The sequence below is a fragment of the Echeneis naucrates genome, chromosome 22, assembly GCF_900963305.1.
Source record: "Echeneis naucrates chromosome 22, fEcheNa1.1, whole genome shotgun sequence".
Lineage (NCBI taxonomy): Eukaryota > Metazoa > Chordata > Actinopteri > Carangiformes > Echeneidae > Echeneis > Echeneis naucrates.
Genome location: NC_042532.1, coordinates 8255776 through 8496038, shown reverse-complemented (window position 1 = coordinate 8496038; position 240263 = coordinate 8255776). Strand labels below are relative to the sequence as shown.

Below are 240263 nucleotides of genomic sequence, written 5' to 3'. Positions count from 1 at the left end.
GAGTTTCTCCGCAATTATCCAGATCTGATTTTCCTTCTTCCCTCCATGTCTGTCCCTCGGCTCAAGCCAGTTCTCTGCAGCTTTGACAGGAGTTGGACACGCAACCACAAGCTGTGTGCCATAATGTTGCCATCGCAGTAAGAATGTAATCACACTTTATAGCAGCTATAATGTTTTAATATCTGTAAGCACAGAATTCATCCACTACTAACTCCTCAAACTGAGAGGGGTTTATCGTCCCCGTTCGACAAAGGAGCATTGTAATTCTGAAATAACTGAGATGCCAAGGAAAAATTTCAAATTATAAACCCTATAATATTCCTCACAACTATTGGGTATAAGAGCAGATTTAAAAAATGCCGTTCAGTACAATTAGGTCAGTATGAACACACTGTAAATCTTCATGGGAATGCAATATAAATATTAAAACAAGTCTTCAAAAGGGTCTTAAAAGGCTTCATTCTTTAATTTCCTCCCTTCAATTTATTTGTCAGAGAAAAACTTCTCTGAAGTGAAAATGACAATGAAATGAGAAAAGAAAGAAAAAAGATCAACCCCAGGCTGCAGTGTAGGACCACACAAAACCAAAGTCTACAAGATATGCTCTCCCATCAGTGGTATTCAAACATGAATGTAAAATAGTGCTTAGTATAGAAGCTGGGGTGTCTGTTGGGACTTGAATGAGCAGAGGGTCCGCTTTGATGAGATCAGATGCATTTGATGAACAGAGGGAGCTGTGGATGAAAGAGGGGTGGAGGGGAGAGGGATATTGGAGGGGAAGAGAAGGATTTGGGGATGAGAGTTATGCAGGGGATGGCCATGATAATGATGATGACGACTGGTGATGGGAATACATGTGAAGAAGAAGACGTCTGTGACAGAAGAAATTATGCCCATTTTGTTGATGAGGGGCACAACAGTTGACCACACTTTTTTCATACTTAACTGATGTTTTATATTACACATGTTCAAAGCAAAGAGACACGATTCATTCTACCTCGTGTCCAGTGTATGGTGGAAGATAATTCACTACTGAGCCCTGTCCATGACAATGGGAAGACCCCTGCTGGAGATATAGTGTTAGCACAAGTTAGGGAAAAAAAATTAGAAAAATATAGGCAGAAACACACTTGTGTTAAAGTTGGACAGTAGTGAAGATGAAGAAAATTACACTGTATAATTTTGTGATTCTCCACCCATATTACAAATTTATAGTCTCACCAGACAGCAAGCGGATTAATCTATTGTTTCCAAATGAAGCTTCTCTCTTTGGAGACAAATAAAAGCAAGTAAAATCACCAGAAACCTTTCCCTGCCGTTTGTCTTTATGAGCCCATATGGCAGAGAATAGAAGCTATAACATTGTTATGTTCCAACTACAAATTCTCCATGGTGTTCACCACTCAGTATGCTCAGGCCCTTGCTACAGCATCACCACAACCAGATGGCTATTTATCTATAGGACGACCTGAGAAGACATTATATCTGCATCCACAGTGAGTGTGTGAGGGAGAAAATGTATAGGTGACTGCTGCAGAATTATATTTCCTTAAATGAGCAAGATTTTTCACATTAAGCGTCTTCGTCACTGGTTGTGTGCACCTTCTCTGATCAAAACATGCATCATCCACACCCTTCCTGCTCGCTGTACTTTGCACATGACGATTCTGGCTCCCATCAGCACCCTAGATCAAAGCCTCAGCTCTGATCTCATCTAGAGCAACACTAAAGCTGACAGTGAGGGGACCTCGAGCATTTGCATATTCTATGATGGCGCCCGGCTTTTCAAGCCGTTGCCTCGGCTGCAGCTCTGGGTGTGCCGCGCTGTGGCTTTGCAACTCTAATTTCCCTCTCTCGCTCATTAAAAAAAGCCCACTGTTCTCCTATTAATTCGCAGACACACTGATCTGTTTGAATGGCAAGGATGGGTGTGTGTGCGGGGAAAAGGGAGGTGGAGGAGGGCAATGGCTCAGCGCATTTGCATTTATGTTTAATTTATAACCTTCAGGGGCCCCCTGATGCAGCAAGATTGAAACAATAACTCCAGACAAACACGGGGAAGAGAGAAGGAGGAGCCGGAGGAGGGTGGATGGAATTAAAAATATACAGATCTGGGATGGTATGTGCTTTGAATATGTGTGTATGTGTATGTGTGTGTATATATATATGTCTGTACGTTAGCAATGATGCTGTTACAGCCCATGTACCCCCTTGCATGTGTATTTGTAAGTATTCATTTATGCATCTGCAATAAGGTGTATCTGAAACACACACATGCATGCATGCATTGACGGAAAGACAGAGGTCTTCAATTCGCAGGGGGATAACATGCCATGGTGAATGTCTGTCAGGAGTAGAGTTGGAGTCTGTTCTGGGGTGTCTGCAGGGATCTCCCCCTAGCCGAATAGCAAAGAACAGCACAGCAGAGTACAGCACAGCAGACAGCAGCAGCAGAAGCCTGGCCAAGCACAGAAAGTGGGTCAGCCCAAAACACATACATGCACGCCCAGATACACACAGCTCAGGCGGATGCAGCCCCGGTGTCAGACTGTGGGTGCACTTGAAAGAACAAGAGCATGCAGAGAAAGAACACATAGATTATGTTTTTGTGTATGTGAGATACAACATGGTGGTATATTCTGCATTAGTAATTTTGATGGTTGGAGGGGTCTTGTTTTAGATGAGAGGTGGATGGCTAAGGAGTAGGAGTGTGTGTGTGTGTTGGAAGTGGGCGGGTGGTGTGTGTGTGTGTCTGTGTGTATGGGGGGGGGGCACAGCCAGAGAACACCCTATGGAAGTGCATCAAATTGATCCATAGTCTTTTCATTTCAGGCTTGGGTAAATAACAGCATTTGCATTGATCAGTCTGCAAAACTAGGCAAGATGGGCTTCGGAGCATACAGCAGATATGTGTGTGTGTGTGTGTGTGTGTACACGTGCGTGGCTGGTAATAAAACATCTCTTATTCTTATCTGCTTCTTGCGGACTCAAGGCCTCACCAGAGCCCTACAAACAGCTATGATGGATAAAATGTTTTCAACAACACTTGAGAAGAGTGGATACTATTGTGTCCGCCTGTATACTGAAACACAGAATCACAAAATTCCCTGGACACCGTATGCTCTATTTATGTGTAATGAAAAACATGACTCAAAAGAAAACAGAAAACAGCTATGCTCTACTTTCACTGTAAGCTATCATGGGGAGGAAGACGATGAGAGCAAGATGCAGACAGGGAGAGCAGAGGAGAGTGATTTTCTTCATCCACACAGATCCCATCCTGATGGTGACAGGAGAGTGGGCTCTCAGAACCCCCACCTCCACCCCTACACCTTCTACCACCCTGTCCACCCCCAGTCACTGCTCCTCTCCTTCCCTCCCTCCCTTCTACTGACTGGAGGAGTGTGTGAAGTGTCCCCCGAGAGGCAAAGACTCAAAGACGGTATTTACAAGATCCACACTGAGCCCACTTTTAACTGCCTGTGAAGAACTTCTCCCGCCGCCTTTGATGTGCCAACCTAATAGGGAAGAGCTCGCCGACAGTCATTGCATATGTTAGCGAGGCAACGTGAGCTAATCTGCTAGCATTGCAAGGTAGACTTCATGCTGCTTGGAGTAAGTGAACACTTCAAATGCCATATAGCTTTGGTGCATTGCTTCCCTTGGAAAAATTCCTACTGGCAAACACACACTGATGCGATGCTTTAACTTACGACAAATTAGAGGCACCAACAGCAAAAAAGAGCACTTTGCTTATTTCATGTTGGATTTAAAATAGTCGTGGGCTGATGTAAAAAGACTGCTGAAGTGGTCATTAAGACTACAGTAAAACTTCAATAAAATGTCAAAAATATAAACCCAATCGTATAATGAGGGATCCAGTTTATAGAAAGCATATTAGAAGTTCTAACAAACTTTTTTTTTTTTTTTACACCAGGTGAAAACATTGTGGTGCAATAATTTTTTCACTCCCCCCGCCACTTGATATTTCTACCCATATGGAATGAGTAACCTCAGCAATCCAGCTAAGTGAGCTCTCCTACATCGAAAAATGCACTATAGCTAAAGTGTCTGTTTGAAGCAGGTTATCTTTGCTCCTTTTTGGTATTTGAGAAGCAGGAGACCGATTCATCATCAGTATCAGTGCCCTCAGCCTGATGTCAATTATGAGGTCAAAGATCACAATGCATTTAGGGACAATCCATGTCAAGCTAATGAACACACACAAACAGATATGCACAGAGGTAAAAGATTGATGCTCATCCAACTTAGTTTTATCTTTAACAACGGCACTCAGAAGGAAGGCTTTCATAACAAACAGAGGCATTTGGAACGATTTTGAATTAGGCTAATTAGGTTTGTGTTTTGTTTGTTGTTCAGGAGGCATGATCAAAGTGATATTTCACCAATTTGTGTCAGTTCCGGAGGAGAGGAGGAAGAGTTTGGAAAATGCTGCCTATTAATTTCCTCAGGTTCGGCACGCTGTGCGTTAGGGACGGTAATCAAAACAAGAGAATTATGAATAATGAAAATTGTTGATCAGAAATAAAACAAAACAGAAAATTTGTGCTTTATTAGTGGATTATTAGTAACAGAATTGGACTGTGTTTTTTCTCCGTTTTCCAGCTCTTTAAAGGGAGGGGGGTGGCTTCAATATTAATGCAAACTCAATCCGCCATGCTCAGCCTGAGTGGAAGAACAAAAATCAAAGGGATGTGGATGGCTTGACCCAGGAGCTCAGAGTCTGAGAGCAACCAGCTGTTTTGATATTATCTTATATTTATGAATAACTTCCTTGATATTTCCTTCGCTCCATGAAGCCGTCCGCTTTTACAGCATTACACAATGATGTCTTAGAGGGGTGATGACCGAGATCAAACGGGGCCTGGGCTTAGTATACAGAAAGCGCTCTGTCTCCATAGCCTGGGAGAAATCTCAGAAGTAAGCTATCTAACGCTGTGTGATTGAAATACAAGCTCCACTAGGCTGCTGCATGAAGTGTGATGATATTTGTATTTGTGTCTTTGTCAAAGGAATATGGGCACAGGGAGGAAAAACATTGCCACCATTTGTGCATGACGATGTGTGTGTCTGCATATCTGTTCATGATTGCCTCCTATGCATCTCTGCTGTGTATATTTGTGTTTTCTGCAATGGAGATGATTCCACAGTCTATCTATTCACCACTTTTACAGAGCCAGGCACCACAACAACTGTTTGAGGCTGTTTGGATCAGTTATGTCCTTAGATGCTTTTCACTATCTCTTCACAAAAGTCAAGTGTTCTCAACATGTTATTTGCTCAAAGTGGCCTTGTTCCATGGCTCTATTGTTAGCCTAATGGAGGCTAGACGACACTAAGACTCTAATTATGGACATCAACGATCAGCCCAGATAATATTGCGAGCAAAGTGGGTAATTTGTGGCTGTTGTGTTGATGGGTTGAGGAGAGGTGAATAGAGGGGAGGGAATCGGTAGGGGGAGGGGTGGGGGTTGGGGAGTTGGTGATGAGACGAGAGGTAAGGTAGTTGTTTTCTTGTGTCATCGCCCCATCGTCCGTCACCTTTATCATTCCCCCACAGCAGAAAGCCAGGACGTGGGCTCAGCAGGAGAGTATTAATGGACTGTGTGACTTTATGGTTCCCACACATTCAAAAGGAATGTTCTACTACATTATGGCCCATCAACAGGTGATTTCTCACCCCTCACTAAGCTTCATTGAAGTATACCCCTATTTCATAAAGTGCCTACACAGTGCAGCTCAAGTGCCCGTTTGTCTTATTTAATACAGATATTACACATACAGTAGAGTCATGTTTAGAGATCAGTTGCTTGTTTGTCACTAAGCTTCCTGCATAGTTTTTTTCATGTCCACCTCAAACCCTATCCAATGAAAATCGATGCACCATCAAAACTTGATTGAATGGATTTCTGAATGCAAATCCAAAAGAGCAGGGCAATAGTTTTTTGTTTTGTTTTTTTTTTTTAAATCATAGCAGTTTCTCATAACCTAATTCCCCCAACAATAGCTGCTGCAGGAGGTTGGACAAAGCTTGGCCTTTAGCTTAAGTGCAGACTGAGGTAAACAGCCTATCACGATCAATATAGTGTAGTGCCAGAATTGGCAAGACAGACACCAAAGCAACTCAGCAAGCCTGTGCCTATTCTGTCAACACCCAGAATCAAAGCTGCTCTCCCTTGAGTGATCTGTCCAAACAATTAAAATGGAACCTCTTTGTACCATCATACTTAACATGTCAGACAGAAAAATGAAAGGAGCCTCGCGTATTGGAGCTGCACGCCGTGACGCCTCCTGTGACAAGCCCCATGGAGAGAGCAGCACACCACAGGAATGACGGCACTGTTCAAATTTTAAATATGTTTTGACACAAAATCAAAAGTTGCTCACCATTATAGGGGAGAGATTCCCCGTTTTCTGTGTGATCACTTATTAGACCCCACGGTGAACGAGGCAGAAATACTGACACCTGAATATTCTCTGCACTTTCACTGACATTTTTTTTTTTTTTTTCAGCAGATCTGGGAATCATTTCGCATTGCGAGATATCATTTCATAGTAAGATTGACGCTCTGATCTCTCCACATCCGAGGCTTACGGAAAGCAACCAGTGATCAATGAGGATTCCTGAGTGAGTTGCTGGGTTTTATCTGCCTCACATTCTCCCTTTTGGTGTCCAAAGCTGTGTTTGCTGCTGTTCCATTTCTGATTGTAGTGGTATAGAAGATTTGACAGCTCTTCTGTTGCAGCTCCAACAGTGAATATTGGACTATATCTAACAATCCTGAAAATATACTGTATTAGAATTGCTAGGATTTTTCTGTCTTTTTGAAAGCTGATTGGTTTGATTAATTTGATCCCTGAAGTACTGACTAATCAGCCAAACAATCCCATCAATCAAAATGCCTGCCATCTGACATCTTTTTGTCATTTAACAATAGCGTTATGTGGATAATAATACATTTTCCTTTCATATTAATAAGCTTGAGTGGCTTTAACCATAATGGAAAGCAAGAACATTTCATAAGCTTTCACTGTTCTCTATACATAATTCTGAAGATGAAATTCCTAATCTTCTACAAAACAGGGGAAAGGTTTTTAAAGCAAGACCCCAATTATATCCAGCCACAAAATGGCATGTTTAATGCAGCAAAATGTTTTAATAAAGAATAAAAGGAAGGCAGTAGAAAACAAAAGCCAACTGGGTAATAAGATTATCTCTGCCAGGCGCCCAGTGAACATCATTGTAGTTCACACAAATGGAAGAGATTATAAATCACATTCAAAACAGCCTAATCCGTGAAAGACTCCCGATATGATTACTTTCTATTACATTTGGTGACTGAGAGCGATGGATTTATCTGAAATCCTGAGGAGTCTTTAAAGTACAGTTGGACATAAAGGCAAAGAGCCAGTTGAAGATTAGTTGAATCCATCTGTGATAAGCTTCAGCAGTTTGGCCACAAACAGAGATAAACACAAATCTAAAGACCAGATGATGTAATACACATTCGACAGCTATAGATTATCCCTGCAGATCACAAAATTTACATAATGTATCAGAGACGTTATCACTTTCCAAAATACACAAATGGATTATTTACTCACTTCTGTCAAGAAACTGTAAAGTTTTTCATGACTACATATCTGACTCAATGCCACCTTTACTGCTATGTGGTGTTTAGTGTTCTTAGTCAATGCTGTAGGTGTTCCTCTGCTGTATCCTGTCTCTCTTGGGCCAATTACAGCCTCCTCCATATCTGACCTCCTCTTAGTTCTTGACAAGGTCAAACATCTCCCATTAGGGAAAACTAGGCCTCGCCTTTTGCCAGAAAAGTAACCAAGTCGTACATGAAGGTCAGGGGCTGCATAATGAACTAGAAAATGTCACTTATATTACTCCCCATTTAAATAGCTGATTTTCCGGCACCAGGAACAAGGGTGATATTTACCCTTTTTCCTGTGCAGGCCTGGAGCGAAGAGTCCTCTTAATCCAGCTTGGGGTGTGAAATTGAGTCGTATGTGTGAGGGAATGTGATTTCCTGGTTCCAGAGACAAGTGAGTCTGGTATAGTATACTACAACCAAGTCTTCTTCACCAGCAGAAAGACATGGGAAGAAAAACTGTAATGCCTTTGTCAGCGAACATAGCTGCACCAATAAACTCAACAGTCCTAAACATCACATTTTGGATCCTAAAATACTAAAATGATGAAAGTGAATATAAGACAGAAAACAACTGCTAAATAAGATAATAAATGCATGATTGATATTCTTCAAATGCCAAAATATATGCCCATTGAAGTGACGGAGCAATTACTAATTATTAGTCTGATTATTCACATTTCCCAGCACATTCACACACCGACAGGAATGTCAATGGCTGCATAAATTAGTGTGAGAATAAAAAAGGAGAGGCGACAGAGCTGAGATGACAAAAGGGCATCCAAAGGAGAATGTTAATAATGATTCCTCTAAAACAATTTCCATTAATTTTCAGCCATCTCGCCAGGGAGTAATATCTACATGCCCGAGGCAGGTTTAAATTGCATAGTCTGCCTGAAAAAGGAGACGAAGACTCCCTAGCGTCCAGCTGCTCTCATCAGAAAAGGAAGACTTGAGGAACACCCAGGAGACAGCAACCACAATAGTGGCAGCTAAGCTATTAGCAAGCACCAGACCAGGGGAGAGGCTTAGTAGGTAGTTATTGTTTTGAATGATGCTGTATAACAACACATATTAGAGACGTGCAGGCCAAAAATGGATTTCCTGGAATTTTCTGCACTCAGTTTTGAGACAAACCACCTGAGGTGGACAATACTGCCAGATTGTAGCTCTAGCTGTGCTGCCCTCTGCAGAGCTAACAGGCAATGTCAAAGGTAGGACGTGAATAATACGATCATTTCATATTCTGACTCCCTGCCAGGGAATGTGTCACTTGGACACCGGGTCACATACCCAGTCAGCATGTGAAGGCAAAGTTGGGGCCGCCAGCTTTGCCGAGAGGAGAGGGAAGGCAGCCAGCTAATGTCACACATACCACCGTCAGGGATCCTCTCCATCGCCCCTAAAGTTATTCTGTGGCCGAGCTGGCACCCCATCTCTCTTCACGGCCAATACGAGCCCGCTTAGTTCAGTGACACCGGGCATGTCTCCTGGGTATGGGCACACCTGGCAGACTGTCAGCGGGCACAGGTTTTAAGAGAGGGCAAAGAGGGTAAGACAGGAAGGGGCCAGAGCTCTGGGATATCTTTAGATAAGAGACAACAGTCTCATAAACACCCTACAGTGCTATGCACAAAAATTCAGCTGACTTCACTAGCCTTCTGAAGTTTTAAGACCAATACAGACCAATTAGTTTCAGCCTCAGAAACATTAAACCATTTAATTATTGTTGGTTGATATTATCCTGATGCGGATATATCAGTATTGTCACTTATAATACCTTGCATGATTACTAATAAGACAATGTGGCAATTTACAAAGGAGTATTGCCACTTTTTATACCCAAGTACATAATTCCTTAAAATCTAAATTTCAGCAATCGTTATCAATAAAAATATGTTATCCATTTATGCCACAAAATTTTCTTTGTGAAATTAGTTAAAGCATATATACTTCGGCTATCAAACTTCTATTTCAGCCTGGAAAAATCAGCACCGTTTGCTCACAACTAAAATTAAACAATTCATTGACAACCAAAGAGAACTACAATTTTGTTCTGCCATCATTTATATAGTCAAATAAACTATATATAGAAATAATGTTCAGTCTGTCCTTACACCTACCCTATATCCTCAGTTAGAAGCAAACATTTAAAGTTCTGTCCAAATCAATGTAAAACATGCTCATTTAATTGAAAAGTTTTATTTTAGTCCTTAGTTGGACCTGGATAAAAATATAGGTCTACTAAAAACAATCAAAAAAGAAGTTAACTTGGAATTAGCTTTGTATATTCCTACTCTGTGTATGAATAGACCTGTCAGTTCATTTGACAGTAGAAAACTCCTCTTTTTTTTTTGTGTTTGTGACGGTGGCTAGTATTTTGTGTTTACAATTGGACTACAGATTGTCCCAAAAAGGCTAGTATTAACCAACATTTATCAGATTTAAATTTTTATTTTATTGTTTCTTGTTTGTTGTCTTAACATGCTTGTATTCTCTTCCAGGTGACCTTGGGTGTCCTGAAAGGCACCATATAAATAAAATGCATTATCATTATTATTATTATTATTATAAGCATGGGAAATAGAAACGAATCCAATAGAACTAATCACATAGTCACATTAGAATGTATAATACAAACAAAGTTTCCTCACAATGAAACTTTTGTAATATCCTGTCCCTTGTCTGCTTCTTTAATAGGTTGGATGTCTCATTTGCAAGTGAGGGCTGGGAGAAGAGACGGCTGCCCACCAGCCTGTCCGTCAGAGGAGCTCACTGGGGAGAGCGTGTGCACGAGCTTGACAGAGTGTGTGTTGATTAATATCAGGAGGGCAGGGCAGAGCTCAGGCTGCGACTGTCGGGGAGTGAGAGAGGACAGTTCTTCTTGCTGCCGCCCAGGGAGAAGTCTGCTGGCAGAGGGGGTAATGAGCCAGAAACAGGGTAAGAGAAGAAGGCTGAGAGAAGAGGAGTGGAGGAGGCACAAGGACAGGCCAAACTCAACCTGCCACCTCTCACTCGCTCTCTCTCTCCCACCCACCCACACCCACCCTTCACTCAATTTCTGTGCTTATCTTCCCCTGCCACCTCTCACTTACCCACAGTGAGCCAAGCACCATCATGGTCCCCCTGAATTTTTTCTTTAAACATTAGACACTCATTCCCTACTTCCTTTTATCTGTTCTTCTTTTCATCACTCTCAAACTTAAAGGAAACATATATGGTCATGTTCAGAGTCACAGGTTAGCTACACAGGTGTCCTTGTTTTATAGTTCATGTGGTGGCCTTTCCATTGTGCAAGGTTACATGGACACTATGGGTGAGAATCTTTTACTATCCCATGATACAATTCCAATTTTGGGGCTATGATTCAATTCAAAATCGATTTTCGATTCAAAACGATTTCATTCATAATGATTTCTGCTTCAATCTATAGGTGTGCAAGGGATCCTCATGATCTTCTCCAGTCCGCTTTGCAAGACTGAATGACAAATGGAGACATTAAAGTGTCTTTTTCACATTTATTAAGTTTATTCATTTACCCATGCTTAAATGGAATTGTTGCAACTGTTGCATAAAAGCAATATCACATAATGCTTAAGTAACAAAAATAAAAGTGTCTCTTTATTACAAAAAATTGGGCAGTTAAACAGTTAAAGTGCTTAATCCTCATTTTGCAAACCTTGCACACCGAAACTCATGTCAAGCTCTATTTTCCCGGGCATTCGGTAAATAGGGCCCTATAAAATCTCCGATCACGAAAAAAATGGAATTCATTATAAAAATCGAATAACACGGAACTGGCCAACATTGTACGTCAACGTTTTTGTTTGCTTGTTTGTTTTTTCCCCCGGAATAAAAAGGAACGTATCCATTGGAAAAATCCGAGGGTGGTAACTAATAATGCACGCACCCTTACCTAGGAATGAATGAATGATTGAATGATGACTTGAGCGTAGTGGGTGCGGTTTGATTCCCAGTGGGGGCACCTGAACATGTGCCCTAGGTTAATTGGTGACTTGATGTAAATGTTTGTGGTGACCTAAGTAGCATGGTGGTGTAGTGGTTAGTGATGTCGCCCCACAATAAGAAGGGTGAAGTTAGGTGTGAGCACCTGAACATGTGTAAGTTAACGGGTTAATTGGTGACGAGTAATGGAAAAACTGGGGGAAAAAAAAAAACAAATGTGGGAAAAAAAATTATGGATTTTATAGGGCTCCAGGCAAAAACCAAATTAGTCCAAATCTTTGCCTTCAACAAGGATGGGGATGGTTGAATCTATCTTTCCTCCATTATTGTAGTTTCCTCCTTGTGTATGTTCCAGAACCGGCTCCATAGTGATGTCAGGATGTCTGGCATACAAAATGGAGGCAGACAGCCTGCGGATGTTGTTTTTTATTTTTTTTATAGACTGAGACATTTTAAATCAATTCTGAACTGTAGTAAATGAGAATCGCGACTTTTATGAACCAATTTTTTGGCACAACCCAAATGGACACCACTCAGACTCCTTTACATCCAATTACTGTAAATAAAGGTAAAAGTTCAAAAAGGAAACAAAAAATGTCCAGAATTTTTTGAAAATTAAATCATTGATATGAAAGGAATGTCTTGTAAAGACAAATCCTTGTAGCATTTTTCAGGCACCTATTTATCCAAACAGTCACTATAAAGTGATAATATTACAGCTATAATCTTCCCAAATCGTGATCAGCCTCTTCAAATTACAGCAGTTCATTCCTTAGATAAAAACTTACCACTCACCTCCAAAGCCCTGAAACAGGTGCAGTACTTCACTGTAAGGTTTAAAAAAAAAAAAGAGAAGGGCGAAAAACATTTTTTTCGAGGCCCTATAAATCTCTAAACCAGCACTCAGACAACACTCAAAACAGCAATGGCCTTAAAGCAGTAACCCATTTCAAAAAAAAAAAAAAAACAACACACTACCACAGGAAATATAGGGCAACATGTGCCTTTTCACGGTGGCCAGAGGGCAATGAGGTAAACAAGAGGCCATGGGTGGGGACGAAGAATGGACCTCAGTGTTATGATGGGTTTGTGGTGTCAGGAGCCAGTTGTGTTGTCTGAGAATATTACCCTCTGGATAAATTTGTGTTTTTAAGAGCATTGGCCACTGAGCTGTGTGCTTCCAGGATGGAAGATTGGACCATGCGGGGACTATCTGCTGAGAGGATGCACCCACTGAGACTCATGAAAGAGAGCTGGGCAATAGGGGGTAGGGGGTGGGCAGGAAATAACATGAGCAATTTCATAAATGGAAGGGAAAGGCTGTGACTTCCTAAATCGTCTGTGAAAGACAGAGGAAGGGAGCGGTGAGGCGGGAGAGATGGTGAGTGAAGGAGACGACAGGGAGAGAGATAGAGGGAGGCAAGAGGGAGTGTGATGCAAAGTGTGAAAGAGACAGAGGAGAGAGGAGTGGAAAGCTGGGGCTTGGTGGTAAATGGTTATAACTAGGTGAGAGAGGAAGGGCCAAAGTGAGAAAGAGAGGCTGGAGAGATGAAAAGATGAAGAGGGCAGATTTCCCACCAGCTGCAGGAGCACCTCTATTACCCTTTTTCTCTCCCTCTGCCTTCGTCCCCTCTATCTCCGTGTCCCATCAGCCTCAGTGTGGCATCCTCTCACATCAGATTAGCTCCAGCCCAGAGAGATGGTTCAAACTCCTCTGTCAAAGTTATTTAAAACACATCTGATGTTGAGGCCAGGCGCTCCAATCTCCTCCCTCCCCCTTCTTTCTCACTGTTCGTCCTTGTCATGGCCCAAACTTGGGCTGAGGATCTAGAAATCCAGCCTTAGCTGCTCAGCTGGGATGTACGTCTCCCCATGGCGCCGAAAGTCACTATCAATCAAACATGAGGGTGTGGGGGAGGACCTAGGTGTGGCAGGAGGCAGAAAGGAAGGGAGACTGCAGGAGACTCGCATAAATCATCAGCCAGCGGAAAGATGTCAGAGATAAACATGACCTGGATATTAAGATTCATATTTCTTCTTTGAGCAGTTGAAAATACTGGCCCTACAGAGTACCCCCCATTTAAAACCTGATTGTTTTCTTGTCATCAAGACAAGTTACTTTTACCAAGAGCAGAAAAGCATGACTGGTATCCTATTTTATGATTTTTTTTGTTTGTTTTTTAATTCCTGCAAATCAATATAAATAAGTTAGGTTAGGGTGAAACACTGCAATCCAATACTGCAGAGCAGTTAGGGGAGGCCTGGCTTTATAGAGGCATGGCTGTGCATTGACCAGCACACTATGGATGAGTCTTGTGAGTAAGAGGAACAGATCACGCCATGAGACACTGTGTCATGGCTTCATCCCTTCTGATGAGAGAGGCCAGTTCGGAGTGGCACTGCACCGCTGGGTGCAGCCCATTTTCTGACAGAGACGGCTGTTTGAGCTCTCCACTCATGGTCTCTCTGATGAATGGCCTCCACTGCCAGGGAAAGAAAGGAAAAGGGGGCCTGGGAGCCCTCAGAGGATCGATACGTGCGCACAGGAGGACCTGCTTCGCATGTTAAAAACCCTGATCCAGCCCCAGCCCTCCTGCCTGCTTGCTCTGCTGTCTCCTGCATCACTGACGGACAAGCCTCTGGGAGCAAGTGGGCGGGGAAGTGGCTCTGAGAAGGGAAGGAGGACTTCAGTGTGTGTGCGCGTGTGTAGGGGGGGGTGCATGTGTATCTACATGAAGTGTGTCAGCAGGTTTCTATATGGGCTGGTATGTCAGCAAACTCAAGGTCGACATGGCACAGAGAAGTGCAAGACACATGCAGTCACACATGCTCACACAACTCTGTGTAAACCTCCCACTGTTGATGCTCTGAAAAGGGCCACACTGTGACATGGTAATTCAGAGGTGTCTAAGGCGATGGATATCCTATTAATGAGCCCAAAACAATGACTAGACTAATGAGCTTATAATGGGAATATTGAATGCATGGGAATGGGATTGGGCCTTGTGTGAGCCAAGAAGGGGGACCATTGAACGAGAGCCAATGCAAGGGCTGGAGGGGTAAAAGCTTGAGATGAATACAAACTGCAAAGGGTGTAGCAGGGGCTGTAGAAATAGGGCTGTGTAGAGGGGTGCACAGCCAACCCAAATCAATACACCCCTACCTGCCTCGCGTCGTTGGGTTTGTGATATACGAGAACAGGCAGCTTCTCTGTGCATAAATAAAACATGAAAATGCAACAAATTATCAGGCCGAAGAGACAGAGATCTATTTACTCAGTAATGCTGTATTTTTTATTTGTCAGATCAGACTGGAGTAGGAGGGACTGATTGGAACCCTGCATTCAATTCGAGTCCACCAAGTACTAAGATGTGATTCAGCTTCTGTTTGTGAATTAATGAATTAATCAAAGACTGTTTGGTTGGCGAGAGGGACAAGAAGCGAACCAGGCAAATGAGTGTACGGCAATCTGTGGCGGGCTAATAGCTGGAAAAGGAATTACAGTCCAATTGCACTGTCTTATTCCAGCCCTAATGCTGCTGAGGCCTTTTGCTGCAGCCCCTCCGTGTGATTTGATTCCATTTGGAGAGCCTTATTTTCCTCTTGATCTCACACATTAAGGACCTTGCTATTCACCGGAGCAGAAAAAAGGGGGAGGACAGTCAGAGCAATGAAATGGATTAGCACACAGCTGTTGAGACCAGGCAGGTCAATGTTTTAAATCTCTGGCCCTGTCTGCTTAAATCTGCTAGCCTGTACTTCACAGATACTCATGGATCTAAAAGGGATGAACAGCTCACGAGTAACATGGTTGAAAATAATATTATTATTAATAATAACAACAATAATAATAATAATAATAATAATAATAAAACAACCTCAGGTCTTGGAAAGGGTGAGGTGGGTGGCCTTGTAAAACAGACCTTTAGATGTCAGGAAAGACAATCCCTCCCCTGATGATGTTTGGACTACAATAGAACAAGCAATACATTTACAAAATATCCTCAATTTAAAAATCCATTTGATCATTAACATTCTATAGTACTAATAGTTGTCTTTGTAAATTTCTAAATATTATACCACATAACATTGACCTTCAATGTGCTGTGTGTGCATGTGTTGCTGAGGTAAGGGATGGAACTTTACCAGCAGTGGTTGTCTGCCCAGAGCGCAGCCAGCCAATTATCCCTCTTAATTATCTATTGACGAGATAGAATTGATGTTTTTGGAGCACTGATTGGATAATCTGGAATGTTGGCCACAGTTATTCTCCTTGGCTGATCTCACTCATCTGTCCAATCTGGTCTCCTTGTTTGAGTAATCTGCTCAGTTGCACAACATATTCCTGCTCAACAATAATTTATGATCACAGTGAAAGGCATGGGAGATGTTTCATCATGCTATTGAGGTTAGTATGTATATTCACCAAGCATTTTATTAGCATCACCTGAGAACTGCTTATTTGTGCAATTAGCCACTCATGTGGCAGAATAAAATTGTGCAATCACATATTCGTTGGTTCAGGCCTTTTTCCCCATAGCAGAATACAGAAAAACTGATCCTAACGACTTTGACCATGGGATGACTGTTTGTACCAGACAGGCATATTTCTGAAACTTCTGCTTGGATTTTTATCCACTACAAGTCTGTTTTTCGACAGTTAGGAATGGTCCAAAAAACAAAAGGTATCCAAAGAGCAGCTTTTGCCAAAGAATTAACTTGGGGATGAGTAGACAGCAAGGAATATAATGGTTGGAGCTGACCGATAGAATAGTGTCATAACCACTCCTTATAAATATGGTGAGTAGAAAAGTGTCTCAAAATGCACCAGACATCCAATCTTTGAGTGGATGGGTTGCAACTTTGGGTCCTGCTCCCAATAGCCAAGCACAGAAATGTGGGGCTGCAATGGGCACAGGCTCAGTAAAACTTGATTTCTGATGAGGAATGCCTGTGGTATAGTCAAAATGTGGGAGTAACAGCATGAACCAATGTGCCAAAGCTACTTCATGCCAACAGCCCCGGCTGGTGGTTGTAGCGTAATAGTGCGGAGACCTTTCTTGGCATATTTTGCGGCCTTGCAGCATTGACTAATAATCAATTATTCAATGCTTTAGAGCAACAGCCTGTCTGATTAATGCTGTTGTCCATATTTGCCACCTTCTAAAAACAACTTCCAGCATGGTAATGCACCAAGTCTCAAAGAAAAAGTCAATTGGTTTCATAAACATGACATTGAGTTCAGTCCAGTAGAACAATTGGGATAAGGTAGAACAGAAATGGGCAATGAAAAATCTGTAGAATTATAAAACTTCAAAGGAAGGCTCTTATCCATCCCATGAAGAACTGAGGCTGACGGGAGTTCTCACCCGTTATTATGGAGTTCCTGATGCTTTAGCCAGGCAGCATATGTTTTACTGTTCATGGGATTCACTGAACACATAACAGGCTTACAATGTACCAATGTTTTCAGGAGCACGAATGGCAACCTTTTCCATTCTGTTCCATTCATTAACCTCCACCTTTTATCTGCAGACAGGACAATGCTTCTTATGGAGCTCCATTTCCAAAAGAGGCCGTTCCTGAACAAAAGAACTTAGCTGCATTAATTTCTGTTCCCTCTCTCTTTTCAAATCAGCAGCCTATTTTCTTTAAACTCTCTTGGAGATCGAGCTGGCACAGGACCAGGCAGGCAACAGGAACAGCAGAGCGCAAAAGTAGAGTGACACTGATTGTTCCTCCTCTAATTAAACCCTACCTGACCCTGGTGTTGGGACATCATTAGTTCTCCCTCATAATCATCACACAGCAGCAATTACATTCTGTTTGGCCCCATTTGCATTTCACAAGATTTCCCTGAACAATCAAAGACAGACTGGGAAAAGACGAAGGCACCAAATAAAGCATGGAAGTCCTAAAAAAGAAAGCCATTCAATTCAATTTCACAACAACAGACTGCAAAGGGTTGTTGTAAAGAAATTATGTCTTTTTTTTAAATATCAAAAGGAGTATCAAGATTAAAGGTTAAATATGCTGAGTCCCAACATTACAGTTTGAAACCACTAACCCCTACAACATTTATGCTATTCTGGTATCCTCTGTAAGAACACAAAGGCACATGGCTACTTGACAAATATTTAAATAAATAAGCAAACCACAATAATTTCTATCAGCACAAAACCACATCCCTGACCCTTTTACTCTTGAGAGCCTTGCATTTTTCCAGAACCCAGAAACAGGTTTATTCCAGAGATGACTCCCTCATTTTGGTAACACAGAGAGACGGAACAGGGAGAAACTCAGTCACTAAATATAATCACACTGCAACACCGGTACATCTCCCCACTTGCAAAAAGTAAACTACACAGAAACACACACACCAGTGCAGAACAGAGCCATCTATGTAAGTACGCACTTCAGGGAAAGTGCACAAGGGCAGTTCCTCCATCTGTATTCTGGGTGACAGCAGCGTTGTGCTGGTGTAGCGTTTCTCTCCACAAGATGCCATCTACACAGAAACAGTCATACGTCACGGACATAAAAGATGGCCCTTTGAAAGCTCATACACACAGTTGGCATTTGAACAAGCTGAAGGAGACTTTTTCCTACCAGCTCCTCTCATGCATCTGCTGTTACTAAATCTGACAACAGCAGCCGAGTAAGGTCGTTGTGTTAAGAAGAGAATTATGCTAGCAAATACCCCTGGGGCATTCTGCTTTCTAGGCAGGAGCCGATCGGACATGTATTCTCATTTTCATACTGCAGTAACAGAAATGTTGTTATTAGAGTTGAGTCAACTGCACAGATGCTGAATAGCACGTAAGAAACACACACAATATCTGCCGTGAGCTGAACACCAGACACTGTGCACTAGAACTTCAGATTTTTTTTCTGACACACACTGCATATTGTTAAATTCATATTCAGATAATAAGACCTGATGAAAATTGTTTCTGTTCACATTTGAGTTATCACATATCAGATTATTATCAGTTCATTGATACTCCCGACTTTTTATCCTTTCCCATGTGACATCCCCAAATGGCTTTTCTTTCCCAAACCAATCTCCACTCAAGTGTTTCTAATCTCTGCAAAGTCTGTTGAGAGACACTGTTGTGAGATGCACACTTAACTGTGACTTGAAACAAGATTATCTGGCTGATGTACTGTGAGGTGCACTCATTTGTTGAGAGATGGGGTTTGATCTTTTGGATTTATGACAAGGTTATGATATCATCTCAACATGGACAGCATACAACTCTGTTACAAAGAAAACCCAATATTAGAAAATGCATGCAGAATCTCTTAAAAAGAACCGCTCTTAAAAATGTGTCATTGGTGACTACCATGAATCTAGGGAAACTAAATATGAATCCAAATTATGGCAACTAGTTATTCCTTATTTACACACGATTGTGATATTATTTTTAATTACAATGTCAATCTGACAGTGTCATAAAATTATGTCTTTGCTTATGAGGTTAGGAAGGTGAACTGTTATTTAATCCTTTAACACCTAAGATTCCCAATGTCCCCTTAGACTTCTTGCTTCTTTTAATCACTAAACACCAGAAAGTTGTATTAATGGTTAACAGCGAAGTAACGGATACACCAACTTCCAGCAACAGTTCAGGTGGAATTACTGTAATGACCCTTTATTTGTGTGAAGCGCAACATCTCGGCTTTCAGAAACCACTAGCATTTTTTCAATAGAGCAAACATTTGCAAACTTAGAGTAATTTGTTGTGTGACTGTTTCCCCTGGTGGCAGGCTCAGTTTAATAGGGTTAATCAGTAGAACAAAACTCCAAAACATCTATTGCAATGTAATGAAGAAAAAAAAAAGTTTTACGTTAGTAATGACTGAAAATTCAACGATTTTTCTCCACTTCAACTCCGTTTATTTAACTTACATACTTGGTATATTAAAATAAGAACAAAACTGTCGTCAATTAATGGTTGATGAATTAATCAACTCATTGTTTTAGCATTACAACCTTTTATTTTCACTTGAGATGTGGACAGCATGGAACTGTACGTTCTGTAGAGCCAGAACCTGACAGTCATCAGATACTAGAATCCACAGTAGAGCAAGTAAATTTAAGGTTTCTTATGTCAGTTTAATCACACAAACAATACGTTTATACATCTCCTGTATGCCATCCCCTAACCCTAAGCCTAATTCACAAGGAAGAAGATAGGATAGCTGACCATCCAGTGGCCAACCAGGAGGTTATCTAGAAGCTACTGGGACTGATAAGGGCAAGAGCACCATAGAAATGCCAGGCCTTATTAATGTTATTAGGGAGCAGAAGATTGAGCAGTGATAATTCTTGATGGCCTTCAGAATACATTAAGTCAAAAAAATTAACTAAACAAAAAATTAGACAACTCAGCCCTCATAAGAAAGATCCATGGTTGAAAAACAGACTATGTTCAAATTCTGTTTGATGAACATTATTATAAATCGTGTCTTTATATTTTCACTTCACCGTCTCATAATAAGATATAGAATAAAATGAACCTCTTATTGAAATTGCAATTACTTTTTGAGGAAATTAATCATATAAAGGAACAACGTGATAAGAACTGCTAACAGGTTATTACAGCATGCCGTGTTCATCATAACTAAAAACTTACCTCATACCATCAGGAGAGAACAAAGTGCATTCTGGAGCCAGATTTCACATTAAGGCAATTTAAAATATTCCAGACTGCCTAATTTAAGGGTCGGACTTCTGTGTAACTTAATTCGACAAGATTAATTATACAATTAAATCCAAACTTCTCTCAATTATGTGGAGAAATGCTGCCTGCCTGCTCGAGCTGACCCTTCACCTTTGCTGAGGCGAGGTACCTGATAAGCATAATTTCAACAGGAGCAGACGAAATTGCTGCCTATTTTGTTGCCATGCTCAACTCAGCACATTATGGTTCTTAATTGCTGGCAGACTTTGTAACTGTACCCTTGACATGGAAAGGCAAAATGCTATGCCATTCATTCGCATATTACTGAACATGCAGGAGCTCTTTTGTGATTGACAGGACAATCCATTGAAACAAAAGACTTAATTGTGTGTCAACTAATTGTGTAATTACAATTGGCAGATTTGCCACTTCAGCTTCACTGATCTATCATCTGTGGTGAATGAGACCATAATGATATAATATGGCGTTAGCACAGCACACAGTCTATGTTACCTCAAAAGTGCGAGGACAGCATGGTTTAGGGAGCTGACCTGTTTATTAGTGAGCTTACCATTTGGTTTCAAGTCAAGTAATGTTCATGTCTTTTCTCAGTAAAATGTATTCCTTGAGTGTCCTTTCACATAATATTCTACCCTTTACAGATACATTAAGAGCCCAGTGACAACCACTATGCTGGATCACTACTGACCCCAATTGCGTTTCTTTCATATGTACGTTGAAGCTATGAGCTGAACCAGCAGGACTGTGTTACAAAGAGCAGGTAGGCTCATCCGCCTTGACAAGCAGCCATTATCAACACAGTTCTTGGAGTGAGAGAGGAAAAACCACCAGGGATGGTAGTAAAACCTCTTTCAAAGACCTTCAAAATCTGAGTTTCTACCCTAGCACTCTCTCTCAATCCCTCCCTGTCATCATTTTATTCGCCCTCTCTCTGCTCCCTTCAGAGGAGCAGGGGAGAAAAAAAAAGAAGTGAGGGGGAATGGTCTACTTGACCTTAATCTGCCCAGTAGTGAATTTCAGAGAGATGACATGCAACCTCAGAGGTAAAGGGCAATTGTTTCTTTTTCCCCTCTTCTGAGAGCCAATTTACAGCCTCCAGGGACTTTTTTTTCTCCCCCTAAAGCTGCGTACTATTTAAGGTTCTGCCGCATTGTTTTTGATTCACCCAGGTGGATGCAACTAAAAGAGCAAGCGCCTTCACTTGCCTTCTTTTCAATCATCTTATAGCCCATTAAACGTTCATACCATCCAACCCATACATCCAACAGACAGGGGTCTACATAGTCATAGTTGGACTGTACTGTGTGTGACCTATAATGGAAAATGTTGCTTGCTATATTGGCAATTAGAACAAGTAAGCAGTAACATTAATTTCATGGAAGTCCACCAACTTGAGCTGCGCATTAAGTGCCAACAAGGAAATAAACCCCATTGGTAATAGTCTGCATGCATACCCTGAGGAACTCAATGACAAGTTCCATCAGTAGCATTTGGCTTAAGAAGTGGGCCATAGATTTTTCAATTCTGTCTCAAAATAGAGAAATTAGAACAATATAAATACCTTATTGATTTTATGAGCAAGCAAACAAGAAAAGCAATTCAAAAATCTTGCTATGGAGTCTAATGTCCAAGGTTATTCTGGAAAAGTTTTTTACCCTTGTTTTATGACAATCCCATTATGTTTCAAGTACAAGTGGCATGACTGATTAGTCACTTGATAATTTCACCTTCAAACAGTTAGCTCCCAACAGGGGACTGGTACAGAAAAAAAAACTCTAAACATGATCCATGATTGCTAAATTGTTAAGTGCCCTAATCAGAACCACCTAATTAGCTCAAAACGTGAGCAAAACGAGGCTGACTCAAGGATATTTTGAGTAAATGCTAGCCATTCCTCAAAGTAAAAGTGATCTGCTGTATCAATCCATGCCAGCTAGAGCATATCGCAGTTATGTGCAGAAGAGATCGAATCTGTTATCCCAAGTTATAAACAAAACATTAGCTAAGTGTGAAATATTTCTATCAGTATGTCAACAGACAAAGCGGCAGCTCAGATTTTCTAATAAAGTCACAAAAATTCAGGCAGACAGATTTGCCAAGTACTCATATAAGCAAGAACAGTCAAGAAGTGATGCATATTTAACTATGTATAAAGGCAGAGAAATTAACCATGAGCAAGTCTTGCTGGGCCAATGTGAGCCATGAATTAATAATTTGGAGTGAAGTTATTAAGTTATTTGTTAACAGTAAATATTCTGTATGTGTCCCTAAGAGCATGACTTTTTAATAATTCTGGATTTTTAAACTTTAATGTTTAGCTCCATTCTGGAAACAATGGTGCTTAGTTGTAATTGATTCTTCCGGCGTGGAGTAATTATGATGGCTGTGTTGAAGTGGAGCTGAATCCACTTGGCCCAGGGTGATAGAGGAGAGAGCGAGGGGAGAACAGACAGATTTAGAGACGTGTAGGAAAGACAGCATGGAGAGCGTGGAGACACAGATTTGGATATATCTCTTGACAGACAGCCTGACTGAACTGAAGGCAAAATACTACACACTTGTGGGAAAAGCCTACAACCCAGAGATATCCATCTTCTAATCCTCGTGTTTTGTTTTGTTTTTTTGACAAATTCACCAAACACTTGCGTGCACTAGTTTTGTTTATTTAAATGGCTTGAGACTGATAACCACTCTCCACATTTCTTTCCATCCCTGTTGCTCATATCACTCTTGCCATCCTTACCCTTGAAAGTGTCTTGTTGCTAACAGGTCACTATGCCAATGGCAGCAGACAGAGTTGATCTCAGCAGGGTAGTATTTAATCCATCAGGGCTCAGTGTTACTTACTTAATTACTCACACATCCGCTGGGCTCTGAAGTGAGGCTGGGTGTTATATCCTGGCACAACTCCTTAACAGGAATGATAGGACCCATTACTTTGGTTCAAATTCATAAAATTCATAAAAAGTCAGACAATTTAAATACAAGCCACAAACACATCCGGTCAAGCACTGGGCAGAGGAGAGCAAAGAAAAGAAACACATATAGCTAAATCCCCCATAGGTAGTTGTACAGACATCAGTGAATGTTGGGGTTTCCTATATGTCAGCGATACATATATTGCTGCATGGGAACCACCAGGAGAGAAAAGCCAATTGTCTTGTGGACTAAGTCTCTATAGCTAATACACAAACGCACGCATGCACATGCGCATGTACACACACAGACGTGCGTACACACAGGGTCCTGTCTAGAGTGGCATAGCAAGCTCTGGTCACAGCTGCTCTCCCCCGCCTCGGGAGGAATTGCTTCCATTTGGCCTGTCACTTTGGCCAGGGCCACTGTGGCTTTTCTCATTTGTCAGTGAGCGGGGGCGATCCTCTGGCTCTCATGGCTAATCTGCAGCCGCAGGCTAGAGGAGAGACACACATACACACACCCATCTCTCTCATCTGACTGATATGGGTTTTAGTTCACAAGGGTCTTTTTACACTTTACACTCAGTAGGGGGAAAACAAGAACTAGGAAAAGAAAAAAAAAAAAGAGAAACGTCAAAAGTATCAAGGTCAAGGTTATAACCTCTGGAGCTCAATATAATTTTTTTTTTTTTTTTTTTACACTGGTTCAATGGTGAGTAAATTATAATCAAACAACAACAAAATGTTTTTTGTCCTCTAGACTTGAAAAACTTCAAACAACACACAAGGTAATTGAACATGGTTTTTGTAATTATCATCTAATGGAAGTTAAAAAAAAAAAAAAAAAAAACATTGCTCTAACTGTAAGAACCAAAGTATCTCCGTTCCTCCTCTTACATGCATGAGCGCTCTGTTAGTACTTGATTAAAGGAAGAAATGATTCAATGAGTCTCAGAGAGGAATATCAGGGTCCAAATGAACATGAAATTGCCTGTATTCATAAATAGATGTACAGAATTCCTGAAGATCAACTTTGTCTTGCTTGATTTTATTACAGTATATTGTGGAATAATTACACAACAGCCAAGCAATGCTGGCTAGTAACGTTTTACCGCACTGGGGGAACAGAGCAGTCCAATTAAAGAGCTGTCACACAAGGCTTTGAGGGAAACATGGGCAACGTGCTGTGCCAAAACCTATCCTATCATTAGAGACTGCCATCGCTTTGAGGTACAAATGCTTTCAAGTCCTTCTTTCAGTCAGCTTCTGCTGCAGTCAACAGGTGATGGCTCTACTTTATTATTAGCCTCCCATAAACTGACTACCATCAATACGCAGCTACCTGTGAGATCTATATTAGAATGAAAATGTATTCCTGTGATCAAAGAGAGCTTGAAATGTATTTGTCTCTCAGCATAAAAACAAGGAAGTCAACACTCCCTTGATGCTTTTAATATATCGGGAGATAAACACAATGACTCAGCAGGAACTGAATGGAACACAGTGTCAGTACAACATGTCTAAGTAATTAAAGTTTGCGATCAAGCAGTAGCATCTAGGTGAAGCAATTGAAGCAATGAATCCATGTCACATTTTCATCTTCTAATAATATTTGAATATAGACCTAGATTTTTAGCTGTCCTGAGACAATACTGCCCATTGTGCATAGCTTGAAGATTTTGAGATAATAGTATGAAATAAATACCAATGAACTCAAGTTAAATATGCTCGATGCCATTATTGACATATATTATTTCAAATTATCTAAGGGAAGTCAGGGGACAGACTAACAGACAGGCCATCAAAGAGCTGCCCAACACTGCCAAGAGGATGAGTCATTGGCTCTGGCTGAAGAGGAGTAACACCATCTGGGCTACTAAGACAAACAACTAACCATGGGACACACACCCAGGCTTGATCAACCTGTGGTGGGCCTGCCTCAGTGGAGGGTGTCTTGTGATAAATGGCCGAAACACCCTGTAATGCTGAGGTACACAACAGATGATGTGTCCCGGTGGTAAAGTCTTATACCGTAGCAGCCATCATTCAAGAAGTCCCCAATTAAAAGTGGTGCAAATACTAGGGATTGCAAAAAAAACAAAAACTGAGACGCTCATGTAACTATGCTGCCACACACATGGATCAAGCACAAATTGATCTAATCTGTGATTTATAAATCACTGCAAGAGATATTAGAAAAAACATAATATGAGTGATGGTCACAACTTTTTAAGTATTTCTGACAACCTTAATACATTCCCAAGTTTAATTATTTCTTAATATTGACATTTCTAATTAAGCAGCATAATTGGAAAGCCTGTGTACATTGGCAATCATCTTTGGACACAGAAAAAAAATATATAAAAATTATTAATGAATACTGCAGCTTTTAATAGCTGTGTACCCATATTCATAATTGCTGCAGCATCCTCCTTGAAATGACATGATGACAAATACAAGCGTCATGTCAGCGCTTTCCTTCTTCATCTCACACCTCAATCAAAGCTAATCCATTTCACCTCAGCTATGAACACTGAAACAAATTAAAGCCCCATTTCATTTCCCACCTTCATTAATGTATCTTGTTTCCAAGGTTACAATCACTTAGTAAGTGTAGAACAAACAAATTCAAAGCAGTGTATGCTTTCATATTTTGAGAGGAAGAAGTGGATGGAGCTTACTGGGAAAGCAGAAAAGCGCAGAGTTTTAATCCTCCAGCTCCAAAGTGATCTCAACATGTTTATCATGAAACAAAGCCTTTTTCATCTAAACAAACATTTAAAATTTTGACTTTACAAGCTTACGTCCAGACAACAGTGTTCATAACTTTGCCTTGCCAATGTTATACCAGTGTTATAACAGCCCTCTCCAAATGCCCACAGGAGACAGCATGAACAGTCACTGTACAATGTCATTGTGCTCATGGTGTTTCCTCCTGTGGTGTGATGCGACAATGCCAGACACAATGACCCAATTTGCCTGAGTGACTATAGGGGAGGTGCCAATGGTAGGTTGCACCATAAACACGGTACAAGGATCTTCTCAGAGGATATAGCACAATGTCTTGTACACAATGACATGCAGCCATAAAAAAAGTCACATTTTGAGAGTGTTTACAGACTACATTTTCTTTTTTGCTCACATACAAAGAAAAAAAAAAAACAGAGCCTGAAGAAATGCAGGACTGGAGGTGGTGGGGCCAATGATGAGTTCTCAGACTAGCCTCTTTGGCATGCAAATCATATCTGAATTTCTCATTAGCATAAATGCATGAGCAACTTTAAATGCTTTTAATTTTCAATCTCGCCAAGCAGAGGAGTAATTTGTCACTGTCAGGATGGGAGACTAAAAGGGGGGACCAGAGGGAGCCAAGGACTCCACGCTAAACTGGAATCACAGAAAATTTCTGATTTACTAATTGACTTATGTGCAGTTCAGTCGAGTTGCCTTGAAGGTGTAAATAATTCTGTGTATATTCAAATAGAAAAATGAGCGAGTGCGGGGTGGATACGGAAAAGCACATTACACGATGCTTCTCCTCAGGCCATACTTTTCTCTGATGATTCTAATTTCCAGCCTTTTACATTTTCGCTCGTCTCTCTAAAGCGGTGCAAGTTTGCTGTTTTAGTACATAATCACAGATAATCAACTGGAAATTAAAACAAAATCTCATATTTTTTATATCTCTTTGCCATTACGTGAAAAGAAGCTGCTCAAAGCTGTTCAGCAGTCGGGCACAAAAAAAAAAAAAAAAAAAAAAAAAAAAAATTCAAGCAGCTTATCACGTAAGTAGTTGTAAGTCATTTTAAATTTTATCTCCATTCTTTCAAGATGTAAGATCAATTGACACTGTACTCTGAAGTCTAAACCACTAATGCCTTATTTTTTTTGAACAAAGTAGTTCAGATTCAAGACAAACCCTGTTAGCTAAATTTAGCTGTAGGTGAAAACAGGGGGAAAAGATTGAACAAGGTTCCCATTTTAATGACTAAAACCAATTAAGCAAACATAATTAGTATTCCGTGAGAGAACCAAAGACAACTGCAGCGTGGGGTTGGGTGCTTACCTTTAAAAGGAGAGCGCCATCAGACGGATCTTGATGGGGGTTTCTGTCTCTGCAGCAACAGCTTCTGCTGATGGAAATGCACTGGCCCACCGCAAGCTTCAACATCTCCAACTGATTAGGTCACCATTGCAGTTGCATTTTTTCCTCACACCTCCTATAGCCATTGGAAATCAAAAAACACAAAAGTGTAAAAAGAGAAAATGTGAAAGACTAAAAGGAAAAGTCATAATGAGAAAGACTAAGTGTGATGTAATGGTAAACACAAAATAAAGTGTATGGCCATTCTCTCCCTTCAGTTTCTAGGTCACCAAAACTGACAGCAGTTTTTAAGATAGCAGCCAAATCTACACTTGTTTGACCTAGCTGTGAAATGATAACCAAGTTTAGTCAACTTCTGACTATGAATTAGCGCCATCACATATATATACAGTTTCTTTGGGATACCATCGTTCAGGAAGATATAGCGAGTTTGTCACGTGTTCTTTTTTAACACCATGCTAATGTGAGGTAGCTAATTATTAGCGGCGCACTTAGCATGACGTTTGCTAACAACACAAAACAAAGACGGAGCTCGGAGGGTGTTTTGTCCTGACTGGGCACACACTGAGGTTTTAGCTCCATTTTCCGTGACCGGTGGAGACGCTGGCGTCCTGACTAAGCGCTAACCAAGCTAATGCTAACTTCGCTACCTGCCGAGCACAGTCGGTCAGTCAGCCGTAGATATCAACAGCCATTAAAAGAGCTCACTTACCTTTAAAGTTGTAGTTTCTGACGCTGTGTGGCTTGAAAGAAAGAGGGAGCTGCCGTAGTTTAAACAGCAGGAACTCGGTTCACCACAGGCGGACCGCCGTACGGTAGCTCCACCGACCTCACGTGCTGTCATGGCAACGGGCCGACGGAGACCTGCTCCGGTGTTCCACCGAAATATTATTAAATATACCAGGAAACTCACATCAGCCTTTCATTTAAATTCCAATTTCATTTAGATCTAAGGGGAAAAAACACAATGCTAAACGTATTTTTTAGGGAATACGTTTATACTTTTGATTTGAATAATGAAGTCATTCAAACATGGTTAAAAACATGTTACAACGAATCAGAATCAGGTATGGATCAGGTATGGTCCAGGTATGGATCAGGTATGGATCAGGTATGGATCAGGTATGGATCAGGTATGGATCAGGTATGGTCCAGGTATGGATCAGGTATGGATCAGGTATGGTCCAGGTATGGATCAGGTATGGATCAGGTATGAATCAGGTATGGATCAGGTATGGTCCAGGTATGGATCAGGTATGGATCAGGTATGGATCAGGTATGGTCCAGGTATGGATCAGGTATGGATCAGGTATGGATCAGGTATGAATCAGGTATGGATCAGGTATGGTCCAGGTATGGATCAGGTATGGATCAGGTATGGATCAGGTATGGATCAGGTATGGTCCAGGTATGGATCAGGTATGGTCCAGGTATGGATCAGGTATGGATCAGGTATGGATCAGGTATGGATCATGCACTCCAACCTTAGCCTACTTCAGCAGAACACATTCTGCTCTGAGCTTAAGTGTACATAAACGATAGTAGAAGCCTAAATTGGAGAGGGTGCAACAGACTTACATCATGCTCATACTGCCCTCCAGTGTTAAAACTGTGAATGAACGGAATCAGCACTGCAATGCACAATTTGAGATCACTGGAATAAACAGCTCTTTTTTCAGTGTAAGATGTGGTCTTTCTGTGTTGGATGAGCAAATAATAATTGTCATTTGTTTATTCAACATAGTATCTGACCTTTATTGAGTAGAGGAAGTCCACACAACAACAACAACAACGACAAGCAGCAGCATGCCCAAAAATGAAAATATGGGATTGCAAAAATAACTTTCTGCTGTGACCTGGGTTGGGTTTGGTTAGGGTTCGGGTTAGGCAAGCTATTAAATAATAATAATAATTATGTATATATATTCTGCTGTATTGGATCCGTGACTGTGTAAAAATATGCAAGGATACAGTGGAATGAAGAAAGAATTCAAGAAATTTCAAGGAAACAAGGCAGTTAACAGTGGGAAGTATTTGGACCCCTTTCCTTTCTACATACTTTATCGTGCTGTCATTAGGAATTGATAAAAGTGCAGCTTGGGCCATTGATCTACACTGAATGGGCTAATGGGCTGTGTTCTGCCTGCCTCTCAGCAGCAGGGACAGCGTGTCTATTCAGAATGAGGCACAGACGAATTCAGTCAAATACAGGGAGAAACCTGTTCTATAGAAAAAACAAATGGAGCAACACTTGAGACTCCAATGGCTCAAAGCTTTGGGGGAAAGTCTCTGACTCTGAGCGGCCTCACCAAAGTCCAGACAAACCCCACTGAACATCTGTGGAGAGACCAGCAGATGGCAGTTCACAGTCCAACAGTTTGAGATGATCTGCTCCGAAGAATTCGATAAACTCAACAAATACATTTTCCAAAGGTTTCAAAGACATGCTTTCACTTCTGGATTACTATGGGTTAGAGAGTTGGACTGGTGACAAGGAGGGACCTGAAAAGATTTCTATAACCCAGGGAGAATATTCATCTGGTGAGATGTAGATGAAAGTCTGTCATTTAATGCAAAAATGTCAATCATATGTCATACATTTATATTTTATACTGTACAGTTTTGAAAATGTAAACATGGCCTAGAAGCTTTAGACACACCAGGAGTATGTGGCCAACTACTCTCTAATTAATCTCTAATAATTATTAATCCTCCTTTACATCTGCACTTCTCAGTAAAGTTGCTCAGTATTGGATGGAATCAAGAAAAAAGAATAACCAAATGAAAGCAAAGCAGAGAACAGGAGAGGAGATTTATTCGCTCAAGCAAAACAGAAAGCTGCTAGTGGCTTTGAGTACGAGAACATTGCAGGATCATGGAGTATGTGTACGCAGTTTATGAGAGATTTGTGTAGTTACTATCTTTAAGCCATTGGCAGGAGATGAAATTCATCTCGTATCAGGCGTTTGTGTATTTGATGAGAGCAGAGCTGGTGCTGCCTTCCTTTTCCTCCCACTGTGAAGATCCTACAAAGTTTGCTCTCAACTAGTTGTTGCTCTCTCAAAAACCCTGTTGACTTCTTTGAGAATCAATCAATACACTGTGATCCTTAACACAACATGGCTCTGTCTGGGTCTGGATTCAAATGTGTATCTGGTGTAGTTTTAATTAAAGTTTAATTGACACAACATGTCAGTAATCTTCACCTTGTAGTTGGGATTTGGGCTGGTGAATGAAACTTTTTTTTTTTTTTTTTTTATCTAGAACGTGTAATTGTTGTGCATGTGTAAAATCACTGGGCCTTGACATGTGCTTTACAGAGCTTTTGTAGTTTTTCAGATGTGTAAAAAAAAAAAAAAAAGATTTGTGCAGTGTTACATTTAATATTTTGATCCTGATGTCAGTGTTTGTTGGTTCCTGCTTGTGATTCCAAGGCACTTGCTCAGTCAGGATGAATTTAAAAGATGAATATAAAAGCTAAAGATAAAACAAAATGGCATGAAGGGAGCTGCAACCTGTGGCTGCTCTAATACCAAAGTTACACATTAGTTTGATAATAATATCAAAACCTTGAAAACAGCGTTTTCAAATCTGTTCAGCACGCTTGTCAACATGTCAGCTTATGTTATTTTACATGAATGAAAACAGAAAGTAAATACAGCTTGTAATAATAATAATAATAACAATAAAAAGTCCTACTGCTAAAGGTAGTGGAGCCATGTGTGTTATGATGTTCTATTCTGTTGTGCTTCACCTTAATCAGAGACTAACAAACAAGCCACGCAACTTGTTACAGCTAATGCTGTGAATTGAAATGTCAGATTTCTACCTTGTTTGTCTTTCTGTGGACGAATAAAACAATGATGATGTAGTAATGAGCTTAAAGCAGCGTTTCATTTTCTCACATATTAAACACTTGACTGTTGATCTGCCAAAGATGGATTTGATAGGCTTGTAATGAAGAGCTCCTGAATCACTCATAACTGTACTGGCTGAAAAAACACCATGATTGAGAGCTAGATTTGGCTCCATGGTGTTCACAGCAGCTTATTAACACAGATTCCTACTTAAGCTAATACTTGCAAGAACTCATTTCTTTTATTTGCAAGAAAATAGAATAAATCAAGCTCTGCTCTGTGATGAGGTTGTTGTGTGAATATACTCAGAGTTGAGTTAGAAAAAAAAAAAAAGATTTAAACAAGCAGCCACGGTCGGGATACATGTTGACAGGCTTTCCCTTGAGGTCTTTTACTTGATTGCTCAAAGGTATTTGAGGAAGCGGCAACAGGCATATGGAAAATGAAGAAAGACAGTAATCACAAGCTAATTCGTTGGGCCATAGGCTCATGAAGCTCTACACTATGCTTTACACTCTCTGGTAAGTTCATTAACTTGCACTGTCCCTCCTAATACACAAGAAAGTAGAAGAAAGAAGCCTCACAAACATGATTTGCTTTGAAGGCTCAAATTCTTGAAGTAATGCTGTGACTATCACAACATTCCCTGTGTATGTGTTTGCATTAAAATGACTTTCAGCTTTGGCCATGTTTACACAGCAGTACTCCTCTCTGCTGTTACAGCCAGTGGCCACTAGATGGCGGGCCAGTTCCATGTGCGACAGACCTGCCAAAGCAGAAGAGCACCAAATGATCACACTGTAAACATATTCACACAACCAGCTCAGTTCAGACACAAAATTTTTTATTTGAAGCAGTTAATTCTGACTGATATCTGATTTGTTAGCGCACTCCATATGCCAGGAAGCTTTAGCGTTACCTTACTGTCTATCACAGCAGCAGACCCAGAACTACCAAATCCTTAAAAAAACTTCACAAAAATACAGATGCCAGCCAGCCAGCCAAAATATCAAACTCATTCAGAGACACCTCTACAAATATTATCAAAAGCAATTTGTTCCAAGAATATATCAGCGTTAGCTTCCATACAAAACTTCCATTGTTATTGCAGCTGCAAAAAAGTGCTATGAAATGACTTGAGGAAAGAGATTTAGAGCAATATTAGTATCGATGTGTGCTGATGCAAGGACGTGGTTAATTAATGTCATTAAATCAATGTGGGAGAAGTGAGGTTCGTCACCAGGCCGTGCTAAAATGAAGCACAGTGGTCTGAACTGACCTGTGACTTAAAGGGGTAGAGATCTGAGTAACTTCTCTTTTTCCAAAACTCACAAAGAAAGCTGACATTGAAGAGAAATCTTTGTATTTTCAGTGGTTGGGTTTCCCAAATCTTCTGGTAGCAGCAAACAGGACAACCCTCCACCACCAGAAACAACTTCTCCTTCTCTATTTGACTGGACTATGGTGACATCTGTTGGTTTTACTGAGAACTCAGTCCATTAAAGATGACAAAATGTGTGGGTTATTGGTAGGTTTGATATATGTATCATGGCCAAACTATTATTTTGTATCTTTGGCAAATGTGCTAAATTAGGAACGGTTGGAGCAGTGAATAGGCACTATAAGCATGTTCTGAATCTAAAAATATACTGTATGTAGTTCATGTATAGAGTTGAACTGTGGCATTGCTTTGACTGAAAAGGTCCCCTGATTTATTCTAAGTACAATGTGCTCTATCAGTGATTTTCCAGGACTAGAACGAGTGTGGTTTAGAAGATAGGTGCATTATTTACATTTTTTTACTGATCATAACGGCCTGATCGGTTTCACAGGTCACACTTTGAGTCCCCCTACATGAAATTCCACTCAGTAGCCACTAAATAACACAGCACTCAGCAGACCCACCTGTGTATTCGGCTTCCTTTGCATAGAACCTGTCTTACATTGTTCATTAAGAGCAATACAACTACTTCCATACATTTCTTAAAAATACAGTTTTCAAAAAAACAAAAGAACAAACAACAACAACAACAACAAAAAAAAAAACTCCAGTCACCAGTAAACTAGTTATATATTTGTTGGTAGTAGCTATTTGAACTACGAAATTGCACCAGACGATAACTGAACACAGGAAATCCACTAAATAATCTACAGTCACTTTCATGATGTCATATCTACAGTCAAGTGCGGACATGGTTGCTTTGACTCAACACTAAAAAAAAGTTTTGTGTTTAAGGCTTAACCCTGGAGACGCACTAAATTGCCATGCAAAAACACATTCCACTGAAAGCAGGCGATGAGAGACTGAGATAGAGAGCTGACATCAAAGAGTGTATGTAAGGTTGTCTGCTTATTCTGGTTTTACCATGACACACATACCGTGTTGTTCTGCATCTCACACACATAAACACACACACACACACACTGGCACACTATGTAACCTTTTCAGGCTTTTCAGGCAAAGTGAGAACAAAAGGAAAAAGAACGCCTTTGGCCTCCAGAGGTGCTTTCAGGGTTTCTTCAACAAAGTAAGCGTTCTCCTCCTCAACCACAAACTGGAGCGTCTGAGTTTTGTTCACACAGTAGATGCAGTTCCCGATGACGGCACACCGGAAGGGTAAATGGCTTCCAAGCCTCTGCGATGCACAATCATGCCACATTTTCACTATGGTGTTGTATTTGAACACGTTGATGCCCTGCTCGCGGTTGACGTCGAAGCGGTAGATGAAGCTTTTGTAAGCCACCATGTCGGTGGACTTCTTCCTGCTGTTGTTGTAGGGGCACTCCTGCCACTCATCCCTCTTGGGGTCGTACTTCAGAAGGCGGTAGAAGAGAGAGCCTCCGGAAACATAAAGCTCCCCACTGCAGGTGGTGGCTTCGTGGGCCACTGCAAACGCTCCCTTGGGCAAGGGGGCTATTGTGGTCCAGCGGTCCATGCGAGGGTCATATTTTTCCACTGTAAACAAACACTCCCCTCCAATGGCATACAAGTAGCTGTCCATAGACACGAGCTTTAGCTGAGCACGAGCCTGATTCAGAGGTCTGACCTCAGCCCAGCGGTTGGTGACGGGGTTGTAACAGAAGACTTTGTCTGAAACTTTGCCCTTGTCCCCGTAGCCCTTTATTCCCCCTGCCACAAACAGATAATTATACATGGTGCATATCCCACACCCTTTAGTGTTCATGTCCTCAGGCATTGCTGTCAAAGGTCTCCAGTCATTTGCAGCTTCGTTAAAGTAGTAAATCATGTGGTTCTCTTCCAAAGACCCCATCGACAGGGGGCTCTGAGGGCGGCTGCCGCAGCGGCTTGGTGGTCGACTCCCAACTCGATCGAAGACATCGTTTATCTCCGCAACCATTAGAGTCTTCCTCCCCTCCATTCTCTTCTTCAGGATGAGATCCCGCTCGGATCCCGTCAGACGGCCGTACACAGACGGGTCTTTGAGGATCTGCAGGAAATTGTCGCTCATGAAGCCGTAGGCCGTCTCCTTCAGTTCGCTCAGTCGCTGCTTTTTGGCGATGGTCAAAATTTCATAGCAGTTCTCTGTGTTGATTTGTTCGGACATACAGTCCATGGCAGCCTGGACGGCACAGGGGATCTGAAGGATCTTTGCACCTGTGATGACATCCACAACATTGTCCTTGCTGACATTCATCTGGGTAGTGTAAACATAGTCTATCAATGTAGACAAAGTCTTGTAGCTCACTCCCTTCACTTTCAAGATGTCTCGTGACAGCCGTGCTTTGAAGTAGTCACTCTTCTCTGCCAGGACAGACTTGTGAGCACTGATGGTCTGGCCACAGACTTCGATGACTAAATCAGGCTCTTTTTTTGCCTGCATATTTTCACCTTCCTGGCTGAGGTTCGATTTTAAGACTGACTGATCGATGTCCTGTTTGGCTTGGCCAAGCAAGCATCCAGAAGAGTCTGCGCCGTAAGACCCTTTGGCTCTGGCGCCATTGTGGATTTCACTTCTTGCACAGTTTTGCTGCATGCCAGCAATGTGATTGGACAAAGTAGAGTCAGTATGAAGAGGGAGAGCTAGTGCTCTCTTCTCATTGGAGAGGTGAAACTGCTCAGCTCTTGAGATATACGAGCTGTTACCTTTGTGATCGACATGATGATTCTCCATCAGTCTTCCGTCCAACAGATATTCCTTCTCAAACGCTAGAGGAGAGCTGAAATGGTTGTCATCCTGCAGGAGTCCCGGCACATAACCTGAACGTACGCTCCCATCTTGGCTGGCAGGTGAGACGAGGTCAGGGTGGACAGAGTGGAGGAGGACATCAGCCTCCACTGTGATGGTCCTGCCGCCCTGCCTGTGAGCCTCATTCATGTTGCTGTGCTCTCTGCGTCTTCATGCTGAGTGTATTCTAACACTTGGTGACCGCTCTCCTCTGCCTCTACCTACAGGTGGGAAAAAGGTGGGACAGATGAATGTTCAGGCTGCAGGGACTTCTCCAATATCTGAGGGGCGCCATTTCATTAAAAACTGCCTGTGACATTTAAAGGAAAATATTACTTTATGCTGCCATTAGCTGCCAACTATGATGTCTAATACATTCCATTATTTCAGTCAGCACATGCGCCATCTTTATCTGGAGATGAAATCAACATGCAGCTTCTTGGCTGCACGACCTGCTGCATCCATCAGCCTGCCTGTCCGTCATCTGTCACAGCCATTCACCTCCAATATGACGAGATCAGGGCTTTTGTGGTTACTTCAGAAAGTCATGTGTGAGTCGATCCCCCATCTTGCGGATCATTCGGTGAGGACATAGCTGACTGGGCCGAGTAAACAGCGATCAGGAGGAATCTCCCTTTACACAGAGGAGGATTTGTGACCTACCTTCCCAGTCAGTCGCTCCACAAAGCTCCGTTACGTAAGGCGCTCTGAATCCTGACGGCTCGGGATGACTTTACTTCGTCGAAGATGTCCGTCTGGTTGGTCCCATGCGATCGGCCTTCCTCACATCAGCCCCCGCCAAGTCATCTCCTCCGGTGGAAGCGCGTCCAGCGGCGCCTTCTGCAGAGACGGCAGCCCTCCGCTCCGGACTGCGATCTTTTTTTATTCTGAACAGATGACTACAGGAAGGCGGTTATTGATCTAAGCCACGCCCCCTTCACTCGGTATTAACCCTCCTCTCCATAGCACGAGACTCCCATCTGTTGTGCGCGCGCCGGACACGTCCCAGAGATGCGACGTGCCTTTACGCACCGTGTTCTGAGCAGCGGCGACTGAAGTCTATGGGAAATCCCTCCTGTGTTGCCCGTGCCCATAATGACAGCCTTTATGTTTATATTCTTCTGGATATCACATGCTCCGTCCATAAACACCACCTGACCCCTCCGGCTTATGTCTCAGTACAGGATGGGGACCTGTATGGAAAAGTGGCCTTGGAAATGGAAATGCATGCGTGTGAAGGAGCTCAGCGGCTGCAGTAGCAGGGGCAGATTTTTTTTAATCCAGGGTCTGTAATCTCCCCTCTGTGTCGACAACTGCCCTTCAAATACATACAGAGAGGAGCCACTGCCAGCACATTAAACAACTAGCAGCCCTGGGAGATTAGATTCAGCTGGGAGGTTTTAATGCCAGATATTCTGAGAACAAAGACTCCTGAGGACTGACACACTGATATCTCCATGGAAACCTCAGGGTCAGGGGAAAACAAAAGACTTCCAGCCACAGAGTTGTCTTGATATGTGAGTAATGGCAACACCCAGACAGGGAAACTGATAAGTGGGTTACTTCGACTGAGGTTCGACTGGCTTGTTCTATTTAGGTTGAACATCATCTTAAGTCTACAAGGTACAAGAACATCAGCTCATATGATATTCAGGATCAACCTAGGGTGCTGTGGACTGTAGCAGGGATCCAGTCTATTTTTGTTAGAACTCACAATAGAGTGAAACGTGGTTGTGCAACAGCGGACGTGGGCGTTCAACGAGAAAAAAAGTCCTGACCCTCTCTGTTCAACAGTGGGAGAAATGAGCAGTGAAATCCAGGAGGAGCTGTGTCAAGCTCAGTTCCTGTGGCCCCTCAGGCACATTGCTAGTCCTGGCATGTACTGATGGCTACACACAGTTGCAGTGGAGGAAAAGTACAAGGTTATTTTAGAGTCAAGAAAAATAGGCACACTGACACCATTACCTCCTTCTTTTATCTCCTAATACTATAGCAGCATCGCTATTCTGGACAGACATGCTCAGTTGAGCTCACAGAACACCACACATGAAATAAACAAGTTTCCTCAATAAAACAATGTTTATGGAATTGTTAATGTACAGAAGAGACGTACAAACAAATTGTGACAAATGTATAAAGCTTTTTGTCTTTTTTCTTTTAAATATTGTAATGTGAAAACAAAGATGCATTCGGGAGAACAGAACAGGACCCTCATGTGGCAATAAGAACTCTTTCTTCTCTTTGTGAATAGAAACCTGGCCAGCCAGCGATTCTTCTCAAACCCTCTTAAACTAATTCAGTCACTGCTACTTCACCTTTTCATCCCTTTGCTCTGTTAACATAGAAGCTGGAGCAAAAGTTGATTTCAAACACTTTCTCTAACCCCAATACTCTGATACATGCAATCCTGAGTTGTCATACTTCATATTTACAACTCTGGCCTTAACAGATGATCTGAGACTGGCAAAAACTGAATCCTACTCTATTGAAAAGTTTATGTAGCAGTTTCAAAGCGCAATCGTTACCTTCCACACATGTCAAGCATGAAAAAAAAAGGTTTAAATACTGCAGTCCCATACAGTCCACTGGTATGGCACAAACACTGACATGTCATCAAGTGTCTTAACCAAGTTACAGAAAAACAATCTTCATAGGATGGTGAAATTCAAGACCTCTCAGTGTTTACAAATCAATACATCCTCCACAGGTACAGCATAATGTCTGACAGGTCTGTGGGTTGATGTTGATTCATGAAGCATCATGGTTAAGTGGTTGTATTGCTCCTTTTATGGGTGGAGACGCCATTGGAAACATAATGCAGTCTAATGCAGTTCTGGTTTAAATAACACATTTAGTTCTTCTGATCCTTTTTAAATATTTTGCGAAGTGTAACACCAGATATCCATGTGTGATTTGTGCAACGCACTATTTTAACCTGTGAAGAAAAGACAGAAAATACAGGTGAAATCCCACAAATACGCAACTAAGATTTCTACTTGTACCTGCTAAAATGATGTTTAACTGACCTATACAGATATTTTGGTGTCACATGTTAAGTAAGGGAATTTGCCAGATCATGATAGTGGAGGTGGTTTCCTCATGGCGAGACTGTTTGGTCTTTTTATTCACCCTGCGGTGACCCAAACCTCCGGACACCACCAGCAGAGAGCTGACATCCACCTTGTTGGAGCGGCGGCCCCTCTGGAGGTGGGCTGGGTCATGGAGCATGTCATAAAGGGCTCCGTCCTCAGGCCCGTGCTCCAATGAACCTTGGGAAGGAGCTAAGGAGCCACAGGATGAGGAGGATACAGAGTCCTGGAGGGCCATTGTGGTGCAGCCTGCTTCTCCCAGCCACACGCCTTGTCCCTGAGGGGAGCTAAGGGCTGAATCTGGCGGCGGCTGGGTGTTCTCCACATCCTCTGTCTCCGATCGCTGGCCTGATGTGGAAGGGGTGGAGATGGACAGGCCAGAAGGCCAGTTGCACACTGCAGCAGCCACGGTGAGGAACTTGACTGGTCCATTGTGAGCGTGTAAGGACACCATGCCCCGACCTGAAGACGAGTACAGCCACATAAATACACGCTGTAATTTTCACTCGCTCTGATGTTTGCTTGGGGATTTGCAGTATATGAAATGTCTGAAAAATTTGACTCGGAACTTACAACTTTCATTAAATTTTGGGTTATTGGCAGGAAGAATAGGCAAATCAAACAATAATGAATCCTCAGAAAGATATGAGAACATCTTCAAGGCAAGGAAACCTTAATTGTCAGGTCATGGCATGGAAATGCTTTATATGAGCAGTGCTGAGAAAATGACGATTGATATAACATGAGATCAGCAGAAAAGCAAGAATGAATTGTGTCTTATGTTAACTTAAAATGCTTTTTCCTGCCTTTCAATACCTACGGTTTGGACTGACTGGAAGGTGAGGGAAACAATCTGTTAAAGTGACATTCTGTTATTCTGTGGGAAAATGCAATGGGCCAATCAGTTTTGTGTTCCTTCTGTACATACATCTGAAAAAGTGATATGGAGATGTTTCAGTGTTACCTGTGACCTTGGGGATCCCCTGCAGTCTGGGGACAGACAGAGCTACGGTCACCCCCAGGTTGGTCCCGACCAACAGCAGGCCGTGACAGACCAGCAGACTGCTCACGGACACTCTCTGGTTCCCTGTGAATAAAGACAAAAACATATAACATACACTGATCAAAACGCTTGAAAATTAACATGTTGAACTACAGAGAGAAACATTTAGATTGTTGGCATCCTTCGACCTTTTCAACCTCAGCAGAGTAGTGTGCACATGCACACTTTTGTGTCTTGTAAAAGCAGAAAAGTGCACATTTAATGGGCCACTTCGCTGTGCTTGAATACAGTGTGGTATGTGGAAAAAGGAGGGGGGGAGGTGTGGTTGTCTGTTTTAGTGGGTAGGGGCATTTCTGCAGCGATGATGTTCAACAGTAATTTGTCTCCAGGGCAACATAAAGAGGAGCCTGAATAAAATCTGCTCTTTTCAAGTGTCTGAACACAGAAAAAAGCACCATTATTTAAGTCAAACCAACAAGCACTAAAGTGTTATGTAACAGAACCCTCTAATGCTGTAATCAGGCAAGGGGCTCTGCCTCTATTCAGAAAGCTTGTTGCAGCTACACAAAAGGACAATCTGATCTGACCTTTTATTTTCCTTCCTAGTCAGAGAAATTGCTGTGATGCCACTTTGGACTGTAAAAGCCACTATTGTTAAGTTAACAGCACCTTAAAGCAAGGATGGCAATATAGTCAGGCTTACTGACAGCCTGTGTTCTGTGACTTATGTGAAATTTGGCACTTGTGTCAGACCATTTCCTCACAGGAGCGTTTGTCAAGAATAAGATATGTAAGAAATGGTATCACCTTAAACATTTTTAAGCTAATTTTTTTTCTGATTGTAATTAGAATCTGGGGTTTGGAAAAAAGAGACGTTTTAGTCCCGCTATGTGGGAGGCAACTGTCATGAGTCATTACTGCTGTAACAGCTTGACTTGAATTTCCTCCCTCAAAGTAATCCTCTTGGGCTTTAGGAAAAATCACTGCCAGTCTCTCTGCCGCCCCCCCCCACCCGCTGGAGTTGACCCTTTGCATGGGGTGCACACACACGCCTTACTGCCATACTTGCAGGAATCCAGCCAGATAGGCAGGCAGGTACAGTGGAAGAGGCTGCTCTGCATCTTGCCCACATGTGCTTCCAATGAGGCCCCAGAGTTAGCAGAAACACACAGACTGTTGGTCAGGGACCTTGCTCAACGTCTTCCTTTAATAATATTTGGAGTTCCCCACCCAGAGGGTGAACTAAAATAAACCCAGAGTGAGCGTCAACATGCCCCAGCTCTCGCCCAGATCCTATACCAAAGCACCACTTTGATCTGCACTTAGTCCTGACAGCCACCAGTAGGGGGGAGGCGCAAAACCCAAACATTACAATAATACACTGTACTGGCCATTCGATCAGTGTAGAAAAAAGCAAGATCAGCACAATGCGAATGATGCTTTCAGTCTGCAGCTGAAAGGTATACCCTCATTCTATATTACTCCTGCTGTAAAGTTATCAGGGTTGTTTTTGTTTAGAAATTCACATTTTATTTCAACAGATTAAAATTTGATTCATCAGTTGCATGTTGACTTGAGGCATCTGTATTTCAGTGAGCCTCACTAGCTGCTCTGTGAGACCCTGTTCGAGTGTAGCAGAACTGTGAGCTAAATAACAACAAGAACTTGATCTCACTTTTTGACAATGTCAGCATACTGATGTTGATCAGGCATTACGTTTACTCAACAATTTCAGTTTTTATCATGTTATTATCTGAAAATACAGTCTACTAATTTTCATGGGAATCCATCTAATAGTTGCCAAGACATGACCAAAAATGTGGGCATCTGAAATGTTCAAACAAGTAGTAATAACCCTTGGGCAACAATTCATGTCTACAGAATTTCATTGAAATATCTCAGGTAGTTTTTACACATTATTCTCTGGGCCAAAGTGGCGAACCCTCTGACCAACACAGCTGTCCAACAGACCATGTTGTTAGAAAAAAGACCAACTGCAGATACATTTCAGACGTGTATTAACTGGATCTACTTTGCAGTGCAGCTACAGTATGTTTCCAAGTCCTGCCCTTGTTGAGTCAATGCTTGGATCTCGGAGGGAGTGGATGTTAATTCAGGAATAAGTGTGTTATCCACGTTTTGAGGTGTGCAGCAACAGTGGCCAACAAACAAAGAAAAGCTGGAGGTGTTATTTACTTACCCCCCTGATGTTTGTCTCTCATTAGATCATGCATGGCTGCTTATTTAGGTCACAGAGCAGTACACAAAGGCAGACCCACAACCCTGCAGTGCCACCATCCTCTGAAACATCACAGTGCAGTCTGCTTTCCTAGTAGTTCACCACCTTTGAAGTGCTTATTAGGAACTTCTGAGGATATTTCCTCTCTCATAAAAATGTTTAATTATTTACACTTTACACATTGTATTGCCTCCTTTTCCCTTTATTGTGAGAACTGTATGACTATTTTTGAGCCACTGTTCTTGGCCAAATGTAAACTGTTTATCCTACTTTATGATAGAAAAAAGATACAGTGGGAATACAGAATAATAAATAAATAAATAAATAAATAAAGTCCAATGAGTACCTACATTTTTTAACATAAACAGAAGGTAGTCTGTTTTCACGTACAAGTATGATCTAATGAGCTACTGATACCACTAAATTGCTCCAGAACATGAAATGCATAGGATTCTTTAATAAACAGCAGCTATGTGTTACAGTGATAATGATGCCTATTACAGCATATTAACCTGCTATGTGCGTGTTCAGTTCCAGGAAAAGCAGCCCCAGTCCCCAGAGTGGGGAGTTAGCAGAATTGCTCCAACATGCTTGAACATGAGAGGGATAACTCCACCTAGAGCACCACCTGCATTTCACACTGCACCATTCATAGGAGCATTCAGGACAACGCCCCATGTCTGCATTCACTCGGTCAATCCTGAGTCTGATTGTATTCTATGGATGAGAATTGCATGATGATCCATAATGCAGTATTCCTTCATAATAATGCAGCCCTTTTAGTCCCCCCTCAAATTCCTGCTATCATTTATAATTTTTGTCAGTAAATAAACATTAATGGAGCTCAGAACTGCAGAAGAAAGACCCCTCTGTCTTTGCCTCTAACTCATCAATTGCAGGCAGTCCCTGCAGTACAAACAGGGGCTGGCAATCTCAATCACATCAGCATTTGCAGAAACAGCACAATTTTTGGTCTTATTCTGTACCACACCAGTGGCAAGCAGTGATGAAGGCCAATGTGGACCACTCTGGAAAAGTATAGATCAAAATGAGATGACAAGCAGAAAGGCAGACAGGTGGATTTAATGAACACAGTCCAGGGACCGAGTACATGTATCAGAGGAAGTGAGTTGTTAATGGTGAGGCCCACAGAATGAAAGGTCTGCTCTACAAACAGAAGCATGACAGTGCAGAAATACTGTTAACCCCTGTGGCACAGTGAAAAACCTGTAGCCATGGAGACAAAAAGCTTTGAGTGAAGGGCTCTTTGTTATAGTTTGTTTTTAACCTTTCACAGCAGTAGTTTTTTCTTCAAAGCAGCTAAATCTAAATCATCTTGGAAAACCTAATTACACAGAAACTGACATTGTGCTGATAAACGCTCATAAAGGGTCCTTTAAGTTGGAGAGGATCCTTATGCAAAGATTGACCACCTTTCAGGAGATTTTACACAACTTCCACAAACCACGTTATGGCATTTGGTGGCTCCCTACAGACTAAATGCACAGACACATGATGTCAATGACAGTTACGCTAATAATGCTGCAGATGACACAGCACAAAGCAACTACAGGTTGACAATACAGGTTAATCATTACCACAAACTGAATAGACTAAATAACAACTTTAATATAATAAATATCGTATAATTCAATGTGAAAAGGAAGAAAATGGAAAAATGGAATTAAAAAAATGCAGATGAAACTGAAGAGACTGAAAGCACCAGTGATTGGACTGCACAAATCTAGACTTCATACAACAGATTACAAGATAAGAATTTGCAATCTGTACTGGTTTCACCCCAGGGCGACTGACATAGCAACAGTCATTTGATTTGTCTCCATGTTTGGCTTTAACACACATGGCAGGAAGCTGTCTTTGTTTCACATCTCACTAAACACAGGATCACCCACTGTCACAGGAACCAGTCTCAAAGCTAAATGACACATGCAAGACCTGAAAGTAGTATTGCTGGATGAAGGGTGTATGCACTTTTTGGTTTTGGGCATGTACTGTGAGAATTCCTCCTCTAAAACAAATATTTGCTCTCCACTATGAAACTCATCTGGATCCAAATGGTCTGTTAGCCATGGCTCATTTGGCTTGTTTCTGCCTCACACTGCGGTGCAGATGTTACAACCTGTTAATGACAGGTTTACATCTGCTGTGCCTTACACAATCAGACATCACGGGTAAACTGCCTTTCAAAATAGCTACACACACTAGTAATGCTATCCTGGATCTGTAGAGAGGAAAACCACCTTGAGATACTCCTGCCTTGTTGTTAATGTTTAATCTGCCTCTCCCTTCCAACATAGTTGAGCTTAAGCATGCCAATTTGATCAATTACAGTTATTTCTTAAAAAAAAAAAAAAAAGGTGTTGATAATACATTTTGAATGATAACTTCCTTCCTTAATAGTGAGTGTCCAAACAAGATCTTGATCTTGATCTCTGCTTGTAGCTCAGCTAATGTGATGTCATGGCCTGGATCCTTACAAATCTCAGAAAGCTAGCTTAAAATTACCCAAGAAGGTTTATTATTTTTTTTTCTATGAATAGAGGCAAAATTAGAGGCTCCAGATCAGATGTTTGGAATAAAGAAACCTTTGAAAGAGGATGACAGTGTGACAGACCTGCCATAACAAGAGCTGTCTGGGTGAGCACCTACACTCATGTCAGATAATTACTGACAGACAGCGTGCAACACCAACTGTGCATGCAAGTCAGTATTTGAATAAGTATAGTAAATGATCACAAAAAAAGATATTTAAAGGAAAGGAAGTATGCTTTGCTGTTCTTTGTCAAAGAGACACTCATTAAGAGGTTTCAGTCTCTGTGAGGATCAGATCATATTACTAAGTGACATTCATGGGAAAGCTAAGTAAACAGACAGTGGTGGATGAAGCGGTAAACATGCTCAAGACCACACAATTGCTTTGACTGAATCTTAAACCTTGGGACTGTATGCTGCCCAAGGACAAGGTAAGAAAACAGTACACTGTGCCTGTAGAATCAACAATAACGTCAGCATCAGTTCATCGGAAAATGTCTCCATCTCAAAACTGCCTCCGACAGGCAAGAAAAGTAACATCTAATGCAAATCTTGACATCAGCACCACCTACAGGCAATGAAACTTAAATCCATATTCTTAATTCATGTTATTTTCAACCACTTAATTGTTAAAGTCATGGACTGGTTTGATCACAGGGCCAACATATAGAAGAGTATTCTTACATTCACATATTTTCATTTAATAGGCGTACGTGTGAATGTGTTTCATGCAGCCTTTTAAGCCTTTCCAGTGAAATGATGAGATGCTACTCAGATTAAAATTTTGTGATTTAGCAGCATAGGTTGACTTTATTTTGTCTGTGACAGTGAATATTTGAACTGCCAAATTGTGATTTACTAATAATTGCCTACAAATCAAACTTACAAATTTATTCATTGGCAAAATAGAAAACCTTGGCCAGATTACATTTTCATCAAATAAATCATAATTAAATTCATTGTCTGCTGAATGAGTGCCAAAGGGAGCCTAATGTTTGCTGAATTCAAATATAACTAGAAGTGCAAAAAAAATAATCTTTTCTCTTATTTATTCTTATATTTATTAACTCAGATTGGCCTTTACACTCTAAAAGAAGGTGATTCCTTACCAGGAAGTGTGTTATGGACAGGTGTAGCAATGTTGATGTCCTGCAGGTGCTCCAGGGTCTCTGTATGGAAAAGTCGGAGTGTGGACCCAGAGCTGAATGCGATCCAGGTACCAACACCAGCCACCACCATGTGGGACACAACCATGCCCTCTTCCTGATGGGCTTCCAACTGCCTCTGGGTGAGAAAGGAAAGAGAAAGTGAGAGGGACTTAAGCAAGATATAGAGTCTATATAATCGCTGCTCTAAAGTACAAGCTTATCATTAGCATTAACATCGACACATTTTCAAGATAGGTTGGTTTAACAATGTGAAAAATCTGACAGTAAATGGCAATTAGCATGGAGCCTTTTGGCCATCACATGTTGTCTGCATGTGATTACAAACTACAGATTTGGGGGTGAGTCAATTTCTGGATATAATGAGACTGAAGAGTAATATAAACAGGAAACAACAGTAGGTTGTATTGGGTAATATTTAGTAAATCTCAAATTAAATTTAATTCATAAACTTTTTCCTAATTATATCAAAAGTTTATGATGGTTTTCTGTTCATTCATTATTTTGAATTAGAATTAATCTAACAAACGCATCATACAATATTTAATTCTGCGCTTGGGAAACCAATAAACTAGGCTTTTCCATCTCCACGAGTTACATAATCTCAGCACACAATGCCTGATGTGTAGGCAGTGATATATTTGGCAAAGGAGAGTTCATTCACAAGTGTGTCAGTGCAATGTGCTGATAAAATCTGACAATGAAGTAGCAGGAAAAATAAAGGCAATATCTTATCTTTTTGATGGTTTCTCCCCCTTGTAACTTACATTTGATCTACCTTTCATTAAAATTATTAAGGACTTGTACCCTGTACTATTCAGGGGCAGCATGGCAGCATAGGGGTTAGTGTTGTTGCCCCACAAACAAGAAGGTCAAGGGTTTGGTTCCCGGCCTGGGGCCTTTCTGTGTGGAGTTTCCATGTTCTCCCTGTGCAGGTTTCCCCTTGGTACTCTGGTTTCCTCCCACTGTCCAAATACAAGCATGTTGAGATTAATTGGTGACCCCAAAATTGCCCGTAGGTCTGAGTGTGAGTGGTTGTTGGTCTCTGTCTGTCTCTGTGTGTTGGCCCTGCAATGGACTGGTGACCTATCCATGGTGTACCCCGCCGTGTACCCAAATGTCAGATGGGATTGGCTTCAGCATCTCCCACAACGTGGAAACGGATAAGTGGTAGAAGTTGAATGAATGGAATATTCTGTTTTATATCTGTCTAACCACGATTTCCTCTGTCTCAGATTGTCTCATTTGCTTGACTTCCAGTCCACATTGTGGATTTAATGCAAGTCTTCAATGAAGAAAAGAGAGCGAGACAAGCAGGTGGTCCAACATAATGAGCTTAATGAGGCTAAACAGATTATGAGTGAGTGGGTGTCAGAGGATCGCTGCTATTCCTGGAACCATGGCAGGTGCTTCCATTTCTTAAACCAGGCGGGAACACACACAAAGGGAATACTACCCATATTCCAGAATATGGAGAGAGGAACAGTGGGAAGGGAAATTAGATATCCTCATCTACTACATGCCCTTTATACTTGTGTGACCTCATTTGATAAGTACACCTACTAGTGAATAAATCACATCTTCATCTTTTACCCACTGAATCACATGTACTCTGGATGCACTCATTATAATAAACAAAACTGTGCCTTTCTTTTCCTGGTCTGACTTGTTATCTAAAGAGCCACAGATAATACCACTGATATGAGCAGACGATTTGCAATGATTAACATGTTAATCATCGTTTTCACAAGAGCTTCTTTCCTGCATGATGCACACAAGCAGACTGAGACAGACACATAAAAAAAAAAAAAGGGGTTAAGTATAGTACACACACACACACACACACACACTTACACACTTACAGACATGGCATGCATCAACAGTAATAACAATATCAGAGTTGTGTTGTATACCTCCACAGAATGTGTGTTGGTGCTGATGATGAAGATCTGTCCACCCGATGAAGCCCAAAGGTGATCCTTCACTGCCAGCATGGCCTTAACTGGGAGGACACCCAGCTTCAGCACTCTGGGCTTGTCGCAGCTCCACAAACCATCTATAAAAACAAACACAATATCAGCACATGAAACATTCCAGTACTCAAACAATAAGAAATTGTATTTCACCACATTATTAATGTGTGTGTTTGCACATTTAAGAACCAAATGTTCATATAATTAATCAGTAGAGGGGAAAAAAAAAAAAAAAAAAAAGCAAAACAACCGTAACAGAACTGTTCATTTATTCTGTTAGTGCCATAACACTCTGTTAACCCCTAACAAACTTTTCATATAATGATTAAAGCGGTGTGAGTCATAGAAGACTCTTTGTTTTTATAAAAGCCTTCTGTAATGATTATCTGCATTTATAACTCTGCTAATGATGGTGAAGTGGCCATTGATGCTTTCCACAGCCTTCACTATGAATATAGATGGGCTGTGAAGCTTTAGTCAGAGCTGAGCTCGATCCCACACACACCTCCTACACACTCTGTTCTCCATGTGCTTGGGCACATACAGTGCCAGCTCTGCTGCAATGAAGAACCTAATGCCCTCTCTTTATAAATACCAACACGTTACATTTCTGCAACTTTAGCAATTAAATTTGCTTCATTTAGAATTTGCTTTCTCAGAAGCAGATATATCGGTTGGTTCCAAAGAAAATATATTTGCAAAATGGAAACATACTATGGTAAAGTGCAAGTGTAATTTTTTTTATGATACTTTTAGGTCGCTGCACCCTGCGCTGAATACGAAGCTAATTTCCTTGCGATACCACATTCCTTTAGCTAATCTAAGCCTTGACAATTTTGCTTGTTTAAGAGAAGGCACAAAGGTGGCCAAGAGAGAAGTGCCATGCAGTGAGATACTCTTTTCGAGGTACAGCAATGACTTGACAGTCTGGGGAACTGGGTGGGATTAAAATTCTAGCAGTTCCCTGTGAGTGTTTGTGTAATAATCATAACGTGTAGGTGAATGCACATGAGGAAAATGATAAATAAATAAAAAAGGGAAAGCCAACTTTAAGGCTTATGTAAGTGGTCTCTACTGTGGTGAGTCTGCCCACATCTCTCACTTCTTAGTGTAAGATTCCTTCATGTCAGTATCAGCTACAACAAACTTCTCATCCCGTGTGTGTGTATATTCATGGACAGTAGCACATGAACAAGGCAATCAAAGCTGATTAAACAAGCTCATAATTTAGTTTTTACATTGACAGCTCTGTAACAAACAACAATGAAAAGTAGAGGTCTCTTTACAATAGAATAGAGTTCATGTTCTGACTCCTAGTCTGTGACGTGACCTTTGCCGAATCATTGCCTCCTTCTTCCTCCATCTCTCACACAGTCAGTCAAGGAGGAAATAAGCAGGCTCTGGAGAATGAGTCTGACTGTCCAGCTTCAGAAATACTGCCTCATCAACAGAGCAGCATTTCTACGCAGGATTACTCAGCACTGAAAGCTTACAGTCATAGACTCATTGTGTCTCTGTTTTTGATGTCCCATCACTGTTTACTGTGGGGGTTATTCCTCCTAGTTCTGCTGCCTTTCCCCTCAGCTATATAAACCACAGGTCTATTTAAATAACAAATAGACTACAGACAGAGCAATGTGATAAACTACTTGAGCAGTATTTCAACAAGCACGGAGTGCACCAAACTATCTAGGATGAGTTTAGCATCAACCATCATGTCACAGTGACAGAGGGTTAGGTTGAAGGGTGTATATCATATACATCCAACTTTAGGGGGCAGGAGTTACTTTTGGGTATCAATTTGACACACTAGTGGTGATGACTGATGAAAAGCAGCTTTTGCTGGAACATTCAATCACACCAACAATGGAGGCACTGGTCTAATAACTGATGTGGGGCAAAAAAGACATTGAGCAAAACAAGATGTAACAAGTGGCCCAGAAAACATTCCTAAATGGTTGCATATATGGTGCGTGTTCCTTCCAAACAAACTGTAACTTCAAAGTGGGAGGGGTGAAAATAGATTTCCTCTCGTTTTTCTGTCCTCAGGCCGTTATCCATAATCTTTCTGTTTCCATTTCACTCTCTTGCTCTGGGACATAAAAGCCTTGCAGACCAACATTAGAAAAACAACAAAACTAGAACTCCACAGAGGAAACTTCAAAGTTATTTCTCAGAGAGGTGGGAAATTTAATTTGAATCATATGAAAGGATGGAGAGAAACTATGGGTGAAAATGCATTTAGCAAAGGTGGATAATGAAACCGATACTTATGTTTGACAGCCAAGAATTACAAAGATTCTATTTCCTCATGTTACAAAACATTAACCTATCCTTACCTGCACAGTGTTATACTGACAAAAACACCAGGCAGAGAGACACAGATAGACAGAATGAGGAAGAGGCTTGGAGAACCTCTGTAAACAATATGGAAGCCAACATGTGATGGAACAAAAATAATGTGAGGGAGAGGGTGCTGGAAGAGGGCAGCTCATATCCTTTCCTCTGCTACATCTGTGCACTTCTGAGAGGGAAAACACTAAATATGTCATCACTAACAGATTGGCTTCTCCCAGACAACAGAGCAAATGGAAATAGAACCTCAACACACAGCAGAGGAGACCCCTGACATTCAACTTCACTGTGAACAAATGAGTTTTAGTAAATAGCAGTTAAAACACATGTTTATGCCAAATGTTTATTTGTGTCAATATACGCACCTATGAATTTTGGTTTGCAAAGCATTTAGCAGTAAAAAGTCATGTTTCTTTCAGCGAGTTCTGTCAGCAGAAGTGTGTTAAAGTTGGATAAGGTCATTCAATCAGCCAGAGCACACTAATTCATATGCATGGCCAATTATGGTTCAAGTTACAAAATTGAGGGCTACTGTAGACCACTGTCAGCCTGCACACTGAAAAAATTTACTCCATGAATACACTTCTCTTTTACACAATAACAGTAATTAAACCTCATAATTGTCCAAATTATAGCTATTAAAAAGAATTTTGACAACACAAAAATACACAATTTGACACACACACACACACACACACACACACACCCACACACACACACACACACACACACACACACACACACACACACACACACACACACACCTTGTGATCTGGAGTAGATTGCCACAGAGCCACTGACCAGGCCGGCGTACAGAGAGCGTTTCATATAGACCAGACTGGTGACAGTGGACTTGTCTGGTGTGAAGAAATGCTGCAGACGCACTTTTTTGGTTCGTTGGCTGCTCTTATACACAATGATGCTGAACAGGGAAGGAGATAAGAAAGTACAAAATTGTTGACAGTTACTTGTTTGGCTTAACCTGCTTTATTAGCTGAAAAAGGGAAGTAAATAATACCCCTAAAACATTTTAATAGTGTAGTTTGGAAGCTTTTTAGCCTAAATTGAGTTGATTTATATTATTATTATTATTACGACGTGATTTCAAGGACTGACCTCGTGTATACCGTAGATACAGAAACACAGCAATGATGCTACTACTACTACTAAGGTTAGTGCAATAGTCAAGACAACTGATACTATTACTGATATACTAAAGAGAATGAAAAGTCTGGGAAGAGCTCCCTGTTCTTTAATAAGAAGCCATTGACATTTACCTGCCCTCCTCCATGCCCAGACAAACACTGGGAGTATCATTGGCTTTCACCGGTGGGACATGGTTGTTCTCAGAGACAAGCTCTCCATTTTCCGAGTGTTGCTCAGCTGGGATGTAGGCCATGCAGAGGATACGTGACTCCACATTGAAACACTCAGTCACCTTTGGGCTGGAGTTCTGCATGGCCACGATGGCGATCTGGCCCATCTGATTAGTGCAACTTGCAACCTGGAGATAAATTAACAAAGGGTGGAATATCATATTTTGCTGTTTTAAGGATGATTAAATCCAATGATGTGGATTGAATTATACAAAAGCACAAAAGCTCCTTCACGGTTCACATCAAAGCTAAGGCTGGAGAAGCCAATTCAAAAGAAAAACTATTTAACTCCTCAGCCATTCAGTTATGTTAAAACTAAGCTGCATTTAACAATTCAAACATCTCTTTCAGAATCTTTTACCTCACCATGAAAATAACCAACTAGAGAGATGTTTTATACCATTAACACATCTAAGGTTTTCTGTGTTGGACAAAGGGCAGCACTGCCAGTGATTATGATGGTTAGAGTCATTCTGAGAAAAATTTAACTGATGAAACAATGTGTGTTTCAATGTGTTTCTCAGGGGACATTAGACGTATTCATAAACAGCCAAAATATACCATCTGCTCAACCTTGACATTATAGGCAAAACCAGCTGCCTGCCAAAAATAAGAGTTCTCAAAATACTTAAATACCATAGTCCAAGACTCAGATTTCAAAGCCATTAATGTGTCCCAGGAGCATAACAAATTTAGTTCACACTGAAGAGAGGCACATTATTGTAGAGACTCACTTTAAATAAAGTTTGTACAGTTTTTTGTAATTGTTCAGATGCAAGTAAATTCGCTCCTTTTCAGGAGATGAAGGGGGGAAGAAAAAAAAAAAAAAAAGGCTTACCCAGACACATCCATGGCCCACAACAGGAGTGTCTGCTGTGCTCTCCGTGTTGATATGGGGCTCTGGGTTATGAACTGCACACTCGATCTGCCAAATAACAGGAGGGTGAAAAAAGATAGTCATGTCATGGTGTACGGACAAGATAAATTGAAGATAAAACTGAACATCCAACATCAACACATCTACATGTATACAAATGTCATAAACAATTTTTTCAGACTAGATGAGTTAGAAACAATTCAATAAGACCTCAAACTGGTTTTAGTGTGAATTAAAGACCTACGTCAAAATCGTCATAAGCAAACGCTTTTCCTTTTAAATGCAGTGTCTGATACGCCGAATGAAACCCACGACCTTGGTGATATTACCACCACACTCCAACTGTACCCTTATCTACAGAAAAGATTAATGCAAAACCTATAATATTGTCATTTTACATTCTGCTGACCAATGGTGACATTTGCAATTATAGTGATAGGGCCACTGTCAATACTAGAGTTACAACTCCATTAAATGGGAAGGAAAAATGTGCTCAGAATTTCTGTAACTTAGAAAGACCTCTAATTTATTTGGCGTTTGATTCTCTTCATAGGTTGAGCTTCCAGAATTGGTGTGTTGCAAAAATGCAATGAAAACTGATGCTTTTGCAACACAGTCTAACCAACTGACATAACTGGCCACAAAGGGAAAGGGAAGAGCATTCTCTGTGTACTGCTACCCTATATTCAGGACAGAGTCTGACATCTGACAGATTATTCCAAAAGATGCATACAAAAATGTGATCTTTAAAAGTTTACCATAAAATATTGAGTGTTAGCACAGTGCTGCCCACACAGAGTTGACTATACTAAATCAATTACATTTCCATTCGGAAGGGGGCTCCCATTGTGTTAATATCTTGATAAATGAACAAATCATATGCTATCACAATTTTACAACTGCATATCTGTGTCAGTTCATTTACAGGAACCTCATGTCTCACTTCAGTCATTACATTACCTTAGGAGAACAGGCCAGGTATCTCTCTCTCGATTGGAAGACACTTACTGAATTCATGACTCTGGCATGGTTAACAACACTCTTAATAACTCCACATAAATATAGCCTTTTGTTTCCCAAAGTTCACTCAGTGCTGATGGGCATAAAACTCCAATTACATTTTTGAAAAATCAATTGCACAGAAACTAAAATACTGGCACTCATTTCAAGTCAGACAACATTAAAATACCTTACCTTGAACTCCTGCAATTTTGACATGACCACAGGCATTTGTCGAAGAAGCAGAGGGTGTTTCTGCTTTTTGATCTGATTTGCATCATCCTCTGCAAAGAACCAGCCTTGCAGATTGTCCTCTTCTAGTAAGTAAAACACACACAAATAAATGCAGTGAGTGATTCCAAGTTAAGTTATCTGTTTTCAAAGGGGAAGAATCCCAGAGTCACACTGCTAAACTAAAATGATTGACTTTAAAATTGTTAACATATTTGCTTTCATTTTCTCATCAGATTTGGTCATAATTGATAGGCAACACAACAGCTGACTGAAGAGATGAATATATACAATAAAAATGGACACACACATACAATCAAAAATGGACCCAGACAGTGAATGCATATGGCCATGCGGTGTACAGTACCTAGAGCCAGTTTAGCCATCTGCAAGTTACTGATCCATGACTGTTTGATAGCTGGGCTGAGAGTATTGAACACTGCACTGAAGTAAGTGGGTTTACCAGACCTGCTGAAAAGATGACAAAACAAAGCCATAAATGATGGTTAAAAACATTTTAGTTTTAGATAGCGTTAAATCATTTCAGTTTCAGTTTATTTTCACATCCAAAAACTGTGCCACAAAGGTCAGTCTCAAAATAAGATAAAAGCAGTCATAAAATTAGATAAAGCTCATATAAAATCAAGATAGTCATCAATAAAATCATGAAATAAGATTAAGTATGATTCAGAGACAAGGAACAAAGAACAAAAAGCTAAAGGAACACTGCTACTTTTTTAGCAGAAACTCCTGTAGAGGCCTAAAGTGTAATTGTTTTGGGCTTAAAGTGTTTCAAGAAATAATAAAGGTTTGAGAAGGACTGGTATTGTTGATATCTATGTATGTTTAATGTTTTTTCTTCCTCTACTTTAAATTAACATTTCCTAAAATTGACATTATAGTCAACAAAGTACCATGTGGTGGTGGTCTTCTGTTTTAAAGTCTTTATGGTATTTTGAAGTCAGAAAAATTTGAAGGTTGAATTGCACTTTATAGGCATCAGGACACAGCGCCCTAAAAAAGTTTCACATTGCAGAGTGAGTTAAATGAAGTTGACATTGTTCTTGTGATGCAAACATCAGAGATTTAAGCCGTACCGTACTGAATGATTCATGTTGTGTGAGCTGTGTGAAGACTTTGGAGACCAGAGGCCCGGAATTATCACGTACCTTTCTCTAAGCATTCATATTAATGTTTGAATATTTCTGGTGACAACATTAGCATCTCTTACAGTAAAAAAATGAAAAATTGTTCAGTTGAGTTGAATTACAGGGGAGGGATCGAATGAGCCTGGCCAGTCGACTGATCTAAGGTGACAAAAATATGATGGCCAACATCTACACACGCCACTCTTGTTTTGTTTTTCCTATGTATGTGTGTAAGATAGGGTTCCGTTTTAAATATATCTGTCCTAACCCTGTCACTGACTGATGAAGAGAAGTGCTGTGTTTTGCAATTGAGGTATCAGGGGAGGAATAAAGGAGAGACAACTGCAATTCCAAACAAACCCATGGATAATCTCACCTGCTAAATACAGCAGGGATGAGGGATAAAGTAAAGAAGGGAAAGCGCAAAAGAACATGACAAGGCTGAAACGAGTGATTTTGAGACTGATTACAGTGTTCTATGTATGAAATAGCAATAAAATATGAATACGTGTATTTATGAGTGTGAGGAACAGACTTGTCTTGTTTGCCAGGCAACTGGAGTTGGATCCTACACCGGTCAGCTGCCCTGATCTCCTCCTCCTTCTTCAGTATCAGCCTCTGGAGACCTGACACCCAGTCCTGGGCCACTGTGGGGTTTACATTCTGTACACATGAATTTTGGTGAGATATAAAAAGAAAAGCGATAAGTACAATATGTAACTGAGTAATTACTTGGACTTGGAAGATTTTAGCATCAATACAATGTTTAGACAAAGTAACATTAGATGGCAACTTTGACAGAAAATTATATATTCTTCTGAGCTTTAATTGATTTCTGAAGCTATCGTTTGTGTTGTCTTGTTACACTGCATTATACAGGACTATATGTACAGAGGTGCAAAGATACAACTTACAAATGGGGTGGGAAGGTTTTTACACACTCCTCCCATGTTCTCCCATTAACACACAGCCCCAAATATACCCAGTTGGCACAGTTGAAGACTGACAAACACGGAAAGTATGAAGAGTCTCTTTGCAGGAGGAAGGAATGGGGACCATGGCCTTCATGAAAATTTTTCAGCATACACACATTTACATAAAAACAGTGTTAGTATCATTTCAATGTTGCAAAAATGCTTGGTATAATTGTACAGCTCAAATATCTCAGTTTTTCTCAGACCTGCCCTCCCAACCCCTCTTTGGTCTCTCCTGCAATCTCTTGGACACATGTCTCTGAGAACTTCATTGTTATTGTGCCTCCCACTCTACTTCTGACTGATCTACCAACACAGCACAAACAGAGCTCCACACACTTGCTGCGCTCTGCAAACTAAACCTCCAACCCAGCACCAGAGGCAGTTTTGTGTGTGTGGCCACATGATACTATAGGACAGGAGAGAATGGTGCAAATCAGGACTTAAGAGAATCCACAAGACAAATTGGTTTCCCTTGTATCTTTAACATTATGTGCCTACATAAAAGCCCAGCCTTTTTGGACATCTGGGGGGAAAAAGTGAATGTGATTTTTAAAAATCAGAGGTACACTGGAGAAATATTTGTCTCAGACAATTTTTGTAATGCTTCTTAAACTATAAACAGACCCTGTAACTACTCCCAAGACCTCCTACTTAGTTAAAATATCATAAATGCCAAGCACTCAATTAGTCATAATAAATTATGATAAATTATGATTCATGCTTTGTCTTTGTGATACTCATTCTCTTTCCCAGTTATCTGGATTAAATATTAGGGAAATTGTATTTTTATGTGCATTTTTAGTCAAACTTTCTGTTCTTCATGGCTAATAAAAAACAAAATGTATTGATTTCAACTGATGTGACTATACTTCTTAAGAGTGGTTGTACAGTACCTTATAGTTTCCTTTGAGGCTGCTGATCATCATGGAGATCTGGTTGACCAGGCTTAGGTCATATATCAAGTTCTGCAGATCTTGGTAGAGCTGACCCGGGCCCATGTACAGCTTGTCTGCACAACACATAAAGCCAACATATCTAGACAAAACAGTCTCTTTGCCAAGCTGTGCAAGTTGTTCACGAAATAAAGGTTCAATTTGAATATTAAAGCTAATTTTATCAGGTATTTATTTACTGGTGTTAAAGTGGTTTGTTATAGCCACCTTTGCAGCCAATAGGTTGCATTGACTATGAGACTGCATAAAAAGAAACATCCTTATGTGAGAGACAAAGAAAAACACACAAAACCAACAGATAGCAAGGATATTGAACTAAAACCTAAAAAGCTGCTGTCACCAACACTTTAAACTGGAGTAATGAAGACAAAGATCAATAAAGGGGAATCAGTCAGTTTCTCACAGGAATTGTAACAGCTCTGCAAACTTGGCAGGGCTTTTCACCAGTCAGCCACTTGTTCATACTGTAAGAACACCATTTTTCGATGTGTAGCTTTCAGAGGCCACGCACTAAAGAATGTGTTTGTTTTTATATATCAGTGCATATTGTCATTTGGCTCTTCATTTGTGCACCCACTGTCCACCCTTTCATTTTTGCCCAAATGTTCAAAATATTAAAGCTACTCATCATTGTGTTGTTAGAAAACTCCAATGATTTTGAGCATTCCCTTTATCAAAAGGAAAAAAACGCTTTGTTCAGAAAGGACTATTGCATTTGATGACTTCATCAAAAATCTCTTGTATTAATATTAATCTTATTGAGTGTGCAGGAGGAACAAAAACTTGCATTTCAGTCTTTGGGACCTTCAGTTTGGTTTGCTTCTGCTTCTCTATTTTCCTTCCTTCACTTCCTCCTCCTCATCTTTTTCTACAATAGTCCCTATGTCTGTCTGGTGCTTCAATGCCATGGCAACCCAGTCCAGTCTTCTCCTGAAGGTCTCACTGACTGGGCATTCAGGGGGAACTTTACCCCAGTAACACATTGATAGGTGGTCTCCAGGAGAACGGCTGAGAGGTTTCCCTGCGAGTTTGTACACAAGAGGCTACTGACAGACTGAAAATTTCTCTGCTGGCCTTGCACATGTGCAGGTACTCCTACACACCAACGCAGACACACTACACAGCAGGCTTGTTGTAGTGGCTATGGATTTGAGTTTCTCTGATGTTTTCGTGGTCAATAAACTCTTACTTAATTTTATTAATGTACTGAACGAACTCATAGTCAGCCTTCAACACATGTGCAGGTTGTTATATGTGTTTATTCGCTTAAGCTGCTAAAAGATCAAATAATCCAACAAACTTGGGCTTCCATTCATCTGAAATCATTACCTTGTCTCAAGAACTGGCCATTTTCATGACTCAGCAATATTACCCAATAATACCTCTGTGTTTGATTGTAGTTTAATCCAAAATGAATATAATTTCTGCATTACACTGTATATTAATATCAGTCTCTCTGTCTCCCTTTATGCAAGGAAGGCGTCTGGCAGTATATTTCCTCCTTCGTTCTTTATAAATGTACATCAAAAGAAAGTGGAACTGTCATCATACAAATTGCAGAAAAAATAGATGTCAAGAAGAATAAAAATGTGCCTTCACTGGATTGACCATTCCCACAGACTAGACTGGCACTATGCAACACGTTTTAAAATGGATCCAACTTCCTGAATAGCTCTTTGTGAGCATGCCAATTGCCAAGAGTTTTTTTTTTTTTTTTTATAAAACAGGACTGAGAGCATCTTCCGAAGCAGACCAGTCATCACAGCAATTATGCACTACCACAAAACAAACAATATTTTTTACAAATTACACACTTGCTGTGAGAACAACAGGAAAACATAACTGAGTGATCAGTCCATGTGCTGGTCTGATTGCTAGGCCTCATAGAGGGGAGACTGACTGAGCAAAGAGACACACACAGATGACATCATATTTAATACTCTTTTCGTTGACATTCAGCAGACTGGCTGAACAGTAGACTGAGAAACAAAAGTTACCACTTGTGAAAAATTCCAGGACAATTTACTCACGTATGCTTGTGCTATCTTTCACTAACTCACATACAAGGACACACAGACGCACAAGCACACGCAGACTCACTTCTCCAAAGACACACATATAGGGGTACAGAGAGAACCAAGTGAAGGTTAATGTTATTGCCAAGGGAATCAACAGCTCTTTTTGAAGGCCTATAGTCAATCCATGTCTCAAAACATCTACAAGCTTGAGTTGAAAATTCAAATGATATTTGAAAGAAAAAAAACAATACAGTATGGCCAACATCTGGCCTTTAAGGGTAGACTGCACATACATACCATCATACTGCATTGAGATTAAGTTGTGAACTTGTATGTCAGTTACAACTTTAGGAAAACCTTAGAGCCAGACTATTTACTCAGGCCTGTCTGGGCCATCTGTTACATACACTCAATGTCTGGACAGTTCATACAACTCAGCTCAGAAATCGTCAGAGGCAGAAAGAAACCCTGTTAGGAGATTAGTCCAAAGGAGAAGCACAAATTGTTGCTTCAGTGGAGGTATACAGAAAAGAATATAAACGGTAGATAAAAAGGGGTAAAGTATTTTAAGACTGCTTATGAAGAGAATAGTGTGAAAATTCAAATCAACACAGGAGGCTGAAGTTGGGTGGCAGAATGGTGTATGTGTGTGTTTGTGCAAAGGGCCCATATGGTGCATCTACTTCCCATGGTGCCATCTGCAGAACAACTTCACGCAGCAGAGGGAACCAATAAAACAACATGGACATTGCCCCACTTAATTTGCTCTATAGTTATTCCTGTTATTCTGTGCATTTCGACTGAACTATATCCTGGCTATTACTGTGCCATAATCTTTTGGTAGTTAAACAGCTGGTGGACTGCATGCTACAAGACTGACAAAAACATTACAGGAAGTGTTGTGAGATAAATCTGACATCTAGCAGCAAGGGACTGAGCCTTATGTAACTGAATTACAGATAGATCAGAGAAAGAAGGACAATTAGAGTAAGAGAGAATGAGAGAGAGTGGGTGAGGTCAATGGTACAGTAGTAATTCCAGCCCACTAACAGTACAAAAACACTTACCAGTACAGAAATGAGCACTACCATTAGCTTGGTACAAACACATACACAGAAAGATCTAGGTCCTAGAATAAAAACTGCAGTGCTGTGACCACATAATCATATACTCTCGATATGCCTCTTGTTTGTCTGATCTGGGCCTTTCAAAGTGGCTGAGCAGCTGTCTGTGACAGGGGAGAATCCAGTGGAAAGACTGAAATCAGTGTACTTGGCAGCCAGCAGATCAGAGAATTGCAAAGGAAAGAAATACAGTCGGTGCCTGGAAGGTCTATGCAGCAGGGAAACCATTTTAGAATTGTCTGTAAATGTCCAGCAAGAAGCAACCATGTGTGTATGCTGTATATGTGGAAGATGAGTGCTACCGATTTATTGAAATTGTCCAATTTATCTATTACCGAATGTTTAAATCAATTTTCAAATAACTAGAGAAATGTGAGAGGAATAAACAGCAGTCCAAATCCAAAGTCTCAAATCTACATGGTCTACACAGGAGTTATTCCTCAAGCAATTGGTTAACCCAACTAATTAAACTCTGTCCCCTTTCCAAAAAGACCTTTTAGCTGCAGTGTTGGAAAGGGGCATAAATAGATAGTACTTGGTAGACAGCTTACTTAAAAACAACAGAATGTGAAAATGCTGTTCATACTTGGCTTAGCGTTGATGACCACCTTCTCTCCAGAATGCGCTGCTGGATAGCGGCTGTTGTCTGCCATGTCCTCGCTGGATCCAAACTCGACCACCTCGGCAAAGCTCAGAGGCACACTCCACTTAAGAAGGAACTTCTGGTCCAGTGGAGTATTTCCATTCCCGCTCCCGCTGCCATCCTGACATCTGGAGTGGCCAGAAAGAAACATGGGTCATATGCGTCAAAATGGCAATGGTTTGTAGAGCAGACACCTTTTTTGTGGGGAATCTTTGTGTCTCCTGCAGTGTGTGAGAAGAAGAGATATACAAGACCAACAAATGCTGAAGGTAGAAAATGAGAACGGTCAACATTAGCATCAGCGGTTGAAGTCTATGGATGATATGTATGAAAGATAGGAGGATATACATGTTACTGTCTAGAATAGGCAGTATGTAGTATGTGGTGACATATGACTACATACAACAACAGGGCTCTCCATCACTCTGTAAAAAGACAGTGGGTACACATGGGTCCCAGAAACTCAGTGTGATCAAAGGTCATCCAAAGGACATACAATTTAGAATTTCATTATAGTTTGGTTCACTTAAACATGGATTTCTGTTGAATTCCTATAGATATTAGATATTTCCTTATAGTAGCCTCAGAGATATTTGCAATGAAAGCAAAAATAAACAGATAGCAATTACTTTCTAAAATTGTAAAATGGTTAAGAGATTACAGGATATTGCACCCAAGGACAAGAGAAGGTACAATTTAGAGGAGAAATTAAGCACAGGTCTGGTTTGTGGTTTGTGTACTCCTACCGAATATTGGGTGTGGCACACATGAGAACATCATTGAGCAGGAAAAGGCGTCGCTCCTTGGTTTTGATGATTTCACCACGCTCATTGTAGACCGTCTCTATCATGTCATCTGAGCGAATCAGGTACCGGCTGCCATTACTCAGAAGCTAAAAGGATAGAGTTTAAAACTTAGCGTTATCCTTTTGTTATACGTTTTAGTTGAATACCAAGCTCAGAGAAGGAATGTAAACCATTCAGAAAATTCAATCTGTTTCATTTTGCTCTTTTATTCTCCATGTTTCCTGGCACTCTCTACTGTGAAACCACCAATTTTGGGCAACAACATTTAATACATGGCTATCAATGGTGACTTGAAACAATTAAAGGTTATAAGAGACATGTGGGTTATCCTGTAAACACATCTTCCTACATAGGTGCCAGAGTGGGTGGCTGCAGATAGGCAAATAATTACACCTTGGGAACACTGATGTTGTGGGCCCTTGTGCTAAGCAATGTACTAAAAATATGGTATTCAGTCAGGAGAATAGCTGGTAAAATATGTGAAGTTTAAGTGTCCAATGGCCGCCCACACTGGGGCAGAGGGGAATGCCACAGCGTATGCTTAAAGAGTCAAACATCAGCTAAAAAATTGCATGCTGACTGACCAATGAGTGCATCATCAGCTCCAACCAGTCTTAACCAGAATGTAACAATGTACACAATTAAAGTAAAACAACAACAACAAACACTCTTCATGAATCAGGGAAAGTAACTCAAACTAACAACTGCTATATGATACAAATCAGTATATAAGCAACCACAGGAGAAACAGACAGACCTTGTTGAGGTAGCGTTCGTTCATGGCCTTTGCTATGTGACGAATCTCACAACGCTGGTCAGCTTCCCTCTTCTTTTCATTGAGCTTCTCTGCCAGCGTTTCCAGTTCAGTCAAGGCCATCTGAAGGGGCAGACGGTCTGGATGACCCACTGGTGTGTTCTTCAGCATGTCCTGATGAGGATTCACAAAGAAGCAACAACCCAACAAACAAACAAAGTCGATCATTTGTTGATTATCCACACTGAGGAATAGGACAATTCATTTATGTCTTTGAAGGAACTAATATCGCACTTGAACCTCTCCATGCTTTCTCTTTCTCATGTATACATCTACATCCATATCAAAATGACAGATTAGGATTTCATAATAGATTAACATAGATTATAATTCCAGGTGTCATGAAGCCAAGATATATGTAGTTGTTGAAATGCTTTTTATACATGGTTTCTGCAAGACACACAAGCAAAGTAAACATGCCAAAGCAAACTGAAGCAAGTTTAGAGGAGATCTGAGGAAAGCATTTCCCTTCAGAGCATTCTTCTTGCCTACCCTTGAGGTAAGCCCTTTGAAAAACAAAATGCCTTGATTTGTGTCCATATCTCGCCCTCTGGTGGTGAATATACACACCACAATGTTGACTACATTTACTGAAAGGGAGGGGTGGGAAGCACTGTACCTGAAGGAGAAGAATGAACTGTGGGAATCTCTGGATTGGTTTCATCATCAGGCCATACAGAGTCATCCTGTCACTGCTGGTCTCCTGGCGATGCTGCAGAAGAGTAGACAGTGAGGAGTCTAAAGCCTTCAAAAGGCATAAGACTGGCAAGGAAGACAGAGGTGTGAATAAGATGTGTGTGCCTTTGAGTATTTGTCAGGGAATTATGTCATCAAAATGAATTTAATGCAGTTAGCTGCCATTGAAATTAATTAATGAATACATAAATAAATGCAGGCTCTTCCTGAAAAAAAAAAGAAGTAAATTACACCCTTTTGCAAGAATGTTACTCATTTTTACTGTTTTTAAATTGCATGTCACTTGCAACTGTGCATCTCAGTCAGACCTTGAGGAAGTCCAAGAAGCCAGGTTTGGATGCGCACGTCTTCCTAACCACAGACATTGCGTTGCTGAAGTTGTTCACATATTCACTGTAGGCATCCAGCACCATAGACTTGGAGAACTGTGAGAAGGGCATTTAATACACTTCTGTCAGATATTGAATGAGTAAACATTGGGCATCTAGATTTTGTCAACATATAGGGAAATCTTAAGATATAAGGAATCAGCATGCCCTGCTTATTCTTTGTGCTGAAACCAATTAGATCACAGTTTTTCCAAAAAGAATTGAAAAAAGCCCATCAGTCTGACATCACAAAGATTAGTTTGCTTTCTCAACCCTGCATCCTGTAGTATTATTTGCCTTTGCTTTTACCAACGGTAACTACAGGTGTTGCCAAATGAACCAGGGCTGAAATCAGTCCCTGAGATTGTCAGTTATTTGTCTTTTACAGTTGGGTCATTAAGAACAGTGTCTATTTTGTTTGTCTTGTCAAAATATGCACTAAATGAAGACAAAAACCTCAACTATTGTCTACCGATTAAATAGTTCAAATGCATGTACACTACCTGTCAAAGGTTTGGACACACTTTCTCATTCAAATGAATAGGAAAGTGTGTCCAAACTTTTGACTGCTCGTGTTTATCTTTATATTGTTATATTTAATTGTATATATAGACAATTACAAGGAAAATTCCATTCCCAAAATATTCTGAGTGTGTGAGTGCTTTTTTATAATGAGATGAGAACTGGGAGGTGAGAAAGGGCAGTGAACAGACTTCAAATGGGTCTCACTGGTCCTCTGTTGTCATGCCAGGGGTCGATTTTCATACAAAAACAAGGAAGTTAATTGGGACTGTGGGACACGAGGTCTTTTGTTTTGAAGATACTTGCCAATGAGTTACTATGCAGCCAAAGAGTAGGGGAAACCTAACCCAAACTAAACCTTACCGACGCCACAAAGACATCCCCAATCATCTCATGGCTGTCCCATTCAGCCACACGGCTTGCCAGGGCAATCTGGAACAGGAAGTGGCACTGCAGGATCTCACGCACACGATAGAATGTCATCTTCAGCTTCCTGTCACTCAGCAGCCTTGGCTCAATTTGGGACAGGGGCTTCTCATATTGCTGATGAAGCAGATAATGTGACCTTTAATGACAAAACACTTTAAATAAAAGTGGATTTGATGTTTACTGCAGTTGAACTATCACACCTCTAGTATCCTCTTCAGTGCATCAAGATAGTTCTTCTCACTTTCCAGTATTGATCCCAAAATACATCTTCTCATCAGCTGTAGAGGTAAAATAGCAAACCGTTGCTCTTCGGACATTCACCGTGATTTTCTTGAACACCCAATCCACACAGGAAAGATGTAAATTGAGAGTTTTAGTGCACATTCGTCACCTGTTGCTGTGAAAGACCCTCAGGTGCAGGACACAGAACGGGCTCAACATTGAAACAGTCCACCTCAATGAAGAGTTCAGACTCCTCATCCTCAAAACAGGCTGACTTCCTCTCTACAACATGAAAAAGACAGAACAAGTAAACCTGTAGCAGACATGCTCATGGGACAGAAAAATACTGCCCTGAATGTTTTGACTTCAGTAAAATAGTTAACATAGTGTAAACTGTCTTTTCTACCATTGTACATACCTTGACAGAATGACTTGGTTTTGATAAAAGAGCGTCCCTTTTTCACAGCAGCTTTTGTTTTCTCAAGCCCATCTTTGGTCCCCTCCTTAGCTGCCTTTACCAGTTTGTGCATCTTGGAGGAGACAAAACACACTATTACCTAAATGTTACTCAAAAAGTACCAAAGTAATTTTGTTTGTAGCCAAGGCTTTTGGTCCAAGATGAAGCTTAGTTTACCTATGGCTAAAAAGCTACTGGACTGAGCTAAGCAGGACAGAGGCAGTGTTAGATAAGGGATGAGGATAAACAACATATCATATCATACAGGAGAGAAGAGTTGATCAGAGAATAACAGTAACTGGGACAACAGCTAAAAAGTAATGTCATACTACATAAAGAAAGCTTTAGGCTTTGAGAGATAATACCCCAAATATTTCAGTAAGAAGATGTTTTTCAGCTATATTGAACAAATCTTCAACCAATGGCTCAAAATAAAACTCAAGTGCTGGTGTCTCAGTTTACTGAGACATAGACAGAGTAAACTATGAGTTTACTATGCCAAGTCTCACAACCTCCACGCCTAAACACATAACGAGGAAGATGCAGCAGGCAGCGAGGCAAGTGAAGACCCATCACCAGTACGAACACCACAAGTCATTCACATCACAGCAGTTTAAAGATACTGGGCAAGTGTTAGATACCCAGAGTGGTTAGCTAGACCGAGCGCAGAGGGTTGGGACTACTTTGCCTGGCACAGGCAGGAGAGGTGAGCCTCAGGTAGATTACCTTCTGCTCGTGTTTCTGTTTTATCTGCTGCAGCTCTACCGTTCCCACTGTATTTGCCATTAGATCTTTCATCTTTTTCTCATAGTGTTCTTTCAAGCGAGTCAGATCTTGAGAGAGCTAAACAAAAGCAAAGCAAGCGTTACTGGTTATGGTTTTGGAATGAGCTAGCACCTAGATTTAGAAATGTTCCTCCTGTTCCCTTTGAAATTAATTAATTTTACATTTCCTGAATCAAGTTTGAGACGGAAATAAGGCAAAATGCACTTCCACAATATCATGGAAATTTGATAGTTTGTATCCAAAATTACTAAACCCTGATTTATTAATAAAACTGGTGAAAAGCTTTCTAATCATTGTCTCCAGCCATAATACTGACAGTTTTTTTCCTTAATTTTCCCTTCAAAATAATTGCACAAAAGTTTCTGTCATGTGCAGTTAAATATGTATGAACTCATCACATAAAATGTGCAACATTTCTGAATAAATTGGGAGTAAAAATAGCTTTTAATTTAGGGGCAGCTTTCACCTTATATCTAAGGTAATGGGTATTTGATGAAATTTCAAAAGACTCTTCTTGCCTGAGTGATTCATTAAATCACTCAGGCATAAATCATTAAAAACAAAAAGAATTTGAATTCTCAAAACCACAAGCCAAAACATTACAGAGTGCAGCCAGCTGACTATAAGCGAAAATTATCTCTTGATCTGTAAATGGTTTATCCACAAGTTTAGAACAAGCACAACAAGAAGATACAGAAATTTAAACAACTTTACAAGAACAAATATATGAGCTCCTGTGTCACAGTCAATATTACAATGGATTTGTGGAGGACAGGGGGAAAAAACAAAGGCCCTTTACTAAATTCCAGAATTAAAAATACAAATCCCTCCTTTATCCACTGCTGTTCGCCCACCCACAGATGTACAGTATATTGACACAGGAGCTGAACTTTGGCTGTAATCCAGACGAATAAATCAGAGAGTGACTATTACACACATGGGTCTTCCTTTGGGGTGGCTTTCCTCTCATGAAGGCATGGGGCAGGCCATTCTCAGGGCGAGCCTCCCCATCACTGGCCTCGTCATAGCTTTCAAACTCGCTAGAGCTCCATCCGTTGTCAAGGGAACTGTTACAACCACCCTCCTCCCCGAGCTCCACGTCGTCATAGATCATTTCATCTAGATCTATATGAAAAATAGGACAGGCTGAGAAATTGTTTTTAAAAACAGATTTCATGTATATTATGGAGATGACAACACACTTATGATATCGTGTTACAAATGTAGATAGGCATGATAGGAATATGCTGCACTGAAATTATGTACCCTTTTAAATTGGTATGGATTTTGTGAAGCTTACAATGCTCAATTTGTACAAAGTACTGTATGCTTATTATAAATGTCAATTTGATGACACAAAATTGTGGCATTGCACTAAATATTGTTCCTGTCATTTTGTTAAAAAACAAAACAAAACAACAACAACAACAACAACAACAACAAAAAAAGAAAAAAAAAGTGGGTGAAATCATAAGCTTCATAAAAAGTAATGTTAATGTGCATTGAGTTACACAGCAATTCAGAGCATTCTAGATCCACACAATAACACAAACACAATAGATCAAAATATGGACACACTTTCTTTTTCTGAGAAAGTGTGTCCAAACATTTGACTGGTAGCATACATGATTAATACACATTTTCAATTCAACATTCTAAATGAAAAATTCAAGTATCCAATTTATGAAAAGAAGAAGAAGAAGAAGAAGAAGGAAAAAAGGCTACATGCAGCAACTAAAATGCTGAATTTTTGGAACTGAAGGAATCAAAATAGAACTTAACTGACCTGTGTTGGAGTCTGAGTTCTCTCTGGGCACATCATCATAAATCACCTCATCGGGATCTGAACCACAAAACAAACATTTTCGTGCATGATTTTTCATGCAACATTGCTAAGCTGTTCACACAGAAAACAGGATGTTATGTGAAAGGGATCTAAAAGGCAGACGCACACAAGGGCCTGCTTCCTCAAAAGAACAAGGAAGGAAGTGTCTGGGAATTCCACCATGTCAAATAAAAAAACTACATAATAGCAAACTCAATCAATATGCAATATGCAATAACAGCATTATTCTTTCCATTGTTATTATACATGCATCTTTGCGAGATCTACATTAATTATGGATGCCATTCCTCACTTTCCATCCACGCAGTGTTGGCAGGATCTGATGCCCATTTAGCCAAAGCATCCTCTTCTCTTATTGGTGGATACTCTTCACTGAAAACACTTGAAAAAACATAGAAATGAAGAATGCAACTTTACAAATATGAATATATATGTTCACTCTCACTTCAGTATCAATAACAACATTTTATATGTATCATTTATACATTTTATGTATTAATTATGCAATGATAATCCATGTATTGCCACTGACACCAATTTAGTAGAAATTGGTAATATATTGAGGCTCAATACCTATAACTGTTTTTTTATGCAGGGGGCAGTAAGGTATATTCTTTATACCCATTATGACATATACAAAATACACTTTAGATTGCTACTGATGGTTTCTGGCTGTCACATACCTATCCACAGAGGTGTTGCTGGTCCCAACCACAGTAACTGGAGGCAGAAAAAGAAAAGACATTATTCAAAGCAAACAGGCCACTTTCTTTACTGAAATCTGGTCTCTGCAAAAAACAAAGTACTTATCTATTTGAAGAAAATATAGCCTTTTATTTAGAACACAGTGCTTTTGTTTACTTCTTCATTAGACACCACCAGATGTCACTGATGACTCCTTGTTGTCTACAGAGCCTATGATTTAATCAAGATTTTGTGCTTTCATTCATTTTACTTGACAAGGGAAGATACTTTGAATTTATTAAATGAATTCCTCCAATGAAATGACAAACCTGTCTTTCTAACAGTAGTTATTGTGTAAAATATCCTGGCTAAGCATACTGTGACCACTGCACAGATGAAAATAACATTTGTTTGCATTATCACACAAACATATGTGGTTCAAAACTCTTTCACTGTGTGAGATAATTACAGTGTAACCAGACTCTTCAGAGTGCCAGGTCACAAGCTTGGACACAGCTACTGAAAGATTTTAGGGAAACAGGAAAATGCTTACAGCTAGCGGAGATCTTTGGGGAGGGCTAAATTTAGTTCCTACTTCCTTGTGGCAAGGCTTTAGGAAAAACAGGGAAAACAATAAAAGAGATGGCATGGAAGTAGATGAGTATTAAAGCCTTGCATGAGGAGCACTAAGCTAAAAAGTCAGCATAAGCATAAACAGAGCCAAATAAGAGCCTTGATGCCTACAGATTAGGTATGAATATTCTGTCTGTATTAGAAAGTTGAAAGTGAAAACATGATAGGAAACAGGGGGAGTTGGGGGGAGTGGAGACACCAAGGCAAGATATCCACAGAATTTTATGGTGAAATGGTTATTAAATGCTATGCGTGCCTTCAAATTTTTTATGAATCAAAAATTATTTTAGGAATTTCCCTCATCTGCAGACTCTACTTTACCATCCTCATCCACAGAGAGGTGACGAATGATGACAGGTGTGGTGTAAGCTGGCGTGATAAGTGGTACGCCAGAGGGGGTTGCATATCCACATGGCACTGGAACAGAGTATCCTGAGGTGATGCCAACAGGGTCAGTGTGAACATCTGGGGCTTCTTCCTTCTGTTCCTTAGGGTCCGTTGGTGAGGAAGCAGAAGAGGATGGCACATTTTGCTGCTCGAGTTGCTGCAGCTGGAGAGGAGTAATGTCAATCACAGAGTAAGGGTTGACTCTGCCTTGGGAGGAGGTCTTGGGGACTGCCTGCAGAGGGGGAGGGTCATCAATGGATGGATCCTGGTCCTTACTGCCTGGTGTGAGAAACCAGATACAGATTATTTATATTTATCCAAATACAGAGTCAGATTTGAGCAAACATACATCGAAACTATTTAAAAATGTCACGTCAGAGATAATGACAGTGATAGTTACTTTTTTCTGAATTTTAATGGTGAAAATTGTGTTGTGAATGTATTCAACAGAGATTCCTATGGTAATAGAAATACTGGGTGCGTTTGTCAGGGTTCATGCCATGCTGTTGGGGTGAGGTCATGAGCTGAAAAAATTAGTGCAGTGTGGACATTGTGTAGCTGTAGTACAACAGAATGAGCGTGCAGGGTGAATGAGAATAAATAGAGCCTAGCCCTGCCTACTGCTGCTGCTGTCACAACTTTGTGAGATAAAAACCAGACAACCTCAAACACCATTCAGTAAGAGATACAAGGTGTCACAAGAGAGACAGAGACTGCCCCACTTCATAGCCTCACTTCATCCTGAAGGGCCTGGACTATTCATGTAAATGATTACAGGACAATGTGGAGAAGTTTTTGAACACTGCCATAAAACATTATATGTACTTGCAGTTAACCAATGTCCAAAGAAATGGACTCAAATACCCCTGCAACTAACAACAAAACATCAACACTTTTGGTCTGCAAACCTGTTCTTCCAGAATCTTTCTCTGTGTCATCATTAAGGGGGGGGGGTGGAGGTAGGGGTAAATCTGTCTCTCTGTCATCAGTCCCCTCAGCAGTGGTCATTCCCTCTGCTGGTGTTGTTCCATCTGCTGTAGATGCTCCGTTTGTCACAAATGTTGTGTCTGCTGATGCACCAGATGGGGGATTTTGCACTGGGGTCTCAGGGTTGGGGAGATTGCCCTCATGGTGGCTGGCCACCAAGCTGTCCTGTCTCTGATCCTTGCTGCTGGGGGCTGTGAGAGATGTAGGTCCAGGGGGTGGGTGGTCAGCCTCAGGTACATCATCACCGCTGTCGTCAAAATCGAAAGCTTGCCCCTCATCATCATCTGCCAGAGGTGTGCTGTCTGCCAACACTGGACACAGAAATACGATTCAGAGGTGTTCAAGTGCTGTGCAATATTACTGATCCAGGGAATCTCAGACATAAGAGAAAATTATGATATATATTTTTTTGATATACCAGTATTAACTCTCTCAGAAATGACTGGAATCTAAAGTTTCAAAACGGTTAAATATTAAGCAGATGTTTCCTCATCTGGATCTCAGTCATTTAGAGCGTAATTAACATGGTTGTCTTTTCATTGTAAAGTTATATTTACAGACCCCCCGGCATTTATACTGAAGTATAATTCATTTCCCTAAAAAAGAGACATAACACACAATAAACTGAGTTAATGATGAATTTGATAGCATTATTCACCCCCCCCCCAAATTTTCTAGAGATAGCATTGTCTGAAATCTTACAGCCACAGTAATTATTTTGTGAAATTGTGATATTATGACAGATGCAGTGAAGATTTTATTTCTGCTGTCATAGCTATCCCTCTACTATAACATAACATGCTGGCATTGCTGAAATTGGTAATTTCAACAATGAACAGTATATCATCTACACTATTACAGTTTCCCTTAAAATAGATTAAAGATACTACACAGAAAGCCTGAATGGCTGCATAAAAGTTGCGTTAGTCTACTGCAACAGTGAAGTAGTGAAGTAGGTGTTGTCTTTACATGAAAAAAAGGGGGGGGACACATAGAAATTAGATTAGACTAATACCTTCCATAACTGTGGAATGACAGTAGGATAATTATACCACATTGTGAGAACAGGTTAAATTTAGGTATTGTTTAACCCAACAATTATATTATTTCACTCAAAGAGTACTTGAGAAACGGTTTACAGATACACTGTGGGTGGCAGCTCTAGTCCTTTGGATGTTAGAGTTAAAGAAGTGTGCTCCAGGCAGACTTATAATTAAGGGTGGGGTCTACTACAGCAGTATGTTTTCCTAGTGAAAACTTTTAATAGCAAGGATTCACACCAAATAGTACACGAGCTGCTCTAATTTATAGCAAAAACCAACTTGTCCTGCAAGGTATAGTTATTGTTCAAAGACGACATGTTCACATCAGAGCATTCACTTGGCAGAAGACAGGAAGAGAACAACAAATGGCTTTCCAGTTTCCACACTGCAATTAGGCCAGCAGGAAAGAAAGCTGTTACTCCCTTCAGTGACTAGTACAGCCAACTGTATGATTTTTTTCCCCTGACCTGTTTAGTCTGAAAAGTGAGCTATGGTATTCAAAGGCTCACTTTTTATTTTGTGTTTTGGCACTGGAATCTGAAAGTAAAGGCAATGTTTTCGTTTTCAATCAGTGCCATAGATAAAACATACTAGGGCAAATATTTCCAAAAATACTGTGGAAAATAGTGGCTCATTCTTCATCACAGATGCATAAAACGAGCCAAAACCAGAGTGTGAGTGGATGATGATGATGAGTGGAGGATGTTATCGCCATCCAATTCTAACCTCTCCTATAGTGTTATTGTTTTTCCTATAAGGTGCCAATATTTAATAGGTTCCTTTAACCCCTGAGAATGATATTCAATCTTCTGTCACAGATATGCTTCCAATCATACCATAGATTCTTTCTGAGCACATTTGTAGTCACAGCTTGATACTATTACCCAAGTACTACTCTCATATCCTGACTATGTTCCCAAACATAACACAAAATCCCAGGTTGGAGGAGTTCACTTCCAGAACATATATCGTGGTCCCTCCCACCACTAGCCAAAATAACACCACTGGGAGAGCGCTAGACTGAAGATCTAAAAAGATTCTGGGTTTCGGCATTTTATTATCTCAGCCACATCTTAATTGCTGATACGTGCATACTACAAACTTTTTCCTTGGCTGGAGGATTTTCTTTTGGCTATATTTGAATGTGGGGTTAATTTCCAACTTCCTGTTGAAACCAGATGACTTAAACATTTATGTAATCATTTATAGTTTAGCCGATAAAGCTAGTTTTTAAACAGAATTGACATCAAATGAACCATGTTTAGTTCTGCAACATGCTGTGTTCTGCCTCCAGGCATGACTGACTTGTTCACGGTGGCAAGGTGAATCTTAACTAAAGAAGAAACTCCCTGTAGCAAAACTCAATAACGTGGGTTTAACTTTGAAGTTCCTCAAAGTAGTGTACACAGCTCCCAATCACCATCACAATTCCCTGAGGCTTTCACAGCTAGCTGTTCTACCCTATAGTCAATGTGTGAGGAAACAGTCTGTGACTAATGTCTTAGGTCAACATTGTGACCCCATGTCCACCTGGTCCAACGACTAAAAGTTTAAAAAGGAAAGGTGTAAAAAGCAAACCAAACAGAGATACTATCTGTGTGTTTCCATCTGTGCTGTAATGTAATGGTGTGAGACACAGAGACAAGGCAGAGCTAGCTGACTAACAGCCTGTGGAACTCCAGGACTGCTGGATTCATGTCATATGCTAATACTTAATATGGACTCGGATCCACTCTCTATGGTGTCAATGTGAAATGCTTTCCTGTGCCAGAAGAGAGTAAAACTTGATTTGATTCGATTTGGCCAGATGGTCAATCACAACTAGCCATTCAATAATACATCTGCAACTATTTGTACATGAGACCATGTATAGCGGGCTGTGTGGATTTGCATGCCCGCAGCGTAATTACAGACTATGCTGGATGCTGACCTTACAGCATAACCACACACGTGTGCACACACAAGCATGCAAAGCCACCCATATGATGATTAAATTGTCCTTCTAAACAACAATCACATACCAGCAATGAACTGGGAATAAAAACTCTTTCTTTCCTTGTGAGAACAGAAACCACAAGATGATGGATGAATATAGTGTACGTACCAGTGTATGCATGTGCTCAGTGACACAACTATGGCTTAGCTGAGATACCCATTGTCAATTCATAACTACAATATGGATTCTGTTTGGTGGGCTTATCTCCACACTCCTTCATAATGGTCTGCTCAAATGAGTCACTGGGCTCCAGCATCGCCCTGGCAACAAAGCAAGTGACTGGCCAGCTGGAGACGCAGCATTTCTCAGGCCCGTGTCTATCCCCGGAGGCTGTGTGAGTGCATTTTTGTGTGTGGATGTGTGTGCATGCTCCTGCAGCAGCATTCATCCTAATACTGAGGCACATTGTCTGGTATTCACAGTGCACAGCATATTTTACCCTCCTTACTCCCTTGTTCCTCTGCCCACATACTCCGCAGTGGCAGAGGAGTGGAGGAGAGGAATCTGTGTTGTTTACTCATACTGTGCAGCTTCAGTAGCTCCACCAGGAAGTGATCTGATAGAGAGGATGTCCAAGAAGCTGACTAATGAAACAAGTGGCCTGACACTATGAAGCTCTAAACACACAAAAATAAAAAAATCATGAGACACAAGAAGACTAAGCATTTAGTCCAACAGGATCTTATTATTTCATATTTCCTTCCAGTTTCTTCCAGCAATGAAACTGCATATATGAAAATGTGAAGTGTCAAATTTCAAGACAGACCATCCAATAATTTAATTAATAAATCTTCCACTATTTTGTAATTTAATTGAAAATGTAATAATTATATTAATAAATTTAATAATTGTATATTTTGTAAAATCCACTCAATTTGCACATTTGTTCAGCTTCTATAGCAAAGATTTATGGTATTTATTTTTGTAAAATAATTTATTGTAAATATATATCCAAACCATAATTTAATAAAAAATTAAATTATAATAAACTCAGCTTATAATAGACTCAGCTTTTGAAGTGGTCTGGTATGCATTTCTAGCAGTTTATAAAGTATTGGCTCTTTTATTTTACTCTTACTGTTCATTTTTCTTTCCTACCGGCAACTTGTAAAACAATAGTACATGTTATCTTTTCTGCCACGAATGAATTAATTATGGATGAAAATGACACTCGATGTCATTTATGGCCTGTACAGGTATCAATCCCACTACCTCTGCATTACGAGCACCCCACTCTCACCAACTGAGCTATCCATTTTGACCCAGCAACTTCATCCATATCACCATATCAAGTTTCTGTCAAGGTAAAGGCAAAGTGCATAGCATGTGTGAGTGACAAGGCCTTGTTGACTTTACTTTCAGGAGGTGGGGGAGGAAAGTCTTCCATATCCATGCTTGCTACTCCTCTTCTGTATAAGCTCTTCAGACTGCAGCATGCAGAGTTTCAACTACACCAACACACATTCCTGAAGGGAAAAGACAAATGTGATTAGTTAACAAAATAGGTGGGTTGATAAATACAGCATTTCCAAATGAACTAAGCTCTGAAAAATGTTTTCATACAACATGAGGTATTTCTGGTGCTCAAAAAGCCCAAACACACACACACATTATTCCTTGTCACAGCAGCAGTTTTTCAGAGGACCACGGCTGTATTATTATGGTCATGGCTTGGTACTTTTTGTGTCAACAGCAGAAGCTGAACCACAGCTAATTCAGACAAATGAATGAAAAGAAAAGCCTGTAGTGCTCCTGGGGTCTGTTGACACTACCACTTGTTTAAGTGTACAGAAGATCTGCTAATTGTGGGCGTGACTCACGTCATGGATATAAAAGAGCTAGTCCACCAATTTAATGGTTAGGCCATAGCCTGTGGTGTAACCATTATGAAAACAAAGGGAGCCGTAGTTTCTCTAGCAAAAACAAAGTTATTCAAAGCAGGTTCATGTTCATATTTGAACTCTTTATTTATTGTGCTGATTTAGCCAACACACATCTTCCATCAGTTTACTCAGCTCAGTCTAAGCTGGTCTCCTCCAAGCAGTTACATTATATATTTGTAGTTTTTTTGGAGATAAGAGATAAGTTTTAATTGTTTAATGTAAATAGGTCAATAAGCAAAGCTGATTGCAAATGGTACTGATTTTTGTCCAAGCAGAGATAAAAACCTATTCTTCTGCTTGAAAAGGTTATATTATGCCACAGGCTGTGAGAAGTATTTAAGTGTAAACTAAAACCCAAGGATTATTATCACATCCATGTGTTACCCCAGGTGGCAATATTCTACTGATAGACATATAGGCCCTTAGGGCTACTTGAAATCAAATAAGATACAGTACATAATAGCATTTTAGGTGCATTGGTCATTATAACATTTTGACTCAATAGCACATATTTTGGCCCAGGGAAATGTCATCAGCATGCTGAGGCAGGAGAGACCTTTGGACCTGCATGGGCATGAGAGACATTGCATTCCTCAGCGGCACAGCCTTTGTTTGATGATATGCTATTCATTTCCAGAGGTGACAGTTTCTGTCAAGAGACCCTGCAAGGAAAGAAGTTGTACTACTTCCAGACTTCTTCAGCTTGTTAGTATTCACAAAAACAGATAACAGAGTCATGACATCATGCTGTAGAAGCAACAATTGTCTTGGTATGTATGCCCCACATTACAGATGCAAGAAAAAAAAAACAAAAACAAAAACAAAACACTACAACACAAGTCTACAGCAGTCTGTCACTAAGAAAAACATACACACCATAGTATTGCACCAAACAGGATCCAAAAGGATAACTCATTCTGTGTCTCAAAGCTTGTTTTGTCTACAAATGATGTGAAATCCTCTGCTTCTTTGTCCTCCACCCTCTTCACAGGGCACAAGGCCAGGACAGTGAACGTGAACACATTGTGGCTCGTCTCTGCTAAGTACAGTATGCCTGACAGATAATGCTAGCGCTAACAGGTAAATTATACATAGCCTGAGGAGGAATCCCGAATACAATGCAGAAAAGAGGCGCTACAGTGTTAAATAGTGTGACTGATGATGAGGCTTTAGTACTGCACAGCCTAAGAAATATTATGTATGAGTATGAGACATGGTTGGAGATTGACTGGCACATTTTTAAGTGAGAATTCAGCCTTGCCCTGATGGGAGCTTTGAAGAGTGACTCATCTCATCCCTCAAATACACTGCTCAAGGTCTTGGACAGTTGGAAAAGGGAAGGAAATGAGGGGAATAAAATACTGAAACCTAATCCTTTTGAAGAATGACAAACAATAGAAAGAAATTGTCTGTTAAAAGTATATATAAAGCCAACCAACTTAGCTATATTTATTGCCCTCCAGAGGAACTAGGTCAGTGCTTGATTGCCCCGTTAAACAGAGGTTGAGAAGTAGAAACAGCCTTTCTGACCTCTGCTTTGAAACCAGTCTGCAAATTCCTCCAGTTCCCCTCCCTCCTATAATTAGTCAGATTTCCATCTTTTTACCTGCTCCTTGGAGAACTGAATGTACCATTCCTCAAATTAAATCCTATATGGCTGCTGGTATGGTGTATGTCAAACCCAGAAATCTATCTGAAGTGCAGTGACCGTGTAACACGAGTGAGAATGTGCAGTCTGTGACCCCTAATAAGAGTTAATAAACCAGTCCTCATAATTAATTAACAATCTTACTCCTTATCTACTCAGTGTTTAATAAGAAGGTACTATATAACAATCTAATATGAGCGCAATTATTGAGGACAATATGGAAAAGGCCAGAGAAGGAAATCAGCCATATAGTTGAAGACAGACTCAGCTGAGCATGTCATTACACGTTGGAAAGGCTGAGTTGTGCTCTGCAGACAGGAAAACAGTCATGGGGACTGCTGGGGTAATACAGACCATTTGTTCACAATGTGTTTTCATAATAACCTATGTAGAAAAGCAGACTACGACAAAGACTAAAAAACAAGCTGACAATATGTATTTGAATGAGAAAGTGTGCCCAAACGTTTGACTGGTAGTGTGTGTGTGTGTGTGTGTGTGTGTGTGTGTGTGTGTGTGTGTGTGTGTGTGTGTGTATGTATGTATGTATGTATGTATGTATGTATATATATATATTAATTAATTATGTGTGTTGCTAAGAGACACTCTGGCTTTCTCAGGTGATTTGATTCTTTTGTAGAGTTTTCTGTAGCACACTTAATGACAAGTGGCATTCCACACACAGGCTGAAAGTCATAAACAAAAGCCTTGAGGAGAGGATGTTGAGAGAGACAGACTTGTAGTCTGTTGAGAATGTCTGTCTTAGGCTTTGCAGTTCTTTGCAGTTCTTTGGCAGACTATTTTATTGAGCGGCGTGTCCTAATCTTCTCCTTCTACCAGACTTACAATGATCAGGCCTCGACTGAAAACAACAGATCCCTGGTCTATGAAGCGTTGATGGATAGTTCTGGCAAAACACTGTGATGCATTTGTGAGGAGGTTTGGGAGAGGAAAGTACAGTGCCCTGCAGCATACCAAAAAGTAAAAAGGGATCACATTCTAGCCTCTTCATTATCTACAGTTAAGGAAAGCAACAATATTTATGTAGTTCATGTACACAGACTGAAATGCCTCGATAATATCGGGCATCAAAAAAATGTCCTGTTGTTTCGTGATCAAATTTGACACCCAAGCGGTTTAATGCAACCAATCAGCAGTTGGCCAATAAGCATGGAGCACGTTTGATGTTTCAAGGTCTAAAAGTTCTGGCAACTGGCTGTATCGAGGCATCCAGGAAAAACACATGATCTTACACCTTTGGTCACACCCAGAGACGGGGCTCACAGTGTGTATGTAGTGTTGTGTTTTGAGAGGCTGCAGCATGGCTGCTCTACGTGCCATCCCTGGTAGGTGCACTATTAATGGATGGTGAAAAGGTTTGGTCACATTTAATCAAGATGGCTGAAAAGTTTGCAATAGGATTATTAACACGACAGAGCTAATGAAGCTCTCGAAGGTGCATGTAAGAAATGTACAATGTACAAATCTCTGTGTACAACCATGATCCACAAATATTAACATATTTCTTGTACTTCATTCTCATGGGTGTTGTAGACCCTTAATAAGAAAGGTAACTGGCCCATAAAGAAATTAAACCCCTATTCTTGGCTTTAAGAAAACCAACCCTCACACTCACTGTTCTTGGATCCTTGTTTTTTGAACAACATGGTGACAATCTAAAATCACAACTCCAGAGCTCTGCAGCTCATACTAGACCGCCGTTCACAGTATTGTAGCATGTAGGTCAACCAGTGTTGACAACACGCCACACTCCACCACCAACCCTGACCTCAGAAAGGGTGGGGAAGCTCACAGACAGGCACCAGAGGGCTGACTCTCCAAATTGAGTCAAATCCTGACTCTTGGCAAGGGAAAACCTCTGTTGCGATCAACAAAGAGAAAAAAATGAAAATTCATGCGAAATATTGGATAGATAATAGATGAGGAAACAATCTTCTTTATAATTATATCTACTTTTGATCCTTCAACAGCAAAAGTTTTCTTATGCATGGCAGTATGTAACAGTAGGATGTGGCCAAAAAAAAAAAAAAATCGATTAATATAAGAATCGCGATTCTCATTTACTACGATTTGGAATCCATTTTAAATGTCCCAAAATAATAATAAAACAAATCCATAGGCTGTCTGCCTCCATTTTGGATGCAAGACATCCTGACGTCACCAGCGAGCCGGTTCTAGAACATATGCATGCACGGCAAGCACGAAAACAAAGAGGAAACTACAATAATGGAGGAAAGAGAGATTCAATCAGCCCCATCTTCATTGAAGGCAAAGATTTGGACTCATTTTGGTTTTTACTCAGAGCCCGATAAAATCTTCCCAGAATTCCTTTTTTCCCCTGGTTTTTAAATGGAGAATTCCGTTTTTAGCATGTTATGCAAATGTAACCCTGACACAGTGTTTTATAGATATAGACAATTTCTTCATTTATAACTGAAAAATTTATTGCATACATACATTTAAGCAAAAACATACCAATAAAACTATGAAACATACATCCCACAACTTTGGAAATATCAAATCCACCAAAAAAATTTTGATTTCTTCTATCCCTATGCTCTTTGGTTTTCCACCAATTACTGAAATCTCCATTGAAGTACATGATAGTCAACCTCTTTGTGTTAAGCTCAGTGAGTGACTCTCGTTTGACTTAGCACTCAGACGGCCGAGACATCCAGTGTCTTGTCTAGTCTGGTCTTGTCTAGTCTAGTCTAGTCTCTGAGGAAGTCCGGTCTCTTGTCTAGTCTGGTCCACAGAAGTCATTATGAATGAAATCATTTTGAATCGAAAATTGATTTTGAATCAAATCACAGCCCCAAAAATTGGAATTGAATCGAATTGTGAGATAGTAAAAGATCCCCAAAGACCCTCACAGTTGTGAGGAGATGATGGCTGCAAGTTTTGTCTAACTCGATGTTGTGCTGACCGAAAGCTTTACAATCCAAACACAGCCTCGCACGGCAGACTCTCCCCACAAAACCTGCCTGATTTGCTCCATTCGACTAAAATCTTGAAATTGATCAGTCTTTGAAAAAACAAAAAATGCACTTCAATAAACAGGCCTTTAGTTCTGCAATGTTTCTATCAAATCAGAGGAGCATGAGCTATTGGACATGTGATAGCATGACACATAAGCTACAAGCACTGACGCCATGCCTCTAAACCAAATGTGGTTATTGGTGAGCTACCACAATGGTGCATTACTTCATGGTGTTATGGGTGATGTATTGGCAACATCATGATGCCACACACAAGATTAAATGACCACTTTGCACACGTAAAAGATCCCTACAAAACCAGCAGTATTACTTATCTAATGCTTATTTCGATACGGTCCCGCTAGCTTGGAAATCACAGAAATACTCCAAGAATGAAGCTGCATAATAATACAAATGTGATGTCCATCTGAAAACAGAGGCAGCCACAATCTTGGCTGTCACTTGTCTCCAACCATCCAGTGAGCCACACCAAAGTTTAAGTGGCCCAACATGTCACCAGAAGTAAACTACATACTGGAATTAAGCTTGGAAGGCGTTTTAACATGAATAAAGAAAACTTTTCAGATAATTCAGACTACAACAAATGAGCACAGGTAACTGCAACTTAATCATCAATGTACTGGTCAATGCACTGACTTCAAAGTTTTGCCACACTGTCTGAAGCGCAAGATTGCCAATGCCCTACATGTTACTTAACCTTGGCTGTAAAGATTCATGGAACATGGCGCTTACACATATATTTGAATTGAGCAATCAAATATCCCCGTGATTGTGGATCTATGATGCAATATACAACATAGCAGATGTTCCCAGGTCAGTTTTAGCTCTAAATTTATCTGCCACATGTTTCCAGCTGCTAAATAAGTCTTTGGTATGTGAGCAATTTCTCATGTCCACCTGCAGATTAGAGCAGTGGCTCTCTCTCGCAGCTGTTATTGAACTATGTTACTAATACATTGCTTATCTCTGTGGATCATTTTGGAGGTTGTGGGTGGACAGTGAATTCATCACTGCCTTTTTAAAAAAATTAATGGTATGCTCCTCTGCTCAACCACTGTATACTCTGGCACTCCAGGCTTAGTCGTGGCAAACAGAGGGCATTTACATGAGCTGCTACTGGCAAAGGAGTAACTAGCTGGTCACAAGTTTAGAAATCGACAATCCCTGGCATTTTTCCACTAAACTACATCTAACTACAACAATTACAGAGGACAAGAGAGCAAAATAATACAGCTGCAGGCTATGCCAGTTTTTATACTTGACTAAAGGATTATTAAGAAGTGAATGTATTAATATTGGCTACTGAAGTATCTACATAATAGACATTGCATCAACATCAATATTGATTGCTAACATTCCTTCCTCAAAACACCACGCAAGTTTTTAACCATCAATATTTCTGAAAACACAGCTAAAGCTGTGGTGTGATGCAGAGGATGGGTGACATAAAGAGCCCTGTGTGTCGAAATGCCTCACCCGAGTGCTTACATTAAAAAAGAAAGAAAGAAAAAAAAAAGTGAATCTGAGTGAGAAAAGAAATGATCTGTCATCCCTTAACACCTTTCTCTGGGTGTTATTACAGCAGGCTGCGGTGTTAAGGATCTGTACTTGCAGCCTTGTTATTAGTCTAACAAATTACCAGGAGACTTTTGTGTACATGCATCTGCAAATTTTCTAACTCATTCATGCACTGGCTGAGTAAAGCGGATGTTCAAGACACCAGACAATACAAATGAAGATCAAAGACCTCTTTGCATTTAACCCTTTGCATTTCCATTTAAGTTTTGAGTGCTTAGCGAAGCTTTAAAGATTCCTGGGAGCTCTTGACTGTTTCTTTCTTTTTCTTTTGGTACAGATAGGCACACACTGAGGGAAATATTTTAATTGAAATACGGTTTTACCACCTGTTTAGACTGATCTTCCAGTTGAATGAAGCTGTGCAGCCTTTGCACCGAGGAATGCTATGCATGACTACTTAAATTTGTAGCTGGGTTGACTGCTCCAGCTCTGCACAACTTGCCCACTCATTAACAGTTTTATGCAAGTAATGGAGCTCTTATTTAACACGGTTAAGTTGGGTATTAATGAGGTTACGATTATAATGGAGATGGCAAAGTCCTACAGCTTTAAACCATTATTACAAAAGGAGAAATGCTAGTTATACCTGCAACTGCATCCCTGAAGAGGAGCAGGGGGTTGTGCTAAGTCTGAGGTTGTGCTCAACTCTGAGACACATGAAAAATGTTGATGACAGGGTTCAACCCAGAGGAAATATGCCAGTATCCTGTTCAGTTAGTATGTTTTTTTTTAGCAGACATTGTAAGGCTGTGTGGATATTAGGACGCCTTAATGAGCATCACTGTGAGTGGCTCTGGGTCTCTGCAGGTAGCGGAGTGATGGCAGCTTGGCAGCTGAGGCGCCACGTTATAGCCGCCTCCCAATACGCCGTTTGAAATTAAAAAAATAAAAATAAAAAAAACATTGAACATTATCCACAAAGAAACATTTCACAGAGATTTATCTTATAACTACCCCAAAGTTCAAGCCCACCTGACCGAAAAGTAAAAAAAAAAAACAAAACGGATGACTGAACAGTTAAGTTTGGGCTGTTTAAAACTTTGACAGAAATGTAGAAATAAAACAGTCCTCAACTCACCATTTATGACTTTTCCCAAAAGAATGTCCTTTTCCTCCCGCTAAAACGCCGTGAAAGAGCTAAACGTGGCGCATTTCTAACTTGGACACGACTTTAAATCGCAGCGGAGCTCTGTGTTTTGCCCCCCGTCCTTTTTAACATCTCTCTCTTCGACGCAAACTCACTCCATCCATGAAAAGTCCTCACCTCCTCCCTGCTTCTGATTGGCCGGATAGAGGCCCTTGGGCGTCTCTGATTGGTTGGACAGCGCATCAATCAAACCTCCGGCTTCTTCTGCGGCGCCACGGACCGAGGAGTTCCGAGCTGCCCACGTGACCAGTGAGGTGGCTCCCCTCTGAAACAGCTGTGAGATGATGGCTGCAAGTTTTGTCTAACTCGGTGTTGTGCTGACCGAAAGCATTTGTATTGTCTGGTGTCTTGAGTCTGCCGAGCCCCGCACGGCAGACTCTCCCCACAAAACCTGCCTGATTTGCTCCATACGACCAAAATCTTGAAATTGACCAGTCTTTGAAAAAACAAAAACCAACTTTAAAGTGAAAACAATCTGACGAAATATGTGGTTACACATAAACTGATAACATAATTATTCCCATGCTGCCACCTACAGGCACTTGTCTATCACACACCCTTAACATGAACAAGGCTCAAGGAATGTGAGGAAACATTTTAATATGCATATCAAAATAACTCAAATCAATGTATTGCCCATCATAACCTGAATATAGCATAGGGCTCACAGGAAACCATCCCATAATGATACTGTATCGCTATGCAATCATAACAAGTAAATACATAATGACACAGGCTGATGGTATTCATTTTTGCAGTACATTTAATAAATTCCCATGTAGAATAAAACAGTTTTTACATGTTCTTTAAAATGCAGAAAATGGTCACAAGCAGTTCTTTCTTCGTGTGCTGATTTAATGTAAGCTGTTAAATGCTGACAAATAAATAAATAATAAAAAAAAAAAAAGATTTTAAAAAATTACATGTCTTAATGTTGCAGCCAGAACAGTGAAGAGCTAAAGGTTTGTGCTGATAGCTGACTGAAAGCCATATAAATGACAGCAGACAAACCCAACACTCAAAGCCAAGATTTCACATACAATAAAGTCATTGTTTGGCCTGACAAACAAACACTGAAATAGCTAAGTAGAAATACTTTCTCCTTTAATGAAACAACATTTTGGCTTGTTACACAAAACATAAATATGATCAAAATGCTGCTTAGTCTGTACTAATACTTTTTCAGTTTCGCTACATTACATGTTCATTATGGACAACAAACGGTTTTGTGAAACAAGAGCTTTTGTAGTATTGTGAAATATCAATCTTTCTATCACCACACCAAAACAGCCACGAGCTTTCACCCATCAGAAAAGAAGATTGACTGCCTCCTTTGTGATGAACATGAAAAAGTTCCCTCTTCAAAAGAGGATTCATAGTCAAAAAATACCAACGGGACTCGTGATTTAAATGATGCAACTATCCACTTTTGATGTACCCTATGAAGCTCCGGCTTCTATATAGCTCAATTTCCTTATGTACATTGCCTTATCAGTGCTTAGCAAGTGCTTGTTTAAAAAAAAAAAATAAATAAATAAATTGGTCTATGAATGATAAAGGTCACATTCTTGGCGTGAGGCTTTTGATGACTTTTGTCACAGCACCAACCCTCACTCACTCATATCCCCAGGCACAGAACATGTTTGCACTCATCTTCTTTGAAGTAACAGACCAACTGGACTTCACTATCAAGACAACAAAAAGAAACAGCTGTGTGCTGACAGAGATATATAGTACAATTGCGCCAGTAACATGACAGCAGTGCCTAATTTCTTTTATATTTGGATTTATTGCTTGCAATTTAATAAAATAAGTCAAGGTTAATAAGTTTATATTTACCCCAAGGAATTCGAATGCACCAGAAAGATTATGTCAACATGTGCTTTAAAATTATTTTTAGGACTTGCACGTTAATGTCATCTAAACTTAAAGAGTCTTGTCCTTAAAGAGGCATGCTTTTCCTCTAAGATTCCCTCCCTGATAAAGTTTTAATATTGTAAATTAAAATAGCCGTAAAATAGCCTATTACATGACTGCTATAATGGATATGACACAGCACTGCACCCTGAATGTGACAGAAACAAACCACACTATTCCACTACCTTAAACATCACACCTAACTTAAGAGCTAACCAAATGTAAATAATACAGTCCTTGAGATCATCAACAGCAAACCTATATGGAAACCATCTCAAAGTTCAGTGTAGCAGCAGTCCTAAATGGTAAAAATATCCCTCTCTCAGTCACCATATCAAGTTACTTCAAGCAACCACTAAAAAATTAAAAATTAAAAATTAAAAATAGATGAGACTTGATGTCCTCGGTACCCCTCAGCTGGCATGAGATTTGACTGGACCCCTAGATTGGCTCTCTGGGGAACCATTTAGAGGAGCTGCTTTGTTGTCAAAGTTCCAGTCTACAGGTTTGAGCAGCTGCATGGTCTTCTTATGCGTCCAAATGGGGTTGATGATGAAAGTGAGCAGAGCGAGACCAGTGAAGAAGACCAGTCGGTGGGGGAGAGCCACATGGGTGCAGATTTCTCCCCAGTTGGTCATGGTTATCCACCACATGTAATAGGTGAGCACCATGCGACAGTGGAACATGTGGATCATCACCCACTGATTGGCTTTCCAGAACAGGGTGGATGTGCAACCGGCCTGTTGGGTTGAAAGAAACATAGATAGGCTTTTTAGACCATACCATAACATTTCTATGTAGTCTTTGTCCCTGTAGCATATGTGTACTCAATGCAAATCTTTGGAGAGGAAGAGTAAAAGGTTAGGCACTACATGCTTCCTCTTTCTAAGAATGGGTTAGGGTTAGTCATGAGGTCCAAAGTACTAAGAGGAATTGAAACTTTTGTCACCTACACTAAATTGTATAGTTGCTAGCACTGTGTGAAAAAGATCATCACCTAAAGGTCACAAGAGCAATTACTGCCCTAACGCTCTGATAAAATTATTACTTAGCCAAAAAATACTTTTTGTACTTTCTGTATTGTGATAAGAAAAGACACTATCTCCACCCTAAGCTTGCACTACAATGTGTATGGAGTAAAGTGATAACAGAAAGTTTCAGTACCTACCTTCAGCAACATCCAGGATATACAAGTAAATGGTGTGCTCATCTCCAGCAACAACGTAACCATCGGCAGGAAATGGCCCACACCATCCCAGACCACCGCCCCCACATATCCTGCCACGGCGAAAAAATGGTGTGTAGCCAGCGGGAGGTCGAACGACCGAAATACCACACTCGAGGTGTGAAGTGCTATATTCTCAAACACAAAAAAGCCAGTGGCAGTGAGGACATTGAACCACGACCAGTCTTCTTGGCCTCTCACTCTGTCTCTGGTTAACTCAGAGTCCTCAGTCAGGGCCCGGAGGCCGGCTACAGTACTTTGGATCCCAAATACTGCGCGCGTGACTGCGAGGTTCCAAAAAACTTTCTCCTTCGCTAGCAGGCACTTGTAGGTGTGTGACAGGGCCACAGACAGAAGGTGAGAGAGGAGGAATATCGATAAATAGAAGCCAAAGCCCAGGCCCATCACTTGTAGGCGATAATCCCATTGGAAGTACTCTGCACTGGGATGGGGAAGAGGGCTGGTTCGCTGCTCAGGATCCATGATGCTGGGCCGATGTGGAGCTCATATGCAGGTGAGGCTGTTGGCCAGGAGAGGGACAGGCATGGCTCAGCTGCAAAAAGACACAAAGACAGGCAGCAAATCATCCACTGAACACAGCTAATATGAATACTTACCTGCCAAAAACAAGGGGCAAGTGCAGACAGGTTTGTTCAACTGTGTATTTAACTCTGCGCATGTCACATTAACATAACAGGCTACGGTTTTAGCCATTCAAGCTAACTTTTATCGTCAAGTCTCCTCAATAACGCGACGAGTCAGAGTTCAATTCCCACCCAAAACACTAAATTAGCACACAAAAGCACCCCAAGATATCTGCCCACAGCACCCAGCGGTGATAAAACTATTTTACTACCTGCTAAGACTCACAGGACAGACGTGTTTTCCTGAAAACCATATGACGGCAGAACTACAATACTATTCATATCATATGACTTCTATTAAGTCACATGACCTCCAAACAGGAAGTTACGCCCCTTTGTACTTCCGGTTATCTCATTGGTCAACACCGCTCAGAGCCAGAAGCTGATTGGCTGTCTCGGAAACTGGTATATAACCGTCAGACGGGCCGGAGCAGCACCAGTAGAAACTCACCAAGTAACAAACAAAACAAAACAGATTAGTTGTAAAGTACTGCCTAAATGTAAATAACGTATAATTTTTATGTGTGTTATAAGAAAGCTGTGTGGTTACAAATGATATGTTTGAGCATGTAAATTATTGTTTGTGATGACAGGAAGAGAAATATCGAACTACAGGGTTTCATAAAAAACAAACAAACTATCATTTCAGGATATAATGCAGTTTTCTCTTGAATGCACTGACTACCTTAGTGATAACAAATACTGACTCTGCCAAACATCTTCCCAATAGATGAGCACACTGTTGGAAACCCACAGGGGCACAACGATAATATGGGCACTCCAAATTTTAAAGTCATTGAACTAGTGGTGAACAAAAACAATTGCACTTTTGAGCTATAGCATACCATTTAGTTCACAACAATGCAAACTATCAGCTATTGCCATCAAATAAAATCTTGATTCGTTAACGAAGAGGAGAAAGTGTGTGCAGTGAAATCCAACTCTCAATCTCTTTTTTTTTTTTTTGTCCACAGGGGGGCGATCTCGGTTCATATACCAGAAATTGAGAGCTCAAAGAAAAATCTTCTCAGGTTGTGTTCTACAGTCAAAAAAATTTCGTAAAAGAGCAAAATGTTTTAGGATCTAATATTTAATTTAACGAAAAGCCATAAAGTAGCCCAATTCAATCAATTTACAATTAAAGGATTGATGTCATAGCTTTGTTGGGGGGAACAACTCACACTTTGTTGGCCCAAGCTTGCTATAGAGAAATGTTGCATTAATGAAGTCTTTTGGGAACTTGCAAATCTCAAAGTTCAAACAGCTTCTCTGTTTCCTTCATCTGACACCTTTATCATTTTTATTGTTGCATGATGTTTGATAATCCCCAGCTTATCGCTGTCTAATGTCAGAGTTAGAGCAGACCACCAGTCAGACATCTCATCCCACCAAAAATCTATCCCATTTATACATGCAGGGTCAGAGAGGGGCTGGAACCAATGGCAGCTGACATCAGGTGAGGGTGGGGCAACCCCGGATAGCTCTATTGCAGTGCTTATTTCTAATCATTCACACTCACACCCATGGGCGGCAGGTTACCCATTACCTTAATGGGCATGTCTTCAGTGCTTAACTCAAGCACTTAAGATTCCTCTAACTTCCTCTGTCTTCATGTGAAATCTAACGATCAAATACCCTGTGGGACTCTAAAACAGAAAATTATTTCTGGTTTAAGGAGGTGATTTATTTCACTTGTCCATTCCAAAGGATTTGCTACCAAATATTAAGTTCAGGTTGCAATTACTTTTGTTCAGTACAGTTTTGTATTTTTGTGGGGAAAAAGATTAAATTGAACTTTTTTTTTCACAGATTTTTTTTTTCTTTAATGCAAACAAAAGAAACGTGTAAATATCAAAGGGAGAAGTGGTGCATTATCTGACAGAAGTATGAGCATGCTAACATTTTTGACCATGACTGTATTAAAAGATAACATATTTTATCCATGCTATAAATGTCAAGATGGTTGTGACTTTCCTGACTCACTTAACCAAGAGCAAAGACAAGTATTTTCAGTTTCTTTGACACATAATTCAGGGCTACCCTTCACCTTCCATCTCATTGCTATTTGGCGAGTGAAATAACTACAGATAGAAAATGAATGAAATGTCAAGAACAGTCTGATAATTTCAGAGGGGCTCCCTCCTGTGAGCTAAAATCCATTCAGTGAGAATACAGCTATTATTAGGAGACGCACTGAATAGCTGTTTGTTTTTTTTTTGTTTTTTTTCACTGTTTCTGCTACTTGAGCAGTTATAACATAGTTTGGCCAATGTGAAATAAAACCTTTAAGGGATTTTAAATCAACTAATAAAATTTTATTGATATTTATATTGTACCATAATGGCCATAGTAGCAGAGAATAGTTAGATTAGATTTTCAAAGCACCCACACAGACAAACGTTTCCAAACTTTTTCTCCAAAAATTTAATTGCAGAATTATTTACACTGGATGACCTCAGCAATGATCAAACTACTCAAATTGGCAAAATCTTTAAATAGCTAAGCTAGGAAAGAACAGAGGAGAATGCATATGTTGTTGCATACTACTCAAATCATACAAAAAATAACCTTGTGATGCGGTAACTTGCACTGAAATAACACATAAATGCATGTGATTGACTTAAATAAATACATAACAAATATACATTTGTGGGACAGTGTCATCAGCTTTTGACAAAATAAATAAGCCTACATTCAGAATCAGTATTTCGCATGCCATCATATGAGCTTATAAAACAACTGTAACAAAGTAAAAATGAAAACAAAACATGAACAAGAGCAGAAAATAGTTATGTTTCAATGAAGCATATATTATATATTTATATATCTATATATATATTTCTTTACAAATAATGAATATTTGGAATTATATTCATCCTCACTATAGATATGATATACAAGAGATGAAAATAGTTTTAGCTAAACTACCTTTTTCATTTTATCTAGTAATTATAGAGTTGTTTCACATTCCAAGTTCAAGGAAGTGTTGTATCAGGCTATATCTCAGTGAGTTTGATGCTCTTTCCGCAGCAGGGTTACGAAAAAGCCCCCTGGAAATATTTCACATCGTGGGGTTTAGAGGGAAAAGTGGATCGACAGTCGTATACCAGAAGAGAGGCCACAGAATGTCAAGGTGCGGGCTGAAATGATAGAAATATGTGACTGGGAAAGGGAATAGATAGGGCGATGGCAGAAATGGCTTGCTTACACAGAACTGATGAGGGATATGTAGTTGTGTGGAGGAACAGTTTTACAGTATGCTGGATAAGTCAAAAAAGATGGCACTTGTAGTTAATTGCTGCCCTCATGACATTTAATGTGAAATTAATAACATTTTCAGGCTTCTGGGTTTTTACCATACTGATTCAACTTTTCAAAACGTTAAAACAGTTACGTTCTGCTGAGTAAGTTTTCCTCTATTGATGCCAGTATTCCATGCTCACCACAAAAAAATGTCTGTTAACTTAAGAAATTCCACATAGAGCCCACAAAAATGATCTTCAGAGGGAGGAAACACACAAGAAAGCCATTTCAACCATTTGTTAAACACATATTTGGATAAAATTTAATGAAAGGATAAAAAAAAAAAAAAGAAAGAAAAATAGGGCCTCCTCAGTGGAAAATGATTTTCACTATGACAAACTTGACCTGACCAACGCAGCAGAAAGATTTTGTTCAATACTTAAAATGGCTTAAAATCTGAGAAAGAGTGGTTCTAAAAAATATAGTGTTTCTATAATCTTGTTCTTACTTCTAACTGTAGATAGAAATTTACTTCAGTGTGTGTCTTTCTTTATTATGTAAATCCTTTTCACCATTTTCTGCTCACCTATGACTTCTGGCGCTGAGCTCACTTTGCTATTTGAGATGGTTTGTTCATGGTTTAACAAGAAAAACAGTTTAATTGCAATTATGTGAATGCCTCTTGGAGGAGGGAGAGATGTGCTTTAAACCGAACCAAGGTGGGGGATACAGTTAATAGTTTTTTCGAGGCCCGGATCAATTTGCATATATGAGAAACACTTCTGTTGTTACAATCGCAGCCTTCTGTGAAACCAGCTCAGCAGAGATTGATCGAACCAAATTTGTGTAGTGCTGATGCTTAAGTTCCACACTGTAGGCCAATATTCAGCAATACATTTATCAACACAAGCTTTGAAGGGCCTTGAGGGCTGTTGCTTGATCTCACTGAGGACCTGAAATCTTACATAAGCTGCTTTGCTTAGTCAAAGGCAGGCTGAAAAATACCCAGCGCAGCACCCAGCAATCCACACAGAACAGCCTTCCAGCTACACAACAGCATACAACAGCAGCAGTTTGGGGCTCAGTGCAGAGCTCTCAGCTCCTCTAAGCCAGCATATGTCAGGCCAAGTCTGTCTCTTCCCTGTCTGCCTGCCACTGTGGCAACAGCTCTGCCAACTGCTTGGCATTGCACACGCGGGCGCTTTCCAGAAACCTGCTGTCATACTCTTTAAGGTTCTTGCCTCTGCTGTAGAAAAAAAACGGCAAAATTATACATGAGTGTGTTTTTAAAGAAAATGTGTAATCTTACACTAAGCTGTGGGCTATTAAAAGCCCAATCTGTAAATTAAGTATGGCAAGACCTGCCTGAGACACTGTCCCCCTCCAGCTGACTTCGGTTTTTTGGTGATTTGTTAGACTGAAAATCCGTTTTAGCTCTCTGAAATATATTGGCTGAGCTGTGCTACAAGTATTTGTGACGACTGAAAAAATTTATAATGCATTCTGAATCAGAGAAAGGTTGGTTTGAAAACTGGAGACAATTTGAAGCTTCACTTGGAGTCATGAGGGATTCAGAGCTGTTTTGTGGATTGAAATTTAAGATGCATACAGTGAAAAAAGTATGCTATTCCATCTACAATATATTTCAGACGAACGCTGATGACACAGGGACAATATGTATCCGCACGTGTGTTTGGCTGTGTGTCAGACAGAGCTGCAGGTCAGGCCACAGTTAGGTAGTAATAAGGAAATAAGGCAGACTCAAACGCACAATGTCCCCAGATTCACTTTGACCATATCAGCGGTGCCAGAAAAACAAGATAAACACAGACACACACATGCGTACGCAAAGTATTCAAATTCACGGAAATACGAGTTATCGTTAATCCTCAAGGTTCAAACTCGCTGGTCCTACTGTTACAGAAGCTGCACACAGGCACTGGCACGGTTAATCAACAAGAAATTCATAAGATATAGAAAATGATTTTCATGTGATATTTTGATTAGCTGATTGCACATTGTGTTGCATTGATTGTTTGTCTAGTACTGTAACGATTAATATAAAGAAGCACCATTTAGTTGGTTCATTGGTCAAATTTTTGACCAGCAGACTTAATTACCCATACATCATTAATTTTGAATTAAACGAATAAAGATCATCATAATTTCAGGATTTCTTATTCAAGGCTCCATAACATAAATTTGGGTTTTACTCATCAAATATTATTAGCTGGGTTGCACCAGTTATTTGAACATTATTAACAAATTTGTATGTTTTTTACTCACCAGCCAGTCTCAAATTAGTGATTTACCTAATCATTTTAGCAAGTCATGTGTGACTTGCTGAGACACATCTAGAGCATGGCGCATTAAGCAGCTATCTATGTAAACAGGAAGTCACTGTAGGAAATTGTGCTGTGAAACCAACACTTTTATTTATATGTGCATGTGTTTCTCATGTGAGCATTATTCCTTCAGTCTAAATGACTGTTCATACTTGCCATCAGGGTTCATTCATTTAGCATGAAGTCACTATCAAAACGTTTTAATTCAACATAGGGTAATCTCCAATTATTACAACCTAGTGTTAGTTATTCAGTTGGGTCAGTTAGCTATGTTTGAGTATTGTGTAAGGACTAACCTCTTCATATGAATTTGTTTGTGTAGTACATCCCACATTACATCGGTGGATATTTCCTCTCACTAATGTCAAACACTTACGTTAAAACTACATCCTAGGTGACAAAGAACCGGTGCAACCAGCCTCTGTAGTGAGCCTCAGCACTGCAATGATAATCAAAGGCATATAATAATATCTGACTAACTAAAGCAGATTGTAACAAAGGATAACCCACAGATCCACAGAGCCACAGACAAATAATATTCTGTTCCTCATGCATATTTCCTTTCCATCGGAGACATGCAGAGTTTGACTTATTTGGGATTTGCCTCTTGCTTCCTCCTGGAATGCCTTTGTCCTAATTTCATCAGTGTTTCCTAGAGGGGGTCAGTGCAGTTATGATCCTGTGTAGGTAGACTTTTAGCAACACAGAACTTTCAAGGAATACAACTAACTAACTTTGATTAAAGGAACTGGTATGCAGGTATTTTGTTTATGTTTTTGGGGACTTTTTTTATTTTTTTTTTAATCACTCCTCATTAACTGTGGAAGGGAGCGCTACTTGGAAAGGCCTGAGAGAAATACATTAGACAAAAACACAGCAGTTTGGTTTTGTGTGTGTACAAGCCACTGTATGTGTGAAACAGATCCAGATTTGTCAAAAGCAAGAGAGGGCAGGCAAGCCATGGATATGTAGGAAAATTGACAAAAATTAATATTCTTCCTGCTAATATACAAAAATACAACAGTACTATTGTGAACTTGGGTATGTACATTTCCCTTGGAAATAGAGACAATTGTAATAAGTGCACAAGTGCATTTGTCTACACATTTTGATCTAAGGAGTTACACAAACTTTCATAATTTTTTTCCTACTGCATTGACGTAATGACAATGTTGGCACTAGACTTGCATGTTTTCTGCTTCAAGTAAATGTCGATATTTGAAAGTTGGCAACGGGAGTATGAGATATATAGGAAGTAGTTTGAAATGTGCATGTTAATGGGCTGACAGATGTCAATTTTCAAACCAGTCCACACCATGAAAAATGTGTGACTACAACCAGATTGGGTAGAAAGCTGTATTTTTCAACACTGACCAGTCCAGAGCTTATAAGGGCTGCCTGAATAACCTTGAATGGGTGATCAGTGCCACATGCACATAGTTGAGGTATTTCAAGCATTGGCACTTTTCAAAGTTTTGAACTTACAACAATTTTGTGATATTCATAATTAACATTTACTCCAAAAAGAACAAAGAAAATAAGAGTCACAATATAACCTTAAATTATTTAAAAATACTTAAGGTTCACTAAGTCTGACCATTTTTGAACAACTTGAAATAAGTACAATTTCCCTCATTTGCTCTTTTAGCTCAAAGGCCTGGTTGCTGGTAGGTTTTCAAAGCTGCACTTTTTAAATGGCACTTTGCAAATGCTGAAAAACTACAGATGTACCCATCCAGGACATTGGATGAGAGAGCTTGTAGGCTGGGTATCATGATCACCAGCAAACCAAGGAGAAACCCAACCGACCGATGTCAGACATACACTTCTGCTAACACTTATTCTGGCAATGGGAGAAGAGGCTTGGCACATCCTACAGGCCAATGGTGATGGGCGCTGAGGATGGCTATTGCAATCAGACAACAGATGGATAAAGGAAGAGAAAAGAGAGTAGCAGTCTAGAAAAAGGCTAGTTTGAAAGTCGTTTGAACGTGGGAGCAGGGAGACATGTTGGCCCTGACCGTATTTCCTCAAAGTCTAGTCTGAGCTTCAGGAATATAGATCTCAATGCTGTCCGCTCGCTCAGAGGCTGAGTTCTGCCGGAAGGAGGCTGCCCGCTTGGCTGCCATGAGCCGGCGCCGAGCCTCCTGTCGATGTCTGTCTGGGAGGTCAAGGGATTTCTCCCTTGTTACCATACTCCTCTGTCGAACTGTCTTCTTTGGTACAGGAGCTGGTGGCTTTAAGAAGAAAACATAGAGAATAGAGAGTACTTTAAAATGGAAATTATGTTAAATTTCAAAACTGTTAATATAGTAAGTCAAAGTCATGATATTGCACATTAGATGTTGATTAGATTTTTTTTACAGTAATTCTTCCACAAAACAATGTGCAGCACAATGGAAACATTTAAATGAAAATATGAATCAAAAATTCAGTTTCTCACACTTTCACAGAATAACATTTACTCTGGTTGAGTTTTGTCAGGATCACTGTCCAAAATCCAAGTGACATCTTGACCAGTGTGTCAGGACTAACACTGCCAGGAAAGTGCTCACCTTTTTCTCTGGGCTGTCCACAGGCCTCCAGTTGTTCTTCTTGATCTGCTGCAGCTGGCCAAACTTCATGGTGACGTCGTCGATGGAGAGCTGTAGCAGGTCCCAGAATCCAGCCAGGTCCTGAGAGGTGGGCCGTGGCATGGCGCTGGGGTCCTATGCAAAAAACAAGAGTGAAGAGTTATGGTAAGGATGTAGTTAATGTTTGTGGTGACATTTCCTGATCACTCAGATTGTCTGTAACCCAGACAATAAGCACAAGTTGCACACTGACTGGTATCTTTGACACATGAGCACTGGGGGAAAGGAAAGTCAATTTACTCAGGTACCTGCACTTTACTTGAGTATTTACATTTTTTGCTACTTAATACTTCCACTCCAATTCATTTCAGTGTATTCATTTAATATGTCATCATCTCATGACCCCTAAAATTAATCTAGTGATCCTATATACCAAATGGTGTATCAATGAACTGAACGCATCTCTAACAGCTACAGCAGTGAAATGCTGCTTACACACCGATCTATAATAATATATCAGACCAAACCAGCAAATCATTACTACTGCTTTTCTTTCATTTTATCTGAAACATTGCTTTATTGGTAACTTCTCAAAACTTGCTCCACCCAACTGCATGATGGACACAGATGGTGGTCACTGCACTTTAGTTTAGATCCACTAGATGTCCTTGTGACACACAAAACAGGTATAGAGACCAGTTTGCAGTGCTCCAGTTGAAATGAGGGAAAACAACTCAAGGCGGGGAACAATCCTATTATATTTCCATGGATGAGCTCAGAAATAAACTGAGGACTGCCTCATTGCCTCTGCTTCTAAGGCAGCAGTGCCAACACTTGTTTTTTCAGCTCATGAGAGCAAGCACAGATCACTGTTTACCTATTCTCAACTGGTTTTCAAAAAGACTGTTGCTCATCTGAATTTTGGACAGTTTTCTTAACATTACATGCTTCCATCACTTCTCCACCTCTCCAAGTCCTTTATCCTTTGTGCCATCAGGCTGTTAAAGTCTAACAATATTTTCTTATGCATGTTATTTTCTTTTACTCAGTTTTTCGATGCCGTTATCTTTTTCTGTTAACTACTTCAAATATTACTGTCAGGCAAATGACCTGTTTTATTATGCCCTATTTATTGTTCATTATCTTTTGCGACCGCTCTCCTCGTTTTGCTCATGTATGTTGATCTGGGGGCCTACCACCTAACTATTTGGCTTATCTGGGAGCTGAATAATTGAAATGTAAGGTGTTCATGGACTGGGTAGCTGCAAACGCAAAGCCCCTCTGGGATGAATAAAGTTGTCTAAATTTGAATCTGAATCTGAATAGCCTATTCAGTTAAGGAGCTCCTGATACACCACACTTTGCATTTTATTCAGAAGGCTTTTCGGAGCATGATGCTAATGGCACGAGGGTCATGAGCTTGCTTTATGAATGAATTACTCTATACATAAAAGAGAATGCTGAGTGCATGATTTTTCACAGTAAAACCATCCCTGTGAATGTGTTCTTATAGGCTGTATTTTCCTTTCAGTCCATTTCAGGCTAGGAGTATTTTCAGTGCTATATCCTAGAAATTGTGTGCCCTGCTTCATCTGGGATAAGGCATGTCGACTCTTTGACCACAACAACGGCCCTACAGTCGCACTTTAAACCTTGCTACAGTTGGAATAGGTCTGATGGTCCTCTAAAGCAGCAGTATGATGGCTGTCTCTGCTCTAGTCACGAGAGAGGTATTATATCAGTTTTTTTCCCAGCTGTTTCCAGTGTTTTTTCTTTTCCTGCTCAAAGTGGCATTATATCCCGCTACAAGAAGCTGTTTCAGCAGCATAAATGGTAAATGCACTACACTTGTATAGCAATTTTCTAGTCTTATTTGCCATTAAAGCACTTTTGCAGTGGAAGCCACATTCACCCCAACGTATGCAAACAACACTTTTTCCAACACAGATGATTCTTTTCTACCATACACTCGCATTCACAGATTGACTATGTGGTGTTCATCTTTCCCAAAGACACATCAAAATGCAGACTGGAGCTGCTGAAAAATTTAACTACTATTTGAATTTGCAGCGAACCTCCTTAGCTGTAAAATATACATTAAAGAGATGCTTGCAAAGTGTTATCTGGCTATGACTTTAAACATTAATGATCTTCTGTCATGGCATTGCAGAAATGAGCACAAATTGTAAATGAAAAACAAAATCTTTCATTCAGCCCTAAAAGTTGTCTATCCAATAAATTTAACAGCATAGGCAGGTAAAATTTTACAGTAATCTTGTTTTATTTTTCTGTGATAGTTATAATGTGAAATGGCACAACTAAAATACTTGAAACTTTCATACTTCATCAAAATCCCGGCGTCTGACATTTGTAAAGCATTAAGGAATCTGTGTAATAAAAGAATGAAAAGAAGAGAAAAATAAACCTTTGATTATAAAAATCATAGTGTCCATCAGGTAAAGTATGCCAAAAAACATTCCTGTTATCTGGAATTACTGTGGCACTGCCTCAGCACTTCATCAGCTTTATTCTGACCCCTGAACTTCTGATATTCTGAAAACTGTCTTGGAAGTCTTAAAGCTTCAAATATCCAGAGCTGACAGATTTAGGAGGAGTTAGAGTAAGTTTTAAGCCCTGGCTGTGTCAGTGTGTGCTTTTAATCCTGGAGCACCTCCCAGACAAGAGCTCCACACAAACTGTTTGTGTACTTACTGAGAATTTTCAAGTCAGACTTTATGAAAGTTGATCCATAAAGTAGGGAGAAGAAGTTGGATAAAACACTTGGGATTTTAAAGCTGCTATTTTCAGAGCATTTATTTCACTAATTAAGCCAAAATGTGCTATATTGCTCTTTACGTGTTAAAATGTTGCAGCTGTTTGTAATGAAGAAGTTCCTGAGTAAACCTGCGTAACATTGTCTCCTTCAAAGGACAAAAAGCACTTAACTTGGTCTAAAATGCTGGTTTGCTGTATCTAATTACTATGCAGTCTCCATTCCCCCCTGAATGAGCTGTTTCTGCTGCAGAGTGCAAAAACAGCATCACTATCTGGCATAACTCTGCACCAAATTCACTTGAAATATTGGGTACTCAGACACTCAGATCAATAAAACAACATGGGAACCGCGTAAAGAAAAATGTGCAGCAGACTTCCAGGACCCTGTGTGTGTTCCTGACCTCCCTGATGAGCAATAGAGCAGCTGCTGTCCTGATATTTTGTGTATTTAAACCCAGAATTGGCTGAAGCTTTGTCTCTTGTCTTCTTTTTTAATCTTCTCTTCTTTTTTGTTCTGTTCTCCTCGCTTCTGCATCCATCCATGGTTGTGTATTGTTAATATAGAAAAATTCAGCTCAAATATGAATGTCCCATTCAGCTTCTGACCTCTGGACCTTAGGAGTGGGCTATAAAGCTGGATATGACCCATATGTGACTCAATCACTAAGTTTGTCTCAGTTGCCACGAAAATAATACAATTTAATACTTTATTGCAATCCATCATGGAAAATTAGTCTAGTATTTTTCTTTTTGTTTTGTTATTTATCATCAACATTTGCTTCACTGCCTATCGTATTGAATGATTATGTAAAGTAATTGTTTCTGATGTTATTGAGATACATCGATGATCATTGTCCAGATTTTATTAATAACAAAAGGAATTAACACATTTTTCTCTCCTTTTGGCCACAGCACACATTGACTAAGCAGGGTGTGGGACCACTCACATGTCTCTATTTTGTAGGTTTCTTACCAGGTTCTGCTGACACAGCCAATAGAATTGCTGAAATTTCTGAGACATGAGCAGCTGAGCGCTTCCCACTGCACTCCGGATCTTGCCTAGGACTGACACACACACAGCATATAAACTACTGTACAACACACATTTTCCAGAAGTTCACAGTACAGCAAGTGGAAAACAAAAATGAGAAATATAGGTAGCTTTGAACACTCACTGTCTTCTGACAGGTCATTCTCTTCAGCTTCTGCCTCCATCTCTTTGCACCAGCCCTCCATCCTCTTGGTCTCTGTGTGGAGCAGTTGCATGAACCAGCTCCCATCCCTCCGCAGAGAGGGTGACACCCTTCCAGACTCGCCTGAAGAGACTGTGCTTTCCCGTGGGGAGGGGGGTTCCAGCTGCCAGGTGGTCTCGCTGCTGGTCTCCCTGGGGCTGGGGGGTTCAGCCGGGGTACGGTAATCTTCTCGGTAGCTGAAGAGCCCCTGGGTGCGTACAGTTCGCACCGCCCCGTATTGTGTAGGTGTGCTGGGCTCTGAGTGACGCTGGAAGCCCCCACCGAATTGCAGACCTTTGTCCTCCATGGTAGGGAAGCCTTCCAACTCCATGTCTGCCTGCACAGCTGCAGTCACACTGTTGGAGCGCTTGAACCTGCCCTGTCTGCAGAGAGAAACACAAGCTGAACTGACGGATAACAGCAGTGACAATGGGAACATTGTTTGTAAGATCTGAATCTTTCTCTCACCCTTTTTTCTCATCTTCTACTTGGATCCCAACAGAGTGGTACTCCCGGGAGCCTTTGCTTTCAGATTCAGAGTCCGTGGCTGCTTCCACCTAAAACAAAGAAGTGATACAAATCAGCAGTGCTTCTCATTACGTGAGAGACCATTCCCCAGCTTTGCTTGGTTTATTGGTTTGGGACAGGAGAGAGCACCTCAACTGTACCGTGCCTGTCAGAAAGTAAACACTAAGATTTATGGAGGCTGTATAGGTAACAAGACTGAGGAGGTTTACTGCAGAGAACTTTAGGCCGCTACAGAAATTAATATAAAAAATTAAGGGAGACTGTGCTGCGTGTTATTCACCACACTGTAAAAATGGCCATTTTACTTGAAAATGTTGACAGTTGTGTAATGTTGTAATGTTTAAATCTCATTATTTTCATATAACATTAAGCTGTTGAGCACAGCAAATGTGCAAATAATTCTCTTAATTCTCAATTTCACATTATATGATTTGTGACAATAGAAATACGTGAATCAAAAAATGAAGGTAAAAAACATTTTCTGGTATAATCGGTACCAGAAAGCGCTATAATCCTTATTTTGGAAAGTGTTTTTTGGAGTTAAAGTCGCACTAATTAATATTTTTGTATTAACAATGAATGTGTAACACTTCACGAGGTGACAGAGTAATTACACTCATAATTTCTGTGTTGGTTCACTCTTAATGTTTATGGCACTAAAGCTCTGTTAACACACTGCACTTTATCGGCCTAATCAATTTTACAAGATGATAATATGCCATGTTTAGTTAGCACCTTGTTAAGAATCTACGAGAAAACTACTGAATAGTTTACATGGGGTTGGCTGGCCAAGTATTCAAGACTGAGCATAGTTACACAATGATAGATAGGCCAACATTAGTGGATATTATAGGATGAGGAGGAAGAGTGACTGATGATGATACTGCCTGCTGCTTCATGGCTGAGATCCTGATCCAGCAGCCCAAATACAGACACTCTTTATTGCTGTCTGCATCACTCCCTGGTGCCCTACATTTTACCAGCTCTTTGGAAACCCTGTCAGTTCTCACCATTTCTGCTGTGCTTTTCTGTCATTTTCTACTTCTTTCACCACTTACTCATCTCCTTCGTTTTTAATTTCATTGCTTTCACTCCTCTCCTCGTCCAGCGTTCACAGTTTCCTGCTAGCTTACTGTCACAATCTTTTTCCTTTGTTGGTGTCTTAAGCCTCTGTTTTTTTGTCATTTCAGTCTTTCTTGTTTGAGGCCCAGCGAGCCGTTTTTCATTATGGCTGGATCAAAATGGTCCACTCATCAAAGGACAGTGCATTGTGGCTGATTTAGTTTCCAGTAAAAAGTCAAAAAAACAAAAAAACAAAAACAACAACAAAAAAAAAAAAAAAAAAAAAACGCTCTTGAAATGTATTCTATAAATTTTATTAGTATGCTTTTTTAGACGAATTGGGCATTATTGAAAAATCAGTTTGTTTCTACTGTACCAAGAACTCCAGTATTGCCTGAATGATTCCAGGAAACATTTCACTATGTCCATATGAGTATCTGACATTCACAGAGCTTCAACTTCAAGAGTGAGTGAAAGGCGCAGATTCAAATGAGACGGGCTTGTTTGATGGAGAAATGTCAACCCCGCCTCTGTTGTGCAGTGGTCAGTGTCACATTTGTCCATTTTGTGTTCTGTCAGGTGGTTTAGGAGATGCTGTTGGCAATGAGGAAATGAGTGTGGACCATCTTCCTGAGGTGACCTCCATTAGTTTGTGTTAGAGACAGAGCAAAGTCCACCTTGTGAAGAGAGAATGAGTTTAATGTCTGTGATGGATGAGAGCTGAAGGAAGACAAAACATCCAGGAGGCTGGTAGAGTTATACCCAAAGAGGCTTACTACTCTGAGGATGTACATAGAGGTATGTTACACACACACACACACACACACACACACTGCATCAGTAATCACAGTCACAACATCGGCACAGGTGTGGAGACTGTGAGCATCAGCAAAAAGTTGAACAGAGCCTCTGTGCCTTTCATCCAAAACACATAAACACCACCTGGTGACTTTTGCCAGTCAGAGTGCGTTTGAGGTTAAAAGCTTTGACTGCCTCTTTATGCAGCCTCATTATGGCTCCAATTAAAACTATTTTTGTAAATAAATTAATCAGTGCCTCAGAGCACAAACATGTTGCAGCTTTAATGTACAAATTGCAGCTATAAAGCAGCCTCTCAGGGCTGAGGGAATTCAAGACAACATCACGTCCACACCGCCAGGAATTAAAAACATGTTGACCTTAGAGATAGAGGATGTAAAAAGCAAACGGTCGATCAATGAAGAGGCAGACTAAGTCGGGTTAATTATACTGCCAGCAGCAGGTGAAGCAGACCGATTGGCTGTATGATATGATGAGGTCAAACAAACCTGTCCTCAATGTAAATGAATCAATACTGAAAGTTCCCAAGAGGCGCTTGCTGTAACACATTATTGTCACGCCCATCCAGATCCTAAAGCAGCATCTTTTGACAAGCTTTAACGAAACAAGGTGGGCTACAAGTTAGACAGAGAAGCTCATGAAAGGAACAGTTTTTAAATGAAGCTATTTGGAAATTTCTCAGAAACTAAACAAACTCTGAACCTGATCAATAACTGCAAACTAACCCCCAACATAAATGCCACACTATGACGAATAAAATTATGCTGTAGAATTAAAGCTCATTTTCATCAAATGCAAGGGCGTGAAGTATGAAAAATATGTACACTCTGCATTTCAGCCACTGTCACACAAACACAGACATGCATTCAGAAACACACAACACCTTCCTTAATTTCACTCAACCTCTTGAACTGTGTGTTGTCTCCTGCACACACTTAGCTCATCCACCCTATATTTGTTCTGTTTTCCTCCCTCCTTGTAATGAATGAACTGAACTGGAGCTGCGTGTGCACTGATTTAGTGAGGTGAGAGATGATGCTTCCATTGTGAAGTTTGGTGAGACATGACAATGAGGTTTATATGCTGCAGGCCTGCTATTTAAAATGAGTCCTCATCCTTGTGGTTAGGTAGCAGATCAGCCTTGGCTGAGAGACCCAGACGCTGGCGAACAGCAAACAGATACTGAATGTTCTAAGTGGGTGAGGAATTAAATGTCAGACACAGACAGTGTAAAGAGATAACTGCTCGTTGAATGACTGGTTAGGTGATATATGAGTAAATGTATGACTACACTATGAAGTAGATGTTTTTTATGTTTACCCAACATGAATAAAAAAAAAAAAAAAAAGAAAAAAAAAACTAGTATGGTATATGAATACAAGACCTTAATGATGACAATCATCTTGCAATAACTTCAGTCCTTATTTTTGTATAAACAAAGAAAAAGCAGATAGTTACCAAGATTCTTTTCAAGACTGACTCCAGGACACCATTTTAATAGGCTGCTCAAACAAATGTGTTATTTATTGTGTACATTTACCCAGCAGGGAAGTGTAATGCCGCTTTATACAAAGTCTGGATGTAATACAACACAGTGACTGCAGTAGTATTAGCTGACTTCCCAGAACTCTTATTTGCTGGCCAACTCCCTGATGGCAACACCTGACAGTCAATGGCCTTAGGGTGTTTCGGGATTTGTTAGAGTAATCTTCAACCAAAGGACTCTTAATATCACCTGGATTAAAAAAACAAAACAGCAATTTCCCTTTAAGGCGGCCTTGATTTATTTGGCACAAAACTTGAACAGCACCCAGTTAATATCAGCCACTAGAAGAATGAGATGAATTGATGTTTTTTTTTCTCCTTTGAATATTTGAAGGGTTTTTGAGTTCAACTCTGTGCTTGTCGATGGAAATTGGATGATAGCAAGACAGGAGTGAAAGTGTGAACAGACAAATACAGGAAAGTAAACGTGGAAGGGGGGATGATGATAATAAAGAATAAATATACAGAAAAGGAAAATCACTACTCCCGGAACACAGCAACAATTTTGCTTTTTGAATGTTGATAATTTTCATGTTTTCTTCTGGTAAATACTATGATTGGCTCTGAGTTGATGATGCAAGCAACAACAGATTCCCCTCTTTGTTCCGCAACCTCTAGATGCTGACATGAGATCAACAGCACTGGAGCCTCAGCAAGTATCAAAGAATGAAAAGCCAAGGGAAGATCACAGAGAGTGGAGAGGTGGAGAAGGACAGCGTGAAAGTGGGAGAGAAAGAGAAAGAGAGAGAGGGAGCATGAGTGAGACTGGATAGAGGGAGAGAGACAGGTACAGTAAGTGAAGAGGGAGTGAACAGACCATGAAGTGAACTATTATTGACTAAAAGCCGCTCCAGCATGAGTTGAATCTTAATTGATGGATTGCAGGAATATGACTCACTCTTGCTATTTTTAGCTGCTGAAAAAAGAGAGAGCACTGTTTAAGGGCTGAACATGTGCGTGAGAGTATTCTGTATCATCATCAACCAAGCACAGACTAGTGGTGGAACGGGCTTTAGGTCTTCTTTAGGCTTATCTGAGATCTGCTCATCATATGCCCTTAGAGATAGGACCAACCTGTATTCCTATAGATGATCGAGGAGTCTTGAGATATTCCTCAGCCTTGGACACCAAGATGGCCTTGTCACAGGTGAGCACCGAGCTGTGGCTGTCTGTGGACGGGTGTCTTTTTCCAGCCATGACTCCAGCTGCCTCCATGGCTATAGTCACAGCCTTGGTGCTGTCCAGGCTGTCGGTGGAGTTATAGAGGGCCCTGCCTGGGCTCAGTCCCAGGCCGAGACCATCAGGGGCCCACATCCCACCATGGGGGTGCCTCCCCTCGTGGTAAGCATCCTGGGTGGACTCGGTGCTGCTCTGGGCCGTGATGGAGATGAGGGGTTTGGAGGTGGTGCGTGGTGGTACCGGAGGAGGAGTCTTCTTGTAGTTGGGTGTATAGGTGATGGCTGCAAAACGTGCAAAGACATGATTATTCAAAAACAGAATTTTCACTGTTGATAGTTTTCAGTCATAGTCATTTTGTGTTATTGAATAAGAAAACCATCCTGTCTTTTACAAGGAATAGGAAAAAAAAAAACAAATGTTCTGGTTTTCGACTGTGGATTTTCTCGAGAATACAACAAGGTTTGAACCATTTTAATTAATTATTGTACCAAGTCAAAATCAGAATTCCCCCCAGGCCTTCATGTCATCCTTTAGAAAACCTCTTAGAAAGGTACTAATGCTTCACAACTCAGTTTCAAGGTAATATCATCTTAAAGTAGTTTCTCTCAAATCTCTCCTTAATGTTTAACTTTAAATGTTAAAGGTCCCTGATTTCCTACAACTGCTGCGCTGTGTACTTTCCTGAAATAGAGACAGGAATGACTGCCCATTTACTGGGTACTATTTTAGGCTTGTGTTAATCATAATGAGAGAACATGTTATGGAAAAAGATGTGCTTTTAATAGTTTCATCCAATCTGTATCAGACTTAAAATACATATCCAATACTTGTTAATTGGATAAATTCATTGTTGGCTTTGGTCTTTTCTTGGCAGCAAGAAAAACATGAAGACGTAGATGTTCAAAAAGCCAGAGAAGCAATCACCAGCACTTATGTAGAGCATCCTGGTGAGAAGGTAGTGCTCAAGCAAGGCTGACAACTCTCATCGCCTTATTCTGTCCATTTCACGACAGAAGGAGGGAGGATTACTTTCTTTCAAGTGCAAATGAGAATATGGACTTAATCCACAGAGAGATGGACTGAGGAATTGGACATGAAAACCTTCTAGGCTTTCACTTATATTTATTTTTGAGCGAGGCTTTGAGAGAAGAGCTTGCTCTGTGCAGTTATAGGCCAAAAGATCTGAAGCACAAAGTATGTTTGTATGTTTTGATCAAAGCTGAGAGCTATCTCAGAGCCAAGAAGAGCAGAAAGAGAATAACAGTGAGTCGAGCTGCAGGTTAAGTTATGGGTTATCGTTTTTCCTGACAAAGATGCAAATGGTGTTGAACTGTGTCTCTGTTCCTGCCTTGCAAATGCTTACATCACACAAAGCAATTAAGGAAGTCCGTAAAAGACCAAAACAAGAGCTATTCAAGTTCTAATGAGCCCCATCCCGCATACATTTTGGCCCCCTGAAAACAGATTAAAAGCATTTCACCCAAACTACACTTCAGCCCAAATTCTGCAATTAGAGCAGAAGAAACGCTCTGTTGTTCAAAACAAGTGACAGGTTTTTTGTTTTGCAACCACTTTTTAGGAGGTGGATTTAACAGTTAGAGCTTCAACTCAAATCTGCAATACCTTTTGGCCTCTCTCTCACACATATTTTGCATGTGCTTATAAATAGGTGGAGACGTCTGGTCTGTGAAAAGCGTCCAGCTCCGGAGGCTTAATGACGCACGCTGCTGTCCATTCACAAAATTAACTTCTCATGGCTGAGGAGATGCATTAGTGAGTAAGATGAGGTGAAAGGAGCCAGAGATGTAGAAAGGAAACAGGAGAGGACAAGAGGACAAGGTGAAGGAGAGGAGTACATGTGTGTGACAGAGAGCAGGGATAAATCAGGGAGTGAGGAGAGATAAAGGGAGGAAAGAGATGACCTGTTCAGGGGGCGTGATTCAGCAGGAGGACCAGAATAGAGCCATTATTAGCCAGTCAGTTGTGCTAAGGAAGAGTTGGGAGGGGGTCATAATTCTTGTTCCCTCTTAGCAGTGGCAGGATTACTCAGCATTTATTTTTCCTCTGAAGTGACCCCAATCACTCACCCACTCACTCTTTCCCATTTCCATCTGACACTGCTAACATTTGTTTCCTACATTATCTTTTGGTTGTAATTGTAAAGGTCATGACAAGGGTGACCTAACCTTGACACGTGATAACAAATACGCTGATGATTTTGTTCCAGTGATTTGGCATTTAAACAGAAATCTTTGTTGTGGTATGACGGGCATGTGATATTATCTGGAGAACTCTTTTTTGTTGAGCCTTTTGTCAAAATGTAAACATTTGTTTAATTAAGATTAAATGAATGGCAGGAGTGCTAGATGGGGATGTGATGGGGAAAAAAAAAAATCAACATCTCTGATGTTGAAGAAATCAGATTCAACAGGCAAAAAAAGAATGATCTGATGTCAGCAAAGCGCGGAGGAGTCACATTTATCCAGACAGAAAAATTACATATTGGCATTAGATGATTTTCAGAAAAGAATGACAGATAGAAAATAGAGTTCACGTTTGTCATGTCAGTTCAATAAAATTCAAGTAGACTTGTTGGGTCAGTACCTTTCCCAAAGGTTTTTCAATACACCAACTCATAAGGAGGAGATAATGTAAACATGGCCAATGTGAAGGGCTGCTCTTTGGTTTTAAACTCGTTTGCTGTTGACACGTTTTCAACATGCCAGGAGCATGTTGAAAACGTGAAAAAACGTGAAAAAAAGCTAGTCTAAAATCGAGACTGAAAACATGAAGTAGTACTGTAGGAATAGGTACAAGACTGAGTAGGAGTCTATAGTTCAAGGGAACATCATTTGAATAGTTGTTTAACTTGCAAACAGCTATCATTGTGCCAAACAGCAAAATGAAACGCATGCCTCCTCACATGCAGGTGAATTTTAACAATGAGAACACTTAAAATGATGGAAGTTGTTCAGAGGTTGTTAAATCATGTACACACGCACACGCACACGCACACACACACACACACACACACACAACAACTTCTGTGCCAGTGAAGCTGATTAACGTGAGACACAAAGGCAGTGATTTAACCACTCCATCTCTGTTAGGACCTCTCTATCTATCAGGACTGGCTTGTATGCTAACATGAACGTAGGACTGGGGGGTTGAGTGACATGTCGTTAAGAGTCTTTCTCCTCAATTGGATTTATCACTGTAAAGGAAATGCAGCAGTTTGTTTTGCAGAAGGCTTTTAAGGATATGTAGATGATCTGGAGGGAGGGAGGCAGAGGAAGATGGATGGTGAGCTCCATTATTGGCTGTGTCACAAATGCTGCAGCCAGAAACAATAAAGAAATGAATTCAAAAATAGCCAAGAACAGATAACAAAAACCAGAATGGGCGAGTCATTACTCAAGTGCATTTAACCACCGTTGGATAGTTTGCAAAAGTTCAAAAGTGTCTTGATCTGTGTGATGGATCACTGTGAACGAAAACACAGTTTGCAACCAACCAAACAGCCCTGTGGTGGAAGACGCAGTCTTTTATGGTGAGTTTTTTTTTTTACCCATGGATCAAGGGCGTTTCTCTTTTTCGCTTGCCCATAGTGTTGCTGATGCTGCCCTGCTGTTCATGAAAGTCACACTGCCGAGTCTGTCTAAAGTAACGGCTGCTGCAGTCTGTTTCAGCCTCTGGTGGCACATTGAACAGCATTTGCCTGTCAACACTTTGATGCATTGTCACTTTGGTTCTAACCTCACCCTTTCAAGAAAACACACTAATTTCTTGTTGACTAAATGGATCACTGAAATACCCAAATGGAAGCTAATAATAGAAACATACAGGGGATGCTGTGTGCATTTGTGTCTGTGCTCATGTGATATTGTTTGAGAGGGTGATGCAATCATGTATGTGTCAACAGACAGCAGAAAATGTCCTCTCAGCAATTCAAAATGCATCATGACTTGTTAAGTGAAACACATAACCAATAACTCAAGTTAAGTAACATGAATCCTTAAGGGTCTTTTTAGTATAAATGTTTATTATTTATCCCATAAATTCCCACCAGTAAATATAGATTCTTTCATTGAATGAATGTAAATTGAAGTTTGACAATATATGGCGCTACGCGCTGCAGTCAGTGCTACAGAAACGTCACAGAGAAGATAGAGAAGCTGTGGTTTATAAGATACTGCTGCGTATTCTGTTTCAAACCTTTTCCCTTCACAAGGCTTGGTCTTCATATGATATTGTTCTTTGTAAAGAAACACTTAATTTAATTATGACTCTGGCCACTGTTGTTTGTTTGTGTGTTGTTTTTTTTTTTTTTTCTTTTTCCTTTCTCATTTGTTTCTCCTTTCTCCTGTAAATGTGCATTCGGGCTCTGCAGCAAAAAATATCAACATATTGAAAAGCAATGTAGGATGCCCCAGGTAGCAGATTTACCTGGGGTTTGCTGGGGAATCCGATCAATGCTGCAGGTGGAGGGGAGGCAGAACTGGATTCCTGAAAACAAGGGAGTGGGGCGGATATTCAGAAGAATGAGCATATCACCCCAGACATACAGTACAGTACAATCTATGAGGAAGAGCATATCCAGGGAGACACTGGGACTGTTAGGACAATGCTGCACAGTGGGATGGAGAGCAAAATCACAGCAAAGAAAACTGCTTCAAAATATGCTGTGACTCGGGAGGCACACTGACCAGGAGCCATGTTTCATTTGGGCATCTTCTTCAGGTAGCGACTTAGCTAACAGTAATTAGGATTCACATGATAGTTTATTTTTATTTTTTTTGTGTGTGTTTATTAGGCTCCTACATATATGACCATAATTGTTTACCACTTTCAGATAGGTGCAGCAACATGTGTGACATTGGTGTGACCGGGTAAACACACACCATCTGGCCAGCTCTGATACTGCTCCCAACATCCAACATGGTCTTAACCACAGATCCTAAAATCCTACCAATTAATCACAACAACCAGAAAACTGACTTTCCTCATGGTCTGGTGCGGCTTTGTGGATTTGTGGATTTGTTGTGATGAATGAGGAATTACAATTTCAGGTGAGCTGCATCTTCAGCTGTTGTGCTGACCGGTTATGAACAGGTGTTAAAGGTTTGAAATGAATTGCGCCTGTTTGTTTTCTTGGCATGTTCAAAGAATGATTGCATAATTCCAAATTTCCTCTTGCAGTTTGTCTTTCACAGCACAGCTTCATGAGTTCTATCCAAATATATTCTAATTATTGTATTTTTAAAGCTTTGCTGCTTTACTCATTCACTATTCACTCAGTGCAGTGGAAAAAATTGACGTTGTGATGTTACCACTCGACTAGATGCTTCTTATAGTGTATGAAGTTCACAAATAAAGGAAAATAGAAGTAAACAGAAGGTAATCCAATATGTTCAGACTACACCAGGATGTGTGAACAAATCCTTGGTGTCTTTCACTCTACCAGGTGAATGACCAGGTGCCTAACTTCATTTGTTTTACTTGCCATTGAGGTTTCTGGTTTATTGGCTTTATTATGACTAACACAACTGAGCCAACGCATATAAGCCAACACATGAATAAACACAATGTGACTGCGATACAGGTTAAATTATGTCCTACCTCTAGACAGCAATTTTTGAAATGAAAATTTAAAGTGGAAGGGGCCTGGGGAGGAAGAGTGAGGTGTTTTTTTTTTTTTTTAAATGAGGAAAAAGACTAAAACAATGCAAACTAATTGACTTCTGATTGCCTTGAAAAGCTTTCAGAGTCAGTCAATTTAGCAAAACTTTCATGAAGTGCACTGTGCATATTTAATTCAAAACAACAGTCAGTTTATCAGATGTTTGGCTGAAAGATTCTTTTTGTTCCAGTGCACTTTATTAGAGCACAGACTTAAGTGGGTGATTCCATACAGAGCCCATTAATTGGATAGATAGCACAGATATATCTTGTGATTTGACTGGCTTTTTAGCAGTTCATTGCTGGTAACAGAATTCCACGTCCTCAGTGGTATGTAGCCTCCTTTCACTGCACTAATCAGAATGAAACTATGAATAGAACCAAACATTTACAGTGAGGCACCGTGTTTGAAATGCACAAAATATTGAGGCCATCTGTCATGCACCAACACAACTTAATTTTCATCGTTCAGTGTCACACATTTAAAAAAAAATTGCCACACAAGGATGTACTCTTTTCAGGAAGGATCACAATGCAATTCTTTCTTTCTGCAATTCTCATTACACTCACCTCCAAATCGTGTTACATTCTCATTCTTTGATTCCTGAGCGTAAAGATGATATCTTACAGTAAAAAATACAATATCACCTCTCAACAAGGCCAGTTATTACTATAGTCACAGTATCAGACAAATTTATTCACAATTTACTTTGTATTTTTCAATAAATGTATCTTCATATTTATTGTCCAACAGAGATGTGTGTATACAGTATATGCTGCGTGTTTGGCAGCAAAGTATATTTGCTTTAGATTATATGAGGTTGTGTGGCTACATACCATAACTGTACTGGTTTGTAAATTATATTTGAGCGCAAGTGTGATCAATGCAGGTTATTTTCTCGATAATTTGAGTATAGAATTCCAGCTCTGTCTATGATTGTGCAAACATCATTCCACAGCATCACGTCCTGGTTCTTTATAAGTGCAGAGCCCGTCCAACAGCTCACATAGTAAACAGTACGTCCTTATAGTTATATGATAACTGCAAAGATTTATGTCACACCACTGTGAAGTGACAATAAAACACAGAGCCCAAAGCAGGTTTCTATTGTCACTGCAAGGATTGTCTGGACCTTGTAACCATAACGCCATCTTGGTCGTAGACCACTGTAGAGCTCTAAAGGAGTCCCTCAAATTAGATGTGTAGAATGTCTTTGATGTAATCCACTGAACAAGGACATCCAGCAATTAAAAAAGAAGATGAAGAAGAAGAAAACAGTACTCTCCTGGAAGAGAATTCACATCAATAGTGACAACAGCCTTCAGTGAAGTTCATTCCACTTTCAGTAAATGTTGCCGGAGCATCGTTGTTCATTGAATCTGTCATCACCAAGATGGTTCTTCACATTGTTGCAGTCAGTGACATACGGTTCCTGCTCGTGTCAATGCTGTCTTTTTTTTCTTGGAATATTAGTGCAGGCTTGTATGCAGGGAAGTCCTTGCTTGAATGCTGATGATCACACAACATTTAGATCTGCGCGTTGCTCTACAGTGCATTGGCAGCTACAAACCACGGGCTATATAAATATACTTTGAGCTACATTTTGTCTGCTGAGAATGAGGTATGAACTCACAGAGTGAGAGACACATATGTGATTTCTGCACTGTTGTACTCGTATCTACCGCTCCATAGTTCCACACTGGCACTTCTGTGCATTGATTCTCCTCTATGGGCTCTCTTTTGCCACCGATACCACAGGAAAGCTTTTTCACTTGAGGCTCTCTCTGGACTTCCTGGGATTTCTTCTTTTGTATGTTCTACACTCTCCTGAAATAATGTGATGTCCTCTGGCTCCATAGGTCCCTGGTCCACTGAGGGTATGACTTCAAGATCAGGTGGCAGAGGATCTGCGTCTGGTGGCGGAGGATCTGCGTCTGGTGGCGGAGGATCTGCGTCTGGTGGCGGAGGATCTGCGTCTGGTGGCGGAGGATCTGCGTCTGGTGGCGGAGGATCTGCGTCTGGTGGCGGAGGATCTGGGACAGGACTTGTGGGTCCAAGGTCTGACTCCAGGGATGCATCTGGGGATACTGAACTAGGAGGAGATATTGTGACAGTGACCTGTGGTAGCGGGAATTGAGGCAACTGAATTAGATGGTCCTCCATAGACAGGTCTGAACAGATGGATTCTGTTGACTGTGAAGGATCCAAGGGGCACAACGTTGAAGGGTCAACGATGGGTGATGGTGAACTTGGACAATCTAAGTGGTATATAGGTGGGTCTAAATCCTCAGCAGTAGATGGAGAGTCAACACTCAGGTCAAACGGTTCTGGTTCAGGGTCCATGAACACTGAATCAAGATCATCTTGATCTAGGGAGGTCAACATGACTAAGTCAAAGTGGACCAGATCAGCGTGATATATAGGAGTGGTATCCAGGGGCTCTGGAAGGGGTGGCCACTCAGAATCTTGGTGCTCTGGTTCAGTGTTTGGGGGAGTCTCCACTGAACTGGAGGCAAAGGATGAGGCCGATGTCATTTGCTCTGGAGGAGGGTCTGAAGGATAATCTGGAAGGGCGATAATGGGATCTGGATTCATGTTGATGTCAGTTGGACTTGCAGGAGATTCTGTGTCCGGATACTGTGACACTACAATTGCTGGACAGCTGGTGTCAGGCTCTAAATTATACGACTTAGCTGTATCAGTATTAACTGAGGGTTCACTGCAGGCTGAGAGTGGGTTTTCATTAACTGGGTCAACTGAAGAAACTGTGGATAAATCTGATGGTTTTGGTTTTAATTCTGCTGGATCCAGATCTTCAACTGCTGAATATGACACAGAAGACACCGTAGTATGATCTTGAGACACTAGATCTGACTTGTTCATAGTGCACAGATCTGGAGACTCTGAATCTGACATGACATCATCATCATGTTCCTCTGGTGGAGATACGGTAACTACAGGGACTGGATATGGCAGCTGTATTATATCTGTTCTAATTAATTCTGTGTCTGGAGAGTTCATTTCATCACGGTGAGAAGCTTCAGTATCTGAATGGGAATCATTAACTGGGTCTACATTTATTAGTTGTGGCGTAATTACCACTTCTTGTTCCGCTGTCACCGAATCCTGAGACATCTCCGTGGCTGTTTCTGTTGTGAGCGGAGCTGTTCCATGAGTGGCTGCTGACTTACTCATGTCCACGTCAGATGAGCTCACAATTGCTTGGTCTGGAAGCTCTGGTTTTGGTTCTGATTTAGAGGGCAAAGCAGTCAAGTCAAATGGCTCCAGTTGTGATCTAGCAGAGCCTGTAAGTATTGGATCCAAGAACAGTGGTATGGCACTCTCCACATACATCGACTGTGGACAGGCAAGAATGCTTGGATCCATTGAGAGTTGTTTCGGCAGATTTCGACGAGCACCTTTCTTTTCCTCCTTCTCCTCTGGACAGTTGACGGCAGCATCTGCAGTGCTTTGCCGGATGAGGACCTTGCTTCTGGCCTGAGTCCCCACAGACACTTTGGATACTTGGGGTTTCTTCTCTCTAGCTCCCCCAGTGGCTCTATCTACTGTCGCGGTTACTAGTTCTCCGACCATTGCCCCCAACCTTGCTCCTTCCTCTAGGCCTGTCTCTACCTCAATACCTGTCCCTGTTCTTCGTCCTGTCCCTGCCCCAGCCCCAACTCCTGATCCCAAACCAGCCCCAGCTCCAGCAGCCACGTGACCAGCTTGGGGAGACCATGTATTGTAATGCTGCGTGAAAGTGTTGAAGTTACTGTTGAAAGCACGAAGCTCTTTGCAGAGGTCCCTCCTGAGTTCAGCGAGCTCACGACGCATGGCTGAGACTTCCTCCTTCCATTGCATGCTGATAGCTGCAGCCAAAGTGGCTGACTCTTTGATGCTGGCCTGGATGGCTTTTGGTGAGGGCCGATCTGGGGCACTAGACCTGGGAGGTCTGAAGAGGCTTGGAGAGACAGGTGGTCCTGACACAGGTTTGGCTGTAGCCCCCATGTTATCCTGTTGGTAAAGCCTGTCTCTTCTGATGGGGCAGCCTAGATCATCATGAGCCAAAGGGGGTGTGTCTGCCAAGCCCTCATGTATACTGGTCTGGTCAGGTAAACAAGAGTCTTCCTGCACATAATTTCTGTCTGGAAGACAAATGTAAATATGTGTCTGTAATATGGCCAAAGGTGTGAGCAGCTGGAGAGAATGTGCTTTTAATTGCCAGAAAGCAGGAACATTGTCATGCACTGAATGCCATGAGTCAAAATAAGATAATTGCAGAGATATAGCCACAGTTAAGTGCCAACCTTACGATTATCACACCAATTTGCTCATCTGTATACCGCAGATGTATACTCAAGAATTAGTTAACTACAATTTTAACAATCTGGAATATTATCATATAAGAGTACTGAATATGAATATAACACTGAGAAAGTTCTCCCATTTTGACTCATTTCCAGTTATGGTTTACACTGCCTTCTCAACCTTAATTTGTGGCATGCATTCTTCACATCTTTTCAGTGCACAAAGCTGAAACTCCTGGCTCTCAGTACACAACATAGAGAATGGATAACATATCTACAGTAATAAATGAAGTGTAAGAACAATCTTTGCATGCTCTTCTGCTTTCAGGTAAAGAAAAGTGTACTTTGTGCAATGAAAAGAGGCAAAGATGAGCAAAGCTTCAAAACCATTTCTCATAAATCAGAATGTATAGTATGAACCCTATTGAAAATGTGAAGTCCAGTTTGAACGGATTGATTCGAAGGACCAATTGCCCCATGTCCAAAATATAGGCGGAATCGATCACACACCAAACTCTGCATCCTAAAAATGCAAACATATTTGAGTTTACTGAGAAAGCAGTGTAAGCAAACCTTTATAGGTAGGAAATAATCATAAGCACATTTCCAGATGTCCACACCCCTAACCCTCCCCATTATAGTGCGACTGATGTTGTTAGTTCATGAATCTACTGTGGGAAGAGGTTGAATCCGCTCAAACGTCTTGTCCAGACACTGTTTCTTCTTTTCTTCCCCCATTCTTCATCTGTACAAGGATGTATCGTTTCTTCTGTGAACCCAGCAATCACTGGAATTGTTGAAACCACCAGCAGCTTACAATTTATTATCAAGGCTCAGTACCAGAAATAAATGCATGTATCAGCTGAGTAGGTTTAGATTTATTGCATCAGTTTGTATAAGGGATATATGTGACTAAACAAAGTGACAGATCTGTGACCGATAAATTCATTCTCAGCTGTATATTATCCATTGTCCAAGTCCAGACACAATAGTGTGCAATTTTGTAATCTCAAGGTGTGTAGACATGAATATTGCAGTGAGAAAAGATAATTTGTATGAGGTGAATAATCTGCAGATGAAGATATTTCGTACTGTATGCTGCAATGTTTAAGGGTTGCACAATTTGCAGATGGCAATTTCAGAAATTCTTTGACCAGGTTGCAACAAAGCTGTGAGTACGTTCACAAGTGTGGCTTCATAAAGTAAGTCAGATATCCAAAATGTAGCGGAAAAAGCAGTCATGCCCATAGTCTGACCAGTTTTGTTTTTTTTTTTTTTTCCAGATAATTTTCATTTGTGATTTTCAATAGGGTTCATAGCTTTACTCTCTGATGCATCCAGTGGATGAGCAGATGAAGCACTGTGTCCAAAATACAATCGGATGAACTGGTACAGCTCACATGTGATAGCTGCGGTAATCATACCTCCATCAAAAACAATGGGAACATACAGGAGTGATTCATGCAAAGATATGAAGCTGTTTGACAGCACAACCAGCTTGCACTAACTGGTCTATATTCATCATTGTCACACGCCAATGCCAAGCGTAAGCTCGACGCGTCAGTTTGTCACCTGTACTTAAGCAAACAAATAATACCAACATCCAGGATGAGTCACATGTTGTACTGTGCAAATGAGCTTTATGTCTAATTGTCCTTACCCGTGGTGGACCGGATGGTGGAGGTGACTGTGGAGGATAACGGGGGGATGCAGTCATCGTCTTGGGAGTAGCCGGCCTGGATGGCTCGCAGGTAGCTGTGGCTTCGGGTTCTGAAACAGCCGGGGAGGTCCAAAGCCTCCATGGCCTGCGATTCCACCTCACTGAACACTGACTCGCACACTGACTCAAACTGCCCATTAATTTCTGTTTCACTCACCTGTGAGAAACAAAGGCCATTAGCTATAATGCTTTTTCATTTGTCAAGCCTGTGAGAACATTTCTATGCTTATCAAGAGATTATTAATTGCTTTGGTTATAAAATGTGTAAATATGTCTTTTGCACAAAAAAAGAGTTTTGCTTCTGAAACCAAATGGTGCGCACATTTTAATTTAAAAGGGAGCAGAGAAATCATTGGGAATGTGTTTTTGTTCAATAGATAACCTGCGGGCTGGTTCCTTTTGTTGCAGTAGCTTTAACTTTACAACTAAACAATGCCATGTTAGCTTTCATGGACTGTTAATAATTTGTTGCTGCTGACAGGGGCTATTTCTGTTTCCTGTCACAGGTGATGTATTGCATCTGTGAGGCTGAATTGTTACGAACAGTTGTTTAAAGTGTTTTGATGGTCATCAGTCCATTTCCAGAATCTAAGATAAACATCTCGCTGGATTGTGATGGGAAATTAGTGGGAGATTGGTTGATACTGAACGGATCAATATGCATCTTTTAAGTGGAAGATGAATATCTCACGCCAGCATGGTAGTTAGCGCTGTTTCCCCATGACAAGAAGGTCGCAGGTTCGATTCCCTGGCCTGGGGGATTTCTGTGTGCCGTTTGCATGTTCTCTCCCCGTTCTTGTGTGGGTTTCCTCCCACCATCCAAAGACACGCATGTTCAATTTGTGACTCTAAATTGTCTGTAGGTCTGAGTGTGAGTGTGAGTGGTTGTTGGTCTCTGTCTGTGTGTTGGCCCTGTGATGGACTGGTGACCTGTCCAGGGTGACCCCGCCCTTGGCCAAAGTGAGCTGGGATCGGCTCCAGCACCCCCGACAACCCGGATAAGCAGTAGAAGATTAATGAATGAATGAATGAATGAATGAATGAATGGTGTCCCCTGACTCCTCCCTCCCTCAGCAGTTTTGTTCTTCGTTAAGTTTCGTGATTCTTTTGACTGAAAAGGTGCAGACTCACCTGGCTCACTTGGCTGACACAGCTAGCCTGACTGAGGGTGCTGACGGCCCGCATGTAACTCTGGTTCCTGGAGCGAAACTTGGGTGAGTTGTAGTTGGCAGAGGGATCTAGGGCAATGCTTGGGTGCGTGTCCCTGGCGGCTTGTAAGTGGTAGCTCTGACTAAACAGAGAGAAAAACAGAGAAGCAGATAGAAGGTGGGACTACAGCCATGGTGATGATAAGCAAGTCAGTTAGACATGAATGAACTAATAATCAGGTTGTCTTTCCCCCGTGGCTATAAATGTCGCATAATCACAAAAACAATGAAGTGCCTTTAAGTGCAGTGGGCCTCATTCGGGCAACCTGAACATCAGAGGGTTATGACATTGTATCCCTCTGTCTTTTTGTTTCTCTTCCCAGCTACAATGATTAGTTCACCGGCATCCTTAAAAAGGCAGTTCGATTTCTGTGGTACTGAAACGTCCAATCAATGCTTGGAAATGAGAGAAATGCAAATCAGGAGCTAGTTAGCAAGCAAGCACTTCAGAGAGGACCTCGGTGTCAACCAGGTCAATTAAATTTGCCACCCCAGCAGGGCAAGAGAGATGCTCAGACACCCGTGCCTGGTTAGAAATCTGCTGGAGAGAAGAAGAGAAAGGCACGGAGGAATGAATGTGCTTTAAGTAAACTAAAGAATTGTATGTGAGTCACATTAGGAATACCAAAATGTGCTTCCCCGTGACATGTCATTTTGCAATGGCATGCAGGGATGAGTAAGCAGTTTGGGGACTTTTTATAGAGATAAACGCTGGTGTTTGGCAGCGAGGAAAACGCCAGTGTGATTAAAAGTCCCACGATCCATCTTGTCATGCTGTTGTGAAGTTGTGTGTATTTGCAAAGCAATATCAGCCCTCTAGACATCCAAAGAAATCCCAGAGCAGAAAGGCCAAGAGATTATGTGGGAATGAAGGGGTAACAGCGAGAAGAGAGGCTGTTAATGGGGGAACTCTCTCAATATACATTATGTTGCTATGTTCCTTTCATCTTTAATAATCTTTAAAATCTTTACTGCCATGCTGGTGCAATGTTTAACAATGAATCAAGTCATATTTATATTGTGTTTAACAGTGCCTTATGCTTTGCCAGTATGACCAGATTGCCCCGGGAGACTTCTCATCGACTGGCCTTGAGTGTTTGCTCTGTGATGCGTCCATATTGAGTATGTCAGCAGGGCAGCGAGCCAGCTGGCTTCTACGTCTGACCCCTGAAACATGGCATCAACAGAGCAGTTAGCGGGAGGGGGGCAGTGAGCCTGTATTCACCTTAAGTCTGCAGCAAAATTGGTGATGTAGTTACGCATGTCACTGTTGATTTTATCCAGGCGGTAAGAGCTGTGGGTAGAGAAGAAAACAGAGTTACTGGGTCCCACCAGTGGGAGGTGGAAGGATGTGAAGTTCCTGGGTGCTAGTCCAATGGATCAGGCTTTGGATGGCAATTGCGGTGTGCTGAATGTTTGCTCGGGGTTTTCACCAAAGTGCTGCAAACATTAGGGTGATACAATATGACTGACATGGCCTCTGTGTGATGGGAAACATGGGAAAATGTAGCAATTACAAATTGGATGTAGATTGCCTTTTTCCGCAAGCTGTAACAGATGTACATACACACAAGTGACAAAATGAAGACAGTAATATCAATAGCAATATTTTGTTGCAGATGAGGTGCTCACACATACTGTCCACTTGCACCAACCAAACTTTATGCCAAACCACCTGATGATGAAAAGCTACACACATACACACACACACACACACACACACACAAACAACAACGGTTACACTGCATCACAAATCACACATTCTTTCCTTCTGTGAGAAATTCCACTGCATTAGTTGAACTAAATGTGGATTAGAAAAATAAAATAAAATAAATCCCACCTAAAGTCCCTTTTGTGCCAAGCAATGAAACTTTTTTTTAGCTGATAATATGAGATAGAAGTGCATTGGCTGATGCATACTTGACCAATACCCATCCCTGGCTATAGAGCTGTCTGTTATCATCAGCTGAGGGAAGGAAGGCTGATTTGGAGATGTACCGACCCTTTATCAAATTATGCCACATATGATTTCCTCTCTAGTCTTCAGAAGCCTATACAGGACTATTTTAAGATAATGAAATAAACTTGCCCCTGTCCTTGTCCCACACTTATATATCTTATATCTTATCTTATATCTGCTAGCTCAGAAACAGCAAGTACAATTTTGTTTTTCTTCCTCAACCATCACAATACACTGCAAAGCCCTTTGGTGAATAATTATATCTTCCAAATGGTCCCCATTGAGTTTGCAGAAATAGAACAATGAATTTTACATTCATAAGGAAATCAAAAGATGAATGCAATAGTAATGTTAAAGTTTAATATATGTCACGACATGTCTATGTAACATTATCATGAAATTATAAGCAAACAGTCACTGGACAAGGTGACAAATGTCCTATAGGCATCAGTGGATTAGGAAGTGTTGCAAAGAGAACATTAGTCTATGCATGACAGGTCTCACAGTCACAAATGACTGCATTGTAATTCTGCTTTGACCTTGACACCCAATAAAGAAATGCTCACAGCCAGTGCTGTTTGCAAGAGTAATTACATTATGTTGAATCAAAAATTATTGCATGTTTTGCCAGTGTTAACTTTGATTAATTATTACGACTCAAGAAGCTAATCATCTACGGCAGACCAACAAGCGTGAGGCATTTCAGAAACTGCTGAAAATGAGTCTGACTGAAAGGCGTGTGGGGTTTCCACACTGGGCCTCAGCCATTTAAAAAGAGGTTAAGTCACTCAAGATGGATGTTGATGTAGCTTTGCAGTTGTGTGTCAATGCAATCCGTTGTCAAACATAGCATGCCATTATTGATTGACTCAGTAACTAATTATGCTAATGGAGAATAGTGAAATTCACCACATGCCAATCATTTTCCATCATCATTAATACACTCTTTAAACATCTTTGGCAGGCCCTTCTATGGAGTCCTATTCAATTTATCATTGCTGTTGGCTCTACACTACACACAGGACCTGAGGGTGAAGGTGTAGTTGAAGTGGCGTAGGGGAGCGTAAATGGTTACTAATTAAACAATCATTGACATCTAACTTTCATACTAGTGCACACGCTGTTTCAGCTCAGTGAGCCACTGACAGTGATGTATTCTTCATTGATGAGACGAACAAAGCGACAACCCTGTCAACGACGAGTGCGTGAGAAAACTTAAAGAAGGGACAGATGGAGAGAGGTGACACAACTTGACAGCCTGTTCTTACTTAAAGATGATTTGCTTCAGGGAATTGTTGCTGTCAAATTTGTGTTTGGTCCATCTGAATGCCCCAGCGGGACAATAAATTTCTACAAGTGGAAAGGAAATCCGTCCTATGCCATGTCTGTCTTGATTCTAATGTAATTCCATTCCAACAAGCCCGATGAAGCATAATAGTACGAGAGCTCTCATATCAGGTGGTAATCGTATCTGCCGTGACACTTATGTGTGGTTTCAAAACAGTAAGTGATATGGGCCATGTTGCTGTGCGTTCAAGGACAACAACTGAAAATAGCAACACTTCTGAACACATGATGACACAATCACACATGCTGCGAACATTCAACAACAATAAAAATAACAGACATAGTACTCAAATGACACTGGACATGACCTTCATGTTAACTGTATCAAATTTAGATCCTATTTATGTTACTACTAAAATGAAGAATATCATCCAAACAGGTGATTTAAAAACAGCGCATAGCCGGTCTCAGTGCCATTTCCTTTCCTTTGGAGAAACAATCACAAACCAGCCAAATTTGCAAATGCAAATTGATCTGATTCATGCATGCTGATTAATGGGAACTGCAGTTCAGTTTTCCAGAGAGTCCTCCAGAGCATTGTGTCTTGTTGCCTTTCAAAGCTGACCATGCTATCAGCTGTTACATTTACACAATTACAGTGTAACTGTCAGCCATGATTCAAACACACGGGGCTGATCTTTACTGCAGCCGCATGAATCAATATCATAGAGCTTTTTATGTTCTTTGGGGGATCCTCCTCATGTGAGGGCCACGGCATTAAGTGAGCAGCTTCTCTCCTGCCTGAGTGTATGCATCTGCTCATCTGTCCTATTCTTTGTCCTTACACATTGGCCCAGTTCAGCCTCTGCTCTAAACTATAGCCTGACTGATGCTGCTTCTTAAAAGCAGATCACAGAAACATGAATACTGTATACATTCAAAACGCAGTGTATGAAAACATTTATACACAGTGGTTGGGATAACATACTTCACATAAGCTCTTTAACTTTTTTATCTCTCCCTCTCTCAAACTGCTGTCAGGCAAAATTTCCCCCCATTGATCAGTGAAATATGATATCCTTTAAATGAGCTTTTCTAAAGAGTTGGGAGCTGATATATTCTTTGAATGGGGCATTTTCCAGTTGAAAGATAAACTTGTCATTACTGTCTCTTCTAAAGTATATCATAATCATAATATACTGACTTGGGGTTATTTAGTGTTTAAGCGTTACACCCCACCAATCTCTGTAAATCTCTCTGTATCTTGGTAGTGCACAGAAACGCAGACACAAGAAGAGATATTATAGAAAGGATACTGCAGATACACCATTATGGCATTCTTACGATGGGCTCAGCAGACGATCAGGACTCCTCAGTAATGACACTCTTGGGGAAAATCCTGGTATTTGAAATGAATGCAACACCAAACCTTCTCCTCCAGACTTAATAACGCCCCTGCTGCTGTCAATGGACTCAGAGGCCGGCCGAAATTGCAGCCTGATCCATGCCGGTCAATATCATCCTTACAGCAGAGCCCAGCAGAATCTCAGTACAACCACAGAGAGCCATTATTCAGACAGTCCTTGGAGTACAATAACTGCAACTGATAGCCCTTCCCGCTGCTGCATCCTCATAAATCAATCACTGTTTACTGCTATTCAAAATGGATAGCCAGGAAAAGCTTTGGAAGATGTCGACAAAGGAGCATACTACCCTATGACACCCTCATGTAAGACATCATAATATGAAAGAGTTAAGAGCCACTAGAAATGCCAAAAGACTTCAGTGACAAATATCATTATTGTCCTTCTTGATCACAATCCATAACATTTGATTTATCATTATAGATCCACTGAGATGAAGCTCTGGCTTACACAGTTGCTGTTTGACAGCAATAGTTGGATGTGGATCTCTGCTGCCCTGAAGAGGCACGTCACCAACACTCTGCCGCAGATGCTCATAATTAATTCTGTTTGTGCGTTTGTGTGTAAGTACATATTTCTATCAGTGTCAAGCTAACAGCGGTGATGTGCATTGGTGGCTTCTGTGGGCTCTGCGGTTGGTGGAAAAAGGTTGTTCTGTATGACAGGGCCATGAATAGCAGTGAGAACAGAGGAACAGTTGTGTGGTGTGAGAGACACGGATGTGTATCGCTGATCTATCTTTGAATGTCTGATGTTCCATACTGTTGCTATGTGAGCGTCACAAGCTGCACGCTAATCTGAGGTCATGGGCAAGACTGTCAAGCTGCAGCAGACCTATACAGCCCACCAAAGCAGATTGTAAACCTGGACAAAGTGCACTGCATGGTGCACTGCATGGAAGGGAAATGAGAAGGTGCTTAGTGAGACTGCACTCATTTGTGGGACTTGTGACTGAGTGCACATCTATTCATATATCTCTTTTAGTTTAACAGTTAACAGGCATTTAATGCTTGTCATTTAATATCATGCAATTGAGAATCAACTCAATATCTGCACTGATAGAATCATGTATTTACAAACTCAGCCGACTAATATTACTATGTGAAGGTGTCCAGGCATGTTATATAAGCCTTTCTATCATAACACTGAAAGGAGAGACACAGACTTGGTCTATTTATAATTATTTCTAAATTAATTCAACACAACAACAGGGTCTTTTTTTAAGAGCATAGGGCTACTTAAAATATCCATCTCAGTTCACTCAGTATTTGCAAAACTGCCATGACAATTTTAAAATCAAATTAGTCAAGTTCAGAGAAAGCGGCTGCTTTCCCAATTACATTTATTCACACTAGCTTTTGATATGTAAGAAGTCATATGTACAAAATTTCAAACCGGAAGGACAGTAAATGTGCGATTTAACAATACAAATAAAGCAAGACTATGAAAAACTCTGAAAAAAGAAAAAATACTGCAAACCAGAAATGAGTTGGCTCTGATCCTGACTGTTTTTTGTCAGATGTATTTGAATAAAAGGCTCTGGGTTCATCTAAAGTGCAGTAATTTACTTCGGCAATTTCCTTGAGAAGAAATGACAATTAAAAGCAAAAGCTAAGTGTGACAATCAAAAAACGGAGAAATGACAATCATTTGTCTGACTTTTTAAATTGTTGCTAAAGGCCTTTAAAGGAAGCCTCCACAGCAAGCTCATCTTGACTGATAAATGCACTGAATACATTTTCAAGAACAAGTTTTCAAATTGTTAATATTAAAACAGACAGCTATCCTTGGGGAACAAAGGGGGAGACGTCCATTTGAAGGGGGAATGAAAGGGACTTTGATTCTGCCACATTTATAAAAATCACATTTGACCTGAAGTACTGTAACAATACAATTTAAAACAATATAGGCAGTAAAATAAGATAATAGACAATGCCTGAATAATTCCACTTGTGGATTCATAATTGAAAAATTATCAAATAAAAACAACAACAACAACAAAATGCCCTTTTCACACTCTGTGGAGCAAGTGTGAGAAGTGGTGGCAAAGTTCTCACATTTCTTTCTCTCTATTTGTGGTGCCGTCAGCGCATCCAAACGGTTGGGTTGGAAATGAATGAAACAGCGACGGAGGAAAGAAGTGAAGAACTACAGAGGGAGAGGGAGCTAAAAAATGTAGGAACGGACAGTTCTCAGGACGTACATGTTGCCAAAGAAAGAGAAGAGACGAGAATCCTTACATTATCCAGCTGTGACCTCTGTAACCTCTGCAGCGTGCTATCACTCTATCTAATTGTACAATAATTCAGCATTGGACATTTGAATAATAAAAATAGTATAAAACTTTAACATTCATGTCGATATTTGACAACCCAGCAAAACCCTTATTGAACGCTCTCCCAGTTATAACATTGGGGACTTTAGGCAGCAAATTTTGAAGCGGCGTTTGTAATATTCATTTAAATTACATGACATATTGATAGTATAATGACCTCCTAAACTGGATGACCATGTAGTACACCACTGGGCTGCAACAGAACAAAGTGTAGACATTGTACACCATCCACGGAACAATTGCTGCTTAAGGTTTTACTGCAAGGGACACCCTTTTGACTTTATCCAAATTCTCTATTATCTCATGTCATTCTAAACTAATGGCTCTGTTAATTCTGTAATCACAGTAACTCTTCTTCTATCACTCCATGACATCATTTCTCATTTTTATTTTCCTGTGACATCGTCTTTGGATTGTCTCATCCCGTAATCCTCTTATGAGTGTTTTCTTCCGTTGCCGAGCTACCAAAACAAAAGCTCTCTATTTCCTCTGCAACTAATCGAATGCATCCCAGAAGAACAGGCCAAACACTTTGGTATAGTTGAAGACACTGATAAGAATATCTATAAAGGGATTTGAATGAGCACCGAGTTCAGCTTCAAGTGTAGTGGTGATGCCATACAACAAGAGAACTGTTGTAGGGATTGTAAGTGAGCAAATAAACAATCGCGGTCTTGCTCAGAGCATAAAGAGATTGTAAACTGAGGAAATTCCCACTGTTAAAAAACACAATCTGACATAAGCAGGTATTAGAAATAATAGAATATATCCTATATCCCTTTGAGATAAATCCATTTAAAAAAATCAAGCAAATCAAGTTGTTTTCAGGTTTTCAGGATTTTCACAGATGAAGCTGTCTGAATATGTTTTACTTGTATTACCTTTCTTGAAAGAATACATTTACGAGAGAACAGATTCATCTCACCACACTGAGAGAGTCATTTACTCAAAACAGCTAAATATAGAATTTCATGTTTTTTTATCTTTATTTCCCACAGTAGGACTATCAAAACTTAATCAACTGTTTTTTTCCCCTTCTATACAAACAAGCAACATGCGCTACGGAAGCCCTGAGGCGAGTATTCCTTTTCCTCTTCTGTGAAATTTTTGGCAGTGGAAAAAAAAGGTTTGGCCAGGATCACTATATAAAAAGCAAAGATGCAAAAACACATAAACTGAGAAATATAACCTTTGCAAACATTTTGTTCATGTAATCTTGTGTGATAAACAGAGAACAGATTTTGGATCTGAGCCTTTTCTTTTTTGCCTCTTAGAGCTTTTTTAGTCGATAGTTTTAATCCCACATTTATCCCTTCAGGTGATTCATTTTAAATTTAAGGATACAAAGAGTTTATAAAACAGGAAAAAGGAGCCCAAACTCTTCTGAGTATTTTACCTCTGGGAGTCCAACAGGTCTCTGGGTCTAATGATGGCCTTGACCATTGCGTCTGGCCGCACCGACCTCTGAGGCGATGTCTTGGGGCTGGAGTCTGACTCGCCGCTCTCCTCATCCCCCATGGCTTTAACATAGCTGCTGCTCCGCATCCGACGACAAGGGATCTCCTCGTCCTTCCCACCTCCAGGGTAACCCCCCCACTCATCCTGGGGCACCTGGGTGGGAAAAGGACACAAATACTGATTGCTTTGTAGACACATACACAACATATCCGATTCATTTGATGATTCATCCCCATCTCATCTGGAACCAAAGTCAGAATCATCTGACAATACTGTTTTACCCTCTCAGCTGTAGCGTTCCACCTGTGGGGAAAAGATTATCATATCTTTAGCTCCTGCTGCTGCATCACACAATGGCCATGTGACTGATCATTGTGTATGAAGTTCTCATTGAGCATGTTGTGATTCTAAATGAAGCTATGTTAAAGCCTTAAAACCATAAAATCCAGTATTCTAACATTTGGCTGTGATGAAATAACATGGCTTTTGCTAGACACTTGAATTGAACCCCCTACCTCTGGCACAGTTCCATCCACTGAGCAAAAGAAGACCGTTTTCATCGAAACACGTTCCACAGCTGCTCATTATTTTCATTTTCCTGTACTTTGGCCAGGTTACAAACTGCTGAAAACCATGGCAGTCTACCAGTGGCAGTCTTCACCTGTCCCATTCAATGTGCCACTCGTGTGTTTTGTTTTGTTTTTTTTATACATGTGTTGTCAGTGCATTGAGTTGTGTGGTATATTTTTTAATGTGTTGGATGGAATGGTGTGAATGTTTATTGGAGTCCTGTCAAAGACAAATATCTGTCGCCATGTGGGAAAGTAAAGTTTTCCAATTCTAATTCTACTCCTAAAAATTTCATTACAAATTTGGCTGCTTTTTAATCATAAGTGATTGCAAAAGAAAGCGAAAAAATGTAAAAAGGGAATATCTTTGCCCAGAGCTTTCCACGTGGAAACCTGCCATCAAAACAAGCCAGGCAGTTTACATGCTGCAATTTCCTTCCACTCGTTAAACCAGGTAATTGAGTAACCAGAAGTCATCATCACCATTATCCCATTCAGACTGAGAACAGGGTGTCTCACTTTGCTCCCGCTGCTTGTCTCTCTTGCATTTAGAGTAAATATTTCACACTGAACAAGCAGCATCACAATGGTCCTTAAAAATACTGAGCACTGTAAACAAGGCAGTATGTACATGCTAATGGACTTCCCCTCGCAGTCTTGCATGCTCAGACAATGGCGGCCTCTGCCAAGACCGTTGCACCAGACCTCTTGGTGCCACTTTAACACATTTGGTATGAGTCTTTGGTATAATTATCCAACAGTGTGTGTAGTTCAGCACATTTCAGATGTGTTGAAGGTGATGCATTAGTGAATAAAATGTTACTTGGATTATTATCGTTTTTATAGTTTTGACGTTTGTGTTGAAGTACACTGTTTCAAACAGAGCACATCATGAACAACCAAGTTAGGATAACGTAATGCAATTACAGACCACAGCAAAATTATTTTCAGATTCATGAGCTTATTGTGTAGGGAAAAAAATGGAACTCCATTATGGTACGTGCCATTGTGCAACATGTAGAAATGTAATTATTTGATCTTAATAGGTGACTGCATTGGAAATGGCTTATTAAAAACTAGTAGGCTTAGTTCACACACTCATGTAATGAACAGAGGATGAATATTCAGAATCTTGTTATAGAAAATGCCACACACTTACTCCTCTCTGATTCTCTGTCTTTCTTGAGCACGCACGGGCATACGCATTACTACTGCTGAGACGAGCAGCAGCAGCAGCAGCAGAGTCAGGGTCCTAGCCTCTCCTACAAACACACAGATACTGTAACACAGCACAACACAGCACACTCTGCTGACTTCGTGCGATGGCCTCAAGCTTTAGCTGGACATGCATTTACATGGTCAATGATCTGCACTCATAAAATATGACAATGTCAGTGATCATTAAATTCTGTGTGAAAGCTGAAGGTTTCTGCGACGCAGTAGCCATCCGTCACTTTGACATTCTGGCGGCTGGATCAGTCTCAGTGCAAAGCCAATCCACTCAGCTTTAGATTTCATTAAGTTAAATTTGACTTGGGTCCAGGTTTCTTTGAATTTCCGGCATCCGTACAGTGAAGATGGCTCTTAAAATAGCCTCCAAACAACCATTAACTAACAACTATTAAAAATCCTAACATTGTATTAATGTAGGATAATCCTGGCATTCTGATTCATGTTTTCTGAAATTTCATCCTACAATCACTGACTAACTGACAACTCACAAATTCACGGTGAAATGAGTGTCTGTTGACTGGCTGGAGCAAATGTCACGAGGAGATAAGGCTGCATCCAAATGTCACTGTTGCGTCATACACACAAATCTAATCAGTTTCTAATGCAAATGTCACATTGGAAAAACAACAACTGCACTAAAATGCACTTATTATTCAAACGCAAGTAAGAAATCAAAAGACTATAATGATCCTAACCAGACAGAAAATGTTTGAGGCATTGTTGGCACAAAAACTTTATTCAGTGTTTGTTTGGGCAAAATACACATCATTACAAGGTAAACCAAAAGAGTTCCCATTGACACTAATTCTACTGACCTCTGGCATTCAAGTAAGCCCACCTACAATTACTGTGGGCGGGCAGCAAGTGTTGCATTAAATCAAAGTTGCTTTAATAATTGATCAGTTATGATTTCATTACAGCCTACTCTTTGATAAACAGGGAGAATGTTGGATCAAAGCAACCTTTCACTCTTGCAACGTGAATTTAGCATGGGCAGTGTTGGGTTTTATGGCCCCATTGATCTTTAACCTCAGAAGCAAATTTCACTAGTGTTACATCATGAAATATGGGATATTGGTAAATGTGCATGTGGCACAAAGACACACAATCCCTCAACTATTGTCATATTTGAAAACACAGCCATGCAGAAGAAGACACAGACATGTCTGCACAAATTAAAAATAAGCAAACTTATTGTGATGTCTTCTATCCAGAGCATGCAAAGACACGAAATGCATGCACTGATACTTATTCTGGACACATACACACACTTAAGCACACAACCTGATAATAGTCATTCATCTTCCCTCCAAAGACAGGCATGCATCAGCTACCAAATGGAGTCGATGGGTTAATTAAGTCTTGGAGGGGTTTGATATTTTTAGACGTCTAATTAATGAACGGAGCGCTGGAGGACAGGCGCAAGCTGTAGTGAGATTTGTTTAATTTGGGTTCACTGATAAACTGGATAGATTGTGGGGTGTCTCCCAATGAAGATAAAAAAGAACAGCAGGCCAGGCAGCAGCCCACTCACACTGTGTCCCAACACGCTTAGTGGAGCTGAAATATAGCTTTCACCTCGACCTAAAGATGCCATGACGGTTAAGACACACGCTTCAGAGGTGATAATGCATCCACAGGTCCTGTTCTGCTCACATATTTCATGGCAATGAGGTGAAGGCCTTTTTGACCATATGCTGTGGTTCGGGGGAGGTGTTTGTAAAGCTCAAGTGAGTATGCCTATGCTTTCAGTACTTTGATATTGGAGTGTGTGTTGTTTGTGTGTGTGGGGGACTAGCCAGGCCTCAGTCAATGCTCCTGCAGTGTAGCAGTGGATTTCATCGATTAACTCTGCGGCTCTATCTATATACTGCGCCTATCCCACTAAGTCACTGCCATTAAGTGAAGGAATAGAGTGGCACAGGCAGAAAAAGACGATGGATGGGACGTAATGTAGAGAAATGGCTGAGAGAGAGGAAGGAAGAGAGCATGTTAGAGCAAGATAAAATAAGAGAGAAGGGACGTGGTTACCTCATGCTGTGACACCTGATCTTTTTGCCTGTTTTGGTTCGCAGCACAGTTCAAAATCTCGACACTCCAGTCCAACCAGACACACACGTCTCAGTGTTTGGTGAGTTAATAAGTTCACTAAGTACTGCTTATATTGCAACTCTGTGTGTGGCCTTCCCTTTTGTTTTCAGCTTTTAGCCACATGGAAACACCCGTGTATCTGTTCCCAGCAGAGTTTACTGGCTGTAGAAAGACTAAATTGTCGTCACCATTTTGCACACGAGAGACACGAACAAAACTTATTTAAAACTTATCTAAAATGCATTCACTTGTCTTCAGTGTAAAGGAAATAAAATATTTGCTTTGGAAGTTCCAGAAATTAAGTAAGTCTCCTCCTTCACTGGCAAATCGAATGAAGCCTGTGATTTAGCATGATGCTAAAGTGGCCAAGATGAGGTTTCTCCAAAGGGTGAGGTGGTCTCAGTGTTTGGGAAAGAGTGAGGAACTGTGGGGTAAGAAAAGGCTTTTCGATTGTGTTTCTTCTAATGGAACACCAGCAGAAATACAGACTCCTTCTGGTCCCCTCCAATAGGATAAATTCCAGCCACAGCATCTTGGAAGGAGAGTTCACGCCAAAACAATTGGAGGTAAGAGACCAACCAGCTGGCTCTGCAGCACATGGAGCAGTTGGGGGAATTGCTGAAGAAAAGGATATTCAAGCCAATTTCCAATTATTATACTGTATCAAATTCTAATATTCCTAGAGTAACTCACGTCTCAATGCTTACCAAATAACAGACATGACAGTGATTGACAGTTTGTAATCACAAATGGCAAATCACTGGTTGAAGTCAAACACTGTCAGCGTAAAAACAAATCTGCTCCTTCTGTCTGGAGGGCTATCCTTGTCAAGCTCAGCAGGCAACTGGCTGACAGAGGAGGCCTGTCAGCTCGTCAGCATGAAAGCGCTGCCTCTTTTCTTCCAGCTGACATCTACCCTGCATCATTTTCTTTTACACCTTTAACATGTCCACAGCTGGTTGTTGGTTAACTTAATAAACGGTATTTATTTTTAATTTAATTGCTTTTGTGAGCTCCCTTTTTATCAGTCCTAAGTCACTTTCTGGGATGTGTTGTGTTGTTGGGATGGCAAAACTAAATTGCCATCAATCTACAGCCTGTGATCCTTCATCTTTAATCTACCTGCTGTTTGCTAATGTGTGCACAAACAATTGTCTATACATACAGCCAGTAGACAACAAAAATGATATATTTAATTAAATGCTTTTAACCACGCTTGGAGACACTTTACAAAATTTAAAAACAAGAAAGTAGTGAAACAGAGTATAAAAATAAATGATATAAAATACAAGATGCATAGTAATCATGCTTACAAGGTCACAGACAATTACACAATCACACATTAAGATACGTCCGTTTTGAAAGGATAGGTAAGTGCAATGGCAGATGTGTTCATGGAGGTAGTTCCAGAGGGAGGGGGCAGCAACAGAGAATGCTCTATCCCCCCAGGTCTGGTGCTTGGTCCTGGGTGGTGGTGTCAGAGTGTAGCGTGAGGGAAGGACTGTGATGGTGGACCATGTCCTGGAGGTGGGAGGGGGCCTGGTTATAGAGGGTTTTGGTTTGGTTATGGAACAGGAAGCCAGTGGAGATGTGGGTATGTGTGTGAGGAGACAAGCAGCAGAGTTCTGCATAGACTGGAGGTTGTTAAAGACTTCGGATGATGCACCGGGGAGCATGCTGCAGCAACAGTCCAACTTGGAAGTAATGAAGGCATGGATCAAGGTGTCAGCAGTGGAGAAGGAAATGGAGCTGTGTAGACAGGCAATGGTGGAAAAAGGCAGTTCGGATGATGCGGTTGATAGATGTCGGAATCTCACGATTCAATTTGATTCCGATTTTTGGGGGCTACAATTTGATTCAAAATCAATTTTCGATTCAAAACGATTTCATTCATTATGATTTCTGCTTCAATCTATAGGTGTGCAAAGGATTCCTCGTGATCTTCTTCAGTCTGCTTTGCAAGACTGAATGACAAATGGAGACATTAAAGTGTCTTTTTCACATTTATTAAGTTTATTCATTTACCCATGCTTAAATGGAATTGTTGCAACTGTTGCGTAAAAGCAATATCACATAATGCTTAAGTAACAAAAATAAAAGTGTCTCTTTATAAAAAAAAAGTGCAGTTAAACAGTAAACAAAGTGCTTAATCCTCATTTTGCAAAACTTGCACACTGAAACTCATGTTAAGCTCGGTCTTCTCGGGCATTTTATAAATACAGCCCTATAAAATCATGGACTCACGGCATTATAAACATGGGATAACAGAACTGGCCAACATTTTACAAAAAAAGGTTTTGGTTTTGTTTTTTGGAATGAAAAGGAACTTATCTGTCAGGAAAATGCTCTGCTGAGGTCACTAATAATGCACGCCTACCACCCATGAATAACTGAATGAATTGAATGAATAATGTTGCTGACTTGAGCGTAGTGGTGACTTGATGGTGACCTGAGCAGCATGGTGGGATTGTGGTTAACGCTGTCGCCCCCGCAATAAGAAGGGCGCAGTTTGATTCCAGGTAGGGGCACCTTAATATTAACTGGTTAATTGGTAATGAGTGATGGACTGAGCTACAGAGAGTAGAGACCAAATCAGACCACCCTTGACCCCCCCATAGAGACTGGACCTCTGTCTTCTTTTTTTTTTTTTTTTTCCGGAATAAAAAGGAACACATCTGTCAGGAAAATTCTCAGAGAGTCGCTCACTGAGCTCACCACAAAGAGGTTGACTATCATGTACTTAGAATAGAGCAATGTCAGTAATTGGTGGAAAACCAAAGAGCGTGGGGATAGAAGAAATTAAAAAGTTTTACAGTGGATTTGATATTTCCACCAAAGTTGCGGGACATATGGTTCATTGTTTTATTGCTGTGTTTTTGCTTAAATGTGTGGAAGAATTAAAGTTTTCAGTTATAACTGAAGAACTTGTCTATATTTCATCACTTAAAACACTGTGTCAGGGTTACATTTGCATAACTTGCTAAAGATGGAATTCTCAAAATTAAAAACTGGAAAAATAAATTTAATTCTGGAAAAATGTAAACAGATTTTATTGGCCTCTAAGTAAAAACCAAAATGAGTCCAAATCTTTGCCTTGAACGAGGACGGGGCTGGTTGAATCCCTCTTGAGAATCGCGATTCTTATATGAATCGATTTTTTGGCACACCCCTAGTGGTTGATGTGATGTTCCAAAGAGAAATTATCATCAAAAATGACTCCAAGGTTTCAGATGTGTGTAGAGGGTGACGGGGTGGAGTTTTTGGTGGTTTTGGTTTTGATGAGGGATCTGGGGCCAATGATGATATCTGATTTGCCTGAGTTGAGTTTGAGAAAGTTCGTTTGCATCCAGGACTTTCAGTGAGGCAGCTGGGGAGAGTGGAATCAGTCGAGCAGTGATGGATTACATTTACTCTCAATTTAGCTCCATTCTTCTTCTCACCAACAACAAATATCTGGCTCCTCACTTAGTTACATTTTTGACACCAGGAGCTGCAGCTTTGCATGTCTGCAGTCTGCTGCTTGAGATGCTGTATGTTGTGTTTATTGGGAAATAGGAGCCTGAGGAGAGCTCCAGCTATACAGCAGCCTAGAGAGGGGATTTCTTATGAATAAAAGAAAAAAAAAAAAAGTAATTTACATTTTTTTTTTTAAGGCACCCACATCCTCATGCTCAAACCTAGGTCACAGACTGTAACAATTTAAGGCTCCTATGAAGAATGAAGAAGTGAAGAATTGCTGGCAGGAAAATTTTACAAAACTTATTTATGGGCCCATAAAAATGGGTATTAATCTCCCCCTAAGAAATTGTGAAAGCAGGCACCTCTTAGTGATTTGGCTTGGGAAATGCTAGTACAGAGATAAAGGAAATAAGAGAATGTGTTAAACAATTGACTATTAAATAGCTGAAGATTGACAATAAGGATTCAAAGAAAACTTAGGGTAGAGATAATAAAACATGAATATGAGCATATGCTTGCTGACACGGTGGTAGCTACAAATCCACCCTGTCGCCTCAGGCAGGAAAACATTTATCTCCAAACTGCTGTCTGATCCTGGGGTTCCTGGGACAAAATCTGACTAAGTAGTGGTTCATGGCCTGATAACTATCTCAGAACCCCTTAATGAAAAAGTTAGGAAACTCTGTGTGTGTGTCTGGAGGTGTTTGTTAATGTAGCTCTCCGTCACAGTGCCAGTTTTGTTTCTGCTGCTTTGCACTTCCCTTTTGTATTTTAATCATCAGCCTTTCTGCCTCTCAAGCTCCACCTTTGGCAAGCCAACATGGCAATTAATTGGCTTATTAAATCCCTCTGCAATGCCCCATCAGCAAAACTATCAAAGACTAATCCTCCCTTTGTACCACAGTACAGTATGCTGAGAAAGAACAGAATAGTGTCGGAGCAGTCGACTTAATCACGGCTGAGAGCTGTCAGTAACACAAAGTTACTACACTGTGAAGTTACGGTGGGGGGGGGGGGGGGGGGGCACATGGAAGGTGGAGGAGGGACAGATTACAGCTGTTATGACAGGCCAGATTTATCTCATCTGGAGAGATCACGCACCTATATGCAGATTGAATTCATCCAGGAGAACCTGTCGCTAACAGTAGATGAATGTTTTGCTACAATGACCTCCTCCTCAATATCAGTCTAACCATCAAACTCATAAAGCAAATATCACGGAGTGTGTGTGCGCGTGTGTGTGTGTGCGTGCATGCGTGTGTGTGAGTGCAAATTGGGGCTAATTTGTGAAATGACTTATCCAGGGACAGAGAGTGATGGTTAATGCCAGGTCTGATTCCCTAAGATTTGTCATTTCCAAGCAGGAGCAGCCAATATTAATCTGTCACTGTCTTCCCCAATGTCCAGCTAATCGATCTCTCATGCATTCGCACCCACATGCACACACACACACACACACACACACACACCTGCTGAGAGAGCACGCATTAACATACAGACACCTCGGTAAAACACATCTCTGTGTGTCACCTCATAGTTTTACACTTCAAAAGTTTTTCATTCCCTCTGTCATCAACCAAGGACACCAACAAGGTGCCTAGCACATCATCAAACCATCTGGTGTGCAATAAACAGGGAAAAAAAAAAATCCCCCCTTCCCTCCACACACACACTCGACCACAACTGTGGGTAATACCAACCAGTGGCAGCAGTAAAAATTCTGAATTTGACCAATCTGTGTTCGTGGAGAGAATCATTCTTGAATATTGGCTTCATCTTTCTGCCTGAGTGCTCGTGGTGATGAGCAGCAACAGTAGCCATGGTGAGTAAAAACAGCCTCCCCTCTGGTCCCCGGAGTATCTCGGCACATCCAGGTCTCAGCGGTACACATCTGCAACTTTCTCTCCCTCTCTACTGTGATACATCTTCCAGCTCTCTGAAAGGGCATTGATTCTCCTTCAGGGGAAGAAGGTGTGTCACCCTGCACGGATTGGATTGATAACGCTGGCCTAAAAATAGCCCTGCGACAGGAAGCAGGAGAGCAGGATATTTTTAGAAGTGTTTATAGTGCATTGACTCGGACACTACCTCAGCTGAATGACCAAGTGGAAGTAAGGAAGGGAAGGGGCGGCACAAAACACAGCGACTCTCATTAAGAGATTACTGCACTCAGGGGGAATGTAAAAATATTGAGTGGATGAATACATCGTCCGTCCAGTTGAAACTGACCACCACTTATATTCAACAACATGCTAGTTAAAACTGGCCCCCTGAAATATTTCTGGATGACATTGGCCCCACTGGCTGATTTGAGTAATGCATTGGCTTTCCAGTTACAACAGTCTTTAATCTGTAAGACACACTCTCTGCTTGGAGTACCTTTCTCAGTGCTGAAGTGCTGACTTTATTTTGGCTGCAGGCAGTACTTATATGATGATCAGATCCCACATTGTTGAGAAACACTATTCCAAAATCATTTTTTTCCCTGCTTGGATTTGCAATTAGGGATTTCTAATCAGGCCTTCTTATTCCTCATAGCCTTAGGCACGCACAGAACACCTGTGAGAAAAGATCTGGGAAAATGCTGACTAACTTGGAACTGATCCCCGCAGTGCTATGGGATCCCCCGCAGAGCCAGCCGTGGCTCTGAGATAAATGCAAACCTTTTACAGAGCTGGGGCCTATGTAGCATGGAAGCAAACAACAAGGTAAAAATCAACATTGATCTCTGGTCTTTTATTCTCATTCTGCTGACTCTTCCAGTGCGGAGCAGATCATTTGCGGAGTTAATTGATTCATCCTGCTGTGTGATTCCGTTCTACTGGCCGCCACATGCTGAGCCACAGGACAGGTTCACATTGTAATATCCAAAGCAGTCACACACAAAACAAAGACTTTTAGATCAATCAGAAATCCAGAGGTGGGGAGCAACTTTTCTTCCTTGCCAATTCAATGGCACATATAAAAAATGGACCCTTGCATTGTCCAGGCTTAGGTTTTGGGACAAACGTAGCAATGCATCAAATTTTACATACACACACAATCACTTTAATGACTGAGAGACAAAATAAGTGTTCATATAATCCCTTAACTTGCTTGCTTCTATTAAATCAGATAGGATTCCTTTCAAATCACCACCAACTCTTCTTTTAACACATCCGTTAAATACTCATTATTTAACCACAGATCCATGCATTTGTTTACCAGTCTTCGCCAATGAAGTGGCATCAAGTGGCATCAATCAGTGAAATTAGAAGCTCTTGTGTTTGGCAGGAAAACAGTAACAAGCAGCAAAGAGCAAAGTTGGCCAAACTCACCTGTAGGTAGTGGCAGGGCCTGAGGTTGGGCTTGAGATCAGTGGGTGTCATGGGCTTTTCCAGGTTGAGTGAAGACTTCCTGTAGGCCTCCTTGGCTTGGCTGACAGTTAGCGTTGACCAGGAGCTCCTCTTCATAAACTTGCCCTCTGGCGCCATGTTTATGCTCTCACAAGCCGAGCACTTGACGTCATTGTTACTTTTGGAGGTCTTTAGTGAAAGGTCTCCTGCCAGGTGGCCGTGCATGGAGTCGGGGTAGCAGTGGCTGATGTGGTCCACAGGATGCCGTGACATGATGCTTGGTGTTCTGTATGTGCTGTCACTATCCAGGTTATCGTCCGAGCTCCACCAACCTCCAGAGCGCTGCTTGCCGCTACCTTCAGATTTACGGTCTTTGCTCTTGCTGCGTTTGCTGTGTTTGTGGTGGCCTTGGTGGTGGTGATGGTGGTGGTGTGAGCTCTCCCGGTGTGAGTCGCTTTTGGTACCATTCATTTTTGAGGAACCCTCTAGAGAATGTGACTTTGTGAAAAGCTTCTGAACTGAGTGAACTAAATGGCGTATTCGCCCGGGGCTTTCATTACGCTGCTCTGTAGTTGTGGTTGTGGTCGAGGTGCGTTGGTACTGCAATGTGTGGAAGCCATCACGGTGCAGGGGCATCTGCTTTTCAAATTGGTCCAGAAGGTTTGCTGGGATTCGGTTCATTTTGCTGCTGCCACCATGGGAGGAACCACCATCGTCTCGGGAGTCCCTGCCGCCAGAAGTATTTTCACCGCTGTCCCGTGAAGCGCTACCGTAGTGCATGCGTGGGAAAGTGCTACTAGAGATGGAGTGATCAGCGGCCGACATGGAAACCGGCATCACAATGCACTCAGAGTGGATGGAGCTCCGAGGGGAACAGCGATGGTGACCTTCAAGGGGGCAGCTTTCAGTTGGACTGAGGAGGTAGGAGGGGGGCCGTGAGTCGCCATGATGAAGGTGGTGGTCCAGGGAATGGTCACATTCAGCCAGGCCGCAGGTGTGGACTGAGGTGGGAGAGGTGAGCTGCAGTTGCGTCGGGCGGCCGCCAGAGAGACCCTTCATGTTCCTGGGTGGAGGAGAGTAGCTGTCCTCATCGAAGCACTGCGAGGGAGACCATGAATACTGCTGGTCTGAGAGCGAGAGAGCAAGAGAGCGAGAGAGCGAGAGAGAGAGAGAGAGGATAGATTATACCTGTGGTGAAATAAATATTATTTTAAAGTTAAGGGTGATGAGCATATTCTTGCTCAACATTTTCTTTCACTACAAATGGCACACACACACACAAAACCCCAAACAAAATCTCAGGTGACCTATTTTTTCTACTTTGTTCAGGTTTGTGAGAGCATAGTGCTGGAAAGACAGGGAAAAAAGAGAGCACGAACGAAGGAGAAGGACAGGCGACAGGTAGCAGTCTGCATTGCCATTTATCCAATGCAAAGTGAGGTAATAGCCTATCACGCCGTGGTGCCTGTGCCATCCATCAAACCCCTGAGGAGAGCGTATGAGCCTTGTGGCCGGATAGCTGTCCTTGGGAGGGGATTACCAAATGCAACCTCCTTTCCTTTCTGTTGGCCATGTAGTCTTAGAGTAAAACTCAGTTCTGTGTGATCAGTCACCAAGGGCAGATGTCTCGGCACTCTATTTCAATGTGTTTAACTTAATCAGAGGAAAGGTTTCCACCGCAGACGTCCACTGTGATTACACTGTCCTTCCTTTGACTTGTGTCAGGGCCATGAGGGTTAAAAGTCCTTGGTTTACATCAGCACCGTGTTATTAATGAAACAATAATAATGAATAGTATACTTTATCATCCGTTTCTAACTTAGAAACGATCAAATATTCCAACAGATTCAAATACAAAATATAACTAAGTGTAAAGGTCTTTAGGATAAATTTTCTTCTATGAAGTTTGAGCTGGTAATTGGGCTCGGATTCTGCCAAATGAAAATGTAAAATCTTACAATTGTAAAGATGAGTTTAAATTAAAGAATTATCATTTTGTCTCTTACTTTGTTTGGTCTTTCTCATCAAAGGACCTGCAATAAAAGCGGAATATTGGAAAATCTTCTCCAGGTCACATTTCAGAGTTATCAATGCCTTGTCTGGCGGAAGGCAACAAGCAAACAAACAAAAACAAAAATAACCTCAGCCAAGCTCCCTTGCATGACTCCCTTGTCATTTGGTTGATAAACCCTGCATATTTTCCCAAACTCCATAAAATCAAGGAGAGTTTTTCTGTACTATGAAGTGAGTTTTTGAACCAAACTGTAGCATTTTAAAAGTATATTAGCATCTTATTTGTAATGGGTGACTGGGCTTTGTTTCGGAGCAAACACCCACTGTCCATATCTCCTCAGGCACATGGTTCAAAGGGTTGCACTTGATCTTTCAATTAATTGTGAGCTGGGCATAACATCCAATAAACCTTTGAGTGTGCCATGTCCTATTCACTATGAAAACCATTTGCTCTTGTACCTTGGCAGATTGCTCAGGTAATAGCACAGTGTAACATGAAATAATGTGACTATCCACTCCGACCCTCTGAGGACTTCATCGTATATTTCTACCTGATTTAAGATGGACCTGGGGTGGAAAATGACTATGAAATGCTAGGCCAGGTGACCTCAGATCAGGTTTTTGCTGGGCAATCACTTTTCTACTTCCTCAAGATGACAAGGCAATGTATTTGTGACACATAGAAAGTGGTGACTGGTTGGGAAAATTTCTACTAGAGTGGTCTGAAGCTAATAAAGACACTTGTGTCTTCCTTTGTGGTGGGAGGAAGAGCCCTTTGCTTAACTTGCATTGGTTCTTGTTTCTGAGAAGGATGGACAAGTGAATGCTAGCAGACTACCAGAACCATGTTGATTTCCTCAATACTCCTGTTCTTCCAAATAAAAAGGTGAAATCTGTCTCTTAAACGCCCGTATTCCTCACTGCACACTTGTGGCTTTAACCCCCAATTAAGTGCGACCTGTTAAAAATCTTATAATGAATTTAAAAAAAAAAAAAAATCATTATTATGAATGCCATAAAAAGTTCAAATTTGGTGCCATTGTTAATTCGACAAAAATAGCTGAACCACAAACAGGTTTTAAAGGCTGCGTTGTGCATGGACTGTGAAAATCACTGACAAATTTATAATGTGCTCCACTGAATATTGGCATGATGAGTGAAATTACAACATTTCTGATCATTTAAAACATTTACATAAATAAAACAAAGATATGACTGTATTATACAAGTCAGAAACCAGTCAGTCGGTGTGTGTTTTGAAAAATGGAAAAGATGCATCAAAATATACATGCATGTATATGTGAATACATATCATAGACATTTATGAATACACACACACATATAGAAAAAAATGAGAATGGCTTACTATGCTGTTAGTGAGTCGTGACTAACGGTGGATAATTTCTTTTCATCTCTCAAATTGGATTCAAAATTTATTCCTTTCAAAGTTATTTTTAATGAGGTCTAAGATCTCAACCCCTGAGGTGCAGCCGTACTCTTCTGTTGCTGTCGTCCTCCATCTGTCTAGATGAAAACAAATTCTTGTTGTTTACCAGTCTTACATGAGGATGTCAACTTGGCAGCCTGATGTAAAATTTATCCAAGTAACTCTGAGCGTGAATGAGGGGGAAAGGATAAGATGTTTTTCCCCAAGGAGGAACTGTTCTTTGTAAGGCTGCACATAACCAGGCTGAAAATGCCCATCAAAATTATCACTACGAAGTAAAATTCAACAGGCTATGCTGGGTTAACTTGCTTTGCCCAAGTCAGTCAAGTTCACCACTTGCTTGTAATTACAGCGAAAGGATGGCGGCGCCTTATTGACTGATGAGTGATGCCACATTTCTGTGTGATGTTATGTCACTGTCTTACTCCAAGGCCTCTCTTTGACGGCTGACTATCCCTTGAGGTGCATCAGGGAGCCGCACTGAATAAATTATTTGCCGGCAGAGTTGTGGCATTTTCAGGGATTATATGACAGATGACACACTCATTCGCTCGCCATCTCTCTTTCTCCTTTTTCACCTCTTCCCTCTGCTGATACAGAATTGTAATTTAGCTGAAGGTAAGAAAAAAAGTAGATTTGTGGTTGGCAAAGTAAGCCTTACAAAGTATTTATAAGTTATCTAATATTTACAGATTTGCAGGCTCGAGGGAAAGAGGCTTTCTCGGTGAGTGCGGATCCTACTGGCAACTGCTCCGCAAACAGGGAGACAAGTATCTGCGACATCTGTGGACACGGAGAGGGCTTGTTGTTTTTACTGTGATACAAGCACCTGCCATCACATTATCGGCTTCTTGGCAAGGGTGACAACCACTTTAGATGTACTGCAAGGATGGATGGGGAATTCTGAAACTGGGCGTCAGTGAAATTTCAACGTGGCACACTGTATTATGAAAGCATTTACTTTCAATTATTGGCTGGTCCGTTGTGCTTTTAAATCCTGATGTAATGAAGAGTTAAAACTTTGCAGACAAAAACAAAAGAAGCCAAATCAGGTTTGAGATAAAAGTAAAAGGCAGGCCTCTTATGCCATCTTCTTTACACTAAAGGCTTATCCAACTCACCATCAATGCAGATTTACTGCGCTGCATTTGATAAATAGGCAGGAGAAAAATAACCCAATCGCATTTGACTTAACTTTCTGCATCACCCTACAATCATCCAGTTGTGTCTGACTGAACACCTGAACAAATATGCAGCTTTATAATGTTGTCCCAGCCCTCCTGGGCTTGACTTTGATAAGCACACCTTAAATGTGACACAAGATGTGCAGGGAAGGGAAACAGAGTCAGAGGAAGAGGCTCATTTATTAAGGCTTCTGTTTTGTGCTGCTACTCCGCCTGTGTGCAGAGTGTGAGTAAAGGTCGTCTTGCTCCTTTTAACACATTAGCATTTAAATAGCATTATATCTGCACTGAGTATCACTGACAGCTCCCACTCTTCCTCTGGCTCAGACCCTAACTGGAGTTGAAAACAAAGTTAAAGGATAATAAAGCACTGGACTAGACTGGGAGATCAAAGGCGTGTGACCTTCAGACTTGGCAGTAGTTTGAATGGTGGCTAGCTGCAGTCCTGTTTAAGAGAGGATTAGGACAAAGGCAACTGCAAAAGAGAGAGAGACCCAGTGTTGAGGCAGCACATGAGAGATTTGCAAGGACGGCCTTTAATATTTTGGGTCACAGAAAGAATCTGTCATCTCAAGTTGCCTGGCACCAAATGCCCTGCTTCAGTACTGCTTCAGAATCTTAATTTGGTTATTTACTTGTCGTGCTCAACTAAATTATGTGAGAATAGAGCAAACAATGGCCGAAGTGGCCTTGTAAAGTGGCAGACTAGCATATTCATAATGTATTAATTGCATTCAGAACGAATGCCAAAGATATGAAAAGGTTTCTAGCATAGTGTAACAGCAGCAGTAACCAAAGAAGATAAAAATGTGTTTTCCAATATAAGGAAGGCCCGTCTCTCTACGCTCGCAGCAGCGCTTCCAACAGGCCTGAGGAGAGTCACACCCCTCATTTTCTGAGCAAAACAAATCAATCGATCTTATCCATCTCCCAAAGGTTAAATGCAGTCTCCCCAGAATTCTGGCCTTTCTTTAGAAAGTCAAAGTAAGGGGAATTGTGTCCTCAACCCTTGGGGCAAATCAGCAATGGTCTGAGCTATTAGACTTGAGAGGGAGCCGATGGAGAAGTATCAAGACTGTCAGCTTTGCAAGCTTCATGATATCCACTGTCGCAGCACTGATCCAAATAAGGCCTCAGCTAACCGCTTTGACAGAAATTCTGCTCACTTGTCCATCCAAGTGACAGCGCACGATGATTAATGCATACATTTCAAGTGTCTGCCCTGAGGTGAAATGGAACCTGCAACATTTTAATTGCCCATGCAATACTCAGCTAACTGAGCTGTTTCAAACTGCCACAGCAATTGGGAGCCAATTACTTATCACTGATATTTTCCCTCCGTCCAGCCATCTGTCTCTGGCCGAAAAAAAAAAAGTGTTGCTTTCATGTTCTATGCTGTGACTGACACCTAAAGCTGAGACGTGAATTACAAAAGCAAAGACCCTGTGAAATGACTGTGAGCTGACTCAGCACTACATATGCTCACACAGTGACACAATAGGGGAGGACCTGCTCACACAAGTAGCCTTAAATCAAGCAGAAATCACACTGGGCTGTTTTACAGAGGAGTCAGTGTATGAAATGAATGTAGAGAGCAACAATTTCAACAATGAAAAAAAAAAAGAACAACAAAAAAGGACCAGCTCTCAAAAAAAATGCCCCTCTGTGAAATGCCAAGTGACATACTGCTGTAGAAACATTTGATTAAATGTCAAAGTGTTCCAGATGTGAGTGGATACTGGCACATCTTGGCACACTCTCTTGGGTTGCATATTGAAAATAATATCCCACCTCTCACCTTCTGATCCTGAAGTGTTGTGTTTTCTACTTTATTGAACCATGAATTGGTGTTAATGACATTTTATACCGAATTAACATTTTAGCTGCACTAACCTGTTTAATGGAAACTGGAGATTTATAACTATGACCCTTAGAAGGTCATGTGTGCAGACTTATATACACAACAACCTCAGTGTATTAACGCTACTTTTACTATGCTATCTTTTAAAAGTATTCACATTTATTTTATTATTTTATTTAAAAAAAAAACATTTCTTTTGCCAGGCAACAAGGTGTCATAGTGGTTATCGTTGCTGCCCTGAAGGTCACAGGATCTAGAGCCTTTCTGTGTTCTCCCTGTGCCTGTCCCCGTTCCTCTGAGTGCTCCAGTTTCCTCCCATCGTCCAAAGACATCATGTTTAGGTTAGTCAGTGACTCTACATTGCCCGTAGGTCTGAGTGTGAGTGGTTGTTGGTCTCTCTGTGTTGGCCCTGTGACGATGTGGCGACCGGTCCAGGGAGTCTTCCAGAAACAGATAAGCGGTAAAGGATGAATTAATATCTTTTTGCTACATTTTTGCTTACTGTCCCCACACAATTCTTGAGCCCTCAACAGCAACGCATTAAAGCCTGAAAATTGCCTGCTTGGAGTTTTACAGGCAAATACTGAGCCATTTGGAAACGATGATGGAGAAACTGACCATTAGCCTCTTGATAGCAAAATGAACAACAGCTAACACATGTTACTGACCTTGTTGTAAATTCTGCATTTTAACCAGGCGGCAACCCACCAAGACATCAATCACTGATTCACCGACTGCTGTTTTGAGCCCCCCAGTTTGTAAATTGTCTGTCACCAACTTAATTTTTTTTATAATCTATCCTTGTTATCAGGCAGGTCACCTTGTGTGGGACAGTCAATCACATGGTAGCTGTGCCGTAATGCATGTCATGTCATGGCGTGTTTTCCTCTGATTGGGCTCATTTAAGAAAAAAATAGGCATCATGTTGTATTGAAGAAGGCCTTAAACTAGCGACAGTCTGATTAACTGTAGATGAAACCTAAAGTTAGTCAGAGAAGATAACAAAAACAGTGCAAATGATTCCCGAGGGGTGGTGTTGCATATTTCCATCTCAAAGACAATGTAAAGGCATCAACAAATATAGGAAAATAAGCAGTGCCCCAAAAATCACATAATACATACTGATCTGATCTGAAGCAGGTTCTTTTTATGAGCCCACACTGAAAAAAGCAAGATTGTTTATAGGGCTTTATAGGGCTGTTGACAGAAACTATTCTACTAAAACAAAACACAATCAATGTATGGATTTTTGGCCCGTCTTATAATCAAACCAAGGAATTATAAATATTTCATTATTAAAAATCCATATTTTAAAATGAGTCTGTCACTCAAGTCACTCAGCCTCCCAGCCTGCACAGACACATGCTGATATATAACTGCACAGATGCATGTTTGGCTCACTGCACTTCAGCCTCTGGTTGCTGTCATACAGAGAGACTTGTGGTTACACATCCAAACCTGAGAGGTCTGTTTGAATGTGAGACGGGAACTCCCTTCCACTTTCCCCAGTCATCAAAGCCTACACCTCTCTATCTTTCTCCCAGAGGGGCACGAAGGTTTCCATGCAAGCATGCAGGGAAAGATTAGAGCAAGGAGAAGTTAGCAAAGGCAAGTGGGTATTGTTTACTGAACTCTTCTAAGCAGCAGTGATGATTAAGAGAGTTCGTGGCTGTATTTCTGGGAGCTAACAGGTAAGGAGGCTGTAAAATGACACTGATACACAGAAAACAGAAGCCATAAAAGCAGACATTAGTGTTCCTGTAACCCCCCGAAAGAGCTCTATCAGCCTCAGCACAATCTCTTCAAAAATGATTTGGCTATTGGCAGGCTGTCCCTACAATGTAAAATGGCAATTTCTCCTCTCTAACACCCAATTTCACAGAGTGGCTAGCTCAAGGCAGCCATAGTATTTAGCTGCAGAGAGGTTATGTTTGCCAGATAAGGTGACACTTCTGAATGTCTGAATACTTATCATGAACTCATTGATGATGAATTGTGTTATCTTGTGCTTTGCTCAGCGCTCCTGCTCACCTCCACTCTCTCTGCACCAGTCAAAGTGAGGGGAGAACGATAGGTGACAGAAAAATTTAACAAATTGTCGGGATCAGCATTCCCTGCTCCCTGAAATACTCGACACCTTTGTGCCTCCCAACTTTCTGGCTCCTCTTTTGTGTCTGGCAATTGAAGGCAAAAGGCTGCATTCATAATCTTTAAACAAACTGTTTTGCTATCTTTATATCATTCTCTTGTTCAAAAAAAAAAAAACAAAAACAAAAACAAAAAAAACAACAAGCTTCTTGTCATTCTAAATCCCTTCAAAGCTCCCTTTTTATTGACAACAGCTACAGAAATTGACTAGGAGTCCAACAATGCCCCTGCGCAAACTCTTGCCAAGTGTGGTAGATTGCATGGGCTTGCATTTACATGGTGGAATCATAAATCCAGTGCAGCTCTCCAGATATGAATAAATCATGCTGAATGTGAAATTCTGCCACAGGACAAACCCTGAGTGTGAGTGTGTGAGAAAGAGTAAGTCCCATCTTATGTAACAGCCAGGACTGCATTGCCAGGCAACTTGTTTAAGGAAGCCTCAGAACTGTTCCTGGTTGTCATAGCAACATGCTCAGAAGTTCGCATCCTTTGCCATCCTTGCAGCCACCAAGGAGTTCAGGAGAAAATGAGAGACAGTCACATACTATTATTTGCAGGGATTTAAAAAAAAAAAGTTAAAATCGAGACGTGTGTCCGAGGCAGTTGAGAAGCTCTAAAAATCCAAGCCAGCCTTCAGTCCCCTGAGACAGTGCCGTCATTGAACTTATCTTAAAAACAACACAGGTCCCATGAACGCCGCGGGCATCCACAGTCCTCAGCTCAAAGAAGACAACTGAAATCCTTTCCCCTCTAATGCAATTTTCCTCTGTGCAGACCACAGCAGCCAGGAGAGCAGAGGGTGGGGGCCAGCCATAATGACTTTTTCAGATGGGAGTGATACTGACACTGCAGTTCAGCTGCTTGTCCCTCACCTGCCTTTTTCCCTAAAGTCAGCCAGAACATTAGAGCCATAAAATCAATCAGTGTGTTGAATGATTTGCTTTGATGTTCATCTGAGAAAATCAGATCAGAAAAATTAAGTGCACTGACAACATCCGAGGGTGGAAACAAGCCTTAATTAGCAGAAGGCTCACATGAACTGCATGTGACTGGAGAAATTCAGACACTGAAACACACTGCTATTCTAAACCTCAATAAAACACTCAGCTGTGTGCACACAGACACGAGAGCATTGATGTGTTGATGTGGAAAGGAGAAGGATTGCATGTCACTCAGGGGAGCAAAGGTGAATCTAGACAAATGTAAAATGTAATTAGAGTAAGTGCCTATCCTAGTGTTTTGATGGCTTCATTTAACGGCATTGACATGAAAAAGTGCTATGAACTCTAAATGCATCATTCAACGACTATTTACCAGCCAACGAGCGGGCAAACAGTAGTTATAATCACTAACTGAAGCCATCCACTTACAGTGAGTTTCACTGACATGTGGAAAACAGAGTCCAGTGTATCAAGGAAAAAAAAATCCCATTTGAAAAGCAAAACATTATTGTCTTAATATTGGACCATAGATGATTTAAAATCTTAAAATATTATACAAATTGATATAGATTCATTTTCAAGCTTCAGATATTTAGAATATTTAGATAGATTTTATGCCATTAATAAATGAACGACCATTAATAGAGGAAAGAGGAAAAAAAATAAACTGCTCATTTCATTTTAATGGAAACAATTCAGATTGAATTTTGCTCTGTTGCATTTTGCATTGCACAAGCTGATGCCGAAAGTCAATAGCAGACCAACAGTGATCCAAAAATGATGAGGAAGAGTTCATTGCAAAAAGGTCATGGAATATTCATTGGTCTTACACATAGCAATTTGGTCATCTGGATCCTGAATATCTCTTCAAACAATTTGCTGGTGTCTTAAATTCTTCATTCATGACTCGCATGTGAATGGACAACATGTTATGATAGCTGATGGTGAAAGAACCTTGTTTAATGGCTCTCTCACGTCTGAGTTAAGAGGAAGGCTTGATTATCAACAGCTGTGCAAAAATCACTCTTAGGAGGGCTGGTCGGCTTATTTGCATCCCCAGGTAGTCACTAAAAACTGCATGATTCCCGTAATAACTTGATAGAGTGAGCTGATCTTGCCCTCCCTCCAAATCCAACACAAGTAGCTATAATGGGATGAAAGGGATGTGGTGATGTGGAAAACATGGATCTTCGCTATGAACACAAACACACTGGATGGGATGAACCATTTTACAACCTTACAACTACTGAATTTCACCATGTATTTGTTTGTGGAAATCGGTAGATTGCCGAGTGGCAGACAAGAGGGAATGGAAGACACTGCTCACTATTCAGTAATACCAGAGCAACATTTTGGCAGGAACACCAAACTTCCAATAAAATTTGGTGACGATATAATTTCACTTGGAGGCACAGTTGAATTACTGCTCTTGGGAATATGCTGCTGCAAAGACAGAATCCACGATAGCTGAGCATTATGGCGAATAACACTGTGGCAGCAAATCAAATACTCTTACAAAAACTTCATTAAAAAACCCAAAATGACAACTTTTAGAATATTAGTATCATGCTTGATAAAACAGACCAGAGAAACCCAGAGAAAGAAGACAGCTAAAGGTTGTTCTAAAGTTCAACACTACTCCAGAAGCAATCTGTGACATAACACACACACACACTTTTTAAGTGGGGTCACTACCATCGAACACACATCAATCCCTCCATCCGCCCACCCCATCAACACTCGACAGAAACTCACTCTCATTCATTTCTACCAAGGTTTGAGCCGGAGGTTGCTTAGAAACAAAGCTTAAGCGTATCACAGTGAGGACCAGAATCTTGGTCTTTGCCTGGGGCCACTGTGGTAGCTGTCACTGGTTGTTTCTAAGCACAGAGGCCGGGTCCTTAAAACTAAGTTGTAACGTTCAATAGGCTCTTACTAAAGTGACAGAAATTCTCCACGCCATGGTATGAATTCAGAGAACACATCCTGACTACTCAATCGTTGGTTTTCCACAATCCAACGCGCACGGGCTGATCAAAATACAGCATCACAGCAACAAGACCGACGTAAGGTTACAGGGAAAAAAAAAAAAAAAAATCAGACACTACTTTGTGTGCCAGAATAACAGTACCTGATCACTGGTTTATCATCAATCTGTAAACAGAAGTCACAGTCTTCACACATGTTGGTGTTTGGCAGTCAAGTTAAGTAAGCAGTAAGTAAGTAATCTGAATATGTCAACAAGAGCTACGGGAAATTATGATGGGACCCATTTACAATGTTTACTCCGAACGTAACATCAGATTAAATAATAATTAATAAAAAGATTCAATCTCTCTGCTTTAAAATGGAAGAAATTGAAGAGGAAGAGGCAGAGCAAACTTTTGGCATGCTTGCTCTGCATCATGAGAAGAAAAGGCTAATTAAATATGCCCGTAGCCCCCTCTCTGGCAGTTACATCACCGTTTGCTTCATTGTTGCTATCATGTTTAAATTATGCAGTAAATCACTCTCACAACAAAATGGGCCCTCCACATATTAGGATTTGTCGGAATGAATATTGAAAGTGTACAACATTTGGGTTGTCTGTCCCTCAACTGAAATCAATTAAAGCAGCTGTGATATCCCTCCCACTCTCATTTCCATTTCCAACAAGGCGAGCCCCAGGGGGTAACGACTGCATCGTTGCATCACAGTGCTTCCTGATTGGCCTCTAATGCTTGTCCTTGAGGCATGCGCTTTGAAAAATGTGTGCGTGTGATCTGCCCACATGCTGCAAATGAATGAGCCCACAATAATTACTTCATTGTAAGCACTAACGATCATAATCGAAGGAGGAACAAAACAGGTGGGATAACATGCGAGTTCATCTTCATTGTCTTTTTTGCCTCCTGTTCCTCATCAGAGAGATTACACAAGTCTGAGAAAACAAGAGTTACAAAGTATTAAATATTTGCAGGTGTGATTTAAACCCAACACACTGTTCTGTTCAGTGAAGTCGTTGCAAGAATATGTGATGCTGCTGCAAATGAGGACAAGTGCTGCGATGCCCCTCATCGGTTTGTAGTCAAAAGAGGTAGAAATGCAGCATAGCACAGGAGGAAAGAGGGCCAGAGAAGAGGATGAATTTACATAGGGCTAGGTGAAAAAAGACAAAGTATACAGAAAGGCATGCTTGTGATGGATTTATGCTGTTTTGCATGAATTAACAGGGAATATATGAAACATGCAGCTAATCTGCTCGACTCAATGGTCAATTTAATACGATTTAATACCCAATTATGTTTCACTTGTCATACTTTAATGCTGCCTGAATGCATAACGTGAGGTGGTTAATTGATGCTGGTCATGTTCAGCACTCTGAATACCTTGGGTTTAGTCAGTGTGATAAAGGCAATGGATAATAACTATTTAACTCGAGTTATTAATGTTGTGTCCGCTCACAAAGCACAGGGCATCGCTCACTAAGTCTTGCCGGGCTACTTAGCAAATCTTGATCCCAAACAGATTAGGAGGGATAGAGGAATGAATTTGTAAACACTGGCTGCAGCTCAATTACAGGGAGGGGAAAAGAGGGGACTGGTCCACAGAGTTGCACTGTATGAGCATGTAAAGTTAAATGGCACAGGGACTAATTAAAGTGGTTATGGCTTTTCCCATAAGACTGAAGGAATAATTTAAGGTAACCACAGAAACCTGGACTAAGTCAATAACAGAGGTCAGTAGGTACTGACCTCACAGGCTATGTCTCTTGACGCCTTAATGCACAAAATTACATTTAAAAAACTGTCAGCCTGAGAAAAAGCCAGGAAGTCTTAAGACCTTTTACTTTTAGAACCTCTATTTTATAATTAGCAATGAATCATCACCAAAACAGTCGTAACATGGATATGAGCCGTGGCCAGACTTGCAGCTTTAATGTATCTCATTTCACTGCAGAGTGAAAGTCACTGTTGCAGTGAGGGACATCCCTCACTTACAGAATTGCACTACTGCAGACATTTGAATACATCTATTAGCTATTAAGAGATTACAGTGAAAACACTTTGACGTATTGTTTATATGAATGGTCAGAGGATTGCCAATCTCAGTGGGATTCAGCCTCTTGACACCATGAATAGCTGTACCACAGTACAAGGCGATGCATCCCATAATTTCCCAGTCTGGACCAAAGGGGTGGAACAACCTGACGACAGCTCAACTTTGCCATCAATTGAACAATCTCTCTAGAAGAGCCAAAAAACACCTTGAACTCTGGGAAGATGGATGTATTAACTTTTTCACTGGTTTTACTGAAGAATGGCTCAACAACATATTATATATATTGTCACGGTTTAGGCAGGACCCAAGAGTAGCAGGAGCATAGATTATAAAATGGTCTGCATTCAAAGCAACAGGAAGAGAGTCTTCAAAGAAGTAGCAGGCATTTCCTCCCAGTAGAACTGGAGCAACCAGAACCAGGAGGCACAGGAAGAACTCCCAGTCAGGGGCAGAAGGCAGGTCAGGTTCCCAGGGAGGAGGTGTGTTCAGGGACAGGCAGAGTCGGGACCAGGAGCTCAGTCCAGGAAAGAGTGCTGGAGAGTAGTGCATGACACAACGGCAATCTGGCAGTGTCTGTGAGGATCTAGGCTGTTAAAATACTGGCTGGCTGATGAGTGGAGAGGACCTTCAGCTGGGGAGGTGACTGATGGGGTAGCGAGGGAGGAGGTGAGTGAGTGTGGGCTGAGTGTGACATATATACTATATATATATTGTTGAAACGTAAGTGAGCGTTGTCGTAACCCGAATCTCATTGCAAGGCAAGAACACATCGACCCACCTCTCACTGCTGATGGCAACACAACATAATGAACCACCACCTATCAAGCTGTGGAACTGCAGCCACATCTCACAGACAAACAACTGAGATCAAGCTCACTAAGTAAGACAGCAACCAGAGAGATAGCGAGAAGGAGAGAGATGGAGTCATGGGGATCTTCTCTATTCAGACTGAAGGTTGTGTAAAAGTGTTCAGCTGTTACATGTCAGGGGCATGTTAAGTGGCAGTGTGACACTTTAGAGAGGTCCTCATAGTGCCAGGAGGAAATACCACAGGTTGTTTTACCTCTGCAGTCAACAGTGATGGATTGTTTGGCTTTTAAATGAAAATGAAGGGGGCCTGGCTGTCATGGTGCGCAGTACCTTACATGCTCTTTGAAAGTGCTTGAGCAGAGCTCAAAGGCAGCGAGTCTGCTGCAGCTAAATAGGCCTACTCCTAGAATGTCAGAGCCCCCAAATTTTGATTTCACAAAAAATGCAAAACATTCAATTCTCACTCCACATGATTCTGCATACTTAGGGAACAGGTGTATTAGAGCTAAGTAAAATAGATGTGATGGTGGACCATGAGCCACGGCATACATCCGTCATCCACATCTCCACAGCCTAGCTTCCTGCCACAAAGATTAACCCAAAGTGACCTCTATTGAGGCTGGGTGAGGAATTAATGTTTCCCGAGGTCCATTTTGGACCCAGCCAATGAGTTGTAATGAAAAACCCTTGAGGAAGTGGAAGTCTTTAGGGTGAAGACCCAGTACACACTATTAACCTCACTGAGCCTGGATTATTGCCATGTCAGACTGATACTGGTTATCGCACACACACCAGGCCAAAGGGGTCGGCTATTGTATCTTGTGGTTGGCTTGCCAGGGGAAGTACTGTGATTGAGCACAGTTGGCGACAACAAAATGAAACCACTCATTCTTCTTTTCAGATGCACAGATAGAATTTCCTGGGCAAATTTAGAAAATTTGAAGCGATCCCTGCAACTATGACACTTTTGACATAATTTCACATCATCATCGGAAGCCCATATTCTGTCTTAAAACTAACAATCCCTCAGGGTAGTTACTCTGACAATTTCAAAAGTGTATCATCAATAAATCATTCCTAAACATAGGCTACAATAACACTTCTCCAAAAGTTGTGTGGGAGAAGAAATCATTTTTGAGCCAATCAGCCTCATTCACATGGATGATTCAAATGTCCCCTGATGGCGCAGGACGGGCAGTTTTGTCATAATTGTTGCTGAAAATAATGACAATCCCCTTCAGCAGCTCAAGCTGCGAGCACTGTCCCTCTCTGTCACTTATTTATGCCGCTTTGGTGTGTCTCCTTTTGAAAGTCAGGATGGGGGAGCATGAGAAGTGCTTATTTTTAGCAATGAGAAGTGTGTGTGCAGCTCTAGGACTGCACCTCGGGGGCACGCAGACATGCTCTCAGGAATGGGAAAGAGCTTTAAGTGTTAACGCTTGCAATTAATAAGAGATTATTTTTAAAGGTCTAAAGAAAGGGAAATGCTACATGTTAGAGGCTGCTGCAAAGAGGTCATCGGACACAGAGCCCAATTATGACAAGAAAATTACAGACTGCAATCAGTTGTTGACCTGAGTTAGCTATATAAGATTTAATACTGCAGGAACTAGTTCTGTTACAGAGATAATGGAAATGTTGTTTCATTCTATTTTCTTAACAAAACTTTAGGTCCTCTGAGCATATGTGTGCTATGTCGCTACAATGTCTCAGCCCGGCTGGAGGCAATGAATTCTGGGCCGATGGGAAATCTGTCTAACTTGCTCAACACATTTTATATCCACCTGAGTTGCACTGAGGCTCGAAGCTAATAGAACTGCAGATAGAGCGGTCACTGAAGCACTTTATCCCAAACTCCAATTTAGCGGGTGCATATGTACCCAATGCACATCATCATTAAGAACAAGGTGTGGTACATTACATGTGACACCAGGGGATTTCACACAGGCTGTGAGGTATGTTCACTGTCATCAGGGCAGAGCGGAGCAGATGGAAAAAAATAAGCCTATTTCCTGCTGGTTGCTGTTCATGCTTTCACAATCCCAGCACTACTGAGTCAAATATCTTGGTAAATGAAGAGCCTCCAGAGCATGATAATGTGATTTTGTTGTTAAGTGCGTGAACTTGACAAGAACAACACAAAGCGAGAGGTACTTTTTGGCAGTGAAACACAAGCACATCCTTGAATAGAGTGTTTAATAGCCCCAATGTCCGACTGTAGGATGTGTGTTGTATTCATTATCTCCCACGTCATGGTGATTCAGTGTCAGTGAAAGACTTACATTCTGTTGTAGGGCACAGAGGACTGAGTCTTCACATTACGTAAAGGGATTGTTCTTCTCTGCGACCTCAAGCTGTCGAGTTTATAAAGTTGTAAACAATGAGCCACAATAAACTGATGAGGACTGTGTCATCAAGCTCCTCCAGCCATCCCAGTTTTATGAGCAGCACTAGAAGCGTAGTGTCAAATGTCAATGACGTCAATTAGGCTGAAATGATCACAGTCAGACCTTCTGTTCCCCAGCTCACAGCTCAAAATCATAAAAAAATAAAATGCCGGTGAAGAGGAGACAATTGTTCCAGCAGGAAATGCTCAAGATGGGAGGGGGACACTATGTGGAAATTCAGATTGGTGAAAATAGGAGTGTTCATGACTCACCCATACTGCAGTCTGACAGTAGCCATCAGTCTTATACTCTCCAAATCCGTTCTTCTGAGTGCTCTGGGCCTATACATAGCAACACCGTGCTTACGATTCAGTAGCAAGCCAGTGCATCATCCGGTATCTCTGGCCCTGTCTAATGCTTGGCTAACCAAGCGATGCATCTGTAGAGACTTCATGAATAAAAACCTGGCAGTAAACTTTGATTCTAATCAAAAAAGACAATGCAGGGCTTAAATACGGTGAGTTTGCGTTGCTCTGTAATCACTGGAATCTCTGAGGTGTCATCATTTTGCAAAGCAATGATTAATATCTTTGGGGCTCCACACACATGAGGCTCTTGATCATATAGGCCAGGGCTGTCTAAAATAAAAGCACTATCAGAGAAATTATGTGAAATGATGACATTGGGGGTTCACCAGGGGAATTTTATGAGTCTTATTACAGTAATTGCTTCGTGTTGCTGAAAAAGCTGAAGAGTTCATGCCTGACTGAGTGGAACAAACGGGAAAGAAATTCCCACCTTTGCCCTCAAGTGTGTGTGTTTAAATGGGAAGTGGAAAGAAAAAGAGGTGGTGAAGGAGAAAGATAGCAAGAGGATCCCAGAGGCCAGGTTTGGGGTTTTAATAAGCAGCTTTTGAAGAAAGAGGCAGTGCCCACAGGGAGAAGACCTCAGCACTGATAACCACAGCAGCGTGAGCCAGTGGACACACTCATATTAAGAAGAGGACAATGACAGGACGGATGGAAGTGAACCAGAGAGAATGAGACATGGGTGATCTGAACGCTTCTGTGTATTTCCGTGAACTATTTCCTTTCGCTCAATTTACTGAAAACCTCAGCGGATGTTTTACTGTTTTCTTCATTTTAATTAAACAGATAAGGTTGAGATATTTACCAGCTATTAGACAAGTTATAAACTCCCGTTTTGAGAAATATAAAGCAGCGATAAAATGAACAAGCTGCGGAAAACAAAAGGAATACAATCAGAAATATTGCTCCATGGGTTAGTTATGGACATTTGACTGGTGAATTCTGATATAACTGTTTCACATCAAGTTTACAGATATATATTGCCATATCATATATTGTCATGATCAATATTACATGCTAATTTTAGGGTGGTACATGCAAGGAAAAAGTACTGTATGCTACTACACATAACAGCAGGCTGAAAGAAGGAGTCAGACAGTGTATGATATAATAATGAAGGACAGGAAATACATTAAAGATCATTTTCTGACCAGACTGACCAGACGGTCACTGAGATCTGACAATGCTTTTTAACCCTTTGCTCCAATTTCACAATATTTGGAAAAATTTCTTCATTTGGGTAATACACCGCCTGTCCAAAAGAAAGTCACCACCTGTGTTTTAACTAAGTAAATAGGTAAGAGCCTCTCATTGGATAACTACTACGATGTGAAGACACATCCTGTGGTTGTGGAAAAGATTTTAATCTGTTTCAGAAGGTCAATCGGCATGCATCAAGCAAAGAAAACATCCGAGGACATTGCTGAAACTTCTAAAATAGGGTTAATAAAAGCAGTCCAACACATTATTAAAAACTGGAAGGACAGAGGGGAAACATCATCTTCAAAGGAAGAAATGTAGTGGGAAAAAAAGGTTGAATGATCATGATCGCGATCACTTGTTGAAATCAAATCGGAAAATAACAACATAAGAATTTATGGCTATATTTAATAGTGAAAGTAAGAGCATTTCCACAAGCACAATCCGAAAGGAATTCAAGGGGTTGAGTAACCACTTGTCAGTGAGGCCAATCGGAGAAAAAGGCCTCAGCATGAAGATTGGACTCTTTATGCTGAATGAAAGAAGGTCATGTTGGTTGATGAGTCCAGATTTCCTTTTTCTGTGTGAATCCTTCATCCTTTTTTAAGCCTCATATTTAGCAGAATGTTCCGAGTAAATGCTTCTGTGTCAGTGCCTATTGATTTGTGAGACAGATGCAGGTTTCAGATTATTTAACTTCTTGCTAGCTTTTTTTTTTTTTGCTAAAAACAATAGAAAACTAACATTGCAAGTCAGCTGTTTTTCTTGCACATAAGATCAGGACTAGGTTTTGTCAAGCCCAAATTCATTCAGCAGCGTAGTGGGGAGGAACTACAGTACAGGCAGTTACAAAGAAGTGACTGTTTCGGCATTCAGAGGCTTTAATGCTCCAATTTTTTGTGACAAAGATGGGAAGAAGACATGCAGATCAGGTTAATAGGTGACTGTAATTAGCCCATAGGTGTGAATGGTTGCAACCTGTCTAGGATGCCAACTGGGATTGGCTCTTTTGACCTGGGAAGAACAAGACAATGGACAGATAGAAGGAGAGAATGTCATGAGATGGACAGATGGTTATCCAAGCACCTGCCAAATATTTTTGAAATGCACCTGGCCATTTCCAAACAGTTTCCAGCGAAGCCTTTCCCAGATGGTTCTGTGTAACAGACCATCTGGTGTATCAGGTTAACAGTCGAACAATGACACCAGACCTGCATTTTTGTCTTACTGATTGGCAACCAAAGGCATGTTTGGTGCTGTGATAGAATAAACATTTTCAAACACTTAATCGCTCCCTTAATACCTCAAAAAGCCAGACAACAATTCACAAGCTCAAATGACACCTTAAATTTATCTAAAATGTAGAGAATGTGTATTTCAAATCCACCCAGTCTTGCATGTACATTTTGGAGTAGTCAGCAAATTATGATGTGCATTAACTCACCACATCACACATCATCCCTTATCAATCACACTCCCAATGTTTTCCTTTTTAATGAGGTCATGAATTGTACTAAAAACCCCATTCACCGGTCTGTGTGACTGACTGAGGGGATATAAATTATGACATGAACTCTCAGGGACTCCGAACCTCTTGTAGATGTAAAATGAGAAATGGTATTTCCATCAAGAGTCGAACAGGTGCCCAACAAATTGTGTGTTCATCTGAAGAGTACTAAGTAATGTTCCTACATTTCTGTCAGCCAGAGTCAACATTGTGAAAAATGCCTCAAATCTGATGGCTTTATCCTGTTTCCTATTCAAGTTTTGTTCACGAAGTGTGTTCAAATGATCAGGCAAAGTGTTGTCATTTAACTTCCATCTACACGGGAGTTGAGGGATGTTGACGCCACGATCAAAGTGATGACACCTTCTTTGTTACGTCAAAGGCCATTCAGAGATTTCTTTGTAATGAGACTATTGGCATGCTGACAGTTGGTGTCAGCTGGTGCCATCATCCCCAGAGCCAAATAAAACCCCATAAGGCACTCTGAAGTTAGAGACTGCAATGAATTCAATAGTATCAATGTCATTTTATTGACTGTATTCTGCCTAAAAGCACGAGGTGCTCAGTTGATAACATTGCTGATATTATTCTGAATCATCTCCATGAAATGTATTGTATTGGTCCCAATAAGCTCTGTATTGTTTTGTTTTTTTGAATGAGTCATAAATGGAAGCATTTAAGACAGGCTTATCCAAGACAGTCCCATCTGAGTTGGCTCAAACCCCTCTCCCCCTGATGTTTCTGCTGCTCATCAGTCTTTTGCCTGGAGTTATGTCAAGCTCTCCCATCGCTATTCTCTGAGCAAAGCTGCTCCGTATGCACTCCCCTGCAGCCATTACAGCCAAACCTGGACAGCTACTCACCTGGGAGAGACACACAGACAGACACCCACACACACATACGCGTACACACACAGTTAAGTCACTTATTCTCCCCTGCTAACTGTGGTTTCTCATGTCACATTGTGGAAACAAAGTAGTGATTGTGGTGCAGAAAGGCACAGAGTACCTCTGACTTGAACTTTTGCTAAATTGTGAAGCAGCTCATACTGGGAAAGTTTTCTGTATCTCTGCTCTGTCATTACGTTGGCCTCTAAATCTGGCGTTACTTGAGAGTCACATGATGATCAATGCCTGATCGATGCCAACAGAACGTGAGAAAGAAAGAGTGGTTCCATTTCAATCTTGTGAATAGAGACATCCCCGCACATTTGTCATGTCTGCACTCAAATGAAACTTGATTAGATGGCATAGAATATCTGGGGCAGTGCCAGCAATCTGACAACTTTCTCCTCAGTTTCTTTCATTAGACCGGCCTAATGAGATTTTGTATGTCACATACCTAGCTGAAAGACTGTCCACAAGACATTAAAAATCGATTTCAAATGAACTGAAGGGTAATATTGTGTGTAAAAATAACAGAAGTAGAGGAAAATGTCAGAGAATTGTGTTGAGGTTCTCTCCGTGTCTATGTCTCGAAAAAGAATGAAGGGTCAAGAAAGCTGAGAGAGCAACTTTGGTCACTTGATAAGCTCAAAAGATTGACTGCCTGCTGCACTTTTTCCAAACGCCTGGTGAAGGAAGAAATTTCCTTGCAGTTTAAATCGCACGTTTTCTTAATCCCACTTAAGTGGAAAGCTGAAGGCAATCTTCAGATGCTATATTTTCTTCTTATCCACCCTGCTCGCTCCCTGTCTTCCTCTCCCAGATGTCGGTTAGTGACATAATATGACTGCTTTTCCATCCTCTAAAACACGGAACCCCTGAAACGTTGTGTTGTCCTCCAAGAACGGAGAATGGCTCTGCAATCCAAAGTTGCACTGTTGGCCATCAGGCTGCTTTGCTCGTTGACTGTGTACAGTATGGCGTATGGAGCACAGCCAGATCTGCTGGCAGGGACCAGTCAGGCTGCCGCCAAATATTTAAGCTGGAAGACATGACTTGTCAAACCAAAAGCTAAAGGTCTGTGAATACGTCAACTTGGGCATCGATAGCAGGAAACTGCAGCAACACTCTGCACTAACATGGAGCGTCAAAGCTAATAAGGCTCCAAATTGTAGTGCCAAGTTTCACGCAACTGTGATTTTCTGCGTAATATAAATATATACACAGGAAATAAAACAGAATTACGTGGAAATTGGTCTTTTCCGACACAAATGGTAAAACGCATGTAATCCCTATCTGTGATTCTGCAGCACTATATATTAAGTGAAGGCAGGGGACAGACAGACGTAATGCACATCAATCAACACTTTTTTTTTTGGCGTGAGCTAGTTTGCGTGAGGGATGACTTGAGTCACAGTAACAGAGCAACATAGGGAATGTTAAATCACAGAGCGCAGCAAGCAATAGATGTCTGTGTGGTATTTGGGATTTAAGTGAGGCTGCCCATATTTGTTAGCACTTTCCCATACTGATGTTTCACGTGTTAAATTAAATGCGGTGACATTGCCAGTCACCCCTGGAGAGCACAAAAGGAGGAGACATTTGCACTGCAGTATAATAAAAACTTTTATATCTCTGCTGTGCAAAGTAAAATTGTGCTCACGTAACACAGGACAAGACAAATATCACTGATTATACTGCTCATATTGAACTGCACATGGAAACTGCCAGAGTACATGGTACATGATAAAGGCTTCAGCCTCTGTGTTTATAATGTGCCGAATCAGTACTCCTCTCACACATACCGACACGCTTCCTCTATACTGGACATTGACCTTGGCCAGCAATCTGGCATGTATGCTATTTGTGTAGCCTACAGTACAAACAATGTAAATGGGTTTCAGAAAATTAAAAATCCATGCTGCCCAATTCAATATATGACAGTGTTCCTGGGCAAGGGGGTTCTATGCATTAGGGCGTAATGATATTAGCTGTAACTCTGAGATACTCTCTCCTGAGGAGATGTCTAGAGGAGCCAGGATAGAGATGATTCTTGAATATGATGGGTCTGTGCACCACAACATGTCTGACAGGCAGCCATTTACAGTGCTGATCAAGTCGAGTTTGAGGCACAGGCTGAATGAGACATGAGAGCTCGGTCCTGGATGGATTGCAGTTCAGTACTGACATACATTAATGACACATATTATTGACAGAGCACTTTTTAAAGCAGCAGCTACCAAGTGCTTAAAAATGCATAAGACTCATAAGCCATAAATCACAAAACAATGAAATTGCATCACAGGGAGAAAAACATCAATGACAAACTGAAATCCTATGTGCATTATACAAGTGCATGTAAAAAAAATTTAGCCGCTTGGTTGCTAACACAACCAAGTTAGGGTTAGGGTTCGGGAGTTAGGGAGGAATCATGAAGGAGTAATGGAAAGCACAGCAACAGCAAAACACTAAACTGAGCAAAACAGTTTGAGGTGCGCAGAAATGCTGTAATAGAAATATAATGCTGTTTGGATTAAGGTTTGAATAATGAGCAAACATTGTTAGTGAATGTGCTGTGGGCTGTGTATACTTGTAAATTGCAGGTGGCCCACAGCTCTGACCTGCTGAACCCGTGCTGACACAGGCGCACTGAAGCTGCTGCTGCTCTGCTATCGTGCTGCTCACATATTTCTAAGGCTGGTTAATAAACTGACTAAGTATCGGAACTTCCATTTAGAAGCCTTCATCAATTTAATCTCTCTCACGGTGGTTTGAGCTACTAAAAAAACCATTTGGAAATGATGGAACAGACACAGAGAGACTGATAAGCACCAAAGAAATTCTCAATTACTTGTAATTGGGCTAAAAGATTGAAATAAAGCAAATTTGAAGTAAACTGGAACAGCCCCATGCTCCATCTTTTCTACAGTCATGGTGTTTGTGGTAGACACAGCTCTTAGTTAAGTGCAAGAAAAGATTGTGCCCTTTCAACAACAACAACAACAAAAACAAATCACTGGAATAAATGTAGCCAGTGGTAATCACACCCCATCAAAACATAAATAACAACACAAATTACTGAGACACACGCAAACTTTCTGGGAGATAAAGTTGCTCAGTCACCCTTCACCTTCTTTTCTCTCTCGCTCTTTCTTACACCTCACCTCCCTTTACCCTTTTCTCGCTCAACCATTTTCCTTCTCTCTCCCCCTCTCAGTGGAGTTCAGGGACCAGTGAAGGTTCAGTTCATGATGAAGTGCTCTGTGTCACAGTTACTCTTTCTACTGGTGGGTAGACTGTACACACATCAGCTGAAGGACAAGGCTCTTATTTTGACACGAAACTAGCTGTGATTTCTTTGTCCCAACATGAGTGATGCAAAATCTGACACCATACGTCAAAACCTTGATTAGACCAATTTTAATTTTCATTCAAGGTATTATGTATTCTCTATGTATGACTTCAACTAATAATTTCAGGTTTTAGGGGGCCACAGAGGGGTCACAGAGTGGCTGTCAAGGTGAGTCGAGTAATTTGGACTTTTCAATAATGTTCAGAAAAAATCTCCCTGCCCTTGTTCTATGATGGCTATTATTCAGACCTGTGAGTTCTCTCTATGCAGCAAGAATAGTTACACAGCTGACACAGTAAGTGTCCCCTAACTGTCTTTCTTGGTTGTTGCATAAAAGTATTATTTCATGTTCCATAGCTATCTCAGATGTGATTTTTCTCCCCTCTTGCTGCTGTTCAGAGACATGCTTTCTTGTATTTTATTTCAAATTTAGGGCATGGTCCATTTCACCTAACAGCCCCAGGAAAAGTGGTAATTGGTGCATCTTTAAAAAAAAATTGATGAAAATACAATGTATGGACTCAGTACATAGAGAGTTCAAAATGAAGCAATGATCTAAACACAGAGGAGTTATTTCTTGTGTTCAATAAACAGCCAGGCGTTCAGCATTTCAAGCACTTCTTTAGATTCTGCACTGTATGAAAAGAAAATTCTCAATGTGAAGTTACAGCTAAGTACTACAAATCATGTTTAGTGAAAGCTTTAAAAGAAAGAATTTTTAATAATTAATCATTTAACATTAAACTCCACTAATTCATACTATGCTGTCACTCAAGATTACATCCAATTATCTGTGTTAGTTTGTTAGCTGTATGTGGGTTATTCGGTGAATATATATTATGAGATATGGAGGTGAAGGTCCCGACAGGACATGTTGCCCCTGTTTCAGCATTATGCGCAACGATAGGGAGGCAAAGGTGCAAATGTGCATGTTGGCACTTCAGTTTCTTTTGTGACTTTCTCCTTCACACCATCACACCATCACATGTTCTCGCTCAGATTCTCTCACAGGATAGTAAGTATCTGCAGGCAATAATGCCTTGGCTGGCCCTTTAAATGTGTTAAATTCGGTCTTAACATTTTTCAGAGCAAACAGAAAAGTAAGAGCTGGTATTTTATCTAATTTTAGTCACTGGCGACAGTATGATGCCACAGTGTTTTTTTTTTTAATATAAATATTCAATAATGTGGTGCTAATGTGACAGTTAACGCTGCAATTATCTGTACAAATTTTTTGTTTTTACAATGTTTTTTGGTTCTATGACCTGTAACGTCACTGGTTTGTTTCAGGCAACAGTTAAGCCTAAAAATGTTTTAATTAAAAAAAAAAAAAAGTAGTGGCAATGTTACTGACATGGCTGATTCCTGTAATCATTACACATTAAAGTAGATCCAGATAAATGGATGTATTTTGTGATAAAATAATAATGCCTTTGTTCATGAACCAGCCTCTGTGTACTGCATCTTGCATAAAGAAAGAAAGAAAAAAAAAAAAAAAAAAAAAAAAAAAAAAAAAAATATATATATATATATATATATATATATATATATATATATATATATATATATATATATATATATATATATATATATATATATATATATATATATATATATATATATATATATATATATATATATATATATATATATATATATATATATATATATATATATATATATGTAATGGAGGAAAGAGAGATTCAACCAGCCCCGTCCTTGTTGAAGGCAAAGATTTGGACTCATTTTGGTTTTTACTTAGAGTAGTTAGTTTTTACTTACCTACTATAAATTCAATTTGTAAATTTCCCTATGTTCATTATTTGTTTGTTTTTTTCCATTTTTTCTATGAGGGGTCCGGTCTCTCGTCTCGTCTAGTCTCTGGAGGGGTCGGTTCTAGTTATTTTTTTGGGGAGGGGCAATCTCTGGAGGGGGGGGTCCAGTGTCTTGTCTAGTCTCTACTCTCTGCAGGGGTCCAGTCTCTGGGGAGGTCCTGTCTCTGGTATAGTTTCTACTCTCTGGTCTAGCCTGGTCTAGTCTGGTCTGGTCTAGGAGCTGCCCGGGGGGGGGGGGGGGGTTGCTGTAGCCCAGTGCATTACTTGTCACCAATTAAACTAATAATTAACCTAAACATGTTCAGGTGCCCTCACCGGGAATCGAACCACGCCCACTACGCTCAAGTCACCACATTCATTCATTCATTCATTCATTTATTTTTGTATTTACAAAAACGGTTGAGGATTGCTAGACTGCAGCATAAAGCCTTGGGAGCTCCTTTCTGCCCTGATCACACATCTTTACACACATAAACTACTGTAAAAACACACATGAACACACAGTCCCTCTCCTTCCCTCAGGCCTCTCCTCCCCTCCTCGCTCTGCCGGTCTCAGCAGGAAGGTCACAGGCACACAGTTATCGCATTCGATTTGATTATGTCTTAATCCAATCAAGCAAAGAAGAGAGAGCACCATTGATTTTTGAAACACTGAATAATGCTTATTGGGCTTAGAGGCATATGGCTGATTCCTGGACAAGGTTAAGTCCAGGGGAAAATATCATATTTGTTACTGAGTCTGTCGCTGAACATGTTTATTCTTATTTCTAGATTCACACTTTTCAGAACAATGTAAACAAGACTGTCAGCTCCCATTGTATTCAAAGTAATTTTGGGTCACTTCTGTTTAGTAAGATTGTCAGTAAGACCAAACTCTTGTGTGTAACCCAACAACAGCTCCGACAGATGAAAAGCCTGAGAGATAATGAGGAGCTAAAGCTAAGGCGACAGACCAAAAAGGAATAATGACTGCTTCAAAATTATTTTTCAGAGTTAATATCCATGCAGAAGGATAAAATCCATTTTAGGAATGAGTTGGGAGACATATGGGAACGGTTTGTTTATGGAAATGGAGGATTAGTATGTGTCAGTAGCATGAGAACAGCATTTACAATATCATGGCAGGCTTGAGAGCTAAGCAGCTTTCAGCCATTCAAACACATCTGAAGTATGCTGGAGACATACGTGCAAAATCACATGACCACACAAGTTACAAGGTTTGATGAGATGTGAAGCAAGAAGCAAGTGTGGTCAGTCAGCGCTCTGAAGATTTGTCCTTCAGCCTTCATAATTTTAATGAGTCAGGTCAGTTAAAGTAAGCTCAAGTGAAGAAAGATGGCCATCTCCTCGACTTTGTTGCCGCAGTCCAGTCTAAACCCGTGATAGTTTGAAATGTTTGAAAAGGGCTGCTATCTGAAGGCTTTCCAGCAAATTAGACCAAAGCCAAGCCAGACTCTTTATATAGTTCATTTTTTTCTACATGGAACACAAACCCTGTGCCATTTCTCTACGAAGTTGAAGACTGAAGAACAGTGTGTCTGCAGCAAAGCATCGCCCCCGCTCCTCTTCCCACCCTCCCCAAACAGCAAACAACAAGCCAAGAGAATGACGATGACAAACGCTTTTGGGGAATGGCGAGACCCACTCACCTTCTGGTTCACCACACAGTGTGCACTGTGATTCTAAACAAGGACCAAAGAGAGACAACAGCAGATTAATAGAGGCAACACATATGTGAGAATTTATGTTTGTGCATGTGTGTGTGGGGACAAACATTAGCGTCACTGCTCTCTGTGAAAAAATGCAAACAGCTGCTGTTCAGGTTTCAGCATCTCTCTCGCTCCCCTTCAAATCCAAGCGTGAACAATAAAACTGAACTAATAACATGGAGAACAAGACAGCTTCTCTTCACCTTATGGAGGCCTACTTGCATAAGTGGTACCTATGTGCAACATAATAGAAACCCAGGCCACCATGCACAACATGACCGTCAGCCTCATGTGGCTGCAAATGATGCCGAGAAAGGCAAAATGAGACATTGTCTTGCTTCAATTCATCACTGCCACGTGCGATAAATGTTGGCTGCATGGCAAAAATATATACACACAAACCTGGGCAAACTGTTATTTTTATCATTCACATTCTGAATGGTTCTTTAATGTAATGCTTGACATGCATCATGCACTTTCATGTAAACATGGAATATAAGTTGTTATTCTCCTTTTGTTCAGCACCCTTTGTTATTCCCATTGAAAAATAATAGCACACTGTACTGTAAGCCTCAGAATCCAAATCAACATATGGGAGTCTCGGAAAACTGAGTATTAGTCTTTCCCAAAAGCCAGGGGAGAGGAGACTGCCTCCAAGAAGTGCTCTGAGTTTATTTTAAACAAATAAGATTAGTAAATTGTTTTGGTTTGCAGAGACAGACACGGGGCATAATGAACAGAATGATGATAGAAATGAGCGTTGTGTCCTCAGGCCTTGGTTTCCTCAGACTGTCCCTAAGCAGCTGTGGCATGTCAGTGTTTGTCTCCCTTCTCTGGTGGAACGATGGCCAAAAGAGGCCACAGTTTTGTTATCATTACTTTTTACTTCATCTCTCTCTTTTATCTAATCATTGCTAATTAGGGTCTCATTAGATTAGCAGCAGCCATGGACCTATGACTGGGTTTGTTTTGGTTAAACAGTGACACAGCTCTTTTCATGGTTCAAATCCCTACATTCTTAGGCTCAATAAATACAGTACAGCATGACCACAAAAGCTTAAAACACTAAAATGCTGCTATTTCTCTCCCTGCCTCCCCAGATGACCTTGCTCATGGGCAGCAAGGGCAGCTTGGCAGATCAGCAGATGAGTGAAAAAGCACTTTTGAAGGTTTGCTGTAGCTGTCAGTCTGCACAGATCTTACAATGTCACCGCCTCACAAAACCCTTTGTTGGATCTTACCTTTGCACCAGGGCTGCATTTGACAGACCATAAAAAAGACTGTGGTTCAATATTATTTTCTTTGCTATCAGACGGTTCTGCACACCACACCCCAGACACAGAAAGACATTACAAACACCACACAGTGTTAGAGCACTGTAAAGTCAATTCCACTGAGATAATCTGGCTGTAACTGACATTTTGCAGAAGTAATTGCATTCTGTAACTTTATTTGGATCTCTGTTCTCGAGTGCTTTTCTAGGGAGGTGGTAGTTGGAGTCTGCAGAATAGAACCACACACAAATGGTCTGACAAGCAGTGTAGTGGTGGACGGCTGAAGCCTGGAGAGAATTTAGTGCTTTAATTAGTCTTTTTTACTTCTCTCTCCCTAAAGTGTCATTCTACACAGTCAAAGCAATTGGCTGCATTAGTTTGCCCTGCCTGTTTAAATTTAAACTAATGTGTAGCCCATATTGATCTTGATCAGGCAGCTTTTATAGTGTAGGAACGTGTCTTGGACTTTTGGAGGAAACCCACGCAAAGGCGAAATCAAACCCATGACCTCCTGGCCACCATGCTGCCAATGCTGCCCCTGGGCAATAATTGTTTTAGTGAATAGTTTCATAGTTCACAGGATAAACCATTCATGCAAGCCCATAAATGCATTATCATTTACATCCAAACACCTATGAGATGCTTTAATGATGCTTTGATAAAACGTCAGCCTGCTGATAGTCTCATTTAACATGTTTAAAAATTAGAACAAATCCCAATGAAGACCTGTCTTTGGCTGTGAGTACACCAACATGGAAACCCTCCAAGTTCCCCCCAGTAACTATCTCCAGAGCATACACTGAAAACACATCCTTAGCCTTGATCTGATAACGTATTCATCCATAATTAAAGCCTCCATTTCCATACGAGCGTGACTAGCTCACACCTTCCCTGTTGGCTGATCTCTCTTTCACCATCTCTTTCTCTCTCACTTGCTCTCTTCTTCTCCCTTTCTCTTGATCATGTGATATGTGAGAGATACAGGTGCTAATTAGTTAGTGCGAAGATTGTTCTTGGCGTGTTCACAAGAATGCTGTGTCTCTGATAAAGCACACAAGTTTATATAAAACAAGGTGAGATGGTCCATGAAAACTTTGTTGAGGGAGCTTTTTTTTTTTTGTATGTTTTTAATAACTTGGGATTCACTTGGAGGAACAGCCCATAAGCTCTGTTTGTCTGTTCACAGTTGGGCAGCACACAGATTGGGAGACATAAGTCAAGCAGAGGCCCAGTTATGGGGAGATTGTCAGTAAAAATAAGTGCACAATAATGTAGAGCTCACACAGTTATCCCCCTGCACAAATGAACCAATATGTATTCATACTCACAGGCATGACCACACTCGCACATATAGAGGCTCACACACTTCAGTCAAGCGGGTCAAAAAACAAGACACACACCTCAGCTTCTGGCTTCATATGTGTGGATGGGCCCTAGTTTCTGTTTACTTTCCCCTTGACTGGCAAATCCATCTTGAGTGGGGCCCCCTGTGTATACGCAGCCTCCGCCTGGAGCTGATCGAGCACTTCTCAGAGGAGAAGCTCTACTGAGCACAGACTGAAGGAGAACTCATCAGCCTGACAGTGTAAGTCCTGACTGCCTCCTCAGGGGCTAATTGCATAGCACTGTCACGTGAACAACCTTAGGCTTGAATATGAAAGCTTGCATCACCAATAAAACTTCAAGGAAACAGTATTTTCGAATCGCACGGTTTTGAGAATTACATAGAGTTCTTTTCATGTTTCAGTCCATCATGATTTTCACAGTTTCAAAGTTTCAAAGAATCAGATGAAGAAGTGGATACCAAACTCATTCTATCTGTTGACTATCATCAGATGGACGGCTTAGCTCAGCATAAACCTTGCTCTGTCAAAAAATACCAGAAAATCTCACTAAACTCTGTGAAAAAAAAAATTCTCTTGGTAGCATTACTGCCAAGGTTCAATTTAGTATGAGTCATGCTATTTACTACTAATAACCACATCTGGAACTAATTATGGCAACAGGGCATAAAATTTCTCATAAATCTCATTAAATTAAACTTTAGTCTTCTCCATGTGGTAGAAACCCATAAGACAAGCTAATTGGTAAGCCAGGAAGTCAAAATTTCAATATAACACATAAAGGAGCATTTTGCACCAAACAATCATAATATTTTCTCAGAAGACGGGAAACAGCAGGCATCTGACATCAAACAGTACGTGTCTGAAATCAAGCCAACCATCACTGTTTTGTGGCCGAAAAAGCTGTGAAAACACTTCAAACAGCGTTATAACTGTGTGAGCTCCAAACAAGGTGCACTAGAACAAATGGTTAAAAAGAAAAACAAAGCGACGCCAAAAGTGTAGAAGCAGTAGTGGGCATTTCAATGTAAGCATGACCTTCACACGCAAACACTGTCATTGTGCAGCGGGAAAAAGCCATCACATGTCAAGATGCATCTCCTGCCTATTTACAAAATCTGTGTGTGTGTGTGTGTGTGTGTGTGTGTGTGTGTACATGTGGCCGTGAGGCCGATGATGCTTGGGGCATCTTACTGCGATAAGAGATGCATAAAAATGCTCTTTGGATGATTGAAGCTACGGAAGGTCTCCTCTCTGCCTAATCTCTACAATGAATCTTTTTGGTGCAAATAATCACTTTTAACTAAGCACAGCTCTGAGCTCATGCTACAAGAATATTGTGTGTGTGTATGTGTATAAGTCAGCTGCAATAATGTTTATGTCTGGAGACATAGAGGTGACATACAATACTTTATTTTTAATATATCTGTATCTATAATTTATATATCTGTGGACAGAGTCACAGTGTCACAGTGTAAAAAAACAAACTCTAAAGGTCTAAAGCAGGAATAACTACTGAGTACTTTTGGGTTGGTACATCAACATGTTGATGGATGCTGTGGCTGATGTGATACTAACCTCTAGTTTTCCCCTGAGGCAGCCTCTCTCTGTTAATGACTTGCTAGTTATCTTTCAATTTCTATGAAATTGTTGAGTATCACACAAAGATTGGATTTAGAAGCTTCCGACCCCAGTGCAAAGATGGATAAAATACAGTAGGTGATTGTATCACCAAATGTGGGTATTTTCAGAGTTTTTGCGTTCAGCGTTCTGTACCATACCAACAAAATCCAGTCTCTTGGATCATTCATTCATTTATCTTCTTCGTCTTATCCAATCCCAGCTCACACTGAGTGAGGGCGGGGTACACCCTGGATAGGTCACAGTCCATCACAGGGCCAACACACAGAGACAGACAGAGACCAACAACCACTCACACTCAGACCTACGGACAATTTAGAGTCACCAGTTAACCCAAACATGATGTCTTTGGACAGTGGGAGGAAACCAACGCAAACCTACGTTCCAGTTTAATTTAGGTAGTTTATCCTGGCAAAATTCGAGTCATACACATCTGAGACTTAAAGATTTTGAGTTGATTTCAGTGCATTTTTACAGGCTTTTTCTGCTAATTATTGCCAAAGTAAACAAGTTTCAGAAAATATAAAAATGTATCTCACACAGTCCCCATTAACTTTCACACATTCTATCTTTCTACACACTCCAAACACTCAGACCCTGATTCAGCTAGTGAAAAAGAAAGTTTAAGCTGGGAATAATAATAATAATAATAATAATAATAATAACATTGATCATCACAATATGTGGATGAGCCGAGAGAAAAAAATAGTTCCATTCTGGCATTTGAATAAGTTAAACAATAATTGTCTAAAGCCTCTATAACCTATCTACAGACATATTTGTTGTGGCAATGAGACAAAAAGCTGTACAAAAAAAATGCAGCTAAAAAAAGACAGCAGAAGTTGATGCCAAAATGATTTTTACATTTCTGTTAGCTAATCAAAAGGCAAGGAGTGATAAAAGATAAACAACCATGAGAGACTGTATCAGCAAACTTGCAGCTGATGCCCAAATTGAAATGGCTGTTTAAATCCACCCCTGCATCACCATGAGGTCACCAAGGGCAAATCAGTCATGATGTTAGTGACCTAATCTTGCAAGCATATGGTGTTAAAAATGAATGAATATAATTTAAAAGTAACCCAATACCAGATTGAGAAACTGTTTATCACTGCCAGTGCTGGCTGAAATAGATGCGCAGTGAAACCACTGGGGTAGGTTTGTTTTCATTTGTAAATACAAATTGAAACACGCTATATAGCTGAAATTAAATAAGCTGTTGTTTCTACTGAGCATGTATGTAAACTATGTAAAAGGTGAACTTTCATATGCAGTACATATAATTTACATCTGTATTCACATCCTATATGTATACAGTATGTGCTAGGTTTCTATCTTTAGTATGTGTGTCAGTGTGTCCTGTCGTACATATTTTCATTGGTGGTTTGCACACATGAACAAACATTTTGTTGAGCAAATAAGTATGTTTTCCAAGTTATAGTAAGTCTCCACGCCCTGCATGACACAGCCCGATGAGATGAGGCAAAAGCCAGAGTAACGAAAGGATGGATGGCTTTACGTGGAGTAAAGGAGGACATGGTCTGTAAAAAGAGGAAGAAGGAAAATATCCCATCGCTTTTCCATCAACTCCAAGGGCCCTATGTCAGATTTATAGGTAGTTTCTCTCCCTTCCTGGGAGGAAAAGGGCACTGAAAGAAATAGACAGATAAATATTTTAGGGAAGAGGAGAGAATTTCATCTTAAATCTGAGACTATATTTGAGTGATATGCTGCAGAGAGAGGTGGGTGTGTTTAAGGAGAAGGACAGGTGAGGTCAGACAGATGGAGAAGGATGGTTGGCCAAAGAGGAGGAGAAAGGTGTATAGACAGAAGCAGACAGGGGGACTTGTACAAGAGAGGATATTGATAGTCTCCTTTACGCCCCAGCAGCCCTCTGTCCTTCTGCAGCATCCATCAGATGCTTTCAGCCCTGTAGATGACCATATTGACACCTGCCGATGGAGAGTTAGTCCCTTATCATAGTTTCCTCCAAACTGTTTTAAAGTCAGACAATCTTAAGTGGGTGTTTTAGCAAAAAAAAAAATATTGGAAAACTGCAGCATGAGCCTTGTTAGTTATTGATATGATTTGAAGGTCAGCTGATGTCACTATGACTGAAAATCAGCAGGAGTGAAGAGCTGGCTTGACTGCAGGTTCAAACAGCTTCATACTTTAAGCCAGAGAGCTCCTCAGAGTACGAATGAAACCGCACTAAAGGCACAATATACTACAACGCTCTGTATTATGCTATATGACAGGCCTGACACCTGGGAGTCAGTCATCTTCTGCTGCAGTCAGTTCCCATTCAATCGAATCCACCGTGCTGCAGTACATGAAGCATTTCATCACCGTTCTCGTAGAACATGTCAGACATCTGCCCCCATCTTTCACCACATACAACATTGCCAGTAGGTAAAACTTTCAATAAAGTATTATGTCACGTAATGACACAAAATATGGAGAAGCAGACAGAGATAAAGCTCTTTGAGTTTCACAGTGACTAATAGTAGATAGAGGGGGTAAAACATGATGAAAGTCTTCTTTAAAGCTAAAAATAATTATTTAAATAGATGTATATTCTATATATAGAATATACATCTATGGGGGTTGGTGGGGGTTGGTGTTTCACAACTGCTATTTCTATCAGTCAATAAATGCAATTGTTCTCAGCATTTATTGCAGCTTATTGCTTTCAACATGTGCACTGCATTGTGCTCAATAACACTGGACAAAGAAACAGAAAAGAGGCTGTCAAGCATGAAAATAATCAGCAAGGTCACTGACAGTGGTAACAGGGCATACTGTCAACTATTCTAATTCATTCAGATGTTTCATTGCTTCAAAGCAAGCAAGACATAGGAAGGACAAAGTAAGAGAAAGGGGAAAACAGTGTGTATACCCCACGTTTTGGCCTCTTGAAATTTGTGGGAAAAAAAATATATTTCTGATAGAGTTTTCCTTGTTTCAATAATTTTCAATTATGGAACAAAGCAGATTAATGCAAATCACTTCATATGCATTAAGGAAATGAGACTTGATTGAAGTGAGTAATTTGGTTCGAAATGGAAATTAGTCAGCTTTTTAGAAAAAATACTTTTTTGGGTCACATGATGATTAAAATTGACTCATGGAGATGGATTAAAAAGAACATATAAGGACTGTGAATCTTTTTTTTTTTCTAGTCAATCTGAGAGATGATGATACTTCTCACTGGATAGGTGAAAAGTTTGACCATTCGTGTTGCCATATGAGAAGTTAATAAACTCATCCTTTGGGTACCATGGATGATGGTACCACATTGTATGGCAATCCATCTGATATTTCTGTGGTTTCCTCCCACTGTCCAAAGACATGCATGTTTGAATTGATTGGTGACTCTAAATTGTCCGTAGGTCTGAGTGTGAGTGGTTGTTGGTCTCAGTCTGTCTCTGTGTGTTGGCCCTGTGATGGACTGTGACCTGTCCAGGGTGCACCTCCCTGAATTTGAGCTGGATAAGCAGTAGAAGATGGGTGAGTGAATGATGAATAACAATCAAATACCAGAAGTTGGGAACAAATGTCATCCTGTTAACTTCCATTAAATTCAAAGTGTTGTTTTATTTGAGAAAGGCTCATATGCAGATGTTGGTGCTTTGTTTGCAGCGTATGAAAGCTTCAGATTCAAGCAAATGAAAAAAGACACATTAAGATATTTCCAAGTAAGGCCTATGGAAATGGAGCTAAACCTAATAAGAAATCCAACTGCCACCAAGTTTATTTCACTCAGACCACTCTCTGACCATGTTTACTTATTACAACATAAATTTAGTCAATAACTCTGTTTTACAGCCAAACCCAAAGTCCTTTAACACCATCAACCTCCAACACCAGACAGCCAGACTTTCTCACGTGAAAGGACTTCATATAAGGGCTGGAGAGGCTGTGTGCGAATGTGTGAGTGTGTGTTTGACTAATAAGCAATGGCACAGTGTCACTGCGCTCATCAATCTACTCACTCTCCCTAAGGATGATGTCATTGGCATCGAGCCTGGCTGGTGGCCCACTGGACTGCAGGGACCAACTCTCATTATCTCCTATCCAGATTTATAGGGCTGCCGAACTCATATTTTACACTGGGGAACATGGAGGGGACCGAGGGAAGGAGGGCGTGAATGAAAGATGGAAAGAAGGAGAGAGTGGGAGCGACTGAGAGCATTTACTGATAAATCACCCAGTCTGACCATTCACTCTTTAAAGAAAACTCTTCTGGCTATCAGCACTCGCAGTGGCATCGGATATCAAAAGTGGGTGTGAATGTGTGTTTTGTGTGCGCATGTGGGTGCATTCTTTTTTAGACACCACGTGCTTATGAGAGAAATGCAGCTGATTTTGTGAAACTTGACAAACACACAGCAGGGACATTTGAGGTAAAAACTTGCCATTTGATTTCAGTCTTTTTTTCCTCTTTCTCGCACACAAACTGCTGAGGTTACCACCTGTGCAGATGAGTTGTTAGTCATCCTGTCTGGCAGACAAATAGACACTTGCGCACACTCATCTGTTCACTCACTGACAAACCAGCCGTCTCGCCAGTTATATCAAATCAAAACAAACTTCAAACAGCCAAACTCTCCATGTGTTGGATGCAGATGTAACAGAGGACTTGGCAGAGTTGAAAATTGCCCGCCTCATCCTCTCCCTCTTGCAAACGGCCTCTGTCTTCCTTTCCGTGTCACAAGAATGTCACAACATTGTGCCACGTGATTGGACGTCTGTGGTATGATGAGAGATTGGCACTCGGCTTCACCACACAGCAGATTTCAGAGGCCTCACACCTGCTGCCTTTGGCGCCGGCTGCTCCGCCTGGGACTGGAACGCAGCACAGATGTAGTAGTGCACGTTTGTGTGTCTGTGTGCGTGTACTTTACTATCCAGGGTATTGCATTATTCTCCATCTACTGAAATGGGCCTAATGGGCCGTGAGGAGAAAGCACATGAAGCAGGCCCAGAAGCAGCGTATGATGTGTCTAACACCTGGTCAGCACTGTCACTGGGTGGTGATATTGGATGGGTGCCAAGTCCTTCTGTCGCTTTGTTAACTAGTAAATGCATTTTGGTGAATAACCAGGGTGTTTTTTGTTTTTTTCCATCACATCTTAAAATTAACTTTGCAGTCGCTAATGGTAAACATCACGCATCACAGATAGAAACCTGATTCTGATTTAAAATTAAGAAGTATCGATGAGAGCAGCTTTCGATTGTATGGATAAAAAGAAAAAAAATATACTTCACTGAATCAGTTCTGTTCACTTTAGTCAATATCTGAGAGAAATGCCATGCAAATAATGATAAAGGCAGGGTAGGACACTCAAGGATGAGACTAACAATACAAAGCAAAAAAGCATGACATGTCACCATTGTGACACGTAAACAGCTGCAACACTAAAGGGACCTCAGATGACATATGCACAGGTCAACATCAATAAACCACTGACTTCAGGCATGCAGAGAAGAGGAAATAAGGAAACACCTTTGAAAGAATGGAACGAAGAAGCCTCACACCCATAAATCATGTTTGATAGTCCAGAGAGAGGTAGTCACTTTGACCACAGTAAATGCACAAGGATGTGTTCCCACCGACTGATACATGGTGATTGAAAGTAAACACTATCACACTGTTCACTGAGCTTTCCCTGCAGTTATTTGAGCTCCACTGACCTGTTACCATCACGCTGCATGTAACCACATCCCCCTCCCCATCACTGGCGTTTAAATCTGTGTTACAGCAGCTTGGTGGGAATACAATTTAACTACTGCTCTCCACAGGACATGCCCATTAAATGGTGCAGGGGTGGCTTACAGGGGCAAGTGCCTAGGGTACCGAAGCCAAAGGGCTGAGCACAGGGCTGGACCCGTTCATCTGCATCGGCCTCCAAATGAGAAGCGTACTGGGGAACTCCAGGCGACTACAGTGCAGCATGTAGCAGCAGAGTTTTTTCTCTGTGCAGCACAATATGATGACTTCAAAAGCTTCTTAATGTTGAAGGCCATACAATGTGACAATTCATAACAGATGAATTCTTCAGAGATCCTCCATGTCCCCCTGTAGCCTAGCAACCACAATACAATTTTGCTCTGCAGTATACGCTACAGGTTGAGATAACACACATTAAAATTAATGTCATGTCTGAGAAATGGGCCGTGAAACTAGGGACAAAAAAATAAACACAAAGTGCATATGCATAACAGGTAGGGACACAAAAGAAGTAAGAAACAGAAGGAGAGACAAAAAAGGATTGAAGACACACAGCTATCATAAACAGCAGACAATCTATGGCCTCAAATACTAATCATGAGAGACTTATACTTTCTTTCACACAGGCCTTTGCCATCCGCACACTCAAAAAAGCACATGCAGTTTTGTGACAGACACACGAACCATAGCACTTTCATGTTTGAAAACATCCTGTTGCCATAGCAATGGGCAAAAATGAGGAAGAGGAGGACGTGAGCAAAGGTGTTTGTGGAGTCTCCTTTCTGTGTGCAAAGTGTTTTCCCCTCACACTCTCTCACTTAGAGCAGATGCATTAGCATAAAGCTAATCCACCGTCTCCACCAGGACTGATTTAATGTGGCCCACTTCCATTCCAGACAGGAAGACACCCAAAGAGGGAAGGTGTTAATGCTCTTTATTTTCAATGCCATCACCCTCTTTAAGATAGAGGATTGTGCTTGAAGCAAGAGGAAGGGTTTACCTCAGACCAAAAGATGAATATTACATGATCCGAGGTCATCCTCAATAAATATGCTCATAAGTCATGAAGTTGCAGCAGAAGTGTATTTACAAATACAAACAAATATATTACAGTGATGGCCTTCTTTATGTCTTCATGACTTCATAGCCTTGCCTATCTTGCCTATTTCATTCACAAGCTGATGGCACGGCAACTGCAAGAAATGAAATCATTCACTTATTCACACAACCATTTATTAGCTTTAATTTCTTTGATGTGAACTAAGTATAGGCACATCTGGGAGAGGGATGGGCAAGTGATAAATGTGGGAATAGCACACTAATGTTGAGGCGGATCAAAAAATATTCCTCCAGTTTCCTCAGATGGTTTCTAAGCTTTCATCAGCGGAACCTGTTGATAGACAGCTAGCAGTGTGTAACCAGCCATGACCCACTCCCACATAACAATGTGAGCGCTAAAAAAAACTCTCAGTCATACACAGACTATATTAGCTTGTGTCCACCCACATATTTTAAGCAGACTTGTATTCTACGACGCGCAATCATGTAAACATTCAGGCTCTTTATTATTTTTAGATACATGTGGCTGATGTGCCCCTGACGTACAAATTATTCAGTGCATTAATTTGAATAGTGATCACCAATTGTTTCAGCCCTGCTACTTAATAGACTCAGAAGACTCTGAAATGACTTCTGGGGTATATTATCCCTGACCTTGTATTCATAGTGCCTGGGTGACCAAAACTCTAACTAGGAAGCCGGCAGCACAGGAGTCCATCAGAGCTGTCTTTAAGTAGCCATGACTAAGTGGTTGCTGGCTCCAAGTCACATTTTGGGGGATTCTGCCCTCTCTACTCTACAGGGACTGCAAATCACTGACAACCTGGAGGTTAGCACTCAAATAAAACAAAGAAATAATTATTTATGTAAAATCATTCATTGGAATGAAACAGCGTATATTGAAGTGAAGTATTACTGGCATGCTGTATCATTCATGGAAGAATTTACCATTCAGGTCAAATGGGAAAATGACTGAAAGCTGGTTAGAGTGAGGCTGAAGTTAAAAAGTAATTGGACCTTATTTCCAAAGCACAGGGGGACGCTTCCTAAATATGAGAAAATTTAAACCTTTTATCTCGTGGCATATGAAAGTGCCTTGGCTCTCAGTGAGTCAGTCAGCCAGCAAGAGGCAAAGTTTCTTATTGCACTTAATTGTGTTCACCAGCAGTGTTGCTTTGGTCCATCAGTTAGACAGGGGCTGACTTTGTTGGGAGAGAGTGGTTACAGGATGGACATACTACTCAGTAACGGTCCTAAAAAAATGGCGCATTTGCCACAGCTGACTCATCAATCCTTGGAAATGCAAAGTAATATTTCCCATTCCTAGTTTCTAACTCCAAGAATGTCCTGCTTTTCTCTTTCACTAGTATATCTGTGTTAATTTTTTATCTCTGAGTTTTGCACGGTTGGATGGACAACAAATAATTTGAAGATATTATCCTAAGAGTTCTAAGAAACTGTGATTTGCATTTTGCATTTGCGTTTATGGATTACACAAGTACAAAATAAATTCTTTGACATAGGGTGAGAAGTCAAAATAGTCATTGGTTAAATTTTTAAAGTAGTACTTTAGTAAATACTTTCTTAATACTGCTCAATCATGGAACATGGAGTCATAGTCTATCTGACTGATGCATCAGTCTTTGAAAAGCAAAAACAATACATTTTGTTTGCAATATTAATCAATTGATTCCAGTCTGTCATTCGAGTTTGTTCTTTGTAAGTGAATTCATAGAGAAAGTGAGGCCAGGTTTTGAGTCATGGCTCCTCGAAAGGGCAGTATCTAAACAGTGATAGTTATAGACAGTTATAGTGTCTTACAATATCCTCTTTGCGCTTGAAAATGGAGAATCAAGCAGAGGAGGTAAACTGCAGTAACACATACAGAACATGGTAAAAAAAAATTGATTTGCATCAGTGTTTCACAGATGTTTGCTTTTTGTGACTCAGACATCAATTTCACTGGGAGAAGAAAAAATGGCGAGACTCATCTCCATTAGTCAGTCAACCCTTTGGAGACAAGAGAGAGAGATTGATGGCTTGGGGAGAATAAACAGCGGGAACTTATGGGAGCAGTCTGTCTGTGTCAGGACCAGCCTTGAATTCCCAAGGATGAAAGTCAAGTGGTGGAGTGGCTGGTTAAGGCCAACAACATGCAGTGATGCATGAGTCTGTGGTCTAATGTACAATGACCCTGGGATAGAATATTAACTTAAGGGAAACCAGACAGGGCAGTGGCAAATAACCACTGCTATGTGTAACCCAGTTAAATTACATTACTATGATGTTTGACAGGAAACCTTAATGCACAGCTCTGACGAGAATGGGATGAAATTTAAGAGTCAAAATATATACATATGAATATCATTCAGCGGCTGGAACAATAACGCTCAAGACCTAATTTCACTTCACTTTGAATTAATTAGCAGTTTTCCTACAATGCAGGTTATTTAAACAAAAGCCACCATCCACTGGTAGCCTCTCGCCCAGCGTGATTTAATTAATGGGACACAAATGTGAAACATGCCTGGGAGTTTGTTTGTCAACCCCTGCAACAAAATATGATTTCAATCAATGCTATATTGGCTTAAAGGTCCTGGACCTAATCAGCCCGGCAGGAGCCACAACCATAACAGCAGGAATGATGGAACATTTTCTGTGTGTGTGTGTGTGTGTGTCTGTATCTATGTGTGTATTCATGGGAAATTATTTTTGTTCTATGAGTCTAAACCAGTCCAATCTGATCGAGGATGTTTCTATTATAAAAACTGAATCAGGTTATGGTGTTTACCAACTGTGTTCTACACGACGGCTTTCACATGAATAATAAAAATGCCTTTGTTGTAAGTGTAAATAACAGAAGCACTGAGGCAATAACAGATGGGGATTCTGGCAGTGTGTGTGCTTGCACTTTGGTCTTCCGTTTGCATGGCAGAACTGTTGAACTCATAATGGACAGTAATGTAGCAAAACCAGCAATATTCTCTTTTTCCCGACACATTCTTACAAATGCAAGTATAAAAGTATATGTTCCTGAAATAAAGCACCCTCTTCAGTCTGGTAATAACCTGCTACTGAGGCCAAAGGAATACAGGAAAAAAGGAACAAAGCAAAAGGCCGTCTTTGTGATGGGATCACAACCCTGTGGACTTCCAAATTCTTCAGAATGGCCAAGTTTAATGAAATGTAATCTTATCTCTGCTTTATTAAGGAAATCAGGCCTGATTTGCAGTGAGAAGTTGTATTCTTGGAGTGTTTGTGGTAATTTTGTAGATCAGAAGTCTCTTATCACTGATCCATATCCAGCCAAAGCCAGACGACATCCTATCTGGACCCGGGCTTATAACCTACGGAGCACTGATAATTATTTAGATTTTGACAAAGCATTTAAATTTTTTCTGGCCTTTAGAGTACTGGCCACATGATGCTACCCATCCAATCATTGTGACCCCTGAGGCATAGACATACATCTGAGAAATAATTGAATTTAAGGGATCAATTGTAAAGATCTTTGAGACTTTTTAAGAAATATGAAAAGGAGTGGAAAAAAAGTGAAGAAAAAGGGAACCAAAGCCATGCTTTGAACTTTTTAGGACTGTTGGATTTTTGGAAACTAAGCACTTTATTTCAAGAAGATAGGCACTGTTCAAAAGCTTTCTTATGTAACTTATTACACTGCCTACCCCCACCTCCACACCCTGAGCTTGGGGAAATTTCTCTCAACTGGGCCTCTGAATTTTGATGGTGGAGCCTTGTTTTAGTATGCTGTGATGAACTCATGTGAAACAGTTTGACACACAATAGGTGCCAATACACAGTCTGAGTATTATAGACAAAATGTGGCAGGGCCTTAATGTTCAAGTTGCCAGCCTGAAGGTTATCAATGCAAGCTTTCTAAAAACCCAGCAGACTCATTTCGAGCTCGTGTCATATGCCGGGTAATGAAAAAAAAGATCAATGCCCATCCACACAGTGCATCTGCTGCTGGAAATCCCTCACAGACAGTTCAGAAAGCTGACACAGCGATCCCCATTGTCATTCACAGAGCTGCTGGTCGGCAAATCAACGCCGTCTCACACCTCGTAAATGATGCTGAGAGTTGTCCCACTTGTCTCACCTGGATTTGGAACCAATCCTCTGTAGAGCTAAACTGGCACTGAGCAGGAGCTGGAAGCACACATCTAGAGACATAAAGGTGGGTCAGTGGTGAAAGGCACCACTGCACACCTGCAGACATTTACAGATGATATTTATGTCATTACACATATTACACATAAACACATCATCACTGAAGTTCCAGCCTGGATAGGATGTTACAAATAATTTTGTCAACAACTTGACTTTTTCTTAGGCAGATGGTTAGAGTCTTTGATGATGGAGGAAACATCTTCAGATGTAGGACATATCAATTTTCTTTCGGCCCTCTCTGGGCATTTACTAAAAAAAAAATAATAATAATAATTAAAACTAATGTTTTGCAGTGTCAATGCAATGAGAACACATGAAATGCACAAACAGGTCTTTCCCCCACCACTAATCTGGCTTAGTTTCAAACAGAGTGAACAGAACAGCTACCACAGTCACAGTATCCACAGGGAAAAAAAAAAAAAAAAAAAAATCACAATTAAAATGAACAATATGCATCTCTGCCCTCTCTGGCTGACACTGGCCGTTTTTATATGTGACATTGCATAACAGCATCTTAACTCTTAAGTGTGTATGTATTTCACTGGAACAATGATTAATGATCTAACTGTGCTAATCTATAGTCCTACCTCTAGGTGTTAATATCAGACATGTGCTGCTCAGTGGGTTTCACAGCAACACCACCTGGCCTAATGACCCTGCCTCTTATCAGTCAGCAGGTCTCTGGCTCGGCTGGCTGCAGATCAGCTGTAAGGAGGAAGGTGAGGCTGTGAGGATGCAGTGGGGAAGTAGGGATGTGTGTTGCCCCAAAGCACACAAATCTGGAGATAAAGGTGTTAGCGTGCCACCACATCTTCCAATAGGTGTCACATTCCTACCAAACACATGCGGAGAAGGTGTAAATGTGAAAATTGTGTTTGTGTCGCAAGGCTCTATGGACAACACATAGTGAGCTGGCAATAGTTTGTAAAGCTATTTTATCTCTGTGTTATTTCAATGTTTCTCATGTTCATGACATCTGAATAATTGGAAGCATTATGTTTGAACCCACACTCATGCCATAGTTATTTGATTACAATTTAGCACCATGTCATGTCATCAACAACACTTGCTGTCTTGCTTATCTGATTTCAGTGATCACAGAGATTTTTCAGATCTGAGTATGGAAGGGTGGTCAGTTTAGGATGTCAGAAGTTATGGCCAAACTGAGAACCTACTTCTATTAATATTTAATAGAAGGAATAAAGTTCAGACTTGATTTTCCTAACGAAATAAAGTCCTTATTTTACGCTCAATTTCCTGTTCCCACTGTGCACACCTACTGCCCAGTGGCTGCCTGAATTATCTTGTGAAGTCCCAGTCCCACAGCCCCCATCTCTTTTCTGCTCCAGGTACGATCACATTTCACTGAATAATCTTGGGTCTTGAAAGAAAAGCCTCATGGAAGGTTCTAATTAACCCCGTTTTCACTGTCACTGCCGGAAAAAAACAAAACAAAACAAAAAAACGCAGTGCAGCAGGGTTTGCCAGGGTTTGTGTAATCAACAGTTACAGTAAATACTGTAATCAATTACTCATTACATATTGCTCATTAATTAGTAATTACACCACACTGAGTCCCCAATCAAAGATGCTTTCACACTCCACATGTGGAGTGTGTGAACTCCGCATTTTCCACACACGATAAGCAGCCAGCTTACAGTTTACAGTTATTTACAGAGCTGTTACAGTTAGCTTAGTCTCATAGTAAATTTACAATTTATGGTTCAGAAGGCAGCCATACCAGTATCTAATAACAGCAAGCAGTGGCGGAATTTGCACCAGTACAAGTAAATTTACTTTATTATAGCACTATATTTCAATAGCAGGCAATTCTCTTCACGATTGCTGCAGTTGTTGGTCACTTTTCAGATCCAGATTTTTAAAACTCAATATGAATTAGCTAATAAATCATGATGTATTATTATTGATTGAACTACTTAGCAGTATATAAAGTGACTGCAACATTAAAGTGATGCATAGATACTATAATGGTGCTATAATATTAATTATTTAGAGAGAGGTCATGCTTCATAATGAATTCTTCCACCTTAATCCAGGGAAAAAAAGAATTAAATGCAATTATTTCTGCTTCTAACAAAGTTATATCAGACTTTGTTATCCATTTACTTCGGGAATAATTCTCAGTGCTTCTTTGACTACTGTTTATGACACAATAGGTAAAACATGATTGTCTCCTCTTTTGCAAATACTCATCCAGCAGCAGCAAAACAATACTACTCTGTTTTTAGGGTTTGGGCACTATACTGAGACTTCCTCCTTCTATAGCCTGCGTATAAACAAGTCCCCTGTTGTCCTAGTCATCTTACACAATTCTATTTTAGTATATTTAATCTGAGCATGCAATATGTATAGACAACTTGATCTTTGTAATTACTTTTGATGTTTTGAAGCATTGTGGCAAATAATGAAAATTATAGGCTCATACAAACCTAAAAGTGTTATCAATGCGTGCTGGCCTTGAATGAGCAGGACAGATTATGTCTATGCCTGATTATGTTATGCCTGAACCAACTATTTTTGGAACAGGTCAGTGCATCACATTATGGCTCAGCTAAGAGATATGACTGCAGCACCCGCTGTCCTCATTAGCAAGCAATAGTCTAGTCAAAAACCTAGAGCTTCAAACAACCCTCAGATGGTCTCTGATGCACCGGCTGTGTTTTTAATGTAAGGTCTGTGAAGGCATGAGTACAGAGACACAACTGCAAGACTTGTGAGAGAATACATTAATATCATTGAAAAAACCTTGATGGTTCATTTGTGTGATTCAGTTTTTCGGTGCTGCCAAAGTGCAAACTTTCAGTACTTCATCTCTGCACAGAAATCAGACAGAGAGAGTGAGTGTGAGAGAGGGAGATGTTAAGAGAGAATCTTCAACAGTAAATCCTCACTTGATTCTTTCAAGACGTCCAGAGCAATATTAAAGTTTGCTTGTGCTTATACTGCAGAAAAACACACTGAGTAAACAAGGGAATGAAAGACTCGGGACTCAGACAAGAGAATGTGTGTGTGTAGCTCGGTGGGAGCATAAATGAGAGGCAGTGAGCACAGAGTAAATTGTTGGGGAAGAGGCTGAGAGAATGTCTTTTAAGGAGAAATAGAAAAAGTACTCCAGAAAGACTTTTGGCACAGTACACTCCAGATTCAATGTGTGTTCATGGCCCTAGTTTTTCACACAAGTAACTTAAAAATCTGCAACTAATAACCCTGTATCATGTTCCAAGAAATATCTGTTCCTCTTTTGTCATCTCCCAGTGATTACTGAGTAATTTAAACTAGTAAGACCAATGAAGAAAGACCCTGGGTCTGAACCAGGTTCTTGATCAGGGTTTTATCATTTGGGTTTGGGCAACAACAAACATTGCTGGTAAACGTCATGCCCAAAGAACTGTATTCCCAAAGACTCAATGTTATCAATAATTAATTAAAATATCCTACCATGAAAACTTTAAATTCAATTGGGATGTGTTAATCACTGAGAGGAAGAGAATAAACCTTTGCCTTCAGATGACAGATGCAAACACTTGCTCACCAGGCTTGACTTTCTTCCTCTATTCTCTCCATTGTTATAATTCTCAAACATACCAATGATGACTCCATTTTCCACATGACTATGTAGTCTCACCTTTGACCTACTGCCCCTAGCTGCCTATGTTGCTGGAGCAGAGTGTGTCCACAGCACATCAGAGGTCATGACTATTTGTCACAGATCTCAACATCTCTGAGAGTGCCTTGCCACAGCTCTCTGTGGTAAGAGTCAAGAGTCACTAACAGGAACTAACAGGCCTTAATAAACTTGTCCAGAATTTTAGGGCAACCACTGTTCATGAGTCATTTAACTTGAAAGCTGTATATACACAGTTATGATATTGAAGCACGCAAGAGAGAAGTATAATTATTTTTCACAACTAGATCCAGTAACAATACGTGTTATCAGAAGTTATAAGATGTTTTAAAAAGTACAAATCCTGTTGTTTTGTACAATTAACAATTCAATTATAGTACATCGGGGCAGTGATGTTAGAATGTGCTGCTGTCATGAATATGAATATGAGAGACATGACATGGCAGCAAATTAGACAGTAAAACAGCTGCACTTCTCATAATCATGTGTTAGTGGCTAAGCTCTCCACTTCGACATGAAACATATTATGTGATTTAGCCAGTAAGTCATGCCAGAAGTATGTCGACCACCAGTAGTCACAGATCCATCAGGACAGGTGACTCCCTCACTTCAAAATGAGTCATTTGAGCACTTACTACTCAAGACATTCACTCCATGAAAGAGTGAACTACCTTGATGCAAAATCTGAAAATGTATGTGTTCAATGCTCCATTAATAATACATTTACAGTATTAAACATAAAGCGTGGCCAACTGTGACATCTGCTGACCAAAATCAACAATGCTACCCATGAGCATCACAAGGCATTTCTGCAATTAGCTAATATTAATTAGCAACAACCGGGCTACAAGAATTATGTATAGTAAATGTTTGGGATTAGCTCAATATGTTTTATAACAAAGTGAAAAAAAGTGACAAATTAGCTCCATTTTTAATTATATGCAGCTGTATCATTTGTCAATATATATTCTGTCCTCTCAGTAAACAAATCAATGTACTTCAGGGATTTAAAAATCATTACTCATTGTTGAACTCTCATGTGTGATCGCAGTGAGACTCTGATTTGGCATCATGGTGTGTGAATTGGCCTCGGCAGAAACGTGCAGAAATGCATTGAGAAGCCCCTTGAGAATAGGGAGAGTCGCAGGGATCAAACTGAAGCAAAATAAGCTGCACTGTTGCGGCATCCCTCCACCCACACACTCACTCCGCTCACTCACGTGTTTGTACTCCAGTCATCTCTGCTGGAGGATATATGTGCGTACAGCATACGTGTGTGTGTGTGTGTGTGTGTGTGTGTGTGTGTGTGTGAGAGATGAGGGAGTGCGTGTGTTTCCTGCTCGTTGTATCCATCATTCATTCCTTTCATTGTCAGCCCCCCCACCCTTTTGTTCCTTCTCGCAGCCCCTCCCATCATGTTTTGCTCCCTCTCTTCTTTTTCTATCCCACACGCTCCCAGTTGCACAAACACGCACATGCACATGCACCCATACATCCACCCACACACGCAGTTGGCACAGCTTAGTCCCCAACACGCAGTGCCGTTTGGTATGGGGTTATGCAAAGAAATACAGAAATCGGTGCGGCACCACTGCCTTATGGTGTCTCCATGGCAACTAAAGGAGCAAGGCCCTGTGATGCGGTGTCAAACAAACACTGGATTTGAAACCTTAGCAAAGAAATGGGCTGTGTATATTGATGACAGCGATGGGTTGGGGTCATTTAAAAAAGCTGAAATAAGCACTGTGCATATTTGTACTGCATTCCTCTAACTGTTTCTATGTAATATTACATATTGAGAATGCTTAATATTTTGTATTGAAAATGAAATTTGTGCTACATATAGTCTAACTTTCATCATATCCTGTCTCCCGCTTTTGTCTCCAATTAGAAAGGATGGAAAAATCATCTTATTCCATGATGTGAGATTATCATTTATACTGTGAGGCAGCTTTTTCCAACTTGTCAGTGAAACTATGTATATGAAGTTTACCCGAAGGAAAGCAGTCAGACTTTTTAAGGCTGCTAAGATCATTTATCTTGTGCATCACTTTATACGCTTTTAGAGAGTATGGGACAGAAATGGGCGACAGCCTCAAGTGAAAGACTTTAATTTGTCATGGATCATCGTTTCAGCAGCTAACATGGATGATGGTGATTCAAATTTTTCTTTTGTGAGGATTATGTCCCATGTCGCTGGATGAACACATCACCTGTTTGAGCTGCAAACAGTGGCCTGGCTTGCTATGTTCAGTCATCGACTGGGACAGATCTAACTTTCCAATGAATGTCTAGTTTATCAACTAATTCAAGTTTATTGGGATGTTTATTACTAAAAATGGACCAATGGCCGTTTAAATTGGGGATTGGGATGATTTCCATATTCTCTATAGTAAACATGATGCCAGAAAGACTGGAGACGGAGATCACTAGCCTGGCTTCATCCAAAGGTGACAAAGCTCATTTTAAGATGAATAATTTACATGTTTATTTAAAATGAAACTGAGAGTGACACTTTTACCTTGGTTTGTGAACTTTTCTCTTTCATCTATATGGTGAACAATTTGTTAACTCCATCTGTATTTCTCTTAGAAAAGCATGGCAAGAATTGAATAACTTGACTTTGGGATGTCAAATGATGACATTGCAACTTTCATATAGGACAGAATTTAGTCAGCAAACTGAAATGATGCTTCTTTATTGCCTTTTGTTGGGATCTAAAAGTTTCTATGACATGGTCACAGCCATACTGCCAAAAGTAGACCATGGCTCCTTGTTTATACATCTACCTGGTAGCAGTGCAGCTAAAGGTATGGATGGTAGAGGTCCCAAACCAGTTTATCATCCAGTGATTTGGTGTCTATCAGAGGCATGAAGGTGTGCCAGCAGACTGCTATTGGAGGTGCAGGCAAACAGTATCACAGCGAGAGAAGTTTATTCAGGTGAAACTTTCAGGAGGCAGACCCAAGCAGTGCTTTCAAGCAGCAAAGATGTTGTTCTGTTTCAGTGCATGAGTCATTTGGTTACTTTACCTGTGGCTGTGCTCTGGCAATGGCTCGGGCTGCAGTGCAACCTACTAACTGCCCAGAGAAAGCGAGAGCGAGAGAAAAGAAAGAGAAGAGATGAAGCAAAGAGAAAGAGGGGGAAACAGAAGGCTAGAGAGAGAGTGTCAGGGAGAGGTACAGATACACTACAGAGACAGAGATGAGTAAAAAATGGCAGAGTGATGCTGAGGCAAAAGAAAAGAGGGCTTTCTTCTCTTGTTTTTCTTTTGGGTTCAGTTCAAGATTCTCCATCGTGCGGGAAGCCTGCTCTGAAGAGGCAACTGTTCAGAGCCTCACTGTTGTCCAGCATGTTTGTGTGAGTGTGCGTGTGTGTGTGTGTGTGTGTGTGTGTGTGTGTGTGTGTGTGTGTGTGTGTGTGTGTGTGTGTGTGTGTGTGTGTGTGTGTGTGTATTCCAAAAAGAGATGGGTTGATGAAGTCAATTTGACACCAGTTGGAGTCGAAACCTTCACACTGTCAGATGCATTGTGTGCTTGCAGTTGATCACCTTCATACAAACACAGGACACACACGCAAACAATACATCTCACAGCAGATGCATCGTCTACACTGAATGGGCACTGCAGCACAATACTGATCGATGACTGAACATAGCAAGCCAGGCCACTGTTTGCAGCTCAAACAGGTGATGTGTTCATCCAGCGACATGGGACATAATCCTCACAAAAGAAAAATTTGAATCACCATCATCCATGTTAGCTGCTGAAACGATGATCCATGACAAATTAAAGTCTTTCACATGAGGCTGTCGCCCATTTCTGTCCCATACTCTCTACTGTTTCAGTCAAGAGTTTCTTTCCAAAAGGTCCTACTGCTGCAGTGCAACAGATCTAAAGCAATGATAGTGTGTCTCTCTCTACAAATGGCCAATTTTCCGAGACACTTCACTGTTGTTTCAGTAGCTTGTCTCTGATGGACTGTGACAACATACTTAAGATGTGAAAATCAACATGAGTGACCCGCTATCCATGAAATCTAAGTACTTGGAACGTAATTTGTTATCCTGGCAATGCAAAGAGACCTGAATTAATCTCAGCCATGTCTTTAAAAACCACTTAACTGTTTGCAAGCCTTCACAGGCTAGCAACCCGCATAAAAATTCTGGCCTTCCTTAACTCATTCAATTGCTAATTAATTTAATTGCTCTTTGTCACATTGCTCTTAGGTTTTTACAGATTTTTCCACTAAGCATATAATTCATTTGAAATGACATAGATTAGTATTTCAATTTGCTGATAGCAATACTCCTCTTCGGTCTCACAGCCACAGCTATGTGTCAAGATGCAGAGGGAGGGTGCACTACAGGATTCCTTATAATACCATTACTTGTTTCCTTGGATTTGTTTATGGCTGATGGACGCCTTCATTGTTTGTTTGTTATTGTGGGTTTCATTATTGGAGCATCCATGACTGCTGCTGTCAAACACTGATGTTAGCTAATTGTCCCAAATATCCAACGTGAGCTGCTAGGAAAACTCTGAATGGTTTTTCCAAGAGCGCATTATTTTAAAAAGCTGATCCCTGTTTGTTACATAAATACTAATTAGTCTGTTTCCTATTTCATGAATTCAGGAAGGACACTCGTAATGTGCAACACTACATAGTCAACTTGCATATGGCAAGGCCTCAACCAAACCAAACACGACACAAATAACATGCTAATTGACCTAAGGAAAACACATTATGTAAGCAAGCTGTTTGTGCAATCAAATTCAGCTGCTGCTCAACATTCATTCATGATGCTTCAAAGTAAATGTGACAGCATCATTTTGAGCGGACCAATAGCACATTCTGTCTCACTCCTGGTTCATCCTTGTCAAACTGCTGCAAGGGATGAGCCCATAGCCTTTTATGCATATAGTTAGATTACTCTGCTTCATTACAACTAATCAGCGCTGAAGCAAATGTACTATAGCTTAATTTGAGCATCGGGGTTAACTGGTTAGTGGGTTTGTGTGCATGCAGAATGAAATGAGCATGCATCAACCAACCACATGTCAGCCATGTTTCACCATTGCTAGTGGTGTCATTGAGTTACAAGGCAAGCTGGTAGCCAGTGAAGATAATCCTGATATAACTGCTCACTGATAATCTAAACACACCTGTTATTTTCATTATACTTGCACCAAGCTGTGTGCAAAACAGTTTGCAGAGTGAAGTAAAAATCAAAGTGTGGTGATAGAGCTTGACAAAATGGCTTGTTTAATATCTTTCAACCAGATGCGCGAATCCCAATGGTACATTAAGAAAACGAGTCCACTAGAGCAACGAGAGCCAAATGCAGATCGTGTTCACGGAAAAGTTGAAATATTTTAAGAAGCAGATAGATATTATTATGAAACAGTATAAGCTGAACTTCTGTACATGCGCAAGGCCATAAACCTTCATCACAATGTTTTATGTGTTTAAGAGTTACATTTTCAAAACAGCACCGCAGCAGGTTAAACACAGATTTGTCAATTGTATTCACTTATGGTAAATGTTTGAATTATTATCATAATGGCCTATGCAAAATTAATCATGTAAATGTTTCATTTCCATTGCTTTCTCCAGCAAAATTACATCAAAATCTTGGGTATTGCATCTTTTATTTTGTCATTACAAGTCTGGTAATAAATGCCTTGTATATAAGAATATGCAAAGTTGCCCAAAACACGCAATTAATCTAAGACCTGAAGTGCCCATATCCATCAGTTTAGTAGCATCAGTATAAGTGACAAGTACGGCAATACGAAAGCCAGACAGGCTTTAATTCCCTTCACACAGTTCAACCTGCACCTGCAAAAACAGCATGAAAGCTGGTGGAAGTTACTTTAGATTACAAGCATCTGTTCAAACAACATGGACTGATAAATAAGGAGCCTCTCTAACCAAACCTACGCTGTATGAGCAACACAGTCTGTTAACAGCTTTGGTAGGAAAGAGTCTGTCTGCAGTGCAGCAGGGGAAATGAACATCCAAAGCATCTCCTCCTAAATGGCTACATCAGCTCCGTGCTTCCCAACAAGGCTGATTTACACCGTGGATGAGAACCCGGGAACCCTGGTTGTAAATTGTCACCAGGTCACCACCCACAGTCATGCCACCGGGTACCTCACGAAGAGACGCCACTGTACTGATGACCAGTGTTTCCCAAAAGTGAGCATGTGCTGCTGACGTCTGAGCTCACAGCCACATTCAAGGGGATGGGGGACAGTTTCCGCTCAGGGAAACGCACACACACAATAGCGTAGACATGTCTGCACACATACACTCTTCCTCTCTCCTTGTCCACAGACTAAAACGTCTTCATTCACGAAACAATGAACAGGCTTCCCACACCGCTCACCTCTGAATGAGAGTTTACATTAGATGCATGCAGCAGCCCACACACCAACATGCGCACACTCACACACATTCACAGTGTAGTGTCCACCCTCAGCACTGCTGTCATAGAATTTCCCTCTTATCATCCATGCTGCACGACGCTCCACACTCTGTATCTATATAGGGTTTCCCTCAGAAAAGGAAAAATAATGCTGCACTTCTCTACACACCCGACCCCCCAGGAAACGCAATCAGAAACTCAAATACAAATTAATACACATACTACCACTCCCTGATACCTAATTTAGATTGGATCATCGATGACATTGTGTGAAAGATGCAAATCATGCACAATACAAGAGGGTAAACATAGCCAATTCTGCTTCAGTATTCTAAAAGAGCTCATGATTTCAAGTTGCTGCAGTAGAACAGAATTTATTGCAGAGCTCTTTGGAAAACATGATGGGAGCTCAGACAGCCCAAGTACTCTATTATGAAGTGCAAGAGCACAGAGTTTGCCATAAACACATCTTATTGCACGCCGTAAGTAAGCCATATCCTATATTGGATCTGTTTCCACACAACTTTTGCTAAATTCTCCTTTCCTCATTAATGTGTGTCAACCTCCCCTTTAGGGAGAAATGAGCCACAGGCATTGCAAATGTTGCCCACCAATGCAGAATAAAAAGATTCGGAGGTAAAACTTACCTGACACAGAGTCTAAAAGCAGGAGGCATCTAAGTGCACAAGCTTCTCTGTCATCCGGAGACAGCGCAGCATCACAGAGTCATACGTGCAAGAAATGTTGGATTACAGACTTCCTGAGTGCTTCCCTCCTCCCTCTTCTATTCTATGACTTTTCCCTCACATTTATCCAGACCCTCTGATGATAGGTAAAGGGGAAAGGGTGGGTGGGTGGGTGGTAAAAGAGCGAGGGTTAAAAAGGGAAAGACGGGTGGGGAAAATGACAGTGAGATGCTCAGATCTCCTCCAGTGAGACGAGTTGTGAGCGCACCGTAAGGACTATCCACTGCAGCAGACCAGAGTAGCGCGCAGCAAGCAAGAGAGGGAGAGGGAGAGGAGAGAGGCAGGCAAAACAGGCATTTGCTGCTGCTGGTTCAGACAGCCTGGCATGGGCAAAAATCTGGGGCTGGAGTCTGGATCCTGGACTGTGTGACTGAGCATTTACCAGAACTGATGTAGAGTTATGGCAAGAAGAGGAGCAAGAGATAGTGAGAGGCTTATGTTTATTTACATGGCTCCAAGAGGAGTTTTCCACTACCTCCGTGTTATTCCTCTCTGGCATCGCATCAAATTTTTCTTTGTCACTATTTTATGTTCACCATCACTCTCCAGCAGCTTCCTTTTCTTTATCTACTGTGCTGCCGTGGATAATCTATTAAACTGATATTGTATCAAGAGCTCTTTCAAGGCAAGGAGAAGTCTATTTTTCTTCTAGTGGGAAATCATCATCGCCACTTACAGTGGTAGTTTCTTGTTTTTCACAGCATTGTTAAGGTAAACATGATTGTCAAAAAAAGTTACGCCGCTTTTCTTTTAAGTTAAGTAGCAGGTCATACTATTCAGAAGGAGTATGAATAGCAAACAAGTGGATATCCATATTCAAAGCATGTCATATTCTAAAAGGAATACTCTCCCACAATAGGGCACATTCAGCTATCTATCAATCTCTCGTAAGGAGCAATTGAGCTGCCCGGCTGAAGTACCTCTTGCTTGCTCGAACAGGGGAGCAGGCTTTTAGTTGAAGTCCTTCGGCTCCAGCGGGGCTCAAGGTCGCTTGGCAGAGCTGCTTGCCGGCAGCCCAAATCTCTCAATAATTAACAGTGGCAGACAGGATGGAGCAGCTGTCAATCTAGATCTATAGGACCAGTCAAAAGAGCTGAGGGAACCAACCACTATGCATTCTGTCAGCGCTCATCCAGGTAGAGCTGGAGATTTATTAGCCCATTGAAAAAATTAATTCCCACTTTCTTTGGAAAGGTGGATACATCTGTAATACCGATATTGTTCCCTGTTTCAAACTGGTAAAAAAAGAAAAGCTAATTTGTAATGAGACTTTGGCTCAGATGGGTGTTGGGATGATATTTTCTGTGCTTTTTTTTTTTTTTTTTTTTTTTATTTTGCCATTAATAATTTGTGAAAACAAAATAGCATTCTTTAATTTACTGTGCCTTTAACATTTCAATGTGATACAAGTTTTGCTAGTGGTTTAACCTGTTGTCTGCTTTTTACTTTTACTTTTACTATCAAATCAATATTATGATGATCATCTTACAATCACAGCAACTGTTAATTGGCAGAGCAGATTCCACATGCTAAACCTGCGTCAGGTAACAGTCAACATTATTTACCACAATATTTATCACAATATTAGGATCAACTACTTCTACTTTGCTACAGCTTACTAAGCTAAGATAAAATCAAATTACCTGCTTCTGTCTGTGTAAAATCAGACCTGATGCTGGAGAGGGACTAATGTGTATTTCCTATTGGTACAAATAACTTTGAACCGGAGAGAATTTTTTCTGTGTCTGTCTGCTGAGCAATTTTAATTGCAAAGAAGGCAATGGTTGTTTGGGACAGTTGTGCTTTGAGCTTGATTTTATTTTTCTACTCAGCACATCTGCAAATGATTTATACAGACATGACATTTAAATCCTTAGAAAGTCAAGTGATGATCATACTGAAAATATATTGCACACAAAGCCCGATGAACTCTGAGCATAATGCTGCTGCTCAGTGAAGTCTATTTTGCTCAGTCCCATCAATTTAAAGAGACACTTTCAAATTCTCATTGTTATCTCAGGTAAGCCAGCCTCAAAGTTATCTTTCTGCTCGCTATGACCTCCAACACCTTTTTATATCCTTGGAATTTTCTACCTTAAACATTTACTTCCTTCTCCTAATCTTCCTGCTTACCCCCTCTCCTCCTACTTTTTGTCTGGTATGATAATTTTCTGAGCTCTCCACATGCTCTCCACATGTCCCTCCTGTGTTTCTCAGCCAGCTAGAAAAGTGGGCCTTCCTCTTTGTGCATAACAAATCTTTATCCATCCATTATCTTTACCGCATTACTCTCTGGTTCTTCAGGGGGTTACAGCCAATCGTCATTTGTCAGACAGACACCATTTTACCTAAATCTTCATGCCTTTGGACTGTGGGAGGAAGTTGGAGAACCTTGAGGGAACCCTTGCAGATACAGGAGGAATATTCCAACTGCATACACAAAGGCCCTAGAGCCTTCTAGCTATGAGGTGATGGTGCAAACCACTTTACCACTGTGCTGCGCATAACAAATCTCATCTCACAAAAATATTCATTTCACGGGTCGCTGTCCCATACAAGCTAATATTCATGCAGAGGAAAGCATTAAGCATTATTCCCCTCTCTATTCAAATTGGAAACAGCGAAGTGGGGCTATGCCAGAGATATCAGCCTCCTGCTGTACGTGGTTTGTCCTTATAATGAGGTCACAGGCGCTGCTAACTATTCATTCTTGTCATTCACTATCCAGTCTTATCATGGTTGGTGCTTACTGACGTGCAAAAAGGGCACGTCTCACCTGTCTTCCTGTGTTGGACTGATGTGTTCCAGGTTGCTTGGAATTGTTTAGTGATTCACAAACATAACTCAGTGGAGCAAATTGTGGATGTGAACCAGATGAACAGACAAAGTTCAATTTGAAGTATGACTTCCTCATTTGAGGCCTGAAGGCAGAGTTACAAGGAAAGTGGTATGTACACAGAGAATCCAAATATGTCTTTGGTTTTATACCATCTAGTAAAACACTGAAATAGGCAGATTCTATATTCTTATAAAATTTATAAAATTCCAACTGTTTGTGTATGTGTCTCAGCTAATAGAGGCCATTAAATACACACACACACACACACACACACACACACACACAAATATATAAATGTGTGTGTGTAAATATACATATATAGTTGGGAGCTTAAGTGTTAAACACTGAAAACAAAGAAATTGTGGCTGATGCCATTACTTTTTGACATACTTGGTCATAAGCCAGAGCTCTGGAGGAATTAAATTGATGAGTTGATGATGGTGCTCAATGAAATGTTAAGGAATAAAGTTATTATAATTCATTTGGCAGGAGTCATGATCTATAATTACACCGCAATCACTCCAATTGTTGTTCACGCAAACCACAACCAAGTTAATTCGTATTTATCTTCTGGGGCCCAAAACTGTCTGCTCACAAGTGATCCACTTTTTGCCTACATTTCAAATAATGCAAAGCACACCGATGTTTTTCAAACTCCAGTCTTTCTTTTAAATATTGTCTCTAAGCCTCAGCTACATTACCCAAGTGATATTGCTTGCATAATTTTCTCATAGTTGACAAAGCTCCTCCAGAGCCACAGAAGATGATATACAGTCACTTTCACAGGCTGTGTATTGCTCCCAGTATCTGGTAAACTGCCTTCAAAGGGTAAAATTAGTGGCGTACTCCCAGTAGGTGAGAGTTTTACCTGGATTCACCTTAGTCCCTAATAGTTCCTCACTAAGTGTATCTTGCCATTGCATCTTCTCAAAAACCTCTCTGAAGACAGGCAGCACAACATATGTCACAACTCAAAACTTCAATAATTTTTTGTAGCAATGGCCAACATCCAAGACTGACCAAGGAAAAAATTATAATAGTCATCCGAGAACACACTTCAGTTCATGACTGCAAGCAGTGTGTTACCTGCATTTTGTCAAAACTGCTAAACAACTGTGACATTAAATGTATCCAAGAGGAAATATCCAACTTTATCAGACAAATCAAATCTCGAGTTAATTCAATACTGTCTCTGTATTTCTGGCATATCTGTCTCTGCTTGCAGCCAAGATAATGGCTCTCCTTTTTTTAATCTGCTTTCTCTGATCTCATTTGCTGTTATGTTTTGTTTATGGTTAGTGCAAATGCTGTGTGTGTGTGTGTGTGTGTGTGTGTGTGTGTGTGTGTGTTGGCGTGCCTTATGTAACCACTGAACCCACCGCTGTAGCTCTTCAAGGTGATATCACCCACAGTATTCACAGGGGTTTCTCACACAGACAAACCTCACAACCTGCTAATACGTCTGCATTACAGGGCGACGCATTGATCCACATCTCAGTTAGTCGGTCCCCGTTGAGGAATAAAGCAACTACAGAGTGTTTGAATCATTTACAGCAGTTTTAAAAAATGATCTGGGAGGAGGTCTGTCCAATCATATCATTTGCAAAGTGCACATGTATTTTTCATGTCACTCTTTCATTCATACCTCCAGCTGCTTGTGCATTGACTGGGTCAACACAGGGCTTGACAAATTACACCTGTGCATGCCGCTAGAAAAACAATAAGCTGAATATGCCGAGCCACTCTGTTTGCTGTTAAGAAAAGCAACAGAAATGAATCTGAATAGGTGATTACTCAGCTGCATTAAGCAGTGCGATGCATTTCTCCTGAAGGTAATAATACACCCAACTAAGATAAATGTGTGAAAGTGCTCTGACTGCAAATGCATAATAAACTGGTAAACACACTTAACACAACACAGGTGGAAACCTAATGGCGGAGTATATTTGATAACTGTTTTCATGTTTTTTTCATGTTGCTTGCATATTTCATTGTGCTCTGTCTCCAGCATTTTACACAATATCAGTAATACAGATGAAAGTATGTCAACTTGAAACTATTTTCCCACTTCTGAAAAATGAGAGTTGAGTTACAATGTGTGGTCTTGTATTTTAAAAACAAAAAAGGTTCGGATTTCCAATTATATTAACTCTGCTCATTTTGTGTCTGAAAATTGATTGCAAAAATCTAATTCAATACTCCTTTAACTTGTGGGATTTCTAGAAGACTTATATTGCCAGACTTTGGAAATACTTGCAAGTGTGATAAATAAAATTACAGGTTAATGTTCATCTAGCTGTTGACTACTTGATGAGGGCCGGACATTAATTTAAGGGCTGACGTCTCGTGCAGTTTGTGATCACCTTTGGAAATGATGTGTTTGCGTATTCAGGGTCCTGACTCAGCAGGCCACTTTGTGGCAGTAGTCCAGCAGAAAGGAGACCTTCAGCACTTTGTCTATGATTCATCTAAATCATTAGTTCTTTAAAACACCACAGTGGAGGGTGAATGTTTACAGCCAGAAGACATCAAAGGTGTAAATCAGGGCTAGTGCAGCCCGTTCCCTGTGGTATCATCAAGATTATGATTAATGGTCAGCACATTCAGGGAAAGTTTCTCATTCAACAGCCACTTTACCGCTGAGGTCACACCAGGCAATCATCTGAGTATAAAAGATGACAGGAAATGAAACAATAAATGCAAGCACACACAGTCTTGTTATTCCATGACTGATGTGTAGTTATGGGTGCATTAGTCGTTTCTTCTATTTCAATTGTCTCTTCTTTTAGAGAACAGCTCTCTCCAAAAGAGACTTTATGCAGAAGAATTCATTGTGGCTCTCTGGATTGCCCTCTAGCCTGCAGCTTGCAACAGTGTTAGTGTATTTTAGTCTGGTGAAATGCATTGGATTCAATGTGATGATGATGACCAATGTGCTGCAAATTCAATTTGGAAAAAATAGTAATAGTAAAACTTGAGAGATAATGGAAAAAATAAAATCAAAGAGCACTGCACTTGTGAAAACTGTGTATACACCAGATTTCTCAATGCATTAAATATGGCACAATGTACATCACAGCATGATACTTCCCAGGAGGGAATAGAGTTGCCATTTAAATGACTATAACATGAATAGTCTACATGTTTGACACAGTACAAATTTTTTACATACAAATGGAAAAAGTGGTCAAAATGGTGAAAACATAATTTTAAGACACCTGGACCATGATAGAGGGAAACAGTATGCACATGTAGCAGTATACCAAGAGCATTTGCAGCTTTCCCAAAGTCTCAGAAGGCCACTTTGTCATCCATCTGTCTACAGGCCCAAAATGTGCATCCTCAATGACACTGTGTCACCAATTATTTCACCCTAATCTGACATAAACCTTGGGAAAGGACAACCATAATGGTGACAAAAAAGTCTGTCAGTAAGGTGTTATTCTGTTCCTGGAAAGGGTGACAGATACAAATAATTTTGTGCAGCCCGAACTGGGAGGAGGAAAGGGAAATGAGGTGTATTAGAGCGCGAGCAATGGCAATTATTGCACCATCCAAGTGGTGGTAGTGTTTGGAAAACCAAAGCAAGATTTAATGAAAAGACACTACTGGATAAAGAAGAATTGTGCTCACGGTGAAATCCAATATCACTTTGTGTTCACAAGCCTGCAAATCCTTGCAGCACTGCATTGATTATAATAATGAGTGTGAACTATTTTATTCAGAGGAGGAGAAGACTCAATAAAGGACGAAATCAGCGAAATTGGACACAAGGGATTTTGTTATTACAGGTTATTTCCCATGCTGGTCTGAAATCTGTAATTCCAAACATCCCAAATGAAATTAAATGAATAAATTAAGACGGATTATTAGTGCCAAAAAAAAAAAAAAAAAGCATGCCAAGCTGGTATAACACCAACCATAATACAATGCTACTCACAATACTGATGACATGTTATTCTCTTTTGTGTGCTTATACATTATGTTCAGCAAAAGTTCCATTCAGGACTAGTATATGAAACTACAGAGTAGTCAAATTCATAGTGATCAATCAGTTGTCGTGATCAAAAAGCTTGGTCCAGTATCATTCCTATAGAAATGCTGTTGAAAATAAATCAGTTTCACAGTAATCATGATCGTTTAGTGATCATTTTGGATTGCTTTATATGATATAGCTCATGCTTTTTTTTTTATTAATAAATAAATGTACTGTATCCCATTTTATCCTACTGTACTTTGCTTCGCAGTGACCAGTATGCTTTTAACTAGATAGGTAGGCTACCTGAGGCTGGTGCTGTGTGCAGTGCCAACAATTAATATGGTATGTACAAGAAATTCACAATGGCATGTGGCTGCAATCGTTTCACAGGGTGAGCGACAGAATGCACTGGTGGTAATGTCAGGCAGTGTATAACCTATTAAAAAAAAAAAAAAAAAAAAAAACTTGCTTTCAGTTAAATTGGTTTAGAATGATCAGTAGATTAGTGTTAAATTTGACCTGTCCTGGGGTGATCACTGTAAGCTGCGTACACTGCACCTCCAATAATTAAACCACCTGGAAGCTTTCTTACAGAATTATTATCACTTGCATTATGAAGTGCATAATGTACTGTGACAACTGTAACAGTACAGAAACAGTAATTAAGATGGGGCCGAGCAAAAATTCAGTTAGTTTTTGAGTGTCTGAATGATTGTTTAAGAGTTAAAATGATGCGAGCATGTTAAAAATCAGAGCTTGTTCTGTCGGCACAAGCAGAAAAGATTTCATCTACATACATGCGTCCCACCTACTGTATCTGCATTCAAGACGGCTCCTGTCAGATTTGCAATTAACTCCTGGTAATGAGTACGGGACTGACATTCATTTCACACTCCCTCTTGCAGAAAAATGCTGGCTCCACATGTTCATCCCTGCACCTGGTGCTGCGACACAAAGACAAATTAAGGGTCATCTGTTGATGTTTATAGAAGGAAATTAAAACAAAGTGTGCTCACATTAAATTAGCTTGACCTACTGTGCACATATGTGCCTCTTACATGGTCGGGTTCCTTCAATGCATTTTGAAAGCCTAAAATCACAGCAGAAGCACGCCAGCTGCCCAGACTGGAATAAACTCACAAATATCCCACAAGACAGATTTTTTTGTGTGTGTTGTTTATAGACCTTAATAGAGTTTATTTCAGCTTTTGACAAGGAAAATTAATAACACTGGTCCTCCATTGGTGGTCATGGGATCTCTGTAAGTGTCTCCTCCCTGCTGAACACAGCATATGTAAGGCATATCTTGAAGGTGGATGATTTTCAGAGAAGGCAGAACTGTTGTACTTTTGTATTTCTTAACCCAGACACACACCAATGTGCTGCAGCCTACAGAACCTGCTCTCCTTCCCTCATCGTAGTAAATATATATATATTTCTCTATATAGCCCAGCACTTAGTGGCACAGGAATCTCGCTGGTTAACATTAAACAATGAGTTTGTCTTTCCTTTTTTTGTACTTCCACAGCTGGACTAAGAAACAAATTTCAGAGCATGGAGAAAGTGGGACAGCAGAGAAAACCACCACGGCATGTTTGTCCATATTTCAAACCTGAACATATGGGTCCAGAGTATTCAAGCAGATGTCTTGTTATATAAAGTAGATGACAAATCTTCAGTTCTATGCCTCAAATATTCTGTCTTTAGTGTTTAATCAAAGGCCTTTTCAGTTTTTTTTGTATTAGTATCAGTTCCAACACTAAAGACACTGTTTACATCACACACTCATATTATAATTTAAATTATTTGTGGTAGAGCGAGTTGACTGATCACATTCCTCTTTTTTATTGCTTTTGCAATCATATCATTATTGTGAATTTAATAATTGTGACAATAATATGACAGCCTTAATTTACTTTCTATACATTTCTATTCTACTTCTGGATATGTGATATTTTGCACGAACAATTTACATGGAAAACCGTTTACATAATGTTGGTGAGTTGTGTTGATACCTTAAAGCAACAGCTGTCATTAACTGAATCACCCTTATTGAAAACTGTACTTAACCAGCAGTCTTTTATTCCACCATTCAAAATGTGAGTGTGAAGCAGTCACAATAGTTTCTTTAACAAATCTCACAATGCAGGAAAAACTGCTCACAGCATGTTCACTGTTTTCTGCTGACAATTCATAAACACAGCGCTTTTCATGTTAAAATTCAAACATCACTCATTGTACTATTGTGCATTTTATATAAAGAGTAGTGAATGACAGACGATGGTGTAGGGATTTCGAGCACAGCAGCTGCTTCCTGATGGCATTACTGGCTTACTTCACTAAAGACATTATCACTGTGTGATGCCTGCAGACTTGCCCTGTACTTGTCATAGCAGGGGAAAGTACAGTTGCAAAAAATTAGCTGCTCTGTAATGACAATGGGGAGAAGCTTATTCTCCGGAGGATAATTAAAATTTAAGATACAGCAAAAAAACTTTTCATCATTGCACATAAAAATTGTTTTCATCGCTTTTATTCAAAGACTGCAAGATGCAAGTTGTGATGATAAATGAACATAGATGTTTGTATATATTGCATGTGAAAATGTAAAGTGTGCTGCCTGATTGAATGAGTTGAGTTGAATGTTCTGCCAGCTAACACACTGGGTTGTGTCTCAGAGGCCTGTCTTCCCCCACACAGTCTGTCTTCCCTTATTCTCTTTTAACTCCCTCAAAGTCTCTCCGTCCTTCTCTCTCGCCCTTCTGTACTCTCATGCCGATCCGCCTGCTCATCTCAGAGCCCAAATGGCAACTGGTGAACCAGACAGCATGACTCCAACAATATTACCGCACAATGAACCATTTTCTGTTCAAACTCTGGCTGAGTCTGGTTCAAAATACAGGATCAATCTTTTAGAATGTCTTAGGGACTGAGAGCAAAGGTTTGAGCTAAGAAATTTGGAGAGGAATATAAACCTGGCATGAGGTAGTGGATACATGTGCATACATGTGTTTTTCATCCTCAAAACAAAAAAATCTTTATTCAATGTTTTCCAGCCTTTGTCTCTTTGCTAAAGTCTGAGAGATTCTGAAATCCACAGTATAAAAGTGAGGAGGACAACCACTGCTAGGACTAATTATAATCTTTCAATTTCATATTTAACTGGGCCTGTCAAAAAAAAAAAAAAAAAAGACAGGAGGTCAAAAGATCACTCTCCTCCAATTAAAATTTACCTTCATGGGTCAACCATGAGCAACATAGCATTTTATTACAACTTGGCTTGGAATGAAAGATCACAGCTCCCCCATGAGGAAAGACACTGGCATTAAATGACAAAAGTAAAAGAAAGTTTGTAGAGACAAAGGCGAAGGCTTGTCCATGTATTATGCATGAATTTTCCGAATGCTCTCAGAGTGTAACAAAATCTGGGCTCCATTTCAGACGTCTTTGCACCAAGGCCCTTTCAGTGTGTATATCGCACCCCAGCAGAACTATGTAAATCGTGGGATGACAGATGAGTGGCAGTATATGTGTAAATCATTCAGGTAAGGAAAAAATGAACGAGACTGGGGGAAAAAGGAAATGGTAGATAACGTCAAGAACAGAAGTTGTCCCTTTAAAGCAATGATTTGGAAATGGTGCATTACAGAAGTTTATGGTGCTGTGAAAGGTGCTGTTTTTTATTTTATATATATATATATATATATATATATATATATTCTTTTTTCTCATTTTCCTTTTTTCTTTTTTTCCTCAGATAATCTGCATTTGCAGTTAAACTAGCACTTTTCATCCCCTGGACCTCTGGCCATCATGGATAAATGGCAGCTAAAGTTGTCTCCAGCATCCTCATGTTCCCCCTGCATGGTGGTTTGTTCCATTAGAGAAACTGGCTGGAGATGATGTGTGAGCGTGTTTGCTAACTATTCTTCCTAGAAGACTTGCCACACCTCAGCAATTTTCCAAATTCCTACAGCAGGGGCAGACACACCACCTGATCAGTATGGTGAGATGAGCCGACAGGATTAGATCTTAAAAGATCTATGTCTCTTTTGTGTGAGAAAGTGAGAAAACAAAATGCATTTTTTTGTCTGTGGTAAAATGTGAGGAAGGAAGACTGAAAGCTGCAGATGCAGAGGATGGTACAGAGTCGCTCTGTTCTTCTCAACTGAGAAAATCCCCAGCTCCAGAAATTAGGTGTAAAACTGCCTATTAATAATTAAAGTATTTAAATGGACTTTCATCAATATCTGCTGACTTAGGTCACTTTGGCACCACTTGATGGCAATAAAGGGTGTCCCTATCATGATTAATTGCCACAATTTTGCAAGTGGACCAGGTACACCAATACTGAAAATTCCAAAGTGTGATCAAAACACGATGAATAATAAATAGGGGTAAAGTTAATATTCTGTAGGAAGAGGAATAATTACAGTAAAGTACTCAGCAAATCTAAGTTATGTGACTCTAAAGTCATTTGATAACCACTCATATCCAACAATATCCACCAGCCCCTCAAAAATCAAGCCTGACCTGAAGCAAAAGCCTGCCAACCAGCCACAGCTCCTGCCTTGGTTCAGTCATTTCCAAAGCCCTCACGCTGAACTGGCAGCCTGTTTAAATTCAGATTCCTAGTCCATGAGTAGTGACCTTGCAGTATTTAGGCAGGCTGCAAAAACCACTCCAAGTAGTTGTCTGTGTGTGTGGCTGGTAACAGGACTGAAGTATCGAGCATGCTTTGCGATGGGGCACAGATGGAATGCTCCATGGGTCCTTGGTCCGCTCTGCTAGCCTGTATCCCTCTGTTTTTTTTACTTTCCAATGCTCCGTGCCATGAGAAAGTGATGTAAATCTTTCGCAAAGGCCTGTTCACTGCAGCCGCTGATTCCTCTCAGTTGTGCAGTCTAAAGATAAGCTGACTCACAGTGCACGATAGGTGAATGCTAAGCAGCATGGGCGAATCTTATTATGGGGCTGACGAGGAAAGAAGTGGGTAAAAAAGGGTTGTTTTTTTTTTCCCCCCAAGCTGCAGTTCTATATGCCCTTGCAGAGTCCTGGCTCTCTCCTGCTTTATCTGTTGTACAAAAACAGAGCAGAGAGCTGAAGGCACAAGTCAATGTTAAAACACGTGTGTTAGTCATGAATAATTTTTATATGCACCATGTTAGAGCATGATGCATTTTTCTATAGCAAAGACACAGGTTAGACACATAGCACCATCTCATGGTTTCACTCAGAAACTCATCCACTCTGCAACAAAGGAGCAATGTTCACAGCACATGAACAGTATATATTCTAACAGTGTTTCAGAGATTTTATGCTCCACTGTAAAATTTGTACACAAATGAAATGGGAGTAACTTTGCTGCTCAGAACTGCAATGCAATTTATGTAAATCTGCTTAGAGGAAGTACTGATAGGCTTTTGACAAGTCAAGTAAAGTATGTTGAACCTCCATATGCATGTTCCTTTCTAACTTGACACCAGCAGCATTTACACGCATCACTGCACACATTTGAACACTCTTCAGACACCCTGGATCATTTGTCAAATCAGTGGCAATGGGGGGGCCAGTTTGCAGTACAGCTGAATGGCACGACAGCTAAATACGATTTCAACAGATCAATTCAACACTAGAACTGGGCAACATGTTCAGACGAGCCTATTAATATTTAACATTGTGTTATGTATTTCTCTTCCATACTAAATACTTTGAAGTACTATCAAAGGTGACGATGTTGGTGGTGGCATCAGGCAGCTCAAGCCCTAGATACATATGGAAAAGACACAAGTTTTGCTGCTGGATGAATTATTAACTGTTGCGGTGAAGTGAGGCGAGGCAGCAAAGTCACTTCAAAACAGTAGACTCAAATCATGTTCAAGCTGGGGATTAGTTACTCCAATACCTACCCAAACATGTCCGTTTTAGTCTCCACTGATTTGAGTCGACAGGAAAAAAAATTTAGACACAGTAGAAAGTTACTACACTATTTGCAGGACTTGTGGCAGGAACATCTACCTCAACATCTAAGATGAACAACAGCTTTTGACAGTGACAATGGATGACCTGACCAAGGGGGGCGGAGGTAGAGGAGAGGACCAAGCACTGAACCCCGGGGGACACCTTGGGACAGGGGGGCAGGAGCAGTTGTTGATAAAGATGAATTGTTGATGATATGATTGGAGCCAGGTGAGGGCATCGTCTGTGATGTTGAGAAGAGATTGTAGGCAGGAGAGTAAGATTAAGGGGTTGATGGTATCAAAGGCGGCAGTGAGGTTCAGGAGGATGAGGATGGAGAGTTGACCACAGTCTGAGGAGGGGAGGAGGTCGTTTGTTAATTTAAGGAGGGCAGTTTCAGTTCTGCGGTGAGTACGGAATCCAGATTGAAATTGTAAAGTATAAATTATAAATGTTAGTTGAAAATTCTGAGGGAAGCTGCGCTGCTGGGCGTCTAAACTTGAATGATGATTGATTGTTCTGCATGTAATCCATATCTACATCTACACCTTAACTTCCACCCCTCACATGTTAGCTTTTGATTATGATGACAGCCATATGCCAGGCTGTCTGTTGTCTCTACAGTCAAAACTTAGAAGCCATAAATCCTTCCGATTGCAGTCGACTCTCCTTACAGCATGATGCATGAGCCATTTACCTGCTACCATTAACTAGGAAGTGTCATTAGCTTTATTTTATATAGATGCTTCGTCAAGACATCCACCCGTTACTTGGGTACAAAGTGGCATACTGATGTTTATGTCTCAGCTGTCGATAATCTTAAACATATGGTAGTGTATGCAGCTACTGAAGCCAATACGCTGATTAGCTATGATGCATCGCAGCAGGAAAACAAAAGATGTGGATCACCACTAATGGACTGTGTCTCTGTAGCTCTCTCTCTCAAATCCACACCACATTTTCCTGAGGGCAGGTGTGTGATAGTGAAACACCATTATTGCCATCTTAACGAGAGCTCTGCGTGCGTTGCCCCCCTGTGGTGGTCCCAGCAGGGCCTTATCTGGGCCTGTGCTGTTGGACACGCTAGATGGGGGAGATAGCCTACATATGTCTTAATGACTGTCTGGCCTTTATTACTAGAGGAGAACTGCTGCTTTCATGAGCTCTTCTCCTGCTTTACTGGGAAAAACAAACATTTGTTTCCGTGTCTGGTCCTGTTTGATTTGTAAGGGCAGCTTTACATTTCTGTACCCGGTTAGGTCAATATCATGTTCGTCTTCATAAAGGGTATTAAACAGGATAGCTTCCATTCATCATGGAGTCCTCTCAGACCATCAGGACTTTATAGTGGCTTATGAGCATCATATGATCTTGATAAGAATATCAGTTTTTTTAAGATCTGTTCCTGAACTGTAGCATTAAGAAGAGTCTACAGGCATGTTGGAATTAAATTTACCGCCAGCATGTTGATGTTGGAAGATTTTAAATCATAGTTGAGCATGTTTATATGTTAGTATTTGAAGTTATTGAAGTAGGACTGAATGATATGATTTCAGACTAATATCACAATTTTTTAATTTGATTGCAATTAATGAAGAATTTATAAGTCTTTCTCTTTTCAAGCCATGCACTTGTAATATTCCTAAATTAGGTTATGTTCTCAATTGACCAAATGACATCAACATGAACCAGATAAATTCATGTCAAAACTTTCACCTCCTGATTGCAGTAGAGGGAGAGCCAGATGATCAAATAAGTCCAGTAGTTCTCAAGATAAGATACACTGAGCAAGGTGGTAGAAAATGTGAACTCAGAAGTGAGATTAATCATCATGTAAGGACCAGGACAATCTGTACAAACCATCCAGCATTTTCAGATCAGCCAACCTGCTGACAGACACCATCCCTAAACCTATGCTGTCCCTATGTCTACAACCAGCGAGTGTGGCTTCTGAGCAAAAATACAACATAAATGCTTGTTTCTTTGGGCTGGCACCTCACAGAAAATGTCAATGAAATATTACATTTTAAACCAAAGCAAAGTACTATTGATTTCAGGATGGCTGGAACACGAACACACACACACACACACACACACACACACACACACACACACACACACACACTAAGAGTGCATGCCTTCTTCTCTGTGCTTCTTCAAGGTTCAGCTTGAGAAACTGATGATTTATTGCTAAGCACAATTTTCCATAACATTCTCATTAAATATCAAAACACAGCTCTTAAAAGTATGTCTTTTGAAAATACCTAATTATGGCTGTATTTTGGTGTTATGTCACTGTCTGCATTGCTGTTGGTCGTTATTAGTTTATGATTTATCCACATTGAGGGTATAGGGTTAGGGTTAAGCTATGCACCCATCTATTTCAAATATTTGCTGACTAAGCTTTGAGCCTTTTCATTGCAGCCTTGCCATCAAATTTTCTTTCTGATTATGTCTTCATTTTTTACATGCTTTATTATGCCACTGTCTGCCACCATTGACTCTAACAACTACTCAGTTCCTCTATTTTATTTGGACAGCTGATATTGCTAAACAATATTCTGTTGCAGCAGCCATCTTTTCTCAGGAGGACAGTTGCAAATCGGTGGCTTTTGACAGTTGTACAGGGGCTTGTTTGTGAAAATAAAAAGTCTGGAGGAAATGTGGGAGAATGTCTTTCGATTTTAATGTTACAAACAGCAGAGGTTTGGAATGAAAAGATCCAACAGGCTCTAACTCAATTATTTTTGCAACCACAAAAAGCTGAGTATAATATGCTTTCAATATCCAGAACTGATTTGTTGCTGAAGCAGCAACATTAACTTGTCAGTTTCTATCCACTTTTAATAAAAACACCAGTTTGTTTGTTTTTTTTTTTAAATCATTTATGTCATTCCACCTGATCCTTTGATTTCATCACTTATTGAGAGAAATGGAAGTTGGAGGACAGAGAAGGTGGTTGTTTTGGTGGTTGCAGGATATGTCAGACTGACTTAAGATGCACAAACTTAAAAAAAGAAAACCTACAGATTAATTGCTACACACAGTCAAACAAACTTCTCAGTCTTTCATTGTGCAAAAATCTGCATCAGGTTTGAAAAATGAGTAAATGCATCCGTTTCTCCTGATGTTGGATGTCTGTTTTATTTTACTAAGCTGCCATAATATTAAAAGCACTCTAGTGCACGTTTTGCTTGGTCATCTACTTGACCCAGCAGGGTTCCCTCGCACTGACTTTGGACTGAAATAACAAAAAAGCCTTTTGTGAAACAGCTTTTTGTATGACAGCAGCAAAGATCCCTCCCAGTGCATGATTAAAACATCAAGCTGGTGCTCAAGAATATTTATTGTTGCATGAAATTTGATTTGGTTGAATTTGGCTAATTTATAATCTTGACACTGGTACTGCAATTTGCTATACGAATTTTTGATTTTATACACATGTTAAGTTTTATTTTGTTATTTAAGCTCCTGTGTTCAGACAAAAGTTTTTAAACTACTTCACTAATCAAATGTACGGAACTTTAAAGGAAAATGTTTCAACTTGCTATAACAAAGATCTTTTAATAATTTCCTTTACTAAATAAACAAAAATAAAACAAGACTCAAGAATGCAAGGCTGGGATTAATGCAAATCAGGGTTTACTACAAAAATTTTGTTCATAGTGTTTTGGCCGTCTGTCCCTACTTCTCAAAAACTAAACTAAACCCTGAGCAGTGGATCATCCTGATGAGTTGATTGGGCATCTTTTATCATCCTTACAGTCGAGGATCTGATGCCATAAAGGGTGCAATTGGACAAACAGTTAATACAGAGATACTAAAAGCCACACCTTCTGCTTAGCTGAAACAATTAGTCAAATGATTGATTAGACAGCTGACACAATATGATCAGAGACTCACACAACTGACAACCACTCCCACTGCAAGCTAGATAAATGCATTCAATAGAATTCCACAACAGAAGCAAAAGTGGCACTTGGTGTGCGAAATGTGATACATGAAGAAAGTTTATCGCACAAAGAAATACTCTCCCTGACAAAGAGGTGCAACTGATGACACATCAAGAATAATATGAGAAATTCTTTGAATCACATTCTACAATGAAACCCTGACTCAATGAAAACTTAAAAGAGAGCTGCAGCTTATGTCTCATATTCTGTGTCCTTGAAAAGTTGGGGATGGTAAAGTATTTGTCCAAGCTATTTTTCTATGTATCAGCACTATCACAATCAGCCAAAGGTTAGTAAACAGTGTGAAGGAAACTCTCCATGCTGTTTTTCTGATTATTATTTTGAAGCGCAATGAAGAAATGGCTTTGTGTGTCAGTCCCTCAAGGCATGAACATATTCAATTATATTCAACAAATGGCATTTGGCTAGACAAGAGAGTTATGGTTTGGCTGGTTATGGTTTGGTGGAGATGGGTGGCCTGATGCACAAACCCAAAGAAAGCCTTATGGACAGAGGGATCAGAATGGCAAAAGAAGCAACAGAGAATGGCAAGTACATATGGTAGCACCTAGAGTGTTGCCCAGACTGAAAGGTCAAAGACGGACTGGAGTCAAACAAGAAAAAGTTTGAAATTAAAGTCTACTAGCAACATATTCCATTTTGCCCCATACATACCGTGATACAATGTTGAAGAAAGAATATATAACATTTTGACTGCTGTGTGATGCTACGTTGAAGATACTGAATCATTTGTGGCCTTACTAAAGCATTTGCAAACAACCCTAAAATAATGATCCTAACAAAGAAGACAAAAAAACAAAAAATGTACTGCTGATATTAGACTAAACCATACATTTTTTTCTAGAGCGGAAAGGATCAGTTGTATAATTGATCGTTTGAACCATTTTGATAATTGTGTGAATAATTAGTTATTTCACACGTTTGCTTGTTGTGCTTCTCGATTGTAAACAACTGCTGTTTTTTTTCTCTTTTGTGCCATTTTAAACTGAAATCTTTGAAGATGAAACAAGTCATTTGTCACTGTGGGATATTGGAAAATATGACCACAATTTCATAGACAATATACATTGATGAAGCAATTTTTCCTTTTTGAATGGCTTGATGTGATAAAAACATTTCTTAGTTCAAGCCCTTACTCTTTCTTACGCTTGGTTCTTCATTGCACACCAGACAATCATAGTCCTGACAAAACCGGTTTTTGGTATTTGACTTCCTACTAGTTTTGGCTGTGATCCTGGTTAATCAAATCACAGTTAGCCTCTCCAGGCAGCTGGCTGCTCACCCGCTGGCTATGACTGTCCCACAGATAATGTCACTTCCTGTGAAAACAAACTGATTCTGTTACCAGAGATCGTCCCTGTTATCTGTCACAGCATTAGCACAAAATGAATAAATAAATATAAACTATGGCAAGTTCTTCAGAGAGCAGTATGCTGGACAGGAAAAGTGTTTCTTTCAGTAAGAAGTGATAGTATGAATTATCATATCCCTCTGACCACCTGAACATCTACCTGAGCAAACAGCATGACAAATGTTTGCATTGAGATTGGCCTCTGCAAGCTTAATATTTTTCTTATTGTATAAGGATGGGGAAATGGATGTTTGTCTGTGTGTGTCTCAGAAATGAAAGTAATAAAAGGTAAGAACACCAGGGAAATAATAATTGCTGCATGTAATGGGGAAAAATACGTGTGTTTGCTTATAGCATTTTCAGATACATAGTCGAAATTCAGCTACTCTCCTATTTTGGTGTCAGAGAGCTTCAGCCTGCTAAATGAGTACCATTTATTCATCATAGCCACTGTGCTAATAATAAGGGCTGAAACGAATTGTGTCACTTTGGTGTAATTGCTGCAGTGGGAGAAACATGTTCAGAACATCAAGTACAATGACTAGATGGACTAGAGGGGCGATAACTACAGAAAAACAGAAGGGTGGAAAGGAGGAGCAGCCTTTGGTTTGGTTTGTAATAAACTCCATCTACAGCTAAGAGATAAATGCTGGTGGCTCATAAGGTTGATCTCACTGCTGCAGTTACACTATACATACTGAAACTAAGCTAACTCCAACTGAGTGTCTCACGCAGAGGAAGATGGGCTTTTTCTCTCTGCCACAGCCTATGTTGTGATTTTAAAAACATTGGAGGAGTGTAAATAAATGAATCTTGTTAAATGTGGCTTTAGTGCAAAGCTGTGTGTTGTAACAGGAAAAAGGCATTGTTTTGTGTGTCATTGTGAGTCAATTATATATGAGCTGGCAAGTAATACATCCTTATCAAATTAATTATAATCTCTCTTTATCTTTATCTATATTGTTAATGGGCCATAGATGGCCAGACAATTAAATGTTCTGCCCTAACAATTATCTAAACTTTTCTTGAAAAATATTATCTAGCATAATAGTTAAACTACCATTTCCAATGGCAACAATGAAGCTTTAAACTGAATAAATAATGTTTCATTTCTAACTTTGACACAAAGAGCACTGTCATTTACTGCATTTTTATGTCCTGATGGTAAGTTCTATGCTTTCTAGTAAAAATATCTAAAAACACGTGACTATGTTTTAAGCTTTGTACAGCACTTTGGTCAACTACTGTCATTTTAAATGCGCTCTATAAATAAATTTGACTTTTGACCTTTAATCTAAATTACGTTATTTTTACTTATAAATATGAAGCATTCCACCTAAAACAACCACCATTCAGACGAAAATGGAGTTCAAATGTCAACAAAGATTTGAACGCTGTGAGCGCATGGAAATAACCAAAGGCAGCACAGATAAGCATTTAAAATTTTGACTGTTTTGCTCTGAAACTTTTCAAGTGTGGGGGCCAAAATTGGATTCCCTTTGAGTGGAAATTGTACCCTTACAACTGATATGTAAGAAGAGGGAACTCTTAAGTTTAATATAAAATGCCATAACACCAGCTAGGCTTGAAACTCAGACAAGAGTGTGATGGAAAAAATACAGAGGGGAATTCTCCATCCTCCTTTGCTGCTGATGTTTGAGCCAATATATCCAGCAATTCCATGTACAAGTCTGTATAGCAGTCTGCAGTGTTTACTGAGGAGCCATAAGCAAATCACATAAAAACCAGAAGCTCAAACACAGGCAGCTTTTAACTGAGAAACAATGTCTCCAGTGTCTTCCTGTTGACAGAAAATATTCCTGACATGTACTGTGAAACAAAGTCTTACCTGAGTTACTATACCAAGTCGAGAGACGTGCTTGTGACCATCAAAGCAAAGCAGACATTTCAGCTTGCTCTCACTATCACCTTCCTGCACACACAGAAGCACACACATCCAAGCACATCCAATGTTGTTTTGACAATCCAGCTGGTTAACCACTCCACAGATTTCAGATGAGCTTTCACCATCACCCTGTTCTGTCACCTTTACAACACCAATTTTATCTTGATATTTCATGGAGGTAACTAGTATTAGTTAGCTGCAGCTTTCCTTTCAGTTTTCTCAAGGGCACAAAAATAAGCTTGTTATACATTTAAGAAAAGCAAAGCAAACCATTCTTGAATCAATGCAAGATTTATTGATTGAAACATTAAATGGATGCATGGCCTACAGGATTTAAAGTTCGTTCTTCACTGTTGAAAACAGTGGTTCATAGTGGCAGTATGGGAATAGATATAGATAGATGATAGATAATGTCTATACCAAACTCAGCACACTAAAACTATATTTTGTTTATAAACAAGCAACCGAAGTTCCAGTAAAGGACCTTTAATTCTAACAATATGACAACAGAACAGAAGTTTAATTATCATTAATTAACTGTTTGACTACAGTGATTATTTCAGCACTTTTGTTGACTGTGATTTTATTTCACCACATATTGAGGTAAGGATATACTAAAGCCCCATCTCCCTACTTCCAAAGTAATTATGCTTAAAGCAGAAATAAAGCTTTATCTTTGAGTGAATGGATGGAGTCCACAGGCCTTCAGCATGAATATGAAATGGACTATCTCCATCTGCCATTAATCGAGATGTATAGTGCAGCCTGTGAACTCATTATCTGCTGATGAGTGCACCTTCTATATGTGTGTGAGTGCTGATGAACAGGGAGACAGGGAAGGAGGATGGAAACAGACAGAATTATAGGGAATGAAAGGTCTATCAACACAGCAACAAAAACAGGACCACCTCCCACCGCCATCTGCCATTAATGGTCACACCATTTTGTCACCCTGACTTAACTTTCAAATGCCCTTGAATCCCTCAATCAAGGAAGAACACTTGGCCTCTTTATTTGGCCTTATAACTGTATTTAAGCCATCCATCAATCCATCTTCTACTGCTTTTCTATTTCCGGGTCGCGGGGCTGTATTTAATCGGCATAAGTTAGCACATTCATGCCTGTGAGGCTTGCAAGGCAGTTTCATTTGAATTCCACTGCCTGTTGAGTTATCCAGCCAACATCACTGTTTATTTGGTCACTATCTTCAGTAAATAGCAACTTATCTTTTATGAGCATCATTTTCATTCATAAACCATCTTCATGGATCAGTATGAAAGTCTAGTGATGGGCAACCTCTCTGCAGCTGCAACTGGTGTTTTGAGTGTTGACTTGGTACTTTTGCATTGCAAATTGCATTTGTGCTTCCAATCAAAAGTATAAGCATGGCCATTTGCTTTTTTTTGTAAGTTTACAAACACAGAATTTGACACAATTTAGACCAAAACTGAATAACAGCAGAAGTAAACAAATTGTGGTTTTTAACAGAAATTATAAAGTTCTGAATTAGAAACACATTTTTGCAAAAAAAAAAAAAGAAAAAAAATCAGTGCGTGTTCAGGGAAATAGTAATAGTATAGGAGACAGTCATTCAAAAACAGGAAGAAAACAGAAGAAAAGGGGTTATCCTGTATGGTCAGCATCATCATCAAAGCCTCTAAGAACTACTGTAAGTGCTAGAGGACACATTACTATCTATCACTATCTGATAATGGCCACATACACAAAAGCAGGCTGGACACACCTTGAGGGAAAGCAACAGCTCGCCTGCTAATTACACAAGCTAATAGAGCAGCTGCTCATTAACTCCCTTGTCTGGGAGATTCACAGCAGGACAGAGAAGATGAGGCATAGCATGAAGAATTAAGATGGACTTGCTGTGATTCCACACAGAGGCTAACCAGGGTAAAGAGAGGAGCCATTCGACTGATGTAGTTTGAGGACTTCAGATGTGTCTGGACAGGGATATAACAGAAACCCTACTCACTGAGGACACAAGGGGAATTGAGGCAGCTCCTACGTTTAGAGAAAACACAAGAAACTTGTGCGACCAAAAAATAAAAAATAAAAATAAAAAAATTGACCAGACGCAGTGATTACCTTCCTAGCAACAAACTGCTCTATGTGCCCTATAGATAATCTCCAACTAGGCCAGTGAGCGGTGATAACTATCATGTCTTTGGGGTCATCAGGTGGGAACCTCCTTTCGTCAATGTTTCGTCTAGTTAGGCCCACAACACCTCCAGGAGGCTAGAACGTGAACACTGGTGTCCCAGAGTCACCCCCTAATGCCAGCCATCACCACTCCTCACACAAAGACAACTATCTCAACCAGCACCACTGTCAACTACTCTATAAAAGTAGGGATGGGAAACAGACCCTAGTTTGGGTAGGGGGCATGAAAGTGTAGAGGGTGCAGGAGGTGGAGGCAATACAAGCTATACTAGCAGATCCAGCAACTAAACTCACCTGAACAGTCCTATACTCAAACAAAACCAACACACCCACCCAGGCCAACTCACCTGGACTAACCGCATGGTGTCAAAGAGCTTCAAACAGGCCACACCCTCCACTAAAATACACTTCCTCTTCCTGGATTTCTTCCTCTGCTTCTCCCTAGAGTCTGTCTATCTTAAGAGCGCCCCCTGCTGGGCCCCCAGCTACTATTACTTCTTCTAACCCAAATCCACTGACTGGATCTTACAGCCTCATCTGACATTTCCTTCACTATTTTCCTCACCCTCAGTCTGCTTCCTCCTAACTCCTTCAACAAAGCAACAGCAGATCTTGCTACAAACCCTCTACATCCTACTTCCACTTGACAAATCCTAACCTTCCATCTTGCTGCTCAGCATCCTTACCTAGATCTGCATACCTGAGCTTTTTCCTTTCATATGCTTCTTCAACTGAATCCTCCCACGGCACATTCAGCTCTATGAAATAGACTCTCATTCTACTCCTACACCACAAAATTATATCAGGCCTTAGCTTTGTGCAGGCTATTTCCTGGGGAACACCAAGCTTTCCTCCTAAATGTATCTGCATCTCCCAGTCACTAGCATGCTCTAAACTGCCTTGCTTCCTTATTATCTTAATAACTTTCCCTCCTTCCTGAACAAACTGTATTGCAATTCTCTTTGTCTTAGACCCTCCTAAAATTGCCTGCCTCCGTATATTTTCAATGGCTGCAGCTACGTTTTTTAAAACCTGGTTATGTCTCCACGTATATCGGCCTTGTGAGAGACTAACCGTACAACTGGACAAGATGTGCTTTAGAGTTGCAGCACCTGAACACAATAAACATAACGGGTCTCCATTTACCCAGAGTTTTAGGTTCTGGAGAGTTGGCAATACATCATATGTTGCCCCTATCAAAAATCTAATACTGCTTTCCTCCATACTCCACAACTCTTTCCAACTAAGCTTTTTCTTCTCTGCACCTTCCCAGTTCAACCACTGTCCCTGCTTAGCTTGAGCCACTGCCCTTGCACCCCTTAATATTTCCTCCTGTCTACGAACCTGCTCTACAACTAGCTTCCTCTTCTCTTTGGGACCAGCTCTACTCCACACCGGTTTGCCTGGGCCAAGCCCCAAACCTCCCCGGCCTATCTGTACATTACCCACACTCTCTGTATGCCTAAGAGTTGCTTTTGCTTCCTGCACTGCCTTTCTTGGATTCCATTTTCTCCCCTTGGTTGGGTTTGGAGCCACCTTACTAACAACCACATCTTTACTCCCAGATAACAGGAGCTCTGTCCTAACCTTAGTACATTTAAACTCCTCCACTAGACTGGATACTGTGAGCTGAAGTATGCCTTTCCCATACAGTGCCACAGTGCTTAAGCATCTCAGAATACCTAGCCACTTCCTAATGTAAACGCTTACTAGTCCTCCATTTTCTCTGCAGCAGATATTGGAATCTCATATACTGACAGTGGCCACATCAACCTGGGAACTAATCCAAACTGCAAACACCACAGCCTCAACTTTCCTGGAAATCCTGATTTATCTATTGTATCCAGTCCCTCAGCAACATCCTTCCGGAACTGCACTACCTGTTCTCTGTCATGCAAATCTGCCTTGTACCACATACTGAGGCTCTTTACTGGTTTTTCCCTAATTATTGGAATTTCCTCTTCATCTATTACAAACTTTCGATCACTTAATCTTCCTCTACTTATTGAGATACTTGTAGACTTACTAGGCTTGATTCTCATACTAGCCCACTTTAAGTCTCTCAAGTCTCTCTTAAGAAGTTAAGAACTTGCCCAACTTGAAATGTTGTGATGTTCTTCTGAGGGTTTGCAAGGCTGATACTTTGTTCCAATATGTTGTTATGATTTTCAGCTTTAAAAAAACTTATGTTGCTTTTTCAATAACATCCCTCTGTATCCCCTAGGTTCCCCTGGCCAACTAGTTTCCATGGTAACACATCCTAAGAGAAACCCCTCTGTGTTAAGTTGACACAAAATACAGAGCAAGCGCTAAATCAGTTAATTCAAGTAAATGTTTAGGAGTGTAACCCTGTATTTGAGCTTTGAGTCAAAAAGCTACAATTTGAAGTTGAACCTTGATTGTCTGGTGTGAACAGTGAGGCAAACATGCATGATTCCTTCTGTGTTTGTTTGGCATTCATGAACATGTCTTATTCATCAATGAGCTTCACACTATTCGGATGTTGCAATGAAGTAATGCTTACATTCACATTTTTGCTGGCTATTTCTTTGGTACAGCACATTTATTAGACCTTGGCATTAAATGTTTAAAAACAAACAATTTTAAAAATAGCTTGTTGTCTTTTTGTTTTGCCCTGCCCTCATGTTTATGACTGTGTTACAATATAGAAAAATAGCATGCATCAAATGCTTTGCTAAGAAGTGGTTCTGTTTTTACATGCAAAAAAACCAGCAAACCTCAGGCCGAGCATATTTGCTTCCATGCTCCACCAAACACTTAATGCAAGCAACAAGAATGATAACTAATGGTGACATTCTTCATTAAGAGTGTAAAATGGAACACATGAGCAACACCAGGGACACTTACCTCCACATGGAGAACAACACATCGCTATTGCACATTTAGTGAAAGGGTAATAGGAATCTGCATGTGTTTGAGCATGTGATGCTGTTAGAGGTTGGTTGTGAAACTCTGTGAGGGGACAAAAAAAAAATCAATGAGGATACAAGGCTATGAATGCAAAAGGGGATAATAGAAGTGCTTCCCCGAATGCAACAGTCAGCATGTCTCATCACAGTACTCTTATGCTGATGGTGTAAGAGCATAAGCAATACTAGGGGACATCGATCTAAATCCAGTTGCTCTTTGTAAAAACACTGCACTACTGCTCATTCAATGCATGTAAATATGTTTTACATGTAAAAATTAGCATTTTTATGCTTAAGCCAACTATGAAGTTCAAATGAGTTGCACAAGCAGAAGTGCTTTCTATCTTTGGCTCAGAGCTAAAGATAGGAAGTGATGTTAGCAGGGAAATTAAGCATGGACATGAAAAATAGCAACAAGATAGTGAAATATTCACACGCTAACTAATGTCTATAAATAGAAAGTTTTTGTCGCAGTCACGCTGAATGCTCATAAGCACAAAGGGTTCCACTTGGAGAGTATATTAAGAGCAGACACATACTGATAACAGAGAGCAGGCGAAAGATTACGATAAGCCTCATCCCTACAGTTTCTATGCACAAGCTTTCAAATGAGAGAAAAAAGATGAGTGGGAGCATGTGAGGGAGAGTTTCTTTGTAGGATTTGCTGGAAAACTGCCCAGAAGAGGGCGTCCCTTGCCTGACAAAGTGTAATAGAGCAGCACACATACACGTAGACATGGACATGGACAAGTGCACACAGACACACACAATGCAGCACCTTAGTTACATGCACTAGCAGAAGATACTTGTCCTTTCACTGACATCAATATAATTTTCTAGACATTCCACCCATCTTACTCCACCCTCTGCTAATCGTCGGTCTGCCTCAAGTCTTAATCAGAGGCACTGTACTCTAATGAGCATTATCATCCGGTGTTAATTTATGCAATCTGTCGAACACATGCAAATCCAACAGCCTTACATCCAGTTCGAGTGAGAAAGTGAAAACTTATTAAGAATGGACACACACGCTAGCTTTGTTACCATGGAAACAAAATGCCAGGGTAGACATAAAAACAGAAACTATTGGAGGGCACAGAGGCTGTTAGCAGTTTTGCCTTGCTGAACTTATGCAGCAAACTGCTGCTTGTATTTGAGATGGAAACTGTGGGTGAATAATTGTCTGTGAACTTTGGTATGTCAGTATGACAGACTTAGTGGCTTGTTGTCACCGATGAGTATTTCACAGAAGAGATGTCTACTATGTTGCCTTGACAGTACAATATATTAGACGAAAGATATTTTCAGAGAAAATCTGTCATGTTTTCCAAGATGAAATGGATTTTGTAAACAAACTGATGGTGCTGTCATATTAACATTTGTGTGCATACAATTTCGCCTAAAACTAATGAATACATACACAAAGTCTCAAACATCTGGAACTACATTAAAGAATGGCACGCTATCTTAGACTTATGCTTGCTAAAATCTCCCTGAAAATGTTTCAGAGGTTCATTCATCCATATTCATTAGGTTAATATAAGGTTATTTTTATAGAGTCCACTCGGTCAGAACAACTTGTTCTATGTACAAATGAGAGGTGCACCCCTGGGTCCTCCAAAGTTATGCAGCAATTGCAAGCTACCTCAACTTAACACACATCAAGGCATCCTACTGGGAAAGTCTTGTAAAATATTCTGAAAAATTTAGCTAACATTTGAAAAGTTCTTCATGTACATTTCTGTAATTTATGGAACTTGCCTGACATAAAAAGGAGGATTATTCCATAAAAGCCATTTTGTCAGATCTTTGAATGTAGGGAAGGATAAAATTGATTGGTTTAAATTTTGGCCCAGGACTGGCTTACACTTCCTTTATACTGGAAATTACATTAAAACAGCTGATTTACAGGTTCATCAAGGTTATTATCTGCTTAAATGGAGGTTATCTTCCCTATATGCTCCATCAAATATTAATTTCACGCTGCAAGATGTTGCACAGCTATCGGTTACAACTCTGAGTTTGAACCTCCAGCACTGAAAACTCATGACAAGTTTTCAATGCTCTCTTTATCACCAAGGTTGCTCTGCCCTTGCTGTTCTCTTTATGGCACACCTCAGGGAGGGGTAGCTTTCTCGTCATATGTCTATGACACAGATGTCAAAAGCAGACATCCATTTTGCGCTGATTAGTAGAACAAAGGACATAACAGTAAACAGAAGTTTACGTTCGCCACGGCAGGTAGATACTTTCAGGACAAAAATAGTCATGATTCTGACAAATAAGCGAACCACTGCAGTGCTGATATGAGCTGGAGCAGCATTTGTGAAGATTTTTTATTTTTTTTTTTGTTGTTGTTAGTGGGATGGATTGTGTGTGAGAGCCCATGTACATGCATTGTCTCATTGCAGCCGAGAAGTTAGAGAGGTTGCATCATCAGAGGTAAATGCACAGAGAAGTAGAAGCAGCCAGTATTGAGAGGTCTGCAGCCAGGTACCTGAGTATATCTCCCTGCTCTTCAATTTCATCAGCAACCTCTTCACACCTGCAATGATGTGAAGAAGCCTGTCATCAACATGTTTGTAACAACTGCCCCAACATGTTTCCCTCCCTCTGACATATACAACAAGTGGAATAGGTCTAGGCCAAAGAGAAAAGAAAAGAAGTAAGTCTACATGTAACAACCTTCAGTTGGAATGAATACAGCCAGCTGATGAGGTTTGATGTACAGAACACACAGAAAACAGGTACACAAACAAATATTATGACCCCCCACTAATCATCCATTCCCCACATCCCTACCCACTCTTCACTCCACTGACTGGTTCTCTCCTTCCGTCTGAGCACTATACGTGGCTGTTTGGTTTGGTGGAGAGACAGATGGGGGAGTTTACAAGGTCCTTACCTGTGTTCCTGTCTGGTAAGATACAGCAATGCTTCTGCAGTATGCCTGGCAACACCTTTCATGAAACAAAAAAGGGGTAGGGGTAGAGAGAAGAGTGGGAGAGGGAAAGATGTTAATATGAAAGCAGTTCAAAGCAGATAAACAAGGCACTGAGCATTTCTGCAACCCCCAATTTCAGAGCAGCACAAGCTCTATTCTGTGTCAGGTTACAAATAGTGTGTGAAGAAATTAATGACAGGCTCACAATCCATGGAAGAGAGTAACAAAGAAATTAAATATTGCTCTATTGATATGGGGGCAAAGGTGGCATTATAATGGGTCTAATTGTAGAATCTTTCTCTGCTCTATCAGCAGCTTTGCTACGCTAGGAAGTTGTAGCAGCAAACACAACAGTCAATTATGGAACTGTTCATAAGCCGGAGCTGATGATAATAATCAATAATGCACACTTACAATCTATTCTGTGAAGAGGCCTCTGAAAATTTAATCTACATAAAATCATTTGTCTTAGCTATTAAGGTCTTTCTATCATCACTTGTCCTCTGTGAGAAAACTGTTAATGTCTTGCTCTAAAAGAAACACTTGAGAACCATTTACCGACAGAATCAAAACAGTACAACGTAGTGCTTCGTTTCAAATTTTGTCCTATTTTGTTAGCTCTGCTGGGAAACTGAATGCCTTTGCCATTGTTCAAAAGGCCCAAATATGCAGGATTTCTACTGGAAAGAAACCCAGGGATAAAAGTGTGAGATGTGCAGGTGACTCAGCAGGTGCTATCAATGTCTCTCTGTTCTCCAGAATAACTTTGGTAATATAGATAGTCCTTTTTATTCCTTTGCACATATACTTGCCAATAATCTCATGTTCCACTGCCTCTCTGTTTTTTTAGCCCTCTCTGGGATGGAACAATATCAGTCAGGTAAGTTCGCCTTTTAATTAAGAGGATAAGGAGTACATATAAAAGCACCTCTTGAAACACGAGAGAGAGCCAGCTATAATAGAAATGAATCCTGATGGCCTCTCTTTGGGGGCATTCATTTAGCTATCAACCCATTACATCATTCAGACGGTGGGAGGATCTCAAACGCATTGTATACGATCATCCAGTCTCATTTTTTAGTTTACCCACGTGGCAAGATTTGTTAGAAATCAATCCACCTGGAGCCACCTGTGCATGACAAGGGGAACAATTGTGAGTTTTGATCAATAGCTTAAATTATGAAAACAGAAATTCCTGTCTTGTATTGTGTGTGAGTTACAATTGTATAATATATCACTGCAGAGTAAAGAAAAACTGAGTAGAACACCAGAGCTTTGCTTTAGGAATCACCAGAGGAAATTATAAAAAGATTTTCAGTATCAATGGTGATGTTACAGGAGTTGTGACAACAGAATCAAATATCAATAATAACAGCTGCCAAAACATGTCAAGTACAGACACTAAGAAGGAATGGTGTGACATGAATTTAAGTTCCTAAAAAATGTCTCTCTCAACCAAAGGATGTCCATGACTAACACAGTCTGACAATCACTGAGATATCACACCAGAGAATATTGTATCTTAGACAGGTGATGCACAGATACATCATTGTCTATTTTAATGAGGGTGGAGGAAGACACACACAAGAAACCTTTCTGAAAGTCACAAATTCCCTTAAGTGGCATATCTCTTAAGATATGCCACTTCAGAAAAAATCTGGTCATACAAGTGTTTCTTTCATGATGTCCAGTGAGATGTTATAGCACCATCATAAGCCTTTCAACCTGGCTTTATTTTCTGTTGAGTTTTAATGTGATCCCTTAGTCATCATTACTATAAAAGCCTGTAAAAAAAAAAAAAATCACATCCCTATATCTCATCACCATATCTGTTTTCCATGAGTTTATCTGCACGTATGTCTATTATCTTGAATGTGCATCAAAATGCTCATCAGGAGTGAAGTAGTTAACAAAGTAGAGGGCTGGATACAAATAGGCTCTGTCGAGATGAGAGATACAATTATTGGTTTGTAATGAGTGAAACAGCTGCATGACGTACAGTCATAATTGATGCTGGATAGCCAGCTGGCAGGCTGGCAGGCTGGCAGAGCCTTGTGTCGGAGGAGTGTGGAAAACAAACTGTCAGGGACACTTCAGTGTATGAGACACAGAGCTGTCACTTGCTTCACAGTTATGCATTAAAAGGATTGGAGTCTGCATGTAAGGCATTTAATTCCACATATGAAAAAGCATTCAGCATCCGTTTGCTGTCCTTTAAAGCTCTTCTTGGGATGAGCACCGAAGTAGATTTATGTCACCATATTTTAAAGAGGCTGATTTACAAGACACATTAGGACGATCAAATTTCCACATATAACTGGGACTAGTGAAATAGAACAGCCCAGAGTCTGCCTTGATATTTAGCGTATTCGTACAGATTTGCTTTCTTATATTACACACAAATGTGATTGGCTGGTTTCATTCAAGTCATATCTTACAACTGAACTGGTTTTGATCAAGACCTACCATACATGAAATAAATAACCTTGATTATACCAAAAGCCAATTAACTATAACAGCCCATTAAAACAAGCAGTTTAATGTGACAGTTTTTCAGTTTTTGTTTCAGTCAATGGCGATATTCTCAAAGAAAAAAACAAAATGAAAAAACACAGATCCTCCAAGACCATCCAAAGTAATAACCCCAGGACAAGAGACCCATTTTGTGAATGAGTCTTCGAATCTCATTGAATCAGTGAGTTTGTAAAAAGCTTAATTTTGCAATGTTGTAGCACTTTACCAATAAGTACCTCCAATAGGTCTGCTTGCCATTCTCTGGTAGCTCAAGGCTGTGGAAAAAGAGATTCTGAGGAAATATCATCAAACTTCTTGAAAGTAGATGTTTCCAACTCTCCATATTATTGCTCTTTTACATCTACATTTCTTATGACATGTGATTTGCAGACAATAATTTATAATAAATAAATAACCTGGCATTCAGTTCACAAAGAATGCTTTAGAGATTGGCAAGTGCTCCTTATTTACTTTTCTTTCTCTGGATTTTGAGCCCATGTGTGTCGGAATGTAATGAAATCCTTGGAAGATATGATAAAACCCATCTATATATCCCTATAAATAAAACAGCAAAGAAAGCAGAAATTCAAGCAGATGTGAGGTCTAAAAGTGTTCTCAACAAAAGGTGATGGTCAGGGCAAGCCATGTCACTTTAGCCACTTTTAGAATGGCTCATCAAATAAAAATGAGATAGCTGAGCTTCTGGAGTAGTAAGCAGCATTTGCTCATGGCACATTTTGACTGATCACAAAAACACTCGACTGGCGTGTGTTTCTTTTATTATTTTTATTTATTTATTTATTTTTGGTAGAGGGTTTAAATACAAACACGTCTGGAACATACTGAACTATTCCAAATGGCTCTTTTCACAGAGACAAACCTTTTTTAAAGTTGAAGAACACTTTAAACAGACAAACATAAATACGCAGCCGTGGACAAACAACCAAATGCATTCTCACAACTAAGATGAACAATGAACCAGGCCAGCTCAGGTGACATGCAGAGAATTTGCACAAAGCTCTGATATAAGCTTTGTGAAATACACATAAGTACTGATTACTTTCCTCCTGAAAGGCTGTTTTTCTTTGCGACTGTGTTGCCTGCTGTATGACGCTCTTTATACCCAAGCTGATGCTCAGAGAAGTAGTGTTACAAAATCAAAAAGTTGATGTCTTGGTTATTATTTAAGTTATAATGTTTTTACCACTAGTGACCACTGTGTGCAGGGACTTAGTCACTGTAGCTGCACTCGCTTGGTTTAAATGCCTCTAAATGAATCAAGCTCCGATGCACCAGGTTCATTTGATGGCTCTACATGTAATCTGAGGCTCAGGCCAACACAGCCTACTTTAACCCCAGGAGAGCAAACTGCTGTTTTCCAATGGCGTTTCAGGATTCTCACAAAAACAAAACTCTTCTGAGTCATATAGGGACAGACACACATTCAAACTTTCACCTATCCTCATACCCTATTACTGCTGGGAACAGGCAATTGTTCACAAGTGGCAATGTATAATAGGATATCTTGGGCGTCTGCTGCTGAGGGCTAGAGTGCAGCTTTTGGTTAGCTGATGGGGATCTGAGAGGACGGGTGCGAAGTGGAGTTACTCCAGTGCATTTCAAAGCTCTTCCTGTCTGCCTGGAGCGCTGTCTCACCCATTCTTACAAAGTCCAGCTATCAAATACGCAGATTGAGCGGAAGATAAGGTTCGCCCTGGAACCATGCACCATAACAATAATAGATATAACACACAAATAGATAAAACCTTCAAGCATCAATATAATGCAGTTCAAGTGAAATGAACACAGAGTTTATTTGAAATCTTTCTGTAACTGTTTCTGTAGAAGAATTGTAATGTTTAGTTTAATTGTAATGATAATATTATGTAATAATACGTTTTTCTGTTGGTCACAGACCATTTGAGTTAATTTAGAAAAATGTGTTCTATAACTGGTGACAGGAAGCACAATATTTAAATTTGTAAAGAGGAAAAAAACCTCATGCTAGACTTCTGCTTATCATAATCCTCCTCAAATTCCTCAAGTGTCTCCTTGGTGTACATGGTTCCTTTGAATTGAGTGAACTCTTTACTTTTACTGCACCCTAGCACCATAATTCATTATCATTATCATAAATATCCTTCCCACAATGGAGATGAAGGCAGATTTTCCCCACTTAATTTTTGATCTTAATAATTAAATTCCCCCAGATTTGCCTTGCAAAGGTAAACCCACCAAGCTGCACTGTAATCATGGCATCCACATCCAAGGCCATTGATTTTTGCAAAATCATGAAATGTGGAGTATTCTCAATGCTGGTAGAAAGACAACCGCTACTTACGTTAAACAGCTTGAATACCTTTGTCCAATTAAATCACTGAGTAATTCTCTGGAACTTAATTGAATTTCTTACACCTGCCCCAATAAAAAAGCCTGCCACATTGATGTTCCTTCATTAGAGTGGGCTATTTTACTAAACCAATATATTCAAGTTCATTGCTCAGATTAAGCAGTCTGGTCAAGACTCTGTGTAAAAGAGATCGGTCTTTTGCCTATAGCAGTGGTATTAACACTTATGCTTTACAAGGGTGAGCTCAACTACCTCAGAAATGTACAGGACCTTACACTTGCAGTAGAATCAAATTTCAAATTTTTAAGTTAACGCAGTGGGCAACAGGGGGATGAATTTAAAAGACAGAGCTGGCAGTGGTTAAAGATAAAGTTATCTAAGATATCTCTGATGTACAAACTTTTACAGGCACCTATTATGATGAAAATTAAGCCTGTCAAACACAGCCCAGTAAAATCATCATAAAAGAACCTATCATAAACTGGGATCAAAGGGTCTGTATAGATTTTTGTACAATCAGAATAGAGAGCAAAGGTTATATGAAATATACCAGCTTGGCAATGGACCTTGTCATGTCATGTGGTCACATCTGAATGGCTATGTGGCAGCTATTGAACAGACAGCAACACAGACATTGCAATGACACCACCAGCCTACAATGCAAAGGTGATTATAGAGTAGTGCTGGTGCACAGGTAAACACGTAAACACGTAAACACACACACACACCAACAACAACAACAACAACGACAACAACAACAACTCAAACACTGAATGAGAGTCAAACAAACTCTCATTTATTAGTTGATTCATCAAGCTCTGTCTCGTCCAGCCTTTCAAATTCTTCATTCAAAGGCAAACTCTTAGAGAGGTATGGGGCATTCATCAGGGAATGAATAGTGACATAAAACAAGAGGAACTTGTATATAGAGAAAGAGGTGGGGGAGAAAGAAAGGGAATAATAGTGTATGGCTCTGTAAGGTAAGAGAAACTATTTAAGTGAAGAAGAGGAAGAATGGTAAAAAGCAGAAACACATCCATCACGGTGAGTGAATGAATAAGAAAAGAGCCTGTTAAATGTTTAAACATTTACTTTTAGTCAGACAAGTCTACTTTCACCGCTTTCCCTCTCACCCGGTAGACTGAAATGGCATCACCATACGCATAAATGTAGCGTTTCAAGTTCACTATGCATCTTCAAACAGATTATGAGAGCCTTATCTTGTCACTGCCAAGTATGCCAAGTCCACAGAAGCTTTCCATTGAAGGCTCTGTTTTCTTGGGAAAGTGAGTGAGTGTGTGTGTGTGTGTGTGTGTGTGTGTGTGTGTGTGTGTGTGTATGTGTGTGCGCATGCGTGCGTGCATGTTTGCTTGTGAATGTAGGCAATTTAACAGCCCCATTGAAACAAGCTACCTTTAATTCCAAAGTACTTGTGAAGGGAAATAGTGCTGATTTCCGATCATTTTTCCCTTTATTCTTTGTACACGTGGCAGCATTTTTAATCAAGCTCTCATCTTTTCTTATTTAAAGAAATCACCTTTCTCCATCTTGTATGAATCATCAGGCTTTCATTGAAACTCTGAGTAGTCACCTGATTGAAAGTAGAGGTGGTGATGTGGATAAGGTGAAAGTTGGGCCCCCTAAACCTGATAAGTGACATGTAATTTATTTTTTCCATCACACAAGGCATTCTAGAAATGACATGCTTTTTTCACCTGCCACCTGGCTCCTGTCCACCCACAGGTGTCCTCTCTATTAGATATAGACAAAGAACATGTGAATACTTATTACACATACAGATCCACACACAAAAATGAACTAATTCTCTTCTCAATGCTTTAAATTAATAATATTTTTAAATGACTGCTTGCTGCTGCTACTACTGCACCAGCCACCTGCATAATAAATGGCATGGAACCCTTTACCCATAACCCCCCCAAAAAACATATGGTTGTTAATGTGGCAGAAAATGCAGTTTCCTTGTATGGATGCAGTGCAGTGCAGTGCATGGTACTTCAATTCCATAATGTACACATCAAAGTGTCATCCAAGTAGCTCCATACATCAAAGAAAAGCTATGTGACCACTGGTGTCACAAAGGGAGGACTTTTTTTATTAATATATTAATCATGGTATGACAAAAACTGAATATTGGTTAAACTAGTTGTGTAGGTGAACAGCAATTACTCTATTGGACTTCTAAAGCCTTACAATGACTATAGTCCTCTATTTTTAGTACCTCTGTGATTATGATGTCTGACGATGTAAGGGCTGGCAGCCAGCGCTTTGTCACTCAGTGTGTGCTGAGCACTGAGTATTTGTTGTGGCTTCAGAGGCGATGCTGAAGCAGGCATTCTATACAGCTTCCCTTGTTTTTGTATTGCTCAATCATGGGAATCTGTTGGAAGTGAGACAGTAATACTTCCAACTGCACTGAATCTTAAACAACACGTCAGTGTAGAACTGACAGCAATGACAAGTTGTTTGCACAAACAAGCATTTAACAATTACTAATCCTGCAGTATCACTAACAGTGAAAAAGGCTAGATTATGTCCCCAGCTATAATCACAGAAAATTGTACACTATGTGCAGTTCAATGCCTTGTGAACAAGGCACTGAACAGCACATCTGCAAAATCTTATGTAACATATTTACAGCTGTAGAGTTTTATTGATTCTTACAAAACCTTCAACGCACCTCATGCCTTCTTTTGTTCAACTGTAAGGCGCTCCACTCTCATTCAGGATTGCCAGCACTTAGCTTGAGCTTTGTCTGACATAGTCAATGAAGCTCATCCACCCACAGAAGCTACAGTCGGCATGGTATGCACAGTATTACATGACACTGCACAACTGGAAGAGTCTGGGGGAAATCAAACCTGACATAACAGTTTTTTGAGCAGTTAACCTTGTGCTAAAAAGGCTTTTTTTTCTGCTGGGAATGCTCCTCATCCGAAGCGCTTCCTCCTCAGGGATAAATCTAAATGCATGAATCCGAGAGAGAAAACTGAGGAGTGGTAAACCAAATTCATGTGCATGCAAAGGTGATGCAAAAATGACTTCATTTGTGCATTGTGATTAGAGTCCAATGAATACACAAATGTGCATTTTTTTTTCTTTTTTTGGCTTGACGTCAATTTAATAATTATGGCATACTTTTACTATTTTATCATTCTTAAACAAGCCATTAGTCCAAAAGTCTCACCACAAATATACTGCAACCAAAATGCAAAAAAACATACCTCCTTTTAACTACTGCATACATATTACGATTGACTGTAAAGCACAATGTTCATATCACATTTAGTAGTTTAATATAAACTCAAAGACTGATAAAAGCGAGGAGGGGGAATTACCTTCTTCAGAGCTGACATTCTAGGTGGATCCTCCTCCTGCAAAGCCCGTTCACATGCTGAGGTCCCAAGCCAAGTTTAGAGGGTGGGCAAATCCTAACTCAGCCCGGTGCTGATGCTGAGCCACGAGGTGCCTGTTTTGTATTCTCATCTCGCCTCCGCTGTCCTACAGCTGGCCTGGTGTGCGCACGCCCGAAACCGCTGTTGTTACAAGGCTCAAACACACGGGGTGCCCAAGCCCGATCCATCACACACACACACACACGGAGAAAAGTTTGCAGTTTAAATTCTCAGTACAAGACAAATTGTACTTGGTTGTTTTGGCGGAGAGACACACCCGGCCATCTGTGTTAGCATCATTTGCAACGAGCGAGGAGGCACAGTGCAACAAACTTCCTCAATCCTCCTCGGCAAAACACGCCGTGACCAGAAATGATGTGATACTCTTCATACTGTATTAAATAGTTGTGTTCTGTTAATGCCGATTTGAAGAATGCACTGGGCTGTGCCGTGAAATAAATAAAATCCTGATGTACCTGACGGATATTTTGTCCAACAACCAAGTCCACGTCAAATGACCATAGATTTGAATGGAGTTTGGCGCTGCGGAGCGGAGTCTTGCAGTCCCGGTCCTGTTGCGGACAGCTCAGTCACATTGTTTGTAGTTCCCGGTGCGGAGTGCAGCTGGAGGAGTCCATATTATTGCTCTTTGGTTAGCGCAGTGAAGTTACTTGTTAGTCGCTCTGGTTGTGTCCTCACACGCAGTTATCAGAACTTTTCCTACTCCTCCCGAGTGTTTAGGGCAGACCTCTAAACCTCCCCGGTTTGAAGCTAGCCAGCTCATTTTGCAAGATAGCATGGTGGCTAGCCCGCTAGCTCATTACCTTACAGCTAGGCGTCGGTTTTCCAACCTTAATGACTGGCTCTTCCTTCGCCCCCAGCCAGCTTGATACGGCGACATGACACACAGGAAAGAAGGTGAGCGTTGTGTGTGTCGCTTACAATAAATACGAAGTGAAAGCCAAAGCTCCGGTTGTGTTGTTTGTTAATAGCTAGCTAACGAACCTAGCTGCCAGAAAGCGTCGCGAGGCTTTCAAGCTATGTTACAAACAAACGCACGTGGTGACGGTTAGGATCAGTCAGATAGTTTGTTTGTTTGTTTACATCGTGGAAAAATACATTTATTGAGCTTAATGCACGTGGTGGTATTTTTGTTTATTATTTCTGTCATGCCATTTAGTATTTCAGTCAAAAGTGCTTCAGAGGCTTTACCCAACAGCCCCCAAAGCGGAGAAAGAACCAAGCCCACCACGCATTGTAGAGGCTCCAACCAAGAAAACATTTGAAAAAAGAAAATCCTATGAAGGGGACACTGTTGGTGGTAAGATCAGAAACTAGCTGCTTACAAAAGTTTGTGGGTTTTTTTAAATCATTTTTCTCTATTTATACTTTTGATCCTCTTCCCTTTAAAAAAGAAATACACTTTACTGTGCATTTGACACTGTACATACAGAATTGCAGTCACCCTCTTGCCTGTTTCACTTAACTTTGTCTTTACTATCTTTCTTTATTTGCCACTTTTGTCTCAGGAGATGCAGGGCAGACACAAAGTGCAGGCATTCTCCACAGGCGGATATACACCGTCCTACCTCCTCCGGCAGACTACAAGACATGTGTAGAGCAATCTGTCACTCTCTCCCAACTAGACAGCATAAATAGCGCAGAGGACCCAGCTGGTAAGTCGACCATAATCTTACATTTATGGACCTGCGCCACGCACCATAAAGCTAGGAGAGATTTATGACATTGGATTTCTCCATTTTGGCTCTTTGTAGCATTGAAGTCACTCTTTTTGATTGTGTCTGCCACTCTAGTTAAGGGAAACAGACAGTGATAATCAATTGTGTTCCCATACTGAGGAGATTCTGAATGCAACACAGATGGTGTCTGGTTGTGGGTGATTATTTATTTATTTATTTATTGTCAGTCTGAGCACTGTATTACACATGTTATTGTCAGAGGAATTTGTTTATGTCCTAACAAGGAGATACTCCGCCTTTGTTGATGCTAAAAAGCTTTTAAGGCTGAAATGTGTTAATGCCAAATTGAAATGTTGATCTGTGATGTTTATAGTGGTCTGTCAACTTGATAGAAGGGTAAGTCACCAGTTTGTTTGTTGATATGCATCGTTTAAAGACTTTACTTTGATAAACCACCGAAATGATCAGTCTCTGATAAAAGCTCTCTACATCTCCATTAATGTAGTCCTCCATCCATCTGACAGGCTTCTGTTTTTCCTCAGTAATATAAAAGAGATTTTTTGGCTCAGAGTGCAGCACCCAGAGATACCCACTAGAATAAACAATGAGGTTAAGTTTGATTAATTGCACTCAGCAGCCTAACGGAACTTAATTGAACACATTTCTGATTTATTAGGCAGTTAGTCTTCATGGAAATTTCAACAGTGTCCTGTTTAAGGTCAAATTGAATTAGGCTATACAATGGTTTCTTGATAATACAGCTATCATTATAATATCATAGAAACAATACAAAAGTAATCACTTAATCTGATATAGTCATGAATAAGGTTGAATAAGGAAGTCTCTATGGTTGTCTTAATTTCACTGCTGCATTGCTGTGTTGTTACGTTGACACCCTTCTCGTGCAGTCTGTACTAGATTGAAAAGTACTGAAATAGAAAAAATCTGAAAGCTTTTTCCATATTGTGTTGTTTAGCTAGTTTAGCTAGGAAGATTTTGGAAGATAAATGTCTGATCCATTGTGCTTTTCAGCTGCTTTTGGGTCATTGTATTTGCGCAATGTTGCAGTTGGTATTTGTTTGACAGGAAACACACATCTTCGAGACATCCAAAGAGTACACTGCTCTCTCTAAATTATGAAGCGAGGATGATATCCACTCCCTATTTTTGTGTTTTTCTCAATTCACGTCATTCATTACCAAGACATTTATTAGAAATACTACACTAATGAAGAGTTCCCCCTTTGTTTTCAGAGCAGCCCCTGTTTTTCAAGTCTTGAATTTCACAAGAATTCAGATGCATTCCTTTGAGAGTGTCCTCCATGTTGACATGATGTATCATATAATTGCAACTCTTCTGTCATATTCCAACATCTTCCGCTGGTTTAAAATCTGCAGCATGGGGAGCACACTGAAATCCACTGAACTCATTGTCAGGGTCATGAAACCAGTGTGAGCTTTCTTTGTCTTGTGATATATCGACTACTAAGTGGTGGAGAGGTCAAAAGGAAACTGGAAGAGAGTGGAATGAACATGTAGCTATTGAACTTGAACCCAGGCTGGAAAGAACCCGGTGTGCTGCCATAATCTGGCATGTGCTTTAACCACTTAATCACTCATGCTGCCTATATGTTTTATCATTATGCTGAAAATTTAATTTGATGGATTAATTGCAGCCATAAAAGGATACAAATGGTCAGTAATATGAATCTGATAGTCTGTAATGTGTCCCTAACATCTGCAAGCCTCAGCAGAAATCTTGGCATCAATGTTTTTGAACTGTCCAGTTTTGTTGTTGTTGCTTCCTCTCAACAACAAGACGTTGCCATCCATAAACCCTTTCCATGAAGAGTGTACACACTGTGTGTGTAAAACAAGATAAGCAATTTCAAAAATACCCCAGAAAGTCAGTCTTGTGTCCGGTCATGTCAAGTCTCTGCGGTCAGTTTTTTCCTCATGGTTTTGTGCACGTTATTTTTGTAAAGTGCACAGTGAGTGTATACTGTGTGAGAGATGCAGCTATTCCAACTTTTTAGTGTATTCAGAACCAACATACTGGTGCGAGACACTTTAATTTTTTATATCCCGCAAAAGAACAGGAGTAATAAAAATCATCATAAATTTTTCAGATTTGTTCATGTTCTGTAAAAGATGTGATTCAGCTGAGCTTGAGCTGCCCAGATGGTAGCAAGATTGTGTAGCTCATGAAAAACAGTAGGCTCACCAGGAAGTTGCATTTTCACATTTTGCTAAATTGATGCTCACATAGACACATAAAGCTGTAAATAACATTTGATCGGTACCACCCAAGTCCTAGTTGGCCTAAAATTAGCTCTGTTTCAGGGGTATTTCTTATTTATTTTTTTTTTAACTATTAATTTTTTGACACATATTGGTATTATGATTTGGCTCTTACCTAGTCAGGTTTTGTGAATGGGTCACTAAGAATTTAATAGCTGTTGCTTTCTTTGACAATGGTGAATTTGGTGAATGAGACAGATGAAGGGGAAGCTGCTCAGCCTGGTTAAGTTTAAGGTGATTTATAGTTTGAAGATGTTAGACAAACTGATTAAGTTGTGATAAAATTTTACCAAGGAGTAAACTGAAAAACAAATTAAACTGTAAAGCTAAAACAAAACTGCAGGAGCTCTGATGAAGATTTCCAGAGGGTAGGAGGAATGTAGTAATTTCATGTACATTTATGCATGCAGAAAGTTACTGCACAACTTGAGCAATCAGCTCCTCTTTTATTTTATTTATTTTTTTTTTCATCTTTAATCAGACGTGGTATTGAATTCAAATTGAGAACATTTACCAGCACTGTGGGACTGTAAATATCTTTATAGATGATCATTGCAGAATAAACTAAAAAGGCAGAATAGAGATTTTTTTCTGAGAAAGATGATAATCCCTAAACAGTAAACTGATTTTCCTGTATTTCTATTCGCTTCCTTCAGCCCTTAGTTTGGATGGTGTGACACCACATTTCACACCACAAGTTTTTCCTGAAAAGGAGGCCGCATGAGCTGCTTTTGTTGGTTGAAGTGAAAGAAGTAAAACTGACAGTATCTAATTAGTAGAAGCAGTTCAGTATGGTGCAGTGATTGGCTGAGGGAACCCTGCACTCTCTTAGCTCTCACCACCACATTATTGAACTGGGACAACTCAAATGCTTTGATTGCAGGTGTCGCAGCCAAATCTATTCCTTGAACAATGTGAGCACAAGAATACCAATCTGCAATTTCTGACACAGGCCCATCAGGAGAAGAGTTGCATATGGAGATTGTAATGGAATAAGTTAAAATGTGTTGATATTATTGAAGAACTTGCAATCTTGTTGTCCACAGACAAGAGCATCCACAAGAGCAATGAAGAGCCAGATCAAGATAAAATACGCGAAGAACAGAAGAGAAAAAAAAGAAGAAAGAAACGAAAACAAACTCTTCATCAAGACTCTGGGCAAAGCAGCACAGCACTAGGTACTGAGTCCAGCATAGGGCATGGTCAAATGGCTGTGGATGAGGGAGCAGGGCACATTAGCAAGAACAAGAAGAGGAAACTTAAGAAAAAAAAACACAAAGAGAAGCTGCTCTCCATGGGTGTGATGCCTCGAGCTGCTGCCCTGGAGTTCACGTACCAAAAAGATGTGGTGGAGGAGGAGGAGGATAACGAGACGAGAGCTGCTGAAGTGTCAGACTTCCTCAGGACAACGCTGAAAATCTACATGTCAGATTGTTAGTAGTAAGCTATGACTATTTTGCCTTTTTGGATCATAATTTTTTGTTTCAGTTTGAGTTTAACTCTTAATTTTAATTCATTTTAAGAGGTGCCATGCACCGAGTTTGTGCCGTGGGTTAAATGTAGTTTCCAAACAGACTCAAATGCTGCCAAAAGCACAGACCTGCAAACAGCACACTTGGGCCTTTTGAAATCTAATGTGACACTGCCAGGAGGAAATTAAAGAAGTTAAAAATGTTACAATTCACCTTGTGCTTGAAAATGTTTGTTGGTAGGCATGACTACACAAGTGTATACTTGTGATTGACAGCAGATTCTATGATTGATTTAACATTTACTATAAAGGAAACCAAACCAAGTTATAACATATAGTGTCAAAAAAAATCTTTAATAGAGGCATAGTTTGCAGCACACCAACAATACAAAATCCATATTACCGAAAGCAATTGCGATGTTCAGTCGCTGAGTTTTTAATCAAGGCTTTTAACTCACCAAGACAAACAAGTTCATTGAGATGCAGGCAGGGTGGCTTGAAGAGCTGACAAGTATGCAAAGTAAGAGAAAGCTGCTCTCTCCTTGGTGCTTGGTCGAGCGGTCTTGTGTATGAGGAAGACTAATAAAAAAATAGTGAGGCTGCACAGATATATGATTCATCTAATTTGTAAACTATAAAATATGAGATGTTTTTTTTTTCTGTTTTAATGACACAGTGTCAGAGTCTAGACAGTGTGGAAAACAGATATAAATGTAAATATACCAAATAATATTTGAAACAGCTGTTGCTCTATGCTGTTAAAGGCAGATCTATGAATGTTGATTATAATCATTTTAATTAACCCACCATCCTCCTCCTCCTATAGCTTCACTGCATCTGGAAAAACGTCCTCTTACCCCTGGTGCTGTGGATGACCTTCTGAGTCACATATCCAGTGTGTGTACACCTAACTGTGTCCTGAAACAGCTCTACAGTCTCAAGGCATTTGTTCAGCACAAGGAGACAGACAAATTGGAAAAGGCACTCAAAGAGCTCTATAACAACTCCTGCGTATCTGAAGGTCAGTGTATGGGTCAGTCTAAAGATTGGACATTTAAATGGTCTTTTCAAAGAAGAGCAAGAGAGATTAGTCAACAAACGAAAAATACTGAGAGCCCTTTTGATAGGTGTATTTAATGCTGCTTTACGTTTCTCACAAGCATTGATTCATGCCCATACTGGCAAGGATTTGCTTCAGGCACGTCACTGACCTGTCCCTGCAGGTTTATACTTGCCTCTGTCAGTCTGTGCTTGCCTCCCTTTCTACACAGTTTTACGCAGATTTTTATTGTTTGTTTGAGTATGCTAGCCCCTACTTGCCCAAATCAGTCCTTACCTGTATGATCTTGCCCATGAGTTTTAATACTTAAGCTTTTCTAGTCCATATGGCATCTCACACCAGAGAGCTCCATGATGACTTAACTAACCTGTTTAAACTTGTTCATATTGCCTTTACTCGGTCAACATCCAAACCATCTCTTATTTCCCCAGACACTTTTTTTACCTATGAGAGTGTCTGTTTTTATATGCATTTGTGTTTGCCTGCATAATAGGATCAGCAGGGACTTTGCTGCGTCACGCGCACAACTTACTGTGTGTGAGAAGAAGAGTGAGACAGGCCCGAAAGGAGATTGAGGCCACTGCCATATCAGTGGCCATAAAGTGATGCTTCTCTCAGCCTGTCCCTGTCACCAAGACGACAGCATGTAAAAACAATTTTGTTCACGCAAGCAGGACCCTGCCTTAGTTTTGCCTGTCCCTTAATGCACCTGCTCCACAGCTGCCTTCAAGCTTTTCTTCCCTTACCCACAGCATGAGTCATGCAACAATTCACTGTTTTTAAATGCAACTCTTCCAGGAGATTGTATTGTAGCAGAAAATTACTTCCTTGTGAATGAACAATTATTAGTTTAAGATTTTGCCCTTGACCCGTTGGAGAAATGTCTGCAATTTAACAATTACCTTGTTAAATCAGCACTTTTTATTTTAATTTAAGCCACATCCACTGCAGTGCGGGAACTCATCTGTGTGCTTGTGGAGAGGTATGAAATCCTTCATTCCACCAAAGCTCTCCTTGCTTTATCTGCCCTTGCAGTAGCAATCAGTTGACTGCAGGAACAGCTCTGAAGCACATTTCCTTTGAGTGTATTTTACTGCACCCTGGAGATCCTTACATGAATGACATTGGTTTGACTGCACCCCTTTACACTAGCCATCTTATGTTCTGCACAGAATATATGTCATAATTTTTTTTATAATGTGAAAAATATTGATTCTCCCCCATTCCTGTGTAAGGGAGAGATGTTTAAGGTTGAATGGGTATATGCATAGAGTAAGGAAATAGATTTGCAATATGGCAGGAGACTGTTTCTTTTGCCATGCTGAAAATGCAAACAGTAAACAAGTCTCTTTGGTGAAAAACTGTTACTGTGGTAGTCTGTCGTCAGCACTCTCAGCTGTAACTGAAATATTTCCCTCTGTCTCCGTCTTTTAGAGGAGGTCGCTGCAGTTGTTTCACTCTTCCAGTACTGGATCACAGATATTCTTCCCATGCAGAGAGAGAACATCACCAGGGTTTCCAAGACACACCCATGAGACTGTCAGTCATGCTGACTAAAGATACTACTCAAGGTTACACAAGATATTGCCATTAAGCTTCTATGGACTGCACAACAAATGTTTGGACTTAAAGTCATGCTGTGTAAAATATTTTTATTAAATATTCTACATTTAGTTTACTCAATTTTCACACCATTTATGGTATTGTGGCTTGAAGTTGTCAACCAACCTCCAATTTGTGAGTTGTTTCATGTAGCGCAAATGAATAAAACCTTTAATTGCTATGAATGTTGCGCTCGTTCTCATCATCTAACCCTGTGATTGCCAGGCAAAAGTGTGTCAGCTCTGCCTTAGCTCTAGTATTCTTTGCAGATGTTATGACATTTAAACCCAGCTGGTTGACCAAATAGCGCCTCAATTATCGGCAGTACACTCTCTACAAATCAATTTCTGACCAATTTACTATTCCACAAGCCTTTTCAAATGTGCTATTTCCCCTAACTGCTAAATTAATAGTGATGACACTAATATTGTCTCAGCAGATAATCATTACTAGGCTGAATGGTAAGGAACAATAACTAGTCCTCTTGCATTATTCTCACAACCTCTTGTTATGTAATTGAATGCTCAGTATAGCAACACAGTATGCTGTTGATGTAGCTCAAGATTCAGTACCCCCCAGAGAGTCAGTAGCTTAACCTTCCACATCACCATACCTGCCTACAGCTCAGGGAATCTATTCTAATACATTTACCCATAGCTCAACGCCAGGGGGTGAGTTCAGGAAAAGGACAGAGCATTATCTCGTCTGGACAGTGGCATTGTGACCTTTGTGAGGGCTGTCTGTCACGCACCAGCTTCTCTAAAGTTGGTGTGTCTTTGTTCAAACTGATGCACCAGCAGGTTACACTGGGCACCGTAACACACAGTAGTGGTTAACAATTAGCATGAGGTCAACCATCTGTGGTCTCTTCATGGATGGATGCCCCAGGTGCTCTGTCTAATGAGAGTATGTGGGTTCATTCTGCAGAAATTAGCCAGAGGAGATGATTGCCTGTTATGTTTATCTAACACAGTTTTGGGTCCATCCTTTGTAGTTTTACAGCTTGATCATTTTGGTAAAGCAAACTGAAATAAAAATTCAGTCGATTGTTGTAAGAGCTGGCAGAGACATTCAAGATGCCCAGAGCAGAAATCTGACTTTGACAATCTTTTAATATTTCCTCCTCCTCCTTAACTTATCTTTAGAGTTACTTGTAGTTGAAAATTATATATATATAATAAATATATATATATCTTTCCCAGACAATGCATCTTAAAGACTGACTTTTCTGATAGCATCAGATTGTTTCAGGCCACATCAGGCAGCATAAACATGAATTAAAATCTGATTTGCCTCTCCATCAAATGGCAAAAAAGCATTCAGTAACAAAGGGACCAAACACAATAAAAAAGGAATTTGTGACTTGCGTATATGGTCAGAAAAGTTACACCTAGTCATTACTAGTTTGCTACCTCACTTAAATGGTGTATATATTGTGTTCTCAGCAGGCACCACAGTACTTCTTACATGAACACACTTCATTGTTTTTGTCCTTTTAAATTTTCTTTTATTTCCCTGTTTTATAATCTGTAACACTGATAAGTGGCCTGAGTATAATCCTCCTGTTTTACTTTAAAGCTGAATGATTTCCTTGGACATACTTGCCAGGCATCACAACTCGCAGTGGCACAATGTCAGCTATGCAGCATTATTGGCCAGGGTCTGAGATTATTCATGGATGCATGGGTTTGGAGGCAGAACTGGGTCCTATTACCAGAGAGGAGGAGAAGGTCATTGTTGCTGCTCTTAGTCGAGAGAATTCCCCTCATCTACCGAGAGAGACGTTATCAGCCCAGCTACCTCATTAGAAGACCTCCCTCCAAGCTCAGGGCCTTTAGGCCAGGAAGGATATTAAAGCTTACAGAAATGTGCTGACATGGCAGGAGAAGCCATTCTCAGTGTCAACAGGAAAACATCTAAATAAGCCCACATGGCTGATTCTAGTGGTTCTGGCTTCAAATTACTTGATATTTTCTGTACAAGGCTGTTAAAGGAGCTGCTGAAGTCAGAAATTGTTTACTCTTGTTGCCAATGGGCTTTATGACTACTCATTAATCAGAAAGTTCTCATTCATCATTTTCCACCTTGCTTTGGTGTTACATACCCTTCAAAATTGAGAAGACGCCACAAAAGTAAAAAATACTCGAATTGAAGACACATATTTCAAATGAGTGAATATTAATTGTTTTCACCTAAAATGTGCTCCAATAATGACATTTATAAGAATGTTTATATACTTTTATGACTTCTCACTGTGTTGCAAATGCATACGATCACACAGAAGATAGCGTACATACATCCAACCAATCACACAACCCTAACTTCATTATTCTTTACGGTTTTGGACATTTAAACAGAATGATTACATAATTTTGATGATGAATGCCACCCAGTGTCATCTGGTCCTAGACTTGATTCACCATCCTTTCTGTCTAGACTAATTTCTTCGTCCCTGTATGCCAGCTCCTGTAATCCACTTAGACACACCACCTGCAGACTGCCTGTTATATAAAGACTGGACATTAGAAGGGCTGACCAAACTGTCCTGCATCAGATAGCTGAGCACAGGTTAAAGAGTCAGTCACACGTATACCGGGGAGACCCTCTGTCAGTGGGTTTCCCATATTGGGAGTCCAGGCAGAGGAGCTTCAGAGGGAAAGACAACTGTTTTCTAACCTTTAATTCATCCCTGATCTAACAGGAAGGCTGTGGTGAAACACTCCAAAATGTTCTTCAGAGTCCCAAGACTGACTCCAGGATACATCAGGTTGCTGCAGGTAAGTGTGGGGAGTTCAGCAAGTTATGAGTTTTTAAAGGAGTTGTTAGTTTAACATTCAAGAAATAAGAAGTGCTAATTTGTTTTAAAGGTATATAAGTTTTAATGTCAAGTAATTACTGTAACCATCCAAGTGTTGTGATTTTTATTCTAATGTTTGGTGTGAGACTAAAACTGTCTGCACTGCTGGGTATCAGGGGCTTAAAGTGTTGAGTCAGTAGAAATTGCCTGCAGTGGGATGAACTTCATTGAAATTCAACTGCACCAGACCGTTTGTTATGATTTGAAGATCTTTAAAAGTGAAGTTAAGAAAGCTCTCTTAATTTCCTGGATTTGATGTTAGGCTGCATGCTACCTGACATGCTTTCTATTTTCTGGTCCATGTGGAGTATAAGAAGGAGGCAAGTGAAATTACAGTTCAGAGACGAGCCTTTGATCTAACAAATATTTTCAAGGAATCAGCATTATGGGTATACAGTTTTATAGACGGAGGAAGAACATACAGTAAGTTGGTTTCACAGTCATGTGCGTATTGTTGAACATTAATTTTAGTCATCTCGACAGATTCAGTTGTGACAAGATGATAAGGTCTGGTACCAGCACATTATACTATACATACCATCCAGGCAGCTGTTTCTGTAATTGCAAGGTACATTTTGTTTTAGATCACAAAACACAATCACTCTTTACTCAGTTGAACACAAACAATGCCGAAATCTAAGCCTACAACAGTCCATTACATTGAAAATGGAAATGGGTACTAGCTGAGTGAGCCCCAGCAATGGCTTCCTAACTGCCTGTGACAAAGCTCCATTAGAAAACTATGAAGTTTCTGTTATTTGCTACTGCTTTCTCTTCATAATTGTCAAGGGCCCATGTTGCAAAATAGACAATCACTTTCTTTGTCAGAAGAGACAGTCTGCGATTTGGTAAATAAGAGAAGATGAGTTTTAAATTTCTTAGGTATTGGTGGGATGGTTGGATGAAATTGGGGTTGAGGTGAGCATTTAATGGCTCACCAAGCATATATGTCCATGCATATATGCATATATGCTTGCTGTTAACAAATCATATATTTGCAAGGAAATTGTGCTGTTTGTCTGGTGTTTTAAGGCCTGTGGCAACTTGGCATACTTGCACCAAGAAAATTCCACAGTCACCTGATCGAATTTCACTTTTCATTCCTCTTTCAGACCCAGGCCTACCACAATGTGCCGGTGGCACCTCCAGCTGAGAAAACCATGCCCGGCATGGCAGTGCTGCTGGGAGCTGTGGGGATCGGGATGTGCGGCTACAGCTCCAGGCAGTTGGCGCTCTACAACAGGCCCTCTGCCCGTGTGCTGCAGTGGGTTGGTACACACACTGATGCTAGCATGGTGGGCACAGCAGCCCACAAGACCCCCAACCTGGATGTAACTCGTCGGGCCAATGCCTGCCAGGAAATCCCTCCTCCCTCATTTGTGGGCCAGAAAATTCCCTTAAAGTAACCTGTTATTCCAGGTGGAATTTGGTCTGGCCAACATAATTGGTTGAGATCCAGTTAGTACACTTCAGTCTATCTTTTGATTGTAGCTATGCTGGCCCATTGCAAGGATGTGGCCCATGTGCTCTCTGAAGATATGCGAGTGTGGATTTCTGACTGAATCAGTATGTTGGCAGGAAGCTGGGAGTGACGTCGTATAGTAATGAATAATTCTTTGAGTAGTGCAACACATATAAAAATAGTTAAAATTACACCGGTTTGCATCAATTAGTCATTGATATTGGAGTGTAAAATGCATGGAGAGGACACTAAGCAATGTGAATGATTGGATGAGCACGTAATGATGCTGGAACTTCCCAAAGACTGTTTCTGAATGTAGCTTGAATGAGCTAACATGTTTAATTTGGAGACATTGTGTGTCTTTTTGAGGCCTAGTGTAATAAGGGACTGGCACTTGGCAGTGCCCCCTTGGACACAGATGGTTGGCAACCCTCATTCTGCCCCCCACCCCCTCCACCCACACCATCCCCAGGCAGACAGCCATGTGCTGATGCTTGAGCATCCCGTTGCTGCCCATGCCTTCCATTGATTTCCTCTGAGGAGGACCAGGTGCTCTTCATTACAAAGCCTAGGTCTGTAGCATGGCGTAGGCTGTCAATCAGGTGGCTGGTTGTGGCCGAATCTGTGGTGCTGTATTTTCAGGGAAGTTAAATCCTCTAAAAGTTCCATCATTATGGAGAAAAATAACAGTTTTGTGGATAAAAAGCATATCTATGTTTGGCATTTGATATCAAGACCCAAGTCATGTAAACAACACTCCCACAAATACAGTTTGCCGGATTATAAATCCTAATTCACCTGCCTGAGACGCTGCGGGCGGGCAAGGTAGTACAGTGATTCCTCCTATATAAAACTGTGTCCTCAGAAGAGATTAACCTCAGTGGAAAGTCGCTCCTGGCAAACACTCATTAACCTAATCTGGTATTACAGAGACGAGGACCTGTGAGAAGCAGACAGTTCCTGTGTGTTCCCACTTTGTACCATTCCCCCTGCAGTGTCCACCATTTTTCCTACTGTCATACATGGATCTATAGATTATGGGATTGGTGTTTCCATTTGGCAGTTAAAAAGGATTTTGATTTGGCGAGACACTGAGTGTGGTTGAGAATGCGTGCTGTGCCTTATGGATTGTACAGGTTCTGACTGTCTTTGGACTCACTGCCTCCAATACCCAGCATTGATATGTAGAAATCTAATGCCTCTGATATTATGGTGTTAAAAGTCAGAAACAGGAGAGTTTTATTTTTTCATAAACAGAGGCCAGGGGAGTTGGTTGTACTATTATTCTGGTAAATTGGAGAAAATGAGGACCCTGTTTCATCACTTAGAGGTCAGCCAAACCTTGTAATCCATTTTTTGATTGCTGAAGGCCATGCTTGTTCATCTGCCAAATCGGATCAATGGCTAGCTGTGGCAAACAGGGAGGTTTTAGAGCCCCAGCACTGCCAATTGAAAGCTAGCGCAGTAGGTCACCAAAAATTGTTCTAATCCACTCAGCAGAGAGAGCTACTGGCTTCAACTGCGATCAGACATTATACAAATGATCACCTTACTCTGAATAGAGACCAACACTTTTAAACAATTTTATAATGGGCTTGCCTGAATGAAAAAGTCAAGGCTGAATTGAGACTTTTATCACTGATAGATTCAGATATATGTATGATTCGACATGGTCTACATCTGCTGAAAAATCCAAATCCAAAAAGTATTTGACATGCTGGCACTCAGTGCTCTTTCATGAGTATGGATAGAGGTTTGAGTTGTAAGTTGTGAGTTGAGTTGTGCGATGCACCTCGGTGGGTTTAATGGATTCTCTCCTGTAATGGTGCACAGTGAGCATCGAGCACTGTTCAAACCTATTGATCTCAGTCACAGTGGGGGAGATCTAGTCTCCTCACTGCTGCAAACTTCCTGTTTCTCTCAGCATTTGAGCTGTTTATGAGGGAAAACTGCCAAAACAGTACACTGACAAATGGAACATCTGAACATCTGAAAACATGTTTGCTGTTGGAATAAAAAAATACAGTTTTTTCTTTGCTAAGTTTCACACATCAGTGCTCATCCATTATGGGTATAAAGGACTAAAAACTCAAGCTCAGCTCAACTCAGCTGTGTACATTAGAGGAGACATTTGCTCTGTTAGCAATATAATTGATGTTTTGTGACACGATGTTTGAAGAGATTTATGAAATAAAAGCATTTGGCAAACACGCTGTTCTACTGTTCCAGTCTAGTCACACCTGTGAATCTCTTTATTTCTGTACAGAGTGCTTTGCTAAGTTTTTTGCTTTTTGTATCAAGAAATACATATATTTTTTAGCCTACTTCAAGTCTATTTTTGTTTTGATGTAATAAATATTACAGAGAATAAACTACTGTGTAACAGTTTAATCATACAGCCATGTGCAGATTTCAGAATTCATTCAGATGATATCAAACCTTCACCAAGAGTTTGAATTGATCATTGTTTTCAGGAAG

General features: G+C 40.5%; 5 protein-coding genes across 11 annotated transcripts; 1 reads left to right on the top strand and 4 right to left on the bottom strand.

The window, feature by feature from the left end:
* Positions 1-31607: 31607 nt before the first annotated feature.
* kbtbd11 (kelch repeat and BTB (POZ) domain containing 11) lies at positions 31608-36324 on the bottom strand. The gene is made up of 2 exons (XM_029493785.1): positions 36087-36324; positions 31608-35644 (listed from the first exon to the last, which is right to left on the bottom strand). Exon 2 carries the CDS (start codon positions 35571-35573, stop codon positions 33669-33671), a length of 1905 nt encoding a protein of 634 aa, XP_029349645.1. The 5' UTR covers positions 35574-35644; positions 36087-36324; the 3' UTR covers positions 31608-33668.
* A 1040-nt stretch (positions 36325-37364) lies between these two features.
* Positions 37365-82165, bottom strand: arhgef10 (Rho guanine nucleotide exchange factor (GEF) 10). Of its 4 annotated transcripts, none has more exons than XM_029493632.1 (30): positions 82028-82165; positions 74180-74289; positions 69706-70095; positions 68732-69076; positions 67777-67813; positions 67386-67474; positions 67034-67090; positions 66185-66372; positions 65188-65304; positions 64423-64534; positions 64174-64286; positions 63983-64060; positions 63717-63896; positions 62772-62888; positions 62387-62479; positions 61711-61881; positions 60894-61039; positions 60091-60275; positions 56303-56418; positions 54968-55095; positions 53652-53755; positions 53249-53370; positions 52016-52102; positions 51079-51305; positions 50566-50723; positions 47387-47529; positions 45417-45591; positions 39477-39599; positions 38450-38974; positions 37365-38358 (listed from the first exon to the last, which is right to left on the bottom strand). In XM_029493632.1, exons 2-29 carry the CDS (start codon positions 74214-74216, stop codon positions 38469-38471), a joined length of 4344 nt encoding a protein of 1447 aa, XP_029349492.1. In that variant the 5' UTR covers positions 74217-74289; positions 82028-82165; the 3' UTR covers positions 37365-38358; positions 38450-38468. The 4 variants fall into 4 exon arrangements, with proteins under 4 accessions (XP_029349492.1, XP_029349493.1, XP_029349494.1 ...); XM_029493633.1 differs by having other exon boundaries at positions 53652-53752; XM_029493634.1 differs by lacking the exon at positions 65188-65304.
* Positions 82166-82697: 532 nt separating this feature from the next.
* On the bottom strand, positions 82698-86170 carry cln8 (CLN8 transmembrane ER and ERGIC protein). 3 transcript variants are annotated; one of them, XM_029494036.1, is made up of 3 exons: positions 86095-86170; positions 85182-85791; positions 82698-84753 (listed from the first exon to the last, which is right to left on the bottom strand). In XM_029494036.1, exons 2-3 carry the CDS (start codon positions 85719-85721, stop codon positions 84427-84429), a joined length of 867 nt encoding a protein of 288 aa, XP_029349896.1. In that variant the 5' UTR covers positions 85722-85791; positions 86095-86170; the 3' UTR covers positions 82698-84426. The 3 variants fall into 3 exon arrangements, with proteins under 3 accessions (XP_029349896.1, XP_029349898.1, XP_029349897.1); XM_029494038.1 differs by having other exon boundaries at positions 86109-86130; XM_029494037.1 differs by lacking the exon at positions 86095-86170 and having other exon boundaries at positions 85182-86074.
* A 6553-nt stretch (positions 86171-92723) lies between these two features.
* Positions 92724-225998, bottom strand: dlgap2a (discs, large (Drosophila) homolog-associated protein 2a). The gene is made up of 14 exons (XM_029493720.1): positions 225277-225998; positions 217018-217072; positions 216610-216657; positions 214051-214155; positions 135232-136376; positions 124501-124715; positions 116031-116181; positions 114831-115047; positions 103079-103464; positions 98519-98607; positions 97994-98433; positions 97792-97883; positions 94011-94178; positions 92724-93707 (listed from the first exon to the last, which is right to left on the bottom strand). Exons 1-14 carry the CDS (start codon positions 225292-225294, stop codon positions 93501-93503), a joined length of 3336 nt encoding a protein of 1111 aa, XP_029349580.1. The 5' UTR covers positions 225295-225998; the 3' UTR covers positions 92724-93500.
* erich1 (glutamate rich 1) lies at positions 225913-240013 on the top strand. Of its 2 annotated transcripts, XR_003840361.1 has the most exons (8): positions 225913-226251; positions 226514-226654; positions 226863-227009; positions 230380-230766; positions 231631-231825; positions 233299-233435; positions 236168-236243; positions 237436-240013. XR_003840361.1 is itself a non-coding variant. In XM_029493721.1 (6 exons), exons 1-6 carry the CDS (start codon positions 226233-226235, stop codon positions 233397-233399), a joined length of 990 nt encoding a protein of 329 aa, XP_029349581.1. In that variant the 5' UTR covers positions 225913-226232; the 3' UTR covers positions 233400-233641. The 2 variants fall into 2 exon arrangements, 1 of the variants encoding a protein (XP_029349581.1); XM_029493721.1 differs by lacking the exons at positions 236168-236243; positions 237436-240013 and having other exon boundaries at positions 233299-233641.
* The last annotated feature ends 250 nt before the right edge of the window (positions 240014-240263 follow it).

Coding starts and splice junctions, on each gene's coding strand:
- kbtbd11 (XM_029493785.1), bottom strand. CDS start 35,573: ATGAATGAGGCTCACAGGCAGGGCGGCAGGACCATCACAGTGGAGGCT.
- dlgap2a (XM_029493720.1), bottom strand. Junction 116,182..124,500: donor GACCTGTTGGACTCCCAGAG/GTAAAATACTCA, acceptor CTCTCTGTTTAG/TCAGAGCTACCACTTACAAG. Junction 98,434..98,518: donor GTAGAAGATGAGAAAAAAGG/GTGAGAGAAAGA, acceptor TTCTCTCTGCAG/ACAGGGCAGGTTCAAGCGCT.
- arhgef10 (XM_029493632.1), bottom strand. CDS start 74,216: ATGGATATGGAAGACTTTCCTCCCCCACCTCCTGAAA. Junction 67,091..67,385: donor CAACACTGCGTGGATGGAAA/GTGAGGAATGGC, acceptor TTTGTGGTTCAG/ATCCCGATGAGGTGATTTAT. Junction 51,306..52,015: donor TGGGCCATGGATGTGTCTGG/GTAAGCCTTTTT, acceptor ATTTATCTCCAG/GTTGCAAGTTGCACTAATCA.
- erich1 (XM_029493721.1), top strand. Junction 227,010..230,379: donor TAGCGCAGAGGACCCAGCTG/GTAAGTCGACCA, acceptor TGTTGTCCACAG/ACAAGAGCATCCACAAGAGC. Junction 231,826..233,298: donor CAACTCCTGCGTATCTGAAG/GTCAGTGTATGG, acceptor TCCGTCTTTTAG/AGGAGGTCGCTGCAGTTGTT.
- cln8 (XM_029494036.1), bottom strand. CDS start 85,721: ATGGATCCTGAGCAGCGAACCAGCCCTCTTCCCCATCCCAGTGCAGAG. Junction 84,754..85,181: donor TATCCTGGATGTTGCTGAAG/GTAGGTACTGAA, acceptor TCAACCCAACAG/GCCGGTTGCACATCCACCCT.